Source organism: Suncus etruscus, chromosome 9, assembly GCF_024139225.1.
Source record: "Suncus etruscus isolate mSunEtr1 chromosome 9, mSunEtr1.pri.cur, whole genome shotgun sequence".
NCBI classification, from domain to species: Eukaryota; Metazoa; Chordata; class Mammalia; order Eulipotyphla; family Soricidae; genus Suncus; species Suncus etruscus.
Window position 1 is genome coordinate 29,772,500 of NC_064856.1, and position 258,867 is coordinate 30,031,366.

General features: G+C 47.8%; 2 protein-coding genes and 3 non-coding genes across 5 annotated transcripts; 2 read left to right on the plus strand and 3 right to left on the minus strand.

Moving 5' to 3' along the window:
* Positions 1–40,188: 40,188 nt before the first annotated feature.
* Positions 40,189–139,433, minus strand: KCNB1 (potassium voltage-gated channel subfamily B member 1). Its single transcript, XM_049781323.1, has 2 exons — positions 138,764–139,433; positions 40,189–46,130 (listed from the first exon to the last, which is right to left on the minus strand). The coding sequence occupies exons 1-2, from the start codon at positions 139,328–139,330 to the stop codon at positions 44,121–44,123; spliced, it is 2,577 nt and encodes an 858-aa protein (XP_049637280.1). The 5' UTR covers positions 139,331–139,433; the 3' UTR covers positions 40,189–44,120.
* Positions 52,419–52,525, plus strand: LOC126019894 (U6 spliceosomal RNA). The gene has a single exon (XR_007499505.1). It is a non-coding gene; the product is annotated as a U6 spliceosomal RNA (small nuclear RNA).
* Positions 72,931–73,071, minus strand: LOC126019589 (U4 spliceosomal RNA). Its single transcript, XR_007499228.1, has one exon. It is a non-coding gene; the product is annotated as a U4 spliceosomal RNA (small nuclear RNA).
* Positions 139,434–144,235: 4,802 nt separating the features above from the next.
* LOC126019803 (U6 spliceosomal RNA) lies at positions 144,236–144,342 on the plus strand. The gene has a single exon (XR_007499424.1). It is a non-coding gene; the product is annotated as a U6 spliceosomal RNA (small nuclear RNA).
* A 10,928-nt stretch (positions 144,343–155,270) lies between these two features.
* Positions 155,271–189,874, minus strand: PTGIS (prostaglandin I2 synthase). The gene is made up of 10 exons (XM_049781334.1): positions 189,758–189,874; positions 182,658–182,781; positions 180,543–180,721; positions 178,536–178,679; positions 174,525–174,676; positions 166,860–167,041; positions 162,859–163,027; positions 162,110–162,291; positions 159,097–159,248; positions 155,271–155,672 (listed from the first exon to the last, which is right to left on the minus strand). Exons 1-10 carry the CDS (start codon positions 189,832–189,834, stop codon positions 155,528–155,530), a joined length of 1,506 nt encoding a protein of 501 aa, XP_049637291.1. The 5' UTR covers positions 189,835–189,874; the 3' UTR covers positions 155,271–155,527.
* Between the last annotated feature and the right edge of the window lie 68,993 nt (positions 189,875–258,867).

Sequence of the window (258,867 nt, forward strand, 5' to 3'; positions counted from 1 at the left end):
AAAGTATTTTTTTCTTTAGTGCTGGGGATCAAACTTAGAGTTTCACATGTGCAAGGCAACTTTGCTACTGAGCTGTGTCCCCAACCCTGAAAATTATGTCCTTATCCTTTGTCTTTGTTGTATTCATTGTGGTACCTCAAATATTAGGTGTGGAAACCATCTGGGTTGAAAGTTCAATAAAGATGCTTTCTAGAGAACTATGGAATGCAGAGTTGGCAACTTAATGTCTTTTTTGATTTGTTTTGTTTTGTATTTAACTCTGGGATGTTTTCTTGTCTACAGGGCATTTTAAAATATATAGAAAAGGTATGAAAAATGAATTATTTCTTTCTCTACTTAAAACTATTTTTTTCTTCCTTCCTTCTTACTTTTTTTTTTGGTTATGGGGACACACCCAGTGGTGCTTAGAAGCTGCTTGGAACACCATATGGGATGCCGCAAGAACCGAACCCAGGTCCATCCCCGGATTGGCCATTTGCAAGGCAAAAGCCCTGCTGCTGTGCTATCACTCTGGCCCCATCCCCTTCTCACTTGTAAGTCATCTTTAATATGCTGAGTCATTAAGCAAATGCAGTTCTATAATGAGAAGTTCCTTCTAGAGAAGAACCTCCTAAAATTCTGTCTTTCTCTCTTTCCCTCAACATGAACACAAGTTAACCATATAGGATGATGGGGATTGAACTCAGGTCCGCTGCATGCATGGCAAGTTTCCTACCTACTGTAATATCGCTCTGGCCTCTATACAAGTAGATTTTGGCGCCAATGCTTGTTTCTGCCAAAGACTCTACAGCAGGGGTCTCAAACTCAATTTACCTAGGGGCTGCAGGAGGCAAAGTCGGGGTGATCCTTGAGTGCAAAGTCAGTAGTAAGCCTTGAACATTAGGGGTGTGACCCTAACAACTAAAATAAAACAAAACAAAAAAAGATTCCTCTAGGGCAGGGCCACAAAATGTACAGAGGGCTGCAAACAGCCTGCGGGCCGCGAGTTTGAGACCCCTGCTCTACAGTTTTACTCAGCACTGCTGTTCAACCATTAACGCAAAGGTCAAAATGTAAACACAGTCATAAAGGTACATAATATCTTAGCATCATTATGAAAATACTTTGACCTTTCAGGATCTCCCTTTTTTCCTCCAAAGAGTATAAACATTACATTTTAAGAAATATTGGTCAAGGCTGGAGTATAGTACAGTGGGTAGGGTGCTTGCCTTGTATTCGGCCAACCCAAATTCTATCTCTGGCATCCCATATAATCCCCTGAACACCTTCACGTGATTCCCGAGTTCAGAACCAGGAATAACCTCTGAACATCACCGGGTGTGGCACCAAAAAAAAAAAAAAAAAGAGAGAGCGAGAGAGAACAACTTATCAGAATAGGAAGATAAATAGCTCAAAGGGCAAGCATTTATGCTTTGCATGCATAAGGCCTTGAGTACAAGACTGGCACCACATGGCCCTCAAGGTTCTGCCAGGTACAAACCTGAGTATTATTGAATTACTGGGCTCAAACATACAACCAACTGACCTGATTGGGCAAATTATTGGGAGGGGCTCTCATTCCCCAAGCAGTGCTGGGAGCCACCAATTGCCAAAGAACCAAAGATCTCTGTACATCTCAAACATATTTGCCAGTTTGCCTACTAACACCCCTTTTTTTGGCCCAAAGTGCAATCAAAAATCATATCTTCTTGGGGCCAGAGTGATAGTGTCGCAAGTAGGGCATTTACCTTGAATGCAGCAACTGAGGTTCGATTCTTGGCATCTCATTTGGTCCCCTGCACACCTCCAGGAGTGGTTCCTGAGTGCAAAGTGAGAGTAATCCCTGAGCATCACCTGGTGTGACCCAAAACAGAACAAAAAAAGGTTACATCTTGCATCTAGCTGGCCTGTGACGCTACACAGTCCCTGACTCTCTGCCATTTATGGCCTGTTAATTTGGAGACAGTGCCTCAGTGTTTATTTGTCACCAATGAATTCAGGTTAGACATCTCTGTCCAAGAATATACTGAGGGGCTGGAGAGAGAAAGTGCAGTGGGGAAGGCTCTTGCCTTGTATCCTGAAGGATTTGTCCTCTCTAACCCCTAGGACTCCCATTTCTCAGCAGGTTGGGAGGAGAACTGAGCGAGAAAGTCAACCATCCTGTGAGGATCTGGAAGCCAGTTTTGTCCTAAACATCATCACTCACTCATGCAGCCTGTGAGCTAGATAGATGTTAGGCAGGAAACGTGGAAACAGCATTTTCCTGTGTGCTAGGTCTGTTCTGTACGTTTTGGGTGGTCTGGGTGGTATCCAGACGCAGCTGGGCCAACTCTAGCGTCATCAGGCAGCTCCTCCTTTCCTTTCTGAATGTGGTGAGTCACGTGGATCCCCTCTGCCCACGCACTCAGCTCTTGCAGATGGCAAGAGGAAGGCAGCTTGCGAACGAGAGCTACATCACCACATTGGACCTCAGGTTTACAGACTAAACCTCTGTAGCTTGTGAAACTTAAGACTTTGCTGCCTACTGGCAAGGTCGTTCAGATGCTAGCTTAGGCAGGTGACTTTGTATCCCAAGGTTTTATGCAACCTCTGGAGAAGATGATTAGGACTATTTTTTGGTGGCAGGCATTGCTGGCTCCCATCTAATAGCTATTTTCCCAATTCTGATCAGAGTGAGGTGAACCCAATTTCTCTACCTCCTGTCTTCTCTGTCACTTAGACATGCAACCCAGCAGGGCAGGGGAAAATAGCTAGGAATGTCTGTTCTCCATCTATACCTGTTGGTGCTCAGGTTACTCCTGGCTCTGAGCTCAGAAATGGTTCCTGGCAGGCTTGTGGGGGAGAACCATATGAGATGCCAGCCATCGAACCCAGGTCCATCCTCGGTCGGCTGTGTGCAAGGCAAAGCCCTACATCTGTGTTATCGCTCAGGCCCCATTTTGTGGCTGTTTTTTTTTTTTTGGGGGGGGGGTCACACCCGGCAGCGCTCAGGGGCTACTCCTGGCTCTACGCTCAGAAATCGCTCCTGGCAGGCTCAGGGGACCATATGGGATGCTGGGATTTGAACCACCGTCCTTCTGCATGCAAGGCAAATGCCTTACCGCTGTGCTATCTCTCCGGCCATTTTGTGGCTTTTTATATGATTATCATTAATAATGTGGTTTCACATAACTAAGAGAAGAACCACAAAGGTTCTAACATTCAAAGTACATGTATGGTCGTACAAGTCTGAGCAGTGCTTCTTGAGGGTTTTTTTTTTGGTTTTTGGGCCACACCCGGCGGTGCTCAGGGGTTACTCCTGGCTGTCTGCTCAGAAATCGCTCCTGGGGGGCCGGAGAGATAGCATGGAGGTAAGGCGTTTGCCTTTCATGCAGGAGGTCATCGGTTCGAATCCCGGCGCCCCATATGGTCCCCCGTGCCTGCCAGGAGCAATTTCTGAGCCTGGAGCCAGGAAAAACCCCTGAGCGCTGCCGGGTGTGACCCAAAGAATCCAAAAAAAAAAAAAAAAAGAAATCGCTCCTGGCAGGCTCGGGGGACCAATATGGGACACCGGGATTCGAACCAACCACCTTTGGTCCTGGATCAGCTGCTTGCAAGGCAAACACCACTGTGCTATCTCTCCGGGCCTTTCTTGAGGGTTTTTTAATTTCTTTTATTTTGTTGGGTTACACCTGAAGTGCTCAGGACTTATGGGGAAGAAGGATAAAAGGATAAAACATAATTGTTTTTTTTTTTTTTTTGGTTCACACCCAGCAGTGCTCAGGGGTTACTCCTGGCTGTCTGCTCAGAAATAGCTCCTGGCAGGCACAGGGGACCATATGGGACACCAGGATTCGAACCAACCACCTTTGGTCCTGGATCGGCTGCTTGCAAGGCAAATGCCGCTGTGCTATCTCTCTCTCCGGGCCCAAAACATAATTGTTTTAAGTGGAGAGAGATGGAATCAAATCAGGGTCACGTGCAAGGCAAACACCTTAATCTCTGTACTCTTTCTCTCTTGCTCAGGTATCCATTTGCAATTTAGGAATAATAATAGATCTTCCCTTAAATTCTGTGTGCTTGGGGACCAGAAAGATGATACAGGGACCAGAGAGATAGTTCCTCGGATGCCAGAGGTTTGAATTGAGCACTGCTCAATTCTTGTGAATTCTTCGTACTCCTGCCCCCCTCCAGAAAAAGAAAAAAATTACGTCTAGATCTGAGGACAAGGTAGATGCTCCCTGAAATATTTGGGTGCTGTAACTAAAGAAAGAAGCAAATAAGAGAAGTTCCCTTCAGGCATTAAGGAACAAGCTTAAAGAACAAGCTTAGGGGGGCCGGGCAGTGGCGCTAGAGGTAAGGTGCCTGCCTTGCCTGCGCTCATCTTGGATGGACCGCGGTTCGATCCCCCGGTTTCCCATATGGTCCCCCAAGCCAGGAGCGACTTCTGAGCGCATAGCCAGGAGTAACCCCTGAGCGTCACCGGGTGTGGCCCAAAAACAAAACAAAACAAAAAAAACCAAAAACAACAACAAAAAAAAAAAAAAAAAAAAAAAGAACAAGCTTAGGGATTGGAGAGAGTTTAGTGGGGAAGAAGGCAATTGCCTTGTTAGTGCCTGACCCTGATTTGATTCCCCCAAGACCCATTAGGTCCCCTGAGCCCCATCAGGAGTAAGCTCTGAGCACAGCTGGCCCCAAAGCAAAACCAAAATAGAACAAGCTTCTAGGCAGGCAGGGTAAACAGAGGGGCCACCACACAGATGCCAAGTTTGGAATAGGACAGCTGCCCAGTACCCAACATGTCCAGAACTTCTTGTTTGCCATATCCAGGTCTTCCTCAATAAGTAAAAAGATTGAGGACCTGAGCTGGGCACTGCTGCCATGTGCAGACTTCACCCAGTGCCCTGATCCTCCCAAGAAGGCCTGTTCTGCTGCCCCAGATGCTGCAGAGTTGCCTGGTAGCTGGCTTAATGACCCTGATGGGAAGTTGGCAGGGAGAGCCCAGAGACAAATGACTCCATTATCTTCCTGAGGCCTCAGGTCCTGGGGTTCCTGCCCAGAATGCCGGAATGTCAAACTAGGAAAAAGCACATTGCTCACTGTCTCCAAATGGGAATTTGTTCCCAGAAGCCTTTGGCTCAAACCCAGGAAGTGACTTTGTTCCAAATATCTGGTCTATTGGGGAGCATGTGAAAAGGTCTCTTGGGGGCTGGAGCTATAGCACAGTGGTAAGGCATTTGCCTTGCATGCAGCCAACACAGTATGGAACCTGGTTTGAATCCTGGCATCCCATATGGTTCCCCGAGCCTGCCAGGAGTGACTTCAAAGAGCAGACCCAGGAATAACCCCTGAGTGCTGACAGGTGTGACCCCAAAATGAAAACAAAACAAAAAAAGGTCTCTTGGCTCTGGGCTTGGGGGACCATATGGGATGCTGGGGATCAAACCCCGGTTGCCCATATGCAAGGCAATCACCATCCCTGCTGTGCTATCTCTTCAGCTCCTCTTTTTTCCTTTTGATTCCATTTCCTTCCCCACCAACTTAATTGAAGTATACTGTAGAATACTATATTGTGCCTTTTTTTTGTTTTTGATTTTTGGGTCATACCTGGCAGCACTCAGCAGTTACACCTGGCTCTATGCTCAGAAATCGCCCCTGGCAGGCACAGGGGACCATCTGGGATGCCGGGACTCAAACCACCGGTCCTCCTGCATGAAAGGCAAACGCCTTACCTCCATGCTATCTCTCCAGCCCCTGTTGTACCTTTTTTATCTTTTGGTTTCTGGACCACATTACGTGGTGCTCAGGGGATTATATAGGATGCTCGGGATTGACCTCATGTTGGTTGCATGTAAGGCAGGTGCTCTACTGGTTGTACTATTGCTCCTGTTCCCTCTATTGTTGTTGTTTTTTTTTTTTTTTTTTTATATCTTTTTTTTTTTTTTTTTTTGTGGTTTTTGGGTCACACCCGGCAGTGCTCAGGGGTTATTCCTGGCTCCAGGCTCAGAAATTGCTCCTGGCAGGCACAGGGGACCATATGGGATGCCGGGATTTGAACCGATGACCTCCTGCATGAAAGGCAAATGCCTTACCTCCATGCTATCTCTCCGGCCCCTGTTGTTGTTTTTTAACCTAGTTTTCTTTTCTTTTTTGTTTTGTTTTACTTTTTGGGCCACACCCAGAGGTGCTCAGAGGTTACTCCTAGCTCTATGCTCAGAAATCGCTCCTGGCAGGCTCGGGGGACCATAGGGGACACCGGGATTCGAACCAACCACCTTTGGTCCTTGATCAGCTGCTTGCAAGGCAAACGCCACTGTGCTATCTCTCTGGGCCCCCTGGCTTCTGTTTCATTAAAAAAATTTTTTGTGGGCCCCGAGAGAGAGCACAGTAGCATTTGCCTTGCAAGCAGCCGATCCAGGACCAAAGGTGGTTGGTTCGAATCCTGGTGTCCCATATGGTCCCCCGTGCCTGCCAGGAGCTATTTCTGAGCAGATAGCCAGGAGTAACCCCTGAGCACCACTGGGTGTGGCCCAAAAACTAAAAAAAAAAAATTTTTTTGTTTTGTTTTTGAGCCACACTTGGCTGTATTCAGGATTTACTTTGACTCTGCTCTCAGGAATTAGTCTGAAGGCCTGAAGGACTATATGAGGTACTGGGGATTAAACCCCAGGTCAGCCACATGCAAGGCAAATGCCCTACCCTCTGTGTTATCACCCTGTACCCTAATAGTACAATCTTAGGTTGGTGAATAAGGATTAGATTCAGCCCCTACTGAGGATAACTAGCATTAGGGGTGGCTTTTTGATATTATTAGGATGCATCAGATAACCTTGTATTCAGGTTTTCCCACCAATAAGGATTCTTGGAAAGGGGCATGTCTTTGTAATTTGAATAGATATTGACACACATCTTCCAAACTTTGCTTTAATGTTAATTTGTCTACTAATTGCATATTTGTTTTCCTTTCTCCATACAGCTCCAACTCAGTTCAGACAAAACACCATGTACATCTGTATTTTTGGAAATTCTTAGCAATTTGAGTGTCTTCATGTGCTTAGTTGTCATTGCCATTGAGGAAAATGATGTGCTTATCTGCTGATTTATCTGGCATTGGGTTATCTGTTATAGATATTATTGATTATTGCTTATCTATATGAAAGGCTAGTTCATTTATATAATCCGTGCACTTCCTTTGACATTCTGCCCTTCTACCTATGTATAAAAAGGATTATTCGTTTTTCATGAGGATAGTGATTTCTTAAATTTTATTTTTTGAAGTAGACTTTACATTTTATTCATTTTTTTTTGTTTTGGGGCCGGAATGATAACACAGTGGGTAAGATGTTTGCCTTGCACAAGCTGACCTGGGTTTGACCCTTGGCATTACATATGGTCCCCTGAGCACAGCCAGGAGCAATTTCTTTCTTTTTTTTTTTTTTTTTCTTTTTGGTTTTTGGGCCACACCCGGCAGTGCTCAGGGGTTACTCCTGGCTGTCTGCTCAGAAATAGCTCCTGGCAGGCACGGGGGACCATATGGGACACCGGGATTCGAACCAGCCACCTTTGGTCCTGGATCGGCTGCTTGCAAGGCAAACGCCCCGCTGTGCTATCTCTCCGGGCCCGCCAGGAGCAATTTCTGAGCGCAGAGCCAGGAGTAGTCTCAGAGTGCCACTGTGTGTGCCCCCAACTTTTTTTGGTTTTGGGGACCACACCTGGCAATGCTTAACAGTTATTATTGGCTCCACACTCAGGAATTTTTTTTTTTGTTTTTGTTTTTGGGCCACACCCGTTTTGACGCTCAGGGGTTACTCCTGGCTATGAGTTCAGAAATCGCTCCTGGCTTGGGGGGACCATATGGGACGCCGGGGGATCGAACCGCTGTCCATCCTACGCTAGTGCTTGCAAGGCAGACACCTTGCCTCTAGCGCCACCTTCCCGGCCCCAGGAATTACTCTTAGTGGAGTTTAAGAGACCATATGGGATATCGAGGATTGAACCCTGACCAGTAGTGTACAAAGCCAGCCCCACCTATTGTATATTTTTCAGTCTTCCAAATTATTTTTTGTGGGGTGGTATACTCAGCTGTATTCAAGCCGGCTCTGTGCTCTTGGGCGACTATATGCAGTGCCAGAGATTGAACTCTGGGTCTGTGCAAGGTAAAGTGCGCAAGCACCATCCCATTGGCCTAGCTCTCAAAGCCCCTCCCTAGCAATGTCTTTGTGACGCAGTTGGGGTGGTCTTTGTTTTGAGAAACACCGCCATCTGGTGGTGTATGTATTTTTAAAACGCCAGTCCAAAGTCCTGTCTCCTGTTATCAGGAGGGCAAGATTTGTTCTTTGAGTTTTCACTTCATGTGTCCTGGACCTCCTGGCGGGCTCCTAGAGAGATGTGATGACTGTTCTCTAGGATGTTAGGCTGCTGTGTGACGTCATAGATGCTGGTGACACAGAAGGAACGTGTGTAGAGTGGCGCCTGCCTGATGCTCTGTAAGTCTACCACACATCCCCACCCCCATGTGGTGGCCAGGGTAGGGATCCGGTATGAGTGCTGCTGTCCTTGTTCAGCCAGGCCAGTTTCAGGTTTCCCCGACAGATGGCCCAGCCCCACGGCCAACATCATCTTTGTCTTCTTTTTTTTTCCCCTCTCATTAGGTTGTGGGATCACTCCTGATGGGTTCAAGGGACCATATGTAATGTTGGGAATGGAACCTGGGTCAGCAATTTGTAAGTCAAGGACCTTACCCACTATACTATCACTCATCTGCATATGTTTCCAGGAATTCAAAGCTCATATATATTTTTTTATTTATATATCTATTTATTTTTAGGAAGAGCACACCCTGCAGTGGCTAGGGTGTTACTCCTGGCTCTGCACTCAGGAATCACTCCTGGCTGTCTTGGGGACCATTTGGGATGCCATGGAATGAACCCAGTTCGGCCTTGTGCAAGGCAAATGTCCTACCCGCTGTGCTATTGTACCAGCCCTCAAAGCTCATTTCTTCTCTCAGCTCCTTCTCAGGTAGGTTCTTGGCTCACTTAGACAGCAGGCAGCAGCCTGCCCATCTGGTCTCCCAGCTTCCTCCCTGACCTGCCCGCAACAGCCAGACACTTTCCTTTTACACAGAGTGTGGGGCCAGGAAGGTAGTTCAGCAGGCAGTGCTTGGCATGTGGAGCCCCACATTTGATTCCAGGCACCCATGGGTTTTCCAGCACTGTTTGGAGCAACTCCCAAACCCAATCCAAAATAGCCTCCAGGTCCACGAGGGTAGCCCCCAAGTACCCTCCTCCCCAATATATGAAAATGGTCCTGTGTTCCAGCTCTGAACCCAGCAGTGACTTTCCCGGTCCAGTGCTTAGAACAGAGTATGGTGATAAGTATGCCTGATAAGTGTGGTGCCCTGTGTGCCATCCCTGCCAGAACCCTCTGCCATCATCTCCTGCCATTCCCTCCTATTTGCTCCCCTCTGACCACACTGGCCATTTTCCTGCCACTCCAGCATCCAAACTTGATTGTGTCCCAGGGCCTTTGCACAGTGCCACCCAGAAATAGCCTTTTACTTCCTTTTGGGCTCCGCTCAGACACATGTTCTGGGTTCTGGAGGCCTTCCTTGTTCTCCCTGAGACTGTCTCATCATCCTTGAGCCACTGTTTTTTTTTCTTATTTGGGAGGGGCACACCTGGTGGTACTTGGGTCACTCATAGCTCTATGCTCAAAAATCACTCTAGTCAGGCTTGGGGACCATATGGGATGCTGGGGATTGGATCAGGATAGGCCCTATGCAAGGCAAATGCCCTAACCATCATGCTCCAGCCCCATTGTGGTTTTGTTTGTTTGTTTTGAGCCACACTCTGCTCAGGGGTTACACCTGGCTCTGAGCTTAGTGGTGCTCAGGAGACCATATAGGATAATGAGGATTGAACTTGGTCCAGCTGTGTACAAAGCAAATGCCCTCCTATTGCTCTGGCTCCCCTGTGCCACTCTTATACAGCTGGTTTTAGTCCCAGCATGGATCACTGGTTGAAATATTTATTTTTGCACATCCAGCAATGCTCAGAGCCTACTCCTGGCTCTGTACTTAAAAGTTTCTCCCAAGATCGCTCAGGAGACTCTGAGATATCAGCGATGAAACTAGGGCCTCCTGCATGTGAAGATGTGCTCAGCATGCTGAGCTCTCCCCTGGATCCCTAGAATGACTTTTGTTTTTGGGCTACACCCAAGAATTCTCAGGGTTACTTTAAGCTCTGCACTCAGGAATCATGCTTGGTGGTATTTGGGGGGGACCATATAGAATGCTGGGCATTCTATACTCTGCAGCAAGACAAGGGTAGAAACTTTTTCTGTATTGTTTATCTGTGTTCTCGCTCCTGCCACTGGCATGCTGGGAGCCCTAAATGGATGCTAAGTAAATGCGTCTGGACTCCTGTAATCTGGAACATTTTACTCTGGGCTCAGTGCTTCAAATTTAGGGCTGCACTAACCTCTTAACCCTGTGGCATTCTCTTTGTGGTGGATCAGGGGATCTGTGAAGACCTGCAGAAGCCAGGTACTACCTAAGGTCAGGTTGCATGCTCTGAGGACTGTGGTGAGGACTTTGACAAACAAACAACAATGGAGAAAATGAAGTTGTGGTTTCTCTAGGGAATATCAGCTTGGTTGGAGCTCCTGGGAATTGAACTCTCTTTGCTATCACTTGGTGACAGTTTGCTTGTGAATAAAGCTTGAGAAACAAGCTGAGCTGAAAGATGCAGAGATAGAGTGCTGATGGCTTACTTGGCTTCTCTGGTTCCAGCTTTGAAAAAAGCCAGAGTCCAGGGACCAGAGTCCAGGAACCAATACAGTGGGTAGGGCATTTCCCTTACACACTGTTGTCCTGGGTTTAATATCTGGCATCTTATGGGGTCCCCAAGCACCACTAAGAGTGATAATCTGGGGCCGGAGAGATAGCACAGTGGTAAAGCATTCATCTTAGACGAAGAAAGATGGTGGTTCAGATCCCGGCATTCCATATGGGTCCCCGAGCCTGCCAGGAGCAATTTCTGAGCAGAGAATCAGGAGTAGCCCCTGAGCGATGCCGAGTGTGACTCCTGGTGGACTTGGAAGACCTTATGGGGTTCCAGGTGTTGAGCCCCAATCAGTCTTGTGCAAGAACCCTACCCATTGTGATATCTTTCCCATCTGAATTCTTTTGTTTGTTTTATTTTTGGGGCCATAGGAGACAGTACTCAGGGGTTACTCCTGGCTCTGCAGTCAGGAATCATTCCTGAAGGGCTTGAGGGACCATATGGTATGACAGGGATCAAATTCAGGTCAGCCTCATCTTTATACAAGGCTACCTGCTGTGCTATCTCTCTGGCTCTGAATTCTGAATTCTTAAACATAATGTGGCATTCTTTTGCAGATTTCAAGCTGCCTGTCACAGCACTGGGGTATTCCTCCCTGTACTGGTAGAGGTGTACCCCACCCCACAACCCACTCTGGGGGAGGATCAGTGTGTTCTGAGTGTTCTGTGAAGGAACACATGATTTGTATTAGCTGACTGGCTTAGCCCATCCCTGCTGAGAATGCATACTGTTCTCACTTGCATTTGGCAAAGGGAGAAACTGAGGCAGCCCAGAGGAACAGTAATTGCCCTGGTACTTAGAAAATGCTTCTGGAAGGAAGGAATGATCTAAGCATGCAGAAGGGCTGAGGGAGGAGGGGCTCAAAGAGATGTTAATAATGATCTCAGAGGAGCTTCCGAGGATTCAAATTTGCAAGGGTCCCAGTTTCTAGAAAAGGGGGTTCAGCCAGTGGGAGTCAATAGAATTTTTACTGAGATTCCCACCTTCTCTTACAGTGGCTTCTTGCTCCACGGCCACGTGGAGTGAATGGAGTCGCTATGCTAAACTCCACCAGGCTTCCTCCCATGTGCACTGAAGGAACCTAGGAATTGGGGTACCCCGTGATCCCATGAAAGAGCGGCTGTTAATAGGAGTCAGCAGGATTCAGAAGTGTCTATGGTTCCTGAGTGAGTTGGATGGCTTTGAGGGTGGCTGAGAGTGGGCATAGCTGGGCTGGACTTCGGGGCCCTCTCCAAGCTCCCAGGTGGGATCTGGATTCCCCTGATTTCTCTCCTCCCTTGAAGGAGGCAAGAAACCTTAGGAAGAAGCTCAGTCCTTCCTCCCATTCTTTCTCCCTGTGTGGATTGTTGGGACTTAATTTGGTTCTGGTTACAGCAAACTCAACTTATGTGGAGCTGAGTAAAAATGTGTGGCTAATGTAAGTCAGATTCCAGAAGTGTATTCAGGTGTGGCTGGATCCAGATACTTATGCAATCTTGCCAGGAATTTCAGCCTTTACCTTGCTTACCCATACCCACAGCTGAGTGAGATCATTTGGCATTTATCTTTCTCCTTGATTAATTTTGCTTAACATGACCCCTTTAGTTTCTAGAACAGGGGTCCTCAAACTTTTTAAACAGGGGGCCAGTTCACTGTCCCTCAGACCATTGGAGGGTCTGACGATAGTAAAAACAAAATTTATGAATGAATTCTTATGCACACTGCATATATCTTATTTTGCAATGAAGAAACAAAACAGATACAAATACAATAGGTGGCCAGCGGGCCATAGTTTGAGGACCACTGTTCCAGAAGAAAGATATCACCTTTTCTTATACCACACCTTTTCTGTGTGGTCATCTGGTCTTGGGTATGGGGTTATATTTAGATCTATGGGTGATGTGGGTAATGTGCTGTGCTTCTTAACTCTGTTTCCTTCTCAGCCCACAGTCTCTGCTCTGATAACCATAGGCAGGTACAGGAAATAGCAAAGCAAGCTAAATATGTCTAAGGAGTAGGAGACACTGGGGTGAGATGAGAGCATGTATGTATTCAAAGTTAAACTAAAATCTATGAACACTTTACTGTGGACTAAATCTTTGTCTTCTCTCTCTCACTTGGATCACTGCAATAGTGCCTCTTTCTTTTTCTTTTTTGACTTGACTACACCTGGCATGTTCAGGGGTTATTCCTGGCTCTGCACTCAGAATTACTCATGGTGGTGCTCAGAGGACCACATGGGATGCCAGGGATTGAACTCGGGTGGACTGCATGTAAGGCAAATACTCTCTCCACTGTGCTATCTCTCCAGCCTCAGAAAGATGTTTTGAAATAACTTTGTTTTGTTTTATCCTGGCATAGCAATCAGCTGATCCCTGGGCCCCTTCCTTTTCCATCTCTTTCTCCACCTATCTGCTTTTTGCAGTCAGCCTCTCCCTGTCATGGTCCAGGTGTCTACCACAGTCGCCCTACTGCCAACAGAGGGATCTTTCCAGTTCTAGGTAATCTCTGGACACCTTGATTGGGCCCATGGTGGAACCAGTCCACGTGGTCAGGAGGGATGTGACCCTTGTTAGCTATTATTAGGCACTGGCCCATCCATGGTCACTTATGGGTGGCCTAGTCCCCTTTGTGATAGGGGAACAAAAGCACAAAGGGGAGAAGAAAGTATGCTGGGGAATCAAAAGTTCTGTTGCACAAGGTCAGGGACACAAACCCCAGGCTTCTCTCTGCTGCTCAAAGAGTAAAGGGCTGGGCCAGGTCTGGGTCCAGGTCTGGATGGTCCTGGAAGAAAACAGCCTATCTATGTGGTATGTATGTGTGTGGGGCTGGGGGTAAGCCTAGCTCAGAGGCTGCTGCCAGTAGGGGGCAGCAACGCCCATGGGCTTCCTACGATGCTGCAAGGGCCTCGCTTCTTCCAGCAGGGGGCGCCCTTGACTGCACCTTGTGGGAAAAGTTGGATGCAGGTAAACAGGTTCTTGTCAGTTATCCAGGTGCTCCTTTCTCAGTAATTCTCGCTTGAATCTTAAAACCTATGAATTCTCACTTGGTTCATGAATAGGAACTCTTTAGAATATACGCTGAAATGCTTGTTGAATATTTTGGGGATTTAGGAACCTTTTTTGGGATTAGGTTAGTTCTGCCTTTGTTTGTTTGGGGTTATTCATAGCTTTATGGGCAGGGGTCCATCCTGGGGGACTTTGGAACCATCTGGGCTGCTGGAGATTGAACCCAGGGAGGCCACAGGCAAAACTTGCTACTCAGTGTATTATTACTCTAGACCCTTGGTTCTGCTTTTAGCACCTCCACTGACCCACTATGTGTTTTGTCCTATTGTGGACCTCAGTTTCTGTCTCTATAAATCAGGGCAGTACTGGCAGGGAAAAAGCGATGGCCTCAGCATCTTATGTTTTTATGGAGCCTGGTTCTATTCTAGGCTGTGAACACACCGGGAACAGAGCAAACAAAAGCCCTGCATTAGTGGGACTGACTTTCTAGCAGAGAGAGGAGAAATGAATGATTCGTGGTTTGGCAGAGTTCAGATGAGGGTCTGACCCTGAGCCCCCTGTGACATTCATTTAAAAATAGGGAGAAGCAAATAGTACAAACCAGGCCTTCACAGGCTCATACTCAATTGGTGCCTCATACATGATCACTTCTACTGAGGCTATGTGACTGCAGATATTATGTGTGCTTTCAGCTGGGGACACCCCATCCTGATGCAAGTGCCCTGCTCAGACTGCCAGGATAGAGATAGAGGGCAGCATGGCTGGGCTGTTGACTGTACAGCTGGGCTGGACAGTATAGCCAAGGCTCTGCTTTCAGGGAATAAAGCTGCTTCCAAACCTAGGAGCAGAGCCTAGGAGGGGGATCATGGAGGCCTACTAGGGGGTCCCAGAGATTCTTTGGACCTCTAAGAGCCTAACTTCTGTGCACAGTTTCTGTTGTGTCTAACCTGGTCAGGCCGCTGAGGACATAAACTTGAAGTGTATCTGGGGGGGAGGGGGCGGGATTTGAGGCATGTTCATTTGGCCTGAGAAGTGTCTTTGAGTTGGGAACAAGTAGATGAGCACCTATTAGGGGCTGGGGACAAGGTAGGTGCATTGCATGAGTCTCAGGTTTTCTAAAATGCTTTTTTTTTTCCTTTTTCTTTTCTTTTTTTATGGTATTTGGGCCACACCCAGCAGTGATCAGGGATCTGTCCTGGCTCTATGCTCAGAAATTACTACTGGCTCAGGGGACCATATGGGATGCTGGGGATCGAACCTGGTTTCGTCTGGGTCAGCCATGTTCAAGGCAAATGCCCTACTGCTATGCTACCACTCTGATCTTTCTAAAATGCTTTTGTTTTGTTTATTGTTTTGAGTCACACCTGACCATACTCAGGCTTACTCCTGTTCTGTACGCAGGAACCACTCCTGGAGGTTTTATTACCTCTGTAGTAATGGGTATAGAAACCAGGTCAGCTGTGTACACAGCAAGTACTTTACTTAATATACTTTTGCCCTTCAAAACCACTTTTTTAATGTTTTTTTATTTTATTTGTTTTTGGGTCACGCCTGGCAGTTCTCAGGGGCTACTTTTGGCTTGACACTCAGAAATCTGCCCTGGCAGGCTCGGGGACCATATGGGATGCTGGGATTCAAACCACCGTCCTTCTGCATGCAAGGCAAACACCCTACTGCTCTGCTATCTCTCCGGTCCTTTTTTTCTTTTTTCTTTTTTTTTTTGGGCCACACCCGTTTGATGCTCAGGGGTTACTCCTGGCTAAGCACTCAGAAATTGCCCCTGGGTTGGGGGGACCATATGGGATGCCGGGGGATCGAACCGCGGTCCTTCCTTGGCTAGCGCTTGCAAGGCTGACACCTTACCTCTAGTGCCACCTCTCCGGCTCCCTCTCTGGCCCTTTTAAATGTATTTAAAAAATTTAAATATAATTACTTTATTTAAGATCATGGTTACAAAATTCTTCATGGTTTAGTTTCAATCATAAAATTCAGGGCTGGAGAGATAGCACAGCAGTAGGGTGTTTGCCTTGCATGCGGCTGACCCAGGACAGACATGAGTTCAATCCCTTGCATCCAATATGGTCCCCTGAGCCAGGGGCTATTTCTGAGTGCAGAGCCAGGAGGAATCCCTGAGTGCTGCCGGGTGTGACCCAAAGACCAAAATAAACAATTAAACAAAAAAACATAGAATTCAAAACCACTTTTGAGACAAGGGAATGTACTCTGCAGTGTTTATATAGTAATCATAGTAAAATAACAATAAAATGTTACAATAATGGGATAATAATAATAATAATAATATCAAGTGATCTTTGTGAAGTACTTGTTAGTGCCAGGCCCTGTGTTTAGAAGCTTATAACAGGTTGGCAGATCATAGGCCTGGAGTTAGTGTTTGCTTTGACTATTGTTACTATGCATTTAATTTTTTTATTGGGGGCTTGAGTCACAGTGCCTGAGCACTAGGTTATTCTTGGCAAAGTGCTCAAGATGGACTCCTGGCAGTGCTCAAGGGACCATGTGTGCTGCTGGAGATTTGAATTGGGGTCACTTCATATAAATAAGACAAGCCTCTTACCTCTGTACTATCTCTTGGCCCCTATTATTATGATGCAATTATTTTAGTTTTTTTTTTTTTTTTGGGCCACACCCGTTTGACGCTCAGGGGTTACTCCTGGCTATGTGCTCAGAAATCGCCCCTGGCTTGGAGGGACCATATGGGACGCCGGGGGATCGAACCGCGGTCCTTCCTTGGCTAGCGCTTGCAAGGCAGACACCTTACCTCCAGCGCCACCTACCCGGCCCCATGATGCAATTATTTTAAAGATCAAAGTTTTTGTTTGTATTTGGGCCACTCCTGGCTCTGCATTCAGGGATCATCCCTGGCAGTGTTTAGGGGACCACTGAGGGTTCTGGGATCAAACCCAAATGAAGCATATGCAAGATAAAGGCTTTACTTGTTGTACTATTGTTTCAGCCCCCAAAGATGGAATTTTTAGCACCAGAGAGAGAGAGAGCCCAGGGGACTGGAGTGAATGCTATGCTCTTCAGAGCGCAGGCTTCATCTTTTGTATATTCTTTTCCACTGAACAACTCAGGCACCATGATCTGGGCATAGCCTGAATATCATTGGCTGTAGCTTCACCTTCCCCTTACCAAAAGAAATAACTTTAAAGAACATTTCTTTTTGTTTTATTTTTGGGTCACACCCGACAGCACTCAGGGGTTACTCCTGGCTCCAAGCTCAGAAATTGCTACTGGCAGGCTCGGGGGACCATCTGGGATGCAGGGATTCGGAGCAGTATCCTGCATGCAAGGCAAAAGCCCTACTTCCATGCTATCTCTCCAGCCCCAAGTTTAAAGAACATTTTAAAAGATGTGAGCACTGTCTAGGTATTCTTTGCTATGAAAACACTTAGCTTATCCCTTTTCTCATCACATAGGATTGTATAAGGGTGGTCTAGGTGTTTAATAATTTTGTCTTCTATTAAAGACTCCCATACCTGTAAGTCACCTTACAACCCCTCTCCTCTGTGCCTATGGATTTCCTCTTCTGGGTATTTCTAGTTCATATAGATGGAGATGTGAAATCATCTTTTAGTCTGGTTTCTTGGACTTAGAGTTTCGCATCTTACAGGGTCTGTGAGTGCTGGAGCAAGTTTTTCTGTGCTCGGTGGGGGGGGGGGTCCTCTGAAGCCACCTCAGCAATAAATAGCCCTGCAGTGAGTCAGGACCTTGCTAGGGTGTGTGATCTCTCTTCCCTGCCCCTGGGCCCTGAGGATGGAGAGTGAAGGTCAGGAATAAGCATGTTCTTGTCCTTCATCAGAATTCTGAGGTAGTTCTGGGTATATCAGCAGTATCAGTGATTCTCCAGAAGTGCTAGCCTATTCCCTGTGTGGGATAAAGAGGAGCCATGGAGACAAGGGAGGGCAGAGCTGCCAGGAGGTCTGTGAGGTGGCTGTGACCTCTCTTCAGGCCACATTCCTGGTAGTTAGTTCCCTTGCCCTGCCTCTACCTGGTGCTTGTTTTAGTCCCAAAAGGTCCAGTTCACTCGGGGGGAGGGGATTATTCCCTACCCCCTACCCTCTGTCCATGGGAGTCTCAGGGCCCCCAACATGGCAACTCTTTTGCTGTGTTGCCTGCTTGTCTTTACAGTTCTATTTCAGGCTCTGTGCTCAGGGGACCCTATGTGATGCTGGGAATTGAACCAGGGTCAGTGGCATGGAGAGCAAACACCTTAACCCCTATACTAGATGGCTAGCCACATTACTGGCTTCACTTTTGGGCAGGTACCTTGGTGAGAAACAGGAGAGCTTTTTCCCGGCCAGCCTCCTCACTCATGGAAGCGAGAATCTCACTTCCAGGAGCCTCAGCCCCAGCAGAATTGCTGCATTTTTTTGTTTGTTTTGTTTTGTTTTGTTTTTGGGTCACATTCAGCAGTGCTCAAGGTTTGCTCCTGGCTCTGTGCTCAGAAGTCACTCCTGGCAGGCTCGGGAGACCATTGGGATGCCGGGATTCGAACCAGGGTCTGTTCTGTATTGGTCACGTGCAAGGCAAATGCCTTACCGCTGTGCTATCACTCTGGCCCTGGAATTTGTTCTTTATCTCACACACTTACCTCTGAACCCATCAGGTAGAGAAGAATGGACAATTCTGATAGGTGGGGTTTGGACCAGGAGCATCCTTCTTGATCAGTTCTATGGACCCACATGAACAGAGAGTGGGGAAAAGAGTTTTGGAAACTCAGGGAATCCCTAGGCTTCCTTGGCAGCCCCAGGAAATCTGAGAACTGGCGTTGGAAAGGGTGGGACATCTGTTGCACTTTTCCCATGGCAGGGGATGAGATAATTATCAAGCTTTTCATTGTTGATTTTTGGGCCACAGCTGGCGGTACTTAGAGTTTAATCTTGAATCTTCTCTCAGAAATTATCCCTGGCAGGCTTGGTGGACCATATGGGATGCCAGGCATCAAACCTGGCTCGTCTACGTGTAAGGTAAAGCATCCTAACAGTTGTGCTCTTGCTCCAGCCCCACAATCAACCAGCTTTTTAACTCTGCCACCAATTTGCCGTGAGACCTTGAGCAAGTCCTTCTTTGCTCCAAGTCCCACTTTCCTCATGGGTCCGGATAACGTCTGGGGGGTCTCGCCCATATGGGGCTAACACATTTCACTAGCCTGGCCCAGCATCCTGACTCCAGAGAGCCAAGCTGTGGCTGAGAAATGCATGGCCTCCAGGAAGCCTGGAGCTCTGGGCCTGGACACTGGCCATTCTGTTCCCGTCCATCCTGGCAGGGGAGTGGAGAGAGAGGCAGGGAAGATCCTGAGGAGTTTGTTTGCACATTCTCAGTGCTCTCCTGCTATAATTGGCTCTGACGGGATGATCTCATCCTCCAACACTGAGGAGGGAGGCAGGGGGTGGGGGGGGGGAGAACCGTCTCTGGCAGCATCTGACATAGCTGGTGACTAATTTTTCTCCCTCCGGGAGAGAGGGTCTGCTCTCTTGAGGATGACACAAAAACTGGAAAAAGTCTTGATAACAGGGCTGGGGCCTCTTTTACTCCAGGTAGAAGGAGCTGGGTCCGATCCCCTTTGCCACCCCTGTTTCATCCCCTCAAAGTCTTAATAATATAGATCGAGGAGACTCTAATTCAGTGGCCTTGGGAAAACCCAAGGCATTTCCTCCATTGCTGCTCAAATGGGTATCAGCTCGAAAGTCAAATGGTTTCTTGGTTCTGTCGATTTGGGGCAGGAGGGCAGGAGGTGAACTGGGCATTTATCTCCGTGGATTCTCCATGGGCTTTTGTGGCCGACCGAGGCTCATTTAAATGCCCATACATTAATTCTGAAAGATGAGCTCCTAATCAACTTTTAAAAAGCTTGTCACAGCACCATCTGTCTGGCGTTTGTCACTATTGCCTTACATAAGAGGAAAGACATTTTTAAAGAATGCGGCTGCATTTAGTAATTGGATCGCCGGAGAGGAGCCAAGCTGGGCGGGTGGCACCGGGATTCAGAAATGCCACAGGCCCTTATCCGGGGTGTGGTAGCTTCCCCAAATTCCACACACGCTTGGCAGAGAAATGAGTGCGGTCCAAGGTGGTCTCCGGCTCTGGCCTCACTCTCCTCTTGCGTCCCCCTCTCTCTGCTCATCTTCTCCACCATCCGCCCTCATCTCACCATTGCTTCCCTGCTTCTCCCTGAGCCTTGCTGGAAGATGGAACAAGAGCAAGGCACTGCGTTGCAGAGCAGCAGAGGCGTTCACATAGGGTGGGGTGCGGCACTTCTCCAGTGGGAGAGCACTTACTTGGCTCTTCCATCGCAGATCCCTGAGCACTGCCAGCAGTGGACTTAGTGACCCCAGGAACTGCCTGATGGTTCCATACACTCCAGAGTCTGGCTACCACTGTGCGTGGCCCCCCAGAAAATAAATGAATGAATATTTATTTAATACTTTGGCAGTGTCAAAGTCATTGAGAGTGAGCTCTCAGCTCTTAAAGGAGCGGTGTCTTATATCTGATGAGAGGCAACTAGAGGTCCACTTTCCTTCCTCTTCTCCCTTTCTCTGTGCTCAGGGATACTCCTGGAGGTGCTCGGGGAACTATGTGGGGTGCTGGGAATGGAAGCCAGGACCGCTGCATACAGGGAAAGTGCCCAACCCACTGTGCTATGGTTCTGGCCTCTCCTTTCTTTGACTCAGCAAGGGTTTAGGCTTAGATAAAGGACTGGTTTCATGTTTGTGGAATCTGAACAGCCCCATCAGCCCCATGCTTAGACGGTCCAGCTTTTACTTTATGGCTCTGCCAGCTTGAATTTCCTAAGTACTCTTGTACAAGAGGCTCTGCGTTTTCAGCGTGCTCTGGACAGGGTCTGGCAGCTCGGTGTCCTGCCTAGATGCTGAGCGTGATCTTGCTTCTCAGACCGGTGTTTTCAAACCATTGTTGAGTTCCCTTCTGGCTGTCAGGAGTGCCACACAAATCTTGCCCATTTTGGAATATTAGACCTTGTGCTACTATGGGACCTCATGCCAGTAAGCAATTGGGTGGCTGCTTCTCATTGCTCTAGTGTATGTGTGGCTTTTGATCCTTTGCTGATTCACAGAGTGATCACTTGGGGGATGGGGTCAGGGCTTTGTAGTAAGGTCTGATTTCAGCTTTATAGACATTTGACCCTGAACAAGTAGCTTTTGTCTTGGTTTTTCCATCTGTAAACTGGAGATAATAATAACAATGACGATGATGATGATGATGATGTTCGTGTTGATAACCATGGTGGTGATGGCATTGATGATGGGGCAGTGATATCAGGTTTGTGCATATTTGTCCAGAATTTAGAACATGCTATACTAGCATTGTTGATATTTCACCTTCACTTGGTGCAGGTTCAAGGGTGCCCCTGCCAGGGATGGGCAGTGGTCTCTGTGGCTACTGGTGAGAGCTCCCTTCCCTTGTCCTCTCTAAAAAAACTCCTTTGCAATGTTCTCTTTTCCTGTTTCTTACAGCATTGTGGAGTCACAGCCAGGTTATAAACACTATTTTGTTTTTGCTTTTGGGCCACACGAAGCAGCACTAAAGTTACTCCTAGCTCTGAGCTCAGAAATCACTCCTGGCAGGCTCGGGGAGGGGGGGGGACATATAGGATGCTGGGGATCAAACCCAGACCCAACCTGGGTTGGTGGCATACAAGACCAATGCCCTACTGCTGTGCTATTTTGAAGGAACTCTTTTGTTTTTGCCACACTTTCCTGGCTCTATGATATTCCTGGAGGGCATGGGGAACCATATAGGTGCTGGGGATTGAACCAGGGTTGGCTGTGTGCAATGCAAGTGTCCTTTCTGTTACGCTATCTGGTTCAATAGGTGCTTTCTTATCAGGCTGAGCCCAGATGTCTGCTCCTGAGAGGCACCACCCAGAGTGAAGCATCCCCCTGCTTTTTTCCCTGCACCTGCACCCTCTTCTGTCTTAAGCATCTGCCTGAGTTAGTGCTGATACCAAGCATCTCTACCTGTCACATGGCAAGTGCTCAGTATATGCACAGTAGTTGAATGAATGAACAAATGACTATTGCATGAGTGACTGAATGACTGAATAAATGAATGACTGAAGGATTGAATAGTTTCTTTTTGGGGGGAACCCAGTAGTGCCCAGGGATTATGGCAAGCATGCTGCTCAGGGGTCTCTTGGTGATGGTGGGTTCTGTGATGCTGGAAATTAAGCCTGGGACTCTTAAACTCAGCCTGTATACTTTCTTGGGTCCTAAACTCTCTATAAACCCAGGTCAAATGCAGGATGGAAGGGGAAGGGTCAAATTCACAGCTGGTCAAATGCAGGGTGGAAGGGAAAGGGTCAAATTCATAACTAGCAAGGGCAGGAAGGGAGAGAAAGGTCCAGATCCCATCATCCAAGCATCTCTTGGCCTTGGATAGGAAGAGACTAACACAAGGCACTTGGGGGACCTTCGTGCCCACCCCTGCCCCATTGGCAGAGGTAACGCGTGGAGTCAGGCTTGGGACTGAGCATCTGAGAGGAAGGATGGAGCCAGCCAGACAGCGGGAAGGAGGTGGGATTGTTCACAGCACCTGGCAGCTGTCACCATGACAACGGACAGCCTCTAGCTCCTGCGTCACAGGGAAGGTTTGGCTTCCTGGTGTGGGGGTGCCAGGAGGACAGTGGGGGCGGGAGGCACTGAAGTTTGGGGACCCCAATATTAGGAAAAGAGGATCTGGGAGAGCTGCTGTAAGGCAGGAAGGCCTGGTGTGATGCTAAATGTGTGAATGTATGTATGTGCCAGGCATATGCATGCTCATGCACCGAGTACGTGTGTCCATGCCTGTGATTTTATTCATCCATGTCTATGTGCATGTGCTGTGCCCACACACTCACACTTCATGCATGTTTCCATGCTCATGAATACACACGTGAGCATGTTCATATATGGAGCAAAAGTGTGTTCATTATGTATTTATACACATGAGCATGTATTGCTCACATGTATACATATGAATATTCATACATGTCTGTATATTCGCATGTGTGTAGGAGAAAAGTCTGGGATCTGTGGGGTCAGGGTATCTGTGCTTAAATCCTGTTTTTGACACTTGTACATTGTGACATGTTGGGACCATGAGTTAACCTTTCAGGACCTTCATTGCCCCATGTGTCCTGGAGACAGACATGAGTGCAGGGGATAGTTCACTGAAAAGATGTTATTACAGCTTTTAAAGTTTCTTGCATTGTTCCTATGCTCTTTTTTGGGTGGGTACACACCCACCCATCCACTCCTGGCTCTGCACTCAAAAATCACTTCTGGTGATGTAAGGGGACAACATGAGATGCTGGGATTGAATTTAGGTTGACACATGCAAGGCAAGTGCCTTCCCCACTATACTTTCACTCTGGCCTCTGTTCCTGTGTGCTTAGAATCTATTCCTTCTGTCTCTAGGTGAGCTTCCAGCTGGGAGAGTGGGGATTTGGTCATCTTCATACTTGGGGTGTCTGCTTTCCTGGCCTTTATTTATTTATTTATTTATTTATTTATTTACTTTTTGTTTTTGGGCCACACCCAGCAGTGCTCAGGGGTTACTCCTGGCTCTGCGCTCAGAAATCACCCCACCATATGGGATGCTGGGAATTGAACCTGGACCCATTGTGGGTCAGCTGTGTGCAAGGCAAATGCCCTCCCGCTATGCTATTACTCTGACCCCACTTCCCTGGCTTTTAAATTGTAGTCTACAGAGAGTTAGGGTTCATCAGCTGTGGGCTTGGTGGTGCTGTAGGGACTGGGAGCATAGAGCAGACAGAAACCCCTCCATATGCAGAGAGGACATGCAGAGCAACATGGAATGGGAAAAAACAAAAATACAAATCATGGCAGATGGTCACAAGCATTCAGGGGGAAAGTGAAGCCAAGTTGGTAGACCCAGACTGTGTGTGTGTGTGTGTGTGTGTGTTTCTGTAATTTTAGAAAGTGGGAGGAGTTAGAAATGTGGAAGCTTTGGGGTTGGAGAGATAATATGACAGGGAGGGCACTTGCTTTGTACATAGCCAATTAGGTTCAATCTCTGGCATCCCATAAGGTCCCCTGAGCACCACCAAGAGTGATTCTTGAGCACAGAGTCAGGAGTAAGACCAGAGTGCCTCTGGGTAATGCCAAAATAAAATAAATAGTTTAGCCATCACTGAGATGGTGACCTCATAATGCAGTATGAGGAGAATAAAGCAGGGGGATTCAGGATCATCCCAGAGAGGGGGAAAAGCAAGTGACAAAGGTGAGAGTAAGGCAGGAAGGAGAATGGGAATGAGTCTGCAGTGGCACCTTTCACCCCATATGTCTGCCTGTGTGTGGTATGTTACTGTGTGGTATGTACTTTATGTGCCCATTTGCATGTTCACTCCTCAAGGGAAATGCTGGCCCACATTCTGTAGTGCTAATTTCCATTGCATATATCTGAGCCTGGGTGACCAAGAGCCCCTATTCCTACAGATTACAGCAGATCAGGGCCTTCTGGGACAGCATGATACCACTCTGGATATGTGCATGGAAGAGTCTTAATACTTCTCTGGAAATGCCCACAGAAAAATTGGAATGAGAATATGGGCAGATGCTGGCTTTCAGATTTGCTTTTATTTAACATGCAAATGTTTTGTTTATTATTGATTTAGGCATGCATTTATTTAAAAAATTGTTATTTGGAGCTAGAACGATAGCACAGTGGGTAGGGAAATTGCCTTGCAAGTAGCTGACCCAGAGTTCTATTCCTGGTATCTCATACTTGGTATCTCATATTTCATATTTCATCCCTGGTATCTCATATCTTAACCCTGGTCCCCTGAACACCACCAGGAGTAATTTCTGAGTGCAGAGCCAGGAGTAACCCCTGAGCATAGCTGGGTAAAAATAATAAAAATAAAAGATGGGCCGGAGAGATAGCACAGCGGCGTCTGCCTTGCAAGCAGCCGACCCAGGACCTAAGGTGGTTCATCCTGGTCCTGCCCTGCCAGGGGGTGAAGATGTAGGGAAAGGACAACAGGCTGGGGATAGAGAAGATTTCCTTTGGGTTCTAACTCTGTGTTCTAAATCTACTCTGGCACCTTTACTTCCTTTAAAACACAATTTATTGAGTGTTGACTACTTGCCAGGGGCTTGCATACATTTTCATTTTATCTGTACACCATCCTATTGGATAGATACTTGCTTGTTCAGTCGAATATGTATTTATTTGGGGGCCTACTAGGTGCCAGGAACACCATCTGGCATTCCTGCTAGCCTGACATCCTCTCCTTATGATCTGAGTGCCAGCACCCCAGTTTTCCTTTGGGGAACCTAACTTCCCCCCTCACAGTCTATGTGATATTTATTCTGGGACTTCTGCATCCCTCCCACTAACTAGTTCTAGGGCTAGGCCTATGGCCCAGCACAGTACCTTCCTCTGACTATTGGAATTGACTGTGGAGGAACATAGGACCCAAATTAATCCAATCAGGCAGAGTCCTGGAACCATACTTACCTTGTTAAAAAAAAAAACCAAAAAAACTTCCGGGGCCGGCAAGGTGGCGCTAGAGGTAAGGTGTCTGCCTTGCAAGTGCTAGCCAAGAAAGGACCATGGTTTGATCCCCTGTGGTCCCATATGGTCCCCCCAAGCCAAGCACAGTTTCTGAGTGCTTAGCCAGGGGTAACCCCTGAGCATCAAACGGGTGTGGCCCGAAAAAAAAAAAACTCTTTCAACCAAACTTTTTTTTTTTTTTTTTTTGGTTTTTGGTTTTTGGGCCATACCCGGCGCTGCTCAGGGTTTACTCCTGGCTGTCTGCTCAGAAATAGCTCCTGGCAGGCACGGGGGACCATATGGGACACCGGGATTCGAACCAACTACCTTTGGTCCTGGATTGGCTGCTTGCAAGGCAAACGCCGCTGTGCTATCTCTCCGGGCCCTCAACCAAACTTTTTAATTCTGTGAGAACTAGTTCTCTGGATCTCCTAGCAAAGGTACATTCCATAAAAGAAGAATAATTGGATTCTTAATTACATTTTAAGATTTCTGGGGCTGGAGCGATAGCACAGCAGTAGGGAAGTTTGCCTTGCATGTGGCTGACCCAGGACGGACCAGGTTTGATCCTGACATCTTATATGGTCCCCCGAGTCTGCCAGGAGTGATTTCTGAGCACAGAGTCAGGAGTAACCCCTGAGCGTGGTTGGGTGTGGCCCAAAAACAAACAAAAAGCTTCCAGAAAACAAACAACAACAATAACAACAAAAACATCCAATCATACATATAAGACAACACACAGGGGTTACTTCTGTCTCTACGCTCAGAAATTGCTTCTGGCAGGCTTGGGGGACAATATGGGATGCCGGGATTTGAGCCACCATCCTTCTGCATGCAAGGCAACGCCATACCTCCATTCTATTTCTTTGGCCCCATATAAGAGATTCTTAAAAAAATTGAGTCATGGGCCTGGAGCGACGGCACAGTGGAAAGGGTGCTTGTCTTGCAAGCGGCTGACCCAGGACGGACCACGGTTCAATCCCTGGCGTCCCATATGTTCCCCCAAGCCAGGAGTAATGATTTTTTGAGCACAGAGCCAGGAGTAACCCCTGAGCATCACTGGGTATGGCCCCAAAACAAACAAACAAAAAAAACCAACAAAAAATTGAGTCAGGGGCCAGAGAGATATCACATTGGGTAGAGTGCTTGTTGTGTACATGATCTAGGTTTAATCTCCAGCATCCCATATGGTTCCTAGAGCACCACCAGAAATGATCCCTGACTGCAGAACCAGGATCTGTGATACTCAAGCTTTGAGCATTACAGGGAGTGACCCCCAAAACTTAAAAAAATTGGGTCAGATTATTACTTTTTTATGATGGTGCCAGGGATTGAACCCAGGGTTCTCATCATATGAATCATGTTCTCTGCCTTTAGGCCACATCCCCAGTCTTATAAAACCAGCTGAGAGGGCACCTAAATGTTCTGTTTGGACCATTTCTATGTGAGTACCTTGAATTCAGGAGGAGCCCCAAGGAGTAGATTCCAAAGCTGCAGACCTCAGGGAGGTCCATTGCCTATCCAAGGTCTTACAGCCCATTGCTGCTGGAGCTTGGATTTGAGTCTAGATCTCTCTGACTCTCAAACCTCTCTTCCATTTCGTACAGTCCAAACTGAACAAGTGTGTCTGCCTGGGGTCACAGATACATACTTGTATGAACCCCATTTTGGTCACTTTTGCTATAACCTGATCAATCAGTTCATTAGTAAGAGCCTCAATTTTCTCTTCTGTGAAATGACGGGCTGATTTGCTTATGTTATGATGTTTGGCATGAGAAGCATTCCACAGTGAGGCCACTCTGGAAATGAAACACTTAGTACAGCCCAGGGAACATGACCGACCCCCAAGACTCTTGTAAGGAGGCCAAGGAACAAAGGCAGGGCTTTACCCCCATCCTGCAGCCAGCGTCATCCCTGTCCAGCACAGCTTCCCACAACCCTGGGTGGCATCTTCTGCCAGCCACACAGACTGGGCTCCCTCACCCGGACAGCCATTACTTAAGGAACTGCTTTCCCAGTCTCTCTTTTAATTTTCATTACACAAACTTCACATTTCCTGGAATAGAGGTCTTGAACGGCTGGACTCATTTGGAAATCGAGTCAGCGAAGGCTTCATTTATATTAATGGGGCCTTGAGTTTGTCTCCCAGAGAGGCTGAGACAAGGATGGATGGACTGTCGAGGCTCTGGTCGAGCTGCTCTGGGCTGACCTCAGACAGTACCCTGGCTGAACTGATGCTTCTCATGCTGACTGGGGCCATTCCTGCTATGTGGGACAGAGAGAGAGAGAGAGAAGAGAGAGAGAGAGAGAGACAGAGAGAGACAGACAGAGAGAGACAGAGAGATAGAGACAGAGAAGTGACAGAGAGACAGAGAGAAAGATCAATGGTCTGGAGAGTGTTTGATCCTGGTACCTGGTTTGATCCTGATCCTGAGTTTGATCTCTGGTACCACCAGGACTCCTGAGCACTGAGCCAGGATTATCTAAGCTGAGTCAGATATACCCTCCCTATATCTCTGATATAATAAAAAATCTCCTAGTGGCCACCCTCCCCCTATAATGGCTTCCATCACATAACCAAGTCAGTTCCAGGCTAGCCACCTGCTTGGACAGGTGCTTCCTGCGGGTCCTGCTGGCCATGTCCACCTCCTGCCCACCAATCTCCCTCCAGCCAGGTTAACCTTCCAAGAGTTTTCCTACCCCAGGGCCTTTGCACTTGTGGCAACTTCTGCCTGAAAGGCAAGTCCCAACCCATCCAACTTCTAGTGTGTCCTCCCCAGTTCTCCAGCCCAGCAGACTAAACTTAGTTACCACTGTGTTCATTCACTGCATGGCAGAGTTTCAGTCCTTGTCTGCCATCACCCCATTTCTTTCACCCAAACTCTGGTAACCTGTCGTCTATCTATCTTCTGTTTTATGAGTTCAGGTGTGTGTGTGTGTGTGTGTGTGTTTGTTGGTACACACCCAGTGATGCTTAGGGGCCCCTCCTTGCTCTGTGCTAGGGAACATGCCTACTAGTGCTCAGGGACCATATGTGGTGCCAGTACTTGAACCTTTGTCATGGCTACAGCCACATGCCAGGCAAATGCCTTAACCTTTGTACTGTGTCTCTGGCTCTCAGCTGTGGGGTTTTATTTGGGGGTAAAGTCCACATATAAGTCAGATCACACAGGGTTTGTCTCTATCAGGCTGTTGTATTAGTACAATCTCCTTGAGTTCTCTATTAGTACAGTCTCCTCCAGTTCATAAAGTCGCAGATGACAGGATTTTCTCCTTCCCAGTATGTACACACATATTCATACATACATACACTTGCACCTGTATACATTCACCCATATATACACTCACTCTCCCTTTGTTGATCTCATCCCTCAGCTGCTGTGCTGTGCTCTGAGCATTGCACACAAGAGGTTATAGGAGAGCTGCTGCTGCTGCCTTGATTTTTATCCTTTGGTATTTCCTGATTCCTTCGGGATTGCTGGGTCATGGTGAAGAACATTTGCTATTTCACTGCTGCCTTTCCTCCCTTTCCAGAGACTGAGTTTCAGACACACATCATCTGACCACCATCCTCTCTAGAGGATTTTAAAATCATTTCTTGGAAGACAGGCCTACGGGTGCACTTTCCTTCATTGCCTAGAAAGTCTTTGTTTCTCTGCAACTTTCAATGGAGGATTTCAGGAGTGCAGAATTCTAGCTCAGTGGTTCTTATCTCACCACCCTTGAACTATTTCATTGCTCTGTCTTCTTGCAACATGGTTTCTGAGACATCAGTATTGGTTTGATCCTTGCTCCTCTCGGGGTATGATATTTTCTTCCCAAACTACTTTCATGATTTCCCCTTGCATTTTATGTTTTAATTGTTTTGGTACCATACCCTGCGGTGCTCAGGTTACTCTTGGCTTTATGTTCAGCAGGCACTTCTGGCAGTGTAAATGTCACTTTGGGGTTCATTCAAGATGCTGGCAATTGAACCTAGGTCAAGTGCCCTACCAGCTATATTATTGTTCCAGCTCCCACATTTGATATTTTTGTTTGTTTGTTTTATGGGCCACACCCAGTGATGCTCAGGGGTTACTCCTGGCTATGTGTTCAGAAATTGCTCCTGGCTTGGGGGACCATGTAGGATCCTGGGGGATCGAACCGCAGTCCGTCCTAGGTAAGCATATGCAAGGCAAATGCCCTACCTCTTGCACCACAGCTCTGTCCCCTTACTTGATATTTTTATACTTAAAAATGATAAGCTGGATGGAGCTGGAGAGATAGCACAGCAGTAGGGCATTTGCCTTGCATATAGCCGATCCAGGATGGATGGTGGTTCGCATCTCAGCATCCCTTATGGTCCTCCATGCCTGACAGGAGTGATTTCTAAGCACAGGGCCAGGAGTAACCCCTGACTGCTGCCTGAAGACCAAATAAAAATAAAATGACACAATGAACTGGAGTAATAGAATAGTGAGGAGGGCACTTGTCTTGCACAGGACCTACCTGGGTTTTATCCACCACCCCATATTGTCCCCTGAGTCTGCCAGGCATAATCCTGAGTGAGTGCAGAGCCAGGAATAACCCCCAAGCACCACCAGAAGTGGCTCCAAATCCCATTTAAAAAAAGCCTAGGATATGTATATCCCCCTTACATTTGTCTTATTTAGTATTTTCCGAGTTTCCTGGGTTGGTGGTGTGGTGTTGGATGTTAATTTGGGGGAAGTGCTGTCATATCTGTCTCAGATATATCTTTTGTTCCTTATTCTTTCCTTTAGGACTCTCATAATGTGAATGTCTCACCTCTTCCTGTTGTCATACAGTCTTTGATATTTCATTCTGTATTATTATTTTTTTTTACCCAGTTCTTATTCTCTTTGTTTTCTGTTTTCAAATTTATATTATACTGAAGAGAGGGAACCAAGAAGGGAAGTAACTGAATAAAACATAGTGTGTGAGAAGATGGTAATTGGTATAGAGAATGGCATGTCAGAGAAGGAGCAGGAGGAGGGAAAGAGAGTTTGCTATTATGAACAGTCCCGTCGAATAAGGGGTAGAAGTGAGCCATGGCTTTGCTCACAAAAGGTGTTCCAGCAGAGGGAGCAGCAGTCAGTGCAAAGCCCCTGGGGTGGAAGTCCCTTGGCAAACTGAAAAACTGATGGTGGCCAGAAAGCCTGCAGGGAATTTGTGAGGGGTAGAATGGTGAGAAGAGATCAGAGAGGACCGAGATTTGGTTGGATTGGTGGCATTGGCAGAGGTGACACTAAGTGAGCTTGCCTTGGCACACATGTCAGAGAGGAGTAATGATGGGGCAGAGGTGGCCTGAAGGGGGCAAGGCAGTGGAAACACTGGAGGCTAGCAAAGACAGAACTACATCGCCCCACAGACTACACAAGGACTTTGAGTTTTCTTCCATACCAGGGCCCAAGAAAGGTTTGGCCAGCACTGGGACCCTCTGATTGCAGCCCAGCCCTTTGGCCACTGTGTGGAGGAAACTCTCAAAGGGGCAGAGGGCAGAACAGGGGACACAGGACAGAGGCTACAGAGAAGCAGATAGGCAGCAGCTCCAGGTCTGTTTTGGAAGCAGAGCCGACAGCTGCTGACAGGCTGTTCATTTCAACATGGTTTGTTATGGCAGAAGTTTGGACGTGTCCATGCAGGGCTGGGCTGCAGGAGACTTGTGCTGGCCGTGTGCAATTGAACATAACAGAGTCTCCCCTCCAGGCCAGGGCAAGGGTGGCTGCACCATGGGATAAGGGTATGTTGTCATTCACATAGGATGGTCTGCACTATGGGATGAGGGTATGCTGTCACTTACACATGATGGCTTGCGCCACATTAAATGCCGGAAGCCACATGCAGAGCAGTGTCTTGCATCTGTGCATGAGGCTCAGTGTGGGGTCTGGTAGAGCAAACACAGGCACATATGTGCAGGTGCATTATTGCTATGTGTGTTTGCCAAGGCCCTCTAGAAGGAGGGGTTGGCGCTCGTTGTTGCCCTTGGGAGAGAAGGGCTGGGGCCCACTGAGGCGGGGTGTCTTACTGATGACTATACTTTTGGACCTTGTGCGTCTCCGTGGAGAGGTAGTGCTGGGCTCCAGAGATGATGTGGTGTAATAAGTGGTGTCCACTAGCACAGGGTAGTGGGTGCTCTTGGTAACTGTGGCTGGATCCAGTGTGCTGCTAATGCCTCATGCACAGACGTGCATCCTGTGGGGACACTTGGGTTTCCAGAAATCAACAGCTAAGATCAGGAGTAGCTCAAATCTAGTCCAGAATGTCAGACACATTTTCTTTGACTGTTTATTTATTTATTTGGTGATCATGAGACCCAGAACCTCATTTTGGTTCTCAACCAACAAGGCCTGTGGTTCAGTTCAATTCAAGGGTCTGAGGATGTGGTGCTGCCTGGACCTGCAGTCCTGGGGTGACCCGAACACACTTGGTAATGCTCTGGGCCTTCAGGCCACATTCAACAGTTCTTGGGGTCAGTGTGGTGCTGGGGATTGGACCTGGGTGGGATACAGGTTAGGCCTGCACCCTTACCATTGTATTTTCTTCTGATCCCTATTTTATTGTTATTTAAAAGAGCAGTCATATTCTGAGAGGATACATGGATACATTTTGGGGGAATTCTGTGTGTGTGTGTGTGTGTGTGTGTGTGTGTGTGTGTGTGTGTGCGCGCGCGCGCGCGTGCGCGCTTTTGGGCCACACCTAGCAATGCTCAGGGTTTACTCCTGGCTCTACACTCAGGAATTACTCCTCTGGTGTTCTGGGAACCATGTGAGAAGCTGGAGTTGAACCTGGGCCGGCCACATGCAAGACCAGTACTTTACCAACTATGCTATCACTCTAGGTTTAATTTTCCTCTGCTTTATTGGGGTGATAGTATATCTCCTCTTCAACATGTTGGTGAAAGAAAGGCCAGTTAAGACTTCAGTGAGTCCCCCAGCTAAGCTGGAAATTCTGTTGTTTAGGAAATAAAGGCCCATGCTACTGACCCTGAAGTTAGGAGAGGGCTCTCCACTCAATGGGCTTTGGATGTGATGTTTTGTGGTTTCAGGTGGGGTCCATGATTCTCTGATAGTTCTTCCTTCAAGAAGCAGGGCTTTCCAGCCCCTGGAGCCAAGCTCATGAGTGGGATTTGGTGGAAATGATGCTTTGCTTTCTCTTTACACCCGTCCCTGGGGAACCCTGGGAGCTCAGTAAGAACAGAGGCCTCCTGAGCCATTTGGGCTAGAACTTTCAGCCTGGTCAGACCTTCAGCTGATGATTCTTTTTTCTTTTTTTGGTTTTTGGGCCACACCTGGTGCTGCTCAGAGGTTACTCTTGGCTATGAACTCAGAAATCATTCCTGGCTCAGGGGACCATATGGGATGCTGGAGATTGAACTTAGATCCGTCTGGATCAGCCATGTGCAAGGCAAATGTCCCACTGCTGTGCAATCACTTCAGTCCTGGCTGATGATTCTTATTTCTTTCTATGTGTGGGGGCCCAGACTTGGCAGTGCTGAGGATTTTATTCAGGAATCATTCCCCGTGGTGCTTGAATGCCCACCCCATGTGAGATGCTGGGGATGAGATTGAACCTGGGTCAGCCCCTTCTCCCCATTTTTTTTTTTTTGCAATGGGGTTTTGGGCCATACCTGGTTGTGCCCAGGGCTTACTCCTGGCTGTATGTTTGGGATTACTCCTGACTGTGCTGGGAATAGACCCAGGGCTAGCTGAATGGATGGCAAGTGCCTTATGGCTTGCACAGTCTCTCTGGCCCTATGTCCTGATGCTTAATTGGAACTTGAAAAGAGAACCCCAGTCAGAACCACCCTACACTACAAAATTCTCCAAATACCTGCCCTCATAAATACTGGGAGAGAACAAAGGCTTTATACAGCCATGACTAGAAGTAGTTTCTCGCACTATCATAGATGATGAAGACTTCATCAGTGGTTTCTCATCAGGCAAGGCAGAGACCACGACAGAGCAGTCAAGGACTGTGACTCTGGCTGCCCCAGTAATAAGAGGTTGTGTGGGGCTGGAGCAATAGCACAGTGTTGGACATTTGCCTTGCATGCAGCCAACCTGGGACAGACCTTGGTTTGATTCCCGGAATCTCATATGCTTCCTGAGCCTGCCAGGAGCTATTTCTGAGTGCAAAGCCAGGAATAATTCCTGGCTACCAGAGTTAGCACCACCAGGTATGGCCCAAAAACCAACAACAACGACAACAACAACAACAACAACAACAAAAAATCGTTGTGTTTTTTTAGAGCCAGTACCACCACAACTAACACAACAGAATCAGATATTTTTCTTTTTTTTTTTTTGGTTTTTTTTTTTTTTTTTTTTTTGGTTTTTTGGGCCACACCCGGTGACGCTCAGGGGTTACTCCTGGCTATGCGCTCAGAAGTTGCTCCTGGCTTGGGGGACCATATGGGACGCCGGGGGATCGAACCTCGGTCCGTCTCCTAGGCTAGCGCAGGTAAGGCAGGCACCTTACCTCCAGCGCCACCGCCCGGCCCCAGAATCAGATATTTTTCATGGGGAGGGTCATACCCGGTGGAGCTTAGGTTCTGTGCTCAGAAGTTACTCCTGGCAGGCTTGGGGACCATATGAGATGCCAGAGATTGAACTCAGGTCAGCCACGTACAAAGTAAATGCCCTACCCATGTACTATATCACTCCTGCTCCAGAGTCAGTTTTTCTTTTTCTTTGTGGTTTTTGGGTCACACTCGGCAGTGCTCAGGGGTTATTCCTGGCTCCAGGCTCAGAAATTGCTCCTGGCAGGCACGGGGGACCATATGGGACGCTGGGATTTGAACCGATGACCTCCTGCATGAAAGGCAAATGCTTTACCTCCATGCTATCTCTCCGGCCCCAGACTCAAATTTTTGACTTTCCTAAAAACAGTTTAAAATTTTGTTATGACTGAGTCCTTGTGCCTTTGAGGTGAAGGCAGTGGAAAGGGACTGGGGCTTGCTCTTTATACAGGTGTGTTTAAGCCACTTGACCACTCTCACCACCATTATGTCTCTTAAAAGGTGGCTTCACTCACTTATGGAATTGTTTTATTTTACTTCGTCTTGTTTTGGGCTCATACCTGGTGGTACTCAGGCTCTGTGCTCAGCGATCATTCCTGGTGGTGTTTAGGGAATCATATATGGTGGTGGAGATTTTGCTGGGGCTGATCAGGTGCAAGGCAAGAGTCTTACCCTGTGTTATCTCTCCAGACCTTCATTTATACAACCCTCTTCCCCAAAGTTCTGTAAGCATTTGTGATACAGTGTCTGTTTTTAGACATTTTTGGGGGTGAGGGTGCTCAGGGGTTACTCCTGGCTCTGCACTCAGAAATCACTTCTGGGGAATCTGCAGTCAATTGCATGCAAAGCAAATGCCCTGCCTGCTGTACTATTACTCCAATCCTGTGTTGTTAGACTTATGAATAAGCATCTTTCTTTCTTTCTTTCTTTCTTTCTTTCTTTCTTTCTTTCTTTCTTTCTTTCTTTCTTTCTTTCTTTCTTTCTTTCTTTCTTTCTTTCTTTCTTTCTTTCTTTCTTTCTTTCTTTCTTTCTTTCTTTCCTTCCTTCCTTCCTTCCTTCCTTCCTTCCTTCCTTCCTTCCTTCCTTCCTTCCTTCCTTCCTTCCTTCCTTCCTTCCTTCCTTCCTTCCTTCCTTCCTTCCTTCCTTCCTTCCTTCCTTTCCTTCCTTCCTTCCTTCCTTCCTTCCTTCCTTCCTTCCTTCCTTCCTTCCTTCCTTCCTTCCTTCCTTCCTTCCTTCCTTCCTTCCTTCCTTCCTTTCCTTTCCTTTCCCTTCCTTCCTTCCTTCCTTCCTTCCTTCCTTCCTTCCTTCCTTCCTTCCTTCCTTCCTTCCTTCCTTCCTTCCTTCCTTCCTTCCTTCCTTCCTTCCTTCCTTCCTTCCTTTCTTTCTTTCTTTCTTTCTTTCTTTCTTTCTTTCTTTCTTTCTTTCTTTCTTTCTTTCTTTCTTTCTTTCTTTTTGAATAAGTATTTTTCATGAGTACTCAATGACCAGAGCTAAGATTGTGTCCATAACAGCTGTGGGGGCTGCTGTTGGCATGCTGGGGTGACAGACCACTTCTGTTTGCATGCCCCTTGTCTTTCAGATAAAGAAAAATAGTCAGAGATGCTCCTCTAAGTTCTCAGAGACCTCAGGTTTCTCCTTCCTCCCAGATTTTCCCACCTCTCTGAGCCCACCAGCAAATAAAAACAAACTCCACCATGTTTTCTCCATACCTTTTTATTGAACTCTGCAGACTTCAGTAAGGGACCATTTGCTTAGAAATTCTTCAACATTTGGACATATTTTACAAGACAGGACAGCAGCTGGAGGTCACAATGTCATCTCATCACATGCAGAAAAAGACACTTGGTGTTGTTTGGATTTTGGTGTGCGTGCGTGTATGTTTGTGAAAGTGTGAGTGTGTGTGCATGTTCATGCATGCACAATGCTTGTGTGTGTGCACGTGCATGCACGCACAATGCTCATGTTCACCTTTTACAGGAAGGACATTAGAGACATTAACTGACTGGATGAATAGGACCTATGAAGGGTATCCCAAGAAAAGAATGGCTAAGGACATTGGTCATTTATGGCTAATGTAATTGGCTTGGCCCCTGCTATGGGTACAGTGGTCAGAATGGCTTTGCTGGCAGAAAAAGCCCCAACCTTACTTCACAGGATTCTGGGAGACAGAGGATCTCAGCTGATGGAACAGGGCATGTGGAACTGTGGAGGGCATTGACAGAGGGGAGACCATTGTCTTTAAGGGCTGGCAGATAGGCTGACTCTGTTCTAGCTGGAGTCCTATAGCTCAGGCCTTGTGATCTGGTTTTCAGATATAGGCTCCCATGTTCCTATCTCTAGCATGTCCCCATTCCAAGGAAACACCAACTTCTGACCTTTGTCAAATACCATTGGAAAACCACTTGGTGGTGTCTGTAGACTGTCTGACTTAGCTAGTATGTGAGGCTGGACATTCAAGATGGAGACCAAGTCAGGACCTGGGGCTGCCCTTCCCAGACAGGCAGGTGCAGTTCTCAGAGCACTGAGATCTTGGGTGCCTGTGGGGCACAGTGCCAGTTCTAATGCTGTTTTGGTGCCAACTGAGTTGAAGGACAGAGGCATTAGTGGGAGCTACTAGGGGACTGACTAGGAGGGCCCCATATCTCTTTCCATCATAGGTAGCCATTTCATAAGCCAGGTAAGAACTAATGAGCTCCCCTTACAGCTATGTAACAAAACAACAACAACACACTGAAAACTGCCAAATCTCAGGTTGGGTGGCCCTGGTATACCAAGGGCAGACATGAGGTGCTGAATTCTGGTATAGAGAATGGTATTCCCGGTTCTTGGCCTTGACTTGAGGCCAGGCTCAGACTGAGCAGCCATCGAGCCAGAAATCCAGTGTCCAGCTCAGCAGCCTGTGTCTGCCCTCCTGTCCCTCACTGCATTTCAGGCTTAGATGTGACACTTTAGTAGGAGAGTGTCCCAAACTCGAGGGAAGACCCAGATGCTTGAGTCAACTACTAGTAAGTCCAATCCATTGAGCATTTTCTGCTCTTCCTTTCACCTTTCCAAAGCTGGGTACCCTCAGGAGAGATGAAGCAGGGATCATCCCAGTGAGGTGGCTGGGAATTTCCTGTATTATTCAGAGATGCCATTTCATGGCAGCCCCCTGGATACCCCCTTTTACAGGACAGGGGAATCCTTGTCTCCAAGGGGAATCCTGAACTGGCTTTGGATTCACTTTGGTTTGGGAGAAAGTTGCTTAGTCTTTTTCTACCCAAATAGCATCTCATTACACCTTTTAATATCATCCCCTACGATTGCCTGGTCTTGGAGGTCACCTTGAAGATAATGATGTCTTGGGGACACCTCCTCAAAATCCACTAGATATAGTGGGGGATCTTTAAAGCTGCTTTTGTCAAGGGTCTCTCTGGAGAATGTGGCACCCAAATGCCCTTGGGAAGGGGGCAGTCAGATGGGTGGGGAGTGCTTTGGTGGGGTGGGGGAAAGTTCATCCAGGTGGCTGTGAAATGGGGGTCACCACTCTTTGGGTCCTTCTGGACTTCATTGAGTAGAGACTTTTCAAGGTCTGCAATGGGTTTTCGTGTTTTATTTCCCAGAAAGAAAAGAAGAAAAAGCCCTTTGGGAATGGCACCATTTGCTCTGGCCTGGGCAGTTGGTCCATTAGGCAGATGGCTCATGGGTGAGAGATAATTGCATCTCTTTAATAAGTGCTGATAAAAGCATCAGGCCTGGCAGGGCTGCAGCACCGTGAGGTGACCAGCCAGAGATACAATTGCTCCAGGGCAGCCTCAGGGAGGGTAGCAAGAGTCTAGTCCCACAGTGTGTTTTTTGCAAGGGTGCTGGGGACGACAGGTAAGTGGCTTATCTAAGAGGGGAACTGGAGAGGAGCAGGAAGTTGTGTCCTCTGAAAATTCCAAATTCTGCTAACTCTTGTCTTGGCCTTCTCTTCAGGGGTTGGAGCCTATGCTGGAGGTTAAAACCATACCCCTCATACCCGCCTCCCTAATGCACACCCATCCACACCCATGCAAACGTACACACAAAGATGGATTTCCATAGTATTCAATCCCTTTTTTATGCAATTCCCTGAGTCTCTATTAGGGTGCCCCAGGAGGAGAGGGGCTTTCTTCACTGGAGCTGACGGGAATGACCCTGCATAACTAAGGCAAGAGAAATGTCCAGAGATAGTCATGTAGCATCCTGCTGGTAGGTGGTCTTTCAGTAGGACACTGCCCCCTCTCCGATTTTGCCTAAACTTTAGTTATTTTCAGGTGTTTGAAGGGAAGGAAGGAGGTTACATTTAGTGGTGAACATAGAAGTGCTGGTTCATGAACAGAGTACACCTACTGTACTGTTGCTCCAGCCCAATCCAACTTTATTTTCCTTTTTTGGGGGCCACATCTGGTGGTGCTCAGGGGTTACTCCTGGCTCTGTGCTTAAAAATCACTCCTGGAAGTCTAGGGGGACCATATGGGATGCCAGGAATCGAACCCAGGTTTGTCCTGGGTTGGCTGTGTGCAAGACAAATGCCCAACCCTTGTGCTATCTCTACAGCCCCCCCCCCCAACTTTCTTTATAGAAGAAAACAGCCACAGGGCAGATGTTGCCAGAGATGTTCAGCAAAACTTGCAAAGCTCAGGGAATCTAGTTCTGTTGAGGTTGTTGGCTTGGGGCAGAAGTTTTAAGACAAAAAATTTGTGTTTAACTGTTTAACTGGTTCAAGTTAGATTTGTAGGAATTAGGGAGAGATTGATTAGGCTCTAAGTCCAGAATAAAAGATTTCTATTTGGTTTAGTTTCCCCTTGGAATGGATCCAACTGGGATCTGTCATCTGGGAATCCAGATGAGGCTTAGATCTCTGATCTGGACAGAAGCCAGAGCCCTGGCACTGACCATGTTACAGGGGGCATAGAAAAACTGAAATGAAATGAAGGTGGTGATTTCCTGGGCCTGGCTTCATGCCCCAGCAGGAGTTAGTAGATGCCTATTGTGAGTCCTTCTGGGGTCTTCTCCCTGCCTGAGCTTGGCAAGTGCCTGGTAGAATTAATTATGGGAACAGTCCAGAAAGTCCCCTAGGTCTAGATGGGAGTAAGCTGGAAAAATACTGTTGCCCTTGTCACCCATCTTTGACTCTTTGGAGCTAGGCAGCTGGAAAGAGAAGGGCGGGATGAGACGGGAGAAAGTGAAATGGAGTGGGAGATCACTTTGTAGGGGCTAGCAGAAGCTGGTTTAAAGTTGCTGAGATCTACAGCCATGGACATTCTGCCAGATTCACTAGAAGCTGGACCTATTTTGGCCTTCAGATCCAGTGGATAGGTGAGTGTGTGTGTGTGTGTGTGTGTGTGTGTGTGTGTGTGTGTGTGTATACAGGCCAGCCTCAGGACATAGAGTGTTGCTCTGGAGCTCAGAAATATAAATGCAGTGTTAGCTTTATAAGATTTTTGGTTCCCAAGTCTCTAGGCAGTGAGAAAAGCCAGCTCCTTTTAGGGGTGAAGACAGCAAACTACCCATATCCCACCCTGCTTATGAGCCCTCAAGATTCCCAGCATTTCCAGTTACCACCTCTGAACCATACATGGATACATGGGAGAAACACACCAAGTAAAATGAGGAAGGTAACATTAATTCCAGACTCAGGGAGCATTGATGGGAGAAAGCCAGACTCCAATTTTTTTCTCTCCCTCCTGCCCCCAGAAAAGTGGAATCAAAAAGGAAATAAGGAAAATTAGTTCCAGGGACCATTGGAGAAAATGAAAAGGAGCAGAAAATACCAGCCACGATGATGACGGAGAATGAGACTGTGTTACAAAAAAGAAGCCAGGCTCAATTTGTAAAACTGTACAAACACACACACACACACACACACACACACACACACACACACACACACACACACACACACACACACACCATGTTTATCAGAACAGAAAATTTGACTTCTCTGAGAGGCATGGTGAGCCTCTGATACTAACAGCTCAGATACTGCCAGAAAGGTGGCACTGGGTAAATGTGGAGGTGAAGTCTTATTTTTGGGGTGTAGATGGGACTGGTGAGTGCCAGCCTTTGGGTGCTATTACTTTAGCAGTAAGGAAATTTCAGCTCAGGACTGTATCTCTTCACTCTCTTGCTGGGATATTTGCCCCCCCTACTTATCCCCATTTTCCCACTTGCCACTCAGAGCCACAGAAAACAGTTTTTCAAAGGGGGTAGATTGTGGATGTGTTATCCCTGGCTCTCATTTAATTCCAAGTTACATGACTGAAGGTTGAAGCCTAGGGTTTGTACTGCTTGAGAAGAGATGGCATAGAAATAAGGAGAGAGAAAGAGAGAGAGAACTGGCTTTTTAGTAACCCTTATTCTCCAAGGGGTTGAATTAAAAACTTTCCCCAGGCTCTCAACCCAGACACTCCAGCCAGGATTTGGAGCAAGACAGAGATATACAAGTTACCAACATCAACAATACATTACAGATTTACAGAAGAGAATACTGGTTGTTTTCTCCTTAGAAATGTGGATCTTAGTAGGAGAAAGAGCAGGCTACAGTTACTAAGACACAGTGTGGGAGAAATTGGGAATCAGTTTGAGAAAGTTTGCATCGTCAGTAATTCTCAGGGGCAAGCTGGGCGGAAGAAAACGAATTCCTCAGGATTTAACTGCTCCCCCATTCTTCCTCTTCTCCTCTCTTGATCCCCAAATTGCTTGAAAAGGAAGGGGTTCCACGGGCACAGATGGTCTCTCTTCTTGGTTCTTTCCCCATCAAATGTGCTTAAGATAAAATTCCTAAAGAAGGCACTGGGAAATCTACCCACGGAGTCCTCATTTTTTTTCTTGACCCAAAGATACAAAGGGAGACAGGTGATTGCTCCCCTTGCCGCCCTCTCAGTGCAGCCTCTCTGTGGTGGCCAGTTGCCAGGAGGTCAGGATGCCTCAGTACCTGGTCCTTAGCCCTTACTGAGAATGGTAGAAGTTGGAACTCAGGTTCGGCTGACTTGATTAGTTTCTCTGAATTCATCCATGAGACCAGGAATGCCTTCACCTCCAGCCTCTTGTTTCACGTCTTTGGGTTGACATGGTGTGTTTCTACTCCTGTTGCTTCATGAACGGTGAGAGATGGTTCACTGAGTTAAAGCAGTATTTGTTTCCAAATACTTGCTTTCCTCTCTCCTCTCAAGATCTGCCTATTGGGCTGAGCTAATAACCTTGGGTAGATTCTGCAGTGCATTTGTACACTGAATCAGATGGGGTGGCAGGGTTTTCACATGTGAAAAATGGGTGTGGGTGGGTTCCTTTTGCAGGTGGAGGGCTTGGGAAAACTTACAATACTCTATTTTGAACAGGGCATAGGGGTCAAAGACACCATTCCCACAATACATGTACAAATTAAAGGAAAAATAAAAACAAAAACAAACCAATCCCCGAACACAATACTTTCTAAGCATAGTATATGCTGAGTTTCAATTATTCTGTTTCTATAAGAACTCTATAGGACTCTGGCTTTTAAGCCTGAAAAGGTAGGTTCTTAATGATACTTCTGAATTCGTCCTTCAAAAGTGACTCAATAAAATGCTACTTTAAGGTCAGACAAAATACAGAAGGAGGGAAGGTCTCGGTCCACATGACCACACAAGGCAGAAAGGGCCTTTGGTTACAAGGAGAGTTGCACCAATTGGTTATTGTTTTTATTAAAAAAAATAAAAGTAAAGAGAAGTAATTTTCAATGTACACTTCCTGTCTGCTTTAACCAACAAATAAAATGCCTAGATTGGAAGAAGGGGTGTTAGGTTCCTTCTAACTATATATATGGCTATATTTAAACATGTTCACTTTCCTGATATGTAAAATAGACTATATTATTGTGACTATTATTTTTTTTTACAGATAGCATCAGCTCTAAAAATATCTGAATCGGAAATCACAACTATTTACTTTTTATCAAAAAGCATTTGTTTGTTTTCCCTGAATTTTCACATTTGTGCTGATGGTGGACAGTAGTGATGATGAGAACAAAGAGACATGGGAAATACTAGGAAAAGCTCGCGCCAAACCTGCTGCATCCTGGCTCTGCTGTGCCACCAGCCCGTGGTCACCTCACCCTCTCCTGCCACCCGCCCCCCACCAAGTCCCTTAGCATTTGCTCCAAGGCTGCTCAGAAGAGAGCTCGAAAAGAGTCAAATAGTTCAATACTTGGTATCTTTGTGAACAGAGCAGGGGACAGCGGTGCAGCCTGTTGGGATGGGGATCTACAATCATGGGTGACTTTTAGCAACAGTCTGAACCAGGCAAATATGCAGCAGAGAACACATACTTTTAAGAGAGGAGGCATGAGTCAATGTCCTCATTTCTGGGTGACAGGTAATCTCACTTCATGCCATGGGTACGGAGGGCAGATGGAATGGCCCCATATTTGTATACTAACAGGTGGATGGTACCATAGTACCAAAAGGCAGACCAATAACCAATTGTCTGATGGACAGGAAAACCACAGCACATTTTGTCCCAGCAGGAAGACATATGCTTGTCACTATATTATGGAGCGACAGATTTACCCTATTCCCCTTGGAACAGCATCCCTCAATATTGGGTGGAGAGAACAACATGGCCCCATAGAAACCACAGACAGGCCAATCAGTCACATCATCCTTGCTGACGGCCCCGAAGTGTGGCATCATGCTAACCATTGGCCCTACCCAATGCCGCTGCTGGGAGGAAGGGCCAGCAGTACTGGTGGGGTTGGACTGAAATCAGGCAGGCTAATGCTGAGTTGTCAGACTAGGATGGGAAGACCAACACCTAGAAATACACTGGACCCGCTCACAATGTACATGGAAACTTATTGCTTTTGTCTGTACTGGCTGCAGAAAGGAGAGATGAGCTTTGGGTACAGACAGTTACATGGAAAGCACAGCAACAGCTGGTGGACAGGAAAGAGAACAGAGAGTAAAATGCCCAATGCCCAACTGTCTGCTGCATTTTTTGGAGCTGTGCATGGCCACTGATGTTACCAAAGGGCTCTGCTCAAGGGACAGCAGCCTTCCTGATGCAAGGGGGTTATGGGGGAGCTTCAAGGGCCAGTAAAGGAGCCCGCAGATGTTTGCCATGGCATATAGCGATCCCAGTACATTACCCTCTGTAGCCAGATTCGGGCATATTGTTACAACCAAGCTGGAGTCCCAACAGTAAGTGGCCCACGGGAAATCGTGCTTGTTTTAAAGTGCAAAGATGTTGACATTGTCCCTGGTAGAACCTAGTTTTGAAAAACATAAAGTGCTTTTTATTTTAACTTTTTTTTAAGCTTGAATACCACAGAAACAAACAAACCAAAAAAGAAAAAGTAAAAGTAAAAGAATTTCTATCATAGTAGGTGCTTTTCCTGCATCAGCAGGATGTATTCAAAAGTCTCAACTGGGCATTTCAATTTTTTTCTCTTTTTGTTTTTTTTCAGATAAAAAAAATCAGACTTTATTCTGTTCTTCAGGAACAAACGGTATCTTTGAATAAGCTCTATCTTTTGCATATTTGACACTTGCATATCTTTTGAGTCTACACTAGCGATGTACAGAAAAGCGTTTTCTTCAACAACCCTCCAGCAATGCTCAGAGTTCAGACAGTTGGCTGAATGCCCGCCTCCTGAACCCTTCCCAGATTGCCAGGGGGTGATTAGAATCGAGTACAAGTGGTGCAACTCACCCTGATGACAGCTCAAAATAAAACCTCAGGTACCACAGAATACGGAAGTCAATGAAGACATTGAGGGAAAAGGGCTCTGCGCTGGGATTGTGGCTTATGGCGCAGCAACTTCCTCATGGCCCCTGAATTTCCTGCAGCCATCTACTTGAGGAACCCATCAAGGATGGATAGGAGTTCAGAGAGATAGCCCAGCCATACCCAGCCCATTCCTTCCACACCAGCCATTTATGATAGCGTCCCTCTTTGGCTGGGGAGGTGAGTGGACAGCCAGGAGTAAAGAATGGGGAGCAGGTAGCCTGGGATATTCCAAGAATGTGGCAGAGGTGGTTGTGAGTTCTGTCCACATTGTCTCCCAAAGAGGGCCGGGAGTTGACCAAAGGAGGAACCATATCCAATGGCTTGGTCAACTCTATCATGGAGGACTTGTCATGGCACTTTAAGCCTTTTGCCAGAGTCTCTGTTCTTTCTGGAGCCTTGGCAGAGCCTCTGTGGTTCAGAGTTCTTGCAGGAAAGCTCTGCAGCACGACAGCTGAGCAGCCTTGTCTTTGGGCCTGGTCACTCACCTTCTCCTCCCCGAAGGCCAGTTCAGAGGTTCTGCTCTCGTGTGTTCCCATGGGCTCCTCCCCCAGGGAGCACACGAACATCAGGGGAGATGTGGTTCTCGAGTTTACACTTTTCCTGCCCACTGGGGCCTTTTCCAGTCAATGCTTCTGCAGAGTAAATGCAGTTCTGCCTTAGGAATTTAGGGGAAGTGGGTAAGGGTGAGCTTTCAAAGTAATTCTTCTCCGTTCTGGTCCCAACACTAAACTTGGGACTGGCGCCCCCGTGGAGGCTCTTGGGAGGGCTTGAGCCCACACTATAGAGCACCTGCCCCTCGTCATCTGTGTCTGCATCAATGTACTGGTGGATGCCAGCTTCGAAGTTGAATGCTATTGCTGTGTGCTTCTCAGGCGACCGTGGGGGTGTCCGAGCACTTGCTGTAGTGTAGATGGAAGATTCTGGACTCAGGATAGACCTGTCCAAGAGTGTGGCACACTCCAGTCCAGCAACAGCAGCCGCAGCACCCCCCCGAATCCTCAGAGGGTCCTGGGACATCCCCAGAACAGGGACCAGAGGGCTTGACTCACTCTCCATAAAGTTGACTTTGAGTGCTCGGAGCTTCAAGGGGTTATTGGTTTTAATGGAACTCTTGGGGCTCTCGATGAAGAAAGAGGAGTGATGGCTGGATTCGGGGGTGGACCTGGCCTCTCCAAATCTACCACCACTGGCTCCCAGAACTCCCCTCCAGCCTACCTCTGAGGTCATGCTGCCCCCAGGCTTGCTGGGGAGTGTTGCCAAGGGGCTATGGGAGAATCGGGTGTTCTCAGGAAAGTCAGTGGCACAGCTGATGAAACTGTCTATGCTAGACATGCTTCGCATGTCAATGACTCCTTCTGTACGCGTGGGCAGAGGGGCAATGGGGCTGGGGATGCTCTCCATTTCAAGTTCTTCCTTTGGCTTGCTCTGGGACGCTGAGTCTTTGCTACTGAGGATGGGCTGAGATTGGGTCTTAGCCATTTTATTGTACATATCTTCCAGCTGCTGCACATTGAGGTGCTGGGGACTGGAAGATGACCTGGCCTTCTCTGGGGATCCCTGCTCCTTGGTTTCAAAGGACTTACTTGAGCTGGTTTCGGACAGCGTCCTCTTTGTCCATTTCCATTTGTTGGGAGATAGGTGGTTATCTTGTACTTTGTCCTTCTTACTCAGATTGTCTCCATTTTTCTCCACCACGATGTCCATCATTTCGATGCTCCGGGCAAAGGCATCCTTCATATTCATGGACACAATGCTCCCATTCCTCTTGGCTCTTTCCAGAGCTTCTCTCCTCTTGATTGCTTTCTCTTGCCTCTTCTGCTCCTTGTAGAACTCAGAGAAGTTGTTGACAATGATGGGGATGGGAAGAGCAATCACCAGCACCCCTGCTATGCAACAGAGTCCACCCACAATTTTCCCTAGGAGAGTTTTGGGGTAAATGTCTCCATAGCCAACCGTGGTCATGGTGATGGTGGCCCACCAGAAGGATGCTGGTATGCTTTTGAACTTGGTGTCATCCTCATCCTTCTCAGCAAAGAAGACCAGGCTGGAGAAGATCATGATGCCCATAGCAAGAAAGAGGATGAGCAAGCCCAGCTCATTGTAGCTTCTCCGGAGGGTGAAGCCCAGGGATTGCAGGCCAGTGGAGTGGCGTGCCAGCTTAAGGATGCGGAGGATACGCATGATGCGGAAGATCTGGACCACTCGGCGAACATTCTGGAACTGTAGCACACTCTTGTTAGATTCAGTGAGGAAGATGGTGACATAGTAGGGTAAAATGGCTAACAAATCAATGGCATTGAGTGGGCCCTTAAAGAACTTCCACTTCTTGGGTGAGGAGAGGAAACGCAGCAGGTACTCCATGGTAAACCAGGCAATGCAAACAGCCTCCACGTGGGCCAGTTGGGGGTTGTCTGTGGTCTGGCCAAACTCATCCAGGCTCTGCAGCTCAGGCAGTGTGTTGAGTGACAGGGCAATGGTGGAGAGGACGATGAACATGATGGAGATGATGGCCAGGATCTGGGAGGGAAAAAGAGTGAAATTTAGTTTCTGAACACCAAGAGGAAGAGCTTTCTCTGCCTTCTGTTTTCAGCGCTCTCAACACCTGAGAGTGCTTTTACATCTCACTGGTCCATGACTGAATCTTGGAGCTAAAAATATTGTTCATCTATGTCCATTTCTGTACAAGTATGGAAGCAAAGATACACATTGAAGTGGTATTTGGTCATCTAGGCTAGGGGCAGGCAAAATTTTTCTAGAAAAGGCTAGATGGTAAACATTCTAGACAAGAAACCTATTTCTTTATGGCGTCACTCCACTGGACTCTTCAGTTAGGAGTGAAAGTATTTTGAATGAAAACATAAGCAAACAGGTATAGCTGTGTTTTAATATGACTTAATTGTAATCAATCAGTAGGGGGGCACTGATGACGACATCAGAAGGTGTTTGCTTTGTACACCTCGATACCTGAGTGCAGAGCCAGGAGTAAGCCTTGAACACGACTGGATTTAGCTCAAAGATAAAAACAACAATAAAACAACAGGGGCTGGAGAGATAGAATGGTGGAGGTAGGGCGTTTGCCTTGCATGCTGAAGGATGTTGGTTTGAATCCCGGCATCCCATATGGTCCTCCGAGCCTGCCAGGAGTAATCCCTGAGCACTGCTGGGTGTGACCCAAAAACCAAAAAAAATTCCCCCTCAAAACAAAAACCAAAAAAACACAACAACAAAAACAACAACAAAATCAATGGGTTGAAATTGGTTCATGAGCTAAACTAGTGGTTCACAAGTAATATGGGGTAGGCTACCAATTTTGTGACTAATAAGATGAATAATAACAATAATAATCTTTTACTGAGTGTTCCTCACAGGTTAGACATTGACACTTTCCATGTAATACTTTCATTCTTATAACCATCCCCATGAAGTACAGTATTGCCAAGCTTAAGATGAGGAACTTAAGCTTCCAAAGCCAATGAGAAGCTAAGGAAGAATTCTAGCCCAGGCATCTAGGGCCAGAGCATAAACTCTTTTTTTTTTTTTTGGGCCACACCTGGTGGTGCTCAGGGATTACTCCTGGCAGGCTGGGAGGACCATATGGGATGCCGGGATTCAAACCAACGTCCTTCAGCATGCAAGGCAAACCATATGGGACACCGGGATTCGAACCAACCACCTTAGGTCCTGGATCGGCTGCTTGCAAGGCAAACACCGCTGTGCTATCTCTCCGGGCCCCAGAGCATAAACTCTTAAGGTTGTGAGAGATCAGATGTAAGTCCTGGAACTTGTTTATACTGCAGACAAATACACAATGACTTTTCAGGCAATGTCCAGGGATTTGTGTCCTGTACCCATGTGTCTAAATTCCCAAATGGAACTACAAATTTTTCTTTCTTCTTTTTTTGGAAGGGCACACCTAGTGATTCTCAGTGGGACCATACAGGATGCCAGGGATTGAACCCATGTCAGTTGTATGCAAGATTAATATTCTATCTGCTTTACTATTATTCTGGTTCCTCAAGGAACTACAACAGCTCTATCGCCTGGATCACTAAGAAGGGGACTCAGAGAAGGGGATCACTTTTTATTTGCTGAAATTTATGGAAACCCAGTCACTCTACAGCTTGAGCACAAATGCAAGAAGCAGATGGAAAAAATTGCTTGGAGGGTTTGTTTTCAAATCTAGTCCATCATTCTCCTTCTAAATAGTTATGCTGGGTGAATCAAAACTTATAAATGCATATATTTGCCTACCACTTCTCAGTATTACTCTTCTCCTTCTGCTACACCTGCTTAGGGACTGGTTGATGATGCTGGCTGTGCTGAATGGTTCAGAGATGGATGGAAAACTCTAGGCTGGGGGCTGGAGAGATAGCATGGAGGTGGGGCATTTGCCTTGCATGCAGAAGGACGGTGGTTGGAATCCCGGCATCCCATATGGTCCCCCAAGCCTGCCAGGAGCGATTTCTGAGCATAGAGCCAGGAGTGACCCCTGAGCGCTGCCGGGTGTGACCAAAAAAAAAAAAAAAAAAAAAAAAAAAAAAAAAAAAAAGAAAAAGAAAAAACTCTAGACTGGGTTTCAACTGTCCATTCCTGAAGTGTGTGGCAGGTGTGTAGGTGGAGGAATTAAATTAAGTTAAATGGTCAAAGAGAAGCCACTCTAGACCAGCTTTGTGAGATGTTGCCCCTCCCCAAAGCCAACTGCTAGGGGTCAGTGGTTGGTAATTAAGAGTGGCCTATGGGAAGGGGTGAGGGACAGATTCAGCAAGGAAGACACAGCAGGTAGGAGATACAGGATGGAGGCAGAGGATGCAGAGAGGCTGCTTAGTTTGAAGGCCATGTGAGGATTATACATATGGCGGTTAGGGTCTTGTAAATAAAGCTGGATTTATCCTGAAACTTCATCTGACTGCTGTGGATCATTTTCTCGCCATTATCCTGAACCCACAGACCTGTGGGCCAAAGGGGCTGCAGGCACCGGGCCAGGCTGAGAAAGGCCTCACCATCCACTCCTTACATGACTAGGACTCTATAATTAATAATTAATGCATTAATGAGAAAATCTAGATCCCAGGAAGAACCTCTCAAGCAGGAGGGAAACAGAGAAGCCATAATGGGTCAGAGAAAGTCAAGCCTATGACAGAGAATGAAGACAAGAGGCTGAAAGAAGGAATCTTGAAGACCTGGGAGTCTGAGGGTCTAGATGGCATGAATTCAGAGCTTGGGCTCTGGGGCCCAGGAGATAACCCAAGGGGCTAACCCATGCAGAAAGCTGGGTTTGATGTGCTCAATCAATCTCTGGCACTGCCAAGTACTGCCAGGATCAAACATTGTGCCAGCCATCACTCCTGTGTTGTGTGGCCTCTAATAAAGCAAACAAAGAGTTGGGCTCTGGTGTGACTCTATTTTGGGTTCACATCCTCGCTCTATCCTTTAATTATTCATTGACCCTCTGAAGCCTCCATCTTCTTGTGTACAGAATGGGGTGATGGAACAGTGCCTACCTTATTGTAACCAATGCCAATAAGCCACAGAGAGATTATCTCAGTTCACACTACCCCATCAGCACAGGCCACGACCCAGAGCTGTGGCCCAGCTGCTCTATGCTTCCTGTACTTGTCCAGAAAATATGTGTGGTTTAGCTGGGTAGGTGTGAAGGAGGTTCTTTTCCCTCGGAGGAGCCTCCCACATTGCTGCCAAGTCTCTCTGAGTCTCCCCTCGCTGACCCTTCCTGCCCCAGAAACCCCACAGCATCTCTAAATGTTCAGCTTGCTGGCACCTGCATGGGGCCAACCCAGCTTTCTTGCTCTGCCTCAGTTTCCTTATTGGTACCAGGGGGTGCTAGATGTAGATTGTGTTTTATTTGTTTTGTTTTTGGCTTTGAGTTTAGAAATCATTCCTGGCACACTTGGAGACCACATGGATCAGATCAAACCCTGGTCAGCCACATGAAAGGCAAATGCCCCCTACCTGTTGTGCTATTGCTTTGGCCCCTAGATGTAGGTTAAAGGTATCTGACCATTTCTGCATTGGTTTCTGGTGATCAGAACCCAGAGGTGGGTGTTACTGACATCTACTAGGCTTAGGTCAGGACTAAACCTCATCTAACCTCAATAGAAGGTTGAGAAACCCTGGGGGTAAGGAGCATGGATTCCCCACTGAAAGGTGTTGCAGGTGGGTGGAAGGAGATTAGCATGCCCCTTAGCTAGGAGTGCACTAATCCTCTCCTAGTTGCCAAGGCAGTCTGTCCCTTAAAGAGCTGGGAGGGCCCATGTCCCCTGAGGCAGTCTAGTGGCTGCCCCCTCCACTCAGGGAGTCCCATAGAACTGTTGATGTTTCCAGATGCATGAATTATGCACCCAGTCACTATTATGGGCCCATTGCACTGGAGTCCCTGTTATTCCCAGGGGTACTTGAGAAGTACCCTTCTCTTTTTACATGTGGGAAAGAGGAAGAGGGAAAGAGAGAGCCCTTTGGGTCCTGCAAGGGAGCAGGCCAGAGGAGCCCAATCAGGCCTGTTTCCTGGGGTACAGGAATAAGAAGTCAGTAGGCCTGTCTATGCTTCTCTGATCCCCCTTCTGGCAGGCCTATAACTGAATGCTCTACTTCAACTGCCTTGAACCTTGAACTCTTAGTGTCAGGGGTGCACTCTCAATTAGGTGAGACCTCTGACCCCACTTTGTTCATTTGTAAGGTCATTAGAAGGCTTTGGGGAGAAATTGAGGACCAGCCTGGGAAATGTTAGCTGCAGAATCTCGAGGTGAGAGGGCTGGGTTGAGATCTTATGTCTGGATGCTGGCAGTGGACCTTCCCTTCCCATCTCTCAGCCTCCTCTTCCTCCCCTCAACCAGGTTGCCTCGGGGGCCTCTGTGGACCCCGGTATCAGGTTAAAAGATCCTGAGCTTCTAAACAGTTTTGACTATGTGAGCATTGTTGATCTGATACCAGCCAGCATACAGAGTCCTTTCAGCCCATACTCTGTCTTTCCAGTCTTGTTTTCTTGGGACTGAAGCCCAGCTCAGCTGGGGCAGGACTCCAGGAACCTGGGAGTAGAGGCACGAGCCAGGGCAGGGCCACAAAGTCTGTCCCCAGATTCTCTTTTAGCAAGAGCGTCTGACCCTGGAGCCCCCTCCACCTCCCTGTCTGCACAAATGTGGGGAGTCACTTTGATCCTCTGGGAGAAGCACTGGGCAGTGAGGAACCCGGTAAAATTCAGGGGTCTAAAAGCAGGCCCTCCAGGATGCTCATGGCTGCTCCAGAACTCGACACCCCCATCAATGGCTCTTTGGCAGTCATCCAGATGCTGTTTTCTACATGTGACCATGGCAGAGTCCCAGGCAGAAAAAAAGCCCACGATGGAATGAGGGGACAAGGATGGGATTTGAACACATAGCCTTTTGGGGATCATGTCTGTGCTGACACTAGCTGCTCTAAAAGCTGATAGCTGGACTCCTAGAATCGGACACAAAGCCTCTCCAACCCTGGCTGCTCCTTCCACTCTCAGTCACGGGCTCTCTCCGTGCAGAGTTAACTATGGAAGGATGCAGAAACAGTGGTTTCCCTCATGCAGTGTCATCTGCCAGAGGGAGAAGGGATCAATAGATCCTTCCTTCCTTCCTTCCTTCCTTCCTTCCTTCCTTCCTTCCTTCCTTCCTTCCTTCCTTCCTTCCTTCCTTCCTCCCTCCCTCCCTCCCTCCCTCCCTCCCTCCCTCCCTCCCTCCCTCCCTCCCTCCCTCCTTCCTTCCTTCCTTCCTTCCTTCCTTCCTTCCTTCCTTCCTTCCTTCCTTCCTTCCTTCCTTCCTTCCTTTCTTCCTTCCTTCCTTACTCCCTCCCTCCCTTCCTTCTTCCTTCCACCTTCCTTCCTTCTCCCTTCTCCCTTCCTTCTTCCTTCCTTTCTCCTTCCTTTCTTGCCACACCCAGCGGTGCTCAGGGTTACTCCTGGCTTTGTGCTCAGAAATCACTCTTGGCAAGCTTGGGGACCATATGGGATGATGGGGATCAAACCTGGACTTGTCCCAGGTCTGCAGCATGCAAGGCAAACACCCTACCACTGTGCTATCACTTCGGCCCCAAGCCTTCTTATTTCTGTTATTTTTTTTAGAACTTGAGATTGAACCCAGGTTTTCTGCATGCAAAGCACATACTTTACCACTGGGCCACACCCCCAATTCCCCACTGCTTTTAATAATAAATTTAATCATCATTACATTGGTAAGTTACAGGAAAGAGATTGAATTCCATGCAGGCAAAAACACCCCCAACAACCGCCCCTACTTTTGACAGCCCCTCTGCACTTACTGGCTGACATTTATCTAATGCTAAGTGTCACGTGAGTTACTGAGGATGCAGCATGGAGAAAGAGCATCCTGTCTCAGGCATCCGGGAGCTGAGTCAAGAAAATCCCCATTAATCCATAAACGAATAAGAGGAATGAGGTCATATTCTGTGATTTTTTGCACCTGTGAAGAAACTAGATGAGTTGAGAAACACTGTTCTCTCTCTCTCTCTCTCTCTCTCTCTCTCTCTCTCTCTCTCTCTCTCTCTCTCTCTCTCTCTCTCTCTCTCTCTCTCTCCCCCCCTCCCTCCCTCCCCCCCACCCCCCTGTGTGTAGTGTGTGTATGCTTTGTGAAGATTCATCTGTACAGGTCAGGGAGGCCTCTCTTAGGTGTCCTTTCGAAGAGACGACTATTTGGGTAGAAAGCATAAACAATGCATAGACCCTAAGATGGGTGTGGTGTGGCTTGGGGACTATGGGAGTGGGAGGAAGTGAAATGAACAAGGGCAGGTGGGATTAAGAGATATGATGAAGTCCTCGCTTCAGCACCACATATATTAAAATTGGAACGATACAAAGATGATTAGCATGGCCCCTGTGCAAGGATGATATACAAATTCATGAAGTGTTCCATATTTAAAAAATAAAAGATGTAATGAAGGGGACAGTGGGGAGGGTACTTGCCTTGTCATGACCAACCTGAGTTAGATCCCTGGCACTCCATATTGTCCCCTGAGCTCACCAGGGGTGATTCTTGAGTGCAGAGTCAGGAGTAACTCTTGAGCACTGCCTGGGCCCTCAAAAACAAAAAAAGAGGCATGGCGAAAAAGCCTGTATTCTTTGTCAAGATCATACTTCGCCTGTGATGCTTTTCTCTATCAGATGCCTAACTCTGTAAAGCCGCCCACAGCTGGCTTCACACTGCCACAGCCACACATCTCCAGGTCCTTGCCCAAGCCACTTCCTCTGCATGTGATTTCTCTCCCGTCCCCACTTTTCCTGGCTGATTCCTAGGGCCCCTTCAGGTCTCAGCTCAGAGGGCACGTGCAGTCGAGTCCTCTCTGACCCCAGATGTGGTGGGTGCATCTATGTGTGGGCTCCTACAGTGCCCCAACTTCTGACAATCTTGCTGAGCCTGAGCCATTTTCTTTGGAGCTCACAGTGAATGTCAGTGCCAGAAGGCCGACACTGCTCACAGCTATGTCTGACTCTGGAGAAAGTGCTAGGCACAGAGTAGGAGCTCTCCAAAGAGCTTCTCAAAGCCTGGATAAGCCCCTGAAGGAAGTTGAGGCACAGACAGGAGCAGCCCCTCAGGGCCAGCTTTCTTGTAAGCAGCAGAGCTGGGCCTCGAACTCAGGCATGGGGGAAACTCTGCCTCAGGATCCAAGGACACAGGAAGAGGAGGTTGCTGGACCTCAGACCTATAACTTTTTTTTTTTTTTTTTTTTGTCATACCAAGCAGTGCTCAGGCATTACCCCTGGCTCTGCACTAAGAAATTATATTCTGGGGCTGGAGAGATAGCATGGAGGTAAGGTGTTTGCCTTTCATGCTGAAGAACGGTGGTTCGAATCCTCGCGTCCCATATGGTCCCCTGTGCCTGCCAGGGGCAATTTCTGAGCTTAGAGCCAGGAATAACCCCTGAGTGCTGCCAGGTGTGACCCAAAAAACAAAAAACAAAAAAAAAAAGAAAAATTATATTCTGAAAAAAAAAAAAGAAATTATAATTACATTCTGGCAGACTCAGGGATACTGCAATATGTGACCCTGTTTGGTCACATGCAAGGCAAATGCCCTACCAGCTGCGCTATCGCTCTGGCCCCACCTTCACTTCTCTTATGAACTTCCAAACCCCAGCTTTAAGTGGGGATTGCAACAGAGAGTTTTAATTAGAAGGGTCACTGGTTCCAATCCGATTAAGGGGAATTGGGAGCAGGTTGATGGTTCTGCATGCCCCCCTTCCCAGAGGTGAGGACTTGGAGGGGAGGTGAAGTAAGAGATAGAGGCCAGGGCCTGCAGGGGGCATATCTGGGCACAAGGAATCTAGAGATCAGAACATAAGCCTGGGCCCGGAGATAGCACAGCGGTGTTTGCCTTGCAAGCAGCAGATCCAGGACCAAAGGTGGTTGGGTTCAAATCCTGGTGTCCCATATGGTCCCCTGTGCCTGCCAGGAGCTATTTCTGAGCAGACAGCCAGGAGTAACCCCTGAGTACTGCCGGATGTGGCCCAAAAACCAAAAACCAAAAACCAAAAAAAAGAACATAAGCCTTTACCACAAGGGGTTCATGGAGCATGGAGTCGCAGAGGAGGGAATGTAGTGCTGTGGGCCTCCAGAATGATGAAATCAGAAGCTTTGGCAATGGGAATTTTATTTTTATTTCCCCAAAGTTCAAAGTTGAGAGAGTCCATATAAAAATCCAGATTTTCGGGGCCGGAGAGATAGCATGGAGGTAAGGCATTTGCCTTTCATGCAGGAAGTCATTGGTTCGAATCCCAGCATCCCATATGGTCCCCCAAGCCTGCCAGGAGCAATTTCTGAGCATGGAGCCAGGAGTAACCCCTGAGCGATGCCGGGTGTGACCCAAAAACAAAAACAAAAACAAATTAAAAAATCCAGATTTTCAGTTTTCTCTTGGAAAATCTGCTGTGTCCCTATACAAACCTTCCTTAATTATTGTGGGTGAGGAAGGGGTATGGAGCTGCTTCTCCTTTGCTGCAGATCTTCCCCTTGGTTCACTATCCTGTTCAGCTCTGGACCTACTTGGTGCCATATGAACACACTAATGCTCACTTGCTCCGACCTGTGAAGAACTTCCTAGACAAGATCTGCCTCTAATTGCACTGGCCCAGAACCTGAGTTCACACTGGCTGAATTCAGTCCTATCTGTTGCTCCCACATCTGATCTTTCACTTGCATTACAGTTTTGCTTCTTAGGCTTATTTGGGTCTGGTTCATCTGCTGCTTCCAGCCCCCACTCTCCAGATCCCATTGGCTTTGATCAGATTTGTCTCTGGTCTCCCTCATTCTGCTCTGGTCTCCAGGGACAAAGATGTTCCAGGATTTGTTCTTCCCTCTTCCATGAAAGAGTTTTAGTTGGACCTGGGTGACCCAGCATAACGACTATCTTTTCCCAGTGTCTCTTGGTTAGATGTGGCCACGTAACTAAGGGTAGTCACCAGAATGTGAGCAGAAATAACGCTTGCCCTTTCTCCTTTCACACTTTCTTGGCCGGAAAGCAGATGTGATGGACAGAGTTGGAATAACAATCTTGGACCTGAGAAGAAAGCCAAGCCTAGTTTTTTTTTTTTTTTTTTGGAGGGGGGAGGGTTTGGGTTTTTGGGTCATACCCAGCAGCACTCAGGGGTTACTCCTGGCTCTATACCAGAAATCGCTCCTGACAGGCTCAGGGGACCATATGGGATGCTGGGATTCGAACCACTAACCTTCTGCATGCAAGGCAAACGCCTGACTTCCATGCTATCTCTCCGGCCCTCAAGCCTAGTTTTCTAAAACTGTTTGCCAACTCTGCCCTGACTCATAGATCACCCTTTAAGCTGATGTAATTGGGGGGGGTCTCATTGGTGTAATCACTTGGTCTAGGCCTTACCTACCTCTACAGCCTCATTTTTTTCTCCTTCCCCCTTTGCTCTCTTTTCAGGCTTGTTAACCTCCCCTCCTCAGTCTCTCCTCTCAGTCTTCAGATCCTGCCTGCCACAGGACCTTTTTGCATGCTGTTTCATCTGCTTGGAATGCTTTTCCCTCAGCTCTGATGCCTCTTCAAGACACAGGCCTCAGTTCCTCAGGAGTGCTCTTCTCTACCTCTCTGTCCAGCTCAGACTTCCAATTACAGGTTCTCTCATGCCATGTCCTTTCCATCATGCTGTTACAATATGCAGTTTCACAGTGATAGCTGAGGCTCATTTTCCTCGAATGAGAACTCTTTTTTTTTGGGGGGGGGGTTCCACACCCGGTGGCACTCAGGGGTTATTCCTGGCTCTGTGCTCAGAAATTGCTCCTGGCAGGCTCGGGGGACCATATGGGATGCTGGGAATCGAACCATCCTGAGTTGGCTGCATGCAAGGCAAACGCCCTACTGCTGTGCTATTGCTCCAGCCCCGATGAGGACTCTTGAATACATTTGTATAGAACATAAGATCTCATTTCATCCCAACAATCACCACTTGTGGGCAATGCTGTAACCTTCTGAGGCCTAGAAAGACAATGCAGAAAATGACTACTGAGACAACTTCTCATATGTCCCCTTATGATCACAGCCAGGAGTGATCCCTAAGTGCAGAGCCACAAGTAACCCTTGACCATTGCAAGATACACAGTCAGGGAGCAACAAAGGTCCAAAGGAAACAAAGAGAGAATTGATTCACAAAATTGCATGAGGAGGAATTTGAAAAGGAGGGGCACTGGGGAGCTTGGAGAAGGGAGGAGGGTACACTAGTGATGAGTGTAGTGTTGGAATTATTTATGTATGTGTGAAACCACCACTAACATGATTGTAAATCACAGTACTTTAGTCAAGAAAACAGTTTAAAGATGTTAAAATGATGGCCAAAAAGAAATCAAGCCTATTACATTCTACCCATTTTTAGAATATGCAATAACTGTTATTTCTTATTTTATATATATCTTTATTTAAGCACCATTATTACAAACTTGTTTGTAGTTGGATTTCAGTGCTTTCCCACCACCAATGCCCTATCTTCCTCCTCCCCTACCCCCTGCCTATATTCAAGACAGGCATTCTACTTCTCTCACTACCATTGTCATGATAGTTGTCAATGTAACTTCTCTAACTGAACTCTACTCTTTATGATAAGTTTCATACCATGGCTGGTCCTTCCACCCCTCATCTCTATTGTCTCTGGATATTATTACAGTGATGTCTTTTATTTTTCTTAAATCCCAAAAGTCAGTGAGACTATTCTGTGTCTGTCTCTCTCCCTCTGACTTATTTCACTCAGCATAGTAGTTTCCATGTCCATCCATGTATAGGAAAATTTCATGACTTTCTTTTTTCTGATGGCTGAATAGTATTCCATTGTGTATATATTTCACAGTTTCTTTAGCCACTCATCTATTGTCAGGCATTTGGGTGTTTCCAGATTTTGGCTATTGTAAATAGTGCTGCAATGAATATAGGTGTGCAGAAGGTATTTTTTGTATTGTGTTTTTGTATTCCTAGAGGAATGATATAGCTGGATCATATAGGAGTTCAATTTCCAGGGATTTTGTTTGTTTGTTTGTTTGTTTGTTGGTCACACCAGTGGCACTCAGGGGTTAGTCCTGGCTCTGCTCTCAGAAATCATTCCTGGCAGGTTTGGGGGACCAAATGGGATGCCGGGAATCAAACTGGGGTTTGTCCAGGATTGGCTGTGTGCAAAGCAAACGAGCTACAGCAGTGTTATTGCTCCAGTCCCAATTTCCAGTTTTTTTTTGAGGAATCTCCATGTTGTTTTCCATAAAGGCTGGACTAGACAAGCATTCACCAACAGTGAATGAGAGTTCCTTTCTCTCCACATCCCCGCCAGCACTGATTGACAAGAACTGTTCTTATCTCAACATCCTAGGGTTTAAATTATGATTATTTTTTCTTTGAGACACCCAGGTATGCTTAGGTTCCTGATTAAATTGAGAAATCACTCCTGGTGGGATAGAGGGACCATATGCAGTGCAGATAGGATCTGGGATGGCCATGTGCAAGGCAAGCGCCTTGCAGCCATGCTATCTTTTTGGCCTCTATGGTTCTTATTTTTTTCATTTGGGGGATTTATTTATTTTTTTTGTTAAGTGCTGCTCAGGGGCTATTCCTGGTGCCAAGTTTAGGAAGTCATTCCTGGCAGTACTTGAGGAGCTATGTGGTGTTGGGAATCTAACTGGGGTCGGCCAAATGCAAAGTTAAGTGCTTTAAACCCTGTCCTCTCTGTAGCCTGACTTACGGATCTTCAATAAATCCCTTCACCTGAACCTTTTCCTCAAGGGACCAGTTACAGTAATAGTTCGGTGGGCAGAGGAGGGAGATATGGCATGCTGGGAACAGGGGTGGATAGAGGACAACACTGATAGTGGGAATGCCCCTGATTCATTGTCACTATGTATTTTAAATATTACTGTGAAAGATTTGTAATTCACTTTGGTCACAAAAAATTTACTAAAATAAGAAACAAAACCCCAAAACTGATTCTTCCCAACAAGCTCTGGGTTGGGTGCCCTTTACCCCAAAGTCTGTAGCAGAGACCCAGGAGCTAAGAGCTTCCCTCTCCAGGCATCTGAGTACAAAGGCTCCTTGCAAGGGGCGTGGGGGCATGAGCAAACTCTCCAGAAAGTGAGGAGATGAGAAGAAGCCTGGGCATTGCCCTTCCTGCCTGAGTGATCATCTGTTCCTTGGACTCACTGAAGGCGATTGGGGTTTTGAGGCTCTGTCAGTCTGAACAGAGATGGATGGCATTGGCCCAGCCCTGCTGCAGGCAGCAAAGTCTTGAATAAAAACAAGCAGCATAGGAAATATCAGGGCAGGGGGAAAGTGTTCACAGACCTGTCTTCTAGCCCTTATACCCAGGTTGACAGGCTGAAAAGTGAAAGAGCACTGACTGAGAGCTTGATCAAGAGGATTGGGTACTCAGGGAAGCTGCCTCTATTATATGGATGACCCAGATTTTTGTACCCAGCCACTCCAAGTTTGATACTCAACATCCCATATGGTCCTACAAGCACCACCGAGGAATGATTCCTGAGTGCAGAACCAGGAATAACTTCTGAGCATTGACTGAGCACATCCCCACCCCCAAAAGCAAGGAGATAGTATTAATACTCTAAGCACTAGAGAGCATTTATAGCTAAATTAGTATTCTTTCTACTGAAATGAGCCCATGAGGACCAGACGTTAAAAAAGATGGACTTGAGCCGAAGAGATAGCATGGAGGTGGGGCGCTAGCCTTGCATGCAGAAGGACGGTGGTTCGAATTCCGGCATCCCATATGGTCCCCTGAGTCTGCCAGGAGCGATTTCTGAGCACAGAGCCAGGAGTAACCCGAGTGCTGCCGGGTGTGATCCAAAAACAAAACAAAACAAAAAGGATGGACTCAGTTCTGAGAAGCAGCTGAGTCCCAAGCAAAGGGTCAACATGACCAGAAAGAAGCTTTGTCATTTTCACCCACTATCTTTTAGGCTACAGAGAGTAAAAACTCTTTTACTGACCAAACACAAGGACAAGGGAGTTGACAAATTAGGGGAGTGAAAAGCTCAAAGAGCAGAATTGGTGGTCCTTAGTAAGAAGCTTGACACTGGGGGGAGGGCAGGGAAGAGGGCTGAATGTGGGACAAGTCAGGGAAGAAACCATAAGGACAATGAGAAAGGGAAGTGGTCTCTCCAGATTAGGATACGATGCTGAAAGGAGTTAAAGGGGAAGTCATATATCTGCGTTCAAATCATCTTCCTTTTATTTTTTTCCACATCTATCAGTGCTCAGGGGTCACTCCTGGCTCTGCACTTAGGAATCACTTCTGGGGGAACTATATGGGATGCCTGGGATTGAACAAGGGTTAGTCATGTACAAGTCATATCTCCTTTGCAGCTGTGTTAGCCTATACAGGGAACTACATCGCTCTGAGTTTTAGCTTTGCAGTTTCTGAGTTTCAGTTCCCCTTCTTTAAAAAGGGAACAAAAATATCTCCCAGGTCAGATTTTAATAGTTCTGTGATGTTTTGGATGTTCCAGGGTGCTACTCCTGGCACTGGGAAGATGTCAGTGAACAAACCAAGCAAAATACCTCCTCATTTAAAGTTGATCCCCTTCTCTTGGGGGGTCTGGGGAGGAGAGTCACATAAACAGCAGTAAGTCAGTGGGATGATTTGGAGTGATGATACTTCCTATGAAGAGACAATCAGATCAGTGGGAGGGAAAGAATGGCTAGGACATGGGTTTACTAGGGTGGAGGAGACCTTCACTGAGAAAGTGACATTTGAACTGGAACCTGAAGGGTGAAGAGCTGGTCATGGGGACCAGGACAGGAAAAGCTTTTTCGGCCAACTGAACAGCCAGTGCAAAGGCCCTAGGGTGGGTACATGAGGTTGAAGGGGGCAAAGAGGGGATGAGTCAGAGGAGGTGAGTGAGGTAAGAAGGTCGATGAGATGTTAAAGTGTCTTGATGTCATTACTCTGAATGACAGGCTCTCTGTCCACACCCCTCCTCACACCCTTCCTTACACTTGCCGAGGGAGGACATACTTCAGGAAGTAAACACTATTGTTCTCCATTCCCAAGGGAGATTCAGCTTCTCCACGGAGCTTCCCCAGGAAACCACACCAGCCTAGCAGCACCAGCACCTGATTGCCGAAGGGAGGCTGATTTGCTCAAGTGCCCAGAATATTCTGCAAAAATTTTCCAGGAAAGTCACATGAGGGTCACCATGGGGTGGAACTCAGCTTCAGCTCTGCAACTCTGGTAGGCCACTCCCTGTCCCCTCCTGTCCCCTTCATTCTTGGGGTTCTTAGGACAGGGAGAAGCTCCCCAGTCCTGATAACACTGTGAAGAAAGTCAGATGTGTTAGAAACCAAGCATCTGATTTCTTTGGTTCCACACAAACTGTTTTCATCTCAGGGGGGTTGGGCTTATCTTTGGAGTCTAAAGAGCACATTTCTTTTTTCTTCTTACTATTTTTTTTTTCGTTTTTTGGGCCACACCTGGCGTTGCTCAGGGGTTACTCCTGGCTGTCTGCTCAGAAATAGCTCCTGGCAGGCACGGGGGGACCATATGGGACACTGGGATTCGAACCAACCACCTTTGGTCCTGGATCAGCTGCTTGCAAGGCAAACACTGCTGTGCTATCTCTCTGGGCCCTCTTTTTTCTTATTTTGGGGGGGCACATCTGTGGTGCTTCAGACTCACTCCTGAGGATCACCCCTGGTGGTGCCCAAAGGACCATAAGGGGTCCCAGAGGTTGAACCTGGGTTGGTTGCAATAAAGACAATTCCCTACCAGATGTGCTCTCTCTCCAGGCCCCTATAAATTGCTTTAAAACATGGAAGGTTGCCCCATTTTTCTAGATTTCTATCTCCATTGTAGTGCCAAGAATACTTATGTGATGACTGGAACTTTGACAGCATATAAAGCAGTGAGGTTGAAAGTCATACTTGGGGGGCCAGAGCAATAGCACAGTGGTAAGGCATTTGCTTTGCATGTGTCCAACCCTGGATGAACCCTAGTTTGATTCCTGGCATTCTATATGGTCCCCTGTCTCTACCAGGAGCAATTTCTGAGCACAGAACCAGCAGTGACCCCTGAGCACTGCTGGGTGTGACCCACTTAAAAAAAATGTCATACTTGGGAAAGGGAAAGCAAAAGTTAAACTGAACATGGGACTGTAAGAACTTTATAGAGCTACCATAACAGCCTTGAGCAACATACATCTGGGTCAAATACCCTTTTCTCTGGGCTCTCAGCTATATCAGTCAGACTTAGATCCTAATCAACACAGCAGGAGCCCAAGTAAGTTCAGAATTTGAACTTACTTATTCCCAACACAGTTTGTGCTGTATTTGGAGTCAAGTTCATTCTCTCCCCCTTATAAAATCTATTAAAGTGATCTCTGCCTGGCAAGATGGTTCTGAATCATCACTGCCTCCCTGTCATTAACAATAGTTATTGCTTTTCTTTTTTTTTTATTTTATTTTAATGCAACTATTGTGATCTATACACAGTCCTTCATAGTTCAATTTCAGATATACAGTGAATCAGGGCGATTCCCACCATCAGTGTCAATCTCCCTCCACCAGTGAACCCAGATTGCATCCATACCACCACCCTTTGCTCCCTGGCCTGCCAGTATAACAGGCCCATTTAAGTTTATATTGTTAAAGTTTAGGTCTCTTGATTCTATTGTCATTGACTTTGGCTTGGATATTTAGTTCTGACCTTATTTTTTTCCCCACCAATGCACCTGAGACCACTTGGTCCCTGACCCCCAGCCTTTCTTTAGTTATTGCTTTTCTTTAACACTTTACTTTCTGGATTTTCAGTAGCTGCTCATTTTTCCATTATAAAAGAGAAATCCGGGGATGGAGAAGTGGCGCAATGATAGGGTGTTTGCCTTGCACGTGGCTGACCTAGGATGGACCTTGATCCAATCCCCAGAGTCCCATATAATTCCCCAAGTCAGGCGAGATTTCTGAGTGCATAGCCAGGAATAATCCCTGAGCATCATCGAGTGTGGCCTAAAAACCACTTGCTTGCTGTGTGTGAGTCGGATTTTATCTCCAGTATCCCATATGGCCCCTTGAGCTCACTAGAAGTGAACCCTGTAGAAAGCCAGGTATAAACCCAGAACATAGCAGGGCTTGGCTGTATATGTATACAGAATGGAAGACAGAGAGCTGTCTTTGACCCTCTAGAAGAAATCTAGCCAAGAGTAAAACCAATGCAGAGGGACTCTGTGTCAAGAGACAAGAGCAAGTCCAGATGGTACCATTTGAGCACCTAGATACAGTCATTCCTAAAGCCAATATCTCTGGAAGTCTTATTTGCTGTTTTCTGGCTCCAGCAAATTCCTTTCTTGATTCCCTCTCCCTCTTGAAGATTAAGACATTGCTTTCTCACTTATTTCTGGACTCCTGAAGACAGGTGTCTTTTCACCTTTTCCCAGGGTGAATTCAATGCCTTCTTAATGAGTTATTGCATATATTGTGAAGGTCTCTTTAAGGTGATGATACAATATTTCTTCACATAATCATCACCAATGCATAATTGTTGCACCTGCTCTTAATACTAGTTCAATAAAAATAAGTGACACAAAATTAATGTAGGGGCCAGAGAGATAGGACAGCAGTAGGGTGTTTGCCTTGCATGTGGCTGACCTGGGAGGGACCCGGTTTGATTCCCCATATCCCTTATGGTCCCCCAGTCTGCCAGGGGTGATTTCTGAGTGCAGAGCCAGGAGTAACCCCTGAGTGTCACCAGGTGTGGCCTAAAAACCAATCAATCATTAATTATATAAGTAAAATTAAAAATATAAAATTGATGTAGTGCAATGTCAGTCCTGTCTTCCCATATTTCAATGGCTTCTTACTATGTTCAAAGCAAGAACTGATGTTTTTATTTTGGAGGTAATAGGGCTCCCAAATGGTACTTAGGTGGCTTAAGTCTTTCTCAGTAATTCTTGGTCCAGTTGACCAAGACTGGGCTGTTGGTGCTCAGGTTATGCTCAGTGTGGTGCTGGGGATCTAGCCTTATATGTATCCTAACTCTATCCTATCTAATTGGTCTAGTTCCAAACTCTTTTTTTGTTTTTTGGTGGTTTTTGGGTCACACCCGGCAAGTGCTCAGGGGTTATTCCTGGCTCCAGGCTCAGAAATTGCTCCTGGCAGGCACGGGTGACCATATGGGGCGCCGGGATTCGAACCAATGACCTCCTGCATGAAAGGCAAATGCCTTACCTCCATGCTATCTCTCCGGCCCTAGTTCCAAACTCTTATAAACAGAACTTCTAAAGCCCCACCTGATGTGGCTTCTCTGGTGGTCTCTGGTCTCTCACAACGTCACTGGCCATTTATCTGCCCCTTGATGTGTCAAAGATCTTTGAACTTGCTCTTTTGTCTGCCTAGAATGCCCTCCTCATCCCTGTACCATATCTCCAGATTGTTCTCTCTCTCTCTCAGACATACCTTAAGTAACCAGGGCTTATTTCTGGTTCTACACTCAGGAATTACTCCTGGAGATGCACAGGGGACCACACAGGATGCTAGAGATGCATGTTAGCTGCATGCCAGGCAAATGCCTTACCTGCTCTATCCTTTCTCCAGATCTCTCAAAGCTGACTCCTTATTCCTCACCTTTTCTTCTTAAAGAGCTGTCCCTGACAACCTGACTCAAACTGTCTCCCCAATCCCTCGCTCTGGCCTAGCCAGCTTTCACTCATGTGTGACTTGCTACACTTGCAGTCACTGTCAACCTGTCCTATGGTAGTGTGTTTTTGTTGTTATTTTTTGCTTCTTCTCTGACTCACATTAGTACTACCGGGGCACAGACTATCTTGTAAGTCAAGATCCCCATAGCCTGACGGTCACACAGCTTGGAATGGGGCTGGTACTCGATGAATACTGTGCATGAGATGAGTAAAAGGCTGACTGGGTGAGTTCAGAAGCCCAGTTGGAACACTAGGAGGCAGCATGTTTACCTTGTACTCACGTACTCTGTGCTGAGTACTCTCTGGAGAAATTCAGGCTCAAATTAGCATCTGAATGTCTAATAATGATGGAATAAAAACAACTAATAAAGATTGAGTACTCATGAGCTCAGGCATGGTGCCAGTTGCTTTACATGGTCAATCTCATCTACTCCTTTTGCCAGCCCCAAGAGCTATTCACATCATGTTTTGTTTTGTTTTGTTTTGTGGCCATAATCGGTGGTGCTCAGGGGTTACTCCTGACTCTACTCAGAAATTATTCCTGGAAGGATCAGGGAACAATATGGGATGCTGAAGATTGAACCCGGGTTGACTGAATGCAAGGCAAACACTCTACCTGCTGTGCTATCATTCCAGCCTCCTGCATCATGTTTTGTGGTTGTTTTGTTTTTCTTTGGATCACACCTGGAAGTGCTTAGGGGTTACTCCTGGTTCTGAACTCAAGAACTACTCCTGGTGGTGCTCAAGGGATCATATAGGATGCTGGGGAATGAAACTGATTAGTTGCATGCAAGGAAAGCACCCTACCCACTGTACTATAATTCCGGCCCTTTCAGCATGTTTTGAGGTGTCTTTGCATTGAAGTCTCATAATAGGCTTGGAAATGGGAAAATCAAGACACAAGCTTGGTGAAAAAGGGGTTTTGGCCTTGGGCCTTGAAGGCTTAAGGTGGATTCCAGAGAGGGAGGTGACAGGGTTTTAGGCCAGGTAATAGGGTACACAGACTGGTGATGGGAGCAGCTATTACACAGAGGCTGGCAAAGATAGGCATTAGCACCACCACATATCCCCAGTAACTAAGTCCTCTTATCCCCTCTATTTTTTCAGACCGTCTTAGAGGCTGGTGCTAACTAAATCACATACTCAGAATGCCACAGTGGAATCAGGTTTGAACACTGGCATGTGTGACTGTGCAGGGTGACTGGCAGGGCTGGACAGGGAGCGGAATTCCAGGAGGGAGAAGACTGAGGCAAGCTGAGAAGCTGAGGCAAGACCATGGACCAGCCACACTATAATATCTTATAAAATCTTGTAGACTCAGGGGGCTTGAGCATAGTGGTAAGGTATTTGCCTTGCACACTGCTCATCTGGACAAACCTGGGTTTGATTCCTGGCATCCATATGGTCCCCCGAGCATGCCAGGAGCGATTTCTGAGAACAGAGCCAGGAGTAACCCAGGAGTGTTGCCGAGTGTGGCCCCCCAAACAAAACAGAAATAAAAACAAAAAATCTTGTAGATGTAGGCTTGTTGTGGGGGTGTATTTCTGGCCCTTTTAATACTTTGTTTTGGGCCCAGAAGTGCGCTGGAGATGTGGTGGCACCAGGGATCGAACCCAGGGTTTCTTCATGCAGAGATTCATTGCAATTCTCTGAGCCATCTCTCTGCCCCACCCCCACCACGTTGGACCCATTTTTCTGCATTAACCCTTTTCCTCTCTCTTCTAAGGAATGAAAATGAGCTAGTGCATATCCCTGGGCAGTATTGATGAGTTCCAATCTTACTCCATAGGGGTTACTCATCCTTTGACAATAAGTGCTTGTTTTAGCAGTAAACGCAATGGCATTGGTCAATGAAAGTAGTTGAACAGTGCAAGCATGGCTCAAACTGACCAATGAACAATCATCCTGGGACTTTTTCTGGATTCACTGGGAAAGAGATGCTTTCATTCAACAGGAACTGCTGAGTTGACAGGATGGAAGGGGCAGAGAACCATCCAGACCTCTGGAGCAACTCCATCCAAGAAAATTACATGACAGAGACACACTTTGGTCCACTAGAGAGTAGATCCAACAAAAAGGACCGATGCCAAGGGACAAGATGCCAAGGAACAAAACACATTTCTTTTTACTTTGTTTTTAGACCATACTAGATGGTGCTCAGGGCTTACTCCTGGCTCTGCTCAGCGATCACTTAAGGATCACTCAAACAGGCTTAGGGTGTTATATGGGATGCCAGGGATCGAACTAGGTTGGCCGTGCGTGCAAGACAAATTACCTTCCTGGCTGTACTATGTAACTCTGGCCCCTAAATTTACTTTTTTTTTGTTTTGTTTTGTTTTTGTTTTGTTTTTGGTTTTTGGGCCACACCCGGCGATGCTCAGGGGTTACTCCTGGCTCTCTGCTCAGAAATAGCTCCTGGCAGGCACGGGGGACCATATGGGACACCGGGATTCAAACCAACCACCTTTGGTCCTGGATTGGCTGCTTGCAAGGCAAACGCCACTGTGCTATCTCTCCGGGCCCAATTTACTTTATTTTTTATTACTCTTTCAAAACACCAATTTTAGTTTAATCACTATGAGATAGTTACAAAGTTGTTCATGATTGAGTTTCAATCATTCAATGTCCAATATTTTCCACCACAAATGTCCTCAGATTTTTCTCCTGCTCTCCCCTCTGCCTTCTCCCTGCCTGCCTCTATGGCCTCTCTCTCTCTCTCTCTCTCACCCCCCCCCCCCGGTTTTTTCCTAAAGGTAAATTTCTGATGTCACTATTTGAGCACCTGAATCCAGTCATTCTTGAAGTCAGTATCTTTGGATTTTTCCAATAGGAATCAATTGATGCCTTTTTTTTTTTTTTTTTTTTTTTGAGAAGGCCAATGTGGGGTCCTTTCACATCCAAACTGCTTCAGTCAACAGAATTCTCATCTCCATTTGACAGGAGAGATATTGAGACTTGGGGTGAGAAAATGACTTGCCCAGGATCACACAGCCCAAAAGGAACCAGGCCAAGCTAGGACACAGGTAGTGATTGGCAGGATGGTGCCTTACCAGATGCCAGTTCCCTTTCTGCATGGGCCCAGGAATGATAGAGTGGAGGACTGGAAGAGAAACCAGATGGGGCCCTGGAGTTCCAAGCTGTTAGTTAGATTCTGGATTCCATCTGGAATCTCCCAAGCTATGTTGAGATCTGGGGGGAGCAAGAAGCAGAGCTCAGGAGATGGCAGATAAAGGGACCATCTAGTGGGGTGCTGGCTTTACACAACCCCCCCCAGTACCCCATTCCCTCCACCCAAATACCATCTCCGGTTCCTGGCACAACCCAGGGCTTTCATGGAAGATTCTAGCACTTCTTAGAGACTGACAATAAGACCTTGTAAGGGTGTGGATTTCTGCCATTCTGTGACCTTTGAACTTCTCAAAGCCCCGTAACTAGAAAGCCTTACATGGGTAAGGGCTAAGCCTGTGAATTATGAGCAGGGTGGCCTCTGACCTGCTGGCTAGACACTGCTGGCATATGACTAATTCTCTCTCATGTGAAATGAGATGGTGCAGAAGAAGAAATCAAAGCAGGGAGAAGCAGCTCTTAGTGCCAAATTTGAAGCCTTCTTTAGATCTGGGCCCAAGCAAGTGAGTTAGAGATCTAAGTTGAAACCTCTCAGGAATAATCATATTGTCTCTCTGACCCTCAGTTTCTTCTTCTGTGACATGGGAGTTCAAACAGTTTCCACCATGCAGGTGTTTGTGGGCAGAGAATGAAGTCAGATGTGGAGCATGCAGACCCTAAGGCATGTTCTGGTGAGTGAAATGAGGGTACCCTCAACCCTGCTGGCTGCCAGCATTTCTGCCCCTTCTAAGACCAGATTTCCAGCTTCTGACAAATCTGAGGCTCTGACTCCTTTTGTCCCACATTCTGCCCAGGCCATGCTTTTAAGTCTTCCACAAAGCATGCAGAGTTGTTTATGAGGCTGGCTTGGCCTCCTCAGAGACCTGGGTCTGTGAGCCTGGGAATAAATCATGAGAAGTGCGGCTGGTGATACGTGAGAGGATTTACCAGCACCAGTCATGGTTCCTTCAGAAAAGCTGGGCCTGTGGCCCAGGGCACAGACACAGAGATTCAGGGTATGGGGTGGGCAATGGGAACCCCTGCCTGAGAGCCAGCTCTCCTCACTCTTCCTTCCTCTTCTGTTTCCAGACCTCACCTCACTTCTTTCCCCTCCCACCCAAAAATGGGGAGAAGGGGAGGCTCTCTTAAGCTCAAATGACCCAGGAGAACCTCCACAGAGCTGGCAATTATTTGTGCAGCATCTGAAGGACACAGAGGTCATAGCCCAAAGGAGCTGGAGCCTCGGATTTGTCAGAAACTAGAAATCTGGGCTTAGAGGGGGCAAGGATGTTGGCAGTTGGTGGGGGCAAGGGTACTTTCATTTCACTCACCAGGACTGAGGTCTGCAAGAAGGCCCATGAAGATCTGGGCTTGGGGTCACAGCAATGTGCAAAGGCCCTGAGGTCAAGAAGAGATGGCCTGGAAGAAAGTGCAGAGCAGGGCCCTTCGGGAGAGAAGGAGAAAAGGAAAAGAGTCTCCTGAGGGCTTTCCACAGGCAGTTAGTTTTTAGATTTCCAGGCTGGTTCTGGACTGCGATAGATGCTGAGATGGAGAGTGTTGAGAATAAAGGAGCAGGATTCCAGGCTAGTTCTGGAGGTGAGGCTAACTGACCTGCAGTGGTTGGCTGTGTATGTGAAGACAGGCAGACTCAAGGAGGGGCTGGACATGGTCTTGGAGTATAGGAGGGTAGTAGGAGCTTGAAATGAGATGGGGAGTAAGAGGAAACAGGAGAGGCAGACAGAGCACCTGTGGTTGGTGGGGATAGAGTGTGGGCACTGAGGACTATGAACCTTGGCTTGCACTGCCTGTAGGCACCAGGGAACTATGGGAAGCCTCTGAGAAGAAACAGAGCAGGAATTTAGTCTGTAAAGGAACATTCTTGGGGAAAGGTGGCCCATACCTCTCTCTCTCTGACACAGAGGTTCCCCAGACAGACCTGAGTTCAGGGAGATAAATTACCTTCCTGGGCCTAGGAATACAGGCAGTGGGAACTCCCCTTCCTTCTCCAGCTGCTGAGGTATGCATTTCAAAATGTATGTATTTTGGGCGGGCCAGAGAGATAGCATGCAGGTAGGGCATTTGCCTTGCATGCAGAAGAATGGTGGTTTGAATTTCGGCATCCCATATGGTCTCCCAAGCCTGCCAAGAGTGATTTCTGAGTGTAGAGCCAAGAGTAACCCCTGAGGGCTGCCGAGTGTGACCCAAAAACAAACAAAAATATTTTTTTTATTTTTGGTTTGGGGCCACACCTGCTCAGGGATTAGGGATATTTGGTACTGAGGACTGAACCTGGATTGGCTGCTTGCAAGACAAGAGCCTTACCTGCTATACAATTGCTCAGTACAGCAGTACTTTTAGGAACGTCTTTATTGAAGTAACAGAGAGATAGAGAGATAGCTCAAGGTTCAGCTAAAGCCTCGTCTATGGTCAACCCTCGTTCAATTTCCTGCACCAAAACATGCCTCTCTCCTCCCCAATTTTTGAACTAACCCAGAGGCCCTGAGCACTGCCAGGGGGTTCAGGCAGTACAGCATCACATCCTTGCATTAAACTGCTTAGTGGTTGGCTGAGGATTGCCGGGAGGAGACCCTCCAAAACCAAACATAAAAGACCATACAAAGCTTGAAACACTCTGTAACTTCCTGATACATGATCTTAAGGTTAGGACCATTGTCACAGCTCTATGTGTCTAGACATGAGCCAGCTCATAAGATTTCTGGAGAAACTGAGTGAAGATAAAAGAGCCGTTGTGTGCTGTCTGTCTGCAGGCTTGAAATGTATAAAGTGCCGAGCTCGGGGCCCAGTACATGGGAGGCATTCAATAATTAATGACAAAAATGCAGAAGAGAGTCGGGAACATGTGGGATGTGCCTGGGGTGGGGTGGAAGACACAGTTGGTGCCCCACCCTCCTGGGCCTTTGGCACTAATCTGGGCTAAATCACCGGATGTGCGAGGGTGATTATCCAGGGGCTGAGCATTGTGCCCGGCCAGTTTTAGCCTGACCTTGGCTGGGATGACTCACAGCAAGGTAGATGCCTCAATTCATTGTGTCCCCCCTGTAACCCTCCCGAGAATAACCTTCTCACTCCCAGGGACAGAGACTAGAGGGGGCAGAGAAGGATAGAGAGGCAGACCCGACTGTCCTCACTCTCCGTGACAATATGGAGACTGCCTCTATACCCAAGTCCTCCTGAGGAAGCAAAATTGCACAAAACAGTGCAGGGAAATAAAGAGGGATCTCTCCAAGCTGCCATCCATCCATCCATCCATCCATTCATCCATCCATCCATCCATCTACTTATTCATTCAGAACTCAGCTAGTTCTAAGACAGGCTGTCATTAGGAAACCAACAATTGGATGGGGAAAGCAGGGAGCTGCCTGCATTCCTGAGGTCCCTTCAAATACTCAGAAACTGGGTTAATGGGAGAGGGAGTGATTATGTGGGGGGATGATTAGTGGTAGTGGGAGAGAAGGATCCAATTGGATGGAGATCTGGGACAGGTGCATCTAGAAGAGGAAGTGCAGTCATCCTCATGGTCACATGTGTTGGCTTAATACTTGTTTTAAATGAGCATATACTGAGCACTGCACAAACAATATGTTGTTTCATACATTTTACAGATGAGAAGACAAAGCTACAGAGATATTCAGTACTTTGCCCATGGTCGCATGGTTAGCAAACATCACAGCTGGGATCTAAATACTAGGTCCTCTAGCCTTTCAATTTATCTGATTATTCCTTGCAGAAAATTCTGTACCAGACTGCAGAAAAAGGAAAGAATTCATAGCTGAGCACCTGCCAAGCATCCAGTCCTCCAACCTCTGTTCATCTATATCAGGGGTCTCTCTGGTCCCCACCACACACTTTAGTTATCCTCATTAAGCCACTCTACCTACCTCCTGTTTCACCAGTGGCCAAGATCTCAGGCTGGTTCAATCAATATGTGGCAACTGAACCAGAGTGATTGGCTGAGGGATGGGCAAATGACAAAATAATCAATGACTATGATTTCTGAAGCTTGGGCTGCTACTACTTAGGAAAGAGGGAAATGAACAGAAAAATTGGAAGCTTGGAGTTTAGCTTTGTCTCTGAGAGTGAAGCCCACCAGGGGAAGGCAGGGGTCAAAGGAGAGATGAGTTGTAGTGCCAGTCCAACTGATGATGGATAAGTCAGGGCCTGTGAGCCAACCTTATTGCTGGACTTTCCAGTTGCAAGAGTCAAAAAATCACTCCTCAGGACTGGAGAGATGGCATGGAGGTAGGGCATTTGCCTTGCATGCAGAAGGACATTGGTTTGAATCCCAGCATCCTATATAGTCCCCCGAGACTGCCAGGAGCGATTTCTGAGTGTAGGGCCAGGAGTAACCCCTGAGTGCTGCCGGGTGTAACCCAAAAACCAAAAAAAAAAAAAAAATCACTCCTCTTTTTTTTTTTTCTTCTAGTATGAGCCAATCAGAATTGGTTTTCTATCATTTAGATGCAGCTCACAACATGAAGCTCCCTACAAAGAGTGATGACTGCAGTTAGAGAAATAACTACATTGAGAACTATCCTAACAATGTGAATGAATGAGGGAAGTAGAAAGCCTGTCTTGAGTACAGGTGTGGGTGGGGTGGGGAGGAGGGAGATTTGGGACATTCGTGGTGGGAATGTTGCACTGGTGAAGGGGGGTGTTCTTTACATGACTGAAATCATACAACTACAATCATATTTGTAATCACGGTGTTTAAAGATTAAAAAAAAAACCCTTTTTCTCCTGCAGCAGCCACCTTTGCTTTCTCTACAGTATAATTTTATTTTATTTTGGTATTTCTTACCTTTTCTCCTAATTATTTATTTTCTTTCTTTTTCTAATCCTTTTATTTTTAATCTCCCCTAATTCTTATTGTAACATTGCAGTTTACCAAGTTGTTCATAATGTTTCAAGCATTACTTATTAAATATTCAAACACCAATCCCACCCCCAGTGTGACCTTCCCTTTACCAGCATACCCAGTCACCCACCCTCTATCATAGCCTGTCTTCACGTAGGCACAAATTTTATTCCATATTGCCTATTACAACACAAAGGCAACTGGATTTATCAAATCTTAGATCAGGGGTCTCAAACTCAATTTACCTAGGGGCCGCAGGAGGCAAAGTCGGGGTGATCCTTGAGTGCAAAGTCAGTAGTAAGCCTTGAACATTGGGGGGTATGACCCAAACAACTAAAACAAAATAAAACAAAAAAAGATTCCTCTAGGGCAGAGCCACAAAATGTTGTACGGAGGGCCGTTTGCGGCCCACGAGTTTGAGACCCCTGTCTTAGATCAATACAGACCAATTTGAAATGATTGTTCTATTCCTCAATGCTGTTACTAAAGTTACTACAGATTTATTGGCCTATGATTGGTGCTAGTTGAGCCTTCTGTGTTACTGTTTAGGACAGGCTCACTAAGCATGGTAGATTTCTATGTAAATTCCCCATTCAATTTCCTGTAATATTACTAGGCTGACAGTACAAGATATTAAGGCTGCAAGTGGCCATATGGTCTAAGATTTATAGACCTACATTATTATGAAGCTTGGGAGTTTGATAACTAAGCCAGGAACTGGCCCTTTCTGTCAGAGGTTGTGGGAGATGGCATTGGGATGCAGTAGTTGATGCAGAACAAGAATATCTCCCTCCTTTGTAAGAAGGCCACAGAGGTATCAGCTTAGATTGGGCTACCTGGCAGCCACTATTTTTTCCAGTGGAGTTCTAAGGTGAACCTAGCTAAAACCCTAAACAAAGGTGTTCCCTTTAAAACAGAAAAGATGGAAATGTAAAGCGAACCTAGCTAAAAGATATTCGTTGGGTCAACCTACCGTATTTTCTGGCATATAAAACGACCTTTGAAACAAAAAAAAAAAAGTCAACCAAAAATCGGGGGTCATCTTATATGCCGAGTATATCCCGAAAAATGTTTCAATATGCCGCTAAGCGAAAATTGTCAGAATATTGCCACAAAACGAATTTTTCTTTTCTTTTCTTTTCTTTTTTTTTCAGTCTCCATAGAGACTGTCAAAAATTGCCAATGCCGACTATATTTCAAGTCGTCATGGTGGGGTATTGGGAGAAGTTTTCAATTAGCAATAATCACGCCTCGGATAAACCTCATTGGCTATGATACTGCCTCTGTGCAAAGCTAAAACGAATTTTTCAGCTCCATCCTGCATCAATCACTGCCAGGCTGCTCCGACCGCCTCTCTAACTCAGCCAATCCAAGCAGGCTTTTTATGCATGCAAATTATACAGTGTTCTGTACCCGAATCTACACTGTAGAAAGCCTGCTCAGATTGGGCAGAGTCAGAAAAGACGTCTATTACAGTATAACCTTTGAACCTTTGCTTGTTGTGATTGGCTCACTGTGGAAGATGCAGTTGCAGCACAGGAACATTCTGTCTGATACAGCGAATATAGGCCTAAACCTATGTTTTAACTGTAAAATTAGGGGGTCGTCTTATATGCCGGAAAATACGGTACTTTTTGCCTCATGGCCTCTCTGCCCTGTGCTCTCTCTGCCCTCAAGCCAGAACTGCTCTCTCTTTATTATCCAGAACCAAATCCACCAGGATGAGGGGAAGTCCTGTAATACAGGTGGGCTTTTACATACCAAAAGAAAAGGTTTAGGGCAAAAGGAAGTTGGGGGAACACCTTTGTTTAGTATTTTAGCTAAATATCTTACTCTTTTCATGGGGTTATTTTGTTGTTGCTTGTTTTTGGGTCACTCAGAAGTTACTCCTGGCTATAACACTCATGGATCACTCCTGGCTATAACACAGATCACTCATAGATCACTTCTGGTAGACTTGGGTGATGATTGGGAACAAACCCAGGTTGACTGTGTGCAAGGCAAACACTACCAGCTTGTAGCACTGCTCTAGCTGACTACGGTATTATTATTTAAGCACCTTGAATATAACCATTTCAGCCAGCACTAGTACAATGTCTACTTTAACACTTGCATTTTCACTGCCAGTGCTCATCCTTCATTCACCATGAACTCAGGCCGCTAGTTCCCTCTATCCTGTGACCCTCATCCCAATTTATATAGCCATGGTACTGTGACTTCCATTGTCACAAGGAGACAGATGGAGGTTTGCAGTGAGGGAATCTGCCTCCAGCCACAAGCAAAGCTACTCAGATTCTTGTCTATCCCGCATGAAGATGCCTGAACTGAAGGCTTACATGACTTGTGAGCATGCTGGCTCCATTCCAGTCAGGACGCTCAGACCTGGTTCACATCTCTAAGTGGCCAGCTGGGGGGCTATGGGGCAGCCTAAGGATTTACCTGCACAGGCTCCTCAAGAAAGAAGCCTTTATATTGCTCACAAGGCCAGGCTCATTCTCTGTGGTCTCAGGACCTCTGAGAGAAAAGCTGGAGTCTTGCAGATTTTGCCTCTTATCACTACTGCTATGGCAATGGGCCTTTGAGCTTTTCTCCCAGAAGTGGGTGAATTCCATGTGTGTGTGTGTGTGTGTGTGTGTGTGTGTGTGTGTGTGTGTGTGTGTGTGTGTGTGTGTGGTGTGTGTGTGTGTGTGTATATGTGTGTGTATGAGAGAGAGAGAGAGAGAGAGCATTTTACTTGATTTCTGTCTCTATTACAGTGCCTAGCATGAAGCCAGGCACATAGTGAGCATTAGGGATCAAACTTAGGGCCTCAATTATGTAAGGTACATGCTCTTTCATTTGAAAATAAATGGATCTTTGGGGAGAAGAATTAGGGTTCCTTTCATTATTCCATTTATTCACCCAACTTTTTGGCCATCCATTTCATTCCATACACAATCTCCTAGTCTCATATCCAACCATCCGCCATCTACCTGCCATTCACTTACTTATTCACTATCACTATATCAGCCACTGTCCAGCTCTTTCCCTCCCTTCTACTCATCCTCCTTCTCTCATATTCCTTAGTCCTCTTGTTTATGTCACTGTTTCCATCTCAATCAATTTTTCATCCCTTCGACATGTCAAGTCTTATAGCAACAATGGAACTTGGTCAGGGCAGCTCAGGGCAGACCCCCTTGATCCATCATTCAGAATTGCTTCTTATCAGTATTCTGTCCCTTGGCCCCATCCTGTTCAGACCTTCAAAGTGCTTTTCAGCCTGGTTTCTCTTGCTAGTGTTCAAACCATCCCTGAATTCCTATCTGAAGGGACAGATGATTAGCTCAGCCCCTTCTCAGGCTTTTTCCTAATCTGCTCTCCAAACAGGCTGTAGCATTACCCCAGAGCACAGACCTGGGTAAGGCCATGATGCAGTGCTCTGAGAAGTTGTGCAGAAGGCCGGACAGTGCCTCAGGAAACCTTCTGAGAACTTGCACAATGGGGGACCTTGAAGAAGATTGGACCCTTCCTTCCAGGGTCATCCCTCCCCTTTTACCCTGTCTGGGCTAGGGGCTGGCACAGAGCATAAAGAGGGTAATCACCAGGCCAGTAGGTGCAACTCTGACAGAACCATTGGACTAGCATCTCCTGGTCAGGGGCTCTGTCTCATCCCTTGGCCTTGACAGTCTAACCCAGCCTCCAGAGTTTGGCTACCTTTCCTGCCTCCAACATCTCCCAGGTTCCAAGTGAATTTGTAAGATGGAAAATAGATGTAAAAAAACTATGATTCCAGGCCCGGAGAAATAGCACAGCGGCATTTGCCTTGCAAGCAGCCAATCCAGGACCAAAGGTGGTTGATTCGAATCCCGGTGTCCCATGTGGTCCCCTGTGCCGGCTAGGAGCTATTTCTGAGCAGACAGCCTGAGCACCACCAGGTGTGGCCCAAAAACAAACAAACAAAAAAAACCAACAAAACAAAACAAAATACCTTTGATTCCCTCAGCCACTGTTAAAGCTCTACTGAATTCCTCCAGGACTTCTTATCTTCCTTGACAACAAGTCCCAATCCTGTTCCTCTTAAGAAAACACTTCCTTCCGGCTTCCTGATCTATGCTCCCCCTCACAGGTAGTCAGGGGTTGAAAACTCAGTTGTCTACACTGGTGAGGCAGAGATGCCAAGCACTGAAGCCAGCCTGAGGTCAAACTCTGGGAGAGGTTACAGGTGCTTGGGTACCTCTCAGCAGCTCCTGGAGGGGAGCAGAGAAGGCCCAGGCTGGACTAGATTTTCCAACTCCTCTAACACCCCCAAGTCTCATAAATTGTTTTTGTGACAGGCTGGAGCTGCTTCTTTCCTCTTCACAACCTGGTCTGGTAACCAATTCCCTCCCCCTCACTTTTTTCCCAGTGAGCTCTGCTCCCAAGAGCTTGCTGCTTTGAATACGAATGACATCATAAAGCAGAGCTGCAGGAACTGAGATTTAAAGACTCAATTCACCCCATTGCTGTCAAATTACAAATGAAGCCGAGATGAAGCTCAATGAGGTTAAGGAACTTAACTAAGGTCACATAGCTGAAGGACAAGTTGGGTTTGAATCTGTCTCTCTGTGTCTCCAAGACTGAGATCTAGTCCAGTGGAAATGGAGGAAATGGGAGAGTGAGTGTTTCAGGGAACCCCAGTTGTGGTGGTGGTGGTGGTGGTGGGGTTGTTGGTGGACTGGGAGGGCAGCTGGACAGGGAGGCAAATCAGTCTTGATTCACCAAGTCTTGTCCAGCCTTCAGTATTGAGTGTCCCCTAGACCCCCTCTACTGATTCTGTACAAAGACAACCAGCATAGCTGAGTGCCAGCTGAATGCCAAGGGGCATGGAAACCACATGGAAACCACAGCAGTTTATTAGCATCTCTTTCTTTTCTTTTTTTTTTTTTTTTTTTTGGACTATACCTGGTGCTGGTCAAGGCTTACTCCTGGCTCTGCACTCATTCCTGGTGAGACTCTAGGAAGGCTCTCATACCATATAGGATACGGGGATTGAATCTGGGTCTGCTGCATGCAAGGCAAATGCACTACCCGCTGTGTCATTGCTCTGGTCTCTTAGCATCTCATTTTATGGAGAAAAAACGGCCTCTGGGGTCTCATGGTGAGATCTCAGGGGTAGAGCTGGGTTGAGACTAGGGTGAGACAATGTAAAGGGGCAATCGTGAAGGAAGACCCCCACCCCAATTCAAGCATAAAATTATTATTTTTTTAATCCACGATGAACATCTACATTTTCAATGAAGACAGGATTGGCAAGAGTCCTCAGGGGATGGAGGGAATGGAGAAAGAATCCAGACAGCCTCTAAGGCTCACATGGAGCAACAGAGTGGGGTCAGGAGGAGCCAGGCCCCACTAAGGGGGCCCAACAATAGCCTCAAAGGTCAGTAGGGAGATCAGTCTCCACCCTCCAATCGCCAGACCCTGACCATAGCTAGTTTGATGACAACCTAAGGACGTGGTTTGTAAAGCAGAGATGACAGATCTTTAATCAGGTGAGTGGCTGGAGAATGCAGAGCTGAGTTCCTAATAGTCACCATGGTTTTACATTCACAGTCACAGTCGAGGGTAAAAAAATAGTTATTTCTACCCCTAAGACAGACCATGTCTGTGCTGTGGGTGACAGTGACAGATCCATGGGGGGATGTGGGACAGCAGAGATGAGGCAAACCCCAGCCCTGCCCTGCCCCTGAGCAGAAGGGTCACAACCCTCCACAGCATGGCCAGGAAGAGGTAATATAAACTCAGGCACATCTCTAGAGGGTTTGACTCCAAGAACCCCTAGTTAAGAGGAAGATTCATCTTTTACTCTTAAAATAATTCTTCCCTTTGTTTATTTGTTTGTTTTGAGCCACACCCGCACTCAGGGGTTACTCAGAAATTGCTCAAAAATCACTCTTGGCAGGTTTGGAGGACCATATGTGATGCCAGGATTGAACCTGGGTCTGTCCCAGGTCAGCATTACTGCTGTGCTCTCTCTCTGGTTTCTAATTCTTCCCTTTAAATCTGTGTGGGCCACACCCAGCCATGCTCCAGGATCACTCCAGGTGGTGCTCTGGGTCCACAGCCAGTACCGGGGATCAAACCCAAGTTGGTTGTGTACAAGGCAAGTTTTTTCCCTGTCTTATCTCTCCGGCCTTTTCCTTTACATTTGAAAAGAAAAATTCCAAAGCCTCAATTGCAGAAAAGGGATTTTTTTTGGCCACCCCCGCTTACAGTTAGGGGTTACTCCTGGCTATGCACTCAGAAATTGGTCCTAGCTTGGGGAACCATATGGGACCCTGGGGGATCAACCCGTGGTCTGTCCGTCCTAGGTTAGTGCGTGCAAGGCAGATGCCCTACTGCTTGCATCACTGCTCTAGCCTCAGAAAAGGGAAATCTTGAAAAGGGGAAAAATTTGAAATTTTGAAAAGGGAAAAGGAAAAAAAATTAATTTAATTTAATTTAATTAATTAATTTATTTATTTTGGTTTTTTGGGCCACACCTGGCAGTGCTCAGGGGTGACTCCTGGCTGTCTGCTCAGAAATAGCTCCTGGCAGGCACGGGGGACCATATGGGACACCGGGATTCGAACTAACCACCTTAGATCCTGGATCGGCTGCTTGCAAGGCAAACACCGCTGTGCTATCTCTCCATGTCTGAAAAGGAAAAATTTTGAAAAGGAAAATTCCAAAGCTTCAATTGCAGAGGTAAAGAGGTGGCCTTGGGAAGGGATGAGGCTAAGGGAGTAAACATATCCCTTGTCTTATCATTGCTTTCAGAAGCAAGGAACCTAAGAGAACTCTCTGCTTGGGTAAAGGCCAGCATAAGCTCAAAGCGGTGCATAGAAATGCTCATTCTGGGTCTAACAACCCGTGGGTGGGAGTTGTAGCCTGCGTCTGCCCATTTCTCACTGTGATCAGATGTGAGGCTCAGGACTATTGGCTGGTGGGTGCCCACATAGCCTGCTTAAGACACTGAAAATTTATGGCAAAACCAGGCAGAGGCGGCCCGCTGCCTCAGGAGTTTCCAGCCACACTCAGATCAGCGGTACTGGATCAGACTAAGAGACTTCATGTGGTATGACTACCTCCTTTCTTTGTAGGGACGATCACCAAGGCCCTGTACAAACTGCCAAGCCTTCCTCAGGCCTAGAACTTTCCAGAAACATAACCGCTGTCTGGGCAAAGTATGGGGAAGACCAGACCTGCTTGAGCTCTGAGCTGCAGCACCAGAGCTGTTTGTGGCAGCGGAAGGATGACGAGGCTGATGGCAATGCTGCTGGGGTCTGTGAACTGCCAACGCACCTGGAGTGTGGTTCTCGGCGCTGTCACTCTCACGAGCCGCTATGTATAGTGTCAGCACCTGACGCCTTCGATAATGTCGTGAGCAGGCTCTAAAGACGGCAGCGCACACAAGCTTAATATAAACGAGTTCCCTGGCCTGGCAATGCTTCTCCCTGCTAAAGTTAGGGGATTGAATGCTTAGTATGGGGGAATGACCAGAAAGGTATCTGGTCTGCCCATTGCACACACAGGCAGGACATCAAAAAATATTTGTTCCCTCAAAGGAAATAGTAACTAGGATACAAAGGCCACCCACAGAATGGGAGAAACTATTCACCCAGTACCCATCTGATAAGGGGCTATATTGAAAATATAGGTAGTGACAGAACTTAACAAGAAAAAAATCTCATCTCATCAAAAAATGGGGAGAAGAAATGAACAGACACTTTCTCAAAGAAGATATACAAATGGCCAAAAGGCACATGAAAAAATGCTCCACATCACTAATCATCAGGGAGATGCAAATCAAAACGACAATGAGGTACCATCTCACATCAAAGAGACTGGCATACATTACAAAGGACAAACACAATCAGTACTGGCGGGGGTGTGGAGAGAAAGGAACTCTCATTCACTGCTGGTGGGAATGCCGTCTAGTCCAGCCTTTATGGAAAACAATATGGAGATTCCTCAAAAAACTGGAAATTGAGCTCCCATATGATCCTGCTATACTACTCCTAGGAATATACCCTAGGAACACAAAAACACAATACAAAAAAGCCTTCTACACACCTATATTCATTGCAACACTATTTTACAATAGTCAGACTCTGGAAACAACCAAGATGCCCTTCAACAGATGAATGGCTAAAGAAACTGTGGTACGGGCCCGGAGAGATAGCACAGCGGTGTTTGCCTTGCAAGCAGCCGATCCAGGACCAAAGGTGGTTGGTTCGAATCCCGGTGTCCCATATGGTCCCCCGTGCCTGCTAGGAGCTATTTCTGAGCAGACAGCCAGGAGTAACCCCTGAGCACCGCCGGGTGTGGCCCAAAACCAAAAAAAAAAAAAAAAGAAAGAAAAAGAAAGAAAGAAACTGTGGTACATATACACAATGGAATATTATGCAGCCACAAGGAAAGATGAAGTCATACAATTTTTCTGTACATGAATGGACATGGAATCTGATTATGCTGAGTAAAATAAGTCAGAGAGAGAGAGGGATAGACACAGAACAGTTTCACTCACCTATGGGTTTTAAGAAAAACAAATGACATTATTGTAATAATGCCCAGAGACAACAGAGTGGAGAGATGGAAGGACTGGCTCTTGATGTGAAGCTCACCACATAGAGTGGTGAGTTTAGAGAGATGACTACACTATCATGACAATGTTAATGAGTGAGAGAAGTAAAATGCTTGTCTCAAATATAGGCAGGGGGTGGGGAAGGGGGCAGATGGAGGGCGTTGGTGGTGGGAAGGTTACACTGGTGAAGGGGGGTGTTATTTTTATGACTGAAACCCAGCTACATCATGTATGTAATCATGGTGTTTAAATAAAGAAAAAAATATTTGTTCCATCTCAAGGGGACTTGGGACTTGAATGGAGAAGCAGGATTTGGATAGAGGGTGGGGTGTGCACTTGCTGTTCTGAAAAAGCTCTCAGAGACTGGAACAATAGTACAGTGGGTAGAGCACTTGCCTTTCATGCAGCCAATTTGGGGTTGATCCTCAATATACTATATGGTTCCCCAAACATCACCAGGATTAATTCCTGAATGCAGAGCCAGGAGTTACCCCTGAACATTATCAGATGGGGCCTCAAAACTAAAACTAAAAAAAAAATTAAAAATAAAACCAAAACACAGGGCTGGAGAGATAGCATGGAGGTAAGGTGTTTGCCTTGCATGCAGAAGGACGGTGGTTCGAATCCCGGCATCCCATATGGTCCCCCGAGCCTGCCAGGAGCGATTTCTGAGCCTAGAGCCAGGAGTAACCCCTTAGCACTGCTGGGTGTGACCCAAAAAAACCACACACACACACACACATACACACACACACACAAAAGGGGAAATCAGTCCTTCTGAATTCACCTAAAAGCAGGTTCTCAACTGGGTGGGAGTTTAGCTCCCAGTGGTGACATCTGGGACTCACATGGGGTGTGGGGTAGTAGTGGGCTCTGCCACCAGGAGCTGGAGATAGAGGATGTGACACATGGCACAATGTACAGAGCAGCACAGAATGATACAAAGTCCAGAACCACCAAGCTTCTTGTCCTCAAAGGCCAGTAGTGCTGGGCAAAGACCTCCTGAAAAGCCTGGGAGGTTGCATAAAGGAAATATATTCATCCCAAATAGACCACACTCTACCCTTGAGAAGCCCATGTTCCAGTGCCAGGATGAGGCCCACCATTGCCTTATAAAACATGACAAAGCATCAGGCTGAATTTGCCACTTTGCCCCTTCTCATGTATAACCTTGAGGTGGCATCGCCTCCTTTGATCTTGATCATCTCTATTTTCAGAAACAAGGGGGGGCTAGTCAGAGAAAGTGCTTTCCACACTCAAAGCGTGGTTCCCACTTATCTAAAAGGAAACCTGGGAAGATCTGGCTCCTGGATGTGACATCACAGGGATGTATGAGAGCAAAGAGGAGAAAGGGAAGATGGAGGGCAGGCAGGGGCTGGGGGAGAAGACAGGCTTTGGGTCCCCATCTCCAGGGAACATACAAGAATGAGAAAAGCAGGGTGATCTCAGGAGGCTAGGTGGCCCAGAAAGTCACAGATACCAGAGCCAGCTGGTGACAACACCTCTGCGGGTTGGGCTGCAGACAACCAGGTGGGCTGGTTGTCTCTGAAGTTCTCTAGTATAATGAGGCCAAGTAGGCTTCTGATTGGGGTGTAGCAGGGAGGAGTTTCCTGTTTTAGCAATGGCACCATCATCCTCCTAAGTCCTCAGACCTCAAATCTGAGAGCATCAAATCTGAGAGCGTCACCCATGGCGACACTTTCCCACTAGATCCGGCCTGGCTCAGGCCACTGACCTAACCACCCCTACTGTCCACACTTCCTGGAGATGAATAATTTCAAAACACAGATTCCAGGGTATGGAGGGTGGTGGAAGGGAGGGAGGGAGGGAAGAAGGGAGGGAGAAAAGAAGGGAGGAAGAAAGGAAGGGAAGGAGAGAGACAGTACAGGGTTTGTAGACAGCCAACCTTGCAGACAACCTGATGGTAATTCTATCCCCAACACTATCTATGGTCCTCAAGCCCTGCCAGAAGTAACCTTTGAGCATAGAATCAGGAGTAAGTCCTGACACTGTGTTTGAACAAACAAACACAACCACAGATGCCATTATTGCCCTGTTGAAAGCCTCCCCTTGGCACACATTCTACACCAATCATTCTGCCTTTCTCACTGCTCTGCTGATGCAGGGTTCTGGGAGCTCATTTCTCCCCAGGCCCTGTGCACTATAGTGCCCTCAGACATGAACTATCTACCCCCTCCCCACTCTATAATCACTGTCTCAGCTTCCAGGATAGGTTTGTGCATGTGCAAAAGAGGAATCGTTTCTCAGGCCTCACCTCATAATCTTTCCTAAAACAAAGACTATCTACTACTATAAAATAATATATTATCTCCCACTGTGACATCAATGTGTTTGGTGATGACCCAGGGTCCACAGCTAAGGGAGAACATAGATCCTCAGGGAACACTCTACCAATGGAATATTATGCGGCTGTGAAAAAGAACCAAAAGTTCTTTTGGTTCTCTCTCTCTCTCTCTCTCCCTCCCTCTCTCTCTCTCTCTCTCTCTCTCTCTCTCTCTCTCTCTCTCTCTCTCTCTCTCTGTCCCTCCCTAACTCCCCCCATCTTCTTCCCCTGCAGCCCTGGAATCTATGTTTTGAATTTTTGTTGGTGGACTAAAGTTATAGTAGAGTGGGTAGGCCTGTAAGTGACTGACCCAGGTTCCATCTCTGACATTCCCTATTGTCTCCCAAGCCTGCCAGGAGTAATTTTTGTCCACAGAACCAGGAGCAATACATACATGCCAGGCCTGGATCTAGATTCACACAGACAGGGAGAAATTATTTCTGGAAGTGAGAAAAAGAAATAGGTAGCAGCAGCTCCCTCTAGGGAAGAGGACAGGAGACCGGCCAGGGAAAGGACTTTCCATCAGCTCTCCTTTGGAACATGTTGACATTGGTATTGGAAAAACATATTACCTATTCCCCAAACTGACATCCAGTATTTTTAGAATGTTGACCTTATCTTCAAAATGAGTAACATACACAAACAAACACAGCACTGAAGATCAAAATAGAACCACATCCCCTCAGCACCTCATACCCGAAGACTGGCTTTCTCATAGAGAACCCCAGATTATCATTTCATTAATAAAGAGATGCAACAAATCCTGTGGTTACGTGGCAAACCTCACACTTAAATGAGGGTGAAATTCCAGGAAGTTGAGCCCAAAAGCATGAATCTTTTCAAGCTAATGTTTTTCATATATCAGAATATTAGGAAAGTCTTAAATTAAAAAAATGTTTGGCTGGAGAAATAATTCAGTGGGTAGGAAGATGCTTGACTTGCACAGAGCTAACCTAGGTTTGATGCCCAGTATTTCATATGGTCCTCCAAGCCTTGGTAGTCACCCCTGTGTAGAGTCAGGAGTAAGTCTAGAGCATGGCTGCTGGGTGTGGCCCTTCCCAATTTCCCAGTTTAATGTTCCAGGAGTCTCAAAAAATAGAAATATCCCAGGATTCTCTTGGTTTGAGGGGAACCCAGCAAGTTCTCCCCAGAGAGAGCATTACCGCCCACAAATCTGGCCCACATTTAACCACTCCCTGGGGTCCACAGAGCCACAGGGACAGGGAGGGGAGGGATGCCAGGCCTTCCTAGGAAACTATGTCTTGGTGAATGTGAGCAGGTGGGAAGATGTCGCCAGGTGCAGGCCTGGTGATTTGAGTGTGGCAGGGTGGTATAGATCCCTAGCATCCTCTGACCCTGACATTGAACCATGGTCCTGACTGATGGCGAATTAGTAGGAGGGTCCTTGAACCTCCTGAGTACCCACTGGACACACACACACACACACACACACACACACACACACACACACACACACCATACACAAATGGCAGCAGTGAGGGGGGTAATGTGCAGCGTGGAAGGTTAATGCCAACTGGTTTTGATTTTTATTGTTATTGTTTTGCTTTCTGGAGGGAGTGATTGGGCTACACTCAGCAATGCTTAGGGCTTACTCCAGGCTCAGTGCTCAGGGACCACTCCTGGAAGGTGGTTGGGGATCCTGTGAGGTGCCAGAGACTGAGCCAGAGTTGACCACCTGCAAGGCATGCTATTTACCCACTGTACACTCTTTTCAACCCTAGCAGTTGTTTACTCAGTTGCCAATTCCGGAAGCAGCATTTTACTATGTTGAGAGTGAAGACCCACATGGTTTTGTTAGAGAGCAGAGCTCCAGCTGCCAGCCTGTCCTCTCAAGAGAGAGGGATGCTGACCACTCAAATATGGGCCAAGGTCAAAGCTTGCCATAGCCCATGGGCCCAAAGGGCTTTGAGCGAGTGCTTCAGAAATCTTTACCCATGGTGGTAGACAGGGGCCAAGCATACTTCCTCTTTGCCTGCAGATCTTGGGTCCAATGTCCCCATCTCAATTCTTCACCCCTCATCCCCCGGAGGCTGCAGGGCTGGTTTCCCAGTTTCCACATTGAGACTCAGAGCAGGACAGGACTGGTCCAAGGTCAATGATCCTCCTGCTCTTATCCTGGCATCATTCCTCACCTTCATTCAGAGTTAATTCTGTTAGACCTTAAGCCAGATCAATGTCCTTTAACTCAAAACACCTCTGTATCCTCCCAATAAGCAGAGCAAAAGTGACCTCCAGGCTGCTCCAGACCATTCTAATCTCTCTCTTCACCTTCACATCTCCATCATTCTTTCATCCCCATGCCCCAGACATATGAGCCTTCACTGCTTCTAGAATATTCTCAGGCCTCTGTGCCTTTGCACTTGCTGTTCCCTTCGCCCCCTGCACCCCACTAGTTCCTCCCCTTCTTCACTTCTTTTAGGTCTTGCTCAACGACACAGCCACAGAATGTTTTTCCTCTGACCACTTCATGTTCCTGTCTCGTCCCCTAGTCATCTCATCTCCTTACTCCTAACATATTGCAACTATGAATAGACATTAGAGATTTAATCATATCTTTTTGTTCATTTAGTATTTTAAAACACTAAATACTTCTTGATTGCCACATTCATAAGCAGGCTTGGTTAATTTTTTTTAATTATGTGAGGCTGGATGTAGAGATAGTTCCAAGGGTTGAGCTCATGTTTGCATGTGGGAAGACTGGGTTTTGAGGCCTAGCACTGCGTGGCAATTCTGAGCACTTCTGGGAGTGACTAATGAGCACCGAGCCAGGATTAAACCAAGAATGGTTGAGTGTGACCTCAAAACTAAAAAACGTTGCTGTGTGGGGCCACACAGCTTGAGGGGCTGGCAGATGGTTGTAGAGATTGAACCTGTTTCTAACCATGTTGCTGGCCCCCATCCTTGTTTTCACTTGTTTACTCTCAGTGCCTAACCAGAGGCTGGATGCAACAGACACTGAATAATGATAGGCTGTAAGAACAAGGGAATAAATCCCAACCTATGCTCAGGGCACCAGCCTTTGCAATATTCAGGGTCTTTCTTCCTAGGAAATGTAAAACCTGTATCTTTAATGGCCCAAGCCCCAATTCCTGCCTCCAGAAGGAAGCCAGTGAATCTTTGTAGCTAGAGGATACTTCACTCTCCCAGGGCAAAGGGACAAACAGCCCAAGAACTTCTGCGAATGCAGTGGAGAAGGTGCAGAGTAAGGAAGCAGAGATGAAATGGGTTGCTTTTGCCAATAGCGAGTGAGATCTTACACCAAGTTGGCTTTCCTTGGGCCCGGCTTCTGTTTCCAAAAGCCATTATGATGCAAAAACTAGTCATTTATAATAATGATACTTATTAGCTAGAGCTGTGGACTGAAGAGCTAGTGTGAGTGACAACCTCCTGCCATAATCCTCACAGCCTCCAATGGCATTTCTGCCAGAAACGAAAACTGAGACACAGAGCAAGCAGTGACGTCTTTGCCTGATAATCCCATGATTATCAAACGAAGTGGAGACATCATTGTTAAGACCCCGCCTTCTTAACCCAAATCCAAGAAGTGATCCACTGTGATTTAGTGGCCAAGTTCAGACCTTGCAAGCAGGAGGCTCTGGGTTTGAGATACAGCTCTGCAAACACACACAACTACAGGAAGTGATTTTTTTTTTGTTTGCTTTTGTTTTGCAGTCACATCTGGTGACACTCAAGGTTTGCTTCTGGCACTATACTCAGGAATCAATCCTGGCAGTGCTCAGGGGACAACTATATGGGATGCTAAGGACCAAACCTGGATTAGCCAGGTTTGTGTAAGGCAAAAGTCCTACCTGCTGACTGTCTCTCTGACCCCTGGAAGTAGTTCTTAAAAGATGCTTCAAATGACTGCTAAGGCAGTCATTGCAGACAGACACCAACTATCCTATGGGCCTGTGCCTGACATAAATAAAGATTCTGTCAGTCAAGGCAGTGTTTCTCAGCCCTCTCCTGACTGCAACCTCCTCCCAATCTTGTTTTCTTGCTCTGCATCCCTCTCCCATCTTACTGGTTGACCCTTAGTCATGTGCAGAACTCCACAGCACCATGTCTACCCGTGACTCTCCTGGATTATTCTGGGGGTGTAAATGGAAGCCCTGATGGAGAAACACTGATAAAAAGGATCAAGGTGAGGGGGCCAGAGAGATAGCATGAAGTAGGGCGTTTGCCTTGCATGCAGGAAGACAGTGGTTTGAATCCCGGCATCCCATATGGTCCCCCAAGCCTGCCAGGAGCGATTTCTGAGGGTAGAGCCAGGAGAAACCCCTGAGCGCTGCCAGGTATGACCCAAAAACAAAAATATAAACAAACAAACAATAATTATCAAAGTGACCGCATGCTGCTGCTTCCAGACAGCTCTGGCATTTCCCCTAGTGTTGGAGAATAGCTGGGGATGTCACACCTGAAATGTAGCCTGTGAATCTATGGCATGATGGTGGTGGTGGTGTGCTCGTAGGTTCCCTCCCCATTCTCTGAGTCTCTCAATGCCCTAGACTGAATTTGCAAGTCCACAGACCCATTGAGACAGGATAGGGATGCTGGCCTGTGATTATAGCACAGACAGGGAAGCTAGTAAACCCAACTTTGACTAACATGAATGGGAAAGAACATCTGGCTCTGGGAGAATCCCTTGCCTACTGAGTTTGGGGGCCTCCAGAGTCCAGAGGTCCCTTCTTATCTGGGTTACTATCAGCATTTCTCAAGCCATATGGGGTGGGAGGCAACAAACTTAGGCCCTTGCCTATGCTATGCACATGCCCTGCCCTCTGGGCTCTCCCTTGGACCTACCCTTGTGGTCTAACTGACCTCTGAGCCCATTTTCCTCCAATGCTTCCTGACTCACTTGTGAGCCTTCGGTCAGTTAGAAAAAAAATTTTTTTCACCTCACTTTATATTTCACTGTGAGGAAGTAAGACCTGAACCTCAAGCTGCAGCATTCCATAGAGATGGAGGGAGTGACAGTGTTGGTCCATCTCAGGACTGAGACCTCCAGAAACCTCCTGTCTCTTAGCAGGTCATTCTGGGGCCCAGCCATGCTACTGAGGATCTGTGGCTGATACTGAAGAGTCCCCATTGGGATGCCCCTACAGACCCAAACTAACCAGCTCTGGCACCACCACACCCTGCAGCTTGGATGCCTGAACCCACAACAGATGGGTTTAGTTTTAAGCCATAGTCTTAGGGTGAGCCGGTAAATTTATGGCTGAAAATCCAGCACCAGCAGTTCAACCAGAATTACCTTCTCAGTGTGGAAGGAATTTCCTGGGTCCAGCAAGAGTCCAAATACAGATGCAGGATTTAATAATAACCGAGAGGCCTGATTTTTTGAAGGAAGGCCAATAATCAGGCCAGAACATTTCATCCGCTGCCCCCTCTCTCCTCTCGTCCACTAGAAGAGCTAAAAACAGTCTGGGACTCTCTACCCTGCTGGGCCTAGAGTCTTGTGCATCAAACACAGCTCCAGAGCTGTGGGGTTCAGAGAGGAAGGTGGCAAAGGAGAAGAGATGCTTTTTCCAAATTCAGAAGGTTAGACATTTTCCAGGGAGCATGGGTGGGTCTGGAAGCTGAGGTCCTAGGGGTATATCAAAGGCTGCTTGAGAGGTAAGCAGCACCGGAACCCTATCCCCCTGTTCTTTTCTTTCATTTATTGTGTGGGGCTGCCATGGAGCTGGAGCTGGAAGGGGGTTCAGCCCAATAAAGTCCCATGGAGGCCTTTTCTAGGGCTTGGCTGGCTCTCTGCAAGAAGCCTGCCTTCCAAAGAGTGGGTTTGCCATGTGATGTTTGAAGTCTCTCAAACTCTCTCTGCCCAACTGTCCCTCTCTCTTATTTTAAGTTAGCCGGAAGTCTACAAAGGACCAAGATAACAGGACAGAGCCCAGGAGGTGCCCACAGAGTGGTCCATGGGGATAGTTCGCACCCAGGATGAGGGCAAAGAGCTCTCCTTGGGGCTGGAGTTCTAGCACAGCGGGGAAGGCACTTGCCTTGCATAGTGCAGACCTGGGTTTTGTTCTCAGTATGCCATATGGCCCCCAAACCCACCAGAGAGTACCACTGGATGTGCTCTTTAAAACAAACCAAAGCAGAGCTGCTTTTGTCTTCTCCCCCATCCCAATTCTCAGGACCCCAGAGAAGAGGCTTGAGGTCCTTCCAGTGCATGCTACTTTTCATAACGGGTTCTGAGTTTAATAGATGAGAGCCCAGTAGAAACAGAGAAAGGTGCTGATCTCGTTACCATCTTAGAACCCAGAGTCAGTGAGATAAGCACAAGAAGCAAAAGGCCAGTCATGGGATGATCTACTCGTCAGAACTCTCCAGAAGCAGTGGCTCCACAGAAAGAGAAAGTGGATTGGGGGTATTCTGGGCTGGAGGCTGAGCTGGGGAATGGGAGGGAGTGTAAAGGGTCTGGAAAGGTTGGCTGGCAGGTGGTGGTCAGCTCCATGCATGCACTTCAAAGGACTGAACTGGCCCTTTTTTTTTTTTTTTTTTTTTTTTATAAAATGTTTCCTTAGTCAAGCAATTTAAAAGTGCCTTGAGATGGAGATGGAGAAGCAGGTGAAGAGCTGGACGAGAACAAGATCTCAGCTTTCCTTCCTACCCTCGCCCATTTCTGTCTGGTGTCCTCCCTGTGGTCCCTTGGAATAACCTGGAGGCACCAAGGAGCCTGGCTGAGAAAAACTGTGGTAGCATCAGAGGCAGGTGGGTCTATTTTGGCTAGAGAGGAAGGACATGGCTGTGGGGAACTGAGCCTCTGAGCAGAGTTCACATCCCTATCTTCCCCTGGTCCATGGACATGGGTAAGAAAGAGCTGAGGGAAGAGTAATCCCTGAGCCCCGCTGGGTGTGACCCCCCCAAAAAAAAAGAGCTGAAGGGCATCACCTGACTTGCACTTTTTAGGGCTCATTATATGTCAGGTAACAGCACCTTACAGATTGGCCTCATCAGCGCCTCCCAAAATCCTATGAAAGGTTTTCCTGGAGAACAGAAAAAATTTTTTTCTCTGTCCACAACAAGGAATAGACAGGTGTGCTTCCAGTTGTCATAAAATGAGGGGCACATTCATGAGCTGGGCCTCCTGTCCTATTGAAGCACAAGTCCTGGGGACATAGACATACTGGTTGGCTTTACCTGATGGAACTCGAGAGCAAAGAAAAACATGGGAATAAAGAGTTTCCACTTCCTCTGCAATGGCTAGCTGATTTCTCACCCATGGAATCCCTGGCCAGAATCTACACAAAGGTGGCATGACCACTTGTTAATCTGCAAGCAAGATCTCAGACCCATCCTCAGCCCTCAAGTCATCACTCGCATCACCCCCATTTTATAAAAAGGGAACCTAAGGCTTGGAGCTTTGCAAGTTCTCTTTCAAGGTCATGCAGGGAGCCAGAGAGGAGGCTGGGCTGGAAAGACAAAAGCACAGGCCAACAGGGGTGGGTGCTCTGGAGACAGAGAAGGGGACAGCTGGAAAGGGCAGGAACTGATGGGCCCCCCAGCACGGTGAAGGTGGTGCCGCTCGGCCTCCCAGCCCCCACCTCCAGATGCTGCCTGTCCCCACATCCGGCTGCTGGTGCTCAGCAGCCAATTTGGGACGGCCGTGATATATTTAACGGTGAGTCACGCTCTCCCCCAGCAATCAGCCATGGCAGGCCCAGGAGGATGCGGGGAGCATCTATGGGAATCCATGCCTGAGGGTCGCCATGGCAACCCCACCCCACTCGCATGCCAGCAGCTGGGACGCCAGCACACCCCAATCTTGGCAGAAAATACCTTCAGTGGCCAAGTGCGGTCGAGGACAGGTGTGCCGGTGCTGTCACAGGGTGGCCAGCGAGTCCTTCCTGTCTGCCCTGGCTCCTGTCTGCCTGTCTCTTTCATGAGTACCAGTTTTTGCAGAGCCTTCTCCATGGAAGAGTTAAAAATGGCAGCCAACATGGTGACAAGCCAGCCATAGCCCGTAAGTCCAGCCTGTCAAGACTGGCTCAGGGTTCACTCTCTTATTCGTAGATTTCATCACACACCAATTTGTCTTCCCATGGTTGACTCTGAATCACTCAGGGGTCTATAGACAGTTTCTCCATTCTCCTTCCCTACCCTATCCACTGGCTTTGCTGTTTCTCAGATGTGTGAGGCACTTTCCTGCCTCAAGGCCTTTGTAACTGCTCTCTCATAGGCCTGGGAAATCCATTCTGCAGAGTCACAGCCCACATCCTTACTTCCTTTGGGTCTTGGAATAGATCCCCTCTCAGAGAGGCCGTCAAGGCCACCTCAGGAGACTCAAGCAAGCTTTGTCTAGACTCATTTTTCCCTATTTGAGTCTGGAAACGAGGAGGAAGAGTAGCAGATTCTCCTAGCCCACAGAAAGGATCTGTTTGATTTAAAGAGTACTCTGAAAACACTGGAGAAATAGTACAGTGGGAGGACATTTGCCTTGCATGTGACCAACCGGGCATCTCATGTGGTCCCTGAGCACAGAGTCGGAGTAAGCTTTCAGCACTGCTTGGTGTGGCTCCCAAACAAAAACAAAACAAGAAAACCTGAGAAAATTGGGGACACTTCCTTATATGTTTGGCTGGATAAGATACGTAATGCCTACTCCTGGTTCTTCATGATGTTTGGATGGGTCATGTGGTGCTGGGATCAAACCTGGGCCTCCTGCAGGCAAAGTACTCCCTCAAACCATCAAGTTCTCTTCCTGGAATTCCATTCCTTTTTTTGTTTTGTTTTGTTTTTGTTTTTTAGGTTGCACTCAGGAATTACTCCTGGCTCTGTGCTCAGAAATTTGCCTCTGGCAATCTTGGGAGACTATATGGGATGCTGAAAATCGAACCACCGTCTCCTTGGTTGGCCGTGGTGCAAGGCAAACCCCCTACCACTGTGCTATCTCTTCAGCACCTACAATTCCATTTTAAAGCTCTCACTTCCAACTTTTTTTGAAAGCTAGAAGATGGTGCCTATTTATGCAATGTGCCCTCTCAGCAATAGGATGCATCCTTGCTCATGCTTTGACCCATTCAGTTTCCGGTCTGTCCTCACAGACCAGGGTTCCTCCTGAGCTCTCCAGGTGACAGAGGCAATGAGCTCACCATTGCCCCCAACACAGCTCTGGATCTCCAGTGGATCAGAGACTCTCAGAGTGCTGTTGCTCAGATAGTGAATTCTGTACCTGGCCAGACAATAATCACAGAGGATCAAAATGAGGGAACACTGGTCAAGAAAAAGCTAAGAGAAGGGGCCAGAGAGATAGCATGGAGGTAAGGTGTTTGCCTTGCATGCAGAAGATTGGTGGTTCGAATCCCTGCATCCCATGTGGTCCTCTGAGCTTGCCAGGAGCGATTTCTGAGCATAGAGCCAGGAGTAACCCCTGAGCACTGCCCGGTGTGACCCAAAAAAACAACAACAAAAAAAAAAAAAAAAGAAAAAGCTAAGAGGAATTACACCAGGCTCTGTGCCCTTTCTCAGGGCCAGCAGAAGGGACCTTAGACCCAGTTTTCACTCTCAGAGGAGTCAGCTGGGACCCAGGGAAGTTTAAAACCTTTCTCTCTGCTGACCAGTGAAATCTTTTGAGTTGGAAATGGTGATCATATGTCTGGGAACTGGTACAATTGTCATTTCTGACTGTCCAGCTCATTGCTAGCCATTATCCATAACTGATTCTGGGTTCACCTCTGAGAAATGGCATTTGAGGGTCCCCAAAGAATGGTGCAGGTTGGAGCTGATTAGGGACTCTCATTGGGTTCAGGGGTGTTTGGACAGTCCAATTCACTGCTTGGGTGTACTGGAGAAGCTGCAGGCCTGGAGTCCAGCCTGACTCTGACACATCTGTGTCACACCTTGGGGAAGCCCCACAATGACACCAACATTCAGGTGTCAATGAAAATGACAAGAGATGAAAGGGAACTTCCCAGCATCATTGAGCACCTGGATTCACCCCTGGATGGCCCAACCACAGGAGTCAAGCAATCCGTTATTAGGACTATCTCAGGAATGGTAAGTGGAGGTAAAGGCCAAGTAGTGTAAAAACCAAACTCACGTGGGACTTGGACCCCGGAGCCTGAGAGGCCTGGCTAAATCAGCCCCAACATGTGTCATGGGGAACAGGGAACCACAGAGGGAGACGACTCTGCACAGAGAAAGGGTCACAGTCTGAGGTGGCAGTGGTGCAGGAATGAGAATCACCCTTGAGACTAAATCAGGGTCCTGGTGGGGTCGCACTCCTCCCAGAACACATTTTTGGGTGAGGGGGGCAGTCTCTCTGCCAGCACTCCCATCTCCCCACTCCCTTCTCTCCCTCCCTGGCTTTTAATAACAGTGTTTCTGATGGGGATGCTCCGGGTCCCCTGCCGCGGATCACTCAGCCGCCCTTCCAGAGAGAAAACAAAAAGCGGTGTTTTTCCGAGTCTATTTTAGGGTGCTGCCTACATCTTTGTTCTTGGAGGGTGAGGAACACACACACTTGTGGGGGCCTTTCTCAGCTGTGGCCCAGCAGCTGGTCTGGACCACCAGGCTGGGTTATGCAGAGGGGAAGGATAAGCAGGTGCAGAGGAGTCAGAATGGGAGGTAGGTGTGATGGTCTCAGACAGTCCCGGATGTGGCTGCCCGGCATCTTCACGTGACAATCTCAGAGGGACTGACCAGCTTTGTTCAAGGGCCCAGCAGCCTCCAGGCCTCCAAGGGTGCAGCCTGTATTAGCATGTCTCCAGATGCCTATGTGGAGCAGCTGTGCCACTGTACTGATGGGTTGCAGCAAGGCATTCACTGCACCTGGGTGGATCAGCCCACCTAATATGCATGTGATAAAACTGAGAAGGAGGGGAAGGAACATAGTATAGCAGGTAAGGAGCTTGCTTTGCGCACAGCCAACCTAGGTTTGATTCCTGGCACCTCATATCGTTGCTTGAGCCTGCCAGAAGTGCTTTTGTTGTTGTTATTTTTTGTTATTTTTGGGCCATACTTGGCGACGCTCAGGGATTACTCTTGGCTCTGCACTCAGAAATCACTCCTGGCAGGCTCAGGGAACCATATGGGATGCTGAGAATTGAACCTGGGTCTGTTCTGGGTTTGCCACATGCAAGGCAAATGGCTGACCAGAGTGATTTTTAAGTATAGGGCCCAAAGACCATCTCTGAACTGTTTCCACTTTGAAAAGCTATTCTCATGCAGTTCCTCATGTTGGTAATTAAACTGTTAAGGAAAAAACAAACAAACAAAAAAAAACAGTAGAAAGAACCTGTGTGATGCTTTGCAGATGAAGAGAAGGCCAGTATCCCATCCATAATTCTACAGCCCAGGCTGAAAGAGGCCAGATTTGAATCCACATTCTCTGGCTGTAAATGGGACATCCCTGAGAATCTTCCCAGAGAGGCAGAAACTCTGGAAATTCCCAGCAGGGAGAGCAAAGTCGCTCTCACCTGAATTACCCACCAAACGTCAAAGCAGAGGGGAGGTGTGCAAACTTTTAACCACAATGACTGGATGCCTGGGATCCTGGGAGAACTCTGCATACAGACCCTAATATGGTGCTTGGGGCAGGCTTTGTTCCCCAGACTCCTCACATGGAAAATGCCCATCCCATGAGGCTGGAGCAACATGGTGCTCAGGAGCTACTCCTGACTCTGCGCTCAGAAATCACTCCTGGCAGGCTCGGGGGACCAAATGGGGTGCCAGAGATCAAACTTGGTTTGGCTGAGTGCAAGGCAAGCACCTTTCCTGCTGTACTATTTCTCCAGTCTCTAGAAGATTATTTTGCTATTTTGGGTGGTGGTGGTGGTGGTGGTGGTGGTGGGGTGTGTGTGTGTGTGTGTGTGTGTGTGTGTGTGTGTGTGTGCACGCCAAACTGCTGAGCCATATCCCAGTGGATCAAGCACTTTTGGGGCATTCTGGAGCTACTCCTGGTTTTGTGCTCAGGAATGACTCCCAGTGATACTCAAAGGACCAGACCTTACAGGTGCCTGGGACTAGTCTTTACTAAATTCTGCATTTAAATGGGTGTTGCATCCTAAGCAAACCTCTCTCAGGACTTTCGGGCTCTCCCTGGATCCAGCCTTGCAGAGGTGTTGGGGCTCCCCCAGGCTATGCAGATGGGCTAAGCTAGGTTCATGTAGCACTAGAGACAAAGCTCAGCATTTGGCTCCAAATCATTTTTGTTTTAAAGACCAAGGGAGATGGGGGTGGGAGGTGCAGAAATGAGGAAGCACACTTAGCCATGGCCAGCCTCAGGCTGTTTTCCTAGAATGTCAGGAAGGGTTTCAAGACAAGTTTTCTTTTATTTTTCCTCATCACCCTGTGATGCTGGGAATCCTTTCTAGTGGTGCTCAGGGGAACACATAATCCAGGATTCTTATATATAAAGCAGGAGCTTTAACCCCCTGAGCTGTCTTCCTGGCACTCAAGAGATTTCATTCCCAAAGATTTGTCCATGGGCTTATTCCTAGAGAGCTGAGAATCTGAAGGATACCTACTCCAGGCAGTCCTCCCAGATATCTGGACCAAAGATGAGAAAAGGAACAAGTGTGATGACTAGCTACCACTAGACATCCAGGTGCTCTTTGGTCATACAAAAGCCCTGTGGAGCATGAGGGAGTTCAATATCCTCATCATTGATGTGACAAAATGGCAGCTCTAGGTTGGGGGAATGAATAACAGGGCTGAAGCACATATTTTGCATGTGGGAGCCCCAGATTTTATCTCCGGCACCCCATAGTCCCAATACTGGCGTCTAATATGTAGAGACAGGATATTTCTAAAAACCAACATGATGATAAGAGAATTATCCAGACATCAATAGTATTCAGCTGGAGAAACCTTCCCCACAATAAACAGAATCACCTCACTAGGAGCAGCACTGGCAGGGTTTGGTCCCCAAATGAAACACATATTTAGAAAAGTTGAAAAGGGAGGCTCAGAGAGGGAATCATTTTCCCTGAGGTCACATAGCCAGTCTACAACTCACTTAGCTGCATCATCACACATTCAGTCCGGGTCAGGTCCTGGGAATGTCAGGTAAGTTCCTTGTGTTCTGTGGTCCCTGACTGTCCCATCTAGCTCACAAAACACCAGTTTACTCCTGCACTGTCCTGGAAGGGATCTCAGCCAGAATAGCCTCACCTGTTTTGATCCATTGGGGTTCCACATTTCATCAGACTTCATGTGCGCAAAACAAACTTCTTCCAAGAGCCAAGTACAGAGCTGGGCCCCTTCGAGAAAGAGTGAACCTCCCTGGTCTTGTGGCTCTCATGGTGTCACCAGGTAAGACAGGCCTTTTTGTTTTTGGATTTTGGGGTCACATCCAGTGATTCTCAGAGCATACTCCCCAGTCTGCACTCGGGGATCACTCCTGGAGGTCTCAAAAAAATATGGAATGCTGGGGATCAAACCTGGATCAGCTGTGAGGAAACTAAGCGCCCTTCCCCACTGGACTATCACTCTGACTGCAGACAGGCCTTTGTTGACATGCCAAATAGCAACATTAATCAGAGAAATTCAGGATACTAAGAGGATCTAATTTCCACAGAGGGATGGGGAGGGCTTGCGGAGGAAGCTGACATTCAAGATAAGAGATGATGTGTGGTTTGTCACTGAAAATGCTCTTGGTTCTAGGAGCAGAAAATGCAGACTAAAGAATGTTCAAAGTCGAGAATCTTTTCTCCTGTAGAATGAAAAGTCCCATAATGTGGCCCCTGCACCACTGAAGAACTCAATTCTATCAAGGACCCAAGCTAGCAACCATCCCAAGCACCATTCCCTGGCACCATTCCCAAGCTGGCTTCCTCAGGGATATAAAGTGGCTGTGGCATACCAGCCACCATAGGAGGGGAAGCCCACCCATACCCAAGATCAGAAGAAAGGTTATTCCTGTTTTTCTAGTGTTTTCTGAGCTTCCAGAACCTTCCTAGAAATCTCCCAGCAGATTTGATGAGGGGCTCAAATCACCATTGACCAAAGGCACAAGCTTACCACGACTGCCTAAGAAAAGCAGTACTTTTCCTTCCCCTTCAGAGAGACCTTGCTGGCTGTCATAATTGTGTGTGTGTGTGTGTGTGTGTGTGTGTGTGTGTGTGTGTGCGCGTGCGTGCGCGTGTGCGTGTGCATGCGTGTGTGTTCTAAATGGAGATCAGGGATGCTGCTAAACTATGCTTAGCATAGCCCCAGGGAATAAAGAAATATCCAGACATGACAATCAGTATCATCAAGATGGAGACTCTTCCCAGACCAGTCAGAACCAAAGGCAGAATCAAGGGGCTGCAGGTGGGAGGAGCTGGGAATAGATTAGGGAAGCCTCTTGGGAGGCCAAAGTGGTTCCTCTGAGTTTGAAAGGTGGATGCTGGTGAAACCAACCTAGGGAATGAACAGACCTGGCAGTGGCTATGTGGAGCAGCAGCAATGCAGCATCTTGCTCCATCTTTTAGGTCTTTTCTAGAGGGATGCGAACCCTGCCTGTCCTCCTCCCTTCATACTCCCCAAATGCAGTTCAGTGCCTGGCACCAGTATCCTCTCAGAAGGCCTTTTTTGGGTAACAGAATAACTGAGCAGAGTGGAGGAGAAGACCCACTCAGGAGTGAAAGTGAAGTTCCAACTTTGGGAATTTCTGGGTAAGGCAAAGAGTGAAAGAGGATTCCTGAACAAACCAAGACAGAGCAAGTGAGTGCTCAACAAGACTGGACCAGGACTCAGTACTGTTCAGTGAGGAGACCAAGACACAGAGAAGGGAAGATGCGATACCTAGGTCTCTCCAAGGCGAACTTGGGCAAGCAAAGAACAGAATGTGCCCCTTTTCTAACCTAGTGTTAACACAGCTGATAGAGCCAGAAAGATCCATGAGAGATACACAATCCAGAAGAAAGATCCAGAAAGATCTGTGAGACATTCAGTCCAGCTAATCCTGATTCAAGTCCCCAAATTCACGTCTATGTCGGAAATTCAGCACTCCCTACTTCCTCCCTCTAACCACAAGTCTTTCCTGGAGTCATTTACCTTGTCGCCTCCAAAAAGACCATTTTGCCTGTGGCCTGCCCTTCTCAGGTCCCTGAAATGTGGTTCATTTTGTTTGGATCACACAAGTCTAAGAAAACTTTCTGATCTGCATTCTTTGCTGACAGTAAAATCCCTAGGCTCCGGGGCTTCTAACACAAACTCCTATTTTCCTTTTTTTCTTTTTGTTTTTTGGGCCACACCCGGTAATGCTCAGGGGTTACTCCTGGCTATGCGCTCAGAAGTCACTCCTGGCTTCCTTGCTTGAGGGACCATATGGGACGCCGGGGGATCTAACAGCGGTCCGTCCTAGGCGAGCGCTGGCAAGGCAGACACCTTACCTCTAGTGCCACCATGCCGGCCCCACTCATACTTTTCTTAGGTGACTACTAGGTTCGGGACCTTTTGTATTCATTTTGCTTTGCTGTCTGGCTTGAGTTGGGTAGTCATGACCCTTTGATTCAGGTTGTCACGCTTCAGTGTGTGTCTGACATGCCTGGCACACCCAAGGTATCTGGAACACTGCACCCCAGGTAAAAGGCCCTGCAGGAGAGCCCCCTGGCAGACGAACCTGTTCCTTCTCTCAGGAGGCAGGCAGTGACCAGGTGATATGCAGCTGTCTGTAAGGGATCTTCCCTGGGACACAGGGGAGGAGGACAAGTTCTCTCAGCTCAAGCACCAGCATCTTCAGTGCTCCAACCATTCTGCTTTGTTCATGAGCCCACAGACTGGAGCAGTGCTTCAAAGGCCAACATGTGAAATGGCCAGAGGAAGGCCCGAGTATGCGCATAGTGTGGCTCTGGGCCCTCGGCCCCTCCCAGCTTTTGCTCTAGGCCAGGGATCTCAAACTCGGGCCTCGGACTGTTTGCGGCCCTCTGTACAACATTTTGTGGCCCACGGCCGGCCTTCAAATATCGCAGTATTCACCATTATTCGCTTACCAAATAATCGCAATAAAAATCGCATTAGTAAGAAAAAAATCACATTAAACATTCGCATACCCCGAGCAGTTCTGTTCGAGGTATGCAAATGTTTAATGCGATATTTTTTCTTACTAATGCGATTTTTTTTGGGGGGTCACACCCGGCAGTGCTCAGGGGCCACTCCTGGCTCCATGCTCAGAAATTGCTCCCGGCAGGCACGGGGGACCATATGGGATGCCGGGATTCGAACCGATGACCTTCTGCATGAAAGGCAAACGCCTTACCTCCATGCTATCTCTCCGGCCCCTCTAATGCGATTTTTTTATTGCGCATATTCGGTAAGCGAAATTCCTTATGTGGCCCTGCCTCACCCCAACTTTGCCTCCTGTGGCCCCCAGGTAAATTGAGTTTGAGACCCCTGCTCTAGGCACTGTTTGATCCCAGCTCAGCCCCGTAGGGTTCTTAAGAGATGCAGGCTGGTCCCCACTTCCAAGGAAAGATGGAATGAGAGAGATGAGAAAGTGCCGGTATCTTTCTGAGAAAGAGCAGCTAAAACCCAACACACAAGGCCCTAGGAGGAAAGAGGCAGGAGGGGAGGTGAGAGAAAGCCTTTACAGGATGTCACCGCAAATCTGAGTGGCCAGTCACCCCTGGGAGCCTGAATGCTTGTCAATCAAGGTCAGGTTAGTTAAGACAGTAAGGTAAAGGTGTTGTCTGACAGCTGGGTGCTGAGGAGGGTGTGAACCAAGAGACACAGGCTCAGGGCGGTAGGTTCAGAAAGGGCAACTGAGGCCAGGTGGAGGCAGGGTAGGTCCACAGGATTCTGGGCTCCACTGACATGTGGGAGCAGCTTCCCAGAGGAGGTTCCAGGTGGGAAGTGGAGAGAGGCACCCAGGTGAGGGGTGCAGAGGAGAGGGGAGATGGGGAAATGTGAGAGCTGGGGAGGTGATGGAGGTAAGGGTGAGGGGGAGATGGAGTGTCAGGGATGGTGAGGGATGCCTAGCAGGTGAAGGGTGACAGAGAAAGTAAGAGGTGCCAGGGGGCGTTGAGGGTGAGAGGAGGCGCAGAGTGCCAGGGAGGTGAGAGTAAGGGATTACACAGGGAGGTACAGAGTGCCAGGGAAGTGAGGGAGAGGGGAGATGAGAGTTAGAAAAGGTGAGGAGTGTGAAGGAGGGGAGGGGCAGGGAGAAGTGCTATGTTGGAATCTTGGGCTAAGGACAGAGCATAGGCACTGAAGCTGCCTACACTGGATTTCGCCCCATTTCCACCCAGGGCACCTCCTTCCCTCCTCACATTCTTCATGGGGTGCAGGAGACAGCCCTGCATCGTAGGACCCAGGATGCCTGTCCCCGTATTTTTTATTTATTTCTTTTCTACACAGTGGGAGAGGTTTTCCAATGTCATAGTAACATCTCTGCCACGAAACCAGCATAGCTACCAAAGAAAAGGCTTCTCTTTGTTATTTCAGGAGGCCTCCAAGATAATGCTAAAGTGGACTCCGGAGCCAGTCCTGGTGATTCTGGCTGATGGGGCTCAGTATTTGGGGCCTGAGAGCAAGGAGCTCCTTGAGTTTTGCCATGCCAGGATCCACTCCCCCCCCACCCCCAAGCAGTACTGGGGCCCTCCAGGGCTGCACCAGCGATGCTCAGGGGCTCTCTCCAGGTCTTACTCATTACAGCAACAGGGGAAAGTTACCCACAGCCCAGGAAATGCCCACGTGCTCCTCCTGCCCTTCACTCCCTTGTCCTTCTGCCCCTGGATTCCCCTCCTTTCCTCCCACGATTTGGATCTTAACAACCAACAGTGCGAAGCGAGCGCAGAGCGAGTGGAATCTGTTTCATCCTTTGCGAAACAGGCTAATAAAGCCGATGACGGTGAGGAATGGCTCTGACGCACAGTGATGCTATTCTGCAGCCTCCCTTCCCCTCCCTGCCACGCACTCTGCCATCCCAGGAGAGGGACGCGATTTACTTCAGTGGACAGAGTTCCTGGTAATGAGATTAAGCACCCGCTGCCGCCACTAAAAGCCCCATCAGACCCTCTGGGTCCCCACTTCCTGGGCTCAGCAGGGCCTCTAAAGGGTAAATGCATTTCTTGAGTGACTGAAGAAACAGATATGGCACCTGATGAGCTGAGAGAGCCCAGAATGCCTCTCCACTGCAGCCCAGAGGAAGCAGACCTGGTGGCTGCTGGCTCTGCCCACGGAGGGGCCAATCCAGATGCCCACCCAGGCGCTGGTAACCCAGGATGCGTCGAATCATTTGTAGAACCACCGAGAAAATGGAAGTTGGAGTCCCTGATTTAGAAAGTATAGACCTTAAGTCAGTAATGAAACAGAGGGTGAGATTCCTGACAGGCTTGGGAGCCCAGGACACAACTCCCTCCCCATTCTGTCAGCCTGAAAATGCCACCTGTGATGGTCACCCCGAAACTTTACTCAAATCCTACATACACCCTTCGCTTCACTCAGCCAATACCTGGTCTCCTCACTATTCCCAGAGCCTACTGACCACAGTTACCTGAGGGCTTTTGCACATTCTTCTCTCTTCTCTGGGAAGGCCTCTGTTCACTGCTGCTGTTCCCAGAGCTCTTGACTTATCTGGTTCAAATTAGGGAATCATAAAAAGGGGGGGGGGACCCGAAGCTTGGCACAAGCGGTATGGTGTTTGCCTTACACATGCTAACCTAGGACAGACCACGGTTGGATCCCCAGGTGTCCCAGATGGTCCCCAAGCCAGGAGCGATTTCTGAGCACATAGCTAGGAGTAACCCCTGAGCATCACCGGGTGTGGCTCCAAAACAAACAAACAAAAACAACCAAACTGGGTGCCTGTGGAGGATGCGGGGGACATATCTGTCTTCTCTGTGAGGAGAGGGCTTCTTTGACGACCCCCACCTGGCTCATTCACTGGCCTCAAAAGCCACAGTGACTGCACTAGTGGCGGCGGTGGTTCCTGAACACAATCTGGGGTGAAGGCGCCAACAGCTGCTAGGCCTGCACTGTGATGTCAAGTCAAGCATTATGACATCACACGCACAGCACAGCGCTCTGTGATGTCATCGAGGAAGCAATAGAGGGGGAGCATTTCTCAGGGGTGCTTCTGGTAACTGAGGGCCACTGGGGTGAGGCCATGGGGGGTGCCGCCTCTGCAAACCAGGTGGCAATGTCTGGGGTGCCTCTGCTGGCCTCAGACTATTCCCGGGAGAAGTGGGACCCTGTGCGCACTGCACTCGTCCCCGAGTTTACAGTGGCGTGGCTGCAATAACCTGGTCAGTGTGATTTTGCACGAGGCAGGAGGGACAAACTTTATTTAGTCCCTATGGGTATAAAGCCCCAATTCACAATGCTACAAAGGAGAGCCTTTTAATGTGATGCCCAGTAAGAGCACCAGAGCCTCACTGGCAGGAAACATCCAGTGAGGCAAACCCAGGACACAAACTAGGGTGTGTGAGGGGGACCTGAGGGGTTGGGGGTCACCTGGACTGGCTGGGCAGGGCAGGATGCTTGTCTGCTAATGGGTTTCTTTCAGGGTGAAAACATGTTCTAAGATGTCTTACAGGGGCGATGACTTCATTCTGTATAGATTAAAACTCGTGGGCACTTCAAATGTATGGATTGTTCATTCCAGTTATGTCTCCACGAAAGTGCTACTGTTTATATAGATGTATGCTCATGGATCCCTTACGTCTCTGCCCAGACTGCTTGATTGATGACATCTCTGTATGAGACTGGTTAGCAAAGCAAAGACCTGCCCTCTCATAAAGAAAAGCACAGAAGAAGAAATGGAGAAAAGGCAGCCTGATTTATAAGTAAAATAAGGCAAGAAGGGCAGGGCAGAGAGTGATCCATGGGGTTGCGGCTGCTTTCCATGGTTGGGAGAGGGTTGTTCCAAGAAGGCCTTTCTGAGGAGGTGATACCTGAGTGAAGAGAGGGGAACCAGCAAGTGCGAAGGTCCTGGGGAAAGAATAGGAGTTGAAGGTAGAGATGTAGGAGGTAAAGCCAGGACCTGATGGAAGCTGGTTCACGGGGGAAACTACTAGTGGAGTGTTCTCAGAAATCCTGGGGTTGCGAGATACCCTGGAAAGAGATTAGTTCAAGTGAGAGGGGAGGGAGATGGGTTCAGCATGGTATGTGGTCTGAAGCTGGGGTCTTATCTGAACCCCTACAGCATGGACATTTGCAGGGACTCAGCTTGCTGGCAGCCAGGACTGGGGCCCCTTCTAACGTGCATTATTAGCCCCTGAACTTCTTTGAATGGGCAGGCACAGAACCCGTGTCCTAGAGCCCTAACTCTCTATGAAACCTGGATCTATGCCCCACTATTAATCCCGGTGAGAAACCCAGTCCCTCAAAACACAGAATTAGTAGCATTCAATAACAGAGAACCCTGCTCTTTCCTCTCAGAAATGGGGATGATCAGTAGACACTCATTAAAGGAGGGAGTGCCAGCATTTATTTTTTTTTATTTTTTTAAAATTTTTTTTTGGTTTTTGTCCACACCCGTTTGACGCTCAGGGGTTACTCCTGCTATGTGCTCAGAAATCACCCCTGGCTTGGGGGACCATATGGGACACCGGGGGATCGAACCGCAGTCTGTCCTACGCTAGCGCTTGCAAGGCAGGCACCTTACCTCTAGCGCCACCTTCCCGGCCCTGAGTGCCAGCATTTAAGGGGTGCGCATTTGTATGGGCACTCCCATCAGCATCTGGTACAATGCTGCCACTTGTGATGTGACTGACATGTGACTGACACATGACTGACACGTGCCTGGTGAAGGGGTACTGGGTGGGTCGTGGGGGTCAGATCTCCAAAGACGAACATCAATGTAGAGTCATTTCTCCTCCCATCCCTCAAATCTTTCCTTTGCTCATGCAGCAATAGCTCACTACCCCTTCTGGGAGGAAGTGGGAGGAGTTACGCCACCTACCCCCCAAGAGGGTTCCCAGAATAGCAGAGTTCCTGGGAGCAATTCTCCTTCTAGCTGTCCAAAGAATACGGTTGGCTAGGAACAAGGCTGAGGTTCAGCAGTAGGGAACTTGCCTGGCATAAGTGAGGCCCTGGACTTGATCTCCCACACCTCCAAACAAAAATAAAGCATATTTAGCCATCTACAGAAAAGCACGTGATCCAAGAAAACAGTAGGAAAGTTTCTCCAAAAAGTAACAGAGATGAAAAGAGTATAAAGTAGTCAGGGGACTTGCCTTGCACATAGCAACCTGGGTTCAATCTTAATAATCCATTTAGTTCCCTGAGGCCCCACCAAGAATGAACCCTGAATACAAAGTGAGAAATAAGCCCTAAGCACTGCCGGGTATACCCCTTTGCTCCCCTGACAAATTAAGAACCTAGCTTCCACATGATCCAGTAATGTCATTTCTCAGTATCTACCCTAGACATAAAACATTCATTTGAAAGGGCACATGCATACTAGCACACTATCGTTCTTGCAGCACTTAGTGCAACAGCCAGGAAATAGAATCAACCAGCATCCAGCATGGCTGAGAAGATAATGAACGGTTGCTCCATAAACAGTAGAATGCCATATGAGGAAGGATTAAATCATGCAACCTGAATGGAACTAGAGATGATCACTTTAAGTGAAGTATGTCAGAAGAAAAAATACCGAATGATCTCACATACAGAAAAACATGGCAAGGTAACGCAAGCACGAAAGATGGGCAAAGCATTGGCCCTTGATTATAGAAATGAAAAGGCCAGGGAAGAAGAGATGTGAGGAGGGGACAGTAAGGAAAAGCAGATGGGAGGTAACGGGTCCAGACTTTAGGACACACATATAGAGGATGGTGGGTTTTTATATCTAAACCAGGGAGCCAGCAATGCAGTAACCCTGGGGCCCCAAACCACAGGAATTAAACAGGTATCTGGTAAGAAGGTAAGTAGAAGGGTAGGAGGAGCCTGAGGACAGCAGTGGACAGAAGTTGACATCTCTTACATATTTGGAAATATGGAGCCAGATTAAAAAAATAAAAATCCCAACAAAACAAAGCCCATGCTCCTTGTTATACATCTAGAGAAATGGAAGACCAGAGAGATGTGGAAGTGAGTTCTAGATGCGGAGTTCAGAAGTGGCAGAGCTGGGACAGCTGTACATCAATGTTCAGACAGCTGATTAAAGAAGAAAGGTCAGTCTCACCGAGTCCTGGTCCATCTCAGCATTTTTTTTTTTGGGCCACACCCGGCGGTGCTCAGGGGTTACTCCTGGCTGTCTGCTCAGAAATAGCTCCTGGCAGGCACGGGGGACCATATGGGACACCGGGATTCGAACCAACCACCTTTGGTCCTGGATCGGCTGCTTGCAAGGCAAACACCGCTGTGCTATCTCTCCGGGCCCCCATCTCAGCATTTTATGAGCATTGCCTTTTAAAAAATGGTGTAGTTACATAAACATATTTTAAAAATGAAAAAAGCAAAAAAGGGCAAAGAACTGTCCCTCCTGTCCCCATCTCCTGTCCCTGGGATCCATTCCCCAGAGGTACACTCTGGGAAATTTTTAGGGATCTCATATTTAGGGATCTTTCCAGTGGTGGGGTCTGAGAAGACCTTGCTTGCCAACCTAGCACCCATCCTCTGTTTTGTTAACACTGCCGCAATTTTGTGTCCCATGTACATATTGCATTCCTAGACTCCTTTGCAGCATGGAGATGCCATGTCACTTGTTCTTGGCAACGCAGAGTGGGAGGAGATCCCTGGGCAAGGCATCCTTTTCTATACCCCCAAAATGCAAGCACCAGGCAGAGAGAACTTTTGTCTTTTTCTTCCCCATTTGCCCTTTGGTTTTCTTTATTCTTCCTGCCTGGAACATAGCCTTGCTACCAGGAGGAGGGGCAGCCATGTTGAGACCACAAGCTCAGAATGGATTAGGCAGTGGGAAGAAGGCAGGGTCCATGTGCAGCTGTGCCCAGCAGGGTCCCCAAGTGCTGGGCTTCTTGTGTTTGTTCATTGTTTATTGAAATCTCTATTTCTTGCAGCTGTGTGCCTTCCTAAATGATATTCAGTGCACAGTGAGCACTTTGGTTTATTTCTTTGTTCTTTAATGCTACCAAACAGTAGCATTGGCTATGTCCACTCTTTGGAAACTTCCCTTTGTGTGTGTGGGAATGTTGGGCCACATGTGGTTGTGCTCAAAGTTTACTCCTGGCTCTGCACTTAGGGATCACTCTTTCTGGTGTTTTCCAGTGATCAAACCAGAGCTGGCTACAAGTGCAAGGAAAGCACATAAATCCCTGTCTTACCTCCCTGGCCCCAGGATCTTCCTTCTCAGGATATTCTATATTATAGAGATTGTTACTAGAATACACAGAGCTGCCCCAAACTGATGCTTACAGAGCCTCCACCTATTGCTCTCTTGGCCCACATTCCCACAGGTCTCTCTGTTCTTGTGATCAACAATGTACAGCCCTGCCATGTACAGATGAATTCCCTCAGCACTGAGGTTGCTAAAGAGAAGTCTAGGTGCCATTTAAGTGCTTTCAGATGTTGTCATGCTACCCTGCAGAGAGATTTGCTATTGGCTTTCTGCCACCCATGTCCCAAAGGCCCCAGTCATGGCCTCCATCCCCTAGTGGCCAGACACTGCCCCTGAACTGTGGGGCCTGGGCAATGCCTGGGCCTGCCCAGGACCAGGGCTGAAAATTGGAGGAGTAGGGACTCAATCCAGGGTCTGTGTGATGCCAAAGCCTATCAGTAAACCTGTGCATGTGGCTATTTGCCTGCAGCCTCAAGTCCAGAGATATTGCAAAGAGGGACAAAAGCCAAGAGCTTAGGGCTGGTGTGGATCAACGAAGGGCTGTGGGTGAGAGAGCTGAGGACATGGGTGCCTGTCCCCTTGGAGCCTGTCCCCTTGAAGCCTCAGATTCTCTGTCTGGAGTGTTTTGATCTTTAAATCCTCTTCCTTTTCAGTAAATTCCAGTCTGAAACTCTCCGGGAGATGCCTTCAGCCTCCCAAATGGAAAAAATCTGAGTGATTTTCTCTACCACCCAGAGGCCAGGCCTGCAAAGGCTTCTGATTCTCTTTGTAGCCTCCAACTAGTCTCCTTAGGTGGATGTTGGGATACAGGAGCAGGACAGGGCCTGGAAATCTCTTTCCTCTGGGTCCATAGCTTCCTTCCTCCAGCTCCCTCTGAGTCCTGCTTTTGGGGCAACAATCTCCATCCTGGTTTAACATCCTAAAATGTGAAGAAGGACTTGCCAAAGTTCTTCCAAATATCCTCTGGGAGAGCAAAGCTGATGTCAACCCTTTTCTCAGGTCTGGAAACAGTGGCACCTCTGGCAAGATCATGCTACACATGAGAGGCCCCACTAAGTCTGGTACCAAAATCTGTGCCCACAAGCCAGGTTCTTCCTTTGGTCACCAAGAAGCTGTGTCATTCTTGGTCATGGAGGTGGCCTGTGCTGGCAGCTCCTGGTCTCCAACAATAAGGCCATGGTCACCCCTACCCTCCTGGGCAAGATGCCCACAATGTTCCTGGCACTGCTGCGTGTCATAATGGCCCTTGTTGAGGTCAGGTCAGGGCCCAGGCCAAGATAACCTGCCTGTAGAACACATGGATCTGGATAGGTGTTAGGAGCAGAAGCAAGTAGTTCTCTTTGTGGCAGGTGATGGGCAAAGCCAGTGAGGGTCCCCACCTACAGTGATGGGGAGAATATGCGAGTGTGCATTCAGAAGCCAGCTGGGTAGCCTTGGAGAAATATTTTATTATCTCTGAATTTATCTTATCAACCCATAGCAGGCTAAGTACAGTGCTGAGATAGAGTTCAGCTCCATAGACACTCGCTCTGTTCTCAAAGAGATGTATAACAAGCCATAAGAAATTATGGGTAAACCAGCCACACAGCTGAAAGCTGGCAATCTTTGGAGAAGAAGGTGGGCCAAGCCCCACCTTGCTGAAGCCATGTCTGCTGTACCACCACCCACAACTGCCTCTTTGTCATCACTGTGGAATGAAAGGGCTCATTATGAATACCAGAGATTTGGGGGCTTTGACCTACTCGTCATAGGGTCTGAAGTGAAGTATGGTTCCAACCCTACACAGGGTTTGTCCATGGTATTGAAGAGAATTATTAAGACAAACGAGGCGGGGCCGGTGAGGTGGTGCTAGAGGTAAGGTGTCTGCCTTGCAAGCGCTAGCCAAGGAAGGACCGTGGCTCGATCCCCCGGCGTCCCATATGGTCCCCCCAAGCCAGGGGCAATTTCTGAGTGCTTAGCCAGGAGTAACCCCTGAGCATCAAACGGGTGTGGCCCAAAAAAACAAAAACAAAACAAACAAAAAAAAGACAAACAAGGCCATGTATTCTGGCTAAGGAGGAAAGCGTGTAGCTATAATCCCAATGATATGGGGAAAGAAATGCTGCTGTCACCACATGCCAACTGAGAGTGTATTCACTACCTGCCAGGCACTATTCTAAGCAGTGGGGATATACAGGGAATTAAAGAGACAAAGATCCTGATTTGCAAGGAGCTGGCAGACTGGCATGATGGAAACACAAATACATGCAGACACAAATGCATGATGGAAATACAAATGCATATCAGAAGAATGACAAGAAGAGGGTTTCTGCAGGCCAGAAGATGAAGAGGTGAGACATAGGTCAGACAACGTGTTTGTATGTGTGTGTATTTATGAGTGTGTGTGTGTTCCTCACCTTGGGGTGCCATATTTGAACTGTCAGTGTTTAAAAGACTAGAACAGAAATGAGAGGGAAGGTGAGACAGTGCGTGGGGCCTTGAAACAGCCAGACAAATGGCAGCAGTGCTAAGTGGACCAGGCTATGGGCTCCCGAGCACCTGCTATAGGCAGGCACTGTGCAGGGACAAGGGAATGAGCAAGAAAGAAGAAATTGGAGCAGACACTGGGGCAGGGGGTTTGGCATAATTAGACATTGGAACCTAAGTATAAGGATTGTTAGTGTCACACTCAGGATCCCTAGGAATCACAGTAGCACCCAAATCTAACAGAGGGCTGGGGTCTGCTTTTACCTCACTTGAGGCAAGAAAATGATGCCAGAAAAATGGGTTGCAGGCTGGAAGTGGGCTGAGGATCATGACCCCCATTATCTCCCCTTTCTACACTGATTTTCTCTCTTTTTCCTCATCCCCCAAAGCATGAGCAAGGGTGATCCCCTGCACCCCCAAGTTGTGCCGAGGTCTCACAGGTGTCCAGATAAGGGGGTTGGAGTATGGTACGAGCACATGGCCACTCTGCGTGCCCACCCTTAAGGGTGATGACTGGGGTTGATTTGGATGTTACAGGCCGGGCTACTTCAGGGCCATTTGGAGTCCTAACCCCGGTCCTGGTGAGCTCTGATGCTGCTCAGAGTCTGTTATGAGCTACATCCTGACGGATCTGACCTGGGGGCACTGCAGCCCAGTTCTGGCACACACAGAGTCCCTCTGCCCCTTGCTAATGGGATCTCTGTTCTAGTTCCAGAGTCACATGTCCTGGGCCCAATGTGGCCACGTGCTGGTCTTCTGGTCTCTGAAGCACAGTGTGGAGTTTATACTGAGTGGGAGGCTGAGACCGCTCACAGACCGCATCCATCCTCCATTCTTCCAAGCTCAGGATACTCAGGAAGCTCCAGGAAAGACAAGGAAGGTGAGATGCAGATAGTTGGATTCTGGGAGATTCCCCATCTCAGGGATTCCTGCTTTTCTGTCCCTGACCATCTCTGCTGTTCATGCTACTCTCCTCCTGAAACAAAGTCTCTAGTGATGTCTGAGAGGAGCTGGCAGGGTTCTGTAACCAAGAGAGGAGCAAGCCACGAACTTGCCCTTCCACTCACCCCACAAGTAGAGCTTGTATGCTGGTTCAGTTGGCCTCTCAGGGTGGACACAAGGAGCCTGTGCTCCTGGCATGGCCTGTCCCTCAGGGGTCTGGGGTGAGCCTGGGTCTGAGGAACAAATGTGGAGAGATTGGAAAGTGTCCAACCAGGAACACCAGATGCCTCAAGTCTGCTCCTCACCTTAGAGGCAAAGCTGTGCAGCCAGAGACAATAAGCAGAGCCTCCTCTCCTCTCTTGTACTTCTCCTCTGGCAGGGACAGGACTGGGGGTTTGCCTGGGCAGGGACACCAAAGCTGGGGAGCAGCAGGCGCTCTAGAATGAGCCTATGTGTTATGTTCTCCTGCAGAGTCAGGTGTCCAAAAGACTGGTTTGGGGGCTGTCTGCTGTCAGACATACCCACATAGACAGGCATCCAGCTGACAGATAGATATTGGTCCAGCAGCTAGAGAAGGAGATGTACAGGGAGAATTCTATCCTCATCTATTATATACACACCACTAACACTTAGTGAGACAGACAGACAGACAGACAGACAGAACTCCATCCTCATCTATTATACACACATCACTGACATCCAATCAGACAGATGAATAGATGGACAGACAGACAGGAAGCAGATCAGAAACTCTCTAGTCCCGGATATGGGAGAATACATCTAAATACAGCCAGCCAGTCACTTCCTTGGAATACAGCTAAGGGCCCACCAGCCTGTCAGCCAGAGACACACAGCTAGCTCCTTGGTCAGTCACTAGGCAGGAAGATGACTGGCCACTTAGCTGTGAGTCACACCAGGAGATGCACATAAAGACAATCTGACTGGCATCCAATTAGACAGGTCCAACAGCCAGTCAGCCATTCAGTCAGGACTCTAAAAATGAGGTCAGTTATAGAGTCAGTTAGTCAAACATGCAGACAGACAGAGCCGATCTCCCACTCAGCTGCACATATGACCATCAGTCCTGTCATCCAACCATCCAGTAGGGCCAGACAGGGGCAGGTACATACATGGTCAGATTGTCACTTGACCTAGAGGCTGGGAAGACCTCAATGCTTATTTGAACACTGCCTCTTTACTGACCACATGGGGAAGAGACAGACAGTCTGACACTGCCAGTGAGTCCACTGGTCATTCTGGCAGTGTCCAGACTGAGCAGAGTGGCCACTGACCCATAAGGGATGTTGGAAAATGAGCCTGAGCAGACAGAATCTAGTATTAGGAGGTGTCTGATTCTGTCACTGTCCCTCAGTTGTCAGGGAAAGCTTCCTAGAAGAGCTTCCTCTTCTAGGTGAAGGGACAATTCACCAAACCAAGCATGGAGCTCACTGGGTGGCCCAGCTGCCACTCAAGCCAGCTGCCAACTCCCAGCTGTTTCTTGAAGCAGGTTTGCTATTTGACAAACCTTGTCCCTTGTCCCTAATCCCGGGTACCACAAACCCTCCCCATCCTCTTTACCCCTCTGTCTGCCAGCCACCCCTACCCTGGAGCAGAGAGAACAGAGAGCCTGTGGGGTCCCCTAGAAGGGCCCTTTCCTAGGCACAGACTGGAGAAGGGCCTGCTATATGTGTGTGCATGCGCAGTGTATGGTTGTATGCATGTGTGTGAATGCATGCATGTGCAGTGTGTGCACACTGTTTGGCTGTGTATTTTCGTATATATGCATTTGTATGTGTATACATGTATGGATATGTGTGCCTGTGTGTGCCTGTATGGTTCTGTGTGTGTGGTGTGTGTGTGTGTGTGTGTGTGTGTGTGTGTGTGTGTGTGTGTGTGTGTGTGGTTGCAGAGTGCTATGGGAACTCTGCCCCTGGCTCAACCAAGCCCTCCTCTCCCTCCCTCCTCTCTTGCAGCTGGGGCTGGGAGGCCTTCCCAAACCACTTCCCATTTTGGGAATGGGGATGAGAACTATGCAAGGAGACAGAAATAATTCCTTTTTGAGCTTGGCCAGGGCTAGAGCAGCCCAAACACTGGCACAAAACCAGTGCTGGGGAGGATGGTGGAGGGGTGGGGTTGAGCTGGGGGCCCAGGGAGACAAAGATCTGGCCTTCTGCAAAAAAGCTTCTTTCCAGGAGTCTGGACAGCTCAGGCACTCCCAGCAGGGCACTGCGAATCCAGAAAAGGTGGAGTGTGGAGGTAAGAGACAGGATAAAGAGACATCACCAGCAATGTGAAAAATAGGCCTTTTTAGCAGCTGGGAAGGACTGTCCACTCTCCCCTAAGAAGGTCCTCCTGCCTGCAGATGGCAGGGGCAAATCCACCCATGACATCGAGGATAGTCATAGCAGGGGCCACTGCATCAGTGTCTCTTCTACAAACATTCAAACAGAATGTCTCATGCCTCTGATCCTTGACCAGGCACGTCAGGCTCGTTGATATGTGTCAAACAGGCATAGTCACAGAATCCACTTTTCAGGGGCTATGTGGCTGACATTATAAGTTGAGGAGGAGAACTGAGCTCACTGAGGATGAACAATGCTGTGTAGTTCTTTTCTAAGCCATTCTATGATTCCAGGGGAATCTTTGGCCCAGCCAAAGATAGATCTCAGTCCACGTTTTCTAGGTGACACCTGCATGAAACTAGGCCTTCCTCTCAGCCCCAAGTTCCTAGACCCATTGAAGAGCCTAGAGGGCCTAAGGGATTCTCAGAGGAGAACAGAAGTGACTTACAGAGGGTAAAGCAGAGAGCATCACAGTCCTGGCCACCCTGGTCTCGCCTCCATCTTGCACCACCGGACTTCTCAGCTAAACTTCAACTTATATCATTTCGGCCAATTTGATTTTGTTCTTGTACCCTTACATACACAACTGACTTTTACCAATATTTTCTGTTTGTTTTGGGGCCAAACCTAGTAATGCTAAGGGTTTACTCCTAACTCTGTGGTTGGAACCACTTCTGGTAGTGCTCAGGGGACCATATAGCATATCAGGGATTGATCCAGGGTCAGCTCTGTGCAAGGCACCCTACCTACTGTACTTACTTTTGCCAATCTTAAATCTCATAATTACCTTCATAAATAGATACTATAGCTCTTCCTATTTTAGCAATGCGGAAACAGAGGCTCAGAGAACTGACGATTGACCCCAAATTACAGGGTCAGAACCGATGATGGTCAGTGGTGGGATCAGAGCCCAGAAATGTCTTACACTTTTGCCAACTGTCTGCACCAAAGAGGAGGGAGAAGAAGAGAAGTAAACAGCACTGCCACACCCCAGTAATAATTGTCCCAGAAAGACCCATCTCATGATGCCAAAGCCTGGATGATGTGCAGCAATCACTCCACTATTTTAGCCCTCAACCCTTCATTTGTAAGATGGGAAGACTAAGGCCCAGGGAGGAAAGGCTCCAAAGGAATGGAGATAAATTGAGAGCTAGAACTTGCTACAGTAGATATGATAAGGAGGTCCTTTCTGCCAACTGCACCCCCGCCCAATTTTTTGGCTTTTGAGGCACACTTGGCAATTCATGGCTCTGCACTCAGAAATCATGCCTGGCGATTCTCAGGAGACCATATGGGATGTCAGGGATTGAACCCGGGTCAGCTGCATTGCTGTCACTCCAGCCTTCACTTCACCTTTTGGAAACTCTTCCATTCCCTATTCTGGAGTCACATGGCTTGGCAGAGACCTGCCCCTGGTTCTAGCCTGGCCAATCATATCCGTGCTTTCCCAGGGCACAGAACTACTTGTTTTGGAATAAACAGGAGCTAATCAAATCCTGGGATAATAGGGCAAGGTGAGCCTCAGTTCCAAATAAGCACAGTCTAAACCTAAGACCTCCGGCTCCACATGTCTGCTTGAGTTTTACAATCTTAACCACTTCTATGTTCTCCATATCTAAACTTACCTTCCAATGAAAGGGACCAGTTGAACCCAGTTTACTGCAGCCAGCCCCATATTGAAAACAAAACTTTGGTCCCCAGGCACACAGGGCCTCTCTCTTAACTTCAAAAGAGGTAACTTGGATATGGGTTTTCCCTGAATGGCAGGTTTCTTTTCAGACCAGCCTACTTAAATGGGGAAAACTGTTGATGTTGATGGGAAAAAACTAAGGACACAGTGGTCCCTTTGGTGAAAGGAAAGGAAACTACTGGGAAGGCTGCAGGTGAGAAGGAAGGGCATGGGGAGACACAATGTCTGGGCGTCTGCAAGGTCAGGAGTCAGCCAGGCAGGGGGCATCCCTCTATGCCCCAGCTCCCAAGGCAGTGGGAGAGAGAGGGAGGCCCTAACTATAGCCTTAAAGTGTGGGCTCCTCCAGGGCAAAACCTGCAGCCAAGAGCTCCTCAGGGAGGCGCCACCCCCGGTGGTGCTTGGCTGATAGGGCTCTGACTGCAAATTAACCACCATTCAGCTCAGACACCCTTCTGAGATGCTAATTGCCTGGTGCCCAGGAGTCCCCACCCCTCCCTGGCACAGTGTCAGTCCCCTGCCACTGCTGTCTACTTACAGGACTGGATTTGTTGGCACAGACGTGGTCTTGGCACACCAGTAGTGTCTTACTATTGCATGGTACAAGAAGCAGAGTCGGGCGGATGTGCACCGCACACAGATGCCAGTGGGCATCTCTCCTGGGGACCTAGTGCCCTCTCACGCAGGAGGAATGAATCTGTGTTTATGTCCTCCAAACACCTGCCCTGGGCAAACACACAGGACTCAGGGGGTCTCAAACTCGCGGGCTGCAAATGGCCCTCCGTACAACATTTTGTGGCCCTGCCCTAGAAGAATCTTTTTTTGTTTTGTTTTGTTTTAGTTGTTTGGGTCACACCCCCAATGTTCAAGGCTTACTACTGACTTTGCACTCAAGGATCACCCCGACTTTGCCTCCTGCAGCCCGCAGGTAAATTGAGTTTGAGACCCCTGGACTCAGTACACGCATGCATGCACACCACACACAGGCACACCATGTAGAAATGTAAAGTGAGGATTAAGTGACTGTCTCCTGCAAGGCACAGAAAGAACAATGCCTGCCACGTGGTCAGTTAAGGCTCAAGAAATGAGATCTCTGAGTGATCACTTCCCCTGACAGTCACTTAAGGAGCTGTAATTTATCTAATAAAACACTCATGCCTTATGTGTTCAGTGCAAGGCCTTGGGTGCTGGGAATTGAGACTAGGCGTCACACCAGTGACAAGTACTCATGCATGGAGCTACTAGCCTGATGCAGGTACAGAACGTTTCCATCAGCCCCACAAGTCCCTCAGGCCCCTGCCAACCCCTCTCCTGGGAAGCTCTGATTCTTCTTCCTGTTGTTCAGGTTTGCCTGTAGGATCCTGAGTGTCCCTAAATCAAACATAGATTCTTCATGACAGAAACCTAGGAAGGACAGACATACAGCCACAGGCACTGTCCTAGTGCAGACCCTTGCCAGACTCACAGCAACTCAGGGGTCTGGACACGATTAGCCCCCCTTTAGTGGGGAAGGTGCTGGAGGCGAAAAGAGGCCTAGTAGTTTCTCCAGGGCTGCACAGCACCTGAAAGAGAGTTTGTGTGGCATGAACTCAGCATTTGACAAACTCTTCCCTGAAGAATGAGCTCAGCAGGGAGCTGACAGGAACCATCTAGCCCAATGCCCTTCTTTATCACTAGGGGGACCCCAGACCTAGAGGGGAGGGGGGACTGTGGCTTGTCCAAGGTCACACGGCGCCAAAGCAACCCCAGAATTGATCATTTTCTCCTGGTTTGGCTCACTTTCTCGACTTCCTGATCTGAGGAGGCCAAAAGATTTGGGAGCCCCTGAGGCAGTCTCAAAGGCAACATTAATGGGGAGCTGGCAGGGGGCCGCTCCTGACTTCATTATGCCTGTCCAAGGTTGGATGGAGGCTGCCAAGCCAAACCTCAGAAATCCCGGCTGAGGGGAAGCAGGGTCTTGTCTGCCAGGCCTGACAAGGGGCTGAGCCAAGGCTGGCCTTGAAAAGCCTGCATAGGCAAATACGAGGCTTGCCGCCACTCTGGCCTGGGTCCCCCTGGGTCAGCAGGAAAAGCCCAACTCTTCAGCCCAGAGCTCTGGGCAGGCACACAAGTCTGTGCTTATGGGCACATGGCCAATGCAAGTCCATGCTGAAGACATGGGGTACAGCTGGCCAGACAAAAGCGGGGGACGCCCTGCCCCAGTGGACAGTGCTGAGCTGTCAATCCTTGGTGCTCCTACACGCTCACAAATTGTGTTTGTGTGAGTGTGTGTGGCTACAATATAGAACTTATAGGACTCGGGACTACAGGTGGGCTGCACAGGCCTGGGGAGGGCACCAGGGACCATTCAGGCCAATCTGGCAGTACTTTTGGAATATTCAGGGCCATTCCCAGTATGCTGAGGGAACCAATGTGGCTCCAGGGACTGAAAGGGGATCAAGGGAGCCAGAGTGATAGCACAGCAGTAGGGTGTTTGCCTTGCACGTGGCCAACCCAGGACAGACCATGGTTTGATTCCCGGCATCCCATATGGTCCCCTGAGCCTGCCAGGAGCTATTTCTGAGTGCAAAGTCAGGAGTAACCCCTGAACCTCACTGGGTATGACCCAAAAACTTAAAATAGTGGGAGGGAGTATGCAAGGGCATACTCTGTTTACTAAACGGCCTTCCCGGCCCACAGTTGTTTTAACACTCAAGCCCTTTCCCCTCCACTGTCCCTAGAAGCAGAGCCTGGGTTCTTTTGGGTTCCTCTGCCCCAGCTACAGGGAAGGCCCCAAGGAGATGCTGGGCATGGGGTGGCAGTGCCTGCCACCGCCAAGTCTGTGGGATTCATATTTGAGCCCCCTCTAAGAGGCTGAGCTGGTCACCCAGCTCTGTGAGTCACCAGAGACAGGCCTGCCAAGAGGAATTTTCTTGGCTGGGGACTTCTAGAAGCCAATGGGATGGTCCTTTCTACAGTGACTCAGCATGAACTCAGTCTCCCGACTCAGGAGATCAGAAAAAGAATGGGAAAGATGGACCAGAGTGATAGCACAGCAAGTAGGGTGTTTGCCTTGTCTACAGCCAAGACCCAGGTTTGATACTCAGCATCCCATATGGTTTCTTGAGCACTACCAGGAGAAATTCCTGAGCATTGCTGGATATGGCCTCCAAACAAAAACAAAACAAAACAAGATGGAGGCTGGAGATTGAGCTCTACCAATCATGGCAGCTCACTGGGCTTGTTGTAGGATCAGTTACAAGGCGAAGTACAGAGTTGATCCAGGCCTCAGGAACCAGTGAGAGAGTGAGAACTGCTCTGCAAGTGAGGTTCAGCAGGTGGGGCCAGTGAACAGGCAGAGTTTCCTTCACCAGGCCCAAGCCACACCTTGCTGTCTCCCCTCAGTGCTAGTGAGCTAAACCTTTATGAGCTCAACAATGGGGTGGGAGATGGTTGGGCCACACCTGACCGTGCTCAGAGATTATTCCTGGCTCTGTACTCAGGGATCCAGAGTTCAAACTGGATTGGCAGCATGCAAGGAAAGTATCCTAACCCCAGGACTATCTCTCAGGCCCCAAGCTTAACATTGGTGAAAGAAGAACTAAATTCTATCCGCAGGAAACTAATGCTGAGAGAGGGATTCCTATCATTAACTGTTGGTGGTAAGAACCTTAAATTTAGGCTCTTCAGTGAGCATGATGAGCACTCCCATCTAAGATCAGAGGTGTCACTGTCTTGGGGAAAGGAAGAAGGGTCCAGAGCTGGTAGGAGTCAACCTCTGAAGTCAGGCATGTTCTGTGCTGATCAGCTCAGCCCATATCCCTAGCCAGGCCTGGGCAAAGAACTCAGCACCCTTGAGTTTCATTTGACCAAGGAGGCAAAGAACCTGGCTCGTCTGAGATAGGTCACTGTTGAAGGGCCAAACTGGGGAGTCAAGTACTTTGCAGTGTCCTTAAAAGAAACCTCAGTGTACTGAGCCCAAATCAGCTAAAATCCCTTTGAAGTGTGCAAATCGGGAGCCAGAGAGACAGCACATTGGGGAGGGCACTTGCTTTGCATGTGGCATCAACCCCTGGCATCCTATATGGTCCTCTGAGAACTGCCAGGAGTAATCCCTGAGCACAATCAGGAATAAGTCCTAAACACTACCAGACATACCCTCCCATCCTCAAAAAAAAAAAAAAGCCCCAAAGAGTACAAATTCAGTGTATATCGAAAGACTAGTTATAGAAATGATGTAAAGGAGAGTAATTACATCCTTAATGAAGACTCAGATTTTCCAATGGAAAAGCTATTAAAGACAGCTCTGGAGGACCAGGAATGTGGTTCAATGTTCGAGCATCTGCCTTAGAGACATGAGGCTGTGAGTTAGTCCCACCCCGTATGCCCTGCATGGTACCTGGCACCACAAGTGGGGCCCTTGTTGGGCCACATGATGGGATCCTGATCAGTATCTGAAGATCAGAAAATGGAGTAGCTTGCCCAGGTCACAGCTGGCAGGTAGCCTGCTGGTAGCTGACAGATGGAGAGGTGACAGTCAGTTCATGTAACAGGAGAGAGCCGGGGAAGATGAGGGAGAGACTTGAATTTCATTCTGGAAATGGAAAAGTCCTTCTGAACTAGAAGATGTACGTAACATGCATTTCTTCTCTGAGCTGTTAAGTGAATGTCCTTTCATCACCCTGCCAGACCCCTGTTGAAGGAACTGAGCCTGCTTGCCCTTTGAGCCCCAAGGCCCCCAGTGACTCCTTTCCACAGTACAGTGGACTTGCTGAACCCCTGTCTATGATCACCTGGCACAGATACAAACCAGGTATAGCTGCAGAGCAATCTGGATTTCTGCATGCAGACACTATGGGGTGACAAGGGACAAGACAGAAAGACCCACCACAGACCCCAAGAGAAAAGGTCTAGTATCTCAGTCTTTCACCCCTCAAGGATCTGTAAAGGGAAACCTTAGCTTTGAGTTAAAGGCACTTCCACTGTCCAGCAGGTCCACCACTCTGTCAGCCCCAGAGAGCTGGGGCCAGACTCCAGGATCCATCTAGAACCTCGTAATATGATTTATGGCAAATGCTACTAACGCTTCATATATCAAAGTGCCTCTTAAAACCATTTAAGTAAAGAAAAGAATTCCAAGAGGACTATAGGAGTTCTTCCTCATCCACTGTTTTCTTCCGAAGATTTCATCTATCTGGGGTCATCCAGAGTGGCTGAATTACAACTTATAAAAAGGTATTTTTGTTGGTTTGCTCTCCTCTCTTGAACACGTATTTTACTTGCTTGTCTGTGTTTGTATCTTGCTTGCTTGTCTATATTTCTCTTCACGCTGGAAAAACTGTTTCCTCTTCCTCATACTTTACACCTGTCTCAGTAAGTTCCATTCAGTCGAAACTACCTTGCTTTGGGGCTGGAGAGATAGCATGGAGGTAAGGCATTTGCCTTGCATGCGGAAGGACGGTGGTTTGAATCTCGGCATCCCATATAATCCCCCGAGCCTGCCAGGAGCGATTTCTGAGAGTAGAGCCAGGAGGAACCTCTGAGCACTGTCGGGTATGACCCCAAAACAAAACAAAACAAAACAAAACAAAACAAAAATTACCTTGCTTTATGGGGCAAGAGGGATAGGACAGCGGTTAGGGTGTTCACCTCACAGGTGATCAACTCATCTCTGGCACTCCCTGTGTTCTTCAGAGCGCACCAGGAGTGATCCCTAAGTGCTGCTGGGTTTGGCCCAAAAAAAATCTTACTTTGCGGGGCCCGGAGAGATAGCACAGCGGCGTTTGCCTTGCAAACAGCTGATCCAGAACCAAAGGTGATTGGTTCGAATCCCGGTGTCCCATATGGTTCCCCGTGCTTGCCAGGAGCTATTTCTGAGCAGACAGCCAGGAGTAACCCCTGAGCAATGCTGGGTGTGGCCCAAAAACAAAAACAAAAACAAAAAATATCTTACTTTGCTAAAAAATAGTTGTGGTTTGTTTTTGAGCCACACTCGGTGATACTCAGGGGTTACTCCTGGCTATGTGCTCAGAAATTGCTCCTGGCTTGGGGGACCATATGGGACGTGGTCCATCATAAGCTAGCACGCCTTACCACTTGTGCCACTGCTATGCAGCCCCTCCAAATTTTTTAAGCAGTTTTTTTGTTTTTTGGTTTGGATAGGAAGAAACAAAATAGAGGCCCAACCCTGTTTCAGGCATCCACTGGGACTCAGGGAGCATGTCCCCAGATATTTCTTTCTCTCCAGAGAAGTGCCATTGTCTATCCCCAGATGACATTGTCCTCCCTTTGACCACAGAGCTACAGAAGCAAGTCAGAAGTGACTCTGACACCAGCCGTGCCCACTTGGAGATGTCTGTGGAGACAGCTAGGATGTATTCACCCTGATCTAACCTTGAGCTTGGATGGGGTGTGGAGGAAGCTTCAGCACAGAGAGGGCAGGGACGTGGGCACTGGTGACAGATCTGATGTCTGAACCACGTCCACCTGCCCCCAAAGGTTGAGCAGCTTTCCAGCACATGATATTTCTGGTGAATTCGCTGGGATCTTTCATTTTAAAACCTCCCTCAGAACTTCTGTTTCCTGTGTTTAGAATCTTCCTATGTGGCATTTGCTTAAGGAAAATCCAACCGTGTTCTGGAAAAATATAATCCCAGTAGGTATTTAAAGGGCTGAGATGCCAAGGAAGTGATCAGAGAACACACCGGCACTGCTCACACCCAGGAGATCACTGGTCACCTCTGGGGAACTGGATGCCTGCTCTGTGCAATGCTGAAGAGAAGAGGCTCTACTACAGGGTATCTCGGTCTCACCAACCCCTCACCCCAGGAGGCTGTGTTTGCTGTCAGTCCACTGAAATGGCCAACTGAATTCATCCACCCATTCGTTCTTTCAACCCTATTAGATAAGGTGCTCTCATGGAGGGGAGCACCACATGAATCCAGGAGAGACATGAACACAGCAACTGAGTCCTACCAGGGGAAAGTTTAGTTTGTGCAGGACAAAATAAGGGAAAAATCAGATCCAGAGCCAGGAGTAAGCCCTGAGCAACACTGGTTGTGCAATTCAAAAACCAAAACCAAAACAAGGGTCTACAGGGATACTACAGAGAGCAGGGGGCTTACCTGACAGCTGTTAGCCTGAGTTTGATTCCTGGCACCATTTAAGGTACCCCAAGCCCTGCCAGAAGCGATTCCTGAAGCAGAGCCAGGAGGAAGCCCCGAGTACCACTTGGGGTGGCCCCCAAATCAAACCAAAGCCAAATAAGTAAGAGTAGATGAAATCAAAGGCGGGCTCTAATACAGAATGATTTTGAGAGCTTGGTAAACTCTCCAAGGTTGTATCAGATAGAACAACATTCTTCATTTAATGTCTCATTCATTCACTCACACATTCATTCCTTCAACCCAGGTTTACTTAGTAGCTACTATGTGCTGGGCACAGATGAAGCCGTGAGCCCATAGACGCTGAGTATGACCAACTCCCTCTCCCAGTAGAGTTCCTGATGCAGGGGGATGAGAGAGAGGATTCAGAGAAGCCCCCAAAGATGTCACTAGGTGGTGAAAGGGCTGTAAAATACAAAAGCCTAAAGGGAGCTGAATGGACTGTGAGGGAAAGGAGTAGTTTCCTGAACCATCTGTCAGGGAACATGACCCACACATGGTTTCTGCTCACCCACTGTCTGCTGAGTTTACATCATTGTTTGTGCCCTGTAAGCAGCATTGAGGGATGATCCTGCATCATTGATGGGGTCCCCCCTCCAGCTGGCATCAACTCTGCATTGTGGCTGCCACAAAGACCAGCAAACCATATTCTGCTTCCCCCCATGGGGCTGCCAGCCGCACGCCTCCCACGCCGGGTAGCCGCAAGCCTTTGGCACTGTGCCAGCCTTCACCTGACACTGTTTGCCTTTCTCGGAATCACAGGGCGCTGAGATCATCCAGGTGCCCCTGGAGGCTGGCAGGGCTGAGAGCCTGGGCTTGCTCCAGGTAAGCCTGCAAGATGTGGGGTTAAAAGAAGCTGCCAGGGGCTGGAGCCATAGTACAGCAGGGAGAGCGCTTGCCTTACACACAGCCTTCTGGGTTCAAAGCCTGGCACACCCATATGATCTCTTGAGCCCCTTCAGAACCAGAAATATACCTGAGCACCACCAGGTGTGGTCCAAAAATAAAATCACAAAAAGAAAGGCGCAGGAAAGGCAGAGCCATCTACTTAGTCACCTTCCTGATGATCATCATGTCCATTTAGGTCCTCCTGAAATAGGAAAAAGTCTCAAGAGACAGGTTTCTGCACACACACACACACACACACACACACACACACACACACACACACACACACACACACATGAAGGGGACCTTTGAGGGAACCTTCTGTAGTTCACATTCTCCAGATGCTGCTGCCGATCAATGGATGCTGCTGCTACTGTCAATGAGACACCAAAAGGGGCAATTCCACTAAACAACAAGTTGGAAACAAGAGTTCTGGCTCCACACATGTGGAGTTCATAATGTGCTTGTCCAAATTCCTATTGTGAACACCACCCCAAAAATGTCCTGACCAGAGCCTCAAAATTCCGACTTTGAACCTGAGCTCCAGCTAGGAACATGGTGTTCTGACCTTGTCCGCTGGACTTTCCATCACAAGCAGCAACTCTCTGACCACAGGTTTACAACATCTAGTTACGGGATTGAGAAATGTGATGGCGGAGGGCAGACTTACTAACCTTGAACCCCAGAGCAATGATTTGGCGCTGGACAACTACAGCCTTGAATACCAGGATTTCAAACTTAGGCCCTCTCATCTTTACTGAGATTTACTAAACATGAAGGTTTCAGTCTGGCTTTGTCATGCTGACATTACCCGTTAAGGATATAAAGTCTAATTGTCCAGATCAAGCGAACCCATGGCTCTTAAAAACGGAGCCAAATGCTCTGAGGGTGAGTTGGGAGTGAAAATTACAAGCCAATGATACAGCAAGGCAGGCTGACAAGTAGGCACAAACCAGGGCCTCTGCTGCTGCTCTTCGTGCTCTATTTCAGTCTGTTCTCTGATAGGCTATGCCCATTCCACAGATGAGGAACCTGAGGCTCAGAGCTAGTCTGGTTTGCTGAGTCAGTATCTATCAGTACATGCCACTCTGTCGGGAGTCTGGAGACAAGGCAGGAGCAGGATGCTTCTAGAATCAAGCTCTTCCTGCTCTTTCCCCACTCCCAAATGGAAGATGCTCAGAGGCAAGAAATACTTTTCCCTGCCTTCCTCTCTTGTTTGTTTTGAGTCCACACTAGATGCTCAGGAAATAGTGCTGGTAGTGTTTAAGGGACCATATAAGATGCCAGGGAATAAATCTGGGTCAGCCTCATGCAAGCAAGTGCCCTACTCACTGTGCTATCTATCTGGCCCTCCATCCCTGCCATCTTTAACAAAGGTTTTATCTGCCAAGGATTAGAGTTGAACTCCAAAGGTTGAATGTAGACTACATGTTTGGTCTAATTAAATGTTGTTCATTTTTAAAAAATTATTTGCCAGCCTTAAAAAAACTGGGTATTATACATGAATATGTAAACCTCTGGGGCCAGAGAGATAGCATGAAGGTAGGGCGTTTGCCTTGCATGCAGCAGGATGGTGGTTCGAATCTCGGCATTCCGTATGGTCCCCTGAGCCTGCTAGGAGTGATTTCTGAGTGTAGAGCCAGGAGTAACCCCTGAGCACTGCCGGGAGTGACCCCCCCCCCAAAAAAAAATGTAAACCTCTAAAGGCTGGGGAAATAGCCCGAAGGGTTAAAGCACATGCTTTATATGCAGAAGCCCTAGGTTTGAGCCAGGACATTATACAATGCCCCTGTACCACCTGAGGCTGAGGCCAGGAATAGCTTACCAACATTGCTGGGGATAACTCCCAAATAAAAAAAAATAAATTAGTAAATAAGTCTCTGGAGCTAAAAGGCAGCTGCCTCCTCCCTCAGACAGGCAGGCTTCCACTTGCCACAGTCTTCTCGCCTCTACTGCCACAACATCAAGATACTAAGACTACAGTGGGTTTACTCGAGGCCCTGGCTGCTGCTGCTTTCCCATCCCATCATTTTCCTGTGAACATTTCCTTCCTGCCCTGGTGCCAACTTGACCTCTGCTCCCTACTCTGGCCCCTATGACTTGAAACAGGGAGTCTGAGGAAGAACTTTTCTCTGATGCTCTCCAGTGTTATGGGACCTTCTGCTCCTTATCCTAAGGACTACTGAGCCATTCTTCCTATTGCACACCTGGCTTCATACACGCAGCTTGCATGGGCATGGGGCGTGGTGCCTGGAAAGGTCCAAGGAGGCCTAACACTGCCCCCCTGACATTCTTAGGGGGTTTGAAAAAGGTGAATCTGCATTTTTACTTTGCTCTGGACCACCTCCTTACAAATGGTGTAGCTGTCTCCACCTGAGGATTGCACACGAATTTGGGGGTACCTGCACGCATGTGCATGCATGCACACACATAGAAATATATTTTATGTGTCCATAGATACATTTCCAGACACATGCACACACAAACACATGAATAGACACACATGTGTGAACACACAGAGAATTCCAGTGAAATCTTCTCATCTGCTGTTTCCTCTTTGGGATGCTTCCCTCCCTGCCTGGAGGCCAATAGGGAACTACAATTTTAGTGCCTGAAAGGTTCCTGGGGTGGCAACCTGGAGGGAGAATTAGGGAGACCAAAAGACTTAGATTGCATGAGCAGCACTTCTAGGAAGTTCTTTGTGTCCCTTAGTCAAAGATTAGGGAAGGAGGACAGAGACAGGGGAAGAGGGTTGGGGGAGTGCCAAAGCCCCCTGTCCCCAGATACTTCTAGGCTTAGCCATTACCTGCAGAGAAGGGAACTTCCTCAACATAGATGAGATGGGGTGGGAGCAGAGATTTGGAGAGAGGGGTTAGGTTAAGCCAGCTATGCTCAGGGATCACTCCTGATAGGACTCAGAGGACCCTAGGAAGTACCTAAGATTGAACCTAGTCAACAATATACAAGGTGAGTGCCCTCCCCACTGTACTATCACTCTGGTTCAGGAGTAAAATTCTGTCCACTGAGAGCAGAGAGGGAGGCAGGAAAGCACCAAGCCAGAATCCCCAGACTGGATTCATGTGGCCAGCTGGTGCAGACAGAGCACGTGGCCTTCTCACTGGGCAGCGTGACCATTAGGGACAAGGAACATAGCGAGGCGGTTGCATCTGCTTGGGGACTCCCAGCACAGATGTGGCTGATAGGGACATTCCCAGTCCCAGTCTCTGCTGCTTATTCTCCCTGGGAGCTGGCAGGCTAGGCAAACACTGATAGTGAGAAGGATTGGGGGGGGGGGGGGCTCGCAGCAAAGAAAACAAGAAACCAGCCATGGCTCGCTGAAATGAGTAGATAAACACCAAGTCAAACTGATTCTGCAAGGTCAGAAAGTGCATTTGGAACAGGTGGTATCAGAGCTGAGATCAGAAAAGGGAAAAGGGGTGCCAACACTGCTAGATTAAGAACCAGAGGCTCAGAGAGGATAAGAGATGGACTCAAGGTCACATAGCCAGTATCCCTCAAGCTCTCCCCCAATCAATCCATTACTGTCTGCTCTCCCTGGCCAGAGGTCCTAAGAACTCAGGCTGGCCAGTTTTCCTTGTAAACATTCTTCTAACCCCAAACAGCCACAGATAAGAGATAAATCAACATGCAAAGTGCTCTGATACCACTTTGTATACTCAGCCCTGCACTCAGAACACAGACAGAGCAGGACTCAGTCCTAGACTGAAGCCTTTCTGCCTTAGTTGGGAACTTCCCTCAGCTCAGGAGGTAACAGACCACAGCAGGAAGCTTGGCCTGTAGAGTCTGACAGCACAAAGGTTTCTCCCTCCTGCAGCAAGGGAAGGAGAATTGGCTTCAGGTTCCAGATAGGGCTCAGGGGCCCTCCTGCAGTTCTCTCAGACACCATGCTTTCTTCCTGCATTGCACACGTCTCTCACATGCTTGATGAATTTCCCTCATAAATTTGTGTTTGTTTAATACTTCCTTCCATCCCCAAGGCCACGAGCCCCACAACGACAGTCGGTGAAATGTAAGTGGTTCCAGCTTACATTTTATCTCACCTCTTGTACACTTATTTCAGTTTTGCTATTCAGCTCTTCACTCAGTCCCATCCCAGCTCCAGCCACTGACATGGTGCCCAGGTCCCACTAAGTGGGACCAGCTCAGGGCTGGATCCAGGAAAATCAGTTCTGGGTTTTTGCTAGAACTGTATGGAAAGAGACTTGCTTGTCCTTTTCACGGTGGAAAGAACACTTCCGGGGTGGAAGCCGGAAATGATCTTTTTTTTGTTTGTTTGTTTTTGTTTTTGGGCCACACCCTGTGGTGCTCAGGGGTTACTCCTGGCTGTCTGCTCAGAAATAGCTCCTGGCAGGCATGGGGGACCATATGGGACACCGGGATTTGAACCAACCACCTTTGGTCCTGGATCGGCTGCTTGCAAGGCAAACGCCGCTGTGCTATCTCTCCAGGCCCGGAAATGATCTTTCTGACCATTGTATCATAGCCCACTAAGAAGTCCACCTAGAGAAGAAAAAAGATACAGAGACTGACACTTAGCAGCACATTTCAGCTCCTGGATTCAACCCTGCCTGTAACTCTATCTAGCTCAGTTCTTTTCAATGAGGTCTTTTGCTTCAGTACATTTGAGCTGCATTGTTGTCACCTGATGCCAAAAGAATCCCATCTGGTAGATCCTCCAGTGCTTGTCATCTGGCGCCTGACATATAGTACCATGTACTAAATAAAGGTCTGCCATGCATGCAGCAAACAGGTGACCAGAAAACAGGACCTCTAAATATGCACCTACATCACATATAGTTATAAGGACCGAAGGGGCCTTGGAAGAAATTGCAACCAAGGGATTGTCACAGATCAGGACTGAATGACCAATGTTCACTCTTTCCAGGAGCCAGAGACTGTGTAAACAAACACAAAGTAGAGGGGAAAAAGTGGATCTTTTCAAAGCAACACATTAACTCTCCATGTGAGAACAAATAAAGCTGGTTCGATCCCAACAGGGTCCCTCCCATTCCTGTTCCTCACATGTGCCTTGCCAGGTGCTGGTGACTGCTTCTGAACTTGGGGCAGGTAGGGCTATGAGAGGCAAAGCTGGTCAAAGTCTATAGCATACACCCTGTTTTAACAACCAGAGCACACACCCCGATTTCCCTAATCCCCTTACCCTGTCTTCCCTAAACACAGAAGCACACAGTTTGTTGTAGTCCCCTCTCACATCCTACCTGATTGGCTGACACAGAATCCACACCTTACTTTCCCCTTTACTTTCTAATATAAATATCTCTTTCCAACCTAAAATAAATGGAGTTACTCTCCTGAAGTGGCTGGTGGATGCTTCTTTGTGAGTGTTCTACTTGCCTGAGATCCAACCTCAGTGACTTCTACATCCAGTGACTCTGACCTCACCAGTGACTTCTACATCTTGAGATCCGACCTTACCATCTTCATTTACAAAAGTCAAGAGCCCAATGTTCATAGAGGCCTCAGTGAGCCGAGGGTCCAGCTAACCAAGCAGTTAGAGAACTGGATGGTCTATTCTTAGAGGCTGTTTCATTCCAGGTCCATTACCTGGCAGATCTGAGTGAGGGGGTGGAATTGGCAAACACAACTTAATTCTCTCAAAGACAGCACTGGGCTGCCAGACCCCAGAAGGAATCAGGGGGCAGAGTGACCTATTGACCAGGCACAGGGAGAACACCAGAGTGCCCCAGTAACTGTGTCCCCTTACTGAGGTCTCAACACAGGAAGTTTAATTTTTCTGGCTTAGGAATTGTGGGGCAAATGAGAGGAGATGGGGGTAACTAGAGACCTTGCCTGGTAAAGTAGGCCTCTCTGATCAATATGGACAAGACTGGATTTCCTTAGTCACTCAACAAACATTTAGAGCACATGTAACTTCAGGGGTCACTGTGTTGAACCCTTGTGGGGCCAGACATGGCTCTTGCATGCTTCTCTGTTCTAAAAACCCTGGCTGAGGCAAGACTCATGTGAGGGGCAGGGAAATGGAAGCCCAGAGAAGTGAAGACACTCTTCTGGAGACACACAGCTATAAAGTGATTGAACCTTGGTGATGCCTGCCCTCTTGAACATCCTTCTCTCTCTGTGGCCCAGCCTGGCATCCTGAGTTCATCTCCCATGGTGTGCTGTGTGCAAGGAAGGTGTGAAGGGAAAGTTTCAGACAGAGACAGAGGAGTGGGTGAGGACAGAGAAGAAGATGGTCATGAAGTGTAGAAAGAGAATCTGAAGGCATCAAGAAAGAAGTGGGATCAGAGCTCATTACAGTTTGCCTTGTTTGTGGCTGACCAGGGTTCCAATCCTAGTATCTCATATAGTCTTCCGAGCACTGCTAGGAGTGATCTCTCAGCACAGAACCAGGAGTAAGCACTGAGAATCACTGGGTGTATACCACCCCCACCCCCAAAAAGAGAAGGAATCAGCAGAGGTGAAGGGGTATAGCAGGGAAGGGAAAAATGAAAAGGTCCTGGAAAAGAAAGATGGAAGAAAGTACATCACACATGAGAAAGAGACTAGGGTGTCCTGCTGGAGACAGAAGGAGATAGACATGGGGAGACCAGTACAGGGCTCAAAGGGGCAGACTAAACTCCAGGACTTAACTACAACAATGACTGAGGGCACACCCCAAAATTCCTCTTTGGTTCTCTGTGACTACTGGACAATCCTGCCCCAGGCCCTCAGCACTGCCCAATCTGCCATGGCCTACCCATCACCATTCTCCTCAGAGTTCACTGCCCAGTCTGCCCCAGGCCCTCAGCAGGAGCACTGGGCCCTGAGACCATGTGCCTCCCACTCTCTATCCCAGGAACCTGCTGCTTGGGTTTTCAAGGAAAAGGCCTTGTCTGGCCAGTGGCAGCCACTACCAAACACTACCTCCAGCATCCTGTCTTTTGTCAGGCGTTGTGGCTCTGATTTTACCATTCTCACCATAAACACTTGGGTCATCCCTTCAAAAGCTGCCTGAAGCCAGCTTGATGTGCCCTGACAGGAGTGAGCCCCTGCCCCCGCCACTCACGTTTTGCAGCTGCCTCCCGCAGGAAGTGGGTGTTGGTTTGCGCTTAGATGATCTCACTGTCTCCGCTACAGCAATGTCAGTGCAGCAAGGACTGGCTCTTTGTTACACTGTGCTGTGCGCCCAGCACCCCGCCTGGGCCAGGCATATACTGGGTGCTCGCCAAAGCACCCCAGATGAAGGCATTTGCCCCACCCCAAGAATAGCAGCTGCTCTCTCTCCATCCCTGGAGTGCTGTCTGCCATCTTACTTCATCAACCCTCGCAGCCTCTTCATGAGGTTGGGGCTGCGAGTTGGCCCTTTTTATAGGTGAGGAAACTGAGCTGCCAGGTTATGAGCCACTCTAGAAACAGCCCCCATAGTCCACAGTTCTCCCCGATCCAGCGCTTTCCACTGTACCCCACCTCCAACTCCCACCTTACCTTCAGCCCCATCTGCTCAGACCTGCCAGGTGCAACCTCCTTTGTCACCTTTTCTTGTCTACTCTCCAGGCAATGCTAGTGTGGGGATGTTGTTAGACACCTCACATGCCCAGAATGGCCCCCACAGAGATGGTTCATCCCCTGACGCTGGGTCATGAGTCCCCTGAGCGTGGAAAAGGGCGAAAGGCAGAGTTCCCAAAGGAGGTAGAAGTACAAGACCAAGCCATTCTCTGTCCAGGCTCCCTGGTCACAGTGGAAGCACTGTGCATTTTCATCACGTAGCCTGCTCTGCACACAGGGGCACAGTGACCTGCACAGATGCACAGCTCATGCTCCATGCAGGACATGGGCAGGGGGCTGGGAGCTGCTCTGGGAAGGTAGCAGAGATGGGACATGTGGGCAGGCAGTGTTGGGCCTGGACTCAGCAGAAGGGAGTACAAAACCCTGAGACAGGAGAGTCCAGACAGGTGGGTGAGAGGCAGGAGGGGCTATGCACATAGGATATGGGAGGACTTGGTTTGGGAAAGACTCTGGAACTTGGTCTTTTCCCTGGGGAAGGACGCTGGGATTTTGCCTTTCCCTTAAAGAGAGAGAACTCTGGGATGTGCCCTTCCCCTGGGGAGGAATCTAAGCAGACAGCAAGTTTAGATACTTAGACTCTGAGTGACACACAGAGATGCCATCTGGTCATATGGAGAGGACAGAGCTGGGCAAGGGTCACAGAATCAGCAGTCAGAAAGAGACTAATGTAACAGTCCCACTGGGAGCAGAGGAAATGCTGGGAATATGTATAGCTGGGGATAGTGGCCTCCTCTTGGGCTCCACCCTTCCTCAGATAGCTGCACCTCTCAAAGCTTATGTGAAAAGAAAAGGGAGTGAGGCAGTGTGACCTCAAAATCTCTCCCACACTGTGCATTAAGCTCCACACATAGAGTCTCTGATTCTCACCACCCCAAGGCCATCAGGCAGCTCTTCTTGTCACCTTCCCTGTCCCATCCTGATGTCAGTCTCCCAGCTTGTAACTCATATCCCACAAAGACCAAATATGAAAGGATGAAAGAGACCCATGAAAGAAAGGCTTAGGAGACTTGGCTGGGGAAAACTCTGGGCCCTGGACTTTGGCAATGATTTTTTTGATACAATACCTAAAGCACAGCACCAACAAGCAAAAGTACACAGACAGGGCTTCATCAGAACCCTTTAGCTCATCAAAGGACACAACTGGCAGCATGAAATAGAACGTAAGAAATGGGAGAAAACACTCGGCAAGTCCCACCTCTGAGAAGAGATTGCTGTCTAGAAGAGATACAGAATCCAACTACTCAAGCACAATAAATAAAAGGGGTACTGTAATTGAGCAGACATTTTTCTTTTTTTTTTTTTTTTTTTTTTTTTTTTTTTTTGGTTTTTGGGCCACACCCTGTGACGCTCAGGGGTTACTCCTGGCTATGCGCTCAGAAGTTGCTCCTGGCTTCTTGGGGGACCATATGGGACGCCGGGGGATCGAACCGCGGTCCGTGCGCAGGCAAGGCAGGCACCTTAGCTCCAGCGCCACCGCCCGGCCCCGAGCAGACATTTTTCTAACAAAGATATGACAAGGGCCAGTGAGCACAAAAAAAATTACTTGGCAATACTCACCATTAAAGAAACACAAATCCAAACCTAAGTGCAGGGCCCAGGTAGTGTTGTGGGTAATGGGATTGACTTTCATAAAGCTGGCCTAGGTTTGATCCCCAACATTGCATATGGCCCCCAAGAACTGCCAGGAGTTATTCCTGAGCACAGATTCAGTAGTAAGGCCTGGACACCACTAGATATGGCCCCAAAACAAGCAAAACAAACAAGTGCAGTGAGACACGCCTTCTCACCTATTAGGAAGGTGACAACCAAAATCAGCAACTCCAACACCCAGAGAACTACCAACCGGCACTGGAGCTCCTAGAAGTAGGTAGAGGCGGGTGGGAACAGAAAACACTGTAGTCTCAAAACATCACAAACAAAATCACCATATGAGCCAGCAACTCCCGGATTAGATAACAAGACTTAAGAATCTAAAGCAAGTATCTGGAAGAGGTATTTAACAATCCATGTTCTGAACAGCATTCTTCACTAACTATCTGTGAATGGAAAAATAAACGATAAAGTGTTGCCTATTTATGTAAGAGCATATGAGAACCCAAGAGATGGCTCAATGGCTGAGCTCATGGTCAGCATGGGGGAAGACCAAGTTCTATTCCCAATACCACCTGGTCTCTTGATCACTGCCAGGAGTGACTCCCCAGCACAGAGTCAGAAGAACCCCTTCAGTTCAGCTGGGAGTACTCCCACTCTGTCACCCACTCCCCAAAAAGTAAACTCAGTCAAAAACTAAAAACAAAACAAAACATGCTATCCATCCTTCAAAAGGAAGAAAATTCTGACAAGATATAAAAAGAATAGATCTTGATGCATTTGCACAGTGAAATAAGTCAGACACAAAAGATTGCCAATACTATTTGTACCCCTACATTTAATCTTGTGATAAGCAACAAGCAGAAGGGAGCTGGCCGCACAGGTTGGGGTAGGGAGGCAATGGACAACTGTTATTAATAAGAAGAGAATTTCAACTTTGTTCTATGAAAAAGTTCTAAACAATGTCACAATTGAGCAGACATTTTTCTAACAAAAGCATGACAAGGGCCAGTGAGCACACAAGAAGTTGTGACTATATTTACTACTACTCAACTATAAACTTAAAAATGGTGAAAGTGCTGACTTAGATATTATGTGTCTTTTACCAAAAAATAAAGGAAAAAAATCATTCAGTGAATTCCCTAGGCAGTCATCAAGTCACTCTGATGAGATGAGTTTCTCACAGGCCTTTGCTTAGAATGCCAGAACCCAAGTCTGAGACTAAGTGGCTTTTTCGGGCCATGATATCAGGATCTCAGGAAGCACTGGTAGAGAAGGGGAATGTGAAGGAGAGCCAGGGAAGAGATCCAACAGGTATATCACCACCAGACCCAGTGGGCATCTGGGGCTCCATTAGGTGAGAACTCTGGGTGTCAGCTTGGATCTACCTCTTGAAGCCACACTCCATGGCGGAAGGCTGGGGTGTTTCACCCTCTGCTGAATCTCACTGCAGTTCTTGGGGTGCTGACAACATTTCCTTCTTTGGGGCTGGATCCCTGTTCTACTCCAAATTATTTACTTTTACCATATAAAGAGCATGTACCACAGGATAAGAATAACATTTGGAAGGTACCTATGGACCATACGTCATTGTCAGGAGGATGAGATGCAATGATGACAATTAAACCCTCCCCATGATCAAGGGTTTCTGTGTGGTGGACCTGTGGAAGACCCTGCTCCCCACTCCAGTTGTGCTGGGCAGTGATTCCACAAATTAGGGATTACCCCCATTGTATGAGAGAAGGGACCACAGCTTGAAGTGATGATCACATGGTGAGTGAGCAGAGACAAATTCTGATCCTGGGGGCAGCCAGTGCTAGAACCAGGGCTCCCGGCCTGGGAAGTACACAGAGTACTGCTGGACCTGTGCTTCAAGCACACTAGGTCTCTTCCAGTTCATTAAGCTTCAGCCAAACTGCTCATTTGGCCACCAATTTTCCTGCCTAAGCACTTTCACATCCCTTAGCCTCTCTGAGCCTTTTAGAACTCCAGAGATGCCAGCTGCCAATATTGGGTCCTGGTCAAGTATTCTAGAGGAATGGAAAGATCCCTAGGTCTACAGGAGAGCAGCCATGGCATGGGAGATGGGCTCCAGGCTTCCACCTACTTGCCATGTGTCTTATCGGCAATTATCAAAGCATCTCCTGGTTACCTTGGATTGGATCCTGATTCTGAATTTGTAAAGTGAGGTTTCAATGTTTTATCAGCACAAGTATAACCTGTTCTATCAGGCAGCCCTGCGAGGGGGGGTGTCTGCCATCACCCTCACTTACACATCAAGGATGGAAGCTACAAGTGGTGAAGTCATTTTCCGAAGAGCAGAGCTAGAAAGTGGCAGGGCTGAGACTCCATTTCAGATCTCTGACCCCTCTATGTAACCCCCCAGCAAGGACTCCACAACTCCAGTCCACAATATTCAGTGATAAATGCAAGCACCCAAGGTTAGATTTGGGTCCAGGAAAGACCTCGTGGGTTTCTAGCTGTTTCCCTTCATTTCCTTTCATGACACCACATAAATTCTCCTGGCTCAGGTCAGAGACATGAAATGCCCACGAGTCAAGTAGTGGTTCTACACCCAGTCCTGCTAAGGCACATTGTGACCAGGGCTGTGGCTAGAACATAGGCATTCAGGATTAACATTAGCACTAACCCTGGTCATTTGTTGGCTGTTACTGGGCAATGGATTATGCTCCTTTTGTGGCCATGGGTTTTGGGGTCACATACAATGTGCTCGGGGCTTTCTCCTAGTTATTCACCCAGGGATCACTCCTGGTCGTGCTTAGGGGATCATATGGGCATCAGGTATTGAACCAGGTTGGCTGTATGCAAGGAAAGTAAGTACCTTCTCCACTGTACTTTCTTTCTGGCAAGTGCAGGTGGTATTCTTTTTCTTTTTGTGTGTGTGTGTGGTTTTTGGATCACACCCGGCAGCGCTCAGGGGTTCCTCCTGGCTCCACGCTCAGAAATCGCTCCTGGCAGGCACAGGGGACCATATGGGACACTGGGATTCGAAACAATGACCTCCTGCATGAAAGGCAAATGCCTTACCTCCATGCTATCTCTCCGGCCCCATGCAGGTGGTATTCTAATGGCTCTACTAGGTAGGCCCTTCTGGAGTCCCATTTCCTAAGTGAGAGAGATTTAGAAAGGAAAGAAATTTGCCCCTACATCATATTCCCAATGAAGAGATGGAATTTAGAAGTTCTTTGTTGTTATTGGTGGTTAGTTAGATAGTTGGTATGGGGATCACATCCAGCAGTACTCAAGATCTACACCTGGCTCTGTGCTCCAGGATTGTTCCCGGGAGACCCATATGGCAGTGTGCATCAAACCCAGGTCTTCTGTATGCATCTTCCTGTTGAGCTTTCTCTCCCACCCCATTTTCTGCTTTGTTTTCACAGTACTGGGGATCAAGCCAGGGCTTCCTACATGTCCATCATGTGTTCGATTGCTGAACCACGCCTCCTGTTCTCCCTCGCCAAATACATGGTGGGAAAAATACTGACAACTCTCCCAAAATAAATTTTACTCCCATATCTAAAATCAAGAATGGTAATTCTCATTTAAAAAGTACTCTCCATTGCAACCTACATTCACCTTTGAAATCTTTTCCCCTCTTGTGTTTGCGTCACCGCAGCGGTGCTCAGGGTCTATTCCTAGCTCTGTGCTCACATGTGACCCCTGGTGAGGATAGGGGAACCTTATTAATGATAGGACTGAGTTAGGGTTAGCTGTGTGCAAGGCAAGCCCCTCACCCACTATACGATATCTCCGTGAAATTTTACTGAAATCCTCTAAACCGCTAAGAGGTGGGCACTGTAATGATCACCCTCCCTTTAGCAGACAGGGCACCAAAGTTCAAAGAGCGTGAAGGATCTATTTAATAGTTTGGGAATAAGAATCAGGGTGTGAACCATCCCAACCTAGTTCCCATCTTGATTCCGCCATCTTTATTCCTTTCACAAATAGACTGAGCATCTTTGGGCAAGCTTCCCAATCAACTTCACCATGCACCATTTTCCTTTTCTCTCTATAAATAATATCTTGATCCCTGGTATTAAACCCAATCCCAACCCATCCAAGACAACCAGCCTCTGACTTTCCATGCTGCAGGAACAAGTGACTGTTCTAACCAATGGTGTGCTAAGAGAAGGCATGACCACATGGTCTGGTCCTGACCAATGGGATGTTAAGAGAAGGGAGCAGATAGGTGCATGTGACCTGATCCTGACCAATTAGATGCTCTAGGGCACTCCTCTTGGGTAAAAGCAGGTGGAAATACTCCTCATCTTTAGTGGGTTACCATGCATCTACATTAGAAGGCTGGAGCTGGGGCATAAAGCTTCACACATGGCCATCAGGCCACCTGCAGGAGTTTGAGGAGACAGAAAAAGGAATCTAGAATCCTGATGATGTCACTGAGCCTCTTAACTCATAACTAATTTCTTCAGAAATTCCTGTTACCTGGGATGTTGCTTTTTTCTCCTTTTCAAAGCCACTTTGGCTTTCTCAAGTTATTACAAGCAGCCCAAAGTCACAACGACCTACGTGGAAGAGACTTCTGTGACATAGTGGTATCAAGTGCCACCTTTTGTGGTTGAGCACAATCAGCTAATTTACTGGGGAATGGTGGAATAAGGGTGGGGTTTTTCTGCTAAGACAGTTTCAGGGAGAGCAGATAATTCTGGCCTGTTCAAACCTGCTCCTTCTCATCCTGCACTTTCGGAGGAAGAGCCCAGAAATGGCCCCTCCATCACATCCCTCAGATGGGGCTGACCCAAGCCTCCGCCAAGAATCAATCACAAGGCCTTTTGCTAATGGATTTTGATTTTCACTCCCCTAACAGCGAAAGCTCGGGCCTGTGCTTCAGTTTGCCTGTGGGTTGCCAGAACAGCACATCAATTATTCACAGCACAGCTCAGCCTCTCTGACTGTTCTTGGAGGAAAGGGTTTGCTGAACCTGGGCACCCAGCTGATGACAGGGCTGACCATGCTTGATGCCTAGTGATAAGTCCCTCCTACAAGGAGCATGGGTTGGCCCTAAATGTTGACAAGTCTAGTTTTCTAGTGACCCTGCAAAGAAAGCCTCCAATCTGCATTTTCACAGGAGAGAGGAAGAGTTTTTCTACAAGATAGAACCTGGGGAGCTGTGTTTGGAACCCAGGTCTGCCCCACTGTTCAGCACACACACAGCACAGTCCTCTATGTGTCTCACAAATGTCCAGGAACTCTGAGCACTGAAAAGTGTCCAGGCCTCCTTGTTCTGACAAACAGGCATTGAAGCTGGGGAACTGGTGGGCACAGTCATAAAAACTGAAGCAGACCAGAGGGCCTGGGCTGCTCAAGGGTAGAAATGATAAGGCTGGAGCAATAGCACAGCCAATAGGGTATTTCTCTTGCACAGGACTGACCCGGGTTCAATCCCTGGCATCCCATATGATCCCCTGAGCCTGCCAGGAGTTATTTCTAAGTGCAGAGTTAAGAATAACACTGAGCATGACCAGGTGTGGCCCAAAGACCAAAAAATAAAGTGAAATAGAATAAAAAGTTAAAGTGGCATCCCCAAATCTGGCCCGAGTGCTGCCAAGTGCTGGTTTGAGCTGTTCATTATTTCATGCACACAGGCCTGGTGCCATGATGGGTGCTGGGGACACAGCGGGAATACATAGTAGGCTCGACTTCATGGGGGAGGAACAAATGTCATGTCAGGTGGCATTTTCATTCTCTTTGAGGAAAAGTAGGACACAAGGTACAGAGAGTAAGGAGAGGAAGGCTGTTTTAGACGGGGTTCAGGAGAGGTCCCTCTAAGAAGAGGTTGTATGGATCAATGAAGAGAAATGGCCAGACCAGGTGGAAGAAAAAAGCACATAGCAAGGTCCTGCGGTAGGAAAAAGATTGATGGCTTCGGAGACTATGGAGGCAGTAGAGCTGGAGCTGGGTGGTCTAGAGGAGAGGGTGGAAAGCGTAGAGAGGTTAGAAGAGCTGGGTCTAGCAGGATCTGGCTCCCCTCTATTCTCAGTGTGAAGAGACTCAGTGTGATGAGAAACCACTGGAAGATTTTCAGCAGATGAATGATGTGATCCAATCAACAACCTACAGTTTGAAAGGCTCAATATGGCTTCTGTGTGGGCAGCAGTTCACGAGGGTTGGAAGTGGGGGTTGAGGTGTGCAAATGTGGGAGCCGGGCACCAGGGAGATTTCCAGAGAGAACAGGGAGATTTCAAATTCACACTTGGGTTTGAATTTCTAATTGTTCTCGTTTGCCTGCTGAGTGGCACTAGGCAAGTCACTGAACTGCTCTGGGCCCTCTCTGTGAAAGGTGGGGTAACAAGAGAGTTGGCATAGTTTTGCTGTTACACTCCACAGAAAGGCGTTGTGTGATCAGTCGGCACTTCTCTACAGAGGGTCCTGGAACCTGCCTACCTCAGTACTTCAGCTCTGGCTGCTACACGGCCTACACCATCCATCTACCAGGCATGTGAGTTTACAGCCGGATCCTGGGATCATGGAGAGGTCATGATGTTCTTCCCTCTGAGAGGATTAGCCCAAAGGAGAGAGGAAGCTGTTTACTTTCAAGCAGCTCCTTTGGCAAGAGTGAGCTCCATGCTCTGGCTGCCAGATGCCAACCTGAACACAGCCCTTTGTTTGATGCTTCTCCAGGAGGCAGACCCTCCCCCTTTCTTGCTCCTTACTCTCATGTCTCTATGGGTACCAGACAGAGAAGAGTGTTCTGTTTGAGTCCAAGTGGCCTATGGAGGGGAGGAACCTATGTCAGGCCCGGAAATAGCAAAATAAGACTGTTGATCCTCTAAGCGGGTTAAGGGTGAATGACTCTGTCTTCAGAGGGGCTTTTAAGATACAAATCTGGACTAGATTATGGCCAGAAGCAGCTCACAGACTCAGAAAAAGAAAACTGGGCGTAGGAATGTTTAAGTTCTCTTTAGGCTTGACAGAAAAGAGAGAAAACGCATTTGTCTCTCCTACTGGCCACCTTCTTCTGCATTCCACCCTCCCAGGAACCTTTCCTTGGGTAGCCAGATCTGTGGAAGGGACTCATTAGTCCCTTTCAAATCAGTCCCGTAGAAGGCCTCTAAGTCAAGGGCTGACCAGTTTTAGAAGTCCCTGGAGGAGAGGTAGGCTAGCTGGGAAGGCTCCCAACTAGCCCAGGAGGGCAGGATGTAGAGTTGTACCCTTGGTCCTTTGATCTGTCCCCTCCCTACACCTCCTTTTGGACTAGCTCTCTCCACCGAGTTCTGTTCAACATGGTTTTTCCAATACGGCCTTCCTGGGTTTTCATATCAAGACTTCTCTTGTGTGGACTCTCCCCCCATGACCTCAGAAAACCTCTCCCATCACGCAGGGCACAATATATCTTCCAGACTGTCCCCAACTCCTTTCAGAGGTTCCCTTCAAGCCAGCCTGATCCACAGAATTTGCTTATCCATCTATGGAGCCTCCTGCCCGCTCCCCACCCCAAGTCTCTCTTCAACTCTTGGTCACCTCTGCCTTCGTTCAAGATCACCCAGGACTCCCCAGCCAACCCACTCTTAAGATTCCTGCCTCTTCTCTAGCTTTATAATTTTACATTGCCTCATTTTTTTTCTCCCTCTCCTGGTTGGAAATGTGCATCCTCTTCCCACAATCATGGCAGCTTTACAGGCTGCAGCCAACCGTTCTCGGAATAAACTCTCCGAATAAATAAGGAACAAGCCAGGGAGGACTGGGCGCCCACTGGCTTCTCCAGCCTGCTGCCTGTGACACGCATTGTGTCATTGCTTCCATACTTAATGCTAACCATGGGCTGAGGGGAACTAGACAGTGTTCCCAGGTCGCCCAGAGCTTGTGGCCACACAAGGGGCCAAGTGGAGTTGTCACTAGAAGGGCCAGTACCGGCACAGGACTCTGGCCTCAGCTTGGAAATGTCCCCATGGGGACATGATGCTTGACTAGTCCAGCTTCAACTCCTTTCTGCCTCACAAGGTTTCCAGCTCTTCAAGGCTCTTCTGTCATTCTTTCAGTGTCCAAGCATTAACAGTAGGCTTAGGCTTAAGTCTCTAGCAATGATTTTCTCCAACAAATCAGGGGTACCACGAATTGTTGGATGATAGGACCAGAGTGACACCTGAGTCTCAAAGTGTTGCCCTCCCCGGCTTCTTGCTCCATTAGGCCCCTCCCTCTTTGGGTTCCAAACCAAGAGTTGGGAGCTACGTGGGGTCCTCAAGGTGGGAACATGGGCCGCCCCGCCCTCCCCCCAGACTCCCAGGCTCACCTTGGCAGCCACAGAGGAATTGGGTTTCTCCAAGAGGTCCCAGAGTTTTTTCCGCTTTTCCGCACAGCACGTGTTGTCAAACTCTTCTCCCTCGCGCTCACGCAGGGTCTCGGCCTCGCGCTTGAGCTCCTCGTTCATCTGCTCCTTCTTCTGGTGGTAGCGGGCCTGGCAGCAGGACTCCAGGTAGATCTCGTCGATGCCCCAGTAGTCGAGCTCCTGGCTGAAGCTGAGCGCGCACATCTCCTCCATCATGTGCAGCCGGCCGGTGCGGTAGAAGTTGAGGATGGACGTGAAGGCGCCCGGGTGGCGGTCAAAGAAATACTCGTTGTCGTCGAGGCTATAGTCGTCGCACACCTCGAGCAGCGAGTCGTGCGTGTTGCAGTCGCGGAGCTTGCCGAGGCGCGTGCGGGGCAGGCGGTCCAGGGTGCGCCAGAGCACCTCGTGCGCCAGCCCCCCGACGTTGAGGCGCACCCGGCGCGAACACGCCTTGCTGCGCACGATCTCCATGGGCTCCGGGGGCAGCGAGCTGGTGGAGCGGGAGCCATGCTTCGTCATGCCCGCCGGCATCGCTGGTCCGGCCGCCCCCGCGCCCCCTGCCCCCCACAGGCCGCTGTCACCGGACGCCAAGGCTGGCCGAGGCTGCGCGCCAGGGGGGCAGGGAGCGCCCTGGGCGGCCGAGAGCGCAGGAGGGCCGCGCGTGCGGGCCTCACCGCCTCCGTCTTCTCACCTCCATCCCGACGGCTGCGTGAGAGAGGCAGAAAGCACAGGCCGGTCGGAGAAGTGCAAGCCCCTGGGGTGGCGGGCTGCCACCTCCCTTCCCCGGCCCCGTGCGCTTGGGCCTTGACCTTCCTGCGCTTAAGCGGCTCAGGCTTGGGGGGGTGGATGGGGTACGGGGGAAGAAGGAGGGCGCTGTCCCTCCGGCCGGTGCTGAAGCCCGCCCCGCTCCGGCACGGGAGGAGGGGTGTCCTTCGAGGCGTGGGGAAAGGGCCCCCCAGAAGCTCGCTCTCACGATCCCCCAGGACCCTGCCCCATCCGACCCCGCCGCCCGGGGCGCTGTCCGCCCCCTCGGGTGCTGAAACCCGCCGCGTTCTGGGGCTCCCCGTCATGGGGAAGAGGGTGTGTGGCGGGGGCGGGGGTGGTGCTGGTTGAAAACTTTTCTTCTCCCCCCCCCAAAAAAGACTTCTCATCTTTGCTTTCTTCCTCCTGCTTACGAGATAATTAGGATTCGAGGAGCAGGGGATGGTGGCAATGAGTTTGCTTTCCCCCGCCCCCCAAAAAGGTTGCAGGGAATGTGAGGGGGCCCGGCTGGAGGGGTGTGGCAGGTGCCAACCTGTCGGAGGGAGGTCACGACAGACAGACGAGAGGGGTCATGGCAGCCTCGCTGTCCCGGACTGAACCCCTCGCCCCGAGCCATGGGAGCAATCATCCCTTGGAAGATTGCTGCCCCCTGATTTTAAAAAAAAATCCTGCCCTGAAGACGCCAAGCCAAGCTCGAAGCTGGGGGTCCCGCCCCAACCCTCCGCACCCCCAACCTCACCGCAAGGGGGGTGCGCAAAGACCTAGGACTCCTCCAGCTCCGTCCTTCCCTCGTCTCTTCCCCGCCCCTCCTCCGCCTCCCCCTCCTCTTCCTCCCATTCCTCCTTTCCCTCCTCCTCCTCTACCACCCCCTCCTCCTCTTCCTCCTCTCTCCCCTCCTCCCTTCCCTCCTCTTCCTCCTCCTCCCCTCCTCCTCTCGCTTCTCTTCTGCTCTGGCTTTTTATAACTCCGGGTTCTGCGCCTTTCCCGGGGGCTTGGAAGGGAATGGGGTGGGGGAGGCGGAAGGCGGGGAGACGATCTCAATTTCTGGCCTTTCCGAAACCGCTGATCGCCGGGCTCCCCCACCCTCTTCCCCAGCCCCTCGGCTGGCAAGGCTCACGCCCTCTCCCTTCGCCCCAGAAGGGGAGCGCGAAGCCCCTCTCCCGCGCCCCAGTCTCACCCCCGCCAAGCCTGGCAGACCCACAGGCCGAGGTGCGGCAGGCGAACCAGCCCCTCGCCCCGGTTCCCGCAGCCCTCCAGGCGCCCCAACCCAACACTTACCCCCAGGGCGGCCGCCTCCCGGGGCCAGGGACCGCGCATCGCCCCGGCTGCCCGGGCGCCCCCGCCCGCGGGCAGCGGCGGACCCGGGGCCGGACTGGGCCCGGCCTACCCCGGCCGGGCAGGCGACGCGCCGGGGCTGCGGGCAGCGCGGGGCCAGGACGAGCTCTCCCAGGCCGGGGGCGCGGGGTGGCAGGACCGGGACGCGGAGGCGCCGCCCGCTCCACCTCCTCGTCCTCCTGCTCCCGCGGCGGCGGCGGTGGCGGCGGCGGCGGCGGCTTGGATGAGATCAACAAGTCGAGGCTGAGCTTCGGCTCCGCGCTCGCCGCGATTCTGTCCCGCACTTCGGAGCGCCCGGAGTCGGGCACCGAGGAGGACGGCGCCACCTGCGGGTCGCCAGCGCGCGCGCGACGCTTAACTCCTGCCTGCCCGGCCCCGCGGGAGAAGGAAGGTGTCTGTCTGTCCGTCTGTCTGTCTGTCTGTGGCCCCGGCCCTCCCTGCCTACCCTCGGGGGACCCCGCTGTGCCCACAACCTGGTCTTTCTCTGGCGCGCTCAGCCTCTGGACTGAGCGTCCGCCGCCCAGTGGGGTGTGCGTGGAGCTGGCTGAGGACCATAAACAAAAAAAAGTCAGAATATGTCACTCTGGGATGGGTGATAATGAAGAAAGGAGAGGAGATGGCAACAGTTAGAAGAGCTGGAGTGGGGCAGACTGCAAATTTAACGAATCCTTGTTTCCCCTCCCTCCCCCTAGAGCTTTCATTCCAGACTGTTCAAATATCGAAATCTAGAATCTCATGTGTGTGGGTGTGAGTGAGGGGGAGATACGGACAATGACTCTATAATCAGCAAATAAATACAAAATGTGGCAGTTGGTAATTGTTGCTTTTTTTTTTTTGGTTTTGGGGTCACACCCGGCAGTGCTCAGGGCTTCCTCCTGGCTATTCACTCAGAAATCACTCCTGGCAGGCTCAGGGGCCCATATGGGGTGCCCAGATTCGAACCACTGTCTTTCTGCAAGCAAGGCAAACGCCCTGCCTCCATGCTATCTCTCTGGCCCCAATTGTTGCTGTTTTTAAAAAGGGGGAACAGGGGTGGGTAACGGGAAGGGAATCAAGGAAAGAGGGGACAAGTTAATTTCTAGAGCCTGGGGGCCGAGTTTCCACTCTTGCTAAGCACATCATTAAGTTCTTCTGTGCCCGAGTCGTGCCAGGCTTATGCCCCATTTCATGGGGGCAGACAGAATCATCCCAATCATCTCCAAAAATGAATAGCGATAGAACAAATGTAGTTATGAGGGGAGAGCAAGTAAGGCTGTCATGGAGCCATCTTGCTCATCTAAGCTTTCAAGCACATTTGCACAGCAGCAGGGTCAGTAAACAGGCACCAAAGACATAGCCCTGCCCCCTCATCCCCATCCCGAGCCTGAAGGAGAAAGAAAACTGAACAAGTCTCAGCTCCAAGGTAAGCGCTTCTCTTTTAGCATCCTTCTCTTTCTTTCTAGAAGAGATTTGTTTCCATAGAGATACATAATATTTGTACAGACAATTATTTGTACATAATATATGACTGCATATTTTTAATCTGTTTACTTCTCATGGCTCCATCATTAGGAACCTTGTCCAAGATGCCACCATCTCGTGGGGAGAGGCCAAGCTGCTGCTAAACATCTTCCCTGTATAGGACAGAACCCTCCCCCAACCCGACATCTCTCATCAGTTCAGCCCCCACCCACGCACATACTTCAAAGAATTTTCCAGACCAGAACATCAGCAGGGCCAAGGCTGAGAAATTCTATGTTCATTTAACATTAGGCAAAGACTTTTCCTGGTGTGGTGATGTTATTATATTATTATCTCAACCCATCTTTGGTGGCCTACTATGTGCTAAACACAATTCTATCCATAGTACAGCAGGGATGGCACTTGCCTTGTACATGGCTGACTGGGGTTCAATCCCTGTTACCCTATAAGGTCTCTCTTTCAGGACTGACTCCTGAGCACAAAACCAGGAGTAAGGTCTGAGCATCTCCAGCTAAGACCTGAAAACCAAAGCAATGGGAAAAGAAAAAGAAGACACGAATAAATACACCCTGCTGCTGGAGTTCCAGTCCCCTTGGCCAAGGTGGGGGGAGGGCACACAAAGATAAGATTTACAAAGACAGATAATTGCTTTCCTCAGCTTTCCTGGAATGATTCACTGTCCCAAAGAGCTGATACTTATATCTATCTCTTTTTTGAAGGAATGGTGACTGTGTAATCAATGTTCCAGCCTTCTGGGAATTCCTCAAGCAATGGTCCTGAGTTGTGGTCTATGGATTTAAATTGTTTGGCTGCCACAGGACGTTTTATTTTAATTTACATCAATGTTATCTGTGATTTTGCTTCTCTCGAAGAATGAGAGACCATAATGAAGATGGTGGATGTTTGTGTCTTGTGTCTGCACAGAGTTGTGGTTGTCCTGGCATCCACCTGCCCTTCTCTTTGCAGCACTTACCACTTCTCGCCAGTGACCCACCCCCTTCAAGTAGCTTTTCTCATTTTTCTCACTTGCCTGGTTTGGTGGGTATTTAAGTCCATGCTCCTTGCATACAAAGGTCAAAAGAAGTCCAATGTGGTGATGTGATCTTTCTGTTTTCCCAGAACTGCATGGTGCTCAGTTTATAGTGCTTGTTTGCTCAAGTCAAAAAATAAAAAATAGAAAAAAGATGATCCACTATTTGAAAGCATCTGACTTTTATGTTTTAGAATTTCCTGCCATCCTGAGAGAAGAGGTTACCTAGAAAGAAATCCATTCAAGGGGAAAATTGAACTCAGAGATTGAGAGAGAATGCTGTCTATGTGATAAGGGCTCCTGGATAGAGCCACATCTGAAACTACATTTCTTGATTTTCCAGTTATGTGAAATACTAAGAACCTCCCTTATTAAGGGATCATTCCCACCAATGTGGCAATGGTTAGAATGGTTAGAAGTGCAGGCCTGGGGCCGGTGAGGTGGCGCTAGAGGTAAGGTGTCTGCCTTGCAAGCACTAGCCAAGGAAAGGACCACGGTTCAATCCCCAGGCGTCCCATATGGTCCCCCCACGCCAGGGGCAATTTCTGAGCACGTAGCCAGGAATAACCCTTGAGCATCAAACGGGTTGTGGCCCGAAAAAAAAAAAGTGCAGGTCTGATGTTGGTACTGAGGCACTCAGAGCTACATCCGATGGTGCTTAGGGGCCCATGTAGTGCCAGGAATCCATCTCAAGGTCTTATATATGCTAGGCATGTGCTCTATCACTTGAGACATCCCTCTACGTCACCCTCTTTTGCCAAATCAGATTGAGTTGTGATTTTGTTTTCTATGTCCCAAAGAGTCCATTCAGAGCAATTCTGCCTCTGCTAATAAAGTTTATAAGGCCAGTGCTCACTTTAGCAGCACATATACTAAAATTGGAATGATACAGGGAAGATTAGCATGGCCCCTGCTCAAGGATGACAAGCAAATTTGTGAAGTGTTCCATATTAAAAAAAAATTTACGAGGCCAGAGTGATAGTAACAGTGGTTAGGGCATTTGCCTTGCATGGGGCCAACCAGGTTTGATCTCCAGCATCACATATGGTTCCCCAATCCTGCCAGGAGTGATTCCTGAGCACAGAGTCAGGGAGTAACTCCTGAGTGGTACTGGATGTGACCCAAAACAAAAAAAAATTACCATCTCTTTATTATATGCTTACAATAAAAAGGACAAGAAGAGGACCTGGAGAGATAGCACAGCCGTGTTTGCCTTGCAAGCAGCCAATCCAGGACCAAAGGTGTTTGGTTCGAATCCTGGTGTCCCATATGGTCCCCTGTGCCTGCCAGGAGCTATTTCTGAACAAACAGCCAGAAGTTACCCCTGAGCACTGTCGGGTGTGGCCCCCCCCCAAAAAAAAAGGACAAGAAGAAAATTAACTTATAGGAGGCAAGAAAAACAATAAATCTTGGAATGTTTTGTGGAGATGTTTCCTCTAATAAGAGTCCAAGAGGCCAGAGCAATAGTAGAGCAGGGAGGGTATTTGCATTGCACATGGCTGACTGGGCTGTATCCCTGGCATTCCATTAGGTTTTTGTAGCACCACCAGGAGGGATTCAAAAGTGCAGAGCCAGGAGTAACCCCTGAACATTACTGGGTGTGACTCCAAAACACAAGAAGAGTTCTAGTATAACCCGGTCATTTGGGGGTTGAGAGAGTCCCAAGCAGTGCCCAGGAGGCTCAGGTTGAGGGTTTGGTGCAAGAGCCCAAGGTTAGGGTGCTATTCAGATCCAGTGGTGCTCACAATTGCCTGAGCCACCATTGAAGTGCTCAGGAGCCTCCAGAGCAGCACTGACCAAAGTTTAGGGTACCACATGCAGTTCTGGGAATAGAACCAGGGCCAGTTGAGTTGCATTGTACTATCTCTACAACCCCACAAACCACCTAGTTTTAAAGATAATGTTCCTTATCATGTACCCAGAGAACAGTACCCCAAAGAGAGAGTGGAAGTGGTCAGCCAAGACTCAGCTGCAGTCCACCTGACTCTCAGGCCAGGGCTCGCTGGTAAGTATTGAGATCTTCTTCCCATGGCTGAGTGAGGTCAAGTTGGTCCAATTCATCCCTGTAAATACAAGTGACTCCCACCCCGCATTGCTGGCAAGAAGTGTGTCCATTTGCAGTCAGATTGTCTCCTCTCCGGTTTCCTAATACTGGCCATGACTTATTCATAGCCCTACTGAGCGCCCTACTCAGGTTTCTGGGTACTTCTGGGCACAATGCAAGGCTAATTAATCCCTGGACCCCTGAGGAGGAAGAATGGCTTTATGTGGTAGAGGAAGATCTTCACCTCTGAGTGGATCTTCCTCTCTTGGGACACTTGCTCCCCACTTCTACCACCTACACCCACTTCTCTCTGTCCATGTTGTGAGACTTACTGGTTGGGGTCCCACATACACTAAATGATGGTACTCACACAGTTGCTTTGTGTTGTCCACGACAAGTATAGAGGTACATTAGATTTCAGTGCTTGGCACCAGGCTGCAGTGCCTGCTGGGTGTGTGTATGTGTCATTCATTAGTTGTAGTGTTCACAAACTTTTTAAGGACTTTGCTATAACCTTGCCCAGTGCTCCAGCAGCCCCAGGGATTTTTCCATCTGCTTGGCCTGTAGCTCTTTTATTGATAAACTGGGCCTAGGAACCACTTCACAGTGTCGCCGGAGGGGCTAATGAGATCCAGCATATAAAGTGCTGAGTGCCCGAGTCCTCATTAATAGCCCACGGTACTAATAGCCACTGTGATAGCAGCCAACACTGATGGAGCAGTTACTATATATTGGGCACCTTATTCAATGCTTTCACATCTGACTGACAGCATTTGAAATTCTTTCTAGCTCTTTACCCCTTGGGCTAGAGATTCTGATACCAAGAATACCTATTAACTACTGCATGATCCTTGGGTGAAACACTTGCCTGTTTTATGCCTTTTTGATTGACTTGATCAAGCCTGGGGTTTCCTGGCCTAGATTCCTGATAAATGGATAAGCCTGATATTCTAACTTAAATTTTTTTTTTTTTTTTTGGTTTTTCAGGCCACACCCGTTTGATGCTCAGGGGTTACTCCTGGCTAAGCACTCAGAAATTGCCCCTGGCTTGGGGGGACCATATGGGACGCTGGGGGTCAAACCACAGTCGCGATCTTTCCTTGGCTAGCGCTTGCAAGGCAAACATCTTACCTCTAGCACCACCTCGCCGGCCCCTAACTTAAATATTTTTATCCATTTTCTATCTTTTATACATTACCTATGTCAACTTATACATCTATAAATTTAACCATCCATTTATAAATTCATTTACTCAACCACCAAACTATTCAACAACACAACCACCCATTACCTATCAACCCACTTAACACTGACCCATGAATTAACCTACTTACTGATCCTTTTGTTTCCATTATTTATACATTACACCCACTCTCCATCTTTCTACCCATTAATTTACCCACCTATGGATTTATGTCCCTAATCTACTTAAATGTATCTATACCATCTGTCTTCCCACCCACCCATCTATGCATTTACCCATTTACTCCCAATATTCACTCCTTTATCCACCATTCACCACCACACCATTACCTACCAACTCTCCCATCCATCCACCAACCTACCCACCCCATGAGTCTATCCACTTACTCAATCATCCCCACCCATCTACCACCTAGCACTTGGGAGTTTTTGCTTTATAAAATGCTCTGTGCTAGGGCAGGAATGATAGCACAGTGGGTAGGGCATTTGCCTTGCATGGTGCTAACCCAGGTTTGATCCCTGGCATCCCATATGGTCTCTTGAACCTACTAGGAACAATTTCTGAGCACAGAGACAAGAATAAAAAGCAGACAGACAAACAAACAAACAAACAAAAAACACAAAAATGCTCGGTGCTGGGGCCGGAGAGATGGCATGGAGGTAAGGCGTTTACCTTTCATGCAGAAGGTCATCGGTTCGAATCCCGGCGTCCCATATGGTCCCCCGTGCCTGTCAGGAGCAGTTTCTGAGCACAGAGCCAGGAAAAACCCCTGAGCACAGCCGGGTGTGACCCAAAAACCACAAAAAAAAAAAAAAAATGCTCGGTGCTAAGCCATGAGCTGGCCTCCTGAGTGTCTTCTTTGAGAGAAAATGTGGGTGCCACAGAGGGAGGGAGGGACATCCACATGTTTTCCAATGGTCCTCGTTGTGGTCTGGGCTTCTTTGTGGTCTAGGCTTCGTAAAGCCATTTGAACCCCAGGTTCTGTGGGCAAACAATGAGGAGCTGCGGAGCAGCGATAGATAGAAGAGCACAGGCTTCCAGCAGAGCAATTAGAGGTAAACTAATATTTCTTTCCCACAGTGGAGCCTGGGAACACCAAGATGAAATGGAAAAGGGCGAGTCAGCAAGAGGAGGGAATCGAAGCCACGGAGATCAGAGCTAATTAACGGATTCTCCTAAGATAATATTTCAGCCAAATCCAGCTCTGCCCTCCAGGGGCTGATGTTTCCCTACTGCCCTTGATTACCCTTCCCATTTTCCTCCTCAGTTTATCCTTCCTCTCATCCAGTCTTTGTGCCAGAGGGGATAGTACAAGGGGCTTGGGTGCACCCTATGGTCCTCAGAGTACAGTGAGGAGTGTCCCCCAAAAAACACCAGATATGGCCCCCAAACTTAATAAAAAAGTTAAGACTGCCTAGGTCACAGCCCTGCTTCTAATCCTACTCACCTGTCCTTGTGCAGGAGAAAAGACAGAAAAGGGAGCTTCATTCACTTCGTCCTTTTTGTCCCAATCCTGAGGGGGCACCAAGCCCTGATGCATGCTGAGAACACAGCAGGGTGAGGGCACCACCTTCTCCTAGAGCTCACATGCCAATGAGGACAAGAAATAGACAGGAAGAAAATCTCCTCGTCCTGATGGATGCTGCAAGGGAATGGAGCAGTGGATGTCAACTCCAGAACTCCAGAACTTTAGGACACTCCAGGAAGGTAAGGGGTTCTGAGGGATAGGTGGGTAGAAAGGGTGCCATGAGTCGGAGTAAGGGGGTAGTTGAAGGAAGTGTAAGGTGGGCAGTGGGTGTGCCAAAGCCTGTGTGTAGACTGAGAGACAAAAAGACAAACAGAGCACAATTATGGAGGTGAGAGGGTTAAGATTTGTCTGAAACTTTGGTTCTTTTGGGATCACACCAGACTCTGCTCAGAGGTGACTTCTGGCTGGGTGTTGGCCACCATACACTTAAGCGAGGCTGTGCTGGGATAGAGTGACATAAAAAAGGTCTGGGTGTCCTCACCAACCTCACTTTGATGTGGGCCCATGTTCATTAGAGTGCCCTTTATCCACATTTCCTTACCAGGACTGTGCTCAGCTCACCTCCTTCCTCTCTGTGCATGGCTAAGGTCTCTTCCTCCCTTCTCTTATTTTATTTGTTTGTTTGTTTGTTTTGGAACCACACCTGGGGCAGTGCTCAGGGCTTTCTCCTGACTTTGTGGTCAGAAATTACTCCTGGGGGCCGGGCGGTGGCGCTGGAGGTAAGGTGCCTGCCTTGCCTGCGCTAGCCTAGGACGGACCGCGGTTCGATCCCCCGGCGTCCCATATGGTCCCCCAAGCCAGGAGCAACTTCTGAGCGCATAGCCAGGAGTAACCCCTGAGCGTCACAGGGTGTGGCCCAAAAACCAAAAAAACAAAAAAACAAAAAAAAAAAAAAAAAAAAAAAAAAAAAAAAAGAAATTACTCCTGGCAGACTCTGAGGACCATATAGGATGCCGAAGATCAAACCTAGATTGACCGCACACAAGGCAAAGGCAAATACCCTACCTGCTGTGCTATTACTCCAGTGATCTCCGTTCTATCCTTTCTTTGATTGTTTTTGCTTTGTTTTGTTTTTGAGGAAGAGGATCATACCCAGTGATGCTCAGGGAGTATGCCTGGCTTTGCATTCAGGAATTATTGTTTGTGGGCTCAGGGAACCATATGGGATGCTGGGTATTGAGCCTGGGTCTGTCACTTGCAAGCAAACTTTTTACTTACTATTGCTCTGGCTCCAGTGTGTGAATTTTCTATCAAGAGTTTGACAAACGGGCCCAGAGAGATAGCACAGCGGTGTTTGCCTTGCAAGCAGCCGATCCAGAACCAAAGGTGGTTGGTTCGAATCCTGGTGTCCCATATGGTCCCCCGTGCCTGCCAGGAGCTATTTCTGAGCAAACAGCCAGGAGTAACCCCTGAGCACTGCCGGGTGTGACCCCCCCCCCCAAAAAAAAAAAAGAGTTTGACAAACCTCTTCAAAATTGAAATTCCTTCCTGTCACACTACTCTTGGGAGGGGAGACAACCAATTGCACTTTGAGGTTTTGTTTGTTTGTTTGTTTGGTTTTGGTTTTTGGGCCACACCCAGCATTGCTCAGGGGTTACTCCTGGCTGTCTGCTCAGAAATAGCTCCTGGCAGGCACGGTGGACCATATGGGACACCGGGATTTGAACCAACCACCTTTGGTTCTGGATCGGCTGCTTGCAAGGCAAATGCCGCTGTGCTATCTCTCTGGGCCCACTTTGAAGTTTTTATATTTTTTGTTTTATTGGTGTTTATATTTTCACTTTTGTTTTGGTTTTTGGGCCACACTCGGTGGTGTTCAGGGGTTACTCCTGGCTCTGCACTCAAAACTCACTTCTGGCTCAGGGCATCATATGGGACACCAGGGATCCAAGTCAGGTTCATCCTAGGTCAGCCACGTGCAAGGCAAACACTCTACCATTGAGCTATCACCCCCATTTTGGAGTTTTTGGAGTTTTTCACAGCTCTGCATGTTTCTTCCTCATGGGGGATGCAGGCAGGGTGTGTGTATCTTTCATAAGCTGAGGGTTGGCAGGGCACAGAACTACGTGTCTTCCCTCATACACACCCCACTTCCCCCATTCTCCCATCCTCACCACTGACCATGATTTTCCCATGTTTCACCTAAAATCTTGCATTGTATTTTATTTACTTTCCTCATCCCCTCTTCCCTTCTTACCATTGTTCAGATGACAGGGGTTCTGGCAGTAGTGTGGTCCCCTTGGGGTAGGGAGGGGCTCACACATTCAGCTGCAGTGGCCACCAAGTTTTGCCCTCCTTTATTTGTGGGGCCTGCATAGTGCTTGCAGGGTCCTCACATACACATCATGGTGGCAGTACAGAATTTTCAGGGTACCCATATGTATTGGCAAGTACTTCCTGGTCATGGCAAGTACTTCCAGATCATGGCACTTACACATCTTTCTGGTTCTAGTTTATTGAGGATCACTCTCTTTTGTTGTGGTACCACATGCCCAGTTGCAGTGTGGCTGGAAACTGTTTTGGTGCCTAGAATGAGAAGATAGCAAGACTGCTAGGATGGCTCAGCACTGTGGGATACCAGGAGTTTGATCTCAGGACAACAGGCCTGTAAACCGGAGCTACACCCGGTGCTATTTCCTCTAGGCCTGTGTGAAGGTAATTGGATCCAAAGAATTCTGCCCTTGGCATTCATCCCTCTGCAGTTCCTCATTCTTATGGTTCAGACTAGGTCTTGGGGACTCCCAATTTCTCCCCTAAACATACTGGTGTGGAGAATACAAGCTGATGAAGAATTCACCAGCTTCTTCTATGCTTTGGGGAGTCTTAAGGCATCCCTAGGCGGATGCATTTTCTGTTTCTATAGGGATGACATCCTGGAATGACACAGCTGTCCCTCTCCAAGACCCTGCAGAGTTGCTGCCCCCAGACTATAGCTCCATGAGACACCTAGAGGGACCCACAGAACCATTGGCTCTGCCAAGTCAACCATGGGAAATTAGTCATTTGAGTTGAGTCGCTTCCTTGGTGCATGATATTTCTGCTGATTCAAGGCTCCCAGTCCCCATTTCTCCCCATCACTGAGTTTCTGACACCTTTCAATGCCCAGGGCCAGTGTCACTCACCTGGCCACTTCATGGTGTAGCCCTCTCTTTCTCTTTCCTGGGAAGCTATGATACTCCTCCGACACCATAGATTCATCAGGGCCAAGGAGAACCTCTAGGGGGCTGTCAGGGTCACCTTGTCCCCACATTGTGTGCTGCTGACCATTCATCAGTGGCCACTGGGTGGTTTCCACATTGGGACAGTTCTTGATCTCTGAGGAAGAGGCTATATTTAATTTCACAAGAAAACTACCTTTCTGTATGAAGGGCATAAACTGACACTAGAAGTAAATGACAAATTACTTTATTTGTGAGATCATACCCAGTGATGCTCAGGAATTTATTCCTGATTCTACACTCAGGGATCACTCCTGCCACTGCTTAGGGATACATAGGGATGCCAAGGATTGAACCTGGGTTGGCATATGCAAGGCAAGTGTCCTATGTCTTGCATAGGACCTGATGTCCTATGTTCCTGTTTCTGATCTTCTTCTTTTTTTTTTTTTTTTTTAGTTTTGGTTTTGGGCCATGTCCTGTGGTGCTCAGGAGTTACTCCTAGCTCTGAGCTTAGGAAACACTCTTGGCAGGACATGAGGGAATCATATGGTATGCTGGGGATTGAAGCACTCTACCTGCTACCCCATTGCTCTGTCCCCACCCCTGCTTCTTTTCTGATAGGAACAAATCCAACCAAGTGTCAGAGGGCATGCACATGGGAACCAAGGTCACCTCTTCTGATGGTCTTACTTCACCTGGGCTGTGTAGCTCTCTTCATCTCCTGTCTCAGATGAGATGTTAGATTCTGTCTCAGAGGGCAGAGGTGCCTGTGCCTGAGTCCCACTTCTTTATTTGGGGTGAGGGGAATTGGTGCTCAGGCCTTACCCCTCATGGGGCTCAGGGGACCCTATGGTGTTGAGAATCAGACCGGGTCAACTGTATGCAAGGCAAGCACTAATCCCTGGACTATATCCCTGGCCCTCAAGCATTCCTTCTCCATATCTGCTATGTGATTATACGACCCTCCATCAGGTCCTCAGATCCCACAGTGCAGGGCGGCTGGAGGAATGATGAGCTGTCTCAGGATGGCCCCTTCCTCATGACAAATAGACCAGGTGCATGGAAAGGCTCCCTTTCCAGCGCCTTTTCCAGGGCAAAGCCACCAAGAGAATCCCCCTCTGGGCAGTGCCGCAGTCTCCCGTCTACACTGCACTCCAGTGGCGGCTCCAACAGAAGTGCTTTAACATTGGTCAGAACATTCTCACTGGCAGCATGGCAGGAAAATAGATAAGTTTATTAATATGGAAAAAGTCTTAGCAATTGCCGAGACATACAAACATGATCTTTTTCAAAAGGGAAGCAAAACCAACGACTTTGGACAAGACAAGACCTCTCAGAGCCTGTTTCCCCATCTGAAGAACAGGTGGAGGGTGGGGGTAGTTTCAGCTGACAGCCCCTTGGGTCCCAGATGAACAGGGAAGCTCTATCCAGAGTATTGCACACACCCCAGCCTGGCCCTCCCTCCCTCCCTCCTGGGACTGTCCAGAGGACTGGCGGGGACACTCTCTGGCCGCTTCATTTCAGGAAAGAGTCTTTGTGGCTGTGTGCCCCTGGGAAGGGGGGGACACCTGCCTGGCAGCCCCTCCCCAGGGAACTGATTTCTCAGTCACTTTCTATTTTTGGTCTCAAGTGATACATATCGACTGTTACCAGCAATAGTGAAAAAGTTCTCTTTTTAAATAAATGTAAGGTGTGTGTGTGTGTGTGTCTGTGTGTGTGTGTGTGTGTGTGTGTGTGTGTGTGTGTGTGTGTGTAATGAGCTTTTTAAAGGAAAAGATCTAGTACCCAGGCTCCAACTCCTCACCATGCTCAGGAAGTGCTCCACTGAGTCATCCTAGCATGTCTTGCTGGAGACCTGTATCCTGATACCCTAAAAGAAGGGAAGAAGAACCACCCCCTCTCCCAATCGTGTCTTTCCAGCCCAGCTGGAGGAAGGACCCCTCTGGCCCTCTTTGGTCTAGAGCTTTTGCTTTATTTCAAAGAAGAAAGAAAAACAATGAAGATGAAAACCAGGGAGGCTGGGCCATGCTCCCGAGCTGTTGCTGCACTATCTCCCGCACCAGATGGAGCCTGCGGCTGGGGGAATCTGCTTCAATGAACGAACGCATGCTGGAGCTGCATGGTGGGGCCCTGTAAGGGGCACGGGCCCTGTTTTGAACACCAGCGAGAATCCAGTCTCAGTGGCAAAAGCAGCCTTGATTCAGAAGGGGGATGTCAGAGGGCTTCCCCCCAGCACATCCCATCTTCCTGCAGCTATTTCTGCGCCCTTATGCCTTCTCTTCCCGGCCTGGAGGAGGCGGCTGCGGGTTGCCATGGAAACTGGCTCCTTCCTCCCACTGAGGCTGCCAGCCCTGATTTCCTGCCGATTTAAGAAGCAAGCAGCAGTGGGGGTCACCCAGGCGTGAAGACGGGTTTCCCTGGGGAACTCCCGCCTCCTGCCAATCACAGTGTCTGTCTGGGAATCCTGGGGTGCTTGAAGGCTCAGGGCCAGGGAAGACCCCAATCCCCAAGCGCTGCTCCGGGTAGAGATTAGCCCCAAACTACATACAGCTCTGCTCCTGTGTTTCCTCCAGCCAGGGCTATAAGGAATATATGTGTGAATATGTGTATATGAGTATACAAGTGTATATATATGTATGCATGTATGTGCATGTATGAACACGAATGTGTGTTGACTATGTGTTCATGTGGCCATGCATACAAGTATATAAGACTGTGTGTTGGTATGTATGGATGAATATGTATATGTGCGTATGCATGTGTGAGGGTGAGATAATCCTCCATGGCTACCCCTGGTTCTGTCAGCTCTGACAACAAACACAATTGCTTTCCCTTCCACTGTGCCCTGCCCTTTAGATCAAAGGCACTTAGAGCAGCCTGCCAGCATTTGTAACTGAAGCGATGGGTCTGTCTGCGGAATTCTAGGCTTATGAACTTCGTGACTTGTTCTCTTGGAGCCTAGTGTGTGGTCTGGGCTTTTCTCTGCCCTATCTGGAAGGAGGGGCTCACGAGCCCTTGGAGCTGCAGGACTCAGCTCTGATGGACAGACAACAGGGCCCTGGGCCTCTCCAGGAAATGGTGTTTCTGAGCAGATGCAGAAGCCAGGCCAGACCTCCTTACTCAGCTGCCGATCCTGGGGCAAGGTGCCCAGGATGGGCTGCCCCTGGGTAAGGACCAGTGAAGACATCCATCTCCTTTCCCTGATCTAAGAGGGGTATCAGACTTCAGGATGTGGGGTGAAGGGCAGCAGGCCACAGGGACCCAGGGGAAGTAGGCAGTGGGGACATCTCAGCTCTGAGTGTCCAGGAATAGGGTGTCTTGGTTTATTTAACTGCAGCTGGGCATTTGGAGTCCACGCAGGTTCTCAAGAAAATAGAACAGCAATGAATGTTGACTTTTTTTTAAGTGTGGGCCTAACAAAACCGGTCTGCAGACTGGATGGTGCCCACAGCAAGTTTTGAACTCCCTGTGGACACGAATTCTCCTCCATAAACCCCGTCTGAGGTTTGGCTTGCCAGGTCCTCCCTCCCTAGCAGTCCTACAGTGTCTGGCCACTGTGTATCTCAGCATTGGGAAGCCCCCATCTAGAGCCAGATCCTGGGAGAACATCCCACTCCTCCCAACATGGTGTTGGGGATGGAAGCTAGATCTGTATCGGGCATGTGCCAGTAGTCATTTCCCCAAAGATCTGTGTGATCACAGAAGAGGGGAGTGCCTGGTGAAGGGGGATCCAGGGAGCAGATGACACGGACCATCTTTATCTTTAGATGTGCTGATTAAACAGGACTAAAAGGCAGCACTCATTTCCAGGGATGTACTGGGCCACCAGTGGGCCACTTTCCATTGTGACTATTGGGGGTTTGGTTCACCCCTTAGTTAGATCCTCTCTGAGAAAAGGGGCAGAGCAGCTTTAGGGGTGAAAGAAATGAGTTGAGATGGGAGCAGGAGCCCCTTTCAAGCTGATCCTTTACTTGCTTCCCAGTAAAGTTTCTGGAACCTTCCCTGCTGACCCACCTTCGCTTCTTTCTCCCCTTTTTCCCCTCCCCCAAACAGCTGTCAAGGGACAAAAGGAGGAAAGAGGATTGCTCCACAGTGTGAGGTGTCAAAGATGCACCCCAGAAGCAGATACAGCATTGGGGATTTGGGGAGGGGGGTGCAGGCTGGCGGCAGCAGCTTATGTGAACCACAGTGGGAGGTCTCTGGGGCTCAGGACCGCAGGCGGTAACGGATACACACATCATGGGCTGGCTGCAGGAGGCCAAAGCCGTGCCTGCTGGTGTCAAACTTGGGGAGTTCTTTCTCCGGGGTGAGCAGCTCCAGGTCCAAGTAGGTCAGCACAAGAAACACGAATCTGCAGAAGATGTGGCAAACCCCCAGTTAGACAGAAAAGCAAGTAAGCACCGTTCCAGTCCCACAGGCCATTGATAGGCCTGGGACATGTTCTAGAGGAGAGAGTAGTGTCACTGACACCCCCAAACTAGGACCCCAGACTAGGGCCTTCTGCCCACAACTGTGAGGGAGATGAGTGGTGGTCCTGAGTCTTGGGGGGAGCAAGGGGGAGTTTACACCCACCCTTAGTCCTCTGTGTGCATGGAAACCAGACCCTGGATAGCACAAAAGTGAAAGAGGGGTGGTGGTAGGTGCAGTCACAGTAGCAGAACTTGGCTCACATTCATACTCCTGGTCATTCACACCTCCTTTCCAAAGCTGGCACCCATATCAGGGGTCGACTAATTCACAGGATTACAGATCTACAGATGTAGGCATCTCTTCCCCACTCCACATTGTTACTGCCAATGGTAGGAAAATAGTCAACTCTAACTTTGCACCAGCATGTATCCTTCTGGTCATCTTCAGAAAAATTCCTGGTAAGTGGATATGACACCAACCTATCCTGCCCTGCTGCCCACAGCTTCCTGTCCACCTGCTTCTCTTACCTGGCTACCCACCACCAGGCTTTGCCAGGGCCAGTCCAGACCATTCATTATTGTGCCCCAGGCCCCTGCTGCAGGACTAAATTTGGAGCAGGAGGACTAAATTGGGAGAGAGGAGGTGGAGGCTGAAGGGGCTCAGTCAATGCTCAGCACCAGTGCTGCTCCTTAAGGAGGTGTGGCCCAGTGACTCGCTTTCTGCCCCATCTCTAACCCATCCTCTCTGAGGGCAGGTGTGTGTGGTCCAGCTCAGCACTAGAGGCCATTCTACAAGGGGCAGAATGCATACTGGCAGCTGAATTTGGCTCTTGGTCCTGTTGTGCATGGTCTATCCTCTTCAAGGTACGTTCTAGACTGGCCCACTCAAGCAGGGTGGATACAGTCACAAAATAGGGTCTAAGGACACCCACTGGAGGCTTCTGAGGGACACACACCAGCCCCGAGAGGAACAATGAGCCCAGACAGGAGGGATGGACCTTAAGGGTCCCTAGTGTTTCTGTGCCACTGACAGAGCTTGGGCACTCAAGAAGAAGAAGGGGAGTCTCACACTGGCTTCTATGTAATTTCATCAACAAGCAGCAGGCAGAGGATAGCAAAGCGATGCCCTAGTGGAAGTGAGCTGAGCAGGGATTCATAAACACAAACTCACTCTCACAAATATCCCTGCACACACAACCCCACATGTTCAGAAGCTGAGCAGGAATGACACACACATTTACACACACTCATTCATACTCAGACAACGAGCAAGAATGACATACATTCACACTTTCACACATGCTTAGACCCTAAGCAGGGATTCATAACACACTCACACTCACACACACATACACACAACCCCACAGCTGAGATACCAAGCACAAATTATCACATACATTTGCATAATTCACACTCATACATGCTCAGACACAGAGAAAATATTCATAAACACACCCACACTCTCACATGCACACGCACTTCACACATTCTGAGATGCTGAGCAAAAATTCCATATACACACTGCCTAGGAATTCGCTTACTTCATACACTCCCTCGTATACCCATGCATTAAACTGATATTCAGACACACACTGACATTCACAAGCTGAGCGGGAATTCCACACACTCACACATATTCATATAGCAGGAATTCATACACACACCTTATCATAATACACATTGAAAAGAAATACACACACTATAAGGAATTCTCACATACTCACACACACCTTCTGATATAAACACACTGCGCACCCACATACTCACACACTTTCACACACACAAGTAGCCAACTTGTGCTGATGTGTGGCTGGGGCTGTATGCTGCTCATACTGGGTGTCCGATTTGGAGACTTCCCACAGCATACACAGCTGCAGTGTGTGTGTGTGCGTACACACACACACACACACCAGCATTTTCTTCCACTGCCAAATTCAGGTTCTGTTCAAAGGGATGCAAGTATTTGTCAGAGTGCACCCAGGAGTCACTTCCTCCTGGTTTCTTCCTTTCTCTGAGTACTGGCTCCTGTCATCTCCCCACACTCTGTGGGATCACTCACTCATATTCACACACATCCATTTCCTGGGGCTCAGTGACCAAACATGTCATTGGCTCAGTCCAATGTCTTCATGCTGACAATGGCAATGATGGGAATTAGCACTGTTATCCAGGGTTTGTTTGTTTTTTTATTTTATTTTGCTTTGTTTTTGCCACACCAGCAATGCTCAGGGCTTATTTCTGGCATTGCACTCAGGAATTACTTCTGGCAGTGCTCAGAGGGTCACCTGGGATGCCGGAAACTGAACCTGGTTTGGCCACATGTAAGGCAAGCACCCTACTCACTGCTCTATCACTCTGGCCCCAACCCAGGTTTCCTAAGACCCAGTAATAAGCTGGAGTGGTTGGGGAAATCCATGCTTTGATCCAACTCATTTCTCACAACCTCACTGTGTTGTCGTTGAGATCAGCTTTCTATTTGATAACAGGAAAGCAGAATGACAGAATGTCCCAGGACGCAGGGCTAAAATGGATAGGATGATATAGCAGAAGGAGCAAGGCCTTTCATGTGGCTGCTTCAGACAAGTCCAGTTCAATTCCAGGTACCACATATAGTCTCTGATCATAGCTAGGGGTCACTCCTGAGCAAGGAGTGAGAAACAGCCTCTGAGCATGGCAGGGTGTGGTCCCCAAAAGGAGAAAGCAAATGTCATAACCACTGTTGCTGTCTGTGATCCTGGGAGCTCAAGTTTGGGGTCAGTCCCTCAGATGTGATTAGCCCCTCAGATGTTGAAACAGGCAAGAGGGATGAGATGATTGGGCAGATGCTCTGGAGGATTCTGGGCAGTGGCTGCAGACAGCCTGCCTAGCCCACACTGCAGGCCCAGCATCTGTGTGTTGGGTGCTGGGATCCTAATCCTAGATTCACAGGGGACAACCTGTGGCAAGATTTGATTCTTTCCAAAAAAAAATCAGGAGTCTAGCTTTGTTTGTTTGTTTCTTTTGGACCACACCCATTTGATGCTCAGGGGTTACTCTTGGCTATGCGCTCAGAAATCACCCCTGCCTTGGAGGGACCATATGGGATGCCGGGGGATCGAACTGCAGTCTGTCCTAGGCTAGCGCTTGCAAGGCAGACGCCTTACCTCTAGTGCCATCTCTCCAGCCCAGGAGTCTGGCTTTTTATGTGATTTCTGATACTTAGAAGTCAGCATATATAAAAAGCAACAGATCTATGGACTTATGGGCAGCTGGCAGCCATGGCCTATTAATGTGCCTCTGCCCTAAAACATTCTTCTGCCTAAGCACCCTGATTTCATGTGCTGACCTTCTGGAGCAGGGGACTCCCTCCCCAACACATGCACTTACTGTTTGATGCTGCTGATGGCATAGCCCCTCCCCAGGCACTGGTTGAGCCCAGCGCCCCATGGCAGGCTATAGTTCTTCAGTCGTTTCCCATTCTTATAGAAATCTTTCTTCTCTGAGCCATCAGCGTTCAAGAATCGGTTGTATTTAAATTCCTAAATGGGGAGAGATACCACTGCTGAGTCATCCTAGGTGTCTAGGTCCCTAGGTTAAGATCTCTGGAGCCGTCTCAGGATCAGGTCTAGGCATGGTTGCTGCCTAGTTTGAAAAGCCCAGTGTCCTACCCACCTGACTTCCTTTAGCTTCTAAACAGTCCAGCTCATCTCAACAGCTAATCTCAATGAGATGCCAAAGTACTGAAACCTGATAGCGAAAACTATGATGGAGGAAAATCTTTCCTGGGACCTTGAAGAAAGACTTTGGAATTAGACAAATTAATGTACCTGGAATCTGCAGTTAGTCTTATGGCAGGAGCTTCGTAGGAAAGGACACACTTTTTTTAGGCCAAAAGGTTTTTCCTCCTAATTTTCCAACTTTTTACTGCACCTCTGCAAAATTATGCCATCCTCTTTATTTTATAGAGATGCCCATCCTTCCCTAGTTAGTTTAATTTTCCTTGGGTGTGTATTACCTTATTTTACCTCTTATCTCTGCATTTTTTAAATAAAGTCAGTTAGGGGAAGGTGTGGGATTAATCGAATCCTATTCCACTCAGTATACTTCTTGTTACTCATTTGTTGGAAACATCTTTGAATGTAGCACCTTGAACTGGTGTTTAGACCACCTAATCCCACCTCCGGGTGTGATTGTTCCTTCCTAATAAATACTTGGATTTTCAGGGAAACATGTTCTGTGTTTCCAGATTTCTCACAGACCTTGCTGCTTCTTAAGGGATAAAGGTTTATGTGTTGGAATTTCTGAATCCATTTCTCGTGTGTGTGTGTGTGTGTGTGTGTGTGTGTGTGTGTGTGTGTGTGTGTGTTATTTCCTAGATCAATATTTGCTTTTAGACCTGCATCTCTCCAGTATCCTTGCTTTAAAACCTGAGGTTTAATTCTATATACCCCAGCTCCAAATATGAACACCTCCAAATCTCACAATACTGTTAGCCCAGAAGGAGCATAGCAAACTAGATGGGAAAGTTGTATAGAAGTCCACTAAGCTCAGTGAGCAAACACAATAACACAGAAGGTTCAACTAGCACTAAACAGCTCAGTAAATCTTCAGATAATTACTTTAGTAACACCATTGTGAGTTACATGTTGTGACAAGCAATATAAAGTTAATTATTTTGTTCTACTAAGGGGGCAGATTAGGGGAGTGGAGTCTGGGACACTGGTGGAGGGAAGGTCACATTGGTGGTGGGAATGGTGTTGGAACTGTATTATGAACAACTTTGTACGTTATGGTGTGCTTAAAAATGTTTCAACCCCCAACCTACCTCAGACCGAACAATCAGGAATAAAAAGGGGTGATTATACTCAGGGATGCCCACAATCTTGCTCCCTAAGAGAAAACCTGGAGACATTGTCAGGTATGTGGGAGGGAACAGGCTGCCAAGAGAGGGAATTCTTTAAAAGGTGAGGGGTCTTTGTGCTGATGTGGGAAGACTGTGCTAGAGTAATGTCTGAGGGCAACTAGTAACTTATAGCTGAGCACAATGCTTGGCACAAAGTTGGCACTGAATGAAAGATGGGGCAGATAAAATAATTCAGAAATGGGAATACTGGAGAAAATAGAAACAAGCTTCTTAAAAAGTGGGTCACTAACCCTTATAAGAATTGGGTGACAAAATGTGGAGGTTGAAAAACAAAAACAAAAACCCTAGCAATATTAAAAAGATTTCTTGATAGGCAGCAACCAAAAATTAATTCATAGAATCCTGTTTAGAGGGCTCTTCTCATGCTAGGGGAGGCTTCTGCCCTTCTCCCTTTGTCTATTCTCTTCTGTTAAATCTCTGCTGAATTCACAAAAAAAAAAATTAGTTCACAATCAAATGCATAATGAATCTGAGATATTTCTAGCAGTACTTACTGGTGCTGTATTTCTCAGGAAAAAGTAATCATGAGTGATGGGGAAAGTTTTAAAAAGCCCTGAACTAGAAGGTGGAAAGGTGGGTTAATGGATGAATGTGTGGGTGGTTGATGCAATGGTACATGAGAGGATAGATGAGTGGGTAGGAGAGATAGGTGATTTGGTGGATGGATGCATGGATGGATAGATGGACGAATGGCTGCATGGAAGGGTGAGTGGATAGGTGCATGGATAAATAAATGGATAGATTGCTGCATGGATGAGTGGTAGATGAAGGGATAGGTGGGTCAGTGGGTGAATGGATGGAAGTGTGGATGGGGAGATGGATGGATGAATGGATGGATGGATGGAAGGAGTTAGGAATGAAGAGGGAAGGATGGGTGGATAGATGGATGAACAGATGTGAATGAATGAGTGGTTGGGTGGATGGATGATTGTCAGGTGGAGGGGTAGGAAGGTAAATGGATAGATGATAGAGGATGTTTGGATAGACAGGCATATAGCACAGGGTTTGGCATACAATAAGCACCCAAATCTGTTAGAAATAATCAATTTGCCCATATTAAATTTAAGAGAGGGGGAAAGAACTGAGAATACCTTTTACTTTTCTTTTTCATTTATTTGTTGGGACCACACCAGGTGGAATTTAGGGGTCTGTACTCAGGGACCAATCCTGATGGTACCAGTGATTGATCCAGGGTCAGCTATGTGCAAAGCAAGCATCTCAACCCTAGAGAAAATGCACAGAACCTGAATAAAGGAAAATGACTCAGTGATGACATTACAGAGCTCTGGGTGCAAGTCGAGCACCATGAAGGCCTTTTGTGTACCACACTGAACCTCCCATAGCTCCTAAGAAGGTGCTGCAACAGGGTGAGAGAAGGTGCAGGAGAACTGCACATTCACACAAAAGCAGAGTGAGACTGCAACTCAGATGTGGGGGCCAGTCTCTGAGCCTCCACATCCCTGATCTGTTACTCACTTCTGGATCTGGGTAGACTTCTGGGTCCTTCTGGGGGCTCACATAGGGGAAGAGGAGGAGCCGGTCCCCACGCCGCAGAGCAAACTCGCGTCCATCTGCTAGGGACAGGGCCATGTCCACTACCACCTCCCGAGTGATGAAGGGTGCGGCTGTGAGCCGGAGGCTTTCATTCAAGGCGCTGTCTGCAGAGCGACAAGGAAGGTTCTGGAGTACCCACATGTGACTGCACCCCAATCCCACTCCAGCCAGCTCACCCCATACAGGGAGGCAGAACAGAGGATGTGAGGCTGAAAAGGTTGGGGGGTGGGTGGGACATTGGCTAGGAGGCCTCAGGCTGCCTTGGAGAAGCAGCAGATAGGGTGGGAGCCAGGGAGATACAGACCCAAAGGGGCAACCATGTTGGGGTCTCTGCTGGCAGAGCTCAAGGTCCCCAACAGAAAACTGTCCCAGATGCCCCACAGAGACTCAGCAATCACTCTCGGGTGTTAAGCTGTTAATTTTACACCTCAACTGATTGGTGCCAGTTGGGCCAGCCATTGTCGTCCAACACTCTGCCCCTCTAGCTGGTTCATGAGGGGCGCATGACCCCAAAACATCACATGGACATAGGGAGAACTGCAGAAGACATGGGAGGACTGAAGAGGACTGGGGGAGAAAGGCAGCAGGGATGCACGCCCTCATGATACTGGGGAATGCCTGGAGCCATAGAGTCTCGTTGGGGAGTTTTCAGGGGTCCGAGACTGTCTCACCAAGCACAGGTGTGTTGTCCAATATCTCCTGTGGGAAGGTGGTTGTCTGAGAGGTAGACTGCTCTGCCTGCTCCATGGTCTGCTCCAGCTCTCCACGGACAGCGGCCAATGCCTCAGGGTCTCTGAGCAGGAAGAGCAGCAGCCAGAAGGCAGCAGGACCCATGTTCCCCTGCAGACACAAATGGGCAGGAGTGACTGGGTGAGCTGCTGTCTATACCACACACCCCAATCCCAGGCTACACCAGCCACTCAGATTGGGGTGAGCCTGAAGCTGGAGCAATAGCACAGAGGATAGGGTGTTTGCTTTGCACAGGGCTGACCCAGGTTCCATCCCCAGGATCCCACATGGTCTTCTGAGCCTGCCCGGAGTAATTTCTGAGAGCAGAACCAGGAGTAACCTCTGAGTGCCACCAGTTGTGATCCCAAAACAAACAGATACACAACAAAATAGATAGGGATGAGACAGTGTCTATACCACACACCTAGTGCTAGGGGTGAGCCAGAACCTACACCATCCAACCAGATTTGGAAGTGAGCCAGAGACTACACCACTCATCCAGATCCAGTGTGAATGAAGTCCACACCAATCACTCAAACCAGGGATTGTGGGTCTATGCCACCCATGTAGCTCAGACCCAGGAGCAGATGCAGAGCCTGAGTTTCCACACTAGTGCAACCAGCATCTGTCTCCAGATTCAGGACACTGCCCAAATGACTGGTCTTTAACAAAGCCCAGAACCCATTTCCTGGCCAGTGCAGCTTCCCTATCCTTAAGCAGCACTAGTGATATGTGTTCTCAAAGGTAATCCCAGGGCTGGGGTCACTGACAGGTCAGTGACAGGGTAAGATTAATGTCTTTGGGCCAGAGTGATCATACAGTGGGTAGGGAGCTTGCTTTGCATGAGGCCAACCTAGGCTTGATTCCCAGCAGCCCATATAGTCCCCTAAGCCCACCAGATTTGGTCCCTCAATGCAGAGCTAAAAGTAATCCTTAAGCATTACTGGGTGTAGCCCAAGCCTTCCCATCCAAAAGAAGTGTCTTTTCCAAGACTGTTCCTGAGGGAGGTAGAAAGACATGGGGGGGGGGCGGGCAGAGCTGGATTGTCCAGCCTAGTGATGAATGGAAGCTCATGTGTGCTACAAGTGTTTATGGTCATCACAGAAGTGAACTGACAGAAGATCTGAATACTTGTCTTCAATATTTAACCTTCAATATTTGCCTTTTGCAGGTACAGAGTAAAGCAGCAATAACAAATCACTGCAACAGCTATAATTTTCTTGAACAAAGATCATTAAATACATTTCAAAAGGGCTGGGATGGAGCTCAGTGGTAAAGCACTTGCTTGCAATTTTGAGATCCTGGGTTCCATGCCAGTACCACCAAAGAAGAGAAGTTTGAGACACCCTAAAGGTTAAATTAAGAGTAAAATACCTGGAAGATTTCTCTCTAAGATTTTAGCCTTGGCAGAACATTTTTAACACTCAGGTATTCAGCAGGTGGCTTCAAAGTGTGTGGGTGCCCTGAGATGAACTCCAGGAGAAATACCAACTCATCTTGAGGTAGAGAAAAGATATATGTTTACCACAAACAACTATCCCCCATAGTAATATGGAATATTAAATAGTCATTAAGCAGCCTGTTTACCCAGTAATTCTATTATTAGATGTAATTACACGCGGGGAAGAAGGACATTTGCACAGATACTTATCAAAGTGCTGATGTATCAGCAAAAGACTAGAAGGAACCTTGGGTCTATCAATATGGGAAATCAATGACAATTGCCGGTCATTTGTAGGAGGCCCATAATGGAGTTGCTAAAAGAACCCAAGTCTTATATGTATACAAAGGGCATTGGGCAAGCAAAGAACAAAAACTGGAAGGGGCTCGGTGGGCAGCTCTCCATGTGCATGTTATGGGGGGCTCCTCCAAGGCACGGACACTCTTCAGAAGAGCCACCAGGGCGCCCCTGGGCAGACCCTGAGCAGGAACAGGAGCTGACTTTCCACTGCGCCCTTGACAGCATTTGAATATTTTATAGGGAGGCATTACTTTTAAAGGGGAAAGAAAGTCATTGATTTTTTTTTTTTTTGCAGTGATGGCCAATGGCAGAGAAAGGACGCACTTCATACAGTATTATATAAAATTAAAAGCTGGGTTTTTAAGGCATGGTTTCAACCACAAAATAAAACATCTGGGTCCAGGCACCAAGAGGTACCAAAGCTGATGAAATGGCCTTTTTTTTCCCTTGAGCTCCTGGGTTTCGGCACTGAGAAAAATCCCAGAGCCTTCATTCAACTGGCTGTCAAGTAGACACAGAGATCACACCTTTTACCCAAAGAAAAACTAAGCACCTCCTCATCCCTCATGCTGGCCAGCATTGTATCCTTTGGGACTGGCAAGGGAGCCACAGGAAAGCCTGGCTGAACTCAGGACAAGGTTTGAATTCCAGCTTCAAGTTGTGACTCTGAACCTATCATTCTCTGCTTTGGGTCTCAGAAGTTTCCTTCTATCCCCTGCCTGGGCAGCTCCAGGGCTCTCTGAGCCAGGATGAAATCCCCATAGCAGGGCTTAGAAGTGGATTCCCTCCCACCAACCCCTTCTGGGGCAGCAGACAGGGGAGCACTTCAGACTTCTGTGATGTCCCTCAAGCACCTCATAGCCAACGACATCAGCAAGGTCATCTGCTGTCCATCACTCAAGTTGCCAGGGGAACTGAGGTGATAAATAATGCAGCCTTGGTTTCCACTCGGTGGCAAGGACCTTTCATCTTGCCTGGATGGTCAGATGGGGGCCACCGCTCATTAATTACAAAGCGGCAGTGGGACCCGGCTGCTCAGCCTGCCCTGCCTGCAAGAAGAGGCTCATTAAGGGAACCAGCTCTACTTACTATGTGTGTGTCTGCCTGTCTGCGCAGATCTGCATCTGTGTGGCCAGACAAGCATGAAAGATCTAGGATTCAAAACCCAGAAAATTGCGCTTCCTTCCACAGGGGCTTGCCTACCCAATCTACCCAGGAGACTATGTCCAACCCCTTCCCAGTGCCTGATCCAGCAAAGCTAATTCATGTGCATGGAGGCAGCTGCTTCCAGGGGCTGCCAGATTTTGTGCCCAGAGATTCACATGCAGAATCCTTGTGTACTCTTTCCTGATTGATAGTCCATGGGCATGTGAGGGACACATCTTACCTTGGGTTAATAGTGCCCCACTTTTCATTGCAGGTGACCCAGGCCTGTCACTCAGTGATGTGCTCACAGAGGATCTACCTTCCAGGCTGGATCTGAGCTGGAATTGGACATTATAGCCTGGGAAACTGTATCAAGTGTTGGCAATAAAGGCCACCATCAGAGTTGAGGCCTCAAGGGTGTTCACATATTTTTATTCATTCTTGTGATTAAAAAGAAAAACATAGAGGGAATTTAAAAAATCTCCCTGAATAAAACATGGGAAAGGAAATTATTAGAAGCACAGAAAATTCTGAAGTATAGACTGTTCTTGTTTTGGGGGCCACACCCAATAGGGACCTCTGGCTCTGCACTCAGGGATCACCCCTGGCTGTCTGGGGATACCATATTGAGTGCTTGGGATCATACCCAGGTCGGCTGTGTGTAAAGCTAGTGTCCTACCCATTGCTTAAATACAGACTTTGAAAGTAATGCGAGTTTCCTTGTTCTGTGACTTTTCTATTATCTACAAGCCTGCAAATAAACCCCTATGCACACAAAGAGGACATCTGCAGGAATACCACATATGCACACATGAGCACTATCATCATCCTTCTGGGCACACATGCAAACCATATGCACAGCACACACAACCATTTCTAAATACTCTCTATGTATGTACATGGTGTGTCTGTCGTGTGTCTTCACACACACTCACAACACACAGACTCATGGCATGCATACACACCCAGTGCATAGACGTGAGATATATACACACTTGCAGTGCACAGATGCATTGTGTGTGCACACACACACACAATGCACGCATCGCTTATCACCTGTGTGGCCCAGAGCTGCAGCAGCATTGCCCGTGCCTGCATTTTCTCTGGCACGCCCAGCTCCTCCAGGTGCTGCAGGTAACTGTCCAGCCAGGCGCTCCAGTTCACCCGGTGGGCCAGGTTGGCCGGGGACAACAGCCTCCACAGGCGATCTTTGGCCCCAACCACAAGCAGCTTCTCCTCTGCAGGAATAGAACAAGGAGGTGGGGTTACAGTGATAGCACAGCAGATAGGGTGCTTGCCTTACATGCGGTCAACCGGGTTCAATCCCTAGCATCCTATGCGGTCCCTCAAGTCTTCCAGGAGTAATTTCTGAGAGCAGAGCCAGGAGTCAGGAGTATCTACTGAGTGTAGCCCAAAAAACAAAATCAATCAATAAATAAAAGATAGATGCAGATCCCCAATGTACCACAGCCCAACTCTTTTCAGGAGGGGACAAGGGACTTTAACTCACAACCTCGAAAGGGTAGGACAGGGAGGGAGGGAGAGGCCAGGAGGGAACCCTAGGGAGGCAAGAAGGGTCAGCACGGAGACCCCTTCTGGCCTGGTGGGGAAGTGCGGCCCAACCTGGCTGGCCAGCATAAATGATCAGAAGGGAACCCCAACAGTTCATGTGGAAATATTTCTGGTTTCCAGGCTAGAGTGTAAGGGAGGCATGCTCACAGAAGCATCTGTGAAGGACATTCTGGTTACTGACCTTCATGCACCAGTCCCATAAACCAGACAAGAGCATTTCTGCCTGCAAAGCAGCAGGAGGGAAGCACTCCATGGGCAGAGCCCACGGTCCAAAGGATTACCTGCAGGGAATGAGCCCAGTGGATCCTTCTACACCATTAACATGCCACGACTGAACGATTACACAGATGGTACAAATACGAGATGCGTCTTTCCCAAAAGCACCCCATGGGAAAGTGGGACTTGCTTGGATTGGTACAAAATTCCCCAGTATTAAGAACCTTCTCACTGACTTCTCTGAACCACAAAGCAGCATTTGGTTCTAAACCTAGTTGCACCCCATGGTGTGCCCAGGAATGAATGATGCAGGGAGACTCGAATTCCAGTGTGTAGGGCAACTCAAGTTCATCCTGTGAACTTCCAGTTGAGCCAGGCCCTGGTGAGGGGCCATGCCTCCTCTGAGGCCTAGATTCTGTGAGGCCTAGGTTCATTTGAAATACAGTCCTTTCCACTGCCCCTGGAGTTTTAGCACCTCAGGGTGCCTCCATCCTACTGAGTTTTAACTGGTCAGGATATTAACAGGTAGCCCAGGTATCAGAGGCTTTAGATAAGAGGGTCTGGATTAGGTGCGGGTATGGAAGTTTCCTGGGTGGGCAAGTTGAGGGGGAGGGCAAGAAAACTCAGCACAGACTGGAAATGATGGTTCAGTTCCCTCTAAAGTCAGACCAGCACAATGCAAGATCCCAATATTGTCTTCCACTACTGACTTAAAAAGTCACAAAGTAAAAAAAAGATACAGAGAGAATGGGCAGGAGAGACACCTCAAGTTGGACAGATGATGAGGATTTCTGAGAATTCCTGAGACTAACCTAACGGCAACCTAACTACTCGGCTCAAAAAGAAGGACCAAGGCCAGAAGACTGATGGCTCAAAAAGTCCAAAAATGGCCGATAAGCCCAGGAATGGATGGTCAGCACCAGGTGTTTCAGGAAACTAAAAATTGAACCCAACGTGTCACTTGACCCCTCAGGGGCCAGGAACATGGAGCAAGTAGATGAGCACGTCTTTGCCTGTGTAAGTTTAGAGTTTAATCCCTGATGCACATGGTCCCAGCACTGCTGTGGGTAGGCCCAATGAAAGTGTTAATATTCGACAGTAATGTTGGGTTCTCGTTTCTTTTTGACTTTTTGGGTCACACTCAGCAATACTTAGGGCTTCTATCTGGCTCTGCGCTCAGGAATCACTCATATCGGGGACCATTTGGGATGCTCAGGATTGAACCCAAGTTGGCTATGTGCAATACATGTAATTTTGTTTTCGGGCCATACCCAAATATTAAGGGATTATTCCTGTTCTGTGCCTCAGGAATCATTACTGGTGGGCTCAGAGGACCATATGGGGTGCCAGCGATCAAACCCACGTCAGTTAAAAGCAAGGCAAGCACCCTACCCATTATACTATCTCTCAGACCTCCTGAAAATAATTTTTTAAATAAAAGAGGCCAGGGAGATGGCTCAAAGGATTAGAACACAGGCTTTTTATGAGGGAGCCCCAGGTTCTATCCCAGTATCAGGCAGACCCTGAGCACCACCAGGAGTGACCCTGAGCACTGCCAGGTGTTTTTGTACCCCCACCCCAAAAATAAGTAAAGGAAAGAAAGAGGAAGAGAAGGTGGAGGAGGAAGGAGGAGGGGCTGAAGGAGGAGGATAAAGAGGGAGGAGTAGATAAAAAATGTGAATGAAGACATAGAAACTGAAACTGGTGTGCAGCTGTGGGAAAGTTAGGCAATTTCTCAGAAAGTGAAATAAAGAGTATAGTGATAGTCCCTAAAAAAAGGAGAGGGGGAAAATAACACCCTAAAAATAGACTGAGAAATGTAATATATCAGTGACTTGATCTTTGAATCAAATAAAAATTTGAAGCATCCTTAGAATATCACAGAGCACATGCTATAAACCCTTTCCCCCAATAATCCGGAGATAGGACTGTTCCAGAAAGAAAGCACTATGCTTGGACTCTGTTCAACATTCCTTAATTCCCAACTATCTGGGGAGTGCCAGACGCAATGTTATTGTTTGTCTACTTATAAGTTTTATTTCGGGGGGACGCTGCACCCAGCAGTACTGAGGGCTTACTCTTGGTTGCCCTCAGGTTTCACTACTGACAGTGTACAGGGATCACGCTTGGTGGTGTTCAGGGATCCTATGTGAGTGCAAAGATTCATATGAAGCAGACCACATGTAAGGCAAGGCCTTAACTCCCATACTATTCGTCCAGCTGAGATTCAGTGTTATAAAAATCCCCCAAAGGCATTTTTTTAAAACAAAAAGCAAGCTCAAGTTAGTAACAATAGTGAAAACAACAACAACAACAACAACAACACCTAGAAAAACTTAAAAGAGCACGCCTTAAAAACTTTCCTTCCCATTTCCGCTTTCTCAGAGGCAAATATCTCCCCATACCCCATGTTCAGGACCTCCCTGGTAACACAGACTTCCTCCTATAGCAGCACCGGCACTCTGGTGCCTGCAGCAGAGGGCAGAATGTTCCTTTCTGCGATGCTCAGCAATGTCATCCCTACAGGGGTGACTTCCCGAATTTGCTTTTGCAAGCAACGTGACCTGAATATCTTTGTGTATCTATAGATAAATGCAAGCATTTCTGCAGGAGAAACTCCTAGAAGTGCAAGCACAGGGGTCAACGACATGCATATTTTACATTCTGGTGGCTTCTACCAGAGGCAGCAGGACTTCACAGGCTAACACTTACTTCACAGGCTCAAGTCCATTTTGTTCCGGGTCCAGCCCCGAGGAGAAGCCTTTGCAACATTGCCACCTGCTGCTCACACTGGGGAACGCAGTCTCAAGGTCCAATCCAGGGCTACACTCTGGACTGGGGGCCCTCACTCCACACCCCACATCTATCTCCACAGAATGGAGAAAATGGTCTGTGAAACCACTCTTTACTTATACATAGCATCTTTCAATCAACCTGACCAAATTTCTTGATATGGAGTGATATACAGTGGGGAGGGCACTTGCCTTGCAAGTAGACAACTGGGTTCAATCCCTGGTATCCTATATGGCCCCCAAATAGTTATACTGGCAGGGCAGAATGATTCCTAAATGCAGAGCCAGGAGTAATCCCTAAGCATCTCCAGTTGTGGACTTAAAGCAAAGATGTTAAGAGTGGGGCCGGGGAGATAGCACCGCAGTAGGGCGTTTGCTTTGCACACAGCCAACCCAGGATGGACAGATGGACAGGTTCAAATTCCAGCATACCCTGAGCCTGCCAGGAGTGATTTCTGAGCACAGAGCCAGGAGTAACCCCTGAGCATAGACAGGTGTGACCCAACTCCCCCCCCAAAAAATCCCCAAAACACAAAGATGTTAAGAGGTTCAACCAGGCAACTTAGAAAGAGGGAAATTAAAGGCTTTGGAACAGAAGGTATTTCATCACTGCAGGGAGGCAAGTGTACCAGTAGCTAGATGCCCTTCAGTGCACATCAGATCGGCAGGGATTTGAAGGGTGGTAACTGCACACTGACAATTTGTAGAAAATGCAAATTTAAACAAGTTATCCACCTCTGCCCATCAGATTGGCAAACAAATGACTGATAGCATCTGGTGGAAAATGAGGGGCCTCCTTCCTTTTGGAGAAGCAGATAAATTGCCCCAGGTTCTGGAAATGATTGAGCAGTGGTCAATGAAAATAGTGAACGTAGGGACCAGAGAAATAGTGCAGTGGGTAAGGTATTCGCCTTACAAGTGGCTGCTCCAGGTTCGATCCTTAGCATCCCATATGGTACCCCAAACACCACCAGGAATAATTCCAAGAATAATTTCCAGAGCCAGAGTCAGCCCAGAGCATCTTAGGGTGTGGTTCCAACTGCCTCAAATGTTAATGTATATGTCCTTTGACCTGACCACCCCACTTCCAAAAATACTGCTCAAAAGGAAGAAAATCTGCAGATGGCAAAAGAGATACTAGTACAATGAGATACTGAAATAGTCACTCAACAAAAGGAAACAATTATAAAAATCTATTGGAATCAGATGATGCCTTAAATATTGGCAAGCAAGGTCTAGAATGTCTAGAGCTTTCATGTTAATTTTATATCCTATTTAGCTGGATTCTTTTCTGCTTGAGATAATTTATCACTGATTCTCTGGGGGTTTCTAGGTATCTGATCTTCTGTAAATAGGGTTATTTATTTCCTCTTTACCCATTATTACACCAGTAATTGAGTTCTCCTTTCTAATTGCATGATTTAATACTGCTAGAAGATAGTTGTACTGGCAGGGGAGAATGGGTAGCTTTACTGTCCCATTTTTAAAAGTTAAATTACAGGGCCAGAGGGAAGGGTACTAGCCTTGCACATGTCTGACCTGGGTTTGATTCCTGACATTTCATAGGGTCCTCGGAGTCTTGCCAGGAGTGATCCCTGAGTGCAGTCATTCCTGGGCACGGCTAGATGTGTCCCCCGCCCCAAAAAAGTAACAAATGGCAGTGGCTAGAAGCCATTTTGGTGAGTATATCAGAAGCCCTAGATATGTCTATTTGTCTCTATTTGCAAATTAGAGCAGCTCTAAAAGATATTAGAAACTAATATCTACATGCCTGGTGACAGTAGGTGTGAGGGATGTATTTTATTGCTTCTTACTGAAGACATTTCTGAATTGTGCAAGGCATTTCTGAACAGAAACAAAACCAAAAACTATTAGAACCTGTTCCCTTCATTTATTTATTTATTTATTTATTTATTTTTGTTTTTTTGGGTCATACTCGGCAGCGCTCAGGGATTACTCCTGGCTCTACACTCAGAAATTGCTCCTGGCAGGCACTGGGGACCATATGGGATCCCCAGATTCGAACCACCGTCCTTCTGCATGTAAGGCAAACACCTTACCTCCATGCTATCTCTCCGGCCCTTGTTCCCTTCATTTTTATTGCGGGAGTACACCCCATGAAACTCAGGACTTGCTTATTCCTGGCTCTGCACTCAGAATTTACTCCTGGTAAAGTCAAGGGGGACTCAATGGGATTATGGGATGGAACCTAGATCAATTGCATCCAAGGTTCTGTCTGGTTCTGAATTTGTTTCTTTCTTAATGTCAACAATATGATCATGAAAAGCTTTAAATTATTAAGTATAGAAGGGAAAGGAGATGCTGAGCTGTTGTGAGTGCTTAAACAGTCATGAGGCAAAGAAAGTGCTCAACAGGTAAGTCATTTAAACAGGGGCTGAACCAGGTTTAATCCCCAGCATCCCATATGGGCCCCTGCACCTGCCAAAAGTAATTTCTGAGCATGAAGCCAAAAGTAACCAATGAGTGCCTCCAGGTGTGGCCTACAAACAAGAACAAAATCAAGAAAATGGGCCCGGAGTGAGAGTACAGCAGGTAGGGTGTTTGCCTTGTACACGACTGACCCAGGTTCGATGCTTGGCATATCATATGGTCCTTCTGAGACTTTCAGGAGTGATTTCTGAGCTCAGAGCCAGAAGTAATCCCTGAGTAGTACCAGGTGTGGCCCCAAAATAAAACAAAACAAAACAAGAAAGTGCTCAAGCAACAGTGTTCTCCTACCCTTCTAAACTTCTAAAAAACTCCCAGTCTAGGAAACTTCTAGGAAGCCCTCCAGTTTATAGATGAGGCCACCAAGGCAGGAAAGTCTCAAGTCCCCCAGCTAAGCATCCAGTAAGCATCTACCCCAACAGCCTCATGGCTATCCAGAGACGGGAGGGGGCTGTAGAGCCAAGAAGGTGCAAATATGTGACACTGGAGGCCTGGCATCTGCACTCCTCCCTCGGACACATGTCAAACATTTTTCCTAGATCTCCCTGGAGGTATTGGATTTCATGCAGTGGGAGGGGCCTGGGGCTGGGGGCTCAGCGATGACTCAGGCCTTATGTATGGCTTTTACAAGCTGACTTGGAAATGTTCAGGGACAAATTAGAATGGCAGTATAAGTCATCTGGCACAGCACATCTGTATTGCCAAGTTTGGGCTCAAGGCTGAGGAGAAACCAGGATGTGTGTGTACCCTTCTGAGGTAGAACCAAGAATGTGCCCCAAATCCTAGTTCCTAAGATACCCAAAGTGGGAACCACCCAGTTACCCTGCACCAGAATGACCCAAGTGGAATATTGTGCAGCAAGAAAGAAGGACAAGGCATCACTTCACACAGCAGCCTGGATGAAACACACTAGGTCAGGGGTCTCAAACTCAATTTACCTGGGGGCCACAGGAGGCAAAGTCGGGGTGAGGCAGGGCCACATAAGGGATTTCGCTTACTGAATATTCGCATAAAAAATCGCATTAGTAAGAAAAAAATCGCATTAAACATTTGCATACCCCAGATGGAACTGCTCGAGGTATGCGAATGTTTAATGCGATGCTTTTCTTACTAATGCGATTTTTATTGTGATTATTCAGTAAGCGAATAATCGTGAATACTGTGATATTTGAAGGCCGTCCACGGGCCACAAAATGTTGTACAGAGGGCCGCAAACGGCCCTCGGGCCGCAAGTTTGAGACCCCTGCACTAGGTGAAGAGAAAGAAGGCAGGCTCAAAGGGGTAGGCATTGAGGGCCTGGTTACAGGAAGGGCAGAACCAGGCAACACTCACCTGAGGTGGGGAGGCCCCATTCAGTGGCTTCCTGGGCCACAGGGGGACTGAGAAAGAGCAGGGAGAGCTGACAGACATGATGGTCTCTCAGCTGTGACTACAGGAAAGCACACTGCCCTAGAGTCACAGCTGAGAGGCCATACTGTCAATTGTGGACACATGCACACAAATACCCTCCCCCAAAATTCCCAACAGGAATCCTATCTGGTCTGAGCCAGGCTTCACCATGACTTGGTTACTCCAGTGACAGGACCTCACTACTTTCCACCTTATGAGAATGACCTTCCTCCATGTTCTCATAACCTCAAATACGCTTCTGGCCCCACTGGTGACCCACCCAGCAGGGATCCCAGGTGCTCACCTCCCGACAGAGAGCCACGGGCCAGTTTGGGAAGCAGCAGGTCAAGCTGACGGAAGTTGTGGAAGACATCGGCTGAATGGGCCCGGTCGTTGGCCTGGCTCTGGGGTGTGTGTGGCAATTCCTTGACTCCATATAGCGTTAGGTAGCCGGCTCTGGGGGCAGCAAAGAGTGGGTGAGGCACTCCCCAGGCAAACCACACCCTCCCAGTGTTTCCTCATTCAGACATCCAGGCCCTATAGACCTCCCTACTGTCTGTCCAGGACTGTAAACAACCGACACGGGCTCTCATGGGCAGACTCACATATGGAAGATAAAGACAATGAGCCAGAAAAAGGAGAAAAGGAGGAACAGATCTGCTAATGCCCAGGGCATGACCAACAGGAAGCCGGAGTGCAGGAGTGGGTACTCAGGGTGAGGCCCAGACCTGGAGATGGCAGAGCTGGGGTGGGTGACCAGAAGGAAGGACCAAATGTAAAAATCTTGAAGATAGTAGGACACGGTGAGGGCAAGAGACACTGTGATGAGCTGGGGACACCTTTCAAGAGGGGATGTGCCTGCAGTGGGATTCAGGGATGACTTCCTGGAAAGGTAGGGTAAGCGCTGAGACTGCAGAATGAGTACGGGAAAAGGACACAGCGGGAATGAATGAGCAGCCAGGTATTTCTGAGATAGGAATTCAGAGACGTACTAGATATGGTCTTGGATTGGTATTGGGAGGGTGTGGCCTTGGGGGGCGTGACCTGGGACCACAATCTTACCAGGGGTATGTAGGGGATCTGGAAAAAAATAAAGGGCAGAAGTAAACATGCTCCTTCACTGATACACTGTGTGTGCATGCTACACACACACACACACACACACACACACACACACAACACACATCCCAGGGGAAGTATTTTTACCCTCCAACCTCTTCTGAGCACTCCTTGACCCAGTGCCACTGGCCTGGGTCCCAGGCAGGAAACCACAGGTTTCACTTTTTCCATGTGAGGAAAGACAGACACCCCAGACAGTGACCACAAAGTCCTAAGGCTTCATTCCGAGTGCCTCATTCCAGTTCCGCCTCTGTATTGGGTCTTGAGAGTGGGGGCATCCATAGTTGGAATGGAAACCACAGTGCAGATATTGGGTAGTTTCAATCAGTGAAGAAAGGAAGGAATGAGAGAAGGAAGTAAAGAAGCAGGGAAGGAGGGAGGGAAGAAAAGAAAGGGAGAAAGGGCGAGGGAGAGAGGGAAGGAAGGAAGGAAGGAAGGAAGGAAGGAAGGAAGGAAGGAAGGAAGGAAGGAAGGAAGGAAGGAAGGAAGGAAGGAAGGAAGGAGGGAGGGAGGGAGGGAGGGAGGGAGGGAGGGAGGGAGGGAGGAAGGAAGGAAGGAAGGAAGGAAGGAAGGAAGGAAGGAAGGAAGGAAGGAAGGAAGGAAGGAAGGAAGGAAGGAAGGAAGGAAGGAAGGAAGGAAGGAAGGAAGGATGAGGGAAAGACAGATGGATAGTGGATGGGTGAGCATGTAAGTGATGAGCAGGTAATAGGTGGGTGAACATAAGGTGAATGATGGACAAACAGAAGTGGCAGGGACATGGATGAAGACAAATGGCTGGATCTTGAGGACACCAATCTTGGGAGAATGGTGGAGGTGCCCTGACTATGTCTTCCAGTTGCCTCCCACGTATCCCCTGGTTTCTCCTCTGTACCTAACCTAGCCTCAGCTTTGTGCCCCAGAGATGGGGGATGCCTGCCCTGCCCATACAGCTGGATGCCAAGGAGCAAGCTTCCTTCAGAGTTGCTGAGGCAAGCATTTTCTGGAGCTGGACTCACAGGCCCAGCTCAGGGACCCCTCCCCCAGACAAGGCAGGCGGGGTGCTCTCACTGCTCCAGACTTAACTTTCCTTCCCCTTCCCGTACAGGTGCCGCCCACAAGCCAGACCCAGTTCACAAACATGTTTGGTTTGGCCCATGGAGTTTCCCTAAAACAAACAACCTATATTTAAACTTTGGGGGAAATTCACTCAAAATCTGAATTGCTGCCTCATCTCACATTGAAAAAGGGGCAGAATCGAAGCTCCAGGGCTTGGGGTCCCACTAGGTGTTTCTGGGCAGGAGCTGAGTCGTGGGTGTTATCCCTAGGAGGGGCTGAGCTGGCCCAGGGTCTCCTCACCAGGCCCTGAGGTCTCGGGGACCTTGTTACCATTTGTCATCCTGACTGCTTATTTTTCTTGTATGTCTACCAAAAATAGGCAATGAAAAGGAAAACAAACAGAGGCTCCAAGGTTTCACATTGCAGCTAGGAGACTTTTCCTTCTCCATCAAAATAACCTGTACCAGGGGCGAAGCGGTGGCACAGGGGATAAGGCGTCTGCAGGATCTCTCAGTGTCTCATATGGTCCCCCAAGCCAGGACAGATTTCTGAGTACATAGTCAGAAGTAACCCCTGAGCGTCACTGGGCGTGGCTCAAAAAATAATTAAATAAATAAATAAATAACCTGCACCAGAGGCCAGAGCAAGAGAACAGTGGGTAAGGTGTTTGTTTGCTCTGCATGCAGCCCACCCAGGTTCAATCTCCCGAGCCTGCCAAGAATGATTCCTGAGTGCAGAACCAGGAGTAACCTCGGAGCGCTGCTGGGTGTGGCCCAAAATCCCAAAATAAATTAATAAATAAATAACCTGCACTGGCCAGGAGAGCACAAGTGTAAGTGCTCATGGAGCCTCTAGGTGGCACTGGAACCCATGAAGGGAAATATGGCTGAAGAGGGTTGCTCTGTAACATGAAGAACTTTCGGGCAGGAGAGATAGCATGGAGATAGGGCATTTCCCTTGCATGCAGAAGGACAGTGGTTCGAATCCCGGCATCCCGTACGGTCCCCCGAGCCTGCCAGGAGCGATTTATGAGCATAAAGCCAGGAGTAACCCCTGAGTGCTGCCGGGTGTGACCCCAAAACCAAAAACTAACCAACCAAACAAACAAAAAGAAGAGCTTTCCTATACTACAGAGGATAGCAGGAAAGTATCTGAGGAGTGACCGCTGAGATGAGATCTAAATGAGGTGCAGTGTGAGGGGAAGCAAAGAGGTGTAGGGAACAGCATTCTTGGTCAAGGGAACAGACACTACAAGGAGTCTGAGGCATGGAGGAGGCTGGTGGGGCATGGGGCATGTTAGAGGGAAAAGAGGGGAAGAGTAGCAGGAGTGAGCCACTTTTGATCCATCACCTGGGAGACATAAGATCCTGCCAAGCTCTGGGGTCACTGCACAGCTCACCTATGCTAATTCTGTGATCAACAGCCACCAGCTACTTCCCCTGTCCCATGTCACCAGGGACATAGGAGGAGGAGCTCTGGACCCCAATTACCCCCCCACCCCCCCTCAAAGATAGGTCCAACACAGCCAGTGTCTCCAGAATCAGAAGCACTCACAACCCACTCGGAGTTGAGATGAGAAACAGATGTTTGGGCCCGGAGAGATAGCACAGCGGCTTTTGCCTTGCAAGCAGTTGATCCAGGACCAAAGGTGGTTGGTTTGAATCCCGGTGTCCCATATGGTCCCCTGTGCCTGCCAGGAGCTATTTCTGAGCAGACAGCCAGGAGTAACCCCTGAGCACCGCCAGGTGTAGCCCAAAAAACCAAAAAAAAAAAAAAAAGAAACAGATGTTTGGAGCAGTCAAGCATCCCAACTTGAATTGTGCACTGAACACTTAGGGTCACAGGTGCTGTCAAATTGCCCTAACTACTTAATAACGCTTCATATCATCTCTTCTTAGCAATACCACCTAGCAATGACACTGACTTAGCAACTCCAGTTTGCATCCAGAAGATCAAGGCTGTGTTGGTTCTGCTTCTCTCTAGATGACCCGTGAGATCCCATTTATGGTCTGTGCCCCATTTACAGCTTCTAGGCAGAGCCTGGGGAAACACTGAGGATACCCAAAGCAAAAGATCTTCTTGCAGTCTTTCCTTGGAGCACCCCAATCTGCTCGTGAATGGGGCACCAGGTCCTCAGACCTGGCTCCAGCAGTGAGCTCACCTGAGCAGGAAGCCGTAGCAGAACTCCAGGAGGCCCATCTCCTGCCAGCCACTGCCTGCTTCGGTGATGTCGCCCAGCAGAACTGTGCGAAGATTGGTGTACATGGCTTCTATGAGTGCCTGGAGCTCCTTATAGAGCAGCGTCCTGGACAGCAAACAGAAGTGTGGGTGCAACTTCCAAAGGGTCCACCCGCCCCGATGCAGCCCCAGTCCTGCCTGTTGCAGCCTGATCTTCACAATGAAGTCATTCCTATTACTACCCCAACACTCCTTCATCTTCCGGGTCTTCTTCATAGGAAAGAAGGAGTAATAGGGCAGAAGATATGGTTCTTGCCTAGCACACAGCTGACCCAGGTTTGATCCCTGTCACCCACTGCAGTCCCTGAGTCCTGCCTGGCATAATCCCTAAGCACAGAGCCAGGAATAAACCCTCAGCACTGGTAGGCTCACCCCCTAAATAATCTTCCCATGCCAGGGAAAGCAGTTATGATGGTTCATTCCACAGAGGTAAACGCCAGGTGGTTCTGGTTACCTGGCTAGTGACACTGCCAGCTTCCAAACCTGGGCTGACCAGCTCTGGAGTCTGAACCACAAGAAATGCCTCAGCTCAAGCCACAGGTTGTCACCTTTGTTCAGGAAATCTAAAGTTAGGAATCACCAGTTGCTCTGGTCTAAGACTGCTACTAGATAAGCAGGACCCCCAAGTAGCTGGACATGAGGAGTCTGGACATAGAAGGGGAGTCCACAGGGACATGCAAAGGAATCTTGTGTATTTGTCCCTGCCCTGAGACTTCATGATAGTCAGCATTGACCACAAGGGAGAAGGGATGATGAGAAGTCAAGGACTCCAAGGCTAAAGTGCCTGCAGCTGTGCAAATCCAGGGATCCTGTAGAACCAGTGTTCAATAGTGACCCCTGGGGGAAGGAAGTAGACACTGTATGCTCCAGGGTCCTAACACTACCAGCTATTGTTAGAGAAAGGATAGATGAATTCTTGAGTCAGCGTTAATCTCTTTAGACCAGGGTAATTCAAGCGAAGAAATCACCAGAGGACTCCCAAGCACTCCCAGGTAATGCAGAACTTTGGGATGTTCAGGTTGGGAAAAAAAATAGACTCAGGTGGGAGCATTTGTGAAGGGTAGGTACCTAGCACTTAGTAAAACGGGTCCAGCAGGACAGCAGGACAGACCTATTGCTCCCCTCAATTGCATTGCCTCAAAGGTACGGTGAGTTTGTGCAAAATGCCCAGAAACTCTCAGGGTGGATTCTGGAGGAAAGAGGGCTAACCTGGCCTCAGCTTTAGCTGGCCTGCAAAATCCAGCTTTCTAGAATGTTCCTGATCCCAGGAGACAGTGCTCTCCCTACAGCGGACACTCAGTCTTACTTCCTCGGTGTCTCTGACAGGGGAGGACAGGCTGCAGGGTCCAGCATCGATTTATATCAGCAGCAGACTGGGAAAGGGGGGAGTCACTTCACTTCCCTGAGCCTTAATTTCCTCCTCTGTAAGTGTCCTTTTGAGGTCAAAGCATGTGAGTTCAGACAGTGGCAATAGACAAAGTCCTCCAGCAAATGCTCACACAGCTTTGCCTCTTCCCAGAGAATGGCCTGGAAAGTCAGTGCTCAGAGCCTGGGAGTCCTGGCTTTAATTGGAGATGGGGCAGATGTGGGGGCTGTTATCTGCTGTTCCACAATGTGGTTACAAAAACCCTTGAGTCTGGCACAGTGGAGGGGTTCAAGACGATGAACCTCCCCAACTCACTCCCTTCACTTTACAGATGAGGAAAGGAGAAAGGCTTTGTCTGGGGTCACAGGTGAGAAAGGGGGAGGATCTGTCCCACTTATGCCACCCCCTCACACATCAGGGACTCCACCTCCACCCACTTCTCAGAGAACTCTTCGGGGTCCCTGCGCTTCTTTCCTTTCAGCAGAATGTCCTTCCTGGACACCTGAGGGAACAAAGACCAGCACATCCCTGACCCACGTCCCAGCCCCACCACCCATCACTCACGGCTTCAGCTTGGCCTTCTCCTCGCTTGGACTGTAATGCGGGAGCTTCACGTCAAAGATCCGATCCATGAGGTGCAGGGCATATGCGTGGAAGTCCAGTTTGGAGTGGGACTCCCACACCACTGAGTCATAGGAGTGGGGATCCAGGAGCACAGTCACATACTTGCCTCCCACTAGCACCTAGGGACCAGCAGAAACCACAGGAGGAGTGTCATGAGGGCCAAACAAAACTTGGCAGACCCTTCTCCCCTCAGGAGGCAGAGACTGACCTTTACCACTTTCTAGCAATAGAATGAGGCTGAGAGTGAGAGAGCTACCTGGGTCCAAGGCTATAACCCCAGCCAAGGCTGCCTTAGAAGATAGCATTCTGCACCAGTGGTTCTGGACCTCAGCAGCAAGACTCAGTTCATATGTGACAGCAGGGAATGTTGTTTGACTCAGGAATAGATGAAAGAGAGAAGTGAAGGAGGGAGAGTGAGTGAGGAAAGGACAGAGAAAGGGAGGGATGGTAGAATGGATGGAAATATGGGTAGATAGATTTGTAGATGGATGGGGGTGGAAGGTTGGTGGGATGGATGGACTATACTTCATTGGATAAGTATATGTGTGTATGGTTAGGTGGATGGGTGAATGGACAGATGATTGGGTGAGTGGAGGGGTAGACGGATGCTTAGTGGTGGGGTGTTTGGATGGATGAGTGGGTAGGTGGATGGATAGATAGATGGATAGATGGGCAAAGGTATGAATAGATGAGTGGGTGGGTGGGTTGGTTGTTGGATAGATGGATGATAACTGAATGGATAGAGGAATGGACAGATGAAAAGATGAGTGAATGTATGGATGGGAGTAGAGGGATGGGATAAAGAGATAATATTTTCAAGGAAAGTTGGGTAAATAATGGCTAGAAGGAAGGAGTGGAAAGATGATGGAATAAATGAATTTATCCACAGTGAGTTGTTGGGGGAAAGTTGGTGAAGGATAGTAGACAGATGTCAGGCAAATAGCAGTGGATGGGGCACCTACTTCCTTGGGAGACTAAGTGCTAAGGGACATGTGAGAAGGGGAGGACACAGCACAGAGCTGTGACCTTTCAGTCTACATTGGCAGGGGTTCTGCCCTGAAAAGTCTGTGGAAAGGCCCCAGTCCTGACTCTCTGCTGCCTTGAACTCACTCTCAGAGCATGGTCTGTGAGTTCTGCCACTCAAGCTCTCTTAGATAACAGTTCAATATTTAATGTGGAAATGCTGATAAACTGTCATGTGGGTGAGGATGTGAACACAGCAATGAACTTATGTATAACCAGAAAGAGCAGGGGTTGGCAACTAACTGGAGGTTGGATGGAGACTGAGATGTGCAATCAAGTTGGAGAGATGGACAACAGAAAGATAGGTGGACAATAAGGATACCTGCTGAAGGAACAATGTCATGTGACTGGAATTTGGGAATATGCCTAAAAGGTGGATGGATGGGTCATACTTGTTGCACCCCATCAGGAATACAGCCAGGGATAAGCCCTGAGTACCAAGTGTTACCCCAAACAAACACCAAAAAACAAATAGAATCAGTAAAGAACTGGATGTTGGGTGGGTAGTGGCAAATGAATGGGAAAATAAATAGAAGAATGGACGTTGGTAGAAATAGAAAATACAAATTCAATTTGAATAAATATCAGATATATGATGCCAGAATGGCGGGATAATCTGGGAAGACTGAGGGATTACTGACAGGTAAATGGCAGAACTGGTATTGGAAGACAACATACAAGTGTATTGATGGGAGTTTGGTAGAGAAGGACTATGTGAGTGATGCCAGCTGGGAGCTATTGATAGCAGGTGGGAGAGATGGGTGACATTGAACAGCTGCATGTGGGTTGAGTGGCTAGAGGTCAGGTGGATGGACAGACTACGTACTGGGTGGAGAGTGAATGATTCCAGATTTCAATTTTGAGTAGTGGTTTGGAGAACCCCAGTGGTGAATGGGAAACGAACACTGAACATGCAGAAACAGAGACATAAGCTGGGTCCCTATGAGGTTGGATGTTGAAGGAATCAGTAAACTCTAGGGACACGGGCCCTGCTGCCATCCCCTTCCTTCCCCAGAGATACAAGATACTCACAGTAAAGATGTCCCCGTGCTTCTCCTTCATCCTGGTGAGGAAACTGGCAGCATCCTTTCCAAACTCCAGGGCATGGCCCAGCCATGGCACCCTGCCCACATCCAGGGGAGGCTCGTTTGGCCACCTGCAGGGATCATAGTACATGGCATCACTTGATAGATTGGGAAGAGGGGAGGCTTCAGACATGTAGCCCCATCTAAAATGAGGGAGCTTCCTTGACACCTTTAAATTGGAACCAAAAGGCTGTGGAGAATCACATCGATCTTGGGAAGAAGAGTCTTCTGGGAGGAGGGAACAAGTGAGAACTCCTGGGTGGCATAGACAGAGTGCATGTAGCCTGTGGCCAAAGGACAGTGTGGGAAGCCAGAGGGAGGGGGAGGGAATGAAGGAAAAAGGAAAGGGAAAGAAAGGAAGGAGGAAAGAAAGAAGGAAAGGGAGGGGGGAAGAGGAGAAGTAAAGGGAAGGAAAGGAGGAAATTGAGAAGGGAGGGGAGGAGGAAGTGATGATGGAGGAAGGAAGGATGGAGGAAAGAAAGATAGGGAGGAAAGAAGAAGGGAAGGAAGGAATGAAGAAAGGAAGGAAGCAAAAGGGAAGGAAGAGAGAAAGGAGGAATGGAAGGAACAAAAAGGAAGGATGGAAGAAAGGAAGGAAGGAAAAAGGGAAAGAAGGAAGGAGTTGCTCTGAATTATATCATTTCCACTAAAGAAAATAAAGGAGAGTAACATGAAATAATAAGAGCCACTAGTTGAGAAGAGGCATCCTCAGGACTTCCCAGAGAAGGTGCTGTGTGATCAGCTGAGGGAGCACCTAGAGCAGAGCCTTTAGTCAGCTTATGCAGAGGCAGGAACACTTGTGCTGTCCCAGAGGAAGTGCTGGGAGGCAGGTAAAAATGGAGTTGACCCTGGGCCAGAGCCCAGCTCTTATGGAGCTTATGGAGCTCCAGGCTGGCCCTACGCTGGACAGTCCCCAATGTGGTTGTTAGAGGTTCTTCACCCCCGTAGCTTCCTCAGTCCCCATCAGCCACTCAGCAAGTACCAGTGTGCACTGCATCTCTCCTCTGACCTGCACATATTAAGCAAATACTGTGTGCCCCATTCTGAGAACAAGTCCCTAACCTGGTGGACCCTCATTCCATGGGAGGAGCCAGACTTCAGAGGCACCTAGTGGTGAAACTCACCCTGGACTCTCTGACTTGCACAACACATAGTGAAAAAGGTAGGCAGGATGGACGTGGGGCTGGCCGTGCGGTGTGTGAGGTAGGAACAGGCTGTTTGGGGAGGACATGTAGAAGGGCAGCCTGTGGTATGGACTCAGGAGAGAATTTTATTCTTAGATTCAGGAGTAACTGTAGTAATTGCGGTGTGGGCAGGAGCTGGGGTTGGAGGACAAGTCCTGATCTCCACCCCAAAACCCCCATAGGGCCTGGAAGCACCTCAAAAGCAGCGAGAGTGTCCATGGGGTGAGCCGGGGGACTGCAGACCCCACCTCAGGACTCTTTCTTTCCCCACTGTTGGTGGGCGTGGCTGACCCTCCCATATCCAGAGTTAGGCTCCCACTCTGGCTCTGACTTTCTCCTTTTGTCTGCATCTCTTGGGCACATTTCTGGAGACAGATGCCAACTTTCTCCAGTAGTAGTAAGGCCTGGCTCGGGGAGCCCTGACACAGTCATGATGGGGTGCTGGGAGGCAGAAGCTCTAGGTCCAGCCCCAGAGATATTTTCTGGAAAAGCATCAGGCCCTGCATGAGGCACCCTGTCTGGTTTTCAGTTTCCCCTCCCGCAAAATGGGGGTGTAGAAGTCCACTTGGAGTGCCTTGGGTCCCCAAACAGCAAGAGAATGGACTCTGCAACTGTCTCCTCTGAGTTAGAAACCTTGATCAAGCGAGAGAGAGAGAGAGAGAGAGAGAGAGAGAGAGAGAGAGAGAGAGAGAGAGAGAGAGAGAAAAGGAGGGAAGTGCAATTGTCTTGCAGCTGATAATGGTTCCACCTTCACTGTCCCCTGGATTCTCATGTGGCCTGTCCTGCCACCTTCTCAGGAAACAATCCCACATGCTTTTCAACTCCACCTTGAATAGAGCTTCCAGAGGACCCATAAGAGCTGGTGAAGCCAGGTTGGCCTGCTGCCCAGCTTCTCTTCCAGCAACTTCAATTCAAATCAGGGGCTTGGATTTCAGGAGGATTGAATTGGGAGAAACAGAAAAGGGGCTGTTTGCAGCCGTGAGCTCTGTGCACATCACTTAACCCTGTCTTTTCTGTGGCCCATTTAAGGGCTGTTTGCTAGGAACCTGGAGTGTCTCCAGAACCCACTGCCACGCCTCTCTGCGGCCTCCCACTGTGTAAAACAGCAGGTGGTCATCTTGCTCTAGATTTTGTTTTACTGTTTCTGTGATAAGCAGATCCAGAGAATAGTTCTTGAGGAATAATATAAGAAATAACACTGGGAATACCCATTAGATAAGAGGCTAAGATATATAAGGTACTGACAGAATTTAACAAGAAATAAAATCTAACCCCATCAAAAAATGGAAAGAAGAAATGAATAAACAATTCCTCAAAGAAGAAATACAAATGGCCAAAAGACACATGAAAAAATGCTTTACATCAGTAATCATTAGGGAGATGCAAATCAATAATCAAAACAATAAGGTATCATCTCGGGCCACAGAGACTGGCACACATTACAAAGAATAAGAACAAACCTAGTCATGAATCCATCATTTGTTCTGTCATGTATAAAGTAAGCTGGGCCACTGATAAAGTTTGTCAGTCACACCTTATGGCTGCCTGTGTTCCTCATTCACTGAGTGGCCTCCAGGTCCAGGGAGTTAAAAAGTCACATGTGGCACCTGAACAGGGGGATATGGTTGCCTCTCCCAAAATGATACTTCTTCTTAATATCTTTACTGTAACATTTTTAAATATCCCCATGGGTGAGTCTCTCCCACAAGCAGAAAAATATTTTGACACAGCTCAGTCATCCATGAGAAAAGTAAACCTATAAGTATAGCATAAAACCTTTAATGATCGGCAGCCAGGAACCTTGCTATTCCTAGGCAAAGGATATGGTCTCCAGTATTGTTAATAATCAAAGGAAGTAGAACTGTGGGAGCATGGCCATAAGAGGAGGCTCTCAGAATGCTGCCAAAGGAAGGAAGGAGAAGAACATTCTCCAATGACATGGCGAAGGGCTATGTCAATACATTCCTCTCTTGTGACTACTCCCCCCCCCCCCCCCGGGTTGTTCCCTGATTCCCTACCTACCTAATCTTCTGAGAATACTTTATTATTACCATATGTCATTTTATGCCAGGTGTCCTTGTTAATTGCTTGGGACAGTTTAGCTCAAGATGTTCCCAGCAAGATGATACCCGTCTGAACCTAGGCATGAGTCCATCCTTTGTTCTGTCATGTATAAAGCTGGGTCACTATTAAAGTTTGTCAGTCACACCATAGGTGGCTGTCTGTGTCCCTTATTCACTGGGTCACCTTCTGATTGCTGGAATTAAACTCCCACAGCATTCTCATTCAGTCTGGCAGGTGGTTGACAAACAGACCAGTGTACAGAGGAACTAGGCCTGAAACTGCTTGGGAGAAGGTTCTGGCTTTCACCTCCATCGCACTGACATCAGGCCCAGCTCCCCAGGCAGGCCACTTAACTCCTAAAGAAACCCAGATGTTGCTCTCACTTTTCTAGTAAAAAGCTCTTGCCAGGTTGCCAGAATTTCAATGTGGACTGAGATTAATGTGATTAAGAATGGTGTGGGGACTGGGGTAAGAGTGTAGGGAGTGAGCTGAAGTGTTACACCCCAGAATCATGTTTGAAACCCTCAGGCAGGAAAAGAGAAAGGTAATTGCCATTCTGTGTTGTGTGCCTTGGATGGTATGCAATTATGACACACACAATTCTCCCTTTTTGACTTTTGGGCCACACCCAACTATATTCAAGACTTACTCCTGGCTCTGTGCTCAGGGGTCACTCCTGGAGGGCTCAGAGGACAACAGGGTGCTGGGGATCAGACCCTGCATGCCAATAGCCCTACCCACTGTACTTTCACTCCGCTCTGGTTCCACTGATGATTCTTTGCATGTTAAATATCCAGACAAGGGGATGTACATATGAGAGGCTCTTAGACAATTCTCTGTATTTTTCTGTAAAGTCAAAACTTCATGATTAAAGTCAAGACATTTTAAGTCAAGACAGAATTGCAGACTAGGGGCCGAAGAGAGAGCATGGAGGTAAGGCCTTTGCCTTTCATGCAGAAGGTCATCAGTTTGAATCCCGGCATCCCATATGGTCCCCCGAGCCTGCCAGGAGTGATTTCTGAGCATAGAGCCAGGAGTAACCCCTGAGCACTGCCGGGTGTGAACCAAAAACAAAACAAAAAACCAGAATTGCAGACTAAACAATGTCAAAGCCTTTTCTTCAGCTAAGGAAATGTGCAATTTGGAACAGACTAACTGTGATAGATCTTATTGGTGTGGCCCTAAGGGGGACCACTGGCTGTTTTAAGCCTTTAAAGGAAGGGGAGAGGTCTGGGGGTATTTCCAGGGTTATCCAGGAGAAAGGAGCCTGATGGAAGGCTAGAGCAATAGCACAGTGGTAGGGCATTTGTCTTGCAGGCAGCTAACCCTGGACAGACCCTGGTTCAATTCCACACATCCCATATGGTCCCCTGAACCTTCCAGGAGTGATTTTTGAGTGCAGAAGAATCCTTGAGCACTGCTGGGTGTGCCCCCCCCCCCAAAAAAAAGAGGGGATAGGAGCATGATGGAGCTCTGGGTTATGTTTGTCTCCACCCAAGCATGTCTATGAAGCATCACCTCTGCCCCCCTTATCCCAGTGCTCTTTGCTGGCTCCTTTTTTTTTTTCCTTCTTTTTTTTTTTTTTTTGGTTTTTGGGTCACACCCGGCAGCGCTCAGGGGTTACTCCTGGCTCCATGCTCAGAAATCGCCCCTGGCAGGCGTGGGGGACCATATGGGATGCTAGGATTCGAACCACCGTCCTTCTGCGTCTAAGGCAAACAAACACCTTACCGCTGTGCTATCTCTCTGGCCCCATTTTTTTTTTTTTTTTTTTGGTTTTTGTTGCTGGCTCCTTCTTAAGATCCTCTGGCTTAGTTGCATTTCTTATTATCTCAACTCCACATGGTACTAAAAATCTCTAGGCAGTCCTCACAGTATGGTACCTGGATGGTTAAACAGTCATTCTTCCTGACAATGAACATTTCCAGCAGCCCAGACCTTTCAGCCAGGCCAACCATGGTCAAGTGGCTGGGCCTCTCTGAGCCTCAGTTTCCTTCTAGTGCACCTAACAGAAATGCCCCCTGTCTGGAGTGGAAGAATAAAATAAAATTGTCGGCCACCGTTGATTCTCTGTGACCCTCATATCCACACTGTTCCCCAGTGTTCATACACTGACCCTTAGACACTGCCCAAAATGAAGAAATCAGTGATGTTTTCTCAAGAGAAGCGAGCAGTCTGGAGTGAGAGCAAGAATGTTCAAAATTGGGAGTGTCTGTTCTGCTAGCTCAATGATGATTTTGACCAATTGTCCCCATTTTAAAGATGGAAAAATTGAGATTTGTTCAACTTGCAGATTTCTAGGTGCCTGGCATTTATACACACTGAGAAAATATTGCATCCAGCCCCCTAGAAATTTATGGTGGCTCCATCCACCCCAAAGAAAAGAAAAGACTAGCAGGAGCCGATGAAGTGGCCACAGGAAGGAGCAAAAACTCTGGAAACAACCTAAAAACCCATCAACAGTGACCAAAATAAAGAGGGAGAAAAACCTGCACTTATTCAGGCTAGAAACACTTCAGATATGAAGAAACAACATCTCCACCCCTGGGAGGCAGAAAGGGAGGGAGGGTGAGCCGGACAACCCTGGCAGGCAGGGGAAGTCTGAAAACATCCACAGCACCCCAAAAGCCTGGCATGCTGGGAGAAATCATTCCTTCACAAGACAACCTATTTATTATCTTGATATGTCCCTTCTCAGGCAAGCGAAGAAATACACAGTTTGTAAATGTTGCTTGGGGAAAAAGTGCCTTGAGTTTGAAAATATAATGAGCTTATTATTCGTAAGGCTGTTGTGTAGTCCGAAGTTTCCCGTAGTTCTGTCCTTCTGAGAATTAATTTCAAAAACAGCTGCGGAGCCTGAGAGGATGGACAGGACAGAAGAAGGCCATGTGGTACCTGGACTGAGTCCTGGAACATTAACGGAAAAACTGATGAAATGCAAATTAAGATCTGGAGTTTGCTTAATAGCGACAGACCAGCGTTGACGTCTTCGTTTTTGACAAATGCACCATGACGGTGTGAACTGTTAATAGCAAGTTGGTGAGGGCTAGCTTGGGATTCCATATGAATCTCTGCAACCTTTCAGAACATCAAAGCAGTCCACAATGAAAAGTGCTTACACACACACACACACACACACACACACACACACACACACACACACACACACACACACACACACACACAGGAAAGGTGGGGGAAAGTGAGGAAGGGCGGCGGGACGCTTTATCTATCATAAGACAAATATTTGTTCTGTTTCAAATGAATTCAGCTCTCCCTGTACAATTCAAATCCATTTAAAAAAATATTTGGTAAAAGAAAGGAATGGAGTTTTACTTTTTTTTCTCCTAAATAAATAGCACTTTCTAGGTGGATGCAGGAGAAAGCTCGGGGCTACAGGCCCAGACATTGGGTCTTGGTCACTCTTCGGAGGTGGGGAGAGTTTTAGGGGGACCTGTCCCAGCTTCATTTTCTCTCGTGGAAGATGGGTAATGATGGTCCCTCTGTGGGGTGCCCTGGAAGAGAGATTCCAGGAGGGCGTCTGTCCTCCCCGTCTCATCACTCCTGCATCCCGGGAATGCGTGACCCGACCCGCGTTAGTTTAGTGCTGGATTCAGGCAGCGGTTTCTCCAAGGAGGCCACACGCACCTTTAGGAGCCCGTGGACTCTCTTCTTTAGACCCTACCTCTCTTAGAGGCTCCTTTGCAGGTAGACGGGCAGGGGATGGGCATAGAGCATCTCTGCGAGGGCCCCAGGACGCTCTCCCTGGAAGGGGACCCCAAGGTTGGGGGACACTCACCGCGTGCGCCGGTAGCGCAGCAGAAGCACCAGTAGGAGCAGCGCGGCCAGAAGGCCGAGGACCATCGCCCAAGACATGGCAGCAGCAGAGCGGACAGCGGGCAGCGGGCAGCGGGTAGACGGGCTGCGGGTCCCGGTGCCGCCCCCGCCGGACGCCCTCCCTGTCCCCGCCCCGACGGCGCTGAGTTTTGGGGCGGGACGCGCCGAGACCCTCCGAGGCTCCTCCCAGATGGACGGACCCGCACCCAAGGGAGGGGAAATTGGGAGCGGAGGGAAGGAGAGCTGGAGCCCGAGGAGGAGTCGATGGATCCCAGTGAGGGAGAGGGGAAATGTGGGGGTCAGCACTTCCAACCTCCTCTGCCAGCCCAGGTCCCTCTTCACCCAGAGGCCGCACCGCACCCCTCTGCGTTCATCTCTTCTCTCGCACCAGGCTGGGAGGTTAGGTCACTGTTCCAGGGAAGGGGGACAGAGAGGGGTGGCTGACCCACACACAGTACTAGGAAGGGAATGGAGGCAAAGGCTTGATTTTTGTGATGCTGTGGGTGTCTGGCCTCGCAGTGAGAGCGCCCCTGGGTGCTGGCGAAGACCTGGGATTCCAGTGCAAAGACCTGACCTCACCCCAGGCTCGCTTCCATCAGCGCTCCCTGCCTACACCCACTGAGGCCAGTTCCTTATTAAGCGCAGGGTGGGGACTGCACTTCCCTTCTGAGGTGCTGGGTTCCAACAGTTGAGACAGCCTGAGACCTAATTTTGAGGTCCTGGCCTGAAGGGAGGCTGGACAGGCTGGGCTTATCTTCCCAGCAGCCTCTTCTCCCTGGGGACCTGGGATCCATCAACCCAACTCCAGAGGAAACTAAGATCCCTGACATTCCCCCAATCTCCCTGGACAGATCTGTTCCAACCGCCCTCATCTGTCTGTGCCTCTGGGCCTTTGCACAAACTGCACCTGCTCTTGACTGGGAAATTGGCAGGCTCTTCTGTCCTTTTCTCCCTCTGCCTTAAGGATATGCTTAACTGTCACATCCTTTAAGATGCCCTCCTGGACCACTTGGTCTCCCATGACACCATTACTCTCCATCTCCATAACCATATTTTTTTCTTGTCATCTCTGCTCTCCCATTAGAGACTCAGTAATTTGCCTTGTAAATCATCTGGATGGTTCCGTGCTAGATTCAGACCACTCAGAAACCAATGGAGTTTCCTAAACCTCTTGTTTATTTTTCCAATTTATGCATTGGTAAAACCAACAAGTCCCAAAAAGGCTACGGAATAGGCCTGGAGGGTTTTCTCCAAATTTGGGGAGTGCCATGAGATAGCCTCCTAGTAGTGGGGTTCACTATCCGGATCGAGAGGGACTGAACTGTGTAACCCCAGGGCAGTCCGTTTCACCTCTGGACTGAGGAGCGGACACAGTGACCCTATCTAGGTACAAATGCATATAGGTAAGACCTGACATATATCAGTGCTGGGGGCTTAGTACTACTGCTACTCTTGCTCCAGGTCAACCTCAAGTAAGTGATGGCTCTGGGCATTTGTTCTCTCCTCTGACAAATCGGGACACATCTTCCTCCTCACACTATGTTGCATTCATTGGAGAATGAGTTGCCCAGCACAGGACCTGACACATAGCAGGTGCTCAAAAAATGCTCACACTTCAAACCCACCCCCTATTTTGAAGGTAAAGCAATGTCCATGCTCCAAACCCCTAGCATGTTCCTTTCTCCCCTTCAAGCTGGGGCTAAAGTCATCCCCAGCAGCCACACTCAGAAGAGGGGACGGCATGTTCATTCCTGCCTTTTTCCAGCTAACAGAACCCCAAGTTCCTTAAGTTTCCAGGTAAGAAGGTGGTCCTGCCCTTTTCCTGGGACTGTACTATTGGTCAAAACACACTAGGGAATGCCCTATTTGCTATCGATTTGTTCTTCAGAATGTCAGTTGGGGACTTCCTAAGGATTGTTTTTATTCTCCTTCCTTTTTGCAAACTTCTCTTCCAGGGACCCATTGTGGATGAGTGTTTTAGTGGGGTTGTTTTGAGAGAAGGCAAGGGACCTTTCAGAGCCCCAAATTAGAACCTCGGTGTAACCATGCCTAGAACCAGCTACCTCTGAATCCTGGGTGGAATCGTTAATCATATATCTGAGTCAGATTTTCTCTTCCCTGCAGCCAAAAACATTCCTAACACAAAGGACCTTCCAGTTATGGCATGGGGAAGACACCATGAGTAATCTCTCCATCTCATATACTGGCTCATGCTGAGCATTTGAAAACGTTACTTCATCTTATTATTTTTACTTTTATTACCACATTATCAGTGAAGAGAATGTCCAAGTCTCAGGCTGCAGCATTTGCAGGAACAGATAGACTCAGAAAAACAGCAGAAATTCCATACCTGACCCTCACACAATGATCAGGCCTTACTCAGGATAGAACAGCTGTGGCTTCAAGGAGAGGGGTTGGAGCTACAGTGCAGTGGGTAGAGCCTTTGCCTTGCATGTAGCCGACCTAGGTTCAATTCCTGCCACTTCGATATGATCCCCAGAGCCTGCCAGAAGTAATTCCTGAATGCAGACTCCTAAGCATGGCCAGGTTTGGCACCAAAAACAAAAAACAAAACTAACCAAACAACAAGAAGATAATGGGGAGGGGGCTGAGTGATAGTACAGCAGGTAGGGCACTTGCCTTGTATATGGCTGACCTGAGTTCAATCCCCGGCGTTCCATATGGTCCCCTAATCACTACCAGAAGTATTCTGGTATCCTCTGGTAGAAGTATCTGGTATCCTTGCCAGAGGCAGCCGCAAAACACAAAAGATATGGGGCGATTACCTTCCTGGGGTCCCCTCTGACCCAAGTGAAAGGGTTTGAATCTGCTAGTGCTTGAGAGCTGATCTTAGGTGGCCACTTATTTGCTGTTGAATACTACAGCACTGGACAGTCCTCTTTAAGTCTCAGCCTTGACTCTGGGCAATGGGCATGTGGCGGGACTGTCACTCGGCAGGATTCCAACATCCCTTCCCCCACATCAAAACATCCACAAAGGAAGTTAACCCCTCTATCAGTTAACCCCCTGTTAGGTGAGCCCTAAGGGAACTCCTGCTCAGTTCAGTTCATGGGAATCCCACCCAATGACAAGCCTGTGACCACCCATCCTCTGGGGAGTCCCTCTACCCAACTACTCAAGCCAGACACCCAACTTTTGCTCCTTCCTATATCAGGAAAAGGGTACACTCTCCCCCTTCTGCCTGCTCTCTGCCAAAACCCAGCTGGATTCATATCTGCTTCCCAGAAGCCATACCCACTTTGTACTAGGAGGGAAAACCAGTCGTCACAGCTGAGACCAGAAGGAAAATTGTGATTTTTCTTTTGGGGGTTGAGGTGGCTTTCAAGCAATGCTTGGGAGGCCTGGAAGCCCATCTCAGCTGTTGAGATGAGCCCTGCTGTGACTGAGCAATGATGCTCATGGGGCACACCCGGTGGTATTAGGAGTGCTGGGGGGGTCAAATAAACATGTTCTAAATATGCATGGTCTGATAATGCCAGCTTTGAGGCCATCTGGACCATTTGCAGTTCTTCTTCATAATAGTTTATTCTTTTTTTTCCCCCATATTAGTTTATTCTTAATTTAATTTCCTTTTCCCCAATAGTTCTTGGTACTGCGAGGACCAAGAGTCACACATGTGCCTGCTAGTGGTGTCCCACATTTAATTGTTCCTGTAGGGGGTCACACATGGAGTTCTAGGGTTCACTCGCTGGAGTAGTCCAGGGTGGAACCTCTTTAGTAGTGATCTCCTCACACCTGCTTGCCAGGGAGAGCTCTCAGTAGTGGTGATATTCTGCGTGGGATATGGCTTGGAGAATGGTTGTGCTGCTTACATACCTGCTCACTAGGGGGACACACTGACTCACATCCCTCAGTGGCCCTCACTTTTCGCTATGGTGTTCAAATGTGCCTGTGGCTGGAAATCACTATGGCACTGGGGATCAGAGAGTGAAGCTGCCACACTAGTGCTCAGCACAAGCGATGGCACCAGAGATTAAACTCTCAGTCTTCACTTGCAAGGAAACTTTCTAAGTCTTAGACTAGTCGCATGGGTCACTATATTCACTCATTTAATCCCCAAGAAGATCCTATAAAATGGATACTATTATTATTGCCAATTCACAGATTATAAAACAAGGCTTAGGGAGACCCGCAGTTGACTTAAAGTCACAGCTATTCTTCCATATGTTGCAGTTTAGGAAGTTGATGACTTAGGATAAGCCCATTTCCCACCTTGTGCTGTCAACTCACTTGGCCACCCTGCCCGAGATAAAACGGAGTTTAAGTCACTTGCCTTGCATATGCAGCAGATGTCTGCTGCTACATATATTTCCCATAAACACTCCCAGAAGTCACTCCAGAACACAGAGCCAGGAATAGCCCCTGAGCATCACTGAGCATGACTATCCCCCAAAAGAAAAAACTCACCAAGACTGATTCAACAGCATACCTCGGGCCATTTACCTGGAAGCTGCCACTGCTTTTTCTTTTGGTTCATGCTAGTTTCATGGGGAGGTGTGTCAGCCCAGATGAGGTGGCCAAGATGGGATGAGGTATGCAAGAGATTTATAGGGGAAAATGGGTGGAGAGAGAAGAAGGGAGGTGGAAGGGACTGGGAGAAAGGAAGGAAGGGAGGAAGGGTGTTTGCTTGGCTAAAGTCTGCAGTTCTAAGATCAACAGGACAGAACTCATTGAGTCTTCAGAAAAGCCTCATCTGCCAGAGACTTATTCTAGAATCTTGTCTCCTTCCAGGATTAACCAGGAGCTGCCCTGGAGGTGGCCTTGTTCAACTAGAGATAAATCCATGGAGAATTTATTTGTCTGTAGATCTGGGCCCACCCAGAGGCCACAGACTGCCTTCAGCAAGATACTGGAGTAAGGCAGTTTATCAGGGGAATAAGCTGAATTTAGGTGCTTTGATTGGCCTGAATCATGAATTCTTTCTTTTCCAGAATCAGAACCAGGTTCAAAGGGGAAGGGGAAAAGGAGACCAAGGCTGTCAAGTATCTGGGTTTTTTTTGTTCGTTTGTTTTGTTGTTTCTTTTTGTGGTGCTGAAGAAAAGACATAAAACTCAAGTCTCTAAGCAAGTATAGTAAGGGAATAAAGTGAACCTGTCATAGCAACAAGGCAATGAGGAGTGGTGGGGACAGTGGAAAATTGGAGGGCTTCCTGGTCCTCAGGAGGCTGCTGCTGCTTAGTTCAGCTGAAGAGGCTGTGTGGGAATACAAGCCAGAGTGGTCAAGTCTTCTCACTCTAGATTTTAAAACATTTTGAAACGATTTTAAAACATCATATGCGTGGACAACATTTAAACAAACCTGTGGTTGTTTTGACCCTGGAAAGGAATTGCCAAAAACCAATGACTGGGTCAGTTGAAATAGACCAAGCAGGAATTGCAATGCTGAACTCTTTATAAATCTCTTTATAGAATTAAGGAAAAACAATAGCTGTAGGAGACTCCTTTGCGGGGGGGGGGGGGGGGGGTTGGGTCACACCCGGTGGCACTCAGGGGTTACTCCTGGCTATGTGTTCAGAAATCACTCCTGGCGTGGGAAACCATATGGGACTCGGGGGATTGAACTGCAGTCTGTCCTAGTTAGCAGGCACAGCACAAAGCAGAAGCCTTACCGCTTGTACCACTGCTCCGGCCCTGTAGGAGACTCTTGAATGGAGGGTCTGAGGAAAATATCAACATAGTGGAGTAAGGAGTGGCCATGTGATTAGCACCATTAGGGCTCATTTTTTTGCTGCACTGGCCTATGAAATAACACATATGTAGACATATGTAGACAGACACAAGACATATGCAGAGAAACACACACAAATGTATATACACATGGACACAAGACATATGAACACACAGAGAGACACAGACATACATGCACATAGACACAATTGCACAGAGACACATGTAGACACACACACGACTACACAGAGAAAGACACACACATGGACACACCCATACAGATACACATACAAACACGTCATTACCCCAGTTCTCAGAAACAACCCATCACAAACAATCACAAACACACAGACTTGCTGACTTTTGTTTAAGGTATCTGGTTTTTCCCTCCTGCTCAGTCTGGGGCATCCACATGGAGTGCAGGAGTGTGGCTGAGGTGTCCGGGACTGGACAGCACAGAGACCATCTTGGAACATGAGGAGTTCTTGTTGAATCACCTTAGAATCTACCATTGAATACTTACCAGTGATAGATTAGACATGAGCTTCTCAAACAGAAGGTTGGACCCCAATTAGGTCATAGAACTGAATGTGTGCTGGTGTAAAAAACTTGGCAGTAAGAGAAGTCTCTGAAAGCATAAGGAGCAGACATGAATTCAGTCAGCTGTCCAGGTAAGAAATCTGGCAGCAGCCACTAGATGCATTTCTCAGACATAAGGGGGTCTTGTGTGGGAAAGTCTGGGCAGCAGTGAACTAGTCTTGTTCTCACACTTCTTGGCTTAGCTGTGGGACTACAGGGCCTCCATCTATGATAGAGAAAGTCCCCATCTCCTGAATTAGTCAGGGGACTTGGGGGCTCTGCTTTTAGGAATTACTCCTAGTTGTTCTTGAGAAACCATGAGATTAAACCCAGGCAAGGCACATGCAAGGCTAGTGTCTTATCACTGTACTATTGCTTCAGCATCTCATGTTTCTTCTTGGTCTGTTTAAGATACTACTACAGGTATGGCCCATGGACAAACCCAGCACAGCTTGTAGCAAGGCTACCCTAAGCTGCTCTAAGGCACAATATTCTGAAGTTTGATTTTCTGTTGTTATTTTTGTGCCACACCCAGTGATGCTCAGGGCTTACTCCTGACTATGCACTCAGGGATCCTCCTGGTCCTTGGGACTAAAAAGATAGTGAAGCAGGTTTACCGGGCACTTGCTTTGCATGCATCTGACTGGGGTTCAATTCCCAGCATTCCATAAACCACTCCAGAAGTAATATGGGATGCCAAGGACCAAACCTGGGTTGGCTGAGAGCAAGGCAAATACCCTCCCTACCATACTATCACTCCAGGCTCCTGAGGTTCGGCTTTGGGGGTGTGTGTGTTTGGGCTACACCCATTGGTTCTGAGGGTTATTCCTGGATCTGCACTCAGAAATTGCTCCTGGCAGGCTGGGGGGACCATATGGAATGCCGGGAATTGAACCTGGGTCCTACATGCAAGGCAAATGCCCTACTGCTGAGGTTTGACTTTTGTTTACTATTGAGGTGATAGCACTTTATCACAGACACAGGATGATTTCGGGGATGCAGCTGCTCTGGAACATATTAACCTCAAAACTTCTTGCCACCCTACTTTTCCTGACCTGTGTGCAGGCAGGACCCAAGAGGACTGTGGGCTATTCTTTCTGGCTTCTCTAGAGTGAGAAGTCTCGACCACTCTGGCATATATTCCCACACAGCCTCCTCAGCTGAACTAAGCAGCAGCAGCCTCCTGAGGACCAGGAAGCCCTCTAATTTTCCACTGTCCCACCACTACTCATTGCCTGCAGCTTTACCTGTTCTGGGCCTTTGTTTTCATCTCCACTCGGTTAGGCCAGCGACAGGCAGCTGGAAGGTGTCAGGATCAGAGAAGGGGAATTTAACCCCTTTAGCACATGTTCACTGTGTACTTTTTTTTTTAAATCAAAATCACTTTTTTTTTCTTTTTGGAACCACGTGGTGGTGCTCAGGGGTTATTCCTGGCTCTGCACTCAAGAATTACTTCTGGGGGGTTGGGTTCGGGGACCATATGGGATTCCAAGGATAGAACCTGCTTTGGCTGTGTGCAAGGCAAATGTTCTACTGGCTCTACTACCACTCTGACCCCTCAGTAACTCTTGTTTCGAGGCCAGAGTGATAGTACAGCGGTAAGGCTTACTTGCCTTGCACGCAACCAACACAGGACAGATGGCAGTTCGAATCCTGGCATCCCATATGGTCCCCCAAGCCTATCAGGAGTGATGTCTGAGCAGAACTAGGAGTAACCCCTGAGCACCACCTGGTGTGACCTAAAAAACAAAATAAAACAAAACAAAATCTTGTTTCAAGGCTGGAGCAATAGTATAGTGGGCAGGACTCTTTCCTTCCATGGGCCAAACTGGGTTTTATCCTCAGCATCCCATATGATTCCCTGAGCATGACCAGGAATGATTCCTGAGTGCAGAGCCAGGAGTAAGTCCTAAGCACCGCCAGGATGGAGCCCTAAATATCATCATCATCATCATAAATAAAATTAGGGGTCGGAGAGATAGCATGGAGGTAGGGCATTTGCCTTGCATGCAGATGGACTGATGGTGGTTCAAATCCCAGTATCCCATATGGTCCCCCGAGCGTGCCAGGAGTGATTTCGGAGCGTAGAGCCAGGACTAACCCCTGAGCTCTGCTGGGTGTGACCCAAAAACAAACAAACAAACAAACAAATAAAATTAGGCAGTTCAAGCTGGAGGTGGTGAGTAAGTTTAGATGTGGGAAATGTGAAAGCTACAGTTACCCACTGGGGTGGGTATAAGGGCCCACTTAGAGTTATCTTCTTACTGGGGCTACAACCAGAATCAGGGATGCTACAGAGAGAAATCCTTTGGGCTCTGCTCTGGTTGGGGAAAACAGAGAGGCTGCAGCAATGAATCACAGAGAGGACACTTGGCTGGAGCAGTCTGTCTCCCTGGCAACAGCGACCCTTCCAGAAAGAGAGCTTGGCGGGAACCTCTTTCCACAGCAAGAACCAGCAAATCGCTGACCAGGAAAGGAAACACTTTCAGTGACTAATTTTTTTAAAAGGGTAAAAAGCCTGGATACAAAAATAGAATAAACTCTGCCAAAAAGGAGAACACACAAATCTATCAGCATATAAAAAAATGTTAACTTGGGGCCGAAGAGATAGCATAGAGGTAAGGCGTTTGCCTTTCATGCAGGAGGTCATCGGTTCGAATCCCGGCGTCCCATATGGTCCCCCGTGCCTGCCAGGAGCAATTTCTGAGCCTGGAGCCAGGAATAACCCCTGAGCACTGCCGGGTGTGACCCAAAAACCACAAAAAAAAAAAAAAAAAGTTAACTTGAAGCTCTTTTTTTAAGCACGAGTTCTTCCTTGAACATATATCTCTCTTGCTTGTCTCTGTCTCTTTGCTTTTTCCATTCTAAAGAATCATTAATAGAATTTTAATAAAAATAAAGAATTTTAATAAAAATTATCTTGCTACAAAAATTGTTTTCAAATCATGTTTTAAATACCAGAAAACAGGCAGCAGGTACCAGCCTGATAGTACAGTGGGCAGGGTGCCTTCCTTTGCACATGCTGAGATGGGTTTTATCCCTGTAACCAAATATGGTTCCCACATCCCTCCAGGATTTATCTTTTTTTGGAGGGGGGGGGGTCACACATGGTAGCACTCAGGGATTACTCCTGGCTTTAGATATCACTCTTGTCAGCGTGGGGGACCATATGGATGCCAGGATTCAAACCACTGTCTGTCCTGGGCTGACAGCTTGCAAGACAAACACCCTTCCTCTGTGCTATCTCTCCAGTTCCTCCAGGAGTTATCTTTGATCGTAGAATTAGGAGTAAACCCTGACAGATGTGGACCTCCAAAGATAAAAAACAGCTGGAGCAATAACACAGCGGTAGGGTGTTTACCTTGCATGCGACCAACCGGTACGGATCCAGGTTGGATTCCTGGCATACCATATGGTCCCTCATACCCGCCAGGAGCAATTTCTGAGTGCAGAGTCAGAAGTAACCCCTGAGCATCGCCTGGTGTGGCCCAAAAACAAAACAAACAAAATCCCAAACAAACAAAAAACCAACACAGGGTAGGGTCCAGAATGATAGTACAAACAAGTAGGGTGCTTGCCTTGTATGTGAAAGACTGAGGTTAAATACCTGGCATACACATATTGTCCCCTGAACACCATCAATTATGCATGGTTCCTGAGCATTACTAGGTATGACTAAACAAAACAAAACAAAATCCAACAAGATAGCACTCCATTCTGGAGATGTTCTCAATCCACTCAGGGTACAAAATTTCTCTGCCTTCACGCATTCTCTCTCTGTATCTACCTACCTACCTATCTATCTATCTATCTATCTATCTATCTATCTATCTATCTATCTATCTTCTTTCATAGTTCCTAAATAGAAAAATTATTTCACAAAGAAAAATAAATGGTCAATCTCTTCTATGAAGAAAAATAGTAAAGCAGAAATAGGGCTGGAAAGATGTGTAGAGGGTAAAACCCTTGCCTTGCTCATAGCTAATCCCAGTTCAATCCCCAGCATCCCATAAAATCCCCTGAGCCCACCCAGGAGTGATCCCTGAGCACAGAATATAGAGAAGGTAAAGAAGGTGATGTGGACTGAATACTTGCTTTGCATGTGAGAGATCATTCCTGTACTGAATAGTCCCTTGAGCACTGCAGGAGTAACTCTAAAGACAGCTGAGAGTGCCAACCCCCCAAATAGGAAAGTAATGAATGTGACCTAGTAGCACTCAAGAAAGGAAAAAATTAAGGGCTGGAGTGAAAGTCTATTATAGTGAGTAGAGCACGTGTCTTGTACACTGCCAACAGGTGTGGGATCTCCGGCATTCCATATGGTCCCCTGAGCACCTCCAGGAGTAATTTCTAAACAGAGCCAGGAGTAACTCCTGAGTATTGCTGGGTATGGTCTAAAACCAAAAAAAAATTTTTGTGGTTTTTGGGTCACATCCGGCAGTGCTCAGGGGTTACTCCTGGCTCCATGCTCAGAAATTGCTCCTGGCAGGCACGGGGGACCATATGGGACGCTGGGATTTGAACCAATGACCTTCTGCATGAAAGGCAAATGCCTTATCTCCATGCTATCTCTCCGGCCCCAAAAAACCCAAAAATATTGAGAGAAACAGAGATGACAGAAATGAGAAAACACGAGGGAAATGTAACAGAAGAAAAAAGATCAATAAAAGATAAGGAGTAAAATGATAGGTGAGTGTTGCACTCTCATTCACCTGAACTCAGTGAAAGGTGCCGAAGGCAAATAGGAGAGAAGGAAATTTTATGTGTAGTAGGTCAGAACTTCAAACCCTAGACCCAGAATTCAAAACTGAAATCACATTTAAACCCTAATAGTACAATGCAGTGTAAAGACAACAAGGCATCAGTTGAAACATGGCAAGTGAGCTGCAATCTGTAGTTACACAAAACATTGCCCATGTTCAAGGGGAAATAGATATGGTTACAGTTTTACTTGGCCCACAGTAGAGCATGTGGTTGAGTCTTCTTTACCGGTTCAATCTCATTACAGTCTGTTTAAGGAGACAGTGGCCTCCTCACTCCAACACATACGTAATTGTAGACTCAATTAGTGAGAGTACAGTAGGTAGGCATTTGTCTTGTACACGGTTGGCCCTGCACCCCATAGGGTTCCCAGATCAGAGTGAGTGAGTGCAGAGCCAAAAATAAGCCCTAAGTACTGCTTTATGTGGCCCCCAAGTCCAATTCCAGCCCTCAAAATACGGTTTGAATAGAACAAAAAATTGAAATATAGAATTCAAGAAAGCTTTGAAGTAAAAGGGCATAGGCGCAATATATATGTATGTATGTATTATATATTTATTATTTTGGGCCACATCTGTAATGCTCAGGGTTTACTCCTGGCTATGCACTCAGAGATTGCTCCTGGCTTGGGGGACCATATGAGATGCCGAGGGATTGAACCACGGTTTGTCCTGGGTCAGTCTCGTGCAAGGGAAATGCCCTACCGCTGTGCCAACACTCTGGCCCCAGGAAAATAAAATCTTATAAATTATTTTTTAGTTAGACAAGTGTAATGTTAATAATTAAAACCATACAAGGAAGATACAAAGTGGATTTTCTATTCCCCCCTTTATTTCCTTTATTTTCATTTTTTGTATTTGATTTTTTGGAGATCACATTTAGATATGTTTAGGGCTTACTCCATGTTCTATGCTCAGGAATCACTCCTGATAAGTCATATAAACCAGGGTTGGTCATGAAGAAGGCAAGCATCTTAAGCCTACACTATCTCTCTGGCCCATAAAAAGGAAATTTTACTGCCAGTGCAAAAATTCTGAGCAAAATATTAAAAAATGGAAGCAGAAGCATTATTAAAGAGTAATGTATTATGACCAAGAGGGTTTTATTCCAGAAATGCTAAGCTAGCTCACCACTGGGAAATTTATTAAGATAACTTATCATTTCTATTAGATCAGAGAAGATCAGGTTTCTGATTCTTTTTAGATGCTAAAAGGGTAAATGAGAACATTTAAAATCTATTTCGTGCATTTGTGAGAGGGCCCATGCTTACTAGAACTCAGAGGTGGGGCTATGAGAACTTCACGAGCATCAAGGATGGAACCCAGGTCTCTCTCATCCAAGACATATGCTTTACTTTGTAAAGTATTTTCTTGGACCCTCAAGGTCTTTTTCGTTTTGCTTTGTTTGGGGCCACACCCAGCAATAATCAGGGTTAGTCCTGGCTCTGCATTCACTCAGGAGTCACTCCTAGCAATGTTTAAAGTACCATAGTGGATGCTGGGATTGAATCAGGATCAGGCACATCAAAGGCAAACACCCTCCTCACTGTAATATCACTACAGCCCCCCTCAAGTTCTTTTATTGTGATGGAGCTACTCCAGGTGGTGTACAGGTGACCAAATTTAGGGCTTCAAATGCAGAGCATATGCTTTACTCTCTGGCTATCTCCTGAGCCCCTAACATTCATTTTTTTTAAGTAAAATAAACATACAAATTTTAGTATACCACATTATATAAGAGTCCACTAAAGTTGGATATTTCCACTAAAGATCAACATATCCAATATACAAATGTCTATCTCATTGCTATCATTAACACAGAACTGGTAATTGAATTGGACTAGAGGACTGGTCAATTTGATTGGACAGTCGAGAGAAATATAGACATTTAAAAGTGAACACATAAAAACCAGGGTGCTTGCCTTGCACACTGCCAATTTGGATTTGATCCTCAGCATCCCATATGGTTCCCCAAGTTCTGCCAGGAATGATTCCTGAATGCAGAGCCAGGAGTATGCCCTGAGCATTGCTTGGTTAGGCTCCAAAAGTTTAACAACAACAACAACAACAACAACAACGACAACCAAAACAACAAAGTGAATACACAGCAGCCAGAGAGATAGTAAAGTGGGTAGGGAGACTTGCACATGGCCAACCCAGATTAGATTCTTTTTTTTTTTTACTCTTTATTTAAGCACCATGATTACAAGCATATTCATAGTTGGGTTTCAGTCATAAACAGAATGCCTCCCCCTTCACCAGTGCAACATTCCCACCACCAATGCCCCTCCTCCTCCCCCACCCCTGCCTGTATCGCAATAGACATTATACTTCCCTCATTCTTTAGCATTGCCATGCTTGTTGTTAATGTAGTTATTTCCTTAACAGCATTCACCACTCTGTGGTGAGCTTCAATTTGTGAACCAGTCCTTCTGGCCCTCCCAGCCCTTAACTCTATTGTCTCTGGGTCTTATTACAGTAATGTCTTTAGTTTTTCTTAAAACCCATGGATGATTGATACTATTCTGTGTCTATCTCTCTCCTTCTGACTTATTTCACATAATAATAAATTCCATGTACACCAGATTTGATTCTTGGCACCTAATATGGTCTTCCAAGAACCATCAGGAATGTCCCTAGAATAAACAAACAAAAAAAATGAACTCACAAAGGTAAAAATTTCCAGAATTTTGCAAAGGAAATAAGTCCTATGTAAGAAACCCAGGATAATCTGCTAAGGTAGTGAGATGCAAGATGCCAACTGATAGCTTTCCTTTCTTTAAGTAGTCACCAATTACAATATGTTAAAGAAAAGGTCCATTTATCATAATAAAATTAAAGCTATACACCTAGAAAAAATTTAACAAATTTAACAAAGATATTCAAGATAACTTGAAATCTTCTCTGAAGAACACAAAATAGACTTGATCAAATGAGTTGACCACAGTTTTGAATGGGATCTTGGTGCCTAAGCTAAAGTCTTTTAACCCTAAATTCAATGATTCTTGTAGTGTTAAATAATTAATGATGCTGCTGGATGGAGAAGGATGGATGAATTTTTCTCTGCCATCCCAGGCCACGTGGCTCCACAATCCCCATTCAGCTGGAGGGTCCCAGGTTTAGGTGAACGGTGGAATCACTCATCCAGAGACAGGCATCAGGAAGCATCAACTTTATTCATGCCCTATCCACCACATGTGTGGTGGATTTTAAGCATTTGCTATTCTTAGCTAGCCCTGCATCTTAACTCCTTTCAGCCATCTTCCATTTGACCTCAATGCTGGCCAAAGACCAAAAGGGACTAATCCCCTCTGGTCAAAACCTTATCTACCTTTTCCAAGACCCCTCCCAGGAATGGGCGGGGTCTTGCAGGTAAGGTCAAGTTACCTAGGGAGAATGGAGGGATGAAGCTTCAGATGCTATGGTCAAAATGTCAACGACATTTTAACTAAGCTTGCTAATTTTGCAACAAGTCAGATATAAGCATACAAAGGTATCCAAGAAATTTCTGCAAGAGAAGATAAGGCTAGGAAGACCAGCTCTACCAGACATTATACCACATTATAAGGTTCCAATAGTAAAACATCATGAGTCTCAAATATATCAACAAATGAGCAGAACAGGGGCCGTCGAGGTGGTGCTAGAGGTAAGGTGTCAGCCTTGCAAGCGCTAGCCAAGGAAGGACCGCAGTTTGATCCCCCGGTGTCCCATATGTTCCCCCCAAGCCAGGGGCAATTTCTGAGCGCTTAGCCAGGAGTAACCCCTGAGCATCAAATGGGTGTGGCCCCCCCAAAAATGAGCAGAACAAAAAGAAGAGCTCGGGAATTGTTTTACACATCATAAGGGCTGGAGAGATAACTCAAAGGGTCAGAATGCATACTTTGCGTGTAAGCAGCCCAGGTTTGATCAACAGCATTGTGAGGTGCTCCATGCACTGTGAGAATTGAGCTAGAAACAATTTCCTGAGTACCACTAGCTATATCTCCCCAAGACAATAAAGAAAAATGTCTTGAAAGAGCTCAAAGTAGCATTTTTATATTATAACCTACTGTACACTTTTTCAACTTCGGGTTATAATAACAATAATTATTATCATTATCTCTGGGTTTCTCAACTTTGACTTCTAAAATGGGCTGGGAACAGAGAAGGGATTGTGGTTACAAGGACACAGGAAGCAAGAGTCAGGGGTATGGAAAGAAGGAACCAAAAAGGTGCCCAGTTATCTCATGGTGCCATCTCCCACCCTTGACTGGGGAGTACACCTGATGGTGCTCAGAAGAACATATATGGTGGTGGGGATTGAACATCTCCCATTTTAGCATTCATTCCTTCTCTAGCTTTTTTGGAAAGGGGGCACACCCATCCATGCTTAGCGATTTCTCCTGGCTCTGTGCTCAGGAATTACTTAGTCCTGGTGGTACTTGGGGAACTCTGTGGAGTACTGAGAATTGAACTCAGGTCAGCTTTGTGCAAGCAAGAAGGACAGAACCCAGGACTCTATCCCCTCGGGGCTCCAACTTTTCCAGCCTGGGTTTTCCAGAGGTAGGGGGAGCAGAGGACGCTTGACCATGAGACTGCTCTCGGCTGGCCCGGTTCCTCCCTTTCTTTCAGGGAACGGCCCCTCTGGATCCCCGCCCTGTCCTCTTTTCCAGCCCCATGTTTGCCTAGAAAAGCCAGGAAAAGAAAGCCCATTTTTCCAAGATACAAAACAGAGCCTGGCCCAAATAAAACATGCCGTGGTCTGGAGGCGGTCTTGGCTGGCAGGTTAGTAAGTCTGAAACATTCTCTCTGACCGCAGAAATGAAGCCCCTTCAATCCCAGCATGCAGCAGATGGAGGCAGGAAGGTGCCAAACAAAGCACAAGGGACCCCCTGTTTGCACAGAGGTCACAGAGGGCAGGAGGCCCTTTGAACACGACAAGGTTCAAAGCCTAGCTCTGCCCTTGACTGTTGGGCCTCAGAGGGCCCTTGGGCCACTGATTTCCACTGAGGGGCTTGTCTTCCTTTTGTAAGGCTGGGCCACTCTTCAATGACCTGCTCTGCAGCTTCCTGTGGGAAGAAATAGCCTGGGCTATTTACACAATTTACACCATTCACAGTTCCCTCAGGCACTTAGAGGACAACAACAGTTGGGTGCTGGATGCCAGACTGTGCTGGCTCCAGAACTCAGATAGAGCAAGGGTTCCTTCCTGTCAAGGCCAGAGGGCATCCTGCCAGCTCAGCGACCCCAGAGCAGCAGGGTTGTAGTGGACTCAGGGAAAGTGCAGCTGACCCAGGTTAGTCTTATTTATGGTAACCACAAACCACTCTCACCAGTACTCAGAGCCATATGGAATGTAGCTATTGCCAGGACTGGGTCTCCAGCCAGTCACATCTGGAGCAGAGGCGGAGACTGGACTGGTCACTGTAAGGAGGCCATTTGTGATGTGAATTTCCCCCCTGTGTCCTCAATCCATCTTGAGGCACAACCAGCTGTGGTACTAAATCTTCTGCTCTTTCTCAGACTAGGCTTCAGATGCTTGCCATCCTCTTCCCACAATCCCAATCAGGCTAGGTCACCAGGAAGAGGAAAAGAAGCCACATGAGCAAGAACTCAAGTCCCCAGTAGAGATCCAGCAGGTCTCCCCAAATGGAAGTGTAAAGATCAATAGAATACACATAAATGCAGACATACATAAGTGCACACACTAATGTGCATATACAGACATACATGCACACACATACATGCACATGAAACTAGCTGAGACCCATACAGCACTGCAGAGCCACTGGCTTGGAAACTATAGTAAGTCTTTCCTAATTGAAGTCACTGAGGCTTGGGAACATTTGTCATAAAAACCCAACAGAGAACAGGGGTCTCTCTGTCTGCCAGACCCCTAAAGCAAGAAGGCAGGAGGATCTGGTCCTTTCTGAAATGGAAACAGAAGTTCAGAGACTTTTCTTCACAAGAAAGTCCTGCCAAGTCTCCCAGAATAATTCAAAAGAATAAGTAACTTTTCCTGAGGCATTCATTTGTGGGATTAAAAATACACACAAATGGGACCCGGAGAGACTTGCAAGCAGCCGATCCAGGACCAAAGGTGGTTGGTTCGAATCCCGGTGTCCCATATGGCCCCCGTGCCTGCCAGGAGCTATTTCTGAGCAGACAGCCAGGAGTAACCCCTGAGCAATGCCAGGTGTGGGCCCCCCCAAAAAAAAAACAAACAACAAAAGAATACACACACACACACACACACACCATGGCATGGGAATAATATCTTAAGACAATAGAGATGAGAGTCAGTAGTCTGTGGTAGGAAGCTTGCCACAAGGAGGGAGGGAATGCAGTTAGGACAGAGAAAGGATCATTATGACAATAACAGTTGGAAATAACCACTCTAGACAAGAACTGGGTGCTGAAAGGAGATAAAGTGATATGCATGATACCCCTTCATACCCCTTCAGTAACAATATTGCAAACCGCAAGTGCCTAAAAGGAAAATAGGAGGGGGGAGGAGAGAGAGAGAGAGAGAGAGAGAGAGAGAGAGAGAGAGAGAGAGAGAGAGAGAGAGAGAGAGAGAGAGAGAGAGAGAGAAGGAAAGTATGGGGGTTGAGAAATTTGCACTGGTAAAAGAGGGGGACAACAGTACAGTAGGTTCAGCTCTTGCCTTGCATGTAGCTGATCGCGGTTTGATCCCTGGCATCCTATACGGCCCCCTAAACATCACCAGGAGTGATCCTTGAGCTCAAAGCCAGGACTAAGTCCTGAACACAACTGGGCGTAGCAAAACAAAACAAAAAACAAACCCCATAAATAAATTTGAAAAGAGCAAATAATGTCTCCCTCTCAGTTCAGTAGAAGACAGACACAGATGGCATTATAAGTCAAAATGAACCCAAGCTAACTCTAGATGGGGTTCATGACAGAAACGGTGGAAAGGCAAATCTATTGTTCTGCCATGAGCCTCTTTGCCTAATATATATACATATATATTTGATAAATATATATTTATGAGAATAAATTTATGTTTATAAATATATTTATATTTTTATGTATATATATAAAACAGGTAAGGTACTTGCCTTGTACATGACCACACCTGGTTTGATCTCTAGCACTACGTGTGGTCCTTTAGGTCCTGCTGGGAGTAACCCCTGGATACAGAGCCAGGAGTAAGCCCTCAGTGCAGCTAGTATAATACATACCCTAAAAAAAAGAACTATAGAGGTCAGGGTAATAGTACAAGTACAGTGGGTAGGGTGTTTGCCTTGTATGGGTCTGACTCGGTTTTGATACCCAGCATCTTATATGGTATCTCAAGCACTGCTCAGGGTAAATCTTGAGTGCAGAACCAGTAGAAACTCCTGAGCACTGCTGGATGTATCACCCCAAAACAAAACAAAAAAGAAAAGAAGCTATAACCAAATTAATTTGGAGACTACTGTTTTCCAGACCTTGATTCCCTAAGAGAGCTATAAAAATGCCTTTCCACTCTTATTCCATTTAACAGGGGAAAGGTCATAAAGGCAGCACTGCTCACTTTACTCCCCACGGACACTGCGGGCAGCTATGGACACTGATGGACTCAGGCATTTCTGGGAGATTTTCAAATGAAATCTTATCTGCTCCCTCTCTTCCCATCTCTCCTTTTCCATCTCTCTCTTCCTCTCTCCCTCCTTCCATCTCTCTCTTCCTCCCTTCCTTTGGGTTTTTTTTTGTTTTTTGTTTTTGTTTTTTTTTTTTTGGTTTTGGTTTTTGGGTCACACCCAGCAGCGCTCAGGGGTTACTCCTTGCTCTATGCTCAAAAATCGCTCCTGGCAGGCTTGGGGGACCATATGGGATGCTGGGATTAGAACCCTACCGTCCTTCTGCGTGCAAGGGAAATGCCCTACCTCCATGCTATCTCTCCAGCCCCTCTCTTCCTTTTTAACAACCTAGAACTTTATTTCTGTCTCTAATATAACTAATAATTTTGAGATCCTTTATCTGGAGCTGGTGAAGCAGTGTAACCATATTTAATGTTCAACCTCAATCTCTGGTTGCTATATAGCTGTTCCAGCCTTCATGCCTACTTTCCAGCCAGGAGAAAATAAGATAAAGCAACAGTTTGTTTTAGTTTATTTTATTTACCTTCTTGCAAGAACAGATTGACAGATGCCCAAGGCACAAAAAGAAGTAAAGTAAATCTGCACAGCTAAGAACTGCAAGGCTGCCAGGGTCCTTATCTCCACTTGGCCATTGCTGGCTGCATCTTCTCTTCTGACAGCCATAGCTAATGACTGCAAGCTGGTAACTTATGCCCATGGAAACACATTCTCTCACTGTTCTGAAGACCAGAAGGTCAACTTTAATTTCTCTGGGCAGAAATATTGGAGCTCCCTCGGAAGGCTGCAGGGGAAAGTGTGTGTGTGTGTGTGTGTGTGTGTGTGTGTGTGTGTGTGTGTGTGTGTGTGTGTTTGGGCCACACCTGGAAGTTTCCAAGATTTATTCCTAGTCTGTGGTTAGGGATCACTCATGGAGGTGTTGGGGGACAATATACGATGTCAGGGATTGAACCTGGGTCGAACGAAGTAAGGCAACCGCCTTATCCACTGTATTAGCTCTCCAGTCCCATCCAGGGGAGAATCTTTGTTCCAAGGGGTGTGGAGTGTCTGGCATTTCTTCAATTGCTACAAAACTATCATTACAGCTCTTCCTTGGTGTCACCTTCTTCTCATCCTATGTCTCTTCATTCTTCCCTCCCCTGTCTCTCTCTTGGAACAAGCCAAGGTATGGCATTTTGAGTCCACTTGGAGCCTCCAGAGAAATGGTCTCCTTCAAACCCTTGATTTAAGGTGATAACACAGTGAGTAGTCAACCTTGCATGCAACCAACCTGAGTTCCATTCCTGGCATTCCATATGGTTCCCTGAGGACCACCAGGAGTGCTTCCTGCGTGCAGATCCTGAAATAATTCCTGAGCATTGCTGGGTGTGCCCCAAAATAAAACAACAACAAAAACAAAACAAAAAACAAACAAAAATAAACAACCTTGATTTCATCACACTGACAGAGACTTTGCCACATCAGGTATCATTCTAGAGATAAGAACCAGCATCAAGAAGATCCACCATTTTGCTGTGTAATTTTTGCAAAGTGTTGTAATCTCACTGTGACTACCCAGTTTTCTGATATAAGATGCAGGTAGATACTTGAATGGATTTCTATAGGGATTAAATGCATTTATCACATAGAGCTCTTAAAGGGCGACCAACATGGAAGAGAGCTTGTGTTACCCTGTGTACCCAAGCTAGCACCTTAGTCCACTGTTTGAACTCCTTTCTCTGTCCTTTTCCTCACTGTCTTCCCAGTATCCACAGGGATGAGCAGAAAGCAGAGGAGGCTTAGGAAGTCCTTCATGACCCCCCCAACACTGACTGTATGACACTTAGAAAGTAATTTCTCCTTTCTGCATCAGTTTCCTCAACCTCCCGGGTTACCCCTGGAGGATGAAGTGTGATTGCATGGAAGGGCATGTCCGTCAGAGGGTCGAGGGTCATCGGCTGCAGCTGACAGGTCTGTGAGTCACCAGATTTCTCAAGAGGAGACTGCAAGTCTCAACAGGATGAGTGAGCAGGTCAGAGATAAGGTAGGGAAAAAGTGATTTGCCAAAGCAAGGGCAGCCAAAGTTCTGGGGCTGGAACTTTCCAGACTGTAATAGGGCTTTAGCACCTGCCAAGAGGACTGACGTTTGACTTGGAACTTCAGCCAACTTTGTGTCTGCAGATAGAGCCAGCATCTAGTTCCATGGCCACGGTTCAGGTGGAGAAACTGGGGCTCAAGGAGAATGAGAGCTGTATAGTCACATCCAGGTGGGGAGACCAGGATGAGAGGAATGAAGGAAGAGGACACCATGCCCAGTACTTCACACTCAAATCTGAAGGAAGTGTCAGGAACCAGAGCACTGAGATCTGAGCACCTTTTCATGTGTGTGTGTGTGTGTGTGTGTGTGTGTGTGTGTGTGTGTGTGTGTGTGTCTCAAATCAAAAATGTGTGTGGTGGATCTCAATTCATCAGCAGGGTTCAGGGTTCAGTGTCCCCGCTGTGTGTCTCTTCGTGGTAACTTACCCCATTTTGGCGAGTACCAGGATGTACTATCACATTCATGTCAATGGGTCTCACCCTTCGACGGGACACACGTGATTTCTTTGCCCAGATCCAGCACTAATTTTCTGTGTCTTCAGCCCAGTGACTTTTCTCTTGGCACCTCAGTTTCCCCTCCTCTGAGAGGGAGACAATCTTAGTAGGAGGTTCACAGAGTTCTACGAAGCACTGAGTCAGCTAATATCTAAGAAGCTCCACAAATCTTGAGCCTTTTTAGTGCTCAGGAAAGGCTGATTATGAGGGACTCGCTGTGTGTGTGTGTGTGTGTGTGTGTGTGTGTGTGTGTGTGTGTGTGTGTGAGGGGTGTGCGAAGGTGCAGGAGACAGAAATGGTAGGAATCTGGGAGGGAGGCCTGGGTTTGGATGTGGGGATAGATGCATCTTCATCAGACATATCAGGAGGCGCCACCCATGTGCAAAAGCTGGCACTGGAGAGGGAATGTGGACATATGTGAAGGCCCAATATGCAGCTGTGCTGCAGACAGATACTTTGCAGGGTCCCACCTGTTGGACTGCTTTAGAACTTGCATTCAAACAGCCCTGCTACTGGAACCTCCCTACATCCCTCAGAGCTCCTCAGCCTGGGGTCAACCCTCTGAGGGAGCAGCTTGCTTCCATCTCTAAAACAGGTAACTGCACCTTTACAGGTATCTCCACAGCATCTCCAGACACGAACAAATGTCTCCAGGGAAGTCGAAGTCCCTCAGGATCCTTGCACACCCTCATTTTGCAGGGGAGGCAGTGGGAGCTAAGAAAAACAAATAATTGGGGCTGGAATGATAGCACAATAGTAGGGCATTTGCTTTGCACGAGGCCGACCCAGGACCTGGGTTCGATCCCAGCATCCCATATGGTCCCCAAGCCTGCCAGGAGTGACTTCTGAGCACAGAGCCAGGAGTAAGCCCTGAGCACCACTGAGTGTGCACCCCCACCCCAAGAAAAAGAAAAAGAAAATACACAGAGAGAAAAACAAAAGTCTTGCCCATGGTGGTAGGGTTGGGACTTGGTAGCCTGGATGTTGCCCTCAGCCCTTAGCTGGGCCCAAGCTACAGGGAGTTGCCATGGAGCTGAGCAGGAGACCATGACGATAATCCCCAAAATTTTCCTCAGCTCCATATCCTGGCAGTTCTGCTGCTTTCACAATCAAATCTGAAGAAAGTGTCAGGAACCACAGCATTGGGACCTGAGCATCTTTGTGTGTGTGTGTGTGTGTGTGTGTGTGTGTGTGTGTGTGTGTCTCCTTTCATTAGCAGACTCCTGGGATCTCTGCTTGTGTGCTACTCTGTTGTAACACATTCCATTTGGGCAAGTATCGGAAATATGTCAACACTTTTTTTTTTTTTTTTTTGGTTTTTGGGCCACACCCGGTGATGATCAGGGGTTACTCCTGGCTTTGCACTCCGAAATTGCTCCTGGCTTGGAGGACCATATGGGATGCTGGGGGATCGAACCACAGTCCGTCCTAGGCTAGCGTGCACAAGGCAGGCGCCTTACTGCTTACACCCCGCTCCAGCCCCATGTCAGTACAGTCTATTTTTTTTTGTTTTGTTTTTGGATCACACCCAGCAGCACTCAGGGGTTACTCCTGGCTCTGCACTCAGAAATCACTCCTGGCAGGCTCAGGAGACCATATGGGATGCTGGAATTTGAACCACTGTCCTTCTGCATGCAAGGCAATGCCCTACCTCCATGTTATCTCTCCTGCCCCTTGTCAGCGCAGTCTTTTTTTTGGGGGGGCCACACCCATTTGATGCTCAGGGGTTACTCCTGGCTAAGCACTCAGAAATCACCCCTGGCTTGGGGGGACCATATGGGAAGCCGGGGGATCTAACCACGGTACTTCCTTGGCTAGCACTTGCAAGGCAGACACCTTACCTCTAGCGTCAGCACAGTCTTAAAGGATTTTCAACCACATGGTACAAAGGTACATGCAAGCACCACAGCCAAGAGTGTGACCCAAAAAAAGTCACAGCTACATGGAGAATGCCACAATCAAGCATATTTAAACCCTGTGCCCATGGTAACAACAGCAAGAGAAGTGAAGGGAAAGATATGGGGCTGAAGTGATAGCATAGAAAATAGGGCATTTGCTTAGCATGTGGCTGACCCAGGTTAGATCCCCAGCATCCCATATGAGTGCCCAGGAGTGATTCCTGAGAGCAGAGCCAGGATGTAACTCCCAAGCACCACCCAGTGTGACCTGAAAACCAAAAAGAAAAAAAGAAGGAAAAAATCTGTAAAGGGAACTGAGGGATGCTCCTGGCCCTGGGGAGCCTGCTCAGAATGGGTGCTGCATGGACTTAGGGTGTATGTTTGTTAGGGGTAGCTATGGGACAGTGATGGAAAAGGTGCTGAGAGCAGGCAGAACTGAGAAAGTCCACTGAGAGTCTGGAGACCAGACCAGCTGGAGCCTTACGTGCAAAGGGACCACAGACACTCTTTCCAGCCTCTGGCCCAAATATTTATGCTGTGAATGCTTCCTGTGTGGGCAGAGGTGCAGGTATGGATTCAGAAGTTTAGGGGAGACAGAATCCTGGGAAAGGGGAAAGTCAAGGTCAGAAGTCAGAGGTTAAAGGAAATGGCGGGAGGCCAGCCCATGCCCAGCACTTTCCTCTCCCACATGGAGCCTGGGAGCTGAGTGTGGTTTGTTTTCCTGAGACTGAGAGAAATGACAGCTTTGCTCTGCCTAGCCTTGGTCTGTTTAAATATGGGGCTAGAGGTGAGGGGACAATTAAGTAAAAAAAGCATCTTGCTCAGAGAAGAAACCACTTTGTTAGATTCCCCCACCCACCCACCCAAACTTTGTTTACTCAGACAAGAACTGTAAAAGCCTGGTTTGGAGCCGGTAAAATGGGAGGCTTCCCTGCAGCCCAGAGTGCCAAGTCCAGGTCTTGACCATGAAACGGGCCTCTGTTCTCTGTCAAACCTGACAGCACTCCCTCTTGGCCGCCTTTCACACAAACCAAAGGGCTGACTCTGAGGCTGCCTGCTTCTCTGTAGGTCACCTCTGTAAACTCTAGGCAGAGGGTGCCCCCAGAGGCTGTAGAAATGGGAGTGCTGCCTAGAGGTCCTTTGGTCTGTTGGGCTGGGGGATGGCTCAAGTTGTCCTACAAGCCTGAAACCAAGAGTTCCATTCCTGGGGCTGCCCGCATGAGCCAAATCTAGGCCCACATCCTACTGCATTGTGGTTTCTTGGACTGACTGCCGCTTTTCTCTTCCTGTAAGAGATTCTTGCTTGAAGTCAGCAGATAAGGCTGAAAGGGCACTAGAGGACATGGTCCAGACCTAGTGCACTCACCACCCCACAAAGTGGCAGTTTCTTCTGAGCCTCTACCATGTGTTCAGACTGTGTGATGACTTCTGACTTCTCACAATTCAGCCTCACCACACAATAACTGGAACCCCAGAAACATTTTATCAAGCCTCCCCATGGACCTCCCAAGATGATTTCACTCAGCAAGTTGCATACATGATTGGTGCTAGGATGAACTAAATGGAGTTGAGTTCACAGGAAAGCAGACACCACATGGTCCTGTCTCAGAATGGAGACACATTCAGCCAATCCTGAGCAAAGGTCACCTTCTCCTGAGAAGCTGTGGACTGGGGAATGGAGATGGAGTTGATCTGGATAACTCAGAAACCAGGATCTGAATCCAGTACTTTTCCTCCAAGATTATTCAGTTTTAAGTTCTAACATCTATCCACCTACTACTAGTCAACTAGTCTATCATCCATCACCCATTCAACCATCCATCCATCTACCCATCCATCCACCCATCTACCCACCCATATATCTATTTACTTATCCATTCATCCACCCATTCACTCACCCATACACCTATACACTCATCCATCCATTCATCCACTCATCTACCCACCCATCCTTCCATCCATTAAATCATTATCCATTAAATTATCTATTAAATCATCCATCCATCTCCTCTCATCTTCTACACACTCCCATATATCATCCATCCATACACCTATGCACAAATCCATGCATGCATGCATTCATCTTTCCATCTATTCATCATCCATCCACCCACATTTTTACCCTCCTTCCCTCTCTCCTCCACTTTCTCCCTCCCTTTCTTCCTACACTGAAACTACACCAATATCTGTACTCTAGGGGTACAGGGTACAGTAAGGATAGAGACCCTCTTCCTCCATTGACTGGGGTAGGGCACTCATAATAAAGTCTTAGGGCACTTTGGCCATTGTCTGAGGAGCCCCACCCTTCCTTCACATGGAGAAAGTGAAATCTATAGTTTTCTTCCTGGGACCCAAGCCAGTTGTGCTGGGCTGGTGGTGAAACAATTCTGCAGGAGTATCTGGATGGAGGAAATGAGAAGGGTTGAGGGATTGGGAGAGAAGTAGTAGGGGAGGAGCAGAGTGTGTGTGTGGTGAGATGGGGAAGGAGAGTGACAAAGACATAGGCTGAAGGAGCTCTGGAGAGATAGACAGAGTGAAATGGAGGGACAGGGGGAGAGAGAGATGAAGAGAGTAGAACAGAGAGAGGAGGGAGGCAGGGGAAAAAAGGAAGAGGCAATCTCAGGGTGAAGCCTTCCTCCAGATTCCTGCAGGGGCTGTAGGCTCCAATCCCACTTTTGCAAATGGGCTCCTCTGACCAGGTGCCCTCTTCCGCAGGGCATGGAACCTCAAATGGGTTATTCCCTCCACTTCTGCCATTAGACAGCTCAGTGTCTCCTCATAAAGCCCCATCAAGGTGCATGAGACTGAGGCTCGCAGTAGCTCCCAGGGGAGACCCTTGGCCGTCCCTCATTACAAACTTGGGCATGGAGGCACCGAGACTAAGTTCCAGTCTAGAATCAGCATGTTGAGGGGGAAGGCACTGGAGGCACCCATGATCTCTTGCCCCTCAACCATGTGTCTGCAACTTCAGACTCTTGTCCTGGACTTTCAGAGGCCTGAGGGGTGCACAAGGCTTGGGCCCCACATCTTTGTTCATGGGACTCATTTTGGAGGAGCACCTTCTGTCCTGCCACCCCAAGGGAATGCAGGATTATGACTGGCTGGGGTCACAGCCAGTGACCCACCGTGGGCAACAACCTAGAGACCTGGGTCAAAGACCTTTGGGGTCCATTGTCAATTGATGCTCACAGGAGCACAAATGAAGCCCCTCACCCTGACACTATAGCCCTGATGAGTCCCTCCATCCCTGGGAATGAGGGAAGTCTGACTAATCTTAGGGTCTGCACATACTAAAGTCACAGGTTAGGGGGGAATAGTGTCTGTGGACTAAGAACTCAGAATACTCCAACATCTGGTGGCAAGAGTTATAGATGGAGAAGGTTGGGTGGGGTGTGGGATTGGCTTCCAGCACTCTCGATTTCAACCACAAGTGACATCTGTGCCTTGGAAGGTCCCAGACTTTGTGGGCTACTCACTGCCGCCCTTTAGACACATCTGGAGGCTGGATGCGTAGCAAGATCTGCACAGTCATCCAGGCTCCAGGCAGAAAAGGGTCTACAGTTCCAGGGCACCTCATCCTCTCATGTCCATTTCAGACCCATTAAAATCTGCATATCAGGACTGTATGGTGCTGGGGCAGGCAGCAATTAGGTTAGCTGCAATTCCTGTGCAGAGTAGCCCACACTGACCTGGACACTGGGCTGAGTGGCTCCCCTGTGCCAAGCCTGTCTCCTGAGAGCTCCTCTAACTCCACACTACCCATGACTTTATGTAGTTGCACTCTCAGTTCACACTGCCCAGTCATTGTACCCCTTAAAGAGACACGTTTCCACCCCATTGTCCACAAGCTCCTGACCTCACTTCCTCCACTCCTCTGTTCAATGCATCTCAGTGAGGTTCCTGCCAGTTCACCCTTATTCATAATATCAAATCAGGGGTTGAGACTTGGCCCCCAGGGGCTAGAGTGTAGGAGGCACAGGCTTAATCATTGGCATCACCAGGAGTAGCCTCCTGGGTACAGCCCTGAAAGGAAAAAGAACGAAAATAGGTGAGAATGGAAAACCACCCATCCCTCTCCCACATGACTAGCATCAGTCTCAGAGAGCCCTTCATGACTTGTTTATTTGTATGTTTCCTGATTTTGCAGGAAATCAGAATCTGCGGCGGATCCACCCAAACAGGGTTTAACTATCCTCCAGTTCAGAGGTTAAGAGGCAGTTGCCCAGCTTGAGAGAAGTCAGCACTGCCAACCTTGATTTTTTTGTTTGTTTGTTTTTGGGCCACACCCGGCAGTGCTCAGGGGTCACTCCTGGCTGTCTGCTCAGAAATAGCTCCTGGTAGGCACGGGGGACCATATGGGATACCGGGATTCGAACCAATCACCTTTGATCCTGGATCGGCTGCTTGCAAGGCAAACGCCGCTGTGCTATCTCTCTGGGCCCTTGATTTTTCTTTGTGGGTTCACTTACTCCAGGGATTAAGTTGAGGACATAGTTCAGACGGTTGGATCCCCTGTGATGCTGTACTTGAATGACCTGGCAGATGGAATCCCACAAAGCAACTGTTTCAGGAATTCTCCTTGAGGTGAAAGCTTCAGAGTCACTGTTCCAAAGATAGGGAAAGCCACAGCACAAAAAGGGTTGCCATCTCTGAGAGATCACTAATCAGGCTTGACACTGGGCCATCTCTCCTTCAAAGAGAGCTCTGCTTGGGGCTGAGCGATAGCACAGCATTAGGGTGTTTGCCTTGCATGTGGCTGATCCAGGACTGCCAGTGGCTTGATTCCCGGCATCCCATGTGGTCCCCCATGCCTGCCAGGAGCGATTTCTGAGTTCAAAGCCAGGAGTAGCCCCTGAGCACCGCTGGGTGTGACCCCCCCCAAAAAAGAGAGAGAGAGAGAGAGAGAGAGAGAGAGAGAGAGAGAGAGAGAGAGAGAGAGAGAGAGCTCTGGTTAAAGGAGAGATCACCTATCAATACTGTGTTTCTCTGGTTAAAGAAGAGATCACCTGGGCCCGGAGAGATAGCACAGAGGTGTTTGCCTTGCAAGCAGCCGATCCAGGACCAAAGGTGGTTGGTTCGAATCCCGGTGTCCCATATGGTCCCCCCATGCCTGCCAGGAGCTATTTCTGAGCAGACAGCCAGGAGTAACCCCTGAGCGCAGCCGGGTGTGACCCAAAAACCAAAAAAAAAAAAAAAAAAAAAAGAAGAGATCACCTATCAACACTGTATGTAAGTCCCAGTAATTCTGCTTATCTTCTCCCAGGCACCTCACTATCCTCTGGTTATGATTCTGCTATGTCCTGCCAACCTGCACATATCTCAGTTTCTCTCATTCTATTAGCAATATTGGAATGGAATAAAGTGTCTCTGGTCATCAGTCTGGGACCCGTTCTCTTCTGGTTATCATTTGAGGGGAACGTCCTCAGTACCTAAATGCACTGGGGGGATGGAAGTTGATCCTTGCTGGCTGACAGGGTCCATATCAGACCCAGGAAATATTTGGAGTCGCACTCAGCACTCAGCAGATAGCACTCAGAACTCAACAGTCAGTCAATAGGCAGCATTCTGCACTCAGCACTTGCCTGGCTATTGGGAACGTGATGGACATAACAAAGGGGAAAGAAGAAGTAGAAAAGCTGGGCGAGGCTTAAAGAAGAAGAGCATGAACTCCACATGTGGAGCCCTGGGGTCAGGACAGGGTGTGTCCCCCCAAACAAACATTGCGTGAGTGGAGGAGGGTGGAAGCCAGACATGATGGGTGAAGGAGAGGGCAGGAGAGGTGACTCAGGTCCCCAAGGGGGTCTTATGTTTCACTCTGTGGAACCCTATGTGCCAGGCCTGTCACCCCATGTTTGAGCATACTTCCTCCTTAATCATCCTGTACCCGTAGGATACAGGGCAGGGATAGGATACATTGGCATAGGGTACATTGGCGAGGCTAACCTCATCCTCTTCACCCAGTCTTGCCCATTCTGGCTTTCTATATCTCTCCAGGGCCTGAGCAGGGTCTGTGGGTGAGCAATCACCTCCTGTCTCCCCCCTCCCCAAGTTCTCAAGACTCCTAATAGTGGTGCCAGGTACCAGGCCAGCTGGCTTCCCTGTAGGGAGAGCAGGCGTGGGCTGGGCAGCAGGACCCACATTAGTCACAGGTCAGCTCCTTCCTTCCCTACCTGGCCAACTCCTCCACTTCAAAGGAGACAGACCAGTCTGGTTTCCAAGTGCCTGAAAAATGTTCTGCCAAAGAACGTCAGTGAGGGGCTACCCGAGTAGGAACAGGTCCTGCTCAGCATGTGGATGGGCTGGTGGACAGCTTGTGGATGGGCTCAGCCTCCATCCCAGCATGGCTATGCTCCAGAGACAGACAGGGCTGAATCAACAGAGCTGTGGATGGTCCATGTGGTCCCTGATGTCTCTTTGTCAGTCACTCAGAGATGTGTCCCACAGGGTTGATTGACAAAGAGACATCAGGGACCACATGGACCACATGTGGCATTGAGAGTGGTGGAAGGAAAAAAATAGGGAAGAAATGAGGCCACAAGCAAAAGCAAAGGCTGATAGGCATGGAGAAGGTATAGCAAAAAGGAGAGATCAGGGGCCGGGCGGTGGCGCTGGAGGTAAGGTGCCTGCCTTGCCTGCGCTAGCCTAGGACGGACCGCGGTTCGATCCCCCGGCGTCCCATATGGTCCCCCAAGAAGCCAGGAGCAACTTCTGAGCACATAGCCAGGAGTAACCCCTGAGCGTCACAGGGTGTGGCCCAAAAACCAAAAAAAAAAAAAAAAAAAAAAAAAAAAAAAAAAAAAAAAAAAAAGGAGAGATCAGAGACTCAGTGTGCTGGAATCACTGGGGATACTATGCAGCTGTGCAAAGGAAGAGCAGGAGTGAGAGGACATGTCAGGTGTAGGGGTGGTACATGATGGGGGGCATGCTATGCTGTCCCCTTCACAGGTGCTGTGACACATTTGAGAGGAGGACAATGTTCAGGAAACTGGAAGTAGAAAAAAATGGGAATCCAGGGATCATGGTTGGGGAAGCATTTATTTTTACTTTTTTGTTTCTATTTGTTTGGAGTCACACCTGACAGTGCTCAGGGTTTGCTCCTGGTGCTGTGCTGAGGGAGCTCTCCTGGCGGAACACTCCTGCACTACTAGACCTTCAGAAAAGTTCTGAGTAGTAATGCCAACACCTTCCCATATGAGCTGCTAGGGATCAAATTCGAATTGGCCATGTGCAAGAAAATTTTTTATCTGATGTGACTTGCTCCAGCCCCCTAGGACTTAATTTTTCAATAAATGCTTTTCTGTGTGTTTTCTGTGGTGCTTTTCAATGGTGTTCCCACTCTCAGTGGTGTTTCCCCTCCCTGTGTCTATATGTAACTTTAAGGCACACAGAAATGCAAACCTTGACCATCACATGCCTCAAAGTGGAATGGGTTCCAAGGCTCCTGTTGTTCATAGTGCTGGGAGCACTCTGCTGGGAGCAGTGCTCCAGGATGAAGTTTCTGGATGTACAAGGTAAAGCCAAGAGAATCCCCTATCCCTGTAAGACACACACAGGAACCAGCTGCTGAACAGAGTAAGTAAAGACAGCAGACTGATGTGCCCAGGGCAGAGGAGGTAGGCATCAGGGTTAGGAAAGCATCAAGAAAGGAGGGTATGAGGGACAGAAGGGCATCAGAGAGGAAATCAGAAGCAGAGGGCATCAAGGTAAGGAGGGCAGGAGACCCAGCTTGGCCCCTGGGTCTGTCCTGGCCAGTTGGTGCAGGGGTCCTCCTGGGAAGATAAGCTAATCAGGACCCCAGAGTGGGGTTCTGGGGCACAAGAATCCCAAGGACCAGGCAAGGATCCCAGAGAACAGACTCGGTTTCTAGAGTCCAGCTTTGCTCACATGGGTGCTGGAGCAGCCTCACAGCTGCAGTGTGACAGGAGATGGGACTGGTACACAGAGTGCAGCACAAGATAAGACTGGGAGCAGGGGAGATCTTTCTCTTCATCCCAAACTATAGCTCCTTCAATCCCACAGCCACACTCTAGGTGCCACAGTGAAACCAAGACACAGACAGGTGAAGACACTTGCCTAAGGACATACAGCCTGTGTGACACACCGAAGGCATATCTCTGAGCAAAAACAAGGGCACTCTTCACACACTTACAGGCCCAAAGCAATCTTCTTAAGCTCCTGCTTTCCTCCAGTCACCCTTGCATGCCCCATGGACCTCTCTCACCCACCCCTGCTCTTCCTAGCCCAGGGGTCTCAAACTTGCGGCCCGTGGGCCATTTGCTGCCCTTCATACAACATTTTGTGGCCCGCAGCCGGCCTTCAAATATCGCAGTATTCGCGATTATTCACTTACTGAATAATCGCAATAAAAATCGCATTAGTAAGAAAAAAATCGCATTAAACATTCGCATACCCCGAGCAGTTCCATTCGGGGTATGCAAATGTTTAATGTGATTTTTTGCGATTTTTCCTTACTAATGCGATTTTTTTATTGCAAATATTCGGCAAGTGAAATCTCTTATGTGGCCCTGCCTCACCCCAACTTTGCCTCCTGCGGCCTTCAGGTAAATTGAGTTTGAGACCCCTGGCCTAGCCCCTTGGTCCTGCTCAACACAGCAGCCAGATAGAAGTCTGGAATCCAGGTCACTGCCCTGGTATGCTTTCAGGAAGGTGAGGCTTGGGTCCACTCTCCACTCTCTCTTCCCTGTCCTGGCTTGAGCTGCTGTTCCTCACACTCCTGTCCATGCTCCCAGGCCTTCCAGAAAAGTTCTGGACAGTCAAGCACCTTCCCAGACTGCTGAGCCCTCTGCCCCACCCATCACTGCTCCCCGGAACTGTTCTTTCCTGCAGGACTCCAGCTCAGGCCACTCATTACACCTTCTTTGCTCTGACCAGGTGGGTGATTTAGTGATGGGTCCTCCTCGTGCCTCACCATGTGTCTCCAGGGTTCCTTGCTGTCCCCACCCAGGTCTGCTCAGGCAGGAGCAAAGACCAGAGTCTTCAACATCTTCAGAGCAACTGTTCCATTTTCTCCCACTTCACAGGAGCCCCCCCCCCCCACCTAACCCTCTGCACAATCTCTCTAGCTCCAAATTGTTTTCAAACACCGTGATGTCACAAATATAATGAGATGCTTCAGAGAAGATAAACCCGCCAACACCTCCATCCATCCTGATGCCCCATCCAGCTCTGGGAGGAGACCCATGTCACCACCCTACTCTGTGGCATTCTTTTAGGGCAGCCACAGTCTCCAACAAGTCTCAACAATTCTGTGGAAGAGATGCTGGTGGGCTTATCTGGGCTGTGGCACTTCCCATTCATTACTGGTTACACAGCCACAAGCCACTGTCAGCCTGGCCCAGGTCACATGCCAGTCAGTGGCCCAGATCCACTGGTTTTGCATAGTTATAAATCTAAACTCATAGCAAGCAAAGGCAGGCCCCAAGAGATAAATCACAAGAGATAATATTTACCAACCTAGAGCTTAATTTAATTCAGAGAAGTTGAATTTCTGGCCACCCCTAAATCTGACCTTTTACAAAGAGCAACATTCTTCAAGGGTGTTTCCTGTCGGGTCTGGTTCTGTTCCCAGGTTCGGTCCTAGCTTCTGCAGGAACAAAGGGAAACTCTGCCTTTGCCAACTGATCAATGTTGGCATCACGAAGAAATGAGCCACTGTTACAAGTTAGCCCCTGAAGAGGTTGACTGATGGGGGGATGGAAGATGAGGTCTTTCCCCTCCAGCTCGGAGCACGTGTCTGCCACCCTGTTCACCTGGTGGTTCTGAGGTGAAGCGGCGGATAAACAGCTCCCAGACAGTCAGGCTTGTGGAAATATTAGCTTTATTCGGTGGACAAGACTGAAGTCCAAAGCCTCAGCGTCAGTTCCTGCCAGGGTAGGGTCGTAATATAATAATCCCATAAAATGTTTATATACACAAGCCACTTTTCCCTTGTACCCAGTGCTCTGTACCCAGTGCTCAGGGGTTATCCCTAGTTCTGCAGTAAGGAATTACTCCTGGTGGACTTGGTGAACCATGTGGGGTGCCCAGGGATTAAACTTGATCTGTTCAGTTTCATGCAAGACAAATGCCCTACCAGCTGAGCTATCACTCTGGCCCCCTAAAAATGAACCACTATTTATATTGCAATCATTATTTACCATTGCCAGCAACCTGTGCCTCTTGGACAGATGTACCTAGAAGAATGGATCAGCTGTGCTTTTTGTTTGGGTTTTAGTTGGTTTGTGGGGGACCAATACCCAGTGGTGCTCAGGGTTTACCCCTGTTTTTTTGTTTTGTTTTGTTTTGTTTTTTCGGGCCACACCTGTTTGATGCTCAGGGGTTACTCCTGGCTAAGCGCTCAGAAATCTCCCCTGGTTTGGGGGGACCATATGGGACGCTGGGGGATAGAACCGAGGTCCTACCTTGGCTAGCGCTTGCAAGGCAGACAGACACCTTACCTCTAGTGCCACCTCGCTGGACCCTTACTCCTGGTTTGAGGCTTAGGGATCACTCCTGGCTTGACTTAGTGATGCTTGGATAGAACTCAGGTATGTTGTGTGCCCCAACCTCTTCCTCTCTGGGCTTGACCACAGACATGGGCCAATCCTGACTCCTCCTAGTTTCATGGAGAGGCTGTTGCTGACCCCAGTTCAGGCAGGAACCAAGGCTCAGAGCAGGCAAAGCCACCTGTCCTAGGTCTTACCCACATATGGGTGAAGGAATGACAGACACTGTCTTGATTCTACTGTGTGAGAAACACATCTGGAGGGGCAGCAGGATGTTTGGGGGTGAGTGTGCTACCTGAAATAATCCTGTGGTAAAGTGTCATCACCCCAATAAGAAACAAAAGTCAAACCTTGGATTGTCCGTGACTTAGAGCAGTTCAGGGTGGGGTAGCAACGCTGACCTGGCCAAGGGCTGAGCCAGATTTGTCCTTGGACCTTGGGCTGAGTTGGGGTTGTGCAAGGGTCATAGCTGTAGCATCATCTTGTATGGTTCTAAGAAGACACATGAAGTGTCTGAGCTCCATGCTCAGAAGCGGCACTTCATCACCCTCATGGTCCCAGCATATGGACCCAAGCTCCTTGCCTGTTTAGGGGAGCAACTTGGCTGGGGATCAATGCATGGGATGTGGGTTTAGGCAAATGCCCATGACCTAAGTCTGAGCATCATGGAAATCAGATGCCAGAGAACCAAACCCTCTCATGATGCAGGACAGAATCACTCAAGTTTAATATCCTAAAGAGACAAAGTCACTCAAGTTGGAAGTGACTTTGGATTAGAAACATGCCTGGCAGGTGTGAGGCCCTAGGCTCAATTCCTGGCACTGGAAAGAAAAGGAAAATATGGGGCAGGGGCTATAGCACAGCTGATAGGATGTTTGCTTAGTACACAGCTGACCATTTTCAATCTCCAGCATCCCATATGGTCCCCTGAGCCCAACAGGAATGATCCCTTAGTGCATAGTAAGGAGTAATCCCTAAGTTCTGTTGATTGTTTTCCTTTAAAAAGAAAAGGAAAATATAATAACTAAATGGACATGTGATTTGAGTTAGAACAAGAGGAATTGCTGCTCCAAAGACTGCAGCTGGGAAATATGGGAATGCTTCTGACTTGGGAGAACATCAGAGTTCAGGGTGCAGATCTGGGTTTCTGCATAGTTTTGGAAGTGCATCTGTCCATCGGTCCATCCAAATCCATCCGTTCATCCGTCTTTCAGTGACTCACAGGAGCAAGCGTGTCTACAGAATAGCGTCGCCTGGAGGAGGGCTGTAATTTGCATCGGCAAACAGCTCCAAGAATGGCTCCTTTGGTACCTGTTTCGCAATTTCCACCTCAATTGAAAGAAAACTTTTTCAAAACTTTTTCTAAGTCTCTGGGACCCCCAGCTTTGAGGGAAATCCCCCTTTTCTTTAGTTCCTTAGACATTGCCCTGGGGTCTAGGATCTTACAGACAAGGTCCTGGGCTATTGGATCCAAAACCTGAGGGGTCCTGGCTGAAGCCAGCCCCCAATCCCATCCTGCTCTGCAGATAGGAATGAGGGGCTTTCCCCTCCACAAGCCTGGCCCAGCCTTTGACTCAGCGCTGTTTGTTGAATGAATAAATGTGGTACAGGTGGTCTATGGGCCAACCCACAGCATCCCCCTCTTACCCAGATAAGCAAATTATTTTAAAAAAAAACTTTGCTTTTTGCTTTGGGTTTTGAGGTGATACCTGGCAGTGCTCATGGCTTACTTTGGGTCTGTGCTCATGGATCTATACTGACAGGGTTTGGGGGACCATATAGGGTGCCAGGGATTGAACCTAAGCCAGCTGCTTGCAAGGTAAGCATCTACCTGCTATCCTATCTCTCCAGCCCCCATTTGCTATTTTTAATCATGTAAAATAAAACACAGGCATGATTGTAAGCTAGGAGCCTGCTCCTGACCAGGAAATGTTCAGAAACTTGGTAAGACTGAAGAAGGAAACTGCTTGTGACTTCCCTCCTTCCCTTCCTCCTCTCTCCTTCCCTTCTTCTTCCCTCCCTCCCTATACCCCTCCCTCCCTTCCTCCCTCCCTTCCTTCCTTCCCTCTCTCCCTCCCTCCTTCCTTCCTTCCTTCCTTCCTTCCTTCCTTCCTTCCTTCCTTCCTTCCTTCCTTCCTTCCTTCCTTCCCCCACTATTCCCATGTGGTGTCAGAAATTGAACTGTGCCAACTGTGCACTCCAGCTCTTATTCTTTTTTTTTTTTTTTTTTTTGGTTTTTGGGCCACACCCAGCGGTGCTCAGGGGTTACTCCTGGCTGTCTGCTCAGAAATAGCTCCTGGCAGGCATGGGGGACCATATGGGACACCGGGATTCGAACCAACCACCTTTGGTCCTGGATTGGCTGCTTGCAAGGCAAACACCGCTGTGCTATCTCTCCGGGCCCTAGCTCTTATTCTTTTCTATATTTTCGGCAGTGCTAAGGATCCAACTGGGTCTCAGGCATGCAGGATATATGCTTTCCCACTGCCACTCCCCCAACCCCCTCCCGGGGGTTTCACACCCTCTTCAGTCTCACCACCACCACCTCCCCCTCCTCTTCTCTTTCCCTCCAGTTTCCCTGGCACAGCTGGCACATTGCCTTAAGTTCCAAAATTCTGATCTTGGCCTTATGTAAAATAGTAGCAGGGACCAGTCACTCATGAGGAGTGAGGGATGGGGAAGTGGGCCTGGCTGGGCAGCCCCCCAATGTACTAATTCTGCCCATCTGGGGTGCCCAAATGATCTGACCACAAGTCTACTTGGAGCCATCCAGTCTCAGGAGCCGTCTGAACTCCTTGATCCTGCCTGGCCTGCACCACCTCGGAAAGTTCCAGAGCCTTGATCAGCACAGCCTGGGGCCTGGCGGCACTGTAGCCTGTAATTCTAGCTGTCCCTCTTCCTTAAAACTATTTCCCATCTGGAAGTGGTTTCGAAGCCTTACCCAGGAAAGTTGGTGACACGAGAAACATTTTTCTATTTACTAAAAACAAAAAAGTACAACCAGCCACTGGCAGGCAGTAAAATTGCTACTACCCAGGCTCTGGCACTACCTGAATGCCAACTGAATGCCTGGCCTTGATGTGAGCCTGGACTTTGTCCTGTGACTCCCCCTGGTTTGACCAGGCTCGGACTCTGATCAGGGGTTGTGAAGGTTGAGGGGTATCTGTGCAGTTCCAGGGGGACAGGAGGAGTCTGGCTATTCTCTGCCATGAGATTCCAGTGTCAGAAATGCCTGCTGGGTTCTGTCTCTCTTAAAGTCCCTGATCTACTCTCACAGTCTCCACCCTGTCCCCACCTTGCACTGAGACCTTCCCACAGCCAAGGCTGGTCACAGTATGTGGCGAGGCTATCAGATCAGGCCCAGCGCTTACTGTGCTCACTTTTGTCACAGTCGGAAGGAAAGAGGTCTCTTTGAGTAGCCTATATAGAGGTTATGCCATAGGGACAACATAGACCAGGTTGTCAAAGTTGGTGATTTGGTCCCACCAAATTCTAGGGCACAAGAACAAACTGGGGGCAGAAGCGGCCTAAAGAGTAAATGAAGTCTCCCAACTGTGGTTCTTTCAACTGGGGGATCTCTCAACAGGGGGTTCTCTCAACTGGAGGTCTCAACTGGGGGTTCTCTCAATTGGGAATCTCAACTGGAGATTCTCTTAACTGGGAGTTTCAACTATGGGTTCTCTCGAATAGGGGTTCTCAACTGGGGACTCTGTCAACTGGGTCTCTCAACTCTGGGTTCTCTCAACTGGGGGTTCTCTCAAATGAGGGTTGTCAACTTGGCCTCTCAACTGGGGGCTCTTAACTGGGGCTTTCAACTGAGGACTCTGAACTGGAAGTTCTCACTGTGGATTCTCTCAACTAGGGTTCTCAAATGGGGTTCTCTCAACTGGGGGTTCTTTCAACTATGGACTCTCAAATGGGGGCTCTCAACTATGGTTCTCAACTGGAGCCTCTTGACTTGGGGTTCTCAATTTGGGGTTCTCTCACATGGGGCCTCTTAATTGGGGGCTTTTTCAACTGGGTTTCTCTCAGTTGGGGGCTCTCAATCAGGGGTTCTCAACTGGGAGTTTTCAATTTGGGCTTCTCTGAACTGGGAGTTCTCTAAACTGGGGCTCTCAACTCTGGGTTCTCTCAACTGGTGAATCTCAACTGGGGGTTCTAAATTGGAGGTTCTCCCAACTGGGATCTGTCATTTGGAGGTTCTCTCAACTGGGGGATCTTTCTACTGGGGGTTCTCTCAATGGGAGGGTTCTCAACAGGGGGCTCTCAACTGGGGACTCTCAACTGTGGGTTTTCACTGAGGGGTTCTTGTAATTTTATTCTTTTAACTGGCTCTCAACTGAGGGTTCTCTCAACTGGGGCTTCTTAATTGTGGGTTCTCTCACCTGGGGGCCTTCAAATGAGTTCTCAACCAGGTTCTCTCAGCTGGGAGCTGCCGAGAGAGAGAGAGAGAGAGAGAGAGAGAGAGAGAGAGAGAGAGAGAGAAGAGAGAGAGAGAGAGAGAGAGAGAGAGAGAGAGAGAGAGAGAGAGAGAGAAGAGTGGACCAGGCAGGAGGAGCGACAGGACAATAGGAATAGCAAGTCCAGGCAACAGTTTTTCCAGTTGTCTGGAGGCAACCTTCCAGCAAAGCCATCTGGGTAAAGCAGTCAGTGTCCAGGAGAAATAACCCTTTGCCTCGCACCCCAAAGGCAACCCCCTAAAAAAGTTACAAATAAAATCCTAACTGATTTTATAGCCCTTCCAGGGACAGACCCCTTTTATGGCTGCCCAGGGGTCATAGGAATTTGGGTAACCCAAGAAATCCTCCTTTCTCTGTAAATTGAAAAAGATTTTAGGAGCAGAATTGAATCCATATAGTCACTGCAGGTCAAGTTTCAGGTAGGTCAGATCTGAAGGGCTTCAGCTAATGATGTCATCAGTCTACACAGAGTCAGCAAATGTTGATTCTCCATAGCCAAAAGGCTTCAGCTGATGACTTCATGAGGTCTGCGCAGGGCAGTCAGAAAGTCTTTGGTTCCTTTGTAGGTCCAGGATCCCAGTGGGAGAAGCTGATTCAGTTCAGGCAGGTTCAAATATGCTGGATGTAAGCATCAATTCTCTTTTACTCTGGGGGAGGGGGGGTTTGGCACTCCATTGCCAAGGAAACAGAAAAGAAACTTTGTTTAGTAATAGTAACCATAGCAATGTATTAAACTTACCAGAACTAAATACATTTTTCTGCATTTGTTGAATGCAGTGTAAAAATAGCCTGAAAGAGAAAATTTGAAACATCAAGGAACTACTTAGAACAAAGTGCAGGGAGTTATTGAAACTTATATATATATATATATATATATATAAGTTTATATATATATATATAAACACCCTAAACTTATAATTATCTAGAAGTGAAAGTTCTGATGTTTAGGAATTGGGACGATGAAATAATTTTCTAGTTACTTCCTGCTGACACGGGCATTGTGGGATTGTCAGAGTTTCACTTCTTGATATCTACCTTATAGAGGATAAGGAACAGTGACAAATTGGGATCTTATTTGTTCAAAAAGAAAAATTGTAATGACTGTCCTCCTGGGACTAGGAGGGGAGAAGGGGGGGTGGTTAGATACCGGGTATCCTTTTTTATTCTTCTTGGAATCTGACGCCTGCAGCAGTGGGGCTGGGGAGTTCTGAGAGTAAGAGCAAGACAGATGGAAATTCACTAGCCAGAAGTGTGGGGGAGGCCCGGGTTCAAGAAAGAAAGATAGGGGCCGGAGAGATAGCATGGAGGTAAGGCATTTGCCTTGCATGCAAAAGGACGGTGGTTCGAATCCCAGCATCCATATGGTCCCCTGAGCCTGCCAGGAGCGATTTCTGAGCATAGAGCCAGGAGTAACGCCTGAGCACTGCCCGGTGTGACTCCCCCCCCCCCAAAAAAAAGAGAAAAGAAAAGAAAAAAGAAAGAGGAATCAATACAAAGCTCGCAGCATCTTGCCCATGCTTGATGCTTTATTTTAAGCACCACCCACAAGCCAGCTGGCGTTGCTCAGATCACTATCCTGGCCCCTCCCCAAAGGTTCAAGTTTCCCCTTTTATGCTGCTGTGACAGGGGGCATGTCCTGGAATGTGTCCAAGTTCAGCTGTCATTACAGTGGGGTTATCTAAGGGGCATGTCAAAATTCAACTACCGTAGATCAAAAGATGACTATATTTTGATTATTGTACAAAACTATAAGTGCAGGGGCTGAAGAGATAGCACAGCGGTAGCGTATTCTATTTGCCTTGCACACATCCTGATCCAGGACGAATGGTGGTTCGAATCCCAGCATCCCATATGGTCCTTCATGCCTGCCAGGAGCAATTTCTGAGTGCAGAGCCAGGAGTAACCCCTGAGCACCGCCCAGTGTGACCCCGCCCAAAAAAAAAAGTATAAGAGCAGCTGAACTGCTTGAAAACAAGATGGTTTTTCCCATGATCTCTTAAAGTGATGAACAGCTAAAAGCCTTTCTGGGTTTCAAAGTTTATGACTTCTGATAAGTTGTAGTGGAACCCATAGTTTCTTTTGGGGACTGTCCTAGAAATATATACATAGCCTTTCTCTCTGGTGATTAGGTTTCCTGCTACCTAGTCTTTAACAATTTTTACTCAAATAGGTGAATTAATTGCTTTTTGAGCTGGTAGATCTTCCTGGAAGTGTTTTTCAGCAGCTGGATTGGGTTCAACTTGCTGCAGATTTAGAGAGGAGGCTGGAGTGATGGTGCAGTGGTAGGGCATTTGCCTTGCATGTGGCTGACCCAGAATGGACCGTGGTTCAATCCCCCAGTGTCCCATATGGTCCCCCAAGTCAGGAGCAAATTATAAACGCATAGCCAGGAGTAACCCCTGAACGTCACCAGTGTGGCCCCAAAATAAATAAATAAATAAATAGAGTTAAGCAGAAATATAAAAAAAGGAAGAGGGCTAGACCGTGAAGCAGTAAGGCACCTGCCTTGCTGTCGCTAGCCTAGGAAGGACCGCGGTTCGATCCCCTGGCATCCCATATGATCCCCCAAGCCAGGAGCGATTTCTGAGCACATTGCCAGGAATAACCCCTGAGAGTCACTGGGTGTGGCCCAAAACAAAACAAAATAAAGAAAAGAAAAATAAAAGAAAGAAAATTTAGGGGCTGGTGAGGTGGCGCTAGAGGTAAGGTGTCTGCCTTGCAAGCGCTAGCCAAGGAAGGACCACAGTTCGATCCCTCGGTGTCCCATATGGTCCCCCCAAGCCAGGGGTGATTTCTGAGCGCTTAGCCAGGAGTAACCCCTGAGCATCAAACGGGTGTGGCCCAAAAAACCAAAAAAAGAAAGAAAGAAAGAAAGAAAATTTAGAGAAAACAATGATAAGAATAGGAAATCAAGTGGAGTCATAATTGCATTTTTAGAGTCCTATAAAACACATACAACAATGACCTGTCCTTGAGAATTATAAGGTATACCAGTAATGTACTTTATTTGCAACTCATTACAAAAAGATTGAAAAGGTTTGTTGATGGAGGCTGGTCTATTATCTGCTTTGGTTATATTACACCATAACAGAATACCCATAACAGAAAATCATAGTAATAAAAAGGTACAAAAGGCTATAGTTCTTTCTGAAGTCGTAGGGACTGCCCATATGAAAGAGAATAGGTATCAATAACTACATGTAGATATGGTTTGTTTGGGAAGACATTAACATGAATCACATTCATTTGCCATAATTCATTTGTCTTCAGGACTTGGGAATTAGATCCTGCCACATGAGATTTGAAGTTCAAAGAGATGCAAACAGAACAACTATGAACAATTTGCCTGGCTTGTCTTAGTGGGGTGTGATATTATATATAAAAGTGACGGGCATTATGCTCTTCTACAAGTGATGTAAATCTTGGCATTGCCAAGTGATCATTTAATTTATTTCCTAAAGCCATTAGACCAGAATGAGATCTTATATAAGTGATGAAAATAGGTTCAGAGTGCTTTTGTACTATTTTGTGATATTCCTTTTTAGGAATGGATATCAGAATATCATCCATTGAGTGGATAATTTAAGCATGAAAAAATCTTACATGAGAAGGACATAGAGCTATAGCAACAAAATACTGACACATAGTAGGTGAGTTAGTCCTTCCCCTAGGTAAAAAAAAAAAAGTCCATTGAAACCTGCACTTGCCTTATGGTTTAAAGAAGAAATGGAGAATACGAAGTGTTTGTGGTCATTTGGGTAATAGGAATATTGTAAAAACAGTCTTCAATATCAATTGCCACCAGTGGCCAATCATTAGGAATTGCTGCAGGAGAAGGAAGACCAGGTTTGAGGATTCCCATTGGAACCATAGTAGCATTTACTTTTCACAAGTCAATAAATAGTAACTATTTGCCTGATTTTTTTTTTTGGTAAGACAAAGAGAAGAGAATTCCATTCTGAAAATAATGTTTCAATATGCCCAGTTTAAATTTATAAGTGCCCTCAGCTTTACTTCATTAAGGGGCCATTGTAGTGCCCATGCAGGATGGTTAGACTTCCACTGAATGCAGAGTGATGCTATACCATAGTGATCCCTGATTGAAAAACTTGAGTCCACGGGTTACTCCTAGCTATGCACTCAGAAATTGCTCCTGGCTTGGGGGACCATATGGGATGCTGGGGGATTGAACCATGGTCCATCCTAGGCTAGCATGGGCAAGGCAGATACCTTACTGCTTGCGCCACCGCTCTGGCTTGGAGACTGGATTTAATAGGGAAACAAGCAAGGTAGAGAAGCCACCTTCTCTACAGCCAACCCCTAGGAAGAGAGGGAAAGAGAGAGAGCTGAGGTTAGGACCAAGGAGAGGTATGAGAGTGGACCAGAGGAGCCGGAAAGGGAGGAGGAGCAACAGTGCAACATAAATAGCAAGTCCAACTGCCCCTAAATGACAGCTACATGTGGGTCCCTCCTAACTGATTTCTCAGCTTTTAAGGAATGGACCCCTTTTATAGCTGTCCAGGAGCTATAGGAATTTGTGTAACCTGAGAACAGCTCTCAAATGAAGGTCTCTCGACTGCAGGCTATCACTGGGGGTTCTCTAAACTGGGGGCTCTCAACTGGGGACTTTGACTGGGATTATCAACTGAGGACTCTCATTGGGGGGTTCTCTCAAATGGGAGTTCTCAATTGGGGGTTCTCATATGGGGTTTTTCAGCCAGGATTTCTAACAATTGGGGACTCTCAACTGAGGGTTCTCTAAACTAGGAGTTCTTTTTTGTTTGTTTTGTTTTGTTTTTGTTTTTGGGGGGGTCACACCCTGCAGCGCTCAGGGGTTACTCCTAGCTCTGTGCTCAGAAATCACTCCTGGCAAACTTGGGGGACCACATGGGGTACCGAGATTCAAACCACTGTCCTTCTGCATGCAAGGCAAACACCCTGCTTCCATGCTATCTCTCTGGCCCCTAAACTAGGAGTTCTTAACTGGGGTTTTCAATTGTGGACTTTCAACTGGGAGCTCTCAACAGGGGTTTCTCTCAACTGAGGGTTTTCTTTTTCTTTTTTTATAATTATCTTTATTTAAAGACCGTGATTACAAATATGATTATAGTTTATAGTTGTATGATTACAGTCATGTAAAGAACACCCCCCTTCACCAGTGCAACATTCCCACCACCAATTTTCCAGATCTCCCTCCTCCCCACCCCCCCACACCTGTACTCAAAACAGGCTTTCTACTTCCCTCATTCATTCACATTGTTATGATAGTTTTCAGTGTAGTCATCTCTCCAACTGCACTCATCACTCTATGTGATGAGCTTCATGTCATGAGATGCACCTACCAGCCCTCATCTCTCTTGTCTCTGAGATACTGTTAAAAATGTCTTTCATTTTTCTTAAAGCCCATAGATGAGTGAAACCATTCTGCATCTTTCTCTCTCCCTCTGACTTACTTCACTCAGCATAATAGATTCCATGTACATCCATGTATAGGAAAATTTCATGACTTCATCTCTCCTGACGGCTGCATAGTATTCCATTGTGTATATGTACCACAGTTTCTTTAGCCACTCATCTGTTGAAGGGCATCTTGATTGTTTCCAGAGTCTGGCTATTGTAAATAGCGCTGCAATGAATATAGGTGTAAGGAAGGGATTTTTGTATTGTATTTTTGTGTTCCTTGGGTATATTCCTAGGAGTGGTATAGCTGGATTGTATGGAAGCTCAATTTCCAGTTTGTGAAGGAATCTCCATATCACTTTCCATAAAGGTTGTACTAGACGGCATGGCATTCCCACCAGCAGTGAAAAAGAGTTCCTTTCTCTCCACATCCCCGTCAGCACTGCTTGTTTTCCTTTTTTGTGATGTGTGCCAATCTCAGTGGCGTGAGGTGGTACCTCATAGTAGTTTTGATTTGCATCTCCCTAATGATTAGTGATGTTGAGCATCTTTTCATGTGCCTTTTGGCCATTTGCCTTTCTTCTTTTTCAAAGTGTCTATTCATTTCTTCTCCCCATTTTTTGATGGGGTTAGTTTTTTTTTTTTTTTCTTGTATAGATCTGTCAGTACCTTGTAAATTTTGGATACTAGTCCTTTATCTGATGAGTATTGGGTGAATAATTTCTCCCACTCAGTGGGTGGCCTTTGTATTCTGGGCACTACTTCCTTTGAGATGCAGAAGCTTCTCAGCTTAATATAGTCCCATCTGTTTATCTCTGCTTCCACTTGTTTGGAAAGTGCTGTCTCCTCCTTAAAGATGCCTTTAGTCTCAATGTTCTGGAATGTTTCACCTACATGTTGTTCTATATACCTTAGAGTTTCAGATCTGATATTAAGGTCTTTAATCCATTTGGATTTTACCTTTGTACATGGTGTTAGCTGGGGGTCTGAGTTCTCTTTTTTGCAAGTGGCTAACCAGTTGTGCCAACACCACTTGTTGAATAGGCTTTCCTTGCTCCATTTAAGATTTCTTGCTCCTTTATCAAAAACTAGGTGGTTATATGTCTGAGGAACCTTCTCTGAGTACTCAAGCCTATTTCACTGATCTGAGGGTCTGTCTTTATTCCAATACCATGCTGTTTTTATAACTATTGCTTTGTAATACAGCTTAAAATTGGGGAAAGTAATGCCTCCCATATTCCTTTTCCCAAGGAGTGCTTTAGCTATTCGAGGTTGTTTATTGTTCCAAATTAATTTCAGAAGTGTTTGATCCACTTCTTTGAAGAATGTCATGGGTATCTTTAGAGGAATCGCGTTAAATCTGTACAATGCTTTTGGAAGTATTGCCATTTTAATGATGTTGATCCTGCCAATCCATGAGCAAGATATGTGTTTCCATTTCCGCGTGTCCTCTCTTATTTCTTGGACCAGTGTTTTATAGTTTTCTTTGTATAGGTCCTTCACATCTTTAGTCAGGTTGACTCCAAGATATTTGAGTTTGGGCCCAGAGAGATAGCACAGCGGCGTTTGCCTTGCAAGCAGCCGATCCAGGACCAAAGGTAGTTGGTTCGAATCCCGGTGTCCCATGTGGTCCACCGTGCCTGCCAGGAGCTATTTCTGAGCAGACAGCCAGGAGTAACCCCTGAGCACCGCCGGGTGTGGCCCAAAAAAAAAAAAAAAAAGATATTTGAGTTTGTGTGGCACTAATGTGAATGGGATTGTTCTCTTAATGTCCATTTCTTCCCTATCATTATTAGTGTATAAAAAGGCCATTGATTTTTATGTGTTAATTTTGTAGCCTGCCACTTTGCTATATGAATCTATTATTTCTAGAAGCTTTTTGGTAGAGTCTTTAGTGTTTTCTAAGTAGAGTATCATGTCATCTGCAAACAGTGAGAGCTTGACTTCTTCCTTTTCTATCTGGATTCCCTTAATATCTTTTTCTTGCCTAATCGCTATAGCCAGTAATTTCAGTACTATGTTGAATAGGAGTGGTGAGAGAGGATAGCCTTGTCTTGTACCAGAATTTAGAGGAAAGGATTTTAGTTTATCTCCATTGAGGATAATATTTGCCACTGGCTTCTGGTAGATGGCTTTGACTATATTGAGAAAGGTTCCTTTTATTCCTATCTTGCTGAAAGTTTTCATCAAGAATGGGTGTTGAACCTTATCAAATGCTTTTTCTGCGTCTATTGATATGACCATCTGATTTTTATTTTTCTTGTTGTTTATGTTGTGTATTATGTTGATAGATTTACAGATGTTAAACCAGCCTTGCATTCCTGGGATGAAACCTATTTGATCAAAGTGAATGATCTTCTTGATGAGGCACTGGATCCTGTTTGCCAGGATTTTGTTGAGGATCTTTGCATCTGTGTTCATCAGGGATATTGGTCTGTAATTTTCTTTTTTGGCAGCATCTCTCTCTGATTTTGGTATTAAGGTGATGTTGGCTTCATAAAAGCTATTTGGAAGTGTTCCGGTTTTTCCGATTTCATAAAAGAACCTGTCCAGAATTGGTAGTAGTTCCTCTTGAAAGGTTTGAAAGAATTCATGTGTGAATCCATCAGGGCCTGGGCTTTTGTTTTTGGGCAAATTTTTGATTACGGTTTTAATTTCCTCAATAGTGATGGGGGTGTTTAGATATGCTACATCTTCTTTATTCAACCATGAAAGGTTATATGAGTTCAAAAATTTATCCATTTCATCCAGGTTCTCATATTTAGTGGCATAGAGTTTCTCAAAGTATTCTCTGAATACCCTTTAAATCTCTGCAGTATCTGTAGTGATCTCCCCCTTTTCATTTCTAATACGCATTATCAAGTTTCTCTCTCTCTTTTGCTTTGTGAGTTTTGCCAATGGTCTATCAATCTTGTTTATTTTTTCAAAGAACCAACTTCTGCTTTCATTGATCTTTCGGATTGTTTTTTTGGGTTTCCATTTCATTGATTTCTGCTCTCAGCTTTGTTATTTCCTTCTGTCTCCCTATTTTTAGTTTTTTTTTTGTTGTTGTTGTTGATCATTTTCTAATTCTATAAGCTGCGGCATTAAGCTATTCATGTATGCTCCTTCCTTCCTGATGTGTGCTTGCAAAGCTATAAATTTTCCTCTCAGTACTGCTTTTGCTGTATCCCATAGGTTTTGATAGTTTGTGTTTTCATTGTCGTTTGTTTCCAGGAAATTTTTGATTTCTTCTTTGATTTTATCTCAGACTCACTGGTTGTTCAGTAGTAGGCTGTTTAATTTCCAGGTGTTAAATTTTTTCTTCTGTGTCCCTCTGTAGTTCACATCTAACTTCAGAGCCTTGTGGTCAGCAAAGGTAGCCTGCAAAATTTTTATCTTTTTGATTTTATGAAGGTATGTTTTATGTGCCAGCACATGGTCTATCCTGGAGAATGACCCAAGCACGTTGGAAAAGAATGTGTATCCAGGTTTCTGAGGATGGAGTGTCCTATATATATCTACTAGGCCTCTTTCTTCCATTTCTCTTTTCAGGTCTAGTATATTTTTGTTGGGTTTCCATTTGGTTGACCTATCAAGTGTTGACAAGCCTGTGTTGAGGTCTTCCACAATTATTGTGTTATTATTGATATCCTTCTTCAGATTTGTCAACAATTGTATTAAATACTTTGCTGGTCCCTCATTGGGTGTGTATATGTTTAGGAGAGTGATTTCTCCCTGCTGTACAAATCCCTTGATTAGTACATAACATCCATCTTTGTCCCTTACAACTTTTCTGAGTATAAAGTTTGTGTCATTTGATATTAGTATGGCCACCCCCACTTTTTTTTGTTTGTTTTTTTTTTTGTTTTTGGGTCACACCCGGCGGTGCTCAGGGGTTACTCCTGGCTGTCTGCTCAGAAATAGCTCCTGGCAGGCACGGGGGACCATATGGGACACCGGGATTCGAACCAACCACCTTTGGTCCTGGATCGGCTGCTTGCAAGGCAAACGCCGCTGTACTATCTCTCCGGGCGCAACCCCCACTTTTTTTAAGGGTGTTGTTTGCTTGAATGATTTTCCTCCAGCCTTTGATTTTGAGTCTATGTTTATTCTGACTACTCAGGTATGTTTCTTGTAGGCAGCAGAAGGTTGGCTTTAGTTTTTTGATCCATTTCGCCACTCTGTGCCTCTTAACGGGTGCATTTAATCCATTGACATTGAGAGAAATAATTGTCATGGGATTTATTGCCATCTTTGTGTAGAAGTTTGGTGTATTTTTTGTTCTGTCTTGTCTTTAGAATAGATCTTTCCGTTTTTCTTTTAAGGCTGGTTTTGAGTCTGTAAAGTTTTTGAGCTGTTGTTTATCTGTGAAGCATGTATACTTCCTTCAAACCTGAAAGTGAGTTTTGCTGGGTGCAGTATTCTTGGCGAAGCATTTATTTCATTGAGTTTTGTCACTATATCCCACCACTGCCTTCTGGCCTTGAGTGTTTCTGGTGACAGGTCTGCTGTAAATTTCAAGGATGCTCCCTGGAATGTAATTTCCCTTTTCGATCTTGCTGCTTGCAGTATTCTATCTCTATCTGTGGGATTCATCATTGTGACTAGGATGTGTCTTGGGGTGTTTCTCCTGGGGTCTTTTTTAGCTGGTATTCTTCGTGCATGCAGGATTTGGTCACATGTTTTCTTTAGGTCTGGTAGTTTCTCTGTGATGATGTTCTTGACTATTGATTCTTTTTTTTTTTTTTTTTTGTGGTGTTTTGGGTCACACCCGGCAGTGCTCAGGGGTTATTTCTGGCTCCAGGCTCAGAAATTGCTCCTGGCAGGCACAGGGGACCATATGGGGCGCCGGGATTCGAACCGATGACCTCCTGCATGAAAGGTAAACGCCTTACCTCCATGCTATCTCTCCGGCCCCGACTATTGATTCTTCCTGGAGATTTTCTTCTTGGGTCTCTGGGACTCCAATGATTCTAAAGTTGTTTATGTTGAGCTTATCAAAGACTTCTATTTTCATCTGCTCATATTCTTTGAGTAACTTTTCCATTGTCTGGTCCTTTGATTTAAGGCTTTTTTCCGATCTCTTCTGCTGTATAAAGTTGTTATGCATATCATCTTCCAGCACACTAATTCTATCCTCAGCTGCTTTTAACCTGTTGGATAGCTCATCCATTACGTTCTTCAATTCATCTACTGAGTTTTTCAGACCTGTTTTTTGACCTGATATTTCAGTTTGGAGTTTTCTGATTTCTATCTTCATATTCTCTTGATTTTTATTAGTGTTCTGATTTATACTTTCTTTGAGTTCTGTGAGCAACCTCCATATTTCTTCTCTAAACTCCATTTCTGAAAGACTGCTTAGGTGGTTGGCCATTGTTGGGTTATCAGAGTTTCCATCTTCATTCTCTATGGCTGAAGTTGGTCTACGTTGTTTCCTCATTGTTACGCTTATGCTGTGGGTTTTTCTACGTGTTGTGGTGGTATTCATTGGCTAGGTGGAGTGTGCAGCCGTGAAGCGAAGTGGAGGCACTCCTCTGCTTCTACCCCTTATAGGTGGGCTTAAAGGGGCCATCAGAGTCAGTTTTATCCGCAGTTTTATCCGCAACTCCAGCCCGGAAACACTCACCTCAGCTGACGCAAGCCGTCAGGGGATGTATGCCAGAGATCAAAGTTCCCAGGTTGAAGCAAGCCTGGGGAAGCCCCAAAATGTCTGCCGAGCTTACGGGGCCCAGCAGAGTCTGTCTTATCCACAACTCCAGCCGGAAAGACACACTGAGGCATGCCCTCAACTGAGGGTTTTCAACTGATTCTCCACTGGGGGTCTCTCAACTAAGGCTTCTCTCAACTGGGGTTCTCCAATAGGGGCCCTGAGCCAGGGACTCTCAAATGGGAATTCCAAACTGGGTGCTTTCAACTGGGGTCTCAACTAGGGGCTCTAAACTGAGGGTTCTCCATTGGGGGCTCTCAATTTGGGCTCTCCACGAGGGGTCTTAATGGGGGTTCTCAACTGGGAGTTCTCTCAAGTGAGGGTTCTATCAACTGAAGTCTCAACTCCAGGCTCTCAACTTGGGGCTTGTAAGATGGCCACCCATCTATTAACCAAAATCAAAGATGTTCCCCCATCTTCCTCTTTCCTTTGAAACTACCCCTTTGATATGTAAAAGCCCATCTTGATCACTCAATCTGCCTCTTCCTGATGGAATTTGTACTGGGAGAATAAAGAAAGGTCAGTTTGGCTTGGTGCTCAGAGACCACAGGCTAGTGGGAGACCATGAGGCAAGAAACAAACTGATTCCATGATTCTCTCCTGACTGGCTTGGTTTATAAATTCTTTGTGGCTACCCTGCTTCTTCAGAACCATCTGCCTAAAAATGGAAATACAGTACATGGGGTGATTTCACAATGTGGGGATTGATTTTACAGAGGCTTTCAATTGGGGGTTCACAACAGGTGGTTCTCAACTTGGGTTCTCTCATATGGAGCCTCACTCAACTGAGGATTCTCAACCTGGCTCTAAGTTGGGGGTTCTCTCAATTAGGGGTGCTTTGGGTGTTGGTCTAATGGTAGAGTCTATCCTGTGACATGGATGGGAACTTGATCTGAGAGGCAGGCAGAATCTGTTCAATCTCTCTGACAGGTGGATGGAAATGTTGCAAAGGATGCTCGAGTCAGCAGTGGCTGGAGTTTTGGGGACCAGAGGTTACAAATGATCAAGAATAGGGACCAGAGGGGCGGGTGAGGTGGCACTAGAAGTAAGGTGTCTGCCTTGCAAGCGCTAGCCAAGGAAGGATCACGGTTTGATCTCCCGGCATCCCATATGGTCCCTCAGGCCAGGGGCGATTTCTGAGCGCTTAGCCAGGAGTAACCCCTGAGCGTCAAACAGGTGTGACCCAAATAAACAAACAAACAAACAAAAAGAATAGGGACCGGAGAGATAGCATGAGGTTAAAGCGTTTGCCTTGCATGCAGAAGGTCAGTGGTTCAAATCCCGGCATACCTTATGGTTCCCTGAGTCTGCCAGGAGTGATTTCTGAGCATAGAGCCAGGAGTAACCCCTCAGCACTGCCGGGTATGACCCAAAAACAAATAAACAAACAAACAAACAAAAAAACACAAGAAGAGACTTGGCTCCTGGTTCTGGCATTTGTGGGCTGTATGATCACAGAAGAATTGCACACAGGGGCCCGGGGAGATAGCACAGCGGTGTTTGCCTTGCAAGCAGCCGATCCAGGACCAAAGGTGGTTGGTTCGAATCCCGGTGTCCCATATGGTCCCCCGTGCCTGCCAGGAGCTATTTCTGAGCAGACAGCCAGGAGTAACCCCTGAGCACCGCCGGGTGTGGCCCAAAAACCAAAAAAAAAAAAAAAAAAAAAAAAAAAAAAAGAAGAATTGCACACCTGTTTTGAGAAATTGTTTCTTAGCCATGAGCAGAAGGGCTGGTACTAATCATGTCCTGAGTCTCACCCCAGGATTTTGACTGTGCACCATGTCTCAACAAATGGAGTCCCCCTTTCTCTCAGCCTCCTCATCTTTGAAGGACCATTTCACCAGATACAGCTATTGGACCCACCTGTGGGCCTTTATTTCAACTGTCTGGAAAGACTTCCATCAGAACACCCAAGACCAGGTCTAACCTCACCAATTGTTGCCCAGTTCTCTGAGAGGGTCTGTAGGTATTATTTTATTTTATTTGAGTTCAGAAAGGGGAAGGCTCCCAGTGGTGCTCAGAGCATCATGCAGCAATGGGTTCAAACTTGAACCTTCATGCATGCAAGGCAAAAGTCCAGCTCTTTGAGCCTTCTCCCCATGAATGTCTGAACCAAATTAGGATGCTCTGCTTCTGGCCACCCAGGTGGCTCCCCGCTACTTCTGCAGCAGCAGCTCAGACCTCCCCAAAGTAGACCCTCCAATGTCTAGTACCCTCAGTCATCACCTCCACATACTCAGTTGCAAAAAGGAATAGACTTCAGTGTCTGTTACTGAATAGACTTATGCCTCAGTTACTGTGTTTGATCAATGAGGCAACCGAGTGCCAGTTAAAAAGATGAGGCACAACATGGGGCCTAGGCTAAGGGCTTGGTGCAGACAAAACTAGTAGATTAACTGTTCTCACACCAGGTCCTGTGTTAGGGCAAGGCAAAGAAATGCTCCCTGCTCAGAATTTCAGATCTGGCCCCGGGTCAAACAGCAATCTGGTCCTATAGCTGCAGGCAGATACCAGCTCGCCCCCTCCTGGTTGCTCTGCAGAATGCCAGCCATCCCCTAAACTCCTGGCTTCCTCAGCCACCAACTTTTTAAAAATTACTTTATTTAATCACCGTGGATACAAGATTGTTTAGAATACATTTGTTTTATTTTTCACAGATACAAATTTCATGATTGATTTTCAGTAGTGCAATGTACAACACCCTTCACCAGTGCACATTTTCCACCACTGATGTCCTCAATTTTCCTCCTCTCTGCCTGCCTATAGGGCAGACATTTTTCTCCTCCGTCCCTCCGTGTCTCTCTCTCTCTCTCTCTCTCTCTCTCTCTCTCTCTCTCTCTCTCTCTCTCTCTCTCTCTCTCTCTCTCTCTCTCTCTCTCTCTCTCTCTCTCTCTTTCTCTCTCTCTCTTCCTGGTCTTTATCTCTATTGATTTTTTTTTTTGTTGTTGTTTTTTGGGTCACATCCAGCTACGCTAAGGGGTAACTCCTGGCTCTGTGCTCGGAAATTGCTCCTGGCAGGCTCGGGGGACCTTCTGGATGCTGAGATTTGAACCCGCATCCATCTTGGGCAGCCACGTGCAAGGCAAATGCCCTGCAGCTGTGCTGTCACTATGGCCCCTATCTCTATTGATATTATTATCATACTATCATTTTTCTTTTTTTTATTCCCCCCACTATCACTTTTCTTTTACCCCACAAATGAGATTATTTTATGTCTGTCCTCCCTCTCATTTCATGCAATGATACTCTCCATATCCATCTTATATATGCAAATTTCATGACTTCATTTTTCCTAACAGATGCATAGTATTAACCCAAGTGCCCCCCAAAAGATGAGCGCATAAAGAAACTCAGCCACCAACTTTAAGCCACAGGTCTTCTCTAGCCCAGATATGAGCCTCAGTTACTTCACCTGTAAGCTGGATAGAGGAGCCTTCCTCACAAAGTGTGTGTGGCAAATGGGAGGCAATACTTAAACATCAATATCCTTCTCACAATACCAGCTTCTAACAAGCAAAGAGCAGTCAAGATAGCTGATACACGAGCCCTCCTGGTTTGGGGTTCAGGGGGACATGTAGAAGAGAGAAGGCTGGGAATAGTGACTGAACACAGGCATTGTCCCTAGACTACTTCAAGGTGCCTTCTGTGGCCCTAAATATCTGTGGATTTAATGCACTATGGAGCTGACACTGTTTCTATTCCTGGTGGGAAGCTGAAGCCCAGAGAGGTTCACTCCTCTATCCAAGCTCATACAGCTTTGGGGCAAAGGTGGGACCAGAACCTGCAAAGTTTGAGTGAGAGCCTTGTGGGTCGGGCAAATGCATCTATCCAGTCAGTGAACACTGTTTGAGCACTGACTGTGTCCAGACACTGTGACAGATGTTGGAAATAGAGCAAGGATCAAGCTGACATGGACCCCACTCCCAGGAGGACACGAACGTGAAGGACACCAAAACAAAAAGAAAAGATGATGGCACTTGGTAGTTCTTTCTACAAATAAAAGAGTGCAGGGGCCAGAGAGATAGTCTAATGTTTAGGGTGCTAGCCTTGCACATGCTGACTCTGGATCCATCCCCTGCAATACACATGTTCCTACTAATCTTACCAACCAATCACCCCTCATAAATGAATTTTGTTTTATTAAAAAGCATGAAGAAGGGGCCGGGCGGTGGCGCTGGAGGTAAGGTGCCTGCCTTGCCTGCGCTAACCTAGGACGGACCGCGGTTCGATCCCCCGGCGTCCCATATGGTCCCCCAAGAAGCCAGGAGCAACTTCTGAGCGCATAGCCAGGAGTAACCCCTGAGCCTCACAGGGTGTGGCCCAAAAACCAAAAACCAAAAAAAAAAAAAAAAGCATGAAGAAGTTGAGACATAGCTGGGTAGAGGCTGGACTGAAGAGGAACTTTGGCTTTCACTGTCTATGATGGGACCAGATGTCTGCAGGGAAGGCAGATTGGCAGAGTGGAGAGCACTACTTCATGAGTATCGGGGGGGGGGGCAGGAAGCACTGCCTTCTAAGTGACAGCTGCAGAACAGCCGCAATGGCCACAGAGAGCTATGGAAGAGCCATAGCCAAGACTTCCCAGGCCCTTAAGAGTCTTGGAGGGCAGCTGCAGTGCCTTGTACAGTCAACAGGTGGCACGCGTGCACAGAGGGCAGGTGAGGAACACCCGGTGGATGAAGGAACAAGGGGGCAAGTCTTTGGGAACTGAGGATTTCAGGGGTGGGATCCGGAGGGGCCACTCGTAGGGGTGATTGAGTCCCACTCCCGGAAGCCTTGAAGCAGCACTTCAGTCTGAAGGAGGATATAGGTGAGCCCAGTATCTGCTCTGGACCCTCCTTGCCCTCACCACGTGGGACCAGCCTCTCCTGTCACCTGGATAGACGCTGCCCTCTCCAATTTCTCACAGGTCCCTCCCACACTCTGCCCCTCACACCAACACTCCTGCACTGTGCCCCCACCCTTCCCTCTCAGGAGCAGCTCCATGTCACCCTCCTGGCCAGTCTTCTCATCCAGCAGCTCCATGCCACCTTCCTCCAGTCTGAGGCCAGTCATCTGGGTAGGGGCCTCTAGAGTTTGCAGGGCTGCTGAGGCTGTTTCCTGCACTTGCTCTTCCCTTTCCCTCCTTTCTTGAGACCCACACTCAGGGCTCAGGGGTCACTCCTAGCAGGGCTGGGAGCTAACCCAGGCTCCTGTACATAAAGAATGCGCTCAGCTCATTGAGCTTTGGTTTTGAATGCTTGCCTTTATTTTTGTCTTTATATGCAAGTTTTGATCTATTTTATGGTTCCCTCATGTTTTCTTTCATAATTTCATTCACTATAAAGGGGCTATGACTTCCTACTACTAATTTTTGACTTGCTTTACTTTCTTTTATTCGGGGACCACACCTGATAGTTCTCAAGGGTCTCTCTCTGGGCTCCTTCACAATTAAAAAGCTTATATTCCAGGGGCCAGAGCAGTAGGGCACTTGCCTTGCATGCAGTTGACCCAGAATGGACCTGGGTTTGATCCCCAGTGTCCCATATGGTCCCCCAAGCCAGGAGCAATTTCTGAGTGCACAGCCAGGAGTAACATCTGAGCATCACTGAGTGTGGCCTAAAAACAAACAAACCAAAAAAAAAAAAAGCTTGTATTCCAGACCTTTTTACTTTGTTGTTTTTGGGCCACATCCGGCAGTGCTCAGGGGTTACTACTGGCTCTGCGCTCAGAAGTCACTCCTGGCAGGCTCGAGGGATCATATGAGATGCTGGGATTCGAGCCAGGGTCCACCCTGTATTGGCTGCGTGGAAGGCAAACACCTTACTGCTATGCTATCGCTCCGGCTTCATGTATTCCAGACCTTTGGGTCATCTCCCTGACTGCTGCACTTTTGGGAGGAAGGAGACACATCCAGAGGTGCTCATGAATTACCCTGCTCAGGGACCCTAAGTGGTGTGGAGACTGAACCCAGTACTGACTATACTGCAAGGCAAAGAGCATCACACTTTGGTTCTCTCTCCAGCTTCTCCTACTTTTTAAAATTACATTTTGGGGCTATGGATATAACTGAGTGGTGGAGCACTTGCCTTGCTTATGCTTATAAGGATCTGAGTTTGATCTCAAGCAACACACACACATCACATAAAAGTGTATTTTTTTTTGTCAAGTTTAATTAACCCATCTCTTTTTGTTTTGTTTGAGGCTGGCATTGTTCAGGGCTTACTCTTGGCTGGTAGTGCTTAGGGGACCATATAGGGTACCATGAATGAAACTGAATCAGTCATGTGCTAGGCAAGCACCCTGCCCACCGCACCATTCCCTAACCCTAGAAGAATCCATTTTTCAGGCTACCGTCTTTCCTCTTTGGTCCACATCAGCAACAGCTCTTCTGCTTTGAAATGAACAGTACTTGTATGCACTAGTCTTTCATCTAGATCAGGGGTCTCAAACTCGCGGCCCACGGGCCATTTGCGGCCCTCCGTACAACATTTTGTGTCCCGCAGCCGGCCTTCAAATATTGCAGTATTCGCGATTATTTGCTTACTGAATAATCGCAATAAAAATCACATTAGTAAGAAAAAAAATCGCATTAAACATTCGCATACCCTGAGCAGTTCCATTCAGGGTATGCAAATGTTTAATGCGATTTTTTGCGATTATTTTTCTTACTAATGCGATTTTTTTTTTTTTTTTTTGGTTTTTGGGCCACACCCGGTAACGCTCAGGGGTTACTCCTGGCTATGTGCTCAGAAGTTGCTCCTGGCTTGGGGGACCATATGGGACACCGGGGGATCGAACCGCGGTCCGTCCAAGGCTAGCGCAGGCAAGGCAGGCACCTTACCTTTAGCGCCACAGCCAGGCCCCACTAATGCGATTTTTTATTGCGAATATTCGGTAAGCAAAATCCCTTATGTGGCCCTGCCTCACCCCGACTTTGCCTCCTCCAGCCCCCAGGTAAATTGAGTTTGAGACCCCTGAATTCTAGATCATTTGACATTTCTGTTTTTATTTTCTCTATACTGGGAGTTATTTAGAAGACAGTTTTTACTTTGATGATTTAATTATTTTGGATTTTTGGGTCACACCCAGTGACACTCAGGGGTTACTCCTGGTTATGCACTCAGAAATCGTTCTTGGGGGCCCGGAGAGATAGCACAGCGGCGTTTGCCTTGCAAGCAGCCGATCCAGGACCAAAGGTGGCTGGTTCGAATCCCGGTGTCCCATATGGTCCCCCGTGCCTGCCAGGAGCTATTTCTGAGCAGACAGCCAGGAGTAACCCCTGAGCACTGCCGGGTGTGGCCCAAAAACAAAAACAAAAACAACAAAAAAAAGAAATCGTTCTTGGTTGGGGCCAGAGAGATAGCATGGAGGTAGGACATTTGCCTTGCATGCAGAAGGATGGTGGTTCAAATCCCAGCATCTCATATGGTCCCTGAGCCTGGCAGGAGTGATTTCTGAGCGTAGAGCTAGGAGTAAGCCCTGAGCGCTGTCGGATGTGGCCTAAAAACAAAAATGAAAACAATAATAAAAAAAAGAAAAGAAGAAAAAAAAAAAGAAATTGCTCCTGGCTTGGGGGACCATATGGGATGTCAGGAATCAAACCAAGGTTCGTCCTGGATTGGCCACATGCAAGACAGACACTCTGCCGCTGCACCATTACTCCAGCCTATTATTTTTCTTTTTGGCTTTTAGGTCACACTCGTGACACTCTGAAGTTACTCCTGTCTATGTGTTCAGAAATCGCTCCTGACTTGGGGGACCAACTGGGACACCGGGGGATCGAACCACGGTCCTAGCGTGTGCAAGGCAAATACCCTACTGCTTTCGCAGCTGCTCCAGCCCCACTGCTCCAGCCTTTTTTGATGATGTATTCCCAATTGCACCAGATCAGGAAATGAAACTGCAGCTTGGGATGTGTTCCACCACAAACCTTACTTAACTTTTCCACTGAGCAGTGACACAGCCCAAGTGGCTGGTGTAAGAACCTTGTTCCTCGTCTAGCAAAGTTACAGATTTGCTTTTGAAATTGAAATAATGGAGAGAAGACCAGAACCCATGGTCCCTCCCTACAGTCCCACCTGCCTCTTGATTCCCCAGAATGGACAGACTGATGGGTAACTTTGGGGACATAGTAGCACCAAATGCTTCCTTCTCTGGTCTTGTGGTGTGAGAGGAACAGCTCTATGAATCCCAGCTGAGTGCTACTTCCTGTTGTCAACATACATAAATCAGTCTTGACAAAACAGCTTTTGGGGTGATTTATGGCACTTGGGAAATGCTTGCTGCTTGCAGACTTCTAGGAGGGTTGGCAGGGCAGGGCAGGGCAGGTTGTCTTTCCTGGATACAGAGCCCATGTTTTGCCATGTCGCAGCCAAACCAGCTCCTAAGCTCTGCCACTATTGGGCATGTACTGGTAGTTGTCATCACTACCAGGGTGTTACTCATGCTACCTTTGGCCTTCCTACCAAGCCTGTTCTGGAGACTTTGATGAAGCAGCCAAAAAAATAAATAAATAAAAGAGGCTTAATTGGGGGGATTGGTGCATATGGCGGGGAGTCCCAAGTCTAGAAAGATGCTCACTGGCTGACCACAGTCAGCACAGGGAGCCTGGGCAGCCTCTTCCTTTTTCCTGGACTCCATTTATTTAAAAATATGGGGGAGGGCGGAGAGATAGCATGGAGGTAAGGCGTTTGCCTTTCATGCAGAAGGTCAGTGGTTCAAATTCCAGCATCCCATATGGTCCCTCGTGTCTGCCAGGAGCAATTTCTGAGCATAGAGCCAGGAGTAACCCCTGAGCACTGCTGGGTGTGACCCAAAAACAAAAATACAGAGGGGGCAGTACACTTGCCTGCACGTGACTGACCCAGGTTTGATCCCCAGCACCCCATATGGTCCTCGGAGTCTGCCAGAAGTGACCCCTGAGCACAGAGCCAGGAATAAGTCCTGAGCATCCTCAGGTATGGCCCCCAAAGGAAAACAAAAAAAGAATACAAAGAAATGAGGTAAAACTGGGGCTGGGTGAATTTTGAAAAGACAGATGGAGGGGCCGGAGAGATAGCATGGAGGTAGGGCATTTGCCTTGCATGCAGAAGGATGGTGGTTTAAATCCCGGCATCCCATAGGTCCCCTGAGCCTGCCAGGAGTGATTTCTGAAAGTAGAGTCAGGGGTAACCACTGAGCACGGGTGGGTGTTACCCCCCCAAAAAAGAAAAGAAAAGAAAAGAAAAGACAGATAGAAAAGTGAAGCATCTTGGGTCTCCTGTCTTCTCTCTATATCCAGGACTTTCTACAGTGGACACAGGTTTACAGAGTGAAAGATCTTGGCTTTTGCACAAGAAATTTAAAAGAGAGAGAAGAACCAGGATAAACCATAAGCCAGAGAACAAATGTGTGACAGGCAACTTCACGTGTTGACAAGGTGGGAAAAGAAATCCCAAAGAACTGAGACAGTGGCTGCTTCATTCTGAAATCTGAGGAATGTTCCTGACAGAAGAAGCAGCCAGAAGCACCTCCAGAACAAATTTCACCTTTCTACAGCAGTTTTAAAGTCTCTCTCTCTCTCTCTCTCTCTCTCTCTCTCTCTCTCTCTCTCTCTCTCTCTCTCTCTCTCTCTCTCTCTCTCTCTCTCTCTCTCTCTCTCTCTCACACACACACACACACACACAATTTATTGACACCTCTGTCAGGCCAGACCCACACATAGTCACAAGCATTTTGAACTTTGTTTTGTTTTGGTTCACACCCAGTGATGCTCAGGGCTCATTCCTAGCTCTGCACTCAGAAATTACTCCTGGCTTTGCTCAGGGAATCATATAGCATGCGGGGATCAAACCCAGGTTGGCCACATGCAAGGCAAGTGCCCTCCCTACTGTACTATCTCTCTGGCCCTTGAAACAGAATTGATTAGCAAGAGTGGGCAGAGTGTTTGTGTGCAGGGCCAAAGAGAAAGTCCCTGAGACGCCGGGGACATATGAAACGTATCCCATCTTCTAGCTCCTGGATTTTCATTCTTGTAACCTGAGGAAAGAATGTGGACATGGGGCCGGAGAGATAGCATGGAGGTAGGGCGTTTGCATTGCAGGCAGAAGGACGATGGTTTAAATTCCGGTATCCCATATGGTCCCCCGAGCTTGCCAGGAGCAATTTATGAGCACAGAGCCAGAAGTAACCCATGAGTGCTGCCGGGCATGACCCAAAAAACAAACAAAACAAAACAAAAGACTGTGGGCATGGCTAGTCCCCATAAAATTTTATTTACAAAACCAGACCATGATATGGGTGATAAGAATGGAGATCAGAGAACAAGGAAGGAGTGTAAGAAAACAATATGGCTGTATGTCCCAACAGGTCTATCACATCCCAGAGAGAGAGGATATGGAAGGCAGCCAAGTGTTCATGAGAATAGACAAAGGAGCTAGGTTCTGTCAACACAGAGGAAAAGGAAGTGACAGCAAAGATGATAGATGACACAGAAGCAGGAAGAAGCAGTTGGCAAGGGGGAAGTGCACCCGGCAGCCCATTATAGTAGGCGGTGCCAATCCTTTGATTAGGGCCCCAGTGCACAACAGGGAGATAGACATTGGGTGTGGCTCCACTGCTCAGCCTGAACAGATGATCAATACCAGCATGGAAGCAAGTGAGACTTTAAAAAATAAATTTACTGGAGTCAGAGCAATAGGATAGTGGGGAGGGTATTTGTTTTGCACTCAGCTGACCTGACTTCAATCTCCAGCATCCATTATAGTCCCCTAAGCCTGCCAGGAGTGAGTTCTAAATGCAGAGCCAGGAGTAATCCCTGAGCACTGTTGGTTGTGGTCCAATGTAGAATAAAAATAAAAAGATAAAGCCCATGAATTGGGTGAGTCCTCCCCTGGCATGATGCCTCTAGCCCCTTTGGCCAGTGGGTCTGAAGATGCAGGATAACTGTGGAGAAATAATTCACAAGCAGTCAATTAATATATCCTTTGGAGTCAGCTCGCTTTATTCCTCATAGCCTTTTCTCTGCCATGAGTCTTTCTGCCATCTGCTCTCTTTGCTGAGCTCTCCCTGGCCTGTGTTCCTAAGCTATGTCTTTTCCTGTGCTCCTTATCTCATATATCTTCTTCTCTCCTCCAAAGCCAGAACTTTTTCTTTATTATGCAGAACCCCATCCACCAGGGTGCGAGAAGGTCCTGTAATCCAGGTATGATTTTATTCTATTTTATTTTTATGTAGACACTGGTTTACAAAATTGTTGACAATAGAGTTTGAAACATGAAGTGTTCCTAATTTCAATCTTACCACCAGCAACCACATCCCTCTATCAATGACCCTAAATTATCTCCAACTCAATAAATTGTCTCCTTGACAGACACATATTTTAAGTTTATTTATTGTACTTTGGGTTTCATACAATAATTTACAAGTGTTGAGACAAGTGGTTTATGTATCTGCAAGTCAGGTGTGGTCTTACATTCCAAAAGAGGTTAAGGAAACAGGAAGTTGGGGGAAAGGCCCTTTGTTAGGCTTTTACCTAGTCCAATAGTCCAACAAACTAAAATTAAATAAATAAATAAATAAATAATTTTTAAAAATAATTTACTAATTCATCCAGCTGGATTAGGGGTCAGAAGAGTACAGAGTTGAGGTGTATGCTTGGCGAAATGCTGGTTCCTGTTTGATACTCAACACCACAAGCCCCCTGGAGCATCATGAAGTGTGGTCCTGGAGGTCCCCGAATACCACCAGGTTAGTCTGAGAAGGGCCTATACTACTTCAGAAACTCAGCTCCTTGCACTTGTTAATCCCTTCCTCCTCACAGAAAAATAACCCGATATTTAAGAAGAAAGGTCCTACGAGGACAGGGCCCAGATGTTTGTGTTTGTTATTTTGGGGCCACATCCGGTGATGCTCAGGGGTTACTCCTGGCTATGTATTCAGAAATCACTCCTGGCTTGGGGGACCATATGGGATGCCAGAGGATCAAACTTCGGTCTGTCCTAGGTTAGCCACATGCAAGGCAAAACACCTTACAGCTTATGCCACCACTCTGGTCTCAAGAGCCCCAGATTTTTGGTAGAAATATATATGGCAGCCCTTGTTGGCTGAGGCTACAGAAAAACAGAAGTTCATTATGATGTTCCTTTTGAATTGTGGTCAGCTTGGAAAGACAACATTGACCATTGCTCTATTTTCACATTAACAAATCTCTCTCTTTCTCCCCCCTCTCTCCTTCCCTCCTTTTGGGCCACATCAGTACTGCTCAAGGCTTATTGCTGGTTCTGTACTCAGTAATTACTTCTGGAGATACACAGGGTACAATATAGGTAGCTGGGAATCAAACCCAGGTTGGCTGTGTGTAAGGCAAGTGCCCTAACTGCTGTACTATTGCTCCAGCCCCATTCCAACTTTCTTCTCCTGCTAAGGTAAAACTCTCAGTCCCTCCATCACCTCACATACTTCCTTGTTCCTGTGAGAGGGATCTGGGCCACCCATCCCAGGAGAAGTGCAGTACTAGGCCTTTTGTAATCAGGTTATTTCACTGAGCATGTATGTAGTACTGGGGCTTACCACATCAGAACCCTTCTGAGAAGGGTATGGGAGGTGACTCTAAGCTTCTGAAAACAGACTATAGGGATATGGAAAAATCAAGAGGAGCAGTGGAGACAAAAGAAACAAATAGCTCAGTGAAGTGGGATCTTCCTACATAAATTAATGCCCAACAGACATCTGGCTTCCGGTTTCCTCTTTGATTCTGGAGACCAGCTCTTGCCAGGTATGGGGTTTGGGGAGGCCCCATACCAGAACCTTTCTCCCTAGCCTGGGGAGTGCTGGGAGGCTTGGCAGGCCCCCAGCCGTCCTTGTCTTTTTCCCCTGACTCCAGGCCTTCCCTGGGTGCCAGCTCAGATGGCCAGAAGTGGGTTCAGGTGGACTCTTAGTGGTCCTCAGGTTCCCCCCTCCTTCCGTACTCCGGGGGAGAGGTGCATGAATAGAAAATTTACCAGTGTCAGGTGGACTCTTAGTGGTCCTCAGGTTCCCCCCTCCCTCCATACTCCAGGGGGGAGGTGCTGGGGAGGAGGGCAGGCAGACATCTGGCTTCCGGTTTCCTCTTTGATTCTGGAGACCAGCTCTTGCCAGGTATGGGGTTTGGGGAGGCCCCATACCATAGCCTTTCTCCCTAGCCTGGGGAGTACTGGGAGGCTTGGCAGGCCCCCTGCTGTCCTTGTCTTTTTCCCCTGACTCCAGGCCTTCCCTGGGTGCCAGCTCAGATGGCCAGAAATGGGTTCAGGTGGACTCTTAATGGTCCTCAGGTTCCCCCCTCCCTCCGTACTCCAGGGGGGAGGTGCATGGGGAGGAGGGCGGGCAGACATCTGGCTTCCGATTTTGTCCTTGATTCTGGAGACCAGCTCTTGCCAGGTATAGGGTTTTTCTCCCCTGGACTTCAGTCTTTCCCTGGACACCGGTCTAGGTGGACTCTATAGGGGTCAACAGGCTTTCCCCCTATCTCTCCCTACACTAATGGGAGAGGGCAGGCTGTTCTAGCACTGGTTTATATTGGGACAGTCAGTGGAAATATTTTCTCATTGCAGGGCAGGGTCCACCAAGGGAATTTTTGCCTTCCGTGTTCCTTGACAAATGTCTGAGGACATTTCTGCCTGTCACCTGAGAGAAGAGAAGGGGAGCAGCTGTGCATGCAGAGGACAAGGGTGCTGCCCAGTCAGCCCTCTCTGCAGTGAGCACTCACTGACTGAAACTACTGCTCTTTGCATTGTCTGTCCACTCCTGCCCCTGGATACCAAATCATTTAATTGGGAGAAAGTGGCAGAGCCTGGTGCCAACTTCACCCAATCCCAGTTCTGGAGCCTTCAAGGGGACCCTATGCTTCTCATGGCATGCTCTGATCTTGCCTTTGGTCATCCTGCTCGATCTCCCTCAATGTGGACAGCTCCCTAAAATTATGCAGTCATGTCTGCCCAAGGAAGGAGCCGTAGGGGGCACCACACCTGGTGTGTTTCGGGACCATATAGCTAAGGGTTGTAGTGGATCAACATGTGGCAAGCTCCATCTGCTGTCCTGTCTCCCCAGTCCACTCTCAAGTGCCCCTTGTTGGAAAATCTGAACCTTGTGCCTCCCTGAGCTGCCAGCTTTCTCTCTCTCTCTCTCTCACATGGAGCTCAGGATTGCACTTGGCAACACCGTCTCTTCCTCCTTCCCTTGCAGTTGTGGGCCCCCCCCCATCCCACCCCAGTTCAGCAAAAGACATGGGTATATGTCCCAGGCCCTCCATAGGCCTTATCTCTCCCACTCACCTAACTTCACTTCTTCACAGCTAACAATGTTGATGACCCCGGCATGAGTAATCTTGTCGAGATGCTGAGTTCCTATCCAGCCCTCATGCCAGCTGTTCACTCTCTTTATTTCAGCTGTCGTTACTCAAGTGCTTCTCTGCTCCATCTCTGTATGATCCCACCCATACCCAGAATTTCATCATTGCTGACACTAGGCTATGACCCACAAATCAGCTGCTCCTTTGCCATCTGTTGGGTTGTGAATATCACGCTCACAAATGACCTCATGGGCCTCCTGGGAAGCTGGCTCCATCTCAGCAATCACCGTGTCCAGCCTGCATAGTGGAGGGAGGAGCCAGACTGATGGGCAGCTCCATCTTAAAAGTGATGTTCATCCAGTCCCGTGCAATTTACCTGGTGTTCCCAGCAACCCAGCAGGGTGCAGTGACCTGACCCCTAGCTCCTGGCTTCTCTACAACTCTCAATCTTCTCTGCAGCCACAGTCCCCATATAAAACTATTGTATGGGGCCGGAGAGATAGCATGGAGGTAAGGCGTTTGCCTTTCATGCAGAAGGACAGTGGTTTGAATCCGGCATCCCATATGGTCCCCCGAGCCTGCCAGGAACGATTTCTGAGCCGGGAGTAGCCCCTGAGAGCGCTGCCAGGTGTGTGTCCCCCCCCCCAAAAAAGAAAAAAAACTATTGTCTATGGGTTGTAAGAGACTGGAGAGGTAGTGCTCATGCAGCACTTGAGAGGTCATGCTGTGGTGCTGTTTAAAAATACAGGATTTGGCAGTACCAGTGTGAAGGTCCTGGCCAGGTATGTGGCTGATCCCAGGCACCATTTGGTCCATGAGCATTACTGAGTGAGTCCCTTACCACTACTCCCTAAAGCAAACAAAAGTGAATTCCATCCATGATGGAATTCCATGGATGTGTAGGAATCTGCAGGAAATGACTGAGCTTCATGCTCCATCGAAAAAGCCAAGCTCCCCTTGGGGACCAGGTGGACTGAGCAGGCCCGTCTCCTCAGTGTCCCAGGCCAGGGCCTGGCTTCACCACTGTCTTCCACCTTCACTGCTCCTGCAGTTCACTGATGAAGTGTCCCTGCCCTGCCCTTCCCCTGGGCACTGGTCTCCTTCAGCTTTTTCATGCTGTCATCAAAATAACTCACTGCCTGGTAGCTGGCTGGTTGGAAGGCAGAAAGTTTGGAAATCAATGGTCTTGTTGCATTTGTCTTGTCACTACATCCTTAGGACTGGGGAACAGAACTTGGCTCTTTTTTATATTTGTTTTGTTTGAGGCACATAATACTCAGAAGTCTTTCCTGGCAATGCTCAGAGGACTATATGGGATGCTTGGGTCAGGTGAGTGCAACGCAAGCACTTTATCCACTGTACTACTGCTGACCCCAGACGTTTCTTCTTAAAATTTTTGTTTCGGGGCCACAAATGGCTGTACTCAAGGATCTCTCCTGGTGGTGCTCAGGGGACCTTATGGGCTGCTGAGGACTGAACCAACCTCAGCGCATGCAAGGCAAATGCCTCACCTGCTGTGCTATCTCTCTGGTTCACAACTTTAATCTCTATAAAGATTAGTGAGTGGTCAACATTCATCCAGAAAATTCTGGATCCCAGAGTAGTTCCAGAACGAAGGACACCAGCTGCGTGGGCAGGACCAGTTACAATAGTATGAGAATCATCTGAACATTTCTTGGAAGATCAGTTAAAACCCGGGTGAGTGGCAACACAGCAAGGGAAGGGCAAAGCATGTACAACCTTGGCAGAGACTTCCACTGACCAGAGATAACCCTCCAGATTGGACTTACCTGGAACTAATGTAGAACAATAATTGGACAATACTACTATTTTTATACATTATTTTTAATCAAACAAAAAGGGGAGTAATGTTACTGTATCTTTAAGAGGTAATAATGCTATAAAATGTTCCCCTCATGGAGTGATGCCTCATGGAGTGATGGCACAGTAGTAGGATGTTTGCCTTGCATGCAGCTGACCCAGGATGAATGTTGGTTCAATCCCCTGGTGTCCCATATGGTCCCGCTCGCCAGGAGCGATTTCTGAGCTCATAGCCAGGAGTAACCCCTGAGCACCATGAGATGTGGCTCAAAAACCAAAAAATAAAATGTTCCCCTCTGTCAACAGATTTGGAAATGCCCGCTCCCCCAAACTGTCAACAGTATAAAAATGATGGTTAGAGGGGAGGCAGGCAAAAGCCAAGGGAGAGCCTACAGAAAGAAACCAGGGGAGAGTCATCAGGCTGGGGAAGTTCCAAGCCCCTTCCTGCAGGCTTGGCTCCTCTCCCCTTCCCTTCCCCTCCCTTGCTCAGTCCCTCTCTTCCTCCCTCTCTCTCCCTCAGCAAACATTAGGTGAGCATTAAGACTACTTTCTTCCTCCTCCTCTCTGTTTCCTTGAGCTGGAGGTCCTGTGGGGGAGGTCCAGGTCACCCCTCCCCTCCCCCAATACAACAAGAGACACACCCACCAAGGTTTGGTTCTTGAATGTCTTTTTTACTGAAAAAATCATTCATAAATTAACATACAAAAATGTACAAACATATGAGAAAATAATGTGACAACGGTCTGGAAATTATTTTTTCAAACATCTTTAGATTTCAGTGCAAAAATGTATACCCCTGGCACTTTCAAACAAAAAAAATGAGCTAAAAAAAAAAAAGGAAAAAGAAAAAGGAATACAGAAGTCAAAAACAAAAACAAAACCAAAAACAAAAACCCAAACCCAAAAAGTCCTGATGGCGAGTGAGCTATGAAATCCAACAGTGTCAGGGAGGCTGAGCTGGGGTCATCACCCACAAGGTCACTGCTGGCTGCAACAGCAATGGTACAGGAGCTCAGATGACTCTGTACCGTATTTTTCACTATATAAGATGCACCTAGTTTTTAGATGTTCTCCTCCCCTGCACTCAGGCTTCAGCTCCTGGTGGCATTCGCTCTATAAGACGCATCTTTTGGGGGGGGGGGGGTGTGTCTTATATGATACAAAAAATACGGTTTTTTTTTTGTTTTTTTTTTTATAAAGAACCCCACTCCCAAAAGGCTGCGTGGAAAGGAGGAACCTAACCTCACTTTTGGTCTCACCACTCAGCTGCCCAAGATACAGGGACGCCTGTTGCTATTTACTGTGCTCTCTCCACATAGGATTTCACAGCACTGTCCATACAGGGTGCCTAGCAGCAAATTTCTAACTTCTGCATCTGCCTGACATAGTGGGAAAATAGCATATAGTGCCCATTCAGAAATTTCACACTGGCAGGGTTTGAAGAGACAGTTTCAGCAGGGAGGGCACTCTTGCATACCACCAATCTGAGTTCGATCCCCAGCATCCATATGGTCCCCCAGTCCCAGCCTGCCAGGCAAAAGTCCTGAGTAGAGTCAGGAGTATCATCAGGTGAAATATAAAACAAAAAAGCCACCAAATTTAAAAAAAGAGATTACATGCTGAGGGAGAAGAAGGAAAAAATGCAAGTTATGTATGACAGCAAGGTAGTTTTAAAACCTGGCTTTTTCCAAGTACTAAGAATAATTTTTTCTTTAATTCTAGAATCAACATGAAAACAAAAAGAGTCACAAGTTTTAGCCTTTCGCCAACAATTTGGTTTTGATTGGAAATATATTAACAGAAAGCTTCGATAATTTCACAATAGAGCCAGGTGAACACACATCATTAGCCAACCTGTCAGTCTGTCTGGCACATTCTTCCAGATGACATCATGATTTTTGTCACACTGAAGGCAATTCTCAACCCGTACTGGCCATAGAGGAGACTAAAACCAGTTGAGGGGGGTGGGGGGGGGGGCACAGGCCAGGCCAACAGAAGGAGGGGAACAAGGGTGAGAGAAATAAATCAGTATTGCTCGATGCACCATACATCAAAGAAAAAATGACCCCTGGCTGTGTGCCCGAATGAAGGTCTTTAAAAAGCATGAAATGCTCAACGTTCTTTTCAAATATATGATACAACTTACCAGCACACTCAAGGGCAGAGGTCTGCTCTCTCATAGGCACTGATAAAGGCTTGATAACATGATTTATTTTCTCAAGAACAATTCAAATGAAAAGAGAAGAAAAACAAAAACAAACAACCCTCAAACAGAAAGCAAGGCCCGGTCAATCACTCCCACAGCTCGTGGGGATCATATGTCCATGGAACCAGCACATGCAACAGAAAACCCCAAACACACATCTGTACACACAAAGAGAATTCCCCCACACACCCATGTAAACCATGAAAATCAAGAAAGTTGAAGGCAAACAAGGTAATTAAAACAAAAATAGTACGCTTTCAAGCGTATTCCCAATCATGATATAGAAAGATGCTTTGTGGAAAAGAACGTGCTGGGGGGGGGGGGGAGATGGTGTTTAGTTTTCCTGGAATTTCACCAATGTCAAGGGGAGCCCAGAACTGAGGGATTTGGCTCAGAAACAGGGGTGCATGGGTATAAAAGCAGCAGAGAACCTGCCTTGGCCAGCACGTGGGGGTGGACCCAGGGTTTGCGCGTTGCTGGCACCTGGAACTGGCAAATTCAGTGCCAACTGCTCTGCTGCAGGCTGACCTCCAGCTAGCCCGCACAGGTCACCTGAACTCCCCCAAATCAGCTGCTCGTGTTTCTACGTACTATTCAAATCACCAAACCCAAACAGGGAAATAACTCAAAGGAATCTTGCCGGTGACTTAGGCACAAGATTTTAGAAACTGTGGCCAAGTTCCCTAAGAGCGAAAAGGAGAGAGAGAATGGAATGAAGAACAGATCAACCTCCACCTTCTTCTCGATGATGGCAGGACAAAAATGGGAGGCATAGCTGGGCCCTGTGCCCAGGGTGGAGGGGTTTTGGGTGGGTGAGCTGGGAGGAACCCAACTGCCCACCATCAATAGCCTCCTGGGGCGGGGGAGTGGTTCAACAGGCCTTACATGCAGGAGGCACCGGTGGGAGCTCTAGCACTGCAGTCCCCTGGCAGTCCTCCTGAGCACCAGCAGGACTGACTCCCGAGCACAGCACAAGGAGTAAGCCCCAAGCACCACCAGATGTAGTCCGAAACCCTATAAAAATCCAAAACCAAACCCTGGGGTGCTGGCCAGGGAAGAGGAGTCCAGAGAAAAAGCCCAGGGAACTGTGTGTGGAGGGGGGCAATGGCTGGACTTGGCAGCCTGTAGGAAGATTTGGGCTCTTTTCTTTTTCCTCCAGTATCCTGGGGAGACCTTCCTTGCAACCACCACCCCGCCTTCCAAAGTGCTACCAGGACTTTGGGTCTGATACTCTGGAGCTGTATTCTAGCTCTGCTCCCTTGAACCCAGTAAATGACCACATATACAGACCCTTGGTCAGAAACAGGGCCCGCTGCGTAAATCAAAATTTTTTTAAAAAGGCGTTTTACATGGCTTATGTACAAGTATACTTCTTCAAGAAGTGATTGTTATCCTCTATGTCTCTTTCCCAGTCCCCCCGCCCCCACCCCATCCATCCCCACCCAGAGTAGGTCATTTAAAAAAGGAGACAGAGAGACAGACAGACGGACGGACGACAGACGGGAATCAAAGAAAGCTGACGGTTGAGGAATGGAACGTGGAATTTCTGGGTGCACCTCCACGCACAGCTGCCCCCACCCACACTGCGATCTGCCTCCGGGCTTCGAGGCTTGAGAAGCTCCAAAG

Coding starts and splice junctions, on each gene's coding strand:
- KCNB1 (XM_049781323.1), bottom strand. CDS start 139,330: ATGCCGGCGGGCATGACGAAGCATGGCTCCCGCTCCACCAGCTCGCTG. Junction 46,131..138,763: donor ATTCCTCTGTGGCTGCCAAG/GTGAGCCTGGGA, acceptor TTTCCCTCCCAG/ATCCTGGCCATCATCTCCAT.
- PTGIS (XM_049781334.1), bottom strand. CDS start 189,834: ATGTCTTGGGCGATGGTCCTCGGCCTTCTGGCCGCGCTGCTCCTACTG. Junction 178,680..180,542: donor GAGAAGGCCAAGCTGAAGCC/GTGAGTGATGGG, acceptor TTTGCTGTCCAG/GACGCTGCTCTATAAGGAGC. Junction 159,249..162,109: donor AAGTCTACCCAGATCCAGAA/GTGAGTAACAGA, acceptor CTCCCCATTTAG/GAATTTAAATACAACCGATT.